The sequence below is a fragment of the Thalassophryne amazonica genome, chromosome 3 (genome assembly GCF_902500255.1).
Source record: "Thalassophryne amazonica chromosome 3, fThaAma1.1, whole genome shotgun sequence".
Taxonomy (NCBI): Eukaryota; Metazoa; Chordata; class Actinopteri; order Batrachoidiformes; family Batrachoididae; genus Thalassophryne; species Thalassophryne amazonica.
Genome location: NC_047105.1, coordinates 54,412,601 through 54,700,958, shown reverse-complemented (window position 1 = coordinate 54,700,958; position 288,358 = coordinate 54,412,601). Strand labels below are relative to the sequence as shown.

At 41.0% G+C, this 288,358-nt stretch overlaps 3 protein-coding genes across 4 annotated transcripts; all 3 read left to right on the top strand.

Annotated features, from left to right (window-relative positions):
• The first annotated feature begins 58,403 nt into the window (after positions 1 to 58,403).
• sema3fa (sema domain, immunoglobulin domain (Ig), short basic domain, secreted, (semaphorin) 3Fa) lies at positions 58,404 to 223,146 on the top strand. Its single transcript, XM_034166334.1, is given in 19 exon segments — positions 58,404 to 58,737; positions 60,589 to 60,742; positions 177,117 to 177,277; positions 177,361 to 177,423; positions 181,898 to 182,017; positions 187,740 to 187,829; positions 190,538 to 190,631; positions 193,492 to 193,611; positions 196,033 to 196,172; positions 199,773 to 199,890; positions 213,318 to 213,387; positions 215,301 to 215,445; positions 215,566 to 215,788; positions 217,311 to 217,399; positions 217,519 to 217,560; positions 219,231 to 219,388; positions 219,525 to 219,592; positions 221,645 to 221,778; positions 221,918 to 223,146. Coding segments are annotated over 18 exon segments (2,385 nt in total). The 5' UTR covers positions 58,404 to 58,737; positions 60,589 to 60,630; the 3' UTR covers positions 222,356 to 223,146.
• A 21,572-nt stretch (positions 223,147 to 244,718) lies between these two features.
• Positions 244,719 to 252,381, top strand: gnat1 (guanine nucleotide binding protein (G protein), alpha transducing activity polypeptide 1). 2 transcript variants are annotated; one of them, XM_034166333.1, is made up of 9 exons: positions 244,719 to 244,923; positions 247,732 to 247,774; positions 247,860 to 248,001; positions 248,084 to 248,241; positions 248,346 to 248,474; positions 250,999 to 251,128; positions 251,252 to 251,405; positions 251,480 to 251,690; positions 251,796 to 252,381. In XM_034166333.1, exons 1-8 carry the CDS (start codon positions 244,818 to 244,820, stop codon positions 251,668 to 251,670), a joined length of 1,053 nt encoding a protein of 350 aa, XP_034022224.1. In that variant the 5' UTR covers positions 244,719 to 244,817; the 3' UTR covers positions 251,671 to 251,690; positions 251,796 to 252,381. The 2 variants fall into 2 exon arrangements, with proteins under 2 accessions (XP_034022224.1, XP_034022223.1); XM_034166332.1 differs by having other exon boundaries at positions 251,480 to 251,697; positions 251,797 to 252,381.
• Positions 252,382 to 268,942: 16,561 nt separating this feature from the next.
• Positions 268,943 to 272,142, top strand: LOC117507762 (natterin-4-like). Its single transcript, XM_034167571.1, has 3 exons — positions 268,943 to 269,038; positions 269,864 to 269,999; positions 271,742 to 272,142. Exons 2-3 carry the CDS (start codon positions 269,864 to 269,866, stop codon positions 272,140 to 272,142), a joined length of 537 nt encoding a protein of 178 aa, XP_034023462.1. The 5' UTR covers positions 268,943 to 269,038.
• The last annotated feature ends 16,216 nt before the right edge of the window (positions 272,143 to 288,358 follow it).

Sequence of the window (288,358 nt, the reverse complement as noted above, 5' to 3'; positions counted from 1 at the left end):
TGGGAGTTAGTATTTCACAATTTCTTCTCATCCACTGATGAAGATGTTATTAGCTACATTGTTACGTCTGCCAAGGATGGAATAAAATCATCAGCGTTTATTTGTCTGTCTGTCCGTCTGTCTGTCTTTTAGCAGGATTACATCAAAACTACTCCACAGATTCTCACCAAAATTGCACCACAGATACCAGATATTAGGCCATGGAAGCACCCATGAAATTTTGGAGGTGACCTGGATCCGGATTCTGGATCAAGTTTCACTTTATACAGGCTTTGAAGGATTATGTCAAAACTACTTCATGGATTCTCACCAAATTTGCACCACGGATACATATTAGGGCATGGAAGACTCCATGAAATTTTCGAGGTGATCTGGATCCGAATCCAGATTCCGGCTCAAGATTTCATGTTGTGTGGGCCGCCAGAAGAGGAGGTACTGCTGGCCCACCACCAGAGGGCGCCCTGCCTGAAGTGCGCTGCCGCCTACAGGAACAGCCGAGGTAACAGCTGTCACTCATCAACTATGACAGCTGTCACCGATCATCTGCATCTCACCCGGGATAAAAGCAGGATGACACCTCCACCACATCGCCGAGATATCGACTTCTGTGAGAGGTAACTTTCTCTGCCAGCATTCAGTGATTTCAAGAGCTATTGTGTTGCAGCTGTCAACCAGAGGACCGGCGTGGGTCCCGTCAGATAAGTGGTTAAACAGACGCTGCACGAGTGTGTGTTAAAGGTGGAGGTGGAATTCCCACCATTATTGTTACGGGGTGTACACACACCCACACTTGACTGTCTTTGTTCTCCGCCAGCAGTACCAGATCCGACACGCTGAGAAGGTGGCCACCTGGGGACTTCGGGACTTGGTGGCTCCAGTATCCTTCGTGTTCGGTGGCGGTGGAAATCGTGTGGTTCCGGTTCATCTCCAGACGTGCATCTCCTATCGTCGAGCCTGCCCACACGACACCTTCATTAATTGACTTGTATTTATTCTGTAATCTGCTGTGTGTGGTTGTGACATTCACAACAGTAAAGTGTTCAAATTTAACTCCCTCTATTGTCCGTTCATTTACGCCCCCTGTTGTGGGTCCGTGTCACTACACTTTCCCAACATTTCACTTTATACAGGCTTTGAAGGATTACGTCAAAACTACTTCATGGATTCTCACCAAAATTGCACCACAGATACTAGATGCTAGGCCATGGAAGAACCATTAAATTTTGGAGGTGATCTGGATTGGAATCCAGATTCTGGATCAAGATTTCACTCTATATATAGGCTTTGAAGGATTACTCTTAGCAGGATTACGTCAAAACTACTTCAGGGATTCTCACCAAATTTTCACCACGGATACATATTAGGGCATGGAAGACTCCATTAAATTTTGGAGGTGATGCAGATCCGAATCCAGATTCTGAATCAAGATTTCACTTTGTATAGGCTTTGAAGGATTACGTCAAAATTACTTCATGGATTCTCACCAAAATTGCACCACAGATACTAGATACTAGGCCATGGAAGAACCCATTAAATTTTGGAGGTGATCTGGATCGGAATCCAGATTCTGGATCAAGATTTCACTTTATATAGGCTTTGAAGGATTACTCTTAGCGGGATTACGTCAAAACTACTTCAGGGATTCTTACCAAATTTTCACCACAGATACATATTAGGGCATGGAAGACTCCATTAAATTTTGGAGGTGATCCAGATCTGAATCCAGATTCTGGATCAAGATTTCACTTTGTATAGGCTTTGAAGGATTACGTCAAAATTACTTCATGGATTCTCACCAAAATTGCACCACAGATACTAGATACTAGGCCATGGAAGAACCCATTAAATTTTGGAGGTGATCTGGATCGGAATCCAGATTCTGGATCAAGATTTCACTTTATATAGGCTTTGAAGGATTACTCTTAGCGGGATTACGTCAAAACTACTTCAGGGATTCTTACCACATTTTCACCACGGATACATATTAGGGCATGGAAGACTCCATTAAATTTTGGAGGTGATCCAGATCCGAATCCAGATTCTGGATCAAGATTTCACTTTGTATAGGCTTTGAAGGATTACGTCAAAATTACTTCATGGATTCTCGCCAAAATTGCACCACAGATACTAGATACTAGGCCATGGAAGAACCCATTAAATTTTGGAGGTGATTTGGATCAAGGACTGGCAGATGTCAGAAATCTCTGTTTGCTCTTGTTTTGTGTTGTGATTGCTTTCAAGGTGTTGTTATTCATTAAGTTAGCAGTATTTTGGCCGAAGGAGGAGTCACACACAGTTTCTGCAGCACAGTGATTAAAAAGGTCAAATTGGTCCTCTCTGCAGACACGCTTTCTCCACACACTACTAATGCCCACACGTCTGTGCCATGCTGCTGCAGACTCTCTGCAAGAGGCATCTCAGGCTGTGCTGTACAGTTTACGTCGCTATGGCAACAGGATTTCACTGGGACCCTACAATAGTTGCAGGAGGAAGGACTGACTGAACATGCATGTACAGCAGAGTTGTCACAGGTGGGCACACATGGGCTCCGACGCTCTGACACGCGGAGCTTTCTGCTGCATTCATGCAGGGAGGATGTGGAAGAAAATCAGGCTGAAAGCATGACGCGTCAGCAGCTCTCTCTCCACGGTGGGCTGTCAGACATGAACGAGGTCTCCTTCCATTACCTCTTGCTTGTATGTCGCGCTGCAGGTGAGTGTCAGGCTCTGTCTGCTGAAGCTTCATTAATATTAAAAAACTGAACCCAGCAGTAGGAGGTGAGCACAGCTGTGCCTGAGTAAGGCAGAGAGCTCTTCCAGCTGTGCAAAATGGAAAGTGAAAGTGCAGGAACTTAACTCCATGAGGCTCCCACTATCACATAAAATTCCCACGCATGCATTTTATCTGCAGCTTCATAATAAAGGAATTCAATTGGTGATGTTTTGCTGTGGATATACAAAAAGTGTCTGCACTCCTCTCTTACCTGCTGTTTTATGTTAATGAGAAGTGACACTAAAGATGTGGCAGATTTCTTGCATCAGCCCTGCCAGTCACTTTGCATTAGAAAGGATGACAGATGATAAACGAGGAAGGCAGAAAGTGGTATCTTGCTCCACTCCACATCTCCACTGTGGGACGTCACGGCATACAGTACTGGAAGCCCCAGTGCAGCAGAAGCCCAGTTTTCAGTCTGTTAGCTTAGCTGAGCAACTCTTTGTTCCCAGAGAGATAATACGAGGTCTATTAGAAAAGTATCCGACCTTATTATTTTTTTCAAAAACCATATGGATTTGAATCACGTGTGATTACATCAGACATGCTTGAATCCTCGTGGGCATGCGAGAGTTTTTTCACGCCTGTCGGTTACGTCATTCGCCTGTGGGCAGTCTTTGAGTGAGGAGTCACCCACCCTCTCGTCGATTTTTTCATTGTTTAGGAATGGCTCAGAGACTGCTGCTTTGTTTGATAAAAAATTTTTCAAAAACTGTAAGGCACAACTGAGTGGACACCATTCGATAAATTCAGCTGGTTTTTGGTAACGGCTGATGAGAGATTTTAGTCTGGTAGTGTCGCTGTAAGGACGGCCCACGGCGCCTGACGGCGATCTGCGCTTCGAGGCGGCAGCGTCTCGCCGTTTCAAGTTGAAAACGTCCACATTTCAGGCTCTGTTGACCCAGTAAGTCGTCAGAGAACAGAGAACTTTCAGAAGAAGTCGGCATGAGGAGTTTATTCGGACATTCCATTGTTAACGGACATTTTGTAATGAAAGAACGTGCGGGCAGAGTCGCATGTCGGGCCGGACCCGACCGCGGGGGGTCGCGACAGGAAAAACACCTCCGTTGGAAACCTTAACGGGCAAGTTGGAACATGCCCAAGCTGTTAAACAATTTCTCAGTTACTCACTTGTTGAAAGCCATCAAAAGCCGCCTGAATTTTACAAATGGTTTTCAACACGGAGGTGTTTTTCCTGTCGCGGCGCACACAGATTCGCCGAGTCGTCACGGAAACGACTCGGCGAATTTGCGTGCACGTCTTTCATTAAAAAATGTCCTTAAACAGTGGAATGTCCGCATAAAGTCCTCATGCCGGCCTCTTCTGAATCTTCTCTGTTCTCTCACGACGTCCTGGCTGAATTAAGCCTTAAATTAGGATGTTTTCAGATCGAAACAGGCCGACGACGGCGCCTGGAATCGCTGCATGACGTCCTGCTCCGTGGGAAGTCCTTACACCGACAGAAACACCCCATAATCTCTCATCAGCCATTAAACTTTTCACCGAAAACCATCTTAATTTCTCGAATAGTGTCCACTCGGATATTCCTCACAGGTCCAGAAAAAATTTTGATAAAGCAACGCGCGCCGTCTCGAGCAGCGTGTGAAATAAAGGAATTCAGCCGAGAGGCGGGACCACATCTCACTCAAGGCCTGCCCACAGGGAAATGACGTCACAGACACGCGTGAAAAAACTCACGCATGCGCACGAGGGTTCAAGCATGATTGGTGTAATCGCACGTCATTCAAATCCATATAGTTAAAAAAAAAATAAAAGGGTCGGTTTATTATCTAATAGACCTCGTATATCTCAAACCTGGGTTTACTGTGTGTTGATATTTATTTGCTGTCCTCAGGTGATGTGTGGGTGTTCCCCCCGGGACTTTTCCAGTTGCTGAGGTCCTCAACACTGAGGCACCTGCTTGCTGGATCATGCCTAGAGAAGCACACCACATCATGGCCAAAATGGTGTAGATGTGTATGAATCCCTTATTTACTGTTCTTTGATAAAAATTCATTCGAAAGGTACCCAAAGATCCTCCAAAGAGACCAAGTACCAAAAGCATCTACTCCTTGCCTTAGGTTACTGGTTAGCACCCAGGTCTCATAACTATACAGTAAGATGTGAAGCACCAGGGCCCTCAAGACATGGACCTTCATTCTTCTGTAGATGTATAGCTGCTGAGATAAGTGAATTCTTCAGCAACTTTGATACTTTCACTGCATACATACTTCTCACGGCTGAGTCCAGGAAGTCCCTGAAAGCCTGGATCTTGGTCTTGATCCAGGACAGTTACAAACCCAAGCACTTATAGTCCTCACTCACCTTTTCAAGTGCTGCAATCGGGAATTCTATTGACTCCACAAAGATGGTAGCCTTGTCAGTAAACCTTTCTTCACTGGCAAAGGCACCTACATCGCTGTACTCCACAAGCCTACCTACCACCTAGTTTATGCAAGCATTGAACAGAAAAGGAGCCAGAACACATCCCTGTTGAACTCCAGGAGGAAAGAATTCATTTGGAAGTAGTTAGAGACTCTGCCTCTGCTCCATGCTGCAATAACAGTACCCATGTATGGGGTGGCTGTAAGGGCCAGCACCTTATTGGGAATCTCAGAAATTCTCAGGATGTCTCAGAGAGCAAGTGAATTAAACACTTTGCTAGAATCAATGTACTGCTGATAGTTGTACTTGTGTTCAATGAGTGCTCAAAGTGCTAGGATGTGGTTGATGGTTGATTTATTTGGCTTGAAGCCAAACTCTTCCAATCGGTGAGTGGCAAGTAACTGGGACTGGATCCTGTGAAGAATGATTTGTACAAGTGCATTTCTTGGCACAGAGACCAGTGAGTTGTTACAATTCAGGCGATCATCCTTTCTTTCCTTTCCTTCCTTCCTTCCAGTCAGTTAACTACAACACCAGGAGAACAGCATCTCCATCCACCTTGAGGAGATCAGCTACTACAGATCCGTGGGGTAATCCGCACCCTCAACTGTTCCATTCCAGATACTTAGTGGTTTGCAGCTGACTGTTGTCAACATTGAGCACCTCCATATTTTTCCATGATTTTGTTGTGGTTCAAGTCAGTCAAAAAGCCTCTGTGCCAGTGTGTAATACCATAATTCCTCTTCTGACATTGACCAAAAGCAGCAGTTTGCATGCAGCATTGCAGTATAGTGGATTTAGAAATTAAGGCAACAACCTGCAAAATGTTGGGAGCTTGAGCTCTTAATCACCCCCTCTGTGGGGAAACTGAAAAAATGTGAGCTCCACAGCAGTATTTAATGAGAAAAAGATGTAGATGTAGATAATCCAGCCGTCTATTAGTAAAAGAGAGAGGGGAAAAATTAATTGATTTAGTGTACTGTTTACTGGAAATTGGAAACCTTAAAAAAAAGAAAAAAAAAGCAACATTTATAGACTTGAAACACTGTTTCTAATCCTTCAAAATTATTTGTTTTATATACAAAAAAAAAAAAAAAAAAAATACAGTAAACCCAGTTCTGATTTAGACTAAGTAGACAGAAGCACAAAAATAGATTTGTTTTAAATGAATAGAAGTATTTAGGGACTGGCATCGACGGAAAATTGTCATGGTTTTAAACACAGGTCCTATTTACAGCAAAGGACAGTGGTGGTTGATCTTTATACAGACATGCTTTTAGGGCTCATTTTGAAGAACATTTTAACCTTCTATTTCATTGCCTCATATTTGTCACTGTCTTATTACAAGAAAAATATAGCAGAAGGGCATTCGGTCAGCGCGTAACGTCTCATACGCCCTATGGAGGAGCATACTCAGCAATCAGACATTCTGCCTTCAAACATTTTGCCTTTATGAAGTTATGTGAATACATCAATGCAGATTTACTGCAAATGGCAAGTCACAACAGTGGAAATATTTGGACAGTTTGGATTTAGTCAGCACGCGGAACATCCCACTATATATAATGGAGAACATCAACAAAAAGTATACAGCGGTTATACAGCATTTATGATGTCATAAGTAAATAATGTTATGGACATATATATAATGGTCTAGCTTCTCTCTCTCTCTCTCTCTCTCTCTCTCTCTCTCTCTCTCTCTCTCTCTCTCTCTCTCTCTCTCTCTCTCTCTAACTGCTTTCATTTAATCACAACAGTATGTCACAACTGACACACATCATGTTGTGTGTGAGTCTTCCTGAATGTGTTTTTAGTCCACTCTGTAGACAGTGTATATGTGTAAATGGACAAATAATAAAAAATAAACTTTTCCCCCACCATTTACTTGCAGAGAAATTCCAAGAAATTGTGGATGTGCCTGGACATGCCAGAACATGTCCCGTGAGGCTTCATCACGGCGCTGCTTTGCGCCATGCAGCATCGCCGCGACGCACGAAGCCTCCGCTCCTCTTTCCATGACAAAAACTCCTGTAACAGTGGAATGTGCCGTTCATTTCCAAACTGGACGCTGTGTTTTATCCAGGACGTCATCTGACTAGCACAGGAATTGTGAAAAGACGTGGACATCAGCACTTTTCGGCACATTGAGACAGACATGCGGAGGAATTCCGCGCGTCGCGGCGGTGCCGCATGGCGCAAAGCAACGCCGTGATGAAGCCTCACAGGACATGTTCTGGCATGTCCAGGCACATCCACAATTTCTTGGATAATCACTCGATGGAAACACCACCGACAGCTGTCTGAACGCCATCTCAAAGCCGTCCTGTGAGACCAAAACGGAGGTGGTTTTGTCTCGCTCCAGTAGCGAATCCATTGTGACGCACGAAGCCTCTGCTCAGCTTTCCATGACAAAATCTCTTGTTAAAAGTGAAATCTGCTGGAAAATGGTTGATATCCAGCTCTTGTGATAACCAGAGAAATGGCACACGATGGTCACGGATCCAGACAGCCATCCGTTTAGAAATGAAATGGTCGTTTCAGCCTGTCGATGGCGGCTTCGGCGCACCCCACAGCCGCTGGAGGCCGTCCTTAAAGCGACAGTAACAATCCTTATTCTCTACCAAGCCCGTAACATTTTCACCAAAAGCCAGATTAATTTTTCTAATGGTTTCCAGCTGCCAGTCTCTAACAGTTTCTGAAAAAATTCTGATGGAAAAAAAGCCCAAATCATTCCGCCATTTCCTGACAATGAATATCCGACAAGGGGGCTGGACCGCTCCTCACTGAAAGCCTGCTCACAGGCGAATGATGCAACCGACAGGCGTGGAAAAACTCATGCATGTGCACGAGGGCTCAAGCTTGTCTGACGCAATCACACGTGATTCAAATCCATATGGTTTTTGAAAAAAATAATAAGGTCGGATACTTTTCTAATAGACCTCGTATACAGTGAGGCAAATAAGTATTTGACCCACTGTCAATTTTGCAAGTTTTCCCACCTAAAAAGAATGGAGAGGTCTGTAATTTTTTATCGTAGGTACTTCAACTGTAAGAGGCAGAATCTAAAAATAAAAAAAATCCAAAAATCACACTGTATGATTTTTAGATAATTAATTTGCATTTTATTGCATGAAATAAATATTTGATACAACAGAAAAACAGACGTTAAAATTTGGTACAGAAACCACACACTCATCTTAAGGGTTGCGGGTGGGGGGGTGGAGCCTATCCCAGCAGTCACAGAGCGGGAGGCAGGGTACACCCTCGACAGGACACCAGTCTATCGCAGAACCACATACAGACAAACACATTCACACCCGCGCACACACCTACGGACAATTTAAAGTTTCCAATCCACCTAACCTGAGTGTTGTTGGATGTGGGAGGAAGCCAGAGCATCTGGAGAGAACTCACACAAACACTGGGAGAACACACAAACTGCACACAGAAAGGCCACAGGTGGGAATTGAACCCAAGACCTTCTCACTGTGAGGCAACAGTGCTAACCACTAATCCACTGTGCTGCCCACTACAGAAACCTTTGTTTGCAATTACAGAGGTCAGACATTTCCTGTAGTTCTTGACCAAGTTTTCACACACTGCAGCAGAGATTTTGGTCCACTCCTCCATACAGATCTTCTCCAGATCTTTCAGGTTTTGAGTTTCAGATTTTCTATTAGGTTCAGGTTCTGGAGACTGGCCAGGCCACTCCAGAACCTTGAAATGCTTCTTATGGAGCCACTCCTTAGTTGCCCTGGCTGTATGTTTTGGGTCTTTGTCATGTTGGAAGACCCAGTCACAACCCATCTTCAATGCTCTTACTGAAGGAAGGAGGTTGTTTGCCAAAATCTTGTGATGCATGACCCCATCCATCCTCCCTTTAATACGGTGCAGTCGTCAAATCAAAATCAAATCAACTTTATTTATATAGTGCCAAATCACAACAAACAGTTGCCCCAAGGGGACAGGATTATCGTCCTGTCCCTTTGCAGAAAAGCACCCCCAAAAATGATGTTTCCACCCCCATGCTTCATGGTTGGGACGGTGTTCTTGGGGTTGTTCTCATCCTCTAAACACAGCGAGTGGAGTTGATAGCAAAAATCTTCATTTTGGTTTCATCTGACCACATGGCTTTCCCATGTCTCCTCTGGATCATCCAGATGGTCACTAGTGAAGTTCAAACAGGCCTGGAGGAGAACTCTTGACTGGAGTAACTACGTATGGAAAATGAATGAATGCAATGACTCATGAAGTCCCTGTCTGAGAAAAGTGTCCAATCGTTCACTGAAGTCATATCTTCGTATGCCCTGCGCATCCCTTCCTCCACCACACTAAACTATCTAACTATCCTAGGCCCCCGGTGGCAGCCACCCAGGCTGCCAATTAATCCATCCTCACCTCTCAAAAGTAATCACCTAAGTAATAATCTGGCTCATCCAGATGAAACATTGGCATCCTCTAGGTCTTTTCAAGCCACTGTGGTGTTCAACACTCAGACACCTGCATGCTGGGTCACGGCCAGAGAAACACACCACATGTCCAAAATGTTGTGGCTGATATTCCCTCACAATCCAAGTCATACTTTTTGTCTGAGCGCCCAAAAGTAACTGCTCATTTGACACAAAGTTATTCTAGCAACAACCAAGGGCAGTCTGAAGAGACCGAATACCAAAGACATGACATTTAGTGGTCGCGTTAGGTCAATGGTTGGAGTCCAAGTCTCACCAACAGGTGCAGTAAGAAAATATAGCAAATCTTTGTAATCCTGGTCTTAATCTTGATCCAGGACTGTCACAAACTCAGACACTAAATAATACTTTATGTGTATTATATTAACTTATATATTAAATAATACTTTGCTGTACTGTTTGCCTGCCAATGTCAGGAAAGCTACTACATTGGAATCTTTTAATGTTGACCGTAGAACATATTTATTGTCTGTTGCTTGCAATTACTTTGTGATTTTACCTCATTTCATTTTATTTTTGCTCTATAGCTTGTCTTTTATGACATGTTTGTATTTTTGTAAATTAGTATTATAATTATTATGTAGGGGTTGTGGCCAAGTGGTTAATGCACTTGGTTTCAGTGCAGAAGGTTCCCGGTTTGAATCCCACCCCTACCACATTTCTCCATGTAATGTGGAGTTGCGTCAGGAAGGGCATCCAGTGTAAAATTTGTGCAATGCTGATCCACCTTGGATTTGCTGAGGCGACCCTGAATACAAAAGGGAGCAGCCGAAGGGACTTACTTTTCATATTATAATTATTATGGTGTTTATTAACAGTTAGGAATAAAATGATCTACTTTTTGTCTCAACTCTGTGATGATCTTCCATCAAACATCTGGTGCAATAGTTTTTGTGTGTGTGTGTGTGTGTGTGTGTGTGTGTGTGTGTGTGTGTGTGTGTGTGTGTGTGTGTGTGTGTGTGTGTGTGTGTGTGTGTGTGTGTGTGTGTGTGTGTGTGTGTGTGTGTGTGTGTGTGTGTGTGTGTGTGCAGCCTCTCACTCCACAGTTATCTTCCACAGCTGACTGGTGATCTAATCTAGAATATCCAGACATACTCTGATCTATCATGTGGGAAGGTGCCCACCGCAGTATTGACTTAATGCATATTCTTATACTGAATGTAGTGTGAACTTGACTCATCCTCCTTTCCTCTTGCAGCCTACATTATAACATTTACTGGCATTCAAACTAATGTCCATTTCTTGACACATGAAGGGTTTCCACTCTCAGTAGTAATTCTGACATGTTAGTCCAAAGAGGTTGATATAAAACTGGAGTTATATGTGGAGTATTTTCTGACTGTTGTCAGGATCGGGTTGGTAAATTTATAGAGATTACTGATGCATTTTATCAGCACTTCATTAGCGGGTTCTGCAGCACCCCAGGCGTCTCAGCTCCTGATGTCTTTCATTTGAATGTAATCCACATTAGACCAGCTCACTAAATGTCATGTTTTACATACATTAACATGTTTTACTCATTATAAATGAAAATCCAAAGTAAAACAACAGAGCGTAAATGCCATTTAACATTTCCCATACATATCACTTTACATAACATTGGTTAGACAAGTACGTACTGAAGAGGTCAGGGGTCATGTCAGAATCCAATGACCCAGGTTCCGGCTGTCTCTGCGGGGACGTCCCAGTGTGGCACTCTGGGGTGGCTCATGTTGCAACAACATCCAAATGTCATAATTTTTCAGGAAAGGGAGTCTAACATGAATCCTGAGCTCCTATGACCCCCCCCCCCCACTCCCACCCCTCCCGTGACAGACACTTCAAGGCTTTTATTTCCCCCAGTGACCTGTTAATGCATGCCAACACATTCTCAGTTTGCTTAAAGATGATTCTGTGTCAAAACACATCTGCTGATTCTCAATAGAAAACAATACAGCATTGGCAAATTCCCATTTAATTCTGATGCTCATAAATCCATCGACACCTCCTGAGAGAAGTTGCTGGGCCTCACAACGGCCGAGATTACCTTTGGCCTTTATCGCTCTGCATGCATGAAGAGTGACACTCTGCATGCTGGGCAGACTCCAGCGTGGATTAAATGTGGGATATTCATATATCTGCAGGCCTGCCAAAAACTCAAACGTTGATGAGGTATATTAAACATAAACGCGTTTCCTTGCAGCCCCCTGCTCTGCTTTCTAAGTAGCCTGAATTATTTCCATCTTAAGTATTTCTTAATTTTATCAGCTCCAGATTTAGATCTTATTCAAAGAGACATTGGATTACGTCAACCAGAGTGTCAGAGATTGTTGGGAATCCTGACTGAGGCTAGCACAGCCTTGACTAGCGTGCTTGTCGAAGCAAGCTGTCCGTTCATCCTGTCCTGGGCATCGTGCCACAGGTCTATTGCTGGAGACATGAACTCTTGGGAATGTTGGGATAAACAGTAGGTCGCTGTATGTTGGTGGCTCATATTCGTTTTCTATAAAATAACAGCAGGGTTTGTTTGTTGGTTTATTAGCAGACAAACAATATTGACAAGACTTTTTTAAAAAGTGTGGTTAAAGGTTTGGTTAGTCTGTTAAGTTGGTTCGTGATGTAGCCATAAAATTTAAAATATGCAGTTTTAAAATGATAAGACAGGATGTTTTACTAATTAATATGTTTTTTCAAAAGGTTGTGAAAATGTTGGGCATTGACTTGTGTAGTTCTAGACTAGATAAAAGAGCAAAGTCAGGAAACCAGTTAAAAAACAAACAAACAAACAAATAAAATGCAACAATTGCCTCCCAGGACATTATATTTAGGAGCAAATCTGAATGAATGAATGAATGAAAACTATTTATTTCAAACATTTGATACAACAACAATTACAAGATAGATCAGTAAAGACAACAACAAAAAAGTTCCTACTGTGTACCCAACATGTCCGAAAAGGGGTAGGGTGAAGCATCAGCTTATTTATCCCTACCCCTTCTTCCCCACAACCAGTAATACCCTTTGCCACATATACACATAGATTCCTACACACCTAAACCGATATCAATATATATATATATATATATATATATATATATATATATATATATATATAATATATATATATATATATATATATCCATCAACATACATACACATATATATACATATATACACACATATACACACACATATACATATATATACATACACATATACATATATACACACATATATACACAAACATAAATATACACCTACACATACCTACTTACATACAAAATACTATATATTTACAAGCCGAAGCAAAAAACAAAAACACCCTAACCCTCATTACCCTTCCTTCTCCCTATACCTATTTCTATCTAAAGAAAGACTAAAGATAACTTAATAGCATTTTGAGATGTGGCATTTTAATAATAAATGGATACAAAATATTGTCAAAATTTTTTTGTTTTAACCTGTGGTTAGGAAGATCTGAGTCCAAATTAGGGTTGCAAAAAACAAAACAACGGCATGAAACCAAAAAAAACAAAAACCAAAAAAAAACAAAAACTACAGTGTTTTCTACGTACAGAATCACAGGTTGTGCATCACAAAAAATAAGTAAATAAACCAAATAAAAAAATACACATACAGGATTAACTGTGGATTATATTGTCATTCAGATGTTGAGTGTTAATGTGAATATGCAAACATGTAAATGTGGAAACACGCACAATGTTCAATACATCCTAGAAACTAGATCCTCAACAAAATTTCAGGACGAAATCTGAAGTGAACATATTGTGACTTAAAGCACACTGAGGATTTGAAACTGAGATTCATACTGTACTGTACAGGTGAAAAATATATAAGAAAAATATATCAAATTTCTCATCTATAAAGTGAACAGGTCTGGAAAATGTACCAAAATAGTTAAAAAGAAAATGGTTTTTAAAAAATTTTTGGGAGTTTGAAACCTGTTTAACTTTACACTGCAAAAAAGAATGGTCCAGAATGATCCAGTGAGTTACCTTGCACTTTATAACTTATGTTGTAAATCTACGTGTTTATCTCACAAGTGTGGGAACAATAGAACGTGAGCTTGGCCGGAGTATATGTTCAGCGGCGGCGGTGTTGCATTCGCTCTACCGTACTGTTGTGACGAAAACAGAGTTGAGCCAAAAGCAAAGCTCTCGATCTACTGGTCCATCTTCATTCCTGCTCTCACCTGTGGTCTTGAGAGTTGGGTCATGACTGAAGGAACTAGATCATGGATACAAACGGCCAAAATGAGTGGGTGGCTGGTGTCTCCCTTAGAGATAAGGTGAGGAGCTCGGAGTAGAGCCGCTGCTCCTTCGCATTGAAAGCAGTCAGGTGAGGTGATTTGGGCATCTGGTATGGATGCCCTCGGGGCGCCTCCCTAGGGAGGAGGCATGTCCAGCTGGGAGGAGATTATATCTTCACAATGGCCTGGAACACCTCGGTATCCCCCCGTCAGAGGTGGTTAATGTGGCCTGGGAAAAGGAACTTTGGGGTCCGCTACTGTTGCCTCCATAACTCAATCCCAGAGAAGCAGTTACAGATGTATGTAATACTATCAAATGTGTTACATTAGCCAAAACCATTTTCCAACACATACAAATGGATAGGTGAAATGAAATATAAACATTTTGCCCAACCTTTCCTGAGTCCCATTAAATTCACTTCATTCTGGTCCGTTGGGGAGGTGATGGTCTAGTGGTTAAGCATTGGACTTGAGACCAGAGGAGGCCCAAGTGAGCGCCTTGCATGGCAGCACCCTGACATCAGTGTGTGAGTGTGTTTGTGTGAATGGGAGGCATAATTATAAAGTGGTTTGAGTGTTTGATGCAGATGGAAAAGTGCTATATAAATGCAGTCCATTTACCATTTACGCTATTAAAATCCACTTGATGATATTTGTACTCTCTATGTGCCAGATAATGAATCACAGCCCATAACAAGACACAGCATGGTACATATTTGTGGACTTTTGTCAAGCAGAAAGTGTGATTTGTTGAACATTTAATAATAATAATACTATGAGGTCTGTTAGAAAAGTATCCGACCTTTTTATTTTTTTCAAAAACCTGATGGATATGAATCACGTGTGCTTGCATGAGCCAACCTTGAACCTTCGTGCGCATGCGTGAGTTTTTTCACGCCTGTCGATTGCGTCATTTGCTTGTAAGCAGCCTTTGTGTGAGAATGGGTGGAGTCTCTCATCATTTTTTTCTTTGCAAGGAAAATGGCGGAACAACTGGAGCACCGCAACTGCATCAAATTTTGCCAGAAACTGGGCGACAGCCAGGTGGAAACCATTCGGATTATTCAGAGGGCGTTCGGTGACGATCCTCTGGGCATCACACAGATTAAGGAGCGGTACAACCGGGTTAAAGACGTCCGCACAACGGTGGAGAGCGAGCCACACTCCGGGCGGCCATCAACATGCTGAAATGAGCAGATCATTTCCAAAGTGAACGCTGTGGTGATGTGGGACCGTCGTGTGACTATCTGAGAAATTGTGGAAGAGGTGGACATCAGCACTTTTTCGGCACATTCCACTGTGACAGAAGATTTGGCCTGAAAAGAGTTGCAGCAAAATTCATCGGCACAAAGCTGATGACGGAGCAAAAGTGCCACTGTGCTGAATTCTCACAGGACATGCTGGACTCCGAAAAATGATGCCCACCTCTTCCACCATTTGGAAGATTCAGACGGCTTTCGGTGGCTTTTCAGTCATGTGACTATCCGAGAAATTGTGGAAGAGGTGAGCATGTCACAACATGTCCTGTGAGGCTTCAACACGGTGGCGCTTTTGCTCTGTCATCAACTTCGTGCCGAAGCCATCGGCATGAATTTCGCTGCAACTCTTTTCAGGCCAAATCTTCTGTCATAGTGGAATGTGCTGAAAAAGTGCTGATGTCCACCTCTTCCGCAATTTCTCGGATAGTCACACGACGGTCCCACATCACCACAGACTTTGGAAATGATCTGGTCATTTCAGCATGTTGATGCCGCCCGGAGCGCGGTGCACTCTCCACCGTTGTGCGGCCGTCTTTAAACCGGTTGTACCGCTCCTTAATCTGTGTGATGCCCAGAGGATCGTCACCAAAAGCCGTCTGAATAATCCGAATGGTTTCCACCTGGCTGTCGCCCAGTTTCTGGCAAAATTTGATGCAGTCGCGCTGCTCCAGTTGTTCCGCCATTTCACTGCAAAGAAAAAACGATGAGAGACTCCACCCATCCTCACACAAAGGCTGCTTACAAGCAAATGATGCAACCGACAGGCATGAAGGCAAGGTTTGCTCATGCAAGCACACGTGATTCAAATCCATCAGGTTTTTGAAAAAAATAAAAAGGTCCGATACTTTTCTAACAGACCTCGTAAAACATAAAAAATTATTCTTATTATTCTTCTTACTATTGTTATTATCATTATATTTATTATTATTTCTATCTGGCATCAAACTACAATTTCCTGGTTAGTGCATTCAAATGCTACATGAAAGAACCAACAAATAAGTTTCACATTCAGCTGCAATATTGTCGAGAAGTTCAACACAGAAGAAAATGAGGAGCCAAAATGAATTCAGTAAAAATTAATACACAGGAAAGTTAGGCGAAAGCATTTTTAAGCTTCACTCAGTTTTTTTCTTCCCTCTCTGTTTTGAAAATGCCACCAATACCTTATTTTTTTCCTTTCTACAAAAAATGATTTTCATTCACCTGTTCCATTTTGGTGTTGAGTTATTCTATTTTATTATTATAATTGTATCATTAATTATTAATTTATTATATATATATATATATATATATATATATATATATATATATATATATATATATATATATATATATATATATATATATATATATATATATATATAAACATTTTATTATTTATTATATTGTTATAACTTACAGAAATATCAAATGTGTCAACATCCTGTATGCACAGGATCATTCTCTGTCATTCATAAATTATAATCAGGCTTAGACGTAATGATACTTGACTCTCTGCGAGGTCTTTAGATTGTATACCAGGTTATTAAATGTCAGTTTTGCAGTCAACCCAACAACCTCAGACACGGGGGGAAAAGAAAGTGATACCACCTGCCTTTTGACACAGCAGGTGTCAAAAGGTGTTTTTCTTCCTTCAGGTGGGTGTGCTCACGTGTTTCTGTGATTGGCACGCCCGAGGTGAGAGTTCCGAGGCGGCTGTGGGCCACACCGGACTCACTTGGTATGCTGTGGGCTCTCTGGGGGTTTCAGTCTCTGCTAATCTCGTTGGTAGATGACTGACGTCTCGTTGTCCATCAAAGTGTGACCTGGGGCATACTTTTAATGAGATCCATTCCACATGACAGGCGCCACCTCTCCCTGTGCTGCCTGTCTGATCGCCCTCTCTGTTCTAATCACGCTGCTGACTACATACATGTGCTGTGTCTGTGTGTCTGAGCACACACGCGTGCATGGAAGGCAGAATCATCCTTGCTTACGCTCTGAAACACAGAAACGGAGGGATGATAAGACCACCAGCAAGAACTGAATGAATATGTCAAACTCAAGAGCATCCTGTCAGCTGTGTGTGACAAGCAGCAGTTTGCACGGCAGAAAAGCTCATACAGTGTTCACACATGAATAGTTACAGTTGAGTGCAGAAGTGTGCGTCCTCTTACTCTGAAATGAGAAAAAAGTAAATCAAAGACACTTTTCATCATCATAGTTTATGTCCTTTCAGCCTGCATAAATGCAACAAAAATGGACAGAGTACCGTATTTTCCACATATATGTCGCACCTATCAAAAAAACCTCTCTTGAACAGGAAAAAAAACAAAACACAAAAGTATTTAAGTCACGCCAGGTTCTAAGCTGCACTTTTTTCTTGTTTGCATCAAGTTCTTATTTGCCTCACTGTATGTATAAGCAAGTTTGAACCTGGCCTGTGATCATGACTTTTGCTTCCCCCCCCTGCACAATCAAGTCATGTGTTCTTGGCTGTGGTGTACTGTTTTCTGTAAATGTGATGAAATCCATGTTAAAAAAAGAAGAAGAAGAAAGGAATTCAAGTGGATCCAAAAGAGTTACTTGGTTGGTCTCAAAAGCAGGAAAGTGTTTAAAGTGCTGCAAAAGACTCCTGAGTACCTCAAGAGGTGCCTGTGCTATAAAAAAGGTTTGAAAAAAAAACCCATCCTTAATATATGGATGAGAGGGCATTTATTCAATAACAGAATCTGTCAACTTCATTCAGAGGCCATGTGTTAATATGGAATTCATATGTGCATCATCAGCCAAAAAAAAAAAAACAAAAACAAAAGGAGCCTCTATAAGCCTTGGCTGAACTCACTGCTTTATATCAGAAACACATCTAGGGGAGTGGTTGTGCAACTTCTGTCACACATCCTTAAAAAGATCAAGTAATTCTCAGTGACTGGAAACTTCACGTATCGATATAAGCTGACAGCGGAGAAACACATGGCATGTAGGATTCTGGGTCCGCCAGCATTTCCCAGTATCTTCAGCATTATATTATTGCACAACTTTGGAAGCTGGTTTCCGTGTGGTACGAGGCAGTGAAATAACTCTGAAGGAAGTTCTGTCCCTCAAATGACAAATGCACACACACTCACTGCACAAGCACAAAGATTTTGTTTCAGTTCACGTCATTAGAATGAACTGCTGTAAAACTTTACTGTCCCATGGAAGGACTTCTCACTGCGTGGACGATGAGGTTAGCTTACTTTGGCCAACGGCTGCTGGTGCAGCGGCTTCTGCTGACGGCTGGCTTCTTACTGCAGATGTGAATTTTGCTGGCAGCTGTCTGGTGCTAGACGCTGTGAATAGCAGGCTTGACTGTAAAACCGTCAACTTGTGGTATTGTATAACGGCTGAGTGGATCCTTGTCATTTGATTAGTGCTTTATATGTCACATGACATGGATTAATTCATCCCATTTGTGTTGCACTGAATTTAGAGTGCAAATTTTGTTCCATACATTTGGTACCATTGCATTCTGCACACACACACACACACACACACACACACACACACACACACACACACACACACACACACACACACACACACACACACACACATGCGCACAAGTGCTCATGCACGCGCGCCCACATGTGCTTGTGCACATACATGCATGTGCGCCCCCACACGTGCGCATACACACAACGCACGCATGCACACACAGAACAAATCCACTGTGCTGTCTGGAGGCTGTTAGCAGGAAGAAAGAATGAAAAGCTGGACTAATTTTTTAATTTTATTTATTTATTTTTTTGCTGCACTGAAGATGTACACAGTCTTTTTTGGTCGTACAGGCAGCACAAGTGTGCGCGTGCGCATGGGGGACAATGACAGAATGATTTGATTGAACTAACTGACGCTGCTAATTCTTGTAACACACACACACACACACACACTCACAATCCACTCCGCTGTAAGCTGTCTGGATGCATGAAGAGCTGTTCAGATGAAAAGCTGACGTGATTTTTGACTGGACTGAGGAATTACACAAAGTCTTTTTTTTTTTCTCTTTTTTTTTTATGGAAGTCTGAAGTCAGTGCACAGCATCACTGGACTACACGTTACAAATTGGACTTTAGCAGCAGTGGAACACCAAAATGTAAGTCCCTTTTCTGTTGTTTATAAATTAATAAATATCAAATGACAAGGATCTATTTTAGCCATTATATAAAACAAATAATGAATGTTTTTGCATTCTTTCAATGGAACGAATATTTAATTCAGTGAAAGCTGGAACATACCATTCAACGAGGTGAAGCTTTCACCTCATGAAATATTTGTACCAATGAACTCATAAACATTCATTATTTGTATAATATCAGTGAGGATGCTGATATATTTTTAAACCCTTCAATGAAGAAAATGAGGAAAATGGGGATAAGGTTGAGATTTGACACTAAGTCACTTTTAGAGTCAGTTGACTATTTAAATCAGTTTTACATTCAGTTAGCTACATTAGCTAGTTTCTGATTCAAGTCTTATATTCAGATAGGTTATAATTCATTTCATGTTCATATGTATTTTTTAAATTTAGATTCAGCTGGCTTTCAGTTAGCTTATATACCACAGACTGCATATACAGTAGTGTTCAGAATAATAGTAGTGCTGTGTGACTAAAAAGATTAATCCAGGTTTTGAGTATATTTCTTATTGTTGCATGGGAAACAAGGTACCAGTAGATTCAGTAGATTCTCACAAATCCAACAAGACCAAGCATTCATGATATGCACACTCTTAAGGTCAAGAGTGTGCATACTGTGTGCATTTTTACTAATAGCCCAGTTAAGAAACTAGGCTATTAGTAAAAAAAAGTAGAAAAGGGGGTGTTCACAATAATAGTAGCATCTGCTGTTGACGCTACAAACTCAAAACTATGATGTTCAAACTGCTTTTTTAGCAATCCTGTGAATCACTAAACTAGTATTTAAGAGTGATTCTTTAACTACGGGCACTATTTGCCTTGTAAATGTAATTTCCACCACACCATTGCCTTACAATATAAAGCGCCTTGGGGCAACTGTTTGTTGTGATTTAGCGCTATATACATGTGCTCTGATGTCACTGTTTATCTCCATAGAAACTACCCAAACAATCTTTCATACAAACTGTTTAAAGGGACATTACAGTGTTGTGGTGGAAATTACGGCAATAGTGTGGGACAACTACATTTTGTTTAAAAAAAATCACAACAGTTGTATGACATTGAATACCCCAATTATGTTTTGATTATTTTACTGATATTTTATTCAGAGATATTTTAAAACATTAGAAAAACGTTTCTTTACCATTCATTTTTATCATTGAAGATCAAAAGTGTGGGTGTGGAACAAGCACAAAACGGCAATATTTGCATATAATGATGCTGAAAAAAGGTGAAAAAGTCATCATAGACTACTAGAATAAATTTCTTAACACACTTTCATTGTAAAGATAACTATAAAAGTGTGAAATTTCCCCTTTTTTCTGTTTTTCATACAATATGATCAAAGGACATAATAAGTGCCCATAGTCTAAGAATCACCCTTAAATCAAATCAAATCAATTTTATTTATATAGCACCAAATCACAACAACAGTTGCCCCAAGGCGCTTTATATTGCAAGACAAAAGCCATACAATAATTGCAGAAAAACCCCAACGGTCAAAACGACCCCCTATGAGCAAGCACTTGGCGACAGTGTGAAGGAAAAACTCCCTTTTAACAGGAAGAAACCTCCAGCAGAACCAGGCTCAGGGACAGTTTAGTTGTATAACCACAGTTTTTCATGATTTCTTCACATCTGCGAGGCATTCATTTTATTGGTTTGGAACCAAGATTTTGCCCGTTTATGAGTGTGCTTGGAGTCATTGTCTTGTTGAAACACCCATTTCAAGGGCATGTCCTCTTCAGCATAAGGCAACATGACCTCTTCAAGTATTTTGACATATCCAAACTGATTCATGCTTCCTGGTATGCGATATATAGGCCCAGCACCATAGTAGGCGAAACATGCCCATATTGTGATGCTTGCACCACCATGCTTCACTGTCTTCACTGTGAACTGTGGCTTGAATTCAGAGTTTGGGGGTCGTCTCACAAACTGTCTGCGGCCCTTGGACCCAAAAAGAACAATTTTATTCTCATCAGTCCACAAAATATTCCCCCTTTTCTCTTTAGGCCAGTTGATGTGTTCTTTGGCAAATTGTAACCTCTTCTGCACATGTCTTTTATTTAACAGAGGGACTTTGCGGGGGATTCTTGCAAATAAATTAGCTTCACACAGGCGTCTTCTAACTGTCACAGCACTTACAGGTAACTCCAGACTGTCTTTGATCATCGTGGGTGAGCCTTTGCCATTCTGGTTATTCCTCTATCCATTTTGATGGTTGTTTTCCATTTTCTTCCATGCGTCTCTGTTTTTTTTTTTGTTTTTTTTTGTCCATTTTAAAGCATTGGAGATCATTGTAGATGAACAGCCTATAATTTTTTGCACCTGCGTATAGGTTTTCCCCCCTCCAATCAACTTTTTAATCAAACTACACTATTCTTCTGAACAATGTCTTGAACGTCCCATTTTCCTCAGGCTTTCAAAGAGAAAAGCATGTTCAACAGGTGCTGGCTTCATCCGTACATAGGGGACACCTGATTCACACCTGTTTGTTCCACAAAATTGACGAACTCACTGACTGAATGCCACACTACTATTATTGTGAACACCCCCTTTTCTACTTTTTTTTACTAATAGCCCAGTTTCATAGCCATAAGAGTGTGCATATCATGAATGCTTGGTCTTGTTGGATTTGTGAGAATCTACTGAATCTACTGGTACCTTGTTTCCCATGTAACAATAAGAAATATACTCAAAACCTGGATTAATCTTTTTAGTCACATAGCACTACTATTATTCTGAACACTACTGTATACAGTCAATTTCAATTTCTTTTCATTTATATAGTGTCAAATCACAACAGAGTTGCCTCAAGGTGCTTCACACAAGTAAGGTTTAACCTTACCAACCCCCAGAGTAACAGTGGTAAGGAAAAACTCCCTCTGAGGAAGAAACCTCAAGCAGACCAGACTCAAAGGGGTGACCCTCTGCTTGGGCCATGCTACAAACATAAACTACAGAACGATTCACAAAACAAATATACAGGAAATGTTGGTGCACAAGACAGGAGGGTCTCCAGCACAAATGCCACATCCATCTCTGCTGCACCTTAAACAGAGAGAAAAAAACAGAATCAGGCATCAGAAAGACAACAAATACTGTATAATTTGCCAGCATTAAGCAACAAGAAAACAGAAGAAATACTACGGTGATCGCCGGCCACTAGCCCTAAGCTTCACTAAAAGACCCAGAATTTCGGTAAAGATGAGGCCGCGGCAAGCTCCGTTTCCTAATAAAATGAATTAAAAGAGTAAAAAGCAATCAGCATTATGGTCTGTTTTAGGTTTGCTTGCCACTTATCTTAGCTGTGTCCCACTTCAGGAACTGCACCCTTCTAAGGCTGTGTCCTACAAAGATCTGACCATCAGAGATAGTGGATAGCAAACCAACATTCTGAAATGAGACGGTCTAGCGCAGAGAGCGATTGAGTCATTAAAGTTGTTCCCTGTAAACTTTGACACCTGCATGTGACAAGCTAGCCTAGTAGGCGAACCCCGTAGTTTAGTATTCATTTTTCAGTACTTATTTATACATTACTAATAAACATTACTTATTTACAGTTGTACATATCGATCCTGAAAGTGTGTAAGAGCTATTATCTGTGGGGGGAAGAAGAGACTGTGCAATGACTCACTGGATTGTTTGGGCTGCTACTCCCGTTGTATCCTTCATTTTCAGGGGAAAGAAAGCTGCATACACCAGCTGTATTCCAAGGAAATTTCAAAATTGAACAGCCTTTCGTGCCACTTATGACATATGCAACTAATGTAGCCATTGTGTTAACTTTAGTTTCAGGTAGCTTTGTGTTCAGTTTTCACAATCAATTTGCTTTTCACTGAACTTAGCTTTCCTCTGCTAACTTGCTAGGTAGCTTCTCAGTTAGCTTTATATTTTGACATCTTTAGATCCAGTTACTGCAGCTTATAATTTTTTTTTTCGTGTTCACTTTGCTTTATATTTAATTTCTTTTCTTTCTTTATCCAGGAGCTTCAAAATTTCTAAATATCTCTCGAGGTGCGCAGTTTCATCAGGGATCCACAAGGGACAATTTCATGTTTGTTAGCTTTTTTTGGGAATCCATACTGTGATCTCTTGGTCCCAAGCATCTTATCTTTTCCAGATGAGTTGCTGCCTGATGGAGTAACACAAAAACTACATGTATGAACCACTTTTTTTCTTTTCAGGCTAGTAAATTTGGATGAATCATTAAAAAAAAAAACAGGCACCTTGCTCTCATTTTTACCGGAAATTGTCACACACCAATTTTTGTGCCAAAAATCATGATGCATTGTAGGAAAATTACTGTACATTTATGGAAATGCAAAGACACTGGATTGTCATTTATCACTATGTTCTTCCATGCATAATAAAAAAGGAAATTTAATTTCCCCTACAAGACCCCAAGTGCAAATTAAATAATAAAATAAATCATAGTCTAAATTAGCAATCTAAAATAGTAATTTCAAAAATGCAATAGTTAAATTAAAGAGGACGTCAAATCTGAGATGTACATATCCAAAAAAAAAAAAAAAAAAAAAAATGCAAGAATGTCAGTATCGTATCAGTAAAATGTGACCAAAGAGCATTAGTAAAAATATGTGTCGCATTTAAAATGCAAACAGTGGGTTAAATTGAAGTTACTGGAGGAGGGCAGATGTGCTGGAAGTTTAGGAGGTTGACTGCTGTTGGAAAAAAAAAACTGTTCAAAACTGTTCTTCCGGGGGCCAGAGCAGGCGACATTGAAGGAAATTTGAAACTGCTGGCTAACGCTAAGCGTAAATTTGGTAAGATTGTAATTCACGTCGGCAGTAATGACACCCGGTTACGCCAATCGGAGATCGCTAAAATTAATATTGAATCGGTGTGTAACTTTGCAAAAACAATGTCGAACTCTGTAGTTTTCTCTGGGCCCCTCCCCAATCGGACCGGGAGTGACATGTTTAGCCGCATGTTCTCCTTGAATTGCTGGCTGTCTGGGTGGTGTCCAAAAAATTAGGTGGGCTTCATAGATAATTGGCAAAGCTTCTGGGGAAAACCTGGTCTTGTTAGGTGAGACGGCATCCATCCCACTTTGGATGGAGCAGCTGTCATTTCTAGAAATCTGGCCAATTTTCTTAAATCCTCCAAACCGTGACTATCCAGGGTTGGGACCAGGAAGCAGAGTTGTAGTCTTACACACCTCTCTGCAGCTTCTCTCCCCCTGCCATCCCCTCATTACCCCATCCCCGTAGAGACGGTGCCTGCTCCCAGACCACCAATAACCAGCAAAAATCTATTTAAGCATAAAAATTCAAAAAGAAAAAATAATATAGCACCTTCAACTGCACCACAGACTAAAACAGTTAAATGTGGTCTATTAAACATTAGATCTCTCTCTTCTAAGTCCCTGTTAGTAAATGATATAATAATGGATCAACATATTGATTTATTCTGCCTTACAGAAACCTGGTTACAGCAGGATGAATATGTTAGTTTAAATGAGTCAACACCCCCGAGTCACACTAACTGCAAGAATGCTCGTAGCACGGGCCGAGGCGGAGGATTAGCAGCAATCTTCCACTCCAGCTTATTAATTAATCAAAAACCCAGACAGAGCTTTAATTCATTTGAAAGCTTGTCTCTTAGTCTTGTCCATCCAAATTGGAAGTCCCAAAAACCAGTTTTATTTGCTGTTATCTGTCCTCCTCCTGGTCGTTACTGTGAGTTTCTCTGTGAATTTTCGGACCTTTTGTTTGACTTAGTGCTTAGCTCAGATAAGATAATTATAGTGGGCGATTTTAACATCCACACAGATGCTGAGAATGACAGCCTCAACACTGCATTTAATCTATTGTTAGACTCGATTGGCTTTGCTCAAAATGTAAATGAGTCCACCCACCACTTTAATCATACCTTAGATCTTGTTCTGACTTATGGTATGGAAATTGAAGACTTAACAGTACTCCCTGAAAACCCCCTTCTGTCTGATCATTTCTTAATAACATTTACATTTACTCTGATGGACTACCCAGTAGTGGGGAATAAGTTTCATTACAGTAGAAGTCTTTCAGAAAGCGCTGTAACTAGGTTTAAGGATATGATTCCTTCTTTATGTTCTCCAATGCCATATACCAATACAGTGCAGAGTAGCTACCTAAACTCTGTAAGTGAAATAGAGTATCTCGTCAATAGTTTTATATCCTCATTGAGGACAACTTTGGATGCTGTAGCTCCTCTGAAAAAGAGAGCTTTAAATCAGAAGTGCCTGACTCCGTGGTATAACTCACAAACTCGCAGCTTAAAGCAGATAACCTGTAAGTTGGAGAGGAAATGGCGTCTCACTAATTTAGAAGATCTTCACTTAGCCTGGAAAAAGAGTCTGTTGCTCTATAAAAAAGCCCTCCGTAAAGCTAGGACATCTTACTACTCATCACTAATTGAAGAAAATAAGAACAACCCCAGGTTTCTTTTCAGCACTGTAGCCAGGCTGACAAAGAGTCAGAGCTCTATTGAGCCGAGTATTCCTTTAACTTTAACTAGTAATGACTTCATGACTTTCTTTGCTAATAAAATTGTAACTATTAGAGGAAAAATTACTCATAACCATCCAAAAGACATATCGTTCTCTTTGGCTGCTTTCAGTGATGCCGGTATTTGGTTAGACTCTTTCTCTCCGATTGTTCTGTCTGAGTTATTTTCATTAGTTACTTCCTCCAAACCATCAACATGTCTATTAGACCCCATTACAGAGATTAGAGCATGCCATAGGTATTAAAGGCACTGCGCTGCGGTTTTTTGAATCATATTTATCTAATAGATTACAATTTGTTAATGTAAATGGGGAATCTTCTTCACAGACTAAGGTTAATTATGGAGTTCCACAAGGTTCTGTGCTAGGACCAATTTTATTCACTTTATACATGCTTCCCTTAGGCAGTATTATTAGACAGCATTGATTAAATTTTCATTGTTACGCAGATGATACTCAGCTTTATCTATCCATGAAGCCAGAGGACACACACCAATTAGCTAAACTGCAGGATTGTCTTACAGACATAAAGACATGGATGACCTGTAATTTCTTGCTTTTAAACTCAGATAAAACTGAAGTTATTGTACTTGGCCCCACAAATCTTAGAAACATGGTGTCTAACCAGATCCTTACTCTGGATGGCATTACCCTGACCTCTAGTAATACTGTGAGAAATCTTGGAGTCATTTTGATCAGGATATGTCATTCAATGCGCATATTAAACAAATATGTAGGACTGCTTTTTTGCATTTGCGCAATATCTCTAAAATTAGAAAGGTCTTGTCTCAGAGTGATGCTGAAAAACTAATTCATGCGTTTATTTCCTCTAGGCTGGACTATTGTAATTCATTATTATCAGGTTGTCCTAACAGTTCCCTGAAAAACCTTCAGTTAATTCAAAATGCTGCAGCTAGAGTGCTAACAGGGACTAGAAGGAGAGAGCATATCTCACCCATATTGGCCTCTCTTCATTGGCTTCCTGTTAATTCTAGAATAGAATTTAAAATTCTTCTTCTTACTTATAAGGTTTTGAATAATCAGGTCCCATCTTATCTTAGGGACCTCATAGTACCTTATCACCCAAATAGAGCGCTTCGCTCTCAGACTGCAGGCTTACTTGTAGTTCCTAGGGTTTGTAAGAGTAGAATGGGAGGCAGAGCCTTCAGCTTTCAGGCTCCTCTCCTCTGGAACCAGCTCCCAATTCCGATCAGGGAGACAGACGCCCTCTCTACTTTTAAGATTAGGCTTAAAACTTTCCTTTTTGCTAAAGCTTATAGTTAGGGCTGGATCAGGTGACCCTGAACCATCCCTTAGTTATGCTGCTATAGACTTAGACAGCTGGGGGGTTCCCATGATGCACTGAGTGTTTCTTTCTCTTTTTGCTGTGTATGTACCACTCTGCATTTAATCATTAGTGATTGATCTCTGCTCCCCTCCACAGCATGTCTTTTTCCTGGTTCTCTCCCTCAGCCCCAACCAGTCCCAGCAGAAGACTGCCCCTCCCTGAGTCTGGTTCTGCTGGAGGTTTCTTCCTGTTAAAAGGGAGATTTTCCTTCCCACTGTAGCCAAGTGCTTGCTCACAGGGGGTCGTTTTGACAGTTGGGGTTTTTCTGTAATTATTGTATGGCTTTGCCTTGCAATATGAAGCACCTTGGGGCAACTGTTTGTTGTGATTTGGCGCTATATAAATAAAATTGATTTGATTTGACATGCTCCTGTATCGTTATCTTGATTGCACTGGGGGAAAACCGGCTGTGGGAAGAATGAGTGGGCTCCCTGATGATGTTGGACGCTCTGCGTGCACAGCGTTGGTGATAGATCTCTGGCAGGAATGGAAGTGAATCAGCTGTTCTCACAATCCTGTTCAGTTTTCATTCAAATGCAGTGCTGTTGTACCAAGAGGTGCTGCAGTAGGTTATTTGAGTTTCAGTGGTTGCTCTGCAGAAGATGTTTAGGGCTGAAGGGGAGTCATTCCTCTCAGCTTGCAGAGGGTGTGGGGTCACTGTTGAACCCGCTCTATTACCGCAGCAGTGTTGGTGCTTGGGGGCCAAGTTGTCAGTCAGCAGGACTCCTAGAAACTTTGTGCTCTCAACCCTACCACTAGAGAACAATTGATGGTTGTTAGCTTTTCTAAAATCAACAATCTCTCTGGTTTTCTTAATGCCGAAAACAAGATGTGTGCTTTGCACATCTGCTAACTGTTCCACTTCTCTTCTGTAAGCACCATCTTCCTCATTGCTACTGTGGCCCACCATTGTGGTGTAGTCGTCTACAAATTTTATTGTGTAGCTGTTGTCAAACCTGACAGAGCAGCCATGCTTTAGGAGAGTGAATGACAAAGGACTCAGTACACAGCCCTGAGGTGAGTCTGTGTTCACTATAGCAGGTGTTGACATGTTACTGCCAACACTGTTTGCCTTCTCTGTGTCAGAAAATCCAAAAACCAGTTAAAGATGCCAGTATCCACATTCAGCATCTCAAGCTTCTCCACCAGTTACTGCAGTATGACGATCTTGAATGCACAGCTGAAATCAATGAATGATTTGATAATAAAAATAAAACATTTTTTATGAAGCACTAAGGAAAAAAAAATCAACAAAGTGCTGAACAAACTCCAGAACAACATTTAAAAAGATCCCCATATCACAGAGTAAAAGCAATCAAAACCATCAAAATAATTAAAAGAAGCTAAAACTCATCAAACTAAAGGTAGACAATAGAAAATAAATATGTTTTAAGACTAGACTTAAGAGAGTTCATGGAAGATGCCATTCGAATCCCAACAGGCAGGCTATTCGACAAGACAGGTACACGGTAGGATAAGGCTCTAACCTACCTTTTTAACCCTTGGGATGCAGAGCAAGTCCACATTCAGTGACCGCAGGGTACGTGGAGGCACATAAGGCTTAACACATTCAGTAAAATAGCTGGTACATGTCCACTTAGAGCCTTATGGGGCAGCAAGAAAACCTTGAAATCTGCAGCTTTCACTTAAACACCTCTCACATACAGCAGGCATGTGTGTTGCATAATCTTGGCAACCACTGGCATGCTGTGCTCACCGCACACTTGCCTGCACTCACCGCCAGTACCGGCGACTGTCGGCGTGTATGGCGTCATGTGTGTGGAAACTTAGTGCCGTGTAAGGGGAAAAACACGTGATGAGTGGAGTTCAATACAAGTGGTTTGGTCATGTCCAAAATACTCACCACTCCCTGGAGAGTGCCAGCATCTGTGTGGAGTTGTGTGACGTGTTTGTGAGTAGTGATGCATTTGTGGTGGATGAATGAATGAATGAATTTATTCAGCACACAGACTCAACAATAACAACTCAGAAAGAACGGGTTGGGTGGCGGGTGCTACATGGACTCCAAATGTCATGCACAGATCTTCTGTATGTGAGGGACTTTAGTTTATATTCCACCAACTTTGGATTCACTTAGTTTATATTCTGTTTCACACTCAGCTAGCTTTATATTCTGTTTACTTCAGATCCAATTGGTTTTTCATTTTTTACTTTACATTCAAATAGCTTTAGAATCTGCTAGCTGCTCATGTGGGCTTGTTCACATGTTGGCTAAGTGGGAGATCATGTCCATGCACCGTGATGTCTCTTGCTGTCAAAAGTTAAAAACTTTAAATTTTTTCCATCTACTGTTGTTTTATCTTTAACTGACAGAGAGAGATTGATTATTTAAGTGCAGCGAGTTGCCCTTTTTTAATAAAGTAAACATGAATAATTTGTATGATATTACAGAGAGTAATTAACCTCATAAAAAGTTAACTTTTTAAAGTACCATCAGCGCTTTTTCAGTACAACTCTATGCCAAATGCTAAAACTCTATTGTGCCTTCAATAAAGTAAATTATTGTCTCCACCGCAGACAACAGGAATTCTGCTATGACGACTGGTGTGATGATGGTTTTTCCAACCTCTAACATGTGAATGTAGCATTAGGTTTACTTTCTGTTAGCGTTAGATGCAGTTGACTTATATTCTGTTTGATGCTCAGTTATGCTTATATTCAGTTAATGTTTGGTTCAGTTAGCTTTTTCTTTTAACTTGTATTTTCATATCACACATACCCTATCTTTTTCTGTTTTGGTAAACATAACAAGTTTATAAGGGATTCATTTAGACAGTGGCAATTGACTTGTAATGAGCTGCATCATCAAAACTAAAACAGTGAAGGTGCTAACTGTATAATGACCTGGGCCAGGATCACCAATGACTGACCGTAGCCCTGCACCTCAGGATTGAGTGGAGGTCCTGTCCTTGTGTTGTTCTTTTGTTTCTTCTGTTTGTAATAAAACTTTTGTACAATCTGTTAAAACCTTGTAACAGTTACAATGGCCTAAGCAGTGAGTCACCCCCCTGGGTCTGGTCTGCTTGAGGTTTCTTTCTCATTAAAATTTGAGTTAAAATTTGAACCATAAGTTAAAAATGTATGCCTCTGGATGACTTAGGTGATATTGCCAGCATATCAGTATGGTGTTAAAGGAAATTATTCTTCTTCTTCTTTGTCTTTCAGCTGTTCCCGTTAGGGGTCGCCACAGCAGATCAATCATTTCCATCTCACCCTGTCCTCTGTATCTTCCTCTGTCACACCAACCACCTGCATGTCCTCTCTCAGCACATCCATGAACCTCCTCTTTGGTCTCCCTCTTCTCATCCTGCCTGGTGGCTCCATCCTCAGCATCCTTCTCCCTATATACCCTGGGTCCCTCCTCTGCACATGTCCAAACCATCTCAATCTCGCCTCTCTGACTTTGTCTCCAAACCGTCCCACCTGAGCTGTCCCTCTGATATGTTCATTCCTAATCTTGTCAGAGCGCCTCCTGTCTTTTTGTTAGTGCCACTGTCTCTAAACCATACAACATAGCTGGTCTTGCTACTGTTTTGTAAACTTTCCTCTTCACTCTTGCTGATATTCTTCGGTCACAAATCACTCCTGCCACCTTTCTCCACCCACTCCACCCTGCCTGCACTCTCTTCTTCACCTCTCTACCACACTCTCCATTACTTTGAACAGTTGACCCCAAATATTTAAACTCATCTACTTTCACCACTTCTACTCCTTGTAACTGCACTATTCCACTGGGCTCCCTCTCATTCACACACATGTACTCAGTCTTGCTTCTACTGACTTTCATTCCCCTTCTCTCCAAAGCATATCTCCACTTCTCCAGACTAGACTCAACTTGCTCTCTGCTCTCACTACAGATCACAATGTCATCTGCAAACATCATAGTCCATGGGGACTCCTGTCTGATCTCATCTGTCAACCTGTCCATCACCACTGCAAACAAGAAAGGACTCAGAGCTGATCCTTGGTGTAATCCCACCTCCACTATGAATGAGTCTGTCATTTCAACTGCGCATCTCACCGCTGTCACACTATTCTTGTACATGTCCTGCACTACCCTAACATACTTCTCCGCCACTCCAGACTTCCTCATACAATGCCACAACTCTTCTCTTGGCACCCTATCATAAGCTTTTTCTAAGTCCACAAACACACAATGTAACTCTTTCTGTCCTTCTCTGTACTTTTCCAACAGTATTCTTAGAGCAAACATTGCATCTGTAGTGCTCTTTCTCGGCATGAAACCATATTGCTGCTCACAGATCTTCACCTGTTTTCTAAGCCTAGCTTCTACTACTCTTTCCCATAACTTCATGCTGTGGCTGGTCAGCTTTATGCCTCTGTAGTTACTGCAGCTCTGCACATCACCCTTGTTCTTGAAAATAGGAACCAGCACACTTTATCTCCACTCCTCAGGCATCCTCTCACTTTCCAAGATTTTATTAAACAATCTGGTTAGAAACTCTACTGCCATCTCTCCTAGACATTTCCATGCCTCCATTGGAATGTCATCTGGACCAACTGCCTTTCCACTCTTCATCCTCTTCATAGCAGCCCTCACTTCTTCCTTGCTAATCTCTTTTACTTCCTGATTTACTCTCACCACATCGTCCAGCCTTTTCTCTCGCTCATTTTCTTTATTCATCAACTCTTCAAAATATTCCCTCCACCTTCTCAGCACACACTCCTCACTTGTCAGCACATTACCATGTGCATCTTTTACCACCCTAACCTGCTGCACATCCTTTCCAGCTCTGTCCCTTTGTCTGGCCAATCGGTACAAGTCCTTTTCTCCTTTCTTACCATCCTTGGTACCATATCTACCCATTACTTCCTCATCACTTCTGTTCCCTTCACCAACATTCCCACTGAAGTCTGCTCCTATCACCACTCTTTCATGCTTGGGCACACTCTCCACCACCTCATCTAACACACTCCAGAAATCTTCTTTCTCCTTCATCTCACAACCTTATGTGGGGCATATGCACTGATGATATTCATCATCACCCCTTCAATTTCAAACTTCACACTCATCACCCTGTCAGACCCTCGCTTAACCTCCAACACACTTTTAACATACTCTTCCTTTAAAATGACCCCAACACCATTTCTCTTCCTGTCCTCACCATGGTACAACAACTTGTACCCACCGCCGATGCTCTTGCTCTTACTTCCCTTCCACTTGGTCTCTTGCACACACAATATGTCTACCTTTCTCCTCTCCATCATATCAGCCAGCTCTCTCCCTTTACCAGTCATACTACCAACATTCAAAGTCCCCACTCTCATTTCCACCCTTCTAGTTTTCTTCTTCTCCTGCTGTTCGTGACAACGTTTTCCTCCTCTTCTTCGTCATCTTCGCCCAGCAGTAGCCCAATTTCCACCGGCACCCTGTTGGGCAATAGCACCGGTGGCGGACGTTGTTAACCCGGGCCGCGACCGATCCGGTATGGGAATTTGATTCTGAGTCTGCATAGTTGGGTTGGCTTGTTTTACGCCGGATGCCCTTCCTGACGCAACCCTCCTCATTTATCCTTGCTTGGGACCGGCACTCAGAATGTACTGGCTGCACACCCCATGTGGCTGAGTTAAAGGAAATTATTATTATTATTATTTTTTTTTTTTTTGGCCATTTCTCCTTTGTCTACAGAGGATAGAGACACTTTTCATAGAAGCAGCTGTCTTCTGTTAGCAGAGGGTAGAACTGTCCATCTGTTACAAAACTTTTAACAGGTAGGTGCTGAACTGATTTTAAATTTTAAAAATGCTTGTCGCTGTTCAGCTTTGTTTATCGGTCTAAAAGTTATCGGCCAAAAATTAATCGGAAGATAATTGGTCCGATAATGTTTTTTAAAGTTATCTAAAAAGATAATCCGATAATGAAAACATTATCTTCGATAATTATCTATCAGATTATCAGAAGTGTGCCCACCACTGGATGGCATTAACATTCTACCTCAACAAGGACAGATTTAAATCATTTTTGTCCTTTGTACAACATCTAAAAATAAGGTTCAGATTGGCAAATACCAGTGTTCTCATAGATGAACCGTGTTTTCTGCTTCTCATGGTTACCTCACTTAAGGCCCCTTCACACATAGTGCAAAGTTTGAACAACGTTTGGACAAATCCAATGAAACAATGTGAAACAATTTGAATTTGTGCACCACAAAACATTGCGCCGACGGGCAGGCGTGCATGATCCCAGGCTGAGAGCTAGTGCACGCAATGGTGCATTTTGAGCAGGAACAGTGCAAGGTGCACCACATTGTGTCACTTATGTGGAATAAATAAAAATAAAACTAAAAACAGCCGGAACCTGTGGGAGCACATCACGCTGCTTATGTGGAATAAATAAAAAAGAAAAAAAAGGCTGACTGTCCAAACGAGGTTCTGCACTTGGGGATGGTACAGTTATGACTGAAGCTACCTCTTGTTGTCCTGCTGCTGTTTGGTCTCCCCATAAATTCCCTAAGTGGTTCTGGAGCCAAATTGTGGTAGCATTTAAAAAATAATTTTAGAAAACAGAAATTGCTAAAACTGTCAAAACTCAATAAGTTATGTTTGTGGAGGATTTGACAGTGATGATGACGGATTGGTTTTCTGTCCATAATTTTGATTGCTTGATTATAAAGTGAACCAATGCGCTTTGTGGCTGAGGAAGCTGCCTGGGCCCATGCTGTCATGCAATAGGAAATTGTTGTGTGTTGGGGGGGGTTTGGCTGGACATTTTGGTGTTCTTTTCTTTTCTTTGCTCACCAGGTGGTATGCAAACTGGTTTTTTGTCTGTGGAGAAGGTGCTGGCAGAGGAGTCCTTCACCCTCATCAGTGTGATATGCAGCACCTGTGGATGATGCTCACGTGCAACCTTAAAGACTTTCAGCTGAGGCAGATAATGAGATGGCATTCTGCATTTAAGCCATGTGTGATTCGAGCAGAATTGCCGGGAACTCGACCTTGTGACGTTCGTTTGTGAGACGCTGAGGACCGCGCCTGGGTTTGACACATTGTGCCTGTGAAGGAGGACGGGTGAGGGACACATGCTGTCAGCACACATCAGAGGTGATTGATTGTCTGAATAAGTGTTAACAGTAATTTGGTATTTTGTTACGCAGTATATGTGAATATTGATGAGAATTGTGCAGCTCGCTTCTCATGGCCGTGGCGTGCGGACAGATGATCCTCCACCTGTTGTGAGAAGCTGCTCATTTACATAAAGCTTAAATTCAGACCTGAATGTGTTGCTGATAGTGTGTGTCTTTGAAGGATATTAGTTGTAGCTGTTGACTTACCTCACCTTTTCTATCCTTCGCAGAGTCGGTTTGTCGTGTCCACCTGGGGGGTGTTTGGCGGTGAACGTGAGTCCAGAAGTGCCGGGCTTTGATCCCTTTGGGCGCTGGAGAGCGTGCCGTCCTTTGCTCCGCCAGATAAACGCACTTTTTGTTTGTACACTGAGTATTGCACAAAAGGGGGAAAATAAATTGTTTTGTTTTTTCTGGAACCGCTTTCTGGTTATTTAGCGCTGGGTTCAGTCAGACGCAGGTCCGCTCCTCAACCCGCATCGGCACATAACAGGAAATATGAGAGAATATCATCCCATGCATGTACAGCAGGGCCGCCTGGTTTGGAATGAAGTGCCTGATAAGTCTAAAACAATTTATATTTCTTTGTATTGTTTCGGATATTTTCTTTATGTGTTCATCAAATTTTAGTTGCGGGTCAAGAACCAATCCTAGATATTTAATTTCATTTACTTGTTGTATTTCGCTGTTTTGGAAAACTATTTTAAAATTGTGTTCTAATTTTTGTTTTTTGATTGAACAGCACATAGACACTGTTTTAGTGAGGTTAGGGACTAATTGATTTTTGAAAAGCTACTGACTAACCTCAGCCATACATGCAGATAAAACATCTGCAGCTTGCTCTGGTGTCTTTGCGGGTGCATAAAAAACTGCATCGTCCGCGTAAAGTTGGCAGCGAACACCTGGGCAAGATAGTGGAAGGTCATTTATAAAGAGACCAAAAAGCAGTGGTCCCAGTATGGAGCCCTGAGGTATTCCCATCGAGATGTTTATCAGGAAGGATTTATCCTGGGCCACTCTCACACACTGCTCCCTATCCTGCAGGAAAGAGGTGAACCACTGCATCGCCTCAGAGGAAATGTTAAATGTGGACATTTTGGCTAAAAGGAAGCTATGATTGACTGTTTCAAATGCCTTTTTGTTCTTTGAAAGCTGCAGGAATCTGCCTCACATTAGGAAGGACATGGAAGTATTACAAAAAAAAAAAAATTAAAATCACACACCATATAAAACACTGCATTTATCAAGCGAGCAATACAAATATGATCCATCTCTTCCACTGGTGATGACCCATGGTCACAGACATACACTCATGAAATGACATGAATGAGAAGCAGTGTGCTCTGATCATGTCCACATCTATTGGTCCGGTGCATCCAGTAAACCACGCGCATGTCCTGCCGATGCGTGTCTTGTGGACAGCATGCTGCAGCACAGACACCATGTCATGTGGAACAGAGCTCTTATGGGTGACTGGATGGTCAGATGCCTGCTGTGTGCTCTGATCTGATGGTCTGTTTCAACCTCAGTGTCCACTCTGTGTGCGCACCCGCTTGCTGCCACTTGTCACCACCACGGCAAGATTTTTTTTTTCCAATTTTTGTCCACATACGTACAGCAACACACGCCTCACAGTGGACAGTCGTTAGTCCATGTCCGTCCAAACACAATAGGTGTTGTTCAGCTGGAATGTCCAGATCCACAGATTCCCACAGCTACTTCTGTCGGAAGCCTTGCCTCCTGTGAGTAGACCACACACACCCACGTGTCAGTGTGTGTGTTTGCAAAGTCATACTCGTGGGAACTTAGACAAATTTCACAGCAGTGGTTGTCTGCAGTCTGTTGTCTGTTGTCGTGGCCACACATTTTCTAAGTGCCATGTGAGTGGTGTTAGATGTTCATGCGTGTCACGTGGAATTTGTCCGGCACCTGCTGCGAGAGGGTGCAATGGGCTCGCACAGCGTACACTCTGTGTTTTAGCCACTGGTGTGCGCAAATAATTGTAGCAACAGGTGTACGAGGCGTTAGAGGCAGGTATGATACCACACATTTTGCATGAAATTCCTGCTTTGTGCACACATCAAACAAACTTCAACTTAAAAATGATACAATCACACTTATAGTGCACCATTTCTTGGTCAAAATTTAATCCAAGGAAGGTGCATTCATTGGGACTGGCAAGATTTACAATTTGTGGTTTTAAAAAAGTTAAAAGCATTTTTTTTGTAAACCTCCTGAACAAATTCACATAAGCAATTGATAATGAATTTTAGAATAGAGTTCTTTCAGCATTTCATTTTCAAAATTTGCTGCATAAACCACAAAGAGCCGCAGCTGCCATCAAAATAAATCAGCCATGATTCCAACATGAATAACTCACATCATAACCACACCGCAAACACAACTTTGGTGAAAGTGTGTAGCCGACCGGTTACTGGAGCACTGGGAAGACAGGAGACTGTGATGACATTTTTCTGGGTTTGGCTGTGGAGCCACCGTCAGTTGTGACAGCCTTCCAAAAACATTTCCACAGTTAATTAAATTGAGAACTAAGCCACAGTTTAGAATATGTGCTTGATGTGCCGTACTGTCTCCACACTACTTACTGCAGATAGCAGGATCTCTTACTGCACAATAGCTGCTGGAAATTCTGGGAGCAGATGTCTGGACAGATTTGGGCTTTTCTGCAGACCTAAAAGCTTTTCATCATTTTGGGCTTAAAAGTCACAAGGACAATGAGGCCATTGTTAAATATGTTTACCCACATTCTTCATGTTACATAGAAATGATTCCTTCTTATCAAAGTAAGACATTCTATTTGTTGCAGCTGAAACTATGTAAAGTCTGAGTCCTGAATGCTTTAATGCTGCATAAACTGTTCAGTGTGTCAGTCCTTTCAGCTCTTCTTCTGTTATACTTCTGAGCTTTTATCAAGCTGGTTTTCATTAACTTTAATTTAATGTATCAAGAATTGGACCAGAAAGGTCTGCAGAAATGATTAGCAACAAAAAACACGAAACGAAATGATTTTGTTGTTGTTGTTTTCCGGGTGGCCTCTCACTTTCATGCTCTGCCTTTCAGGAACACACAGACTGTTGTTGCACATGCACTCACACTTACAACTGTTTGGCCTCCACCGCCTCTGTGTCATTTTAAAAGTCTGCAACCACCTGTTTCACGACCTCATCAGAGCGGGTGATGACAGGAGGATGAGATGGGAGCGAGCGTGGAAGGCGCAGTGTGTGTGTGGGGCGGCTGAAGGACAAGGGACAGTCCAGTGCAGAGTTCTTTAAAAGCAGGGTAAATTAAAGACAGGTATGGTGTATGTTTAAGCCCACAAAGCTCTGAGATGGCTGCTGAGACTGAAAATAATGGATGATCACGTTGCTGACACCACAGACTTTCAGTGGGACAGTCAGCCAAGGAGGTCAGATTTTTGGCCTCGCTTACAGCTCAAACAGTGGAAAAACTACAAGGCCAATTTTAACAAACCTTGGCTGAGGGGTGAAGTATGGACCAAGGAAGAACCCATTACAGTTTGGACCATATCAAGGGCAAGATACAGGTTTCCCCCAACTCACCTCTGTCCTTAATGTGTGTCTCACTAGTAAATAAAATATCAAATTAGTTGACTATTCTAAATAAATGTAGCAGGATGAAGGTCCTGGGTCCTGATTGAAAAGACGTTCCTGCTAGCTTGGCTAACGGGGGAATTCCCCTTTGGCTGACCTGGTAGAGGGACGGTCTTTGGACCGTCCTGGCCACAGTGGTCCTTTACTCACATAAAGAAAGAATTATGAAACTATTAATGTATTGCATTTTATTTTGGTGCCATATGCCCTGAGAAATTAAGGAAACTCTCAGAAACATGAAGCTGTGAGGAATGTGGTCTTTGATGACATCATGTAGGGTAATGCCCTTCAAAGCCCTCTACTGAAATTAATGGGAAAAACTGATTTTTTTTTTTACAGTGTGAAATCAGTGTTTTTTGTGGACTTTGACAGGGAATATGTCAAAATGGTTAAAGCATGTGTTTTAGGAGCATGTAGTCACTAGTGATGTTTATTGGGTGGGTGGACAGATTTTCCAAAGATAATATTTTGAGGAGGAAAGTGGTAGTTTTTTGTTGTTGTTTGTTTTTTGAGTGCCTCTGGGGTAGACTGCAGAATTGAAGCCCAGCACAGTATGGGAATGGTCTTCAAAACATGGATCTAACCAAGCATTGATTCTGTTCTTTCCATCTATGGACACAGGTGGAGTGACTTTCAGACAGGTGGTGGTCAATGCCTGAAGTCGCATCGTGATTATGGATCAAAATGGCTTTCAGTCTGTGGTGAATGTTTCAGACACACTCTGTCTTATTTTACTTTTATCAACTTTATCAGGACTAACACAAGTTAAACAGCTGTAAGCAATGATTTATCCATTAATTTTCTTCCGCTTTATCCGTAGTCGAGTCGCGGGGGCAGCAGCTCAAGCAAAGCTGCCCAGACCTCCCGATCCACACACACCTCCCCCAGCTCCTCCGGGGGAACCCCAAGGCGTTCCCAAGCCAGCCAAGACATGTAGTCCCTCCAGCGTGTCCTGGGTCTTCCTTGGGGCCTCCTCCCAATGGGACGTGCCGGAAACACCTCTACAGCGAGGCGTCCAGGGGGCATCCGGAAAAGATGCCCAAGCCACCTCAACTGACTCCTTTCAATGATTTATAATCTGGAATAAAATTTTTGAAAGGTAGTGTTGACTGGAGTGACTTATCAGTCAATCACCATTTATTGATATAACGCTGAACAGTGGTCAGATAGTGTCCAAAGTGCTTTACAGTTAAATCAAAGAGCAAGAACTCACAAAAATAAGACAAACATACAATAGAGTTAAAAAGGCACATAAAAACAAAACATGTCACAGCACCACCAGAGATTAAAATCCACTTTAAATAAATAAGTCTTGATGTAAAAAGTGCTAGGTCAGAAATACGGAGGTAACTTGTTCGGCAGTCTGGAGCCAGCTACCGCAAAGCACAATCACCCCAGAGTTTATATTTTGACCTGGAACATCAATCAATCAATTTTTTTATATAGCGCCAAATCACAACAAACAGTTGCCCCAAGGCGCTTTATATTGTAAGGCAAGGCCATACAATAATTATGTAAAACCCCAACGGTCAAAACGACCCCCTGTGAGCAAGCACTTGGCTACAGTGGGAAGGAAAAACTCCCTTTTAACAGGAAGAAACCTCCAGCAGAACCAGGCTCAGGGAGGGGCAGTCTTCTGCTGGGACTGGTTGGGGCTGAGGGAGAGAACCAGGAAAAAGACATGCTGTGGAGGGGAGCAGAGATCGATCACTAATGATTAAATGCAGAGTGGTGCATACAGAGCAAAAAGAGAAAGAAACAGTGCATCATGGGAACCCCCCAGCAGTCTACGTCTATAGCAGCATAACTAAGGGATGGTTCAGGGTCACCTGATCCAGCACTAACTATAAGCTTTAGCAAAAAGGAAAGTTTTAAGCCTAATCTTAAAAGTAGAGAGGGTGTCTGTCTCCCTGATCTGAATTGGGAGCTGGTTCCACAGGAGAGGAGCCTGAAAGCTGAAGGCTCTGCCTCCCATTCTACTCTTACAAACCCTAGGAACTACAAGTAAGCCTGCAGTCTGAGAGCGAAGCGCTCTATTGGGGTGATATGGTACTACGAGGTCCCTAAGATAAGATGGGACCTGATTATTCAAAACCTTATAAGTAAGAAGAAGAATTTTAAATTCTATTCTAGAATTAACAGGAAGCCAATGAAGAGAGGCCAATATGGTGAGATATGCTCTCTCCTTCTAGTCCCCGTCAGTACTCTAGCTGCAGCATTTTGAATTAACTGAAGGCTTTTTAGGGAACTTTTAGGACAACCTGATAATAATGAATTACAATAGTCCAGCCTAGAGGAAATAAATGCATGAATTAGTTTTTCAGCATCACTCTGAGACAAGACCTTTCTGATTTTAGAGATATTGCATAAATGCAAAAAAGCAGTCCTACATATTTGTTTAATATGCGCTTTGAATGACATATCCTGATCAAAAATGACTCCAAGATTTCTCACAGTATTACTAGAGGTCAGGGTAATGCCATCCAGAGTAAGGATCTGGTTAGACACCATGTTTCTAAGATTTGTGGGGCCAAGTACAATAACTTCAGTTTTATCTGAGTTTAAAAGCAGGAAATTAGAGGTCATCCATGTCTTTATGTCTGTAAGACAATCCTGCAGTTTAGCTAATTGGTGTGTGTCCTCTGGCTTCATGGATAGATAAAGCTGGGTATCATCTGCGTAACAATGAAAATTTAAGCAATACCGTCTAATTTTATTTGATCAATTATTATATCATTTACCAACAGGGACTTAGAAGAGAGAGACCTAATGTTTAATAGACCACATTTAACTGTTTTAGTCTGTGGTGCAGTTGAAGGTGCTATATTATTTTTTCTTTTTGAATTTTTATGCTTAAATAGATTTTTGCTGGTTATTGGTAGTCTGGGAGCAGGCACCTTCTCTACGGGGATGGGGTAATGAGGGGATGGCAGGGGGAGAGAAGCTGCAGAGAGGTGTGTAAGACTACAACTCTGCTTCCTGGTCCCAACCCTGGATAGTCACGGTTGGAGGATTTAAGAAAATTGGCCAGATTTCTAGAAATGAGAGCTGCTCCATCCAAAGTGGGATGGATGCCGTCTCTCCTAACAAGACCAGGTTTTCCCCAGAAGCTTTGCCAATTATCTATGAAGCCCACCTCATTTTTTGGACACCACTCAGACAGCCAGCAATTCAAGGAGAACATGCAGCTAAACAGGTCACTCCCGGTCTGATTGGGGAGGGGCCCAGAGAAAACTACAGAGTCCGACATTGTTTTTGCAAAGTTACACACCGATTTAATGTTAATTTTAGTGACCTCCGATTGGCGTAACCGGGTGTCATTACTGCCGACGTGAATTACAATCTTACCAAATTTACGCTTAGCCTTAGCCAGCAGTTTCAAATTTCCTTCAATGTCGCCTGCTCTGGCCCCCGGAAGACAATTGACTATGGTTGCTGGTGTCGCTAATTTCACATTTCGCAAAACAGAGTCGCCAATAACCAGAGTTTGATCCTCGGCGGGTGTGTCGTCGAGTGGGGAAAAACGGTTAGAGATGTGAACGGGTTGGCGGTGTACACGGGGCTTCTGTTTAGGGCTACGCTTCCTCCTCACAGTCACCCAGTCAGCCCTGCTTTCCCGGCTGCTCGGGATCTGCCAGGGGGTAACTAACGGCGGCTAAGCTACCTTGGTCCGCACCGACTACAGGGGCCTGGCTAGCTGTAGAATTTTCCACGGTGCGGAGCCGAGTCTCCAATTCGCCCAGCCTGGCCTCCAAAGCAGGAGGCCGAGGAATAACTAAACATTTCACACCCAGAGCAGAAAAGTGCGGGAGAGACAGGAGAAGCCGCCATGCTAAATCGGCTAAGAGCTAGTAGCTACGCTAAGCTAGCGGATTCCTAAAAACACGCAAAGTGAATAATGTGTAAATAATTTAGAGGTGATTCAGCAGAAGGAGTGCTTTAGTTAAGGCACGTAAAGATTACACTGGGAAACAAATCGTAATCTAGATAACTAGATCAATCTAACTGCACAGATTAAACAGCTAACAGATACAGAAAAACACCGCTGTGCTCCGGAACAGGAAGTGATACAATACCGCAGTGAGAGCCAACCACCAGTAGAGGCAAACATCTGAGTAAAGCTGATCCAGATGCCCATAATGTCCTACTGTAAGTGTGGAGAGTTAAAATTTCAGACAAGTAGGAAGGTGCAAAGCCATTATGGCTTTAAAAAACAAACATTAAATTTCTTAAAAACCATTTCTAAATGAACTGGAAGCCAGTGGAGTGAGTAAAGTACAGACGAATGCTCACATCTGGAAGTGTTAGTTAAAAGATGAGTAGCAGCATTTTGCATACGTTGCAGGCGTGCAAGAGACAACTGGTTAACACCATCATAAAGTGTATTACAGTAATCAACTCTGGAGCTGATGAAAGCATGAATGGCCGTCTTAAGATCACGGAGAAAAGCCATATTTATAATGATCATATATGAATGCGTACAGTTTACTTCAGATTTGGAATAAGATTGGCTAGAGGGGGAAAAAAGGAACGTTTACTAGGAGTATGATATTAAATCAATTACTGTACAGTAACAAATATGGCTACAGTGCAACCATCCTGCACTGTGTACACCTAATCCCATCAGATCTCCAAAGTTCATCACCGTACAGTGCATCCAGAAAGTATTCACAGCGCTTCACTTTTTCCACATTTCGTTATGCTACTGCTTTATTACATAATGAATGAAATTTATTTTTTTCCCTCAAAATTATACACACAATGCTCCATAATGACAATGTGAAAACAGTTTTTTTTTTTTTTTTTGCAAAATTTATTATAAATAAAAAAATCTAAGAAATTACATGTACGTAAGTATTCACAGCCTTTGCCATGAAGCTTAAAATTTAGCTCAGGTGCATCCTTTTTCCGCTGATCATCCAACCTGACAGAACTTGAGAGGTGCTGCAAGGAGGAATGAACAAAACTGCCCAAAGATAGGTGCATCAAGCTTGTGGCATCATATTCAACAAGACCTGAGTCTGTAATTGCTGCCAAAGGTACATCAACAAAGTATTGAGCAAAGGGTGTGAATACCATTTTTTTTTTTTTTTTTTTTTTTTTTTTTTTTAATTTTGAATAAATTGCAAAATACTTTTTTCATGTTGCCATGGGGTAAGTGAGTAGAATTTTGAGATAAAAAATGAATTTACTCCATTTTGGACTAAGGCTGTAACATAGCAAAATAAGTAATAATAATGGAATAAGTGAAGCACTGTGAATACTTTCTGGACATAGTATAACAGTTTGTAATATTCAAATAACCACCCTAGCAGTCAGAGAAAAAGAGCAGAAATACAACTTAAAGGAGACCAGTTGAGAAAAAAGCATTTTTTATTTATGACTGTCCTACAAAAATCAACATTTCTCCATCCAGTCTTTCATTAGAAAACAATTCATAAAAAAAAAGAAATAAACAGAACAAAGAAACTTTGTATTTGAAGCCTTTATTGTGATGCTGTTTAAATAATTAAAGAACTAAGGGACAGTAAACTCCCTGCATTTTCTATTATCACAGTTGAATGGAGTTGATCTGCAGGAGCTGACCACATCCTAACCCAGGGAGTCATTTCCTACCCCTGCCTCACTTATGGCCAAAGACCTGCGGCTGAATGGCGATGAAGAATGACACTGACAGGCTCTGAGGAGGGCCCCACCAACAGCACTGCATGGGAACGCTCTTACACAACCCCCCCAACCAACCACAGGTAGCACAACCAGGGCACCTTCATCCACGGTCATGCTAAATATAAATCCACTGTTATTGTTTGCAATAGATATTACTGTGCAGGGAAAAAAAACAAAAAAACAAAACTATGTAACATAATACATGCAGTGTTCTGGTGGGGTCGTGGAGGAGAGAATCCACCAGACAAGCCATGGACAGGATCAGACCCTGTGGAGCCTGTTAGAAAACAGTTCTAATTCATACCAAATCATCCCACCACAGCTGCCCTCCTCACTCCTCATCCCCAAGCAGGAAACATGCAAAACGAAAAAAAAAAAAAAAAAAAGGCAGCTGTCCCATTTTCAGCAACGCAAAGCTCCAGCTGAGTCACACTCAGCTTTTGTGACAAAGGACTTGAAAAACAAATAGCAGGAGAAAAATGACAATCAGCCAAACATAGCAAGTTGTGGGATGTGAGAGAGATGCATGAGGAAAAGAACGCCTTTATTCTTTAGTTCTACGTTGGTGAAAAGGCATGCCAACCGGGAAAAGAACACTGCAGACTATAACTTTGGACTAATTCTTTTCTGTATTTATTAGCGTTACAAAGAGGTTGTTTTTGTAACCCTTAAACTGTTCAGATCGACACCACGAGCATGATGACGGGTCAAAAAAAGAAGCATTGGTTTGGTTCTGGTTCAGTTACAAGCTAAAAGTATGTGGTTTCAGTAGAACTTCCAAACAGGACAAATATACATACGAGGGCTGTCCATAAAGTATAGGTCCTTTTTATTTTTTTCAAAAACTATATGGATTTCATTCATATGTTTTTACGTCAGTCATGCTTGAACCCTCGTGCGCATGTGTGAGTTTTTCCACGCCTGTCGGTGACGTCATTCGCCTGTGAGCACTCCTTGTGGGAGGAGTCGTCCAGCCCCTCGTCGGAATTCCTTTGTCTGAGAAGTTGCTGAGAGACTGGCGCTTTGTTTGAACAAATTTTTTTCTAAACCTGTGAGACACATCGAAGTGGACATGGTTCGAAAAATTAAGCTGGTTTTCAGTGAAAATTTTAACGGCTGATGAGAGATTTTGAGGTGACACTGTCGCTTTAAGGACTTTTCACGGTGCGAGACGTCGCTCAGCGCTCTCAGGCGCCGTCATCAGCCTGTTTCAAGCTGAAAACCTCCACATTTCAGGCTCTATTGATCCAGGACGTCGTGAGAGAACAGAGAAGTTTCAGAAGAAGTCGGTTTCAGCATTTTATCCGGATATTCCACTGTTAAAGGAGATTTTTTTAATGAAAGACGTGCGGACGGGTCCGCGCGTCGGCTCGCAGCCGCCGCGACGCTCCGCCACAGGAAAAACACCTCTGTTGAAAGCCTAAAGGACAAGTTGGAACATGTCCTGCTGTTAAACAATTTCTCATATACTCACTCCACTGAAAGCCATCAAAAGCCGCCTGGATTTTACAAATGGTTATCAACACGGAAGTGTTTTTCCTGTGCCGCCGCACCGCGTCGGCTGCGTCCCGACGCGCGGACCCGTCCGCACGTCTTTCATTAAAAAAATCTCCTTTAACAGTGGAATATCCGGATAAAATGCTGAAACCGACTTCTTCTGAAACTTCTCTGTTCTCTCACGACGTCCTGGATCAATAGAGCCTGAAATGTGGAGGTTTTCAGCTTGAACAGGCTGACGACGGCGCCTGAGAGCGCTGAGCGACGTCTCGCACTGTGGGAAGTCCTTAAAGCGACAGAATCACCTCAAAATCTCTCATCAGCCGTTAAAATTTTCACTGAAAACCAGCTTAATTTTTCGAACCATGTCCACTTCGATGTGTCTCACAGGTTTAGAAAAAATTTTGATCAAACAAAGTGCCAGTCTCTCAGCAACTTCTCAGACAAAGGAATTCCGACGAGGGGCTGGACGACTCCTCCCACAAGGAGTGCTCACAGGCGAATGACGTCACCGACAGGCATGGAAAAACTCACGCATGCGCACGAGGGTTCAAGCATGTCTGACGTAAAAACATATGAATGAAATCCATATAGTTTTTGAAAAAAATAAAAAGGACCGTTGCTTTATTGACAGACCTCCTAGTCCAAATAAATTATCCACAACTAGATGTGCACTTAGTAGAGGGCATAGCCACACCAAAGCGCAACATGCCCTTTGACTATTTTAACAAATGGAACAGTACCAATAAACATGAAGACAATAAAGGCTGTGACAGCATGACATTTGACCTCAATAACCTTGACCTTCACCCAAATTACTGACCTCTGGTTGACATTGCCAGCGCATCTCTGGAATCTACCTACACTGTAAAAAGAAGCAACTTTAAAAAAAAGCCTTACAATTGGTAAAGCCTCAAAGAATTAAGTTGTTTGAACTTAAATTTGGAAGTTCGATCTAACTTCCAAACTTAAGTTCAAACAACTTAATCCATTCAGGTTTTACCAATTGCAATCTTTTTTTTTAAAGTTGGTTCAACTATTTTCTTTTTTCAGTGTAAGTGTGTGTGCCACATTTGATCCAAATTTTGTTGAAAATTAAATTCTGTGAAAAAAAAGATTTTTTAATTTTAAGGACTGTTTCATTAAACATGATGATGAAGTTGGAACAGACATACAGGTTTAGAAATACCAGTCCCATTGTGTCAGATGTCTTGGAAAACAGGACTTTCATTAGGTTTCAAATCCAGATGCCACAAGCCCCATGACTTTTGTGCATGCAACAAACCAACAATAATGTAGCCAAATTTTGCACAAACAGTCATTTTTCATAAATGCTTTTTCAAATGTTATTCACCACAGTGAACCGAGAGCTCAGTTTATTAAAATTTATTACCACGCTGATCAACAGCCAGAGTGCCCGTCCCATTCATGCTGTGCACGTTCATACCATGAGCTCATCATCGCACAAAAAGCTGTTCAGTTCTGTGCAATACTGAACCGCTTCATCCTGGATGAACACAGCTGTTCCACCATGTTTATTCATATTGGCTCCAAACTGTTTGAGTTAAACAGTTATGACTTTAACTTTTAAGGTCACCCAAGGTCAGAGTCATGTGACCAATGGAAAGGTAATATATGATTTTATATTCCTGTTTTATATGACCATAGCTGCAGCTTTAACAAAGAGCTCTCTTCCACAGCAAAATTTTGGCTCCAGTTTGTGTCACTATTCCAAAATGAAGGAAATCTGTCACTGTTGATTAAAATTGTAGACTATTATATGACCCCTTACAAACTAGTGTAACAGACACTTGCAGAGTATTGCAGGTTATTGCAAAATACACCTGAATATGTACAAGTCCCTTTACACAAGTGTTTGTGCACATGTGCGGCATACTCCTGTGTCATTCCCACACTATTCCACAAAGCTAAAATCCATCTGTTTACATCTTAAAACTGTCTTCAGTTGACGAGTGTGACATGCTTTTCCTGAGATTTATGTTAGAGGGGAGAATCAGAAGGAGAATCATTTTGTTCTTGGTTGTCTCTCAGTCATTCCACCACGTTCGGTGAAAATCAGATCAAAACTGTTCAAGTTATTTATTTTACACCCTCACAGCCAGATGGACACACACACACAAATGGTAAATGGACTGCATTTATATAGCGCTTTTCCATCTGCATCAGACGCTCAAAGCGCTTTACAATAATGCCTCATATTCACCCTGATGTCAGGCTGCTGCCATGCAAGGCGCTCACTACACACCGGGAGCAACTAGGGGATTAAGGACCTTGCCCAAGGGCTCGTAGTGATTTTCCGGTCAGGCTGGGATTTGAACCAAGGATCCTCTGGTCTCAAGCCCAACGCTTAACCACTAGACATCACCTCCCCTAAAACTAAAATCAATACCCCCTCATCTCTACTGTTGCATGTGGGTGTAATAGGGGATATAAGAGCACATAAAACAGATAAAAGCGGGTAAAGTTTAGGGCCAGGCACAGTTTTCCTGTCTGTCTGCCATCTTTGTGACGAAGGTATGGCTCTGCCAAGTGTGGCGTTATCTTTTTCCCATTTAAATGCTAATGAGCGTGCTGCCATACTAGTCAAAGCACTGTGGAAACCGTGTGAATTTTTAATATCTTATCACACCAAAAGGTAACAGCTCTCCCGGTGAGGCGGCGGGATGAGTGCATGTTCCCTCATTAAATTCTACACAAACGACGCATCCCTCAGAGAGCGCTGAAGGCCATCGTGTGGGCACGTGCGTGCGCCACGGTGTGCTCGGCTGCATGTGCACGCGTTACTCACGTGGTCATCTGTGTCTGTGTGCATGTGCAGCGTGCACCCGTTTTTTTCATTTCATCAGTAATGAACAGCTGTTAATTGCCTCCCAGTTCATGCGGTGAAGCCAGCAGACAGAGTTTAAGGTTGTCAAAGCCTGTTAGTAATTACTTTCAACGGCCGGTGGAGTCATCGATGGCAAAAAGGTTACAAGGAAATTCACTGACTGTAATGAAACTCATAGGAGACAGTGACCTTTGCTCTCAGAAAGTCTGGATTTCTATTCCCGTGGCACCTGTTTGCATTAAAATCGCCGCTGCTACTTCATTAAACGCCATTGTGTTAGTGGCTTGTTATGGAATGGATCTGCAAAACGGAGAAAGCGATGCTATTTTAATTTAAACTAATACAACGGTGCCTTCAAGTCCTGCAGGAAATAACATCTAATCTTATAAGCTGACCGTGTGTGTGTGTGTGTGTGTGTGTGTATACATGTGTGTGTTTGCTATGCACAGCCACAGTAATTAAGCAATCAACACCAAACTTGCTATGGTGACTGGGGGCACCAAGGGGGAGGTCACTGGGGCCCTTAAGATGAAAGCATAGGTGCACGAACACACACACACACACACACACACACACACACACACACACACACACACACACACGGTCAGCCTTATATCACGACCCACTCACTGGAGCCCTTATTTTCGCAGTTCATGTGGTACTCAGGTCAGGTAGCAAGCATCACATTTTACTTACTATGTAGTAGCAGCTGGCTAGGGTGCACTTTAATTACAACCCGAACGGGCCAGTGTGTGCAATGTGCCAGTTAAAGTGCACATTTTTTCAATTAAAATGTAGCTACTGTGTACGGCATGTCAGAGCATTGCAGTGATATGACACGCTATTTTTCAATTTCAATTTATTTTCATTTATATAGCACCAAATCACAACAGAGTTGCCTCAAGGCCCTTCACACAAGTAAGATCTAACCTTACTAACCCCCAGAGCAACAGTGGTAAGGAAAAACTCCATCTGAGGAAGAAACGTCAAGCAGACCAGACTCAAAGGGGTGACCCTCTGCTTGGGCCATACTACAAACATAAATTACAAAACAATTCACAAAACGAATATACAGGAAATGCAGTTGGTGCACAGGACAGGAGGGTCTCCAGCACAAATACAACTCCCATCTCTGGATGGAGCTGCACCTTAAACAGAGAGAAAAAAAATAGAATCAAGCATCAGAAAGACAAGAAATACTGTATAATTTGTTAGCATTAAACAACAAGAAACACAGGAAATACTAAGGTGATCGCCGGCCACTAGCCCTAAGTTTCACTAAAAGACCCAGAATTTAGGTAAAGTTGAGGCCGCGGCACGCTCCGTTTCCTAATAAAATAAATTAAAAGCATAAGAAGCGTAGAACTGTACTATGTCAGTATGCTAGACACACAAAAGGGAAAATAAGTGTGTCTTAAGTCTGGACATGAAAGTCTCCACAGAATCCGACTGTTTTATTGATGCAGGGAGATCATTCCACAGAACAGGGGCACGATAAGAGAAAGCTCTGTGACCTGCAGACTTCTTATTCACCCTAGGGACACTAAGTAGTCCTGCACCCTGAGAACACAGAGCCCAGGCCGGTACTATCTATGCGATCATGTTTTTGTCATCATTCACTTGAGTCTCATGAATGTCACAAATTGCTCTATGAAAATTAATGATGACAACATACACACAGTGCAATGCAGCTTCCTACACCATAACTACAGTGACATGAATTATACAATGACATGCATAAAATTGATCTCTATTACTTGTGTGTAGAATGGGTAATTCAGCTAGTTTTTTAAATAAGCATGTTCAACTTTGTCTAATTTGCATGTTTTGCATGTCTGGGGAAAAAAAAAATGCTTCACAAATATTCCATTCCATCCCCTCCAACAGCTCACATTTGTAATGCTGGCATCTTTTCCGGAGGACAAAAGTCAGATTTCTCTGCCTCTGTGGTCTGGTGCCCTGTAATAGTCATCCATGATTTCAACATCACCTTGTGAGTTTTGCTTCTTGGAGAGCTGCAGCAGAATGAGAAAAACTGGAAGGCACCAGGGACTTTAGTGAAAGCAGCAGACGCTCCTCAAAGCCAGGAATCAATAATTGCTTTCTTTTTGTCTCACGCAATTGACAGATGGTGAGGCCACCAGAGGGCGGAAGATGGGAATAATAATGTTGATTAAAAAGAAATATAGAAAACAACATCCAGCTGTTGGCTGCGGGACAAGAGGCAGAAAGCATTACTAACGATACGGCTAATGTTGGCCGGTCTGCGCACTTTGTGAATGAAGGTTGTTTGAAATGATGATTTGTGGCGTTTGTAGAAAGAGATTCTACTGTTGACTGATTTATGTGTGCCCCAAGGGGCCATGAAAGTTTTTTTTTTTTTTTTTGAAACTCTGGATGTGTACATTCTGGTGCACGGACATGTTTCACAAACATGTTTCTTTGTGTTGAGTGAATAGAAAGATCGGCCAAAATTCAGACAGACCTAAACGTCTCGCTATCGTCTGTAATGGCTTTATGAACTCGGTGCAGAGTAATTGTTTCCAAGAGCTCTTCGCTGGTATCAAAGGAAATTCAAAACTTTTCATTTCAAATACTTTCCTCTTTGCTTCTTTCCGTAGCATATCAGACTCACTTGTCACAGCAGAATAAAGTGCTAATTGTATTTCAAACCAGCTTTCAGAGCGACAAAGTGGGTTTTTGTTCACTACTTCGTTTGAACTTTGGAACAAGAAGCAGTTTGTGTTTGTGCCGCCTGTCACCAAATGAAGTCAATACAAGTTTCACATCTCATTTAAAACTGTTAAACGATCCCTTCACGCTATAGGATTCATCGTGGAAAGCATCATTATACTGTGGATACGGAAAGTCTACAAGACGGGCTTTTACACATTTTAAAAAAACTGAACAATCTGACCTCATGTCTCCTGTGTGTCTTCAGGCAAACTGTAGCTAAAATATAATTTCTTTTTCCTTTTTTTTTTTTTTTTGAAACTGTGTAACTGGGCAGTATGGTGGCTTAGTGGTTAACACTGTTGCCTCACAGCAAAAAGGTCATGGGTTCGGTTCCCACCTGTGGCCTTTCTGTGTGGAGTTTGCATGTTCTCCCCATGTTTGCATGGGTTCCCTCCGGGTGCGCCGGCTTCCTCCCACATCCAAAGACATGCAGGTTAGGTGGATTGGAAACTTTAAATTGTCCGTAGGTGTGTGTGCAGGTGTGAATGTTTGTTTGTCTGTATGTGGCCCTGTGACAGGCTGGCGTCCTGTGCAGGGTGAACCCCGCCTGATGCCCTGTGACTGCTGAAACTGGAATAAGCGTGTACAGAAAATGGATGGATGGATGGATGGATGGATGGATGGATGGATGGATGGATGGATGGATGGATGGATGGATGGATGGATGGATGGATGGATGGATGGATGGATGGATGGATGGATGGATGGACTGTCACTGGTGATGCAACAGAGTCACAAAAGCATGCAATTCATTCAGAGCTGTCATTCGTTACTTTAACGTTTCCCATAATCCCCCTGCGCTTCCCAGAATGCCCTATGGCGTCAGCAGAGTTCCAATGTCGCAAACCGAACGGTCCCCCCTAAAAGTCCCCGCTGCCTTCACTGTGCATGCGTCATTAGCCAGATTATCACCTTGTTCTGCAACACACTGCCTCCAGTTTATCATCTATCTCAGCGGACGACATCTGAAGCTTTTGTACAAAAATCATCTCCACATAAATTCAGCATTACTTCATAATAAAAGACGGAGGAAGTGATCAGAGCGCAGCGGCTACACGAGCTGCTAGCTGATGCATTTACTGCGTGTCTGTCAGTTCAAAGTGTCACAGAGTATCACCATCGTTTCTGCTTAAAACTGACTTAGAGTGATTTAAGAGCTTTTACGTTGTCATTGTTAATAATACCATTAACCCTTTGAGGATGTGGATGGCGCCGATTCAGTGTGTTCACGGACAATTATGATGATGACACGTTCTCTCAAGTGAGAGGGTTATCTAGAGGAGGTGAAGCACCTGTAATAAACTTCTGCCACGCCCCAATGTCGTCTTGTTGTCCATACTTCACAAGGTGTGTTTACATTGTGTTCTAAACCCAGAACTCTGCTGAAAGCAACCTCTCACGTGAGTCACAGACAGCGCGAAAGTCACAACCGCGAAATGGCGAATGGGTTGCTTGGTGGCTTTCCTCACTTGTCTCTTTCTTGCACAGTCTTCACCATTTAGTGCCATACTGTTTGCATTTCATAATGATTGATGTAAATGAAGTCTCAAACTGGCTTTAAAAGTGATGATTTTGTTGTGTCATACTAAAAGGTACGATTGCAACCTATTATTATGACATTGATATTTTTATTTAATTTATATCATGTTGCAGATTTGTTTTTGATGTGAGTTTCAAAGAAATAACTTAGAAATTTTAATGTAAAGCCTAGTTTTTTTTTCATTTATTTATTTTATTGCTATAAAGAGTATTTCTACCAGCTGTTTCTGTTTTGCTCTGGCTCAGTACACCAGATCCAGAATGGATCCACATGTTGATTTGGCACAAGCTTTATGTCAGGTGCACTTCCATATACAACTCCAGATGTACATGGAGCATCGGGGTCAGGTGGTCATAAACCAGGCGTGCTAATATCTAAGGTCTGGGTCACATCGCCAAGACTTTTTACTTTCACGTTTGATGCTCTGTGTGCTTCTTACCCTGTGTGCTGCTATTCAATGCTGCTGGAACCTCAGTTTCCCTGAGGGAGTCTTTCCAAGGGATCAGTAAAGTTCTATCTAATCTAATCTAATCTAAAGACAAGACTTTGTGTCAGAGAAACAGCTAAATGACTATGGTTCAGAGATTTTCCACCGTGTTGTAGGCCGTTTTCCCCAACCCAACATTTTTCACTGGAGTTCACTTCGGAGCTGTAGTACTTGTATCGCTGGTATTTTTCCACTGATACACATCTTGGAATGATCAAAATGGCTCAAGGACCTCACCCTTTAGTGACACGGATCATGGCATCTATCTATCTATCTATCTATCTATCTATCTATCTATCTATCTATCTATCTATCTATCTATCTATCTATCTATCTATCTATCTATCTATCTATCTATCTATCTATCTATCTATCTATCTATCTATCTATCTATCTATCTATCTATCTATCTATCTCTGTTATCATCAACATATTGGTTCTTTGATGAATTTATTAAATGCAATGTACATTCTAAATAAATCACTAGGTAGTTTTCAGTTTGTGTAGGTTATGTGCTTTAACAATCACTTTCAGCTATCATTACCCTGACAAACAGACAAAACGGAAAATTAATTCTACCCGTGTAATTAAATATGAATGCTTCCTAGATTTCCTCTTTTCTGCAAATTGTAATGTCTCGCACACTGCATGAAAACTAAGCTACTGTATTCATCATTTATGGAATAATAACTGTGCACACTGGGCATCAGCTGTGTTGAGCGCTGACTTGGATAAGAAGCAAAAAAGCCTGTGTGATCAGGGAGGGATAGAGAGAGATTAAAAGATTTAAGGTTCCGTTTGCCCATGAATATCTGATGGCTATGTGAAGCAAAAGGCAGTGATCCTCTGCCAGGTCATCGAAGTGTTGGGGGAAATCTACTTTATCTGCATTTGGCCACTTGTCAACAGTTTCTTTGGGGAATGTGCATCTCCAGTTTCACTAAATGTTATGCAGCAGCTGTGAGTATCAAATAAAAATATTTGATCTCACCTTGTTGGCTTGATTTTCTTCCTTCTGCATCTTCAGTCAGCCTCAAAATTAGGCATCTGATTCATAAGTCAAAAAGCAAACTGTGTCACTGCCAATGACAACAAATACCAAACAACTGTTTGACTCAGACTGGCCTTTACCTCAGACACCAGATATAAGCAGAGATCACCACCAAGGTCCAACAGCCTCCTCAGCAGAATACATATGAAGCTGTGTGACATCACAACCTGCATTCCATCATGTCCAGAATTAATGTGACATCATGCAATGGGATAATCCAAAATTTAGAGATCCTGCCAAAGCCCAGTCAAACTCAATAGAATATCTAGAGGCATCTGTGACATCATAAGACAGGATCAGTCACAGCTCTGTGATGTCATAAGCTGAGATCATTTCTAAATTTATGATTCTTGGAAAAACACCTGCAGATGCTCGAGCTGTCTCATTGTTTATCAGAGCAGATCCCATAAAGATGTCATAAAGAGGCATCAACCTCCTTATGACATCCTTATGAATCAAATTATCTGGCTTTGTGATGTCACCAAGTTTGCATTCTTTCTAACTATACAATTCTTTAAAAATGTTCTGTCTAGCAATATTTAGGAAACATTTTAAGGCAGAAAATGTGATTCAAACTTGAATTAGTTCTTCCATCAACTAGAAACAATCTCTCCACATAAGAGAGCTTAAAATGTCATTAAATTATCCCCCATTACTTCGCGAAATATCTTATAGGCAACTAATGAAAGTGACAAATGCCAGTGTTCACACAAGCTCCTTGGCAGGTTTAATAAAAACCATCAGCCGGCAGCCACAGGATAACTAAGTTCTAAAATGGACACAGCCTCAGTTTTTGATGCAGTGACATATCGTAGGTTATGTTCCCATTACTCATTGCAGTGGCTCACATCCAAATTTTCTCCATAACCAATGCACATCAGATGATTTCTGAGAGTCCATATCTGATTGATCATATCAGATCTGGTCGACTTTCACATGTGGTACCAAATCTATCTGATATCACTGTAATGCAACATGAGGTCACATTTAGCAGTTTTTCTCTCTCTCACTTTCTCTTTTTCTCTTCAAACGTCGATCACTACATGTTCATTTACTGTCATCGCATGTTGGGGTGTTATTTCAAAAAATTTGGAAATCTATAAATATTTGCATGGAATATGGAAATATACACGGAATAAACCATAGCAGGATAAATTTTGGGTCATTTGGTTCCAAAAACCCATATGGACGGAGCCTGTGAAGATATCGGGTTCAAAAATCGCCAAACATATCGACGAAAATGTCATATCTTGAGAACCGCTGCACCTAGAGACTTGAAATTTGGCTCCAAATGTTGCTTGACCCCAATTTTATATTCAATTTCTATAGAAACAATAAGCCTATCTGGTGTTTTTTAAGAGTAATTGACAAAAAACCTAATTTCACTACATCAATTGTAACAAACAACATTTATGTAGTTTTTATTTCAGGAACATCAGTTGAGTATAATCATCACATGTAAAGAATGACATGGCCACAATGAACTAATTATAAGCAACAGAGTGGTTTTCTACGTCAACAGCACATATACAACACGCGTTACTTGAAATTTTCAAACGCTCCGTCCATATAGGTTTTTGGAACCAGATGACCCAAAATTTATCCTGCTATGGTTTATTCTGTGTATATTTCCATATTCCATGCAAACATTTATAGATTTCCAAATTTTTTGAAATAATACCCCTCCCTACCATCACAACCCAGTAAAAATAACCAACAGCGATAGGGGTCACTGACCAAATAAACAAAAATCCGCATTCCACATTGTTCTTCATAATTGTATGTCCACTCACTGGCCATTTCATATGGCACACCTCTTCAACTGTTGTTCTGCTCTAATATTCAGATGGTGGGTTTAAAATTTGGCATAAACAACAGGAAAGCATGGATTCACCCTGTCTTGTTCGAACAATTTAGGCTACTGATGGCATAATTACCATAACTGTATGATTCTATCATGTCAGTGTGGACCGACATCTCTGATTGAAGCTTTTTGAGGACCTGCCATGAAAAATTACAGGATTTACAGCAGTTCTGAAAGCAAAGGGACCCAAAACAGGTACAAGGTGTGCCTAATGAAGTGGCTGCTGCCGGAGGTGCCAGTGGTGTCAGCTTGTAAGGCTCAAGAATTGTACATTGGTGATGACAGATTTCTGTCAACCCTGGGAAGGATCAGTGGAAGAGCATAAGGAATAGATGGAGAGGAAAGAAGCACTGCATTGTGTCTCCATGTGTCCCTTGTCCTTGGCATGTGTATGGTCTGTGATGAAGCTTTGAAGACCAGAACCGGCTTGTGGGATGTAGGGCACTTTGTGAGGGTGTTGAAGAAACATTTGGGTTAGGGCTGGAACTGTGGGGTGTCCTTATTTAGGTGACTGATCTGGTATTGGTAGGGTGACTCTGGTCTTCACCTCTGAGTTGTCCTTCCAGGCCATCTGTCATTGTAAACACTGGATTACATATGGTTGCTTAGCTGCAACAGTTCTGTTACAGCATATTCTGACAGTTCTGTGTTGTTTTGCTGTATTTTGTTTGTAAAGAAAAGGCAGATGGTCACCTACTGAGTCTGATCTGCTTGAGCTTTCTTCCTATCAGCAAACATGCTGATTACAGCACTTGAGAAGAATTAGGAGTTGGAGTATTTTCAATTTATTTTCATTTATATAGCGCCAAATCACAACAGAGTTGCCTCAAGGTGCTTCACACAAGTAAGATCTAACCTACTAACCCCCAGAGCAACAGTGGTAAGGAAAAACTCCCACTGAGGAAGAAACCTCAAGCAAACCAGACTCAAAGGGGTGACCCTCTGCTTGGGCCATGCTACAGACATAAATTACAGAACAATTCACAAAATGAATATACAGGAAATGCTGTTGGAGCACAGGACAGGAGGGTCTCCAGCACAAATACTGTATGTGGGTTTGTGATTGTCCTGGGTCAAGACCAAGATCCGGGCTTTCAATGACCAAGATCTGGGATTTCAATGGCTTCTTGAACTTCACCATCAGAACTGTATCTGTAGGCAGCAAAAAGGCTGGACTTATAGAGACATTCACTCATGTCAGCAGTGAGGTTCATGTCTCTGGGTCCTCAGCCTTTAAGACAGAGATATGCCTGGGAAAAGCTTATGGAGTAATGACAGGACAGATGTGTTTGGTGATACTGATATCTTAGATTGAGAATGAAGATCAAAATATTTACGGTCTTGGTGCTTCGCATCTTACTGTATGGTTGCGAGACTTGGACACTAACCAGTGACCTAAGGTGATGACTGGATGTCTGGATGTCTTTGGTACCAGGTATCAGAGGATCCTTGGGAACAAGCTGGAATAAATTACATTGTGTCAAACAAGCAGGAGTCACATGAGGAGTATCACTTGCATCATGACGGAGCATCGACATTTTGGCCACATGGAATGTTTCTCCTGTGCATAATCCAGCATGTATGTAACAGTGTTGATGACCCCAGCAGCTGGAGAAGGTCAAGGGGATATCCATGCTTCAGTTGGCTGCGACAGACCAATAGATGTCTGGGATGTGGTGTCTGCCCCTACCAGGGTGCTTTGGGGAGCTGTGTTGAACTGAAATGAACTTTAAGTACAGTAATAATAATAATACTAATCTTACAATATCTTCTGTACAATAGTAATAATTTCATAATACCTGGACCTCAGTTCCTGTGTCTCTGTTTTGCATATTTGACAAGTCTTTGCTGAACTTTATTTGATCATTATTGTTGGTATTATGACCAAAGCAGACTGTCACCCCACTGAACCTGGACTGCTTGACGTTTCTACCTGCATTCACTAAAGGCCTAAAAGAGAGTTTTACTTTCCACTGTTCCCATTGCGATTCCTCATGGGGTGGGTAAGGTTTAAACACTGCTTGTGTGTGGGGCCTTGGGGGTGACTAATTTTCTGATTTGGTGTTGTATTCATGAATTAAATTGGGGCTTGTTGGATGAAGGGTGCTTATACAGTATAACTCTAAACCATCATGACACACTGATCAGATCTCTCCCAAAGAATAGAACAAGCTGTGAAAGCAGAAACAGTTCTTATGGTTAAAAAAAAGAACATCTGTATTCAGAACATCTGGTTGAAGTCAGTGCAAACCTGTACAGTTATAAAATGGTGAGGAATTGTTATAGTGAAAGATTGCCTCCTGCAGACAAAATAAGTCCATATCACATTATTGCAAGCTCACCTCACCCCACATCAGTTTTTTTTTGTTTTTTTTTTTGTTTTGTTTTTTTGTATTTATAGTGATTTTATTGCGAATGAACAGGAAACACGGGTTGGAAATCATAATTGATGCATTTGGGGTTTGAAATTTATTTATTTATTTGGCAGTTTAAATTTAATGCTATTCTATCCTGCTGAAGGTTTTATGTTGATTCAGAACTTCACTTTGAGATCACAGCAGGAATGTCTGAAAGTGCCAGATGTGCACATTTTGTCAAATATTCAGCTATTTAAACAACATATTTTAAAAGACACGTGGGTGTGCAGCATAAACTGGGGGACAGCTAGTGACAGACAATAACGTCCTCCTTCTGGTGTCTTCTATACTTCCATCATCTTCATCCACCTTGCATTCTTTTTTTTTTTTTTTGCGCTGTATTTTGGGGCGGGGCGCGGCGGAGGGATGCTAAGGTAGGTTCCCTCCCCCATGGGTGTGCCCACAGACCTCAGTGTGAGCCACCTGCAGAAGGCGCTTCAGACTTCAGCGCTGTTGCGCACGGCTGCACCGCGTCCAGCGCTCATCTCCAACACCAACTCTTTGTTTGTGACCCCCGTTTTTAGCGGAGAATACACAATCTGATGATGCGATTCAACGACAACTTCAAGTTTAAAGCGGGTGTTTATTTGAATCCAAGACTGATTTAGGTTTTTTTTTTTTTTTTGGATAATCCGCGGCGGATCGTGAGTGCGCAGGGAGAGGAGCTCAAAGGACCAGATTTATTTGTTTGTTTATTTTTTTAATGTTGACCGGCTTCGTTATTCTTTGGACGTAACTCGAAGGTAGGTTGGCGGTGCAACTGCTGTTTGGGTGCGTGAAAAGTGAAAGAATGATTTCAGTGGAGACAGATGTGCTCATTACAGACGGCTGCAGGGTCGCGCAGAAGGAATAATGTTCGCACAGCATGTGCAGATGTGAAGGCTAAGTACTTTTTAAAATACATATTTCTATCTTAAGTGTTAGTTTTTTTCTGAGATTTGGATTTTTTGTGTGTTGGTTTTTATTTTAATGTGCTTGTGATGCTGTAATTTGATGTCATTTCTTATATTCAATCCTCAATAATCTGCAGGTAAAATTACCGACACGTGCTTCGTGCGTTTTACGCGCGACGCAGCGCTTTATTTTGGTTTCGGGTCTGCTTCATAATTCTGGCTTCAGGGCTTCATGTGGAACTTGATCCTAGACCCTGACTGACAGTTTGACCTTAGACTCAAATCCACGTTTACAACTAGAGCAGTGCCACGCATGTTGTAATTACAACAGCGCGCAAAAGTGTCTCCAAAAGCTTTTGGTCCAGTTATTTCTGTCTGTGAGGCAAAGTTCTGTGCTGACATTTCACACAGCCTTTCCAACCTCATCCGCACAGCGATAATTTGGGATCCTTTTATGGGAATATTGTTCTCTTCAGCTCCTTTATTGGATAACACACGCGGCGATCGATGCGCTTTGGGCTTTAATCTGTGCGCCCTGCGCTCCGCGCCCCAAGATCCCGACAGGAAACATCGATCTTTGTGTTTTTTGTTTTGTTTTTTGGTTTTTTTTTTTGTTTTTTTTGCACAAACATTTAAAGGCCACGTTAATAGTGTGACCGGGTCGTCACAAAGGTGCAAGCAGCGCAGCTGTTCTGTGACACACAGAAGCAAACACTGTTGGAAGATGAGGTTTGTCAAATAAATGAATGGCACCACCTAAATTTTAAAGACAGAATTGAGAAAAATGTGCAGAATTAAACACATAAAAAGGTATAATCGGATGAAAGTTACTGAACAGCAGCAAATGCAGTGAAAGAAAAACTACAGACATAAAGTACATGGAGTCATTGGCAAATTTTGACAAATACGAGTATACTCTTAATGGTCACTTTTGCAGCCAGCTTTCTTTCCATGAGTCAGGGGATGGATACCTGAACCTGTCCAAGTCAGTGAATATGTCTTGGGCCTCAGAAATACAAACAGTATACTATTGTATGGTAATTCTGTCTGGAATAGGAAGTTGTCAAAAACTGTGGAAGAAAGCAGCTCCTGAGGGAAGCCACCAAAACACATGACAACTGGGAGGAAGCTTTCAGATTGGAAATTACTGTGCATAGTGCATCTTATGTCTGCTGCAAAAGTTACACTGCGTACAGCATTCACGGCGGAGTGTAATCCAGGAGTTTGTAACAAGAAAATAGACAAACATCTCAGCCTGAGTCTCCCATGTGTCTTCTAGGGGGAAAAACCCTTTAGCGGAGATTTAACATTTTTAACAAAATCCTTCTCTGTGGTCACTCCACCATGAAGCTGTGAAGTGGTGAGTGGACAGACAAAAGACACACTATGCCCAGTGTCTCCAATTCTTTTTCATATCTTTTCTAAAAGAAAAACTTTTATTCATTTATTTATTTATTTATTTGCTGACGTAGGGGTGGACATGTCTCCAAAAACACTCCATTTTAAAAGGTTGACATTTGAGATAATAAAATCTACCTTTTAAAAAATATCTTGTTGGACAGTTCAGCACAAAACAAAAAGAAAAGGAATCATTTGAAAAACCACTGTCTTGCTTTGTTCTTTTTTTTTAAAGCAGGTGTTTGTGGTTGCAGCTTATGAGGTTTGTCTCAGGTGTGACTTTCATCCATCTGTGTCCCTCAGCTCCTCCACTCTCCTGCTTCTCTGTCCAAAACCAGCGGGACAATGTTGTGGGACACATTTTGCTGGCTGCTGGTCCTGGTACCCTTATCATCAGCGGGCCTGCCGCCCTCCATCGAGCCCATCTCTGCTCCCCGGGTCTTCCTGTCCTTCAAAGGTAAGGTTTCTCACACTGTGGCCTTAAAATATTTGTGGGTCTAGGAGCCACTTTGCAGTTTTTTTTTACATCCTAACTGAGAATTTGTGCTTTGAGAGGTGTTTGTGATGTAAGCGATGATGAGCGGTGCTGCTGATGGTCATTTGGGGGTGGCTGGGTGCCTTTATTTGAGTGCCTGGCTGCTATTATGTGACCTTGGCTCTCCTCTGAAATCAAGTTCGATCTTGTCTTGGCCCGGCACACAGGCGGGGGCACAGATCCAGCATGTTATGAATGTTTGCCGGTGCCACATGAGACCATATGTGTGCTGAAGGGAGCCGTTAAAATAGGTCTCTGTGGTGCTTCGTCATTCCAGAACAGGCGTCGTCATCATGTCCATGTAAAGGTTTACCTGCTCGTGCCGCTCACGTAGACCTCAGTAGAAGTCTCTGCTGAGTTCATGTATCTCACTGCACAGTTGGGCTCAGTGTGGGGTGTTTGGAACTGCTATGAATGAATGGCTGAGTGCAAAATGCAGATTCCTCTGCTGATCTCAAGTGCTGTAGTTGCAGTTTGGTTTTCATTTGTTTTGTGAAAAATCCTTTTTTAACAATTACTTTGGGTTGTTAAACCATGAGTGTGAATAGAGCAGCTGCTACAGGAGCAAAAACACAATGGATGCTCATCCATTGGGGTGGATGCTGGGGCGGCACTGTGATTTAGTGGTTAGCACTACTGCTTCACAGCAAGAAGGTCATGGGATTGATTCCCGGCCTTTCTGTGTGGAGTTTGCATGTTCTCCCCGTGTCCACGTGAGTTTCCTACAGGCACTCCGGTTTCCTCCCACAATCAAAAACATGCTTATTTAGGGTCTGCTCCTTTCCCCGCCCCTGACCAAGGCAACGTCTACACATCTGGAGTTGGTCTCCGGGTGCTGGACTGTGGCTTCTCCTGCTCCTAGTGGTTGGATTGTATCTAACTGTAATTAGGATGGTTCTTCTTCTTCTTCATCAATTACTTTTTTCCCATCGCCTACATTCTTGAAGTATAAAATTTCAGAAGAAATACATCCAGCTTGGCCTTTTTACCCCAATACAGGTATATATCAATGCTTTGTCAGCGTTGGAAGTTGAGAAGTTTAAGTTAGTTATTCTGGTGATGTCAGATGTTGCGTTCAGTAACTAGTCCCTAGTTTATATAGTGACATATGCAGGAAAGGAGGTCCATGTTATCACAGAGATTTGAGGGAATTTTTATTTATTTTATTTATTTAAGCAAAACAATGTGATACTCAGCTGTTTTTTTGGGGAGGGGGGGGTTGGGTTAGTAGATAGATAAGATAGATAGATAGATAGATAGATAGATAGATAGATAGATAGATAGATAGATAGATAGATAGATAGATAGATAGATAGATGAGGAAGAGAGAGAGGAGAGAGGAGAGAGGAGAGAGAGAGAGAGAGAGAGAGAGAGAGAGGAGAGAGAGAGAGAGAGAGAGAGAGAGAGAAAGAAAAGAAAGAAAGAACCTTGATTGATCCCAGAGGAAATTCAAGGCATCAGCAGCTTACACATTAGACAAGACACACACATTGCACCAGACACACAAAAATAGGTTAAGTAATAAAAGAAAATAGACTAATCAATAAAAGCTACTAACTAAAATAAAAATAAAATTTGTGTGCAAGTACAGCATCCAGTCTCAGAGAATATGATGGAGGAGTAAATGTAGTAGTGTAGGGTTAGTTTAGGGGTAGTTTTAGTAGGGTTAGTTTTTTTGCACAGCCCTAATAATAGGATCCTTTTAAAGTGTGGAAATCTGGTTTAAATTTCAGACAGTGTTCCCACATTCTGTCCTTCATCCTCCTAACATGCTTACCTGATGGCTTTCTGTCTTCTCCCAATGAATCTCCCCCCATCGCTCTCTCTCTCTCTCTAATCGATTTGTCGAGTTGCATTTCACACCCCGCTGGTGTCGCATTTGCTCAATAGTTCATTTATTTTCCATTTCTCCTAATTGAGTTCTTTTTTTGTTTGTTTTTAATTAGTTTGGGAGGTTACGTTGTTCCACGCAGAGCAACTTCAGATAGCTGGAGACCAGAAACGCACATAAACGCTGCATTGCTTAATTGTATTGGTTTTGCTCCACCCTGCTGGGAGCAGCTCTTTCATGTGCTTTTATTAATTTTTCATTCGCCAGTGTACTTAACAACATAATTGTCTTAATCTAACATAATATTCGTCTAATGTCGCAACACCGATTTGCTCCGTTTGTAATAACTGCCACTTGATAACGTAATTCAGCTAATTTATTTTACTTTTGCTCATACAAGACCAGCTACAAGGTTGCAGCGTTAATAGTCTTTTAGTTCATTGTGCTGCTGCTTTTGCTTCTGCCTGCAGCTGAGCTTCACGTGTTTGTACATGAAGTATCACTTTTCACTGATTATTTGCTTGTCACAAAGCCGGCAGAGCAGATTGAGCTGCATTTGGCTGACATCCACTGGCTTTTCAAATCTTTTCCTCTTAAACAAAGCTGCACAGGCACAGAAATAGTGGCACAGAAAATAAATCTGTTTCTCCAAGTGTTTATCTTAAAATCCATTATTAGCCTGATTAGTTTACTCTGCCATTTATTAGTCACATTTCTTCTAATGTGACTGTTTAGACCTGATGCTTTTATAGCAAACCTTTTTAGAACAAAAAGCTAAAAATGTACATCTTAAAAGTCTGAAAAGAACATAGAATTACATCATATTAACCACCATGTGACACTGCTGAGATACATGAGTACTTTCACTGGTACTGTACCAGTCTGATATCGGTATGAAATTGGCCACAATTACTGGATCAGATGTTGAGAATTTTAAAAAAGCTAAATCTGACCCAAGTCTTCTATTGCACATGTGAGCCATGTTGTGGGCTTTGTATGCATTGGTTAGACTGGGTTGACATATTGTTATGGTGCATTTTGTGTGACATGATACAAAAACCTAGCCTAGATTTTGTGCATCTTCTTCTTTGTCTTTCGGCTGTTCCCGTTAGGGGTCGCCACAGCAGATCAATCGTTTCCATCTCACCCTGTCCTCTGTATCTTCCTCTGTCACACCAACCACCAGCATGTCCTCCATCAGCACATCCATAAACCTCGTCTTTGGCCTCCCTCTTCTCCTCCTGCCTGGTGGCTCCATCCTTAGCATCTCCCTATATACCCTGGGTCCCTCCTCTGCATATATCCAAACCAATCTCAATCTCGCCTCTCTGACTTTGTCTCCAAACCGTCCCACCTGAGCTGTCCCTCTGATATGTTCATCCCTAATCCTGTCCATTCTTGTCACGCCCAAAGAGAATCTCAACATCTTCAGCTCTGCCACCTCCAGCTCTACCTCCTGTCTTTTTGTTAGTGCCACTGTCTGTAAGCCGTACAACATAGCTGGTCTCACTACTGTCTTGTAAACTTCCCCTTCACTCTTGCAGATATTCTTTGGTCACAAATCACTCCTGCCACTTTTCTCCACCCATTCCACCCTGCCTGCACTCTCTTCTTCACCTCTCTACCACACTCTCTATTACTTTGGACAGCTGATCCCAAGTATTTAAACTCATCTACTTTCACTCCTTGTAACTGTACAATTCCACTGGGCTCCCTCTCATTCACACACATCAGTCTTGCTCCTGCTGACTTTCATTCCCCTGCTCTCCAGAGCATATCTCCACCTTTCCAGGCCAGACTCAACCTGTTCTCTACTCTCCCTGCAGATCACAATGTCATCTGCAAACATCATAGTCCAGTGGTGTCCAAAGTATTCCAGAAAGGGCTGAGAGGGTGCAGGTTTGCTTTGCAGCCACTGACTTCAGCAGGTGATTTCACTGATGAACTCATCCCATCTGCTCAAAGTGATGTTATTCAGTGATATCACCTGCTGAAGTCAGTGGCTGGAAAGAAAGTATGAACCCTCTTGGCCATTTCTGGAATACTTTGGACACCACTGTCATAGTCCATGGAGACTACTGTCTGATTTTGTGCATATTATTCCAAATGCATTTCACATTGAACATTCACAACGGCATGTCTACATTGTGGTTCAGGTGTGGATGTAACGGTTATTGATGTAATGGTAAATCATTATGAAGTATCCTACAATATCAATTACCATTTCATGTTTTAATTTACTGAACTACCACGGTGGATTATCATTGTGCAAAAAACTTTATAACATCATCCACATCTCCCAAAGCAGGCGCGCGCACACACACACACACACACACACACACACACACACACACACACACACACACACACACACACACACACACACGCGCACACACACACACACACACACACACACACACACACACACACACACACACACACACACACACACACACCTGTTCCCTTAATGTTAAAGTAGCATTTTTGATAAGGTTTTGCCTGTGTTATTATTTTAATATGATAATTATGTTGTTTAAAACTTGGTGAAATTGTTTCAGAGTGCTTTTTGAGCACATCTTCACTGTACTGCAATAATACAAATAACCTTGATAATTTTGGCCACTAAAATCAAGATGTAAAATTTTAATGTAGTTACCTCAGCAGGTTAGATTTAGAATAACAGTAATAATAAGTAAAAGACAACTTACTATTTTTATTTTAACACAGATGATCTGCTATCTCGGTGTTGGTGACATCATAATCACCTCCAAGCAAAAAAAAAAGTTTGAAATCCTCGTAAAATATATGTCTAAATTTTTGCGCACATTTTTTTCATATGGTTTACTCTGATTTTTTATTTAGAATACACTGTGGAGTAGAATATTTGTTTCCCAGTTTGAGCTGATGTTTTGCTATGTTGGCAAATTAAATTCAGACAAATGCATTTATTAACACATTTGTTATTTTCTGATTGGGAAACAGTTTTTTTTTTTCAAATTTGAATCAGTATCATCAGATACAGGAAGTTCCATTTAGTATTGGTATCATATTAGACATTTCTGTTTATTAAACTACTTTCATTGGTAATCACATTCATTAATGGTAATCACAAACTCATGCACAGAACTAAAAAAATATAGGTGTCTCCAATAAGGCAAAACTGCACATTTCAGAGTGACCTTTTACTGTGGCCAGCCTAAGGCACACCTGTGCAATAATCATGCTGTCTAATCAGCATCTTGATGTGCCACACCTGTGAGGTGGGATGGATTATCTCGTCAAGGGAGAAGTGCTCACTAACACAGATTTAGACCGATTTGTGAACAGTATTTGAGAGAAATAGGTCTTTTGTGTATATAGAAAATGTTTAAGAACTTTGAGTTCAGCTCATGAAAAATGGGAGCCAAAACAAAAGTGTTGTTTTTATATTTTTGTTCAGTGCATGGCTATTTCAAGAAACTGGTTGAAGATATGCCTGTGGTAACTATTAAACATTAATATTAAGTCATATATCAAGTTCCCTGTGCCCTGTCAACTTCTTGAGGTTTCTTACTGTAACATAAAACAAGAAAATGATAGTTCTTCTTTCCCGCCATCATAAAAGTGCTTGCTAATAGGGCGGATAAGGTTGAGACTTTGTGTTGACTTACACTGTGATTTGTATGAATAAATACATTTAATTCTTTCTGTCTGAGAGACACAAAGAATAGTCGCAGCGTCAAAAGTAGCTCAAGTTCACATTTGGGAGCAAACAAAAGCTGAGAGGAGATGAGCTGATAGATTAGTTCAGACAGAGCAGTTTACCTGTTCGACACAAGACGGATGGCGAGAGCGTAAACCAGATTGTCCCTGAGTACCCGTCTAATTATAAGACTGTCTGACTTTGTCATTTCTATGTTCTTCCCAGACCCAGCCTTGTAGCCAGGTGTTTCATCGTGCACTAAGAGGCAGAAAAAAACAAAACAAAGTTAAACACTTTCAAATGTGCCCGAGGATTAACGTAACAAGCTATTACTTGTTAATATGCTGCAACTCTCCCACAGTTTGGGGCCAGTTAACCTTGGGTGTGAGCGGCTTCTGTTTGAAGGGTCACAACCTTCGACAGCCCCGTGCACTGAAATAGCATGTGATTACAGACCTTGTTTAAAGGTAAATATGTGAGTTCTCAGCAGCAGATCAAAGCCACAGCCTTTCTCTGTGCTTTACAATGCTGACATGGGATTGACAAAAATGTCATCTTTGATTTTTTTTTTTCCTTTTTTTTGCACAGAGAGCCAGAGTGCTCAATAAACACGACACATTCAACACTGAAAAAAATAGTAGGATTTCCCAATAGTTGTGCCACTCACATGATCTGATGGGATAGGCAAATTTTATTATTATTATTATCATCATTATTCTACTTCTATGTATTTGTTGAACACTTATGTAGTCAAAATGTTAGAAAAATCATAAATGGATCACAATGATGACAAAAACAAACAAAGCTGTGAAATAGTGTAATATTATCTGTGTAAGGACAACTACTCAAAACAATCACTCTGTGTGAATAGTGGGACATACATCTGTAAACTATCACTACCATTGTGCGTTTTATGGTGAAACCACCAAACTTTGCACAGACATTGTTTGATATATGTAACAAAAACAAGCTCAGTTTTGACCATTTTTCATCAGAGTTACAATATATCAAACAAAGTGTCTGCAAAAGTTGGTGCCTTGTCCATAAAACACACAACTGATTCACATATCTGTCCTAAAGGGTTAATATACAGGTTGTGGGGAGCAACCTCAGAAGACTCAAAAACTAACAGGAAACAGGCTTCAATTTTAGATGTTGTAATGAAAGATACCTTCACTACACAGATCATTTCTCCTTCAGCTTGCAAGCCCACCACACAGCACTCTGCCTCTTCGTCAGCCTGCTCTCCAGATGGGTGGGCCGTCCCCCTCAGCGTGGATCAGTAAAGTTATGTGATTGGTTGAATGATGTTGCATTTGACCTTTATATGCGATTACCACTCACGTTGTATCTAAAATGGTATGTGTAAAAGTGAAAGTCTGTTTTGTCTGTGCAACGTGGTAAACAAAAGAACAGTATACACCATGGTGCTCCAGAGGAGATATGAAGTTATTATTATATTATTATTTTCATTATTATTACTGTAATTTCCGGACTAGAAGCCGCTACTTTTTTCACACGCTTTGAACACTTGCCTTTGAACACACACATAATTTGAAATACGTCAATTGATGCTGTCAACTGATTTCCTGAAAGCTGCGCTCCTCATGTTTTGTAAACTCACACACAGTGTAAATATAAGGTCTTACCTGTTTGTTTTAGTGAAGAAAAGTCCCTCTCCCGCACTTTGCGCCAGAGTTGCGCCATCAGATCAGTTAGCGGAGGGGAGCCTTCTCCCCCCACCCTTCCACAGCGGTTCTCTATCTTGGAGCGACAAGTCGAAAAAGTCACAGCGCGTCATTAACATCTCATTTATCACAGACTCCATCCGATCCTGGCTGCACGTGATGAAATCTCAAGAAAAAGTTAAAATTACTCAGTTCTCCGTGAGGAGCAGAGACACCGTGCGCACGCTGGATGATGTGTGCATCAATATTTACGTGTAACACTTCAGGGGAAAAAAGCATTTATGGTACATATTTAATTAAAAATTAAAAAAAATCTTTCTGTCTAACATCTTTCTGTGTAAATATCTCATGTTACAACGTGAGACCCGCGGCTTATACACAAGTGTGTCTTATTTATGTACAATTTCTTTTTTTCTTTTTAAAATTGGTGGGTGCAGCTAATATTCAGGTGCACTCTATAGTCCGGAAATTACTGTATTTTTATTATTATTGTTATTATTAATTGTATAAGGAAATATGAAGTTAGCAAAGTAGCAAATCGGCCATGAGACATACTGCCCCAACAGCCCCACTGCAGAGGCTCTTACTCAGAGGTATGTTTTTTCACGTGGCATTTTCCTTCCATCATCCTGTTTGAGGTCTTAGTTGAAGGTTAACCTACAAGCTGTGATGGACATTTCTGCGCTCTGAGATTTGTTTGTTCTGTTGGTCCTTATCATGGCTAATAACTCAGCCTGCACTAACACACTCAGTAGCCACTTTGGGAGCCTCAGCAGACAAAACTATCAGCTTACACTCTGTGTATAATAGCACTCTACCTTGTAAATCACTTTACAAAAGCAAGTAACATATACTTACCTCTTGAACCATGTGAATGAATTTTTGACACGTTGATCTAAAATGGAAATGTTGACACTTGATTGAGCTTCAGTGCATGAAAAGCTTTTATGTTGATTAATGAGCAAACACAACTCGAGATTGTAGATCCTGGACCTGTAGATCAGTTCCACACTTCTTTAGAGATTCAACCCTAAATGCAACACCTATATTTCACCCATAACGTTTCAGATAGTTCTGTGTGTTGTTAGAGAGAAATGACACTGCTATCAAAAACTGTTTCCGTGAGACAAAGGGGGCTCCTGAACTCATAACGTAGTGACTCAAAGGAGCACTGATCAAGCACAAATATGTAATGCTGCATTTACACATAACAACGACAAGTCACGAATGCCACGAAGTATACATTCTTGGCCGCTGATCACAAATGTGATGATTTGAGGCAGAGGCGTCAGGTGTCATCAGGAACTGCTGCAACCTGTTACCACGTGTTATGATTAATGGCACGTGTTGCTGGAGCATTATCAGGAACCACTATGCACAGTCAAGAATAATGTTCCGCCCTGTTGCGCGCTGTTCCACACGTAACAGTGCATTGTTACATCCTGTCACGTTGTGAATGAGGCGAATTATCTTCACACACCCACCCCCTTATTCATCCAACCATCAGCTGCTGAACAATTCAGATTGCTCCAGTTTGCTCCTCAAAATCTAGATTAATCCACAGCAGAAGAACTTTGTCACTGCATGTTTAGCTGGGCTCTGTGGAGTGGCGCAGAGAGGAGGAGGAGACGGAGAGAGCCAGATGTGTGGCTCCACTTGGCTCTCGTCACGCTCGTTTTCCCAAACATCAGGCATAGCAGCAGCCGCGGGTGGAGCACCTGCAGGAGCGCACTGATGAGCATTGGAACGAGACTTTTAGCTGACTTGGCATCTCTGTCCTCCTTCAGCATACTGCAGCAATGAGACTGAATGCGATGGAGCAGGGTTTAATTATGCGCACATCAGAGAAGAATGCTGTCACGCTTTATTAAGGATCACCACTAATCAAGACAGATCAATACACTCAGTTGTGACCTCTACTGCATGAGGCGAAATGAGGGTGGTGGAAGATTTTTTTTGACAGCCAAAAACATGCTCCACAAAAATCACGAATATCATGCACCAACACGCACTATTAAGAAACCTATTCAGATGCTTTAAATCACATTAAGAATGTCAGGAATGTGCCAAGAATGACGCAAATATGACATTCGTAATGCGTCCTGCCTATGTGTAAACGCAGCATTACAAACTGGGAGTGAGAATGTGTTGGATTTTGATGTGCCACCAATTCTGAGGACATTACAATCTGGATCAACAAAGAAAAATGTTTGCAGTTTAATTCCAGTTCATTTTGCTCCAGTAATAGTATTCCTATGGAATTTTTAAGAGTACCAACAACTTCACTGCAATATGTTCGAGTTCGAATTTGCCAACGAAACAAAGGCATTGTGTGAAAATTATGTTGATGGTGACAGGAAAGGAGGAGAAAAGTGGAACACCCTTACATATCTGACACTAATTCATGCAAATTAATTCTTTGTGACTCAATGACATTATAATATGGTTCTGTATAGACTTGACATTTGATCAGTTCTGTCCAAAATTCAACCACTTTATTTTGCACACACATGAACAGATTGACATACATGCAGGACCATGACAAATCTCTAACCCTGAGCACATCACCTCTGTGTATGGCTATAAAAATTTGTAGATAGGCTGTCTGTATGTACAACCCCAATTCCATTGAAGTTGGGACGTTGTGTAAAATGTAAATAAAAACAGAATACAATGATTTGCAAATCCTCTTCAACCTATATTCAATTGAATACACCACAAAGACAAGATATTTAATGTTCAGACTGATAAACTTTATTGTTTTTGTGCAAATATTTGCTCCTTTTGAAATGGATGCCTGCAACACATTTCAAAAAGTTGGGACAGGGCAACAAAAGACTGGGAATGTTGATGAATGCTTAAAGAACACCTAATTGGAAACAGATGAGTGTCATGATTGGGTATAAAAGGAGCATCTGCAAAAGGCTCAGCCATTCACAAGCAAAGATGGGGCGAGGATCACCACTTTGTGAACAACTGCATGAAAAAAATAGTCCAACAGTGTAAGAACAATGTTTCTCAATGTTCAATTGCAAGGAATTTAGGGATTCCATCATCTACAGTCCATAATATAATCAGAAGATTCAGAAAATCTGGAGAACTTTCTACACATAAGCGCAAGGCTGAAAACCAACATTGAATGCCCGTGACCTTTGATCCCTCAGGTGGCACTGCATTAAAAACCGACATCATTGTGTAAAGGATCTTACCGCATGGGCTCAGGAACACTTCAGAAAACCATTGTCAGTTAACACAGTTCGTCGCTACACCTACAAGTGCAAGTTAAAACTCTACCATACAAAGTGAAAGCCATACATCAACAACACCCAGAAATGCCACCGCCTTCTCTGGGTCCGAGCTCATTTGAAATGGACAGACGCAAAGTGGAAAAGGGTGCTGTGGTCTGATGAGTCCTTGTTTCAAATTGTTTGAAAAAGACCATCCAGATTGTTACCAGCGCAAAGTTCAAAAGCCAGCATCTGTGATGGTATGGGGGTGTGTTAGTGCCCATGGCATGGACAACTTACACATCTGTGATGGCACCACCAATGCTGAAAGGTACATCAAGGTTTTGGAGGACGTCCCTGCTTAATTCAGCAAGACAATGCCAAGCCACATTCTGCACGTGTTACAACAGCATGGCTTCGTAGTAAAAGAGTGCGGGTACTAGACTGGCCTGCCTGCAGTCCAGACCTGTGAAGATGTGTGGTGCATTATGAAGCACAAAATACGATAACGGAGACCCCAGACTGTTGAATAACTGAAGTCATACATCAAGCGAGAATGGGAAAGAATTCCACCTACAAATCTTCAACAGTAGTGTCCTCAGCTCCCAAACACTTATTGAGTGTTGTTAGAAAGAAAGGTGATGTAACACAGTGGTAAACATACAACTGCCAGCTTTTTTGAAACATGTTGCAGGCATCCATTTCAGAATGAGCAAATAACTGCACAAAAACAAAAAAAGTTTATCAGTTTGAACATTAAACATCTTGTCTTTGTGGTGTATTCAATTGAATATAGGTTGAAGAGGATTTGCAAATCATTCTATTCTGTTTTTAATTTACATTTTACACAACGTCCCAATTTCATTGGAATTGGGGCTGTATGATGATGGCAATTGGGGAGATGATGTTGGATGGGGGTTGTTTTAATTACTACATAGATCAGATTAGACAAAATCAGCTTGAAGAATTGGAGGTATGGGTCAGTAGGGGCAGTCTTGAAAGCATGCTAATCGGCAGCTTGATTGTGCAGTGACAGAAGCCTGAAGGGGTGCAAAGACTTGAGATACTTCATTCTGTATATTTTAAATAATGACGTTGTGTATAACTCCATAAAAACTGCTATACTGCAAATCTGGCTCTGAAAGTTAGGGTTTTGATAGATACTGGCGACGACTAGTGTGCTTCATATTTTGGGTCACGTTGGCATATTTTAACATGCACACTAATCATAACATCAAATAAAGACAGGCAGCCTGATTAACGCGCTTAAGCCTTGTTCCAAATCGCAGGGTCCTGATGGCCACTAAGGACACTGTTGCTTGTTCTACAGATTGATAACTCCTAAATTCAAACTCTTACTGTGACACTGGCATGCTACGTGCCTCAGTCTGCAGTCGTCTCAGCAATGAGTTGCTGAGAGCTTATATCACAGCTACCCTGTCTATGAGCAGACAGCACTGACCCCTGACTACCCACTATGGCTGATTTTGGCTAGAAAAGTCCAAACATTCCTGTCAAGCATGAAAAAGATTACACATCAACCACTTGCTACAAATGTCTTGGTGATAACAAAAAACAGGTTGTGTGAAAATAGGCTGCTGTATTTGTTTAATGACTGCAGAAATGGTCACTAAAGAGTTTGGCTACTGTAACTCAAAAACTGTTGGTCTCATTGACTTGCAAGTTGGACACAAGGTCAGCAATCCCAGTGAGCTGTGTTTATAGCAAGAAAGCATAAAATTAAAAATGCTGGAAGGTGCATATCATCAAACAGCTTCTATGCAGTATGTGTGGTGCTGATGTATAGTGTTGTTGCAGTGTAGTTAAACCTTCAATCTACAACCCCTGGCAAAAATTATGGAATCACCAGCCTCTGAGGATGTTCATTCAGTTGTTTAATTTTGTAGAAAAAAAGCAGATCACAGACATGACACAAAACTAAAGTCATTTCAAATGGCAACTTTCTGGCTTTAAGAAACACTATAAGAAATCAAGAAAAAAAGATTGTGGCAGTCAGTAACGGTTACTTTTTTAGACCAAGCAGAGGAAAAAAATATGGAATCACTCAATTCTGAGGAAAAAATTATGGAATCACCCTGTAAATTTTCATCCCCAAAACTAACACCTGCATCATATCAGATCTGCTCGTTAGTCTGCATCTAAAAAGGAGTGATGACACCTTGGAGAGCTGTTGCACCAAGTGGACTGACATGAATCATGGCTCCAACACAAGAGATGTCAATTGAAACAAAGGAGAGGATTATCAAACTCTTAAAAGAGAGTAAATCATCATGCAATGTTGCAAAAGATGTTGGTTATTCACAGTCAGCTGTGTCTAAACTCTGGACCAAATACAAACAACATGGGAAGGTTGTTAAAGGCAAACATATTGGTAGACCAAGGAAGACATCAAAGCGTCAAGACAGAAAACTTAAAACAATATGTCTCAAAAATCGAAAAATGCACAACAAAACAAATGAGGAACGAATGGGAGGAAACTGGAGTCAACGTCTGTGACCGAACTGTAAGAAACCGCCTAAAGGAAATGGGATTTACATACAGAAAAGCTAAACGAAAGCCATCATTAACACCTAAACAGAAAAAAAACAAGGTTACAATGGGCTAAGGAAAAGCATTCGTGGACTGTGGATGACTGGATGAAAGTCATATTCAGTGATGAATCTCGAATCTGCATTGGGCAAGGTGATGATGCTGGAACTTTTGTTTGGTGCCGTTCCAATGAGATTTATAATGATGACTGCCTGAAGAGAACATGTAAATTTCCACAGTCATTGATGATATGGGGCTGCATGTAAGGTAAAGGCACTGGGAGATGGCTGTCATTACATCATCAATAAATGCACAAGTTTACGTTGATATTTTGGACAATTGAAAGGATGTTTGGGGATGTTTCAAGATGATAATGCATCTTGCCATAGAGCAAAAACTGCAAAAACATTCCTTGTAAAAAGACACATAGGGTCAATGTCATGGCATAGGGTCAATGTCAATGAGTAGATCTGATTTGATGCAGGTGTTAGTTTGGGGGATGAAAATTTACAGGGTGATTCCATAATTTGTTCCTCAGAATTGAGTGATTCCATATTTTTTTCCTCTGCTTGGTCTAAAAAGTAACCGTTACTGACTGCCACAATCTTTTTTTCTTGATTTCTTATAGTGTTTCTTAAAGCCAGAAAGTTGTCATTTGAAATGACTTTAGTTTTGTGTCATGTCTGTGATCTGCTTTTTTTCTACAAAATTAAACAACTGAATGAACATCCTCCGAGGCCGGTGATTCCATAATTTTTGCCAGGGGTTGTATCCCTTAAAGAGTCCAGACACTGCATTAATACTTACACTCAGACATGCTCAATTCAGTTGTGTGCTAACAAGTAGCTGAAATGCCTGTTTTGATGCCTAGATATATCATTTAGTGCATGGATTTTAATACCAATTCAATACATGGATTACATGGAATACATGAATTTCAATACACAAGGTCACTGAACAGAGGTGTTTGGCAATGCCAGTATCTTTACAAAGGTCCAAGTCTGGCACTGCTTGTCTTGCTGTATGGTTGTGAGACTTGGACGATAGCCAGTGACCTAAGGCGACCACTCGATATCTTTGATACTAGGTCTCTTTGGAGGTACTGCTGAAATGATTTTGTATAAAAGGAGTAGTTACTAAAAGAGATAAAGATGAGGATTATCGCTTGTATTGTGAGGGAGCATCAGCTACAACATTTTGGCCATATGTCCTGTTTCTCTGTGCATGATAAAGCATGCAGAGATACCTGAGTGTTGAGGACCCCAGTGGCTTGAGAAGGTCAAAGGGTTTGACCTGGCTGCGGCAGATAGATGGTTATTTTAGATATGTTGGAATGGACTGGATGTCCACTGGAAAACACTGGATGTCCTTCTGGGTGGTTGCCATCCAGGACCCGAGGTGGTTCTGTGGTGTTGTGGATGTGGCAAAGCGCAGCATCAGCACATGCTCCCAGATTTGACTTAATACTCATTAATGTTCTTATATTTACCATTTGAGGTTAATGTGGGAATTATTTCTTTCATTCAACAAGATATCATTCACAGTGGTTGCACTATAGACCAAGTGTCAGGCTTTCAAAGACTTCCTTTGAGGTGATGGTCGAGTGGTTAAGGCGTTGGGCTTGAGACCAGAAGATCCTTGGTTCAAATCCCAGCCTGACTGGAAAATCACTAAGGGCCCTTGGGCAAGGTCTTTAATCCCCTATTGCTCCCGGTGTGTAGTGAGCGCCTTGTATGGCAGCACCCTCACATCCGGGTGAATGTGAGGCAATGTTGTAAAGCGATTTGAGCGTCTGATGCAGATGGAAAAGTGCTATATAAATGCAGTCCATTTACCATTTATTCATTTTCTTGGACATCATCTCTGTGTATCTTTGTGGTGTGAATGTGTCAACCTTGCAGAGAGAGACAATTATGTCAGTGGTGACAGTCATGTCTCTGGGTCCTCAGTGTCTGAGGTTGAGACATGCCTGGGAAAAGCTAAGGAGTCATGAGGTCAATGCCTAGAGGTGTTTGACCATGCCAATACCTTTTCAAGAGTAACGGCAACCCAAGTGTTGACGGTACTGAATGATTGTGACATTTGGATGCTAACTAGTGACATAAGGCAACAACTATGTCTCTTCAGCAAGTCTTTGGGTACTGATGGAATAACTTTGTGTCAGATGAACAGTTACATAGGGAGACTCAGCTGAGGAGTATTACCTGTGTAGTGAGAGACTATCAGCAACAAGATTTTGGGCTTGTGGTACTGTGAGCATGATCTGGCACATAGTGGTTAGCACTTGTTGCCTCACTCAAGAAGGTCCTGGGATCGCTCCCTGCCTGGTCCTTTCTGTTTGTAGTTTGCATGTTCTCCCCGTGTTTGCATGGGTTCCCTCCAGGTGCTCCGGCTTCTCCCACTTACAAAGACATGCAGGTTAGGTGAACTGGAAACTTTAAATTGACCATAGGTGTGCATGCAATTGTGAATGAGTTTGTCAGTCTTTATGTGTGGCCATGCGATAGACTGGTGTCATGTCCAGTTACTACAATCAAAGGTCTTGTTACCCTTGATTGTAGTAAGCAGGTATTGAAATGAATGAATGATCTAGCACAGGGGTGGACAACGAGGGCCAAGACAGTGCAGGGTTTTTTTTGCAACCAGTCATTTCAGCAGGTGGGTTTTTTGAGATGATAACATGAACACCTGATCATCAATGAAATCACCTGCTGGGAGACCTGATCATTAATGAAATCACCTGCTGAGGTGATTGGTAGAAAGGAAAACCTGCAGTATTTTGGCCCTTCATGGCACATGATTGCCCGCCCCTGATCTAGCATATAGGAGTGTTGAGGACCCCAGGTAATGGAGAAGGTCAAAAGCACAGCTCTATTTCACCTGGCTGTGGCAGTTAGATGGCTAATTTTGAGAGGTGTTGATGGACCATTGTCTACCTAGGGAACACATGGTCACTCCCAAGTAGTCACGTATTGATACATGTGGTCAAGCGTCCCTTTGTGACAAGTTGTGTAGCCCTTTCATGTCACTATGAGACAAGATGGGCAACCCTAACCATAACCCAGACATAGATAAATCTTTCTTGGTGATGCAGCAGTTTATCAGAGAAAGACTGCACTTCTGGATGTTACCTTACCCAACTCATTACATACACTAAGGGATTATGACCAAATGTCATTATGTGAGGAGTTGAGAGTGAGAATGTATAGGCCTGGGTGGTTGCCATCCTAGACCCTGATGGTTCCGTGGTGTGGTAGATGCAGCAACAAGTGACATTGACACAAGCTCCTAGATTTGACCAGGACCTTGGGTAAGTTGGTGAGAATATGGCGCTCATCCACATGCGTATATTTTTGGGTTTGATTCATAACGAGGACATTAATCGTAGGCTTTGAACACTTTTTTTGAAATCAGTTCCTTCCCCGTTTGGTACAGTTATCAGATTTGTACATATATGAACTTTTAGGATTTCATGCACACTTTCATAAATTATGCTCCTGGTTGGCAACAGTCAGCGAGCTGATACTCCCTTGTTTCTCTAGTATCTCCATTCAAGGACATCGGGGCTCTGAAAAATTCTCCAACACAGCAATGTGTGCTGGCTGCGCCACGCAAGCCTGAAGCAATTATTACAATACTTTGTTGCGTCCTCTCCAGAGATGCTTCTGCAGGGGGACGTGAGGGATGGTGATGCATCCCAGCAACCTCTGCTCTGCGGGACGCGTGCTGTCAAACTCTGATTATTCAGGAGAGAAAAACAGAAGGCGACAGCTCCAGTGCTAAATATAGTGTCCTTCCTGTCTGCTCCTTACTCCTCCTCTCCTTTTACTCTACACTCAAGCCCTCTGTATTTGCTTGTTGATAAGAGGATTGCAGCATGGAGAGCACCCATTGTCCCACCTACAGCAGGGCCGAGGTGGACCTCTGAAATAGCCAGACTTTCCTTGCGATGGAGAGCTAAGGGTGCAGTGGTGAGGTACGCTGGAGGTACACTGGAGGTGTGGGTGGACATGTGCATCTGAGGGAACAGAGGTGTTACATGCCGGCTCTGTAAATGTGATAAGTTGGAGGTCAGACATTTCAGAAAATTATGCATCTCCATTGTGTTTTCAGCCTTTTTAACTGAATACATCACTCGTTCCCCGCCTCCTGATGATCAATCAATCAATCAATCAACTTTTTTCTTGTATAGCGCCAAATCACAACAAACAGTTGCCCCAAGGCGCTCCACATTGCAAGGCAAGGCCATACAATAATTATGAAACACAGTCTACGTCTAAAGCAACATAACCAAGGGATGGTCCAGGGTCACCCGATCCAGCCCTAACTATAAGCCTTAGCGAAAAGGAAAGTTTTAAGCCTAATCTTAAAAGTAGAGAGGGTATCTGTCTCCCTGATCTGAATTGGGAGCTGGTTCCACAGGAGAGGAGCCTGAAAGCTGAAGGCTCTGCCTCCCATTCTACTCTTACAAACCCTAGGAACTACAAGTAAGCCCGCAGTCTGAGAGCGAAGCGCTCTAATGGGGTAATATGGTACTACGAGGTCCCTAAGATAAGATGGGACCTGATTATTCAAAACCTTATAAGTAAGAAGAAGAATTTTAAATTCTATTCTAGCATTAACAGGAAGCCAATGAAGGGAGGCCAACACGGGTGAGATATGCTCTCTCCTGCTAGTCCCTGTCAGTACTCTAGCTGCAGCATTCTGAACCAACTGAAGGCTTTTTAGGGAACTTTTAGGACAACCTGATAATAATGAATTACAATAGTCCAGCCTAGAGGAAATAAATGCATGAATTAGTTTTTCAGCATCACTCTGAGACAAGACCTTTCTGATTTTAGAGATATTGCGTAAATGCAAAAAGGCAGTCCTACATATTTGTTTAATATGCGCTTTGAATGACATATCCTGATCAAAAATAACTCCAAGATTTCTCACAGTATTACTAGAGATCAGGGAAATGCCATCCAGAGTAACGATCTGGTTAGACACCATGCTTCTAAGATTTGTGGGGCCAAGTACAATAACTTCAGTTTTATCTGAGTTTAAAAGCAGGAAATTAGAGGTCATCCATGTCTTTATGTCTGTAAGACAATCCTGCAGTTTAGCTAATTGGTGCGTATCCTCTGGCTTCATGGATAGATAAAGCTGGGTATCATCTGCGTAACAATGAAAATTTAAGCAATACCGTCTAATAATACTGCCCAAGGGAAGCATGTATAAAGTGAATAAAATTGGTCCTAGCACAGAACCTTGTGGAACTCCATAATTAACTTTAGTCTGTGAAGAAGATTCCCCATTTACATGAACAAACTGTAATCTATTAGACAAATATGATTCAAACCACCGCAGCGCAATGCCTTTAATACCTATGACATGCTCTAATCTCTGTAATAAAATTTTATGGTCAACAGTATCAAAAGCAGCACTGAGGTCCAACAGAACAAGCACAGAGATAAGTCCACTGTCCGAAGCCATAAGAAGATCATTTGTAACCTTCACTAATGCTGTTTCTGTACTATGATGAATTCTAAAACCTGACTGAAACTCTTCAAATATACCATTCCTCTGCAGGTGATCAGTTAGCTGTTTTACAACTACCCTCTCAAGAATCTTTGAGAGAAAAGGAAGGTTGGAGATTGGCCTATAATTAGCTAAGATAGCTGGGTCAAGTGATGGCTTTTTAAGTAATGGTTTAATTACTGCCACCTTAAAGGCCTGTGGTACATAACCAACTAACAAAGATAGATTGATCATATTTAAGATTGAAGCATTAAATAATGGTAGGACTTCCTTGAGCAGCCTGGCAGGAATGGGGTCTAATAAGCATGTTGATGGTTTGGATGAAGTAACTAATGAAAATAACTGATGATGTCAGAGATAAATACAGATCATTGCTGTCAGAGGAAGATGTGAGACTAACAACAGTTTTCTTCTTAGGTGCTGCCATTTAGAATGCTTCCCAAGGTACTTATTCATGTTGGAATTTTTACCTGTGGGATAAAATCGTACAACATCCAAATTAAAATGTAACCACTCACCTGTTGATTACTTGTCTAGCTAATCATATTTCTAGTCTCACAGAGAAACATTCAATTTGTCTTATTCATTAAGCTTATGTTTGTCAGTAGAAGACTTTATGGTTTCACCTGGAGACCAAGGACAACCCCTTTTGCATCTGCATAACTGAACCAAACCAACCCTTTTAGGTTCCCAGGACAAGTGGTTCCCAGCCTTTATCCCACCTACAGCCACCTTGATACTTGTATGAATTTGATCCTCACACTGCTGCACAATTTGTTGTGCCAATGTGACCCTCTTTGTCCCGTTGGACGCCGAGCTTCATCTGGTTTGATGCCACGTTATGTAAAATAATCTTAATCAGAACTTGGCTGATGAATGCATTCTCTCATCACTCCCAGAATCACAGAGAAATTATCTTCAGCTACAGCTGTGGTGGAGAATGCATTTGGAATCATGTCAAAGGCAATTATTTATAATATTTACTGTATATTGTAATGGATTGGTAAGACAGTTGCATTTTCATTCCTTCATATGAGTTAGATAATGTATCTGTAAAATTATGTTTATCATAGATGTAACATCTCGTTCAGCTGCACTGCGCTGCACTGCAGCAATGAGACGCATTGACTCTCAGTGACACACAGTGTTTTTGAATAGGTTACACAAAGTTCATGTCTAGTTCACAAAATTAATGCATGCCACAAGTTTGGAACATTTTAAAATTTTCTTTGCGCACTTGCACACAACCGCGCACAGCTCACGCACAGTTTACAACGAGTTTACTGACTGGCAGGGCAGACTGCGTGCCAGTGCAGGAATCAAATTCGTACAAGTGTCAAGGCACCTTAAGAAAGACTGAGCCCCCCCCCCCCCCCCCCCCACACACACACACACACTCCCCAAAATAGAAATAAAATTATACATTCCTTTGTCGAGATAAAAAAGACATGATAGGATCACCCTTATTTCTATTTGGTTCCATAGAAAATTATCTTTTTTATTAAGTATGTTATTATAACTTTATTTAATAGGTAAACTTTTAATTTTGATAAACCCAGAGCAGACAAAACCTTGAGCACCCTCTGTAATCTGGCAGCCAAAATGGCCACCAGGTTCTCTCTGTCTTCAAAAAACAAACAAATGTATCATACCAACAATAACAGAACATGATATCACACTAACATCATAACATCATGGATGCTAAGTGGATCAGAATGACTCACTGTTAGCTTTGATTCATTTGGTGCTTAATAATTGTCTAACTTTTTTGATGTATTAAAATAATAATACAATAACATGCTTTTGGAGGGCGGTATGCATTTTCAGAGGCCCGATGTTCACGCCCAGTCATCCAAAATGACAGATATTCGCCTGAGTTAGAGGAAGGCGAATATCTGTCATTGCGGGCGATGGCATGGACGGAGGGACTCAGAAAATGCATACCGCACGACAACAGCATGTTATTTGCACTATTATCACTTACTGAGATATACAACACGTAACGCGTATATAAAAAGCTGTCTCACTTTAACTTTTGTCGTGTCAGCTGGCGTGCGCTGCTCTCCAAATTCGGCAGTGTGTCCTCATCAAGCTGGCTGCTATGGCTGCTGTTCATTGTCGTACTATCCATGATAAAATCATCTGGAATATCCATATTGGGACCAAAAGACACTTCTCGCCTTTTTATCTTTTCCTCTGCGGACACTGCCCCCCCGCGGACAGTTCTTGGGCTGCGTGCATGCTGTGACGCCATTTGTTTACGCACAGCAGGCAGGTATAGCCAGGTACCGTTGATGGAAATCTATGCTACCGGCCTAGCAACGCCTCGGTAAAGTGATAATAATGCTTCATGCCTCACCTCATGTAGCTCTAAACTGTATTAAATTTCACTCTTAGTAAAAAGGCAGCAGAGCTCCTGTGCACTGGCTGTGATGGAGAGTGCTGAACCCAACCTTGGAGGAGTCCACTTTGAAAATCAAGTGGAAAGTTGTGTCTCTGTAAAAGATACAACACACACGGCACTTTAGATATCCTTTAGTATTTTGGGATGATCACAACTGGGATTTGGTATTATGCAAATAGAAAAATTACTTGACACTACACAGCGGACGAACTGAATCAAGCATGCTAGTTGCCATAGTAACAACATGGTGGGAAACAGGGCACATGTAGAACAGGGTGTTCATGTCATCCATGCTGTACTTCCTGCATGGTTTGCTGTTCACATGTGACAATCAGGGTTAAAGTCTCCTTTTCCCACCTCGTTGCCTCACTTTATTTTGCGATTGTGTACAATGTTCCTGATGTACGAAGCCATTCCTACTGTCACGACTTTGTATATGCGTGGTGCACTCACAAAATGTGTCACATTTGACTCAAATTGGTTAAACCTTTAACATTTCTTTCTATCCAGGGTCTGACTAAGTTGGATTTGACATCAGTCTGAACTTGGACATCTCATTTCTCTGGACTTCTGAGACTCAGTTTAACATGTTTCAATTTCTGTAGTCCAAACTGGGCTAATCAATCAATTCAATCAATCAATTTTTTTTATATAGCGCCAAATCACAACAAACAGTTGCCCCAAGGCGCTTTATATTGTAAGGCAAGGCCATACAATAATTATGTAAAACCCCAACGGTCAAAACGACCCCCTGTGAGCAAGCACTTAGCTACAGTGGGAAGGAAAAACTCCCTTTTAACAGGAAGAAACCTCCAGCAGAACCAGGCTCAGGGAGGGGCAGTCTTCTGCTGGGACTGGTTGGGGCTGAGGGAGAGAACCAGGAAAAAGACATGCTGTGGAGGGGAGCAGAGATCGATCACTAATGATTAAATGCAGAGTGGTGCATACAGAGCAAAAAGAGAAAGAAACAGTGCATCATGGGAACCCCCCAGCAGTCTACGTCTATAGCAGCATAACTAAGGGATGGTTCAGGGTCACCTGATCCAGCCCTAACTATAAGCTTTAGCAAAAAGGAAAGTTTTTAAGCCTAATCTTAAAAGTAGAGAGGGTGTCTGTCTCCCTGATCTGAATTGGGAGCTGGTTCCACAGGAGAGGAGCCTGAAAGCTGAAGGCTCTGCCTCCCATTCTACTCTTACAAACCCTAGGAACTACAAGTAAGCCTGCAGTCTGAGAGCGAAGCGCTCTATTGGGGTGATATGGTACTACGAGGTCCCTAAGATAAGATGGGACCTGATTATTCAAAACCTTATAAGTAAGAAGAAGAATTTTAAATTCTATTCTAGAATTAACAGGAAGCCAATGAAGAGAGGCCAATATGGGTGAGATATGCTCTCTCCTTCTAGTCCCCGTCAGTACTCTAGCTGCAGCATTTTGAATTAACTGAAGGCTTTTTAGGGAACTTTTAGGACAACCTGATAATAATGAATTACAATAGTCCAGCCTAGAGGAAATAAATGCATGAATTAGTTTTTCAGCATCACTCTGAGACAAGACCTTTCTGATTTTAGAGATATTGCGTAAATGCAAAAAAGCAGTCCTACATATTTGTTTAATATGCGCTTTGAATGACATATCCTGATCAAAAATGACTCCAAGATTTCTCACAGTATTACTAGAGGTCAGGGTAATGCCATCCACAGTAAGGATCTGGTTAGACACCATGTTCTAAGATTTGTGGGGCCAAGTACAACAACTTCAGTTTTATCTGAGTTTAAAAGCAGGAAATTAGAGGTCATCCATGTCTTTATGTCTGTAAGACAATCCTGCAGTTTAGCTAATTGATGTGTGTCTCTGGCTTCATGGATAGATAAAGCTGGGTATCATCTGCGTAAACAATGAAATTTAAGCAATACCGTCTAATAATACTGCCTAAGGGAAGCATGTATAAGTGAATAAAATTGGTCCTAGCACAGAACCTTGAGGAACTCCATAATTAACTTTAGTCTGTGAAGAAGATTCCCCATTTACATGAACAAATTGTAATCTATTAGACAAATATGATTCAAACCACCGCAGCGCAGTGCCTTTAATACCTATGCATTGCTCTAATCTCTGTATAAAATTTTATGGTCAACAGTATCAAAAGCAGCACTGAGGTCTAACAGAACAAGCACAGAGATGAGTCCACTGTCCGAGGCCATAAGAAGATCATTTGTAACCTTCACTAATGCTGTTTCTGTACTATGATGAATTCTAAAACCTGACTGAAACTCTTCAAATAGACCATTCCTCTGCAGATGATCAGTTAGCTGTTTTACAACTACCCTTTCAAGAATTTTTGAGAGAAAAGGAAGGTTGGAGATTGGCCTATAATTAGCTAAGATAGCTGGGTCAAGTGATGGCTTTTAAGTAATGGTTTAATTACTGCCACCTTAAAAGCCTGTGGTACATAGCCAACTAACAAAGATAGATTGATCATATTTAAGATCGAAGCATTAAATAATGGTAGGGCTTCCTTGAGCAGCCTGGTAGGAATGGGGTCTAATAAACATGTTGATGGTTTGGATGAAGTAACTAATGAAAATAACTCAGACAGAACATCGGAGAGAAAGAGTCTAACCAAATACCGGCATCACTGAAAGCAGCCAAAGATAACGATACGTCTTTGGGATGGTTATGAGTAATTTTTCTCTAATAGTTAAAATTTTGTTAGCAAAGAAAGTCATGAAGTCATTACTAGTTAAAGTTAATGGAATACTCAGCTCAATAGAGCTCTGACTCTTTGTCAGCCTGGCTACAGTGCTGAAAAGAAACCTGGGGTTGTTCTTATTTTCTTCAATTAGTGATGAGTAGAAAGATGTCCTAGCTTACGGAGGGCTTTTTTATAGAGCAACAGACTCTTTTTCCAGGCTAAGTGAAGATCTTCTAAATTAGTAGACGCCATTTCCTCTCCAACTTACGGGTTATCTGCTTTAAGCTACGAGTTTGTGAGTTATACCACGGAGTCAGGCACTTCTGATTTAAAGCTCTCTTTTTCAGAGGAGCTACAGCATCCAAAGTTGTCTTCAATGAGGATGTAAAACTATTGACGAGATACTCTATCTCACTTACAGAGTTTAGGTAGCTACTCTGCACTGTGTTGGTATATGGCATTAGAGAACATAAAGAAGGAATCATATCCTTAAACCTAGTTACAGCGCTTTCTGAAAGACTTCTAGTGTAATGAAACTTATTCCCCACTGCTGGGTAGTCCATCAGAGTAAATGTAAATGTTATTAAGAAATGATCAGACAGAAGGGAGTTTTCAGGGAATACTGTTAAGTCTTCTATTTCCATACCATAAGTCAGAACAAGATCTAAGATATGATTAAAGTGGTGGGTGGACTCATTTACTTTTTGAGCAAGCCAATAGAGTCCTAATAATAGATTAAATGCAGTGTTGAGGCTGTCATTCTCAGCATCTGTGTGGATGTTAAATCGCCCACTATAATTATCTTATCTGAGCTAAGCACTAAGTCAGACAAAAGGTCTGAAAATTCACAGAGAAACTCACAGTAACGACCAGGTGGACGATAGATAATAACAAATAAAACTGGTTTTGGGACTTCCAATTTGGATGCACAAGACTAAGAGTCAAGCTTCAAATGAATTAAAGCTCTGTCTGGGTTTTTGATTAATTAATAAGCTGGAATGGAAGATTGCTGCTAATCCTCCGCCCCGGCCCATGCTACGAGCATTCTGACAGTTAGTGTGACTCGGGGGTGTTGACTCATTTAAACTAACATAATTCATCCTGCTGTAACCAGGTTTCTGTAAGGCAGAATAAATCAATATGTTGATCAATTATTATATCATTTACCAACAGGGACTTAGAAGAGAGAGACCTAATGTTTAATAGACCACATTTACTGTTTAGTCTGTGGTGCAGTTGAAGGTGCTATATTATTTTTCTTTTTGAATTTTATGCTTAAATAGATTTTTGCTGGTTATTGGTAGTCTGGGAGCAGGCACCGTCTCTACGGGGATGGGGTAATGAGGGGATGGCAGGGGGAGAGAAGCTGCAGAGAGGTGTGTAAGACTACAACTCTGCTTCCTGGTCCAACCCTGGATAGTCACGGTTTGGAGGATTTAAGAAAATTGGCCAGATTTTCTAGAAATGAGAGCTGCTCCATCCAAAGTGGGATGGATGCCGTCTCTCCTAACAAGACAGGTTTTCCCCAGAAGCTTTGCCAATATCTATGAAGCCCACCTCATTTTTTGGACACCACTCAGACAGCCAGCATTCAAGGAGAACATGCGGCTAAACATGTCACTCCCGGTCTGATTGGGGAGGGGCCCAGAGAAAACTACAGAGTCCGACATTGTTTTTGCAAAAGTTACACACCGATTTAATGTTAATTTTAGTGACCTCCGATTGGGTAACCGGGTGTCATTACTGCCGACGTGAATTACATCTTACCAAATTTACGCTTAGCCTTAGCCAGCAGTTTCAAATTTCCTTCATGTCGCCTGCTCTGGCCCCCGGAAGACAATTGACTATGGTTGCTGGTGTCGCTAACTTCACATTTCGCAAAACAGAGTCGCCAATAACCAGAGTTGATCCTCAGCGGGTGTGTCGCCGAGTGGGGAAAAACGGTTAGAGATGTGAACGGGTTGGCGGTGTACACGGGGCTTCTGTTTAGGGCTACGCTTCCTCCTCACAGTCACCCAGTCAGCCTGCTTTCCCGGCTGCTCGGGATCTGCCAGGGGGTAACTAACGGCGGCTAAGCTACCTTGGTCCGCACCGACTACAGGGGCCTGGCTAGCTGTAGAATTTTCCACGGTGCGGAGCCGAGTCTCCAATTCGCCCAGCCTGGCCTCCAAAGCTACGAATAAGCTACACTTATTACAAGTACCGTTACTGCTAAAGGAGGCCGAGGAATAACTAAACATTTCACACCCAGAGCAGAAAAGTGCGGGAGAGACAGGAGAAGCCGCCATGCTAAATCGGCTAAGAGCTAGTAGCTCGCTAAGCTAGCGGATTCCTAAAAACACGCAAAGTGATAATGTGTAAATAATTTAGAGGTGATTCAGCAGAAGGAGTGCTTTAGTTAAGGCACGTAAAGATTACACTGGGAAACAAATCGTAATCTAGATAACTAGATCAATCTAACTGCGCAGATTAAACAGCTAACAGATACAGAAAAACACCGCTGTGCTCCGGAACAGGAAGTGATACAATACCGCAGTGAGAGCCAACCACCAGTAGAGGCAACAATGGTAATTGACTGAACAAAACTCAACTGCAGGTTAACATATACATTCAAAGAGGGATATGGGGTCATCATCACAAGAAGTCTGTCACTGCCAGTAGGACCTACAAGGTAACAGAGAGGGGAAAAAAGATTCAGACAAACTGGATGATTAGCAGATAAGTTATATGTCCGTGAGACATGCATGGAGTTACTAATAATAGCAACCATCATTTCTGTTTACACAAACTGAATAAGTCTCTTTCTTGACCCCGCTCTCTAGACTTCTAAAGTTTCCTCAATGGTCCTGAAGCATCTTCACAAGACTATCAATCTCTCTTGGTCATTGCTGCCTAGAACCAACAAGAAACCAACATGCATTTAAGGTATTCATATGTCCTCACCAAACAAATCTCTGTGGAAAGCCCAACGACAGCCCAAGCATTATTGGCGCCAAATCAAAAGAACCAATGATAATTCAATCCAACCTACAATGCATTCAACCCCAACAGCATGACTCCACAAAGACAGCAAATAGGACACAGTAATCAGGAAATAATTGAATTTGTAGCAAGGTGAAATCCGATTGAATATGTTCCTACGAGCTTGGCTTTGGCTGAACTGGGAGAGCCCTGGCCTCGTGCCCGAAGCATCTGGTGTTTAAATCCCACTGGAAGCAACATAGATATGTCACTTCATTGCAGAATTAATCAACACTATAATCTTGATAGCTAATCCCAAAGAATTCACTTGAATTGAATTGAAATTTAGAAGTTTTCATTGCATTTACAGTGTCGTTGTGTCCGAGGTTTTAAACATGATACCCAAATCCCCGTTCTGACTTTCACAGAATATTACAGTCTATAACTGTGACAAACTGGTGTGTGAAGATGTTTACCTTGTAAATGTGATCTAGCATGTGGTTTGAGGACATAGGCCAACAACCGGGACCATGTGACATGTACAAAAACAGTAAGTGTCACATTACAGGTGTAGTAATACCTTTAGCATTGCTTTGGTGCTTCTGGAAAAAATTTCAACATATGTCAAAGTTCACGATGGGGGTAAAAAAAAATTATTTCAAACATCTTGAAAATCCAGCTGTGCTTAAACAAGATCATGGACACATGCTCGGATCCCCTTCTGGACCCTCTTAGGGTTCCAAGGTGTAGATGAGTTTCCATGCTTTGTACTGCTTGCTGTTGTACTGTGCGACCATGTCACATAAATAGCGCTTTCAGTTTTTGCCTTTTTAAGTGGGCACCACTCACCAGCAGGAGAAAAACAGCCCGCACTGTGATGAATGTGTGTGTGTGTGTGCACTTACTAATTTTTGTGTGTTTGTCCCCGTGGCAGCCAGTATGTTAGATTGAAATGTGGTAGACAGGATAAAATAGGTGTAAGCTGTGTGGTACGTCACACCGAAGCCTTGATTCCAGCTGATGAAGCTGATCGGTGTGAGTGAAGCCTGTGTTTTGGGCGGAGCTGCTAAGCTTTTTTTTTTAACACATTTCCTGCTTCTTGCAGTGTGATTTTAATTATTAGATGAGTATTGTAATGCAGGGTTGTGATCAAACCCTGCCATCGGCAGGAAGAACATTGGGGAGGTAAAAGGAACGGCTGTTGCAGTAGAGACAGAGAGAGTGAGATGATAATGGCTTTTATCAGGTGGGTTTTCTTAAGATTCAAGTGACAGAGAGGAAGGGGAGGGAGACTTTTTAATATTCATGTGCGGCACACGTGCTTCTGTCGGTGGTGTTTGTGTTTGAGCGCACATACTTGCAGAGCTTCTATAAAGAGATATGACACTGCTTTAATTCGGTTGCCATAGCAGCGTCTACCTGTCACTCCTTACCAACCAAAATGGGTTCAAATGTTTTTCTCCACAGTGGAGAGGTGGAATGTAATCATGTAACTGTGCTTATTTCCCCTGATGGCTGCTGTCGTGTGAGTTCATGAAGGAAAGCAACTCAACACTAAACCTCAACAATGTAGTATGAAAGTTTAAAAAAAAAATGTTGGCTGTTTAGAAAGCGAGAAAATGAAGGATGGACTTTTCTGAAAACGGCCTCCACCCGAGTGGCCGTGCGTTCCAGATGTGGCCGAGGTGTGGGAGCGCTCGGGGGTTAGCGGCCTGGACTGAAATTAAGGAGACACGGGTCAAGGGCACCTCTGCACTTGTTTACTCAGACAGATATCATTCATTTATCATTGTCTGTCAGTGCTGAGATCTTGTTACCTTTGACCTCCTTCATATGGTGGCCATTTTGCACATTTTAGGTGGTAAAAACCCTGGAATGCACAGAGTCAAAAGAAGCTGTGTAGACCAAAGAAAAACAAAGGTACTTTCTAATCTCTTTCATCTCATTTTTTGTTCTAATGTTCGTGTGGCTCCAGTTTGTCGGAGCCATGTGCCTTTGCACAGACACCCCAACTCTAAACGTTCTGCAAATACGGCAGACCGTCTGGTTGAAGAGTGAATTATGAGATCTAAAAAAACAGTCTAATATGTTCCACTTCCTGGAGGGAAATTACCCAGACAATAAGAAAAGATGAAATTTTGTGCAGGCAAAAGTGGAAATACTTGTGAGACAGGCCAAAGAAAAGTTGGAAAGAGAACATAATTCAACAGATGGGAATATGTGTCTTGCCAACTTCATGTGGACATCATTGCTGTGCACCAAACGAGTCCACCTGCAGACATTAAAATCCAATATAAGCACAAATAGGAGCTGAGAGTATATTTTGGCATTTAGAAACAGGCTCAGTGGATTGCATTGCTGTATCCACCACCTTACCGCACCACCCTGAGTTCTGACTGGGAAGCAGTTCATCAGTAATTCCTGACAGTGGCCAGTGTTACCTGTGTGTCAGCTTGGCCTCGTCCAATCACTCTACTCTAACTGTCCAAATCAAGCTTAGGAAAACTGAGCTGACACTCCCTCATGAAGCAAATCGTACCCGTAGTAGTTCCAGCGCTACCCATGGATTCCTGACTTCCTGACCTAACACCAAAGCCATCCAGTCATCATCTGGAGTCACTGGTTACAGTGAGCTAAAACAGGTGTTCCAAAATTTTCTGCATTTGCCACTGACATCATCTAGCATCGTATTCCACAGAGCCTGTATCAATCATTCCTAGTTATTTTACGTTCAATCCGGCCAGCGGGAGAAGGCACTACGGCCTTGGAAACTGATCCATGAGCAGTCCATGAGGATCACATCTCTGGAAAAGAATTTCTACAATCTTGAGATTCATTTACTGACAGATGAGGGTGTCCATGTGTCTGTTTATAAATACGTATGTCCTTGGTTCTGTGCAAATTAATTGGTATGCTATCAGCACAGTTTGGCCACAATCAAATCAGCATAACACACTGCTACTCTGAATAATGGTCTGAAACTAGTTTGAATATTAATTACAACATGTAAGTATAATTAAAGGCATGGCTCAGCACTCTACTGAGTACCCCCCTTGTTTGACTCTGCCAGCTGCAACATATTCTCATGATGCATTTCATATGAAAAGTAAAGCACAATATTTTGTACATATTAATATGCATTTTACAAACATGTATTTGTGTTTTGGTTAAGGTTAGGGTTAGAATAACCATAATATTAAGTATAAGATGAAAATCTGTCATCTTTATTTTTGGTGATATAATCACATTATTTTTCCACTAGAGCATGGAAGGCTCCACTGATCCGGATCCAGATCCCCTCCAAAATTCAGTGGAGTCTTCCATGCCCTAATATCTACCGGTGGTGCAAATTTGGTGAGAATCTGTGAAGTAGTTTTGATGTAATCCTGCTAACAGTAATCCTTCAAAGCCTATATAAAGTGAAACTTGATCCAGAATCCGGATCCGGATCTGGATCACCTCCAAAATTTAATGGATTCTTCCTTGGTCGAAAATTTTGTCTAAATCTGTGCAGTAGTTTTGACATAATCTTGCTATAAGCAGGACAGACAGACAAATAAATAAATAAACACTGGTGATTTTATTACATCCTTGGCTGACGTGAAAAAAGCAGTTTGCTAATGTGGATGAAATTGTATTTAGCGATGGGGTTTGAATCATGGAAGAGTTGAGCAGATTTGACCACCAAAATTTTCCTTTTGTTTCTTTTCTCAATGACTTTTAACATTGCGCGATAACGTGTTTCTTTAGAATTCTTTCCCTATGACATCACAAATATCCGATATGGCTAAAAGTCAAAGTTATCACTGTAGGGATCTGTTCTAGTTCATACTATAATGACAGTTCAAGCTGTAACATTTTCCAGACGTCACTATCAGATTTAAAATATGACAAACATGAAAATAATTTATTGCTTTGTCCCCATCTGAAGAAGTCAGACAGGGAGGAGATTTGGAGGCTTTGAGACCTTGTTCGGGGAAAGACAACAGGACAACAGCTGGACCGTCCTGTCATTAAAAACAGGTGTGTGTGCAGAGTGACGCAGTAGCAGAGCAGACAGGTGAACGTATTGTTGGTGGCTAAGTGGACTCCCTGCAGCCACGTCACTGGTTTATCTGAGTCTTGAATGAACGAGGTTCCTCTCTGTGGACAGATGTCTCTTTTAGATATTAGCTTAGAAGACAAGCAGACACTGTGAGACAGATTAGAAGTGAAAGATGAAAAGGTGAGGACTGCCAGGAAGATATGGGAGAGTGGGGGAATATGTTACAGGAGCAATACAGCAGACTAGCGGGGCTGAGGGAGTGATAATGAACGACAGGGCACCAGAGTGTCAGGTTTGCTATCTCAGCCAGAGAAGAGAAGGATGGAGGGGATTGGAGACACGGGAGTGTGCTGCAGAAAGATGGGACAAATGGTCTTTGTGCCATTATCTGCCTATGAGTGTTGGATGAGAAGAATCAGTTGGAGCACCTCTGCAGTTTTTCTCTTTATAGTAAAGCAAATAACTGTAACAATCACGCATTTCTGAAAACAAGCACCAAATTCGGCGCACATACTCCTTAGACATTACTCTTTTGCAAAAAAACGATTGGCCACTTGAATTTTCAATAGGCAGCCAGGTAAAGGTCAATTGAAGAATTACACAGGGGTCAAATTTGGATGCTCCAATCATATTGAAAACTACACCACATTATTTGTCTGATCACAAAGATTCCAAAAAGGTATAGTTTGGACAATTGGTGACTGAATGTTTGGGAGTTATGGGGTAAAAAACAACAAGAATGGTGACAAAGGTTAATTTCATTTTGTGCAAGGGTCAAAGATAAAGTTGCTCTAATTTTGGTAAAAAGTGATGCAAATTATTGGTTGAGTTAATAGGGTTTTAAAAAGAAATTGTTTTTGTCATGTCCATGTGTCATGTTTAGTTGTCACATTAAGAGGTAATGTGTGTTAATGTCATAGAAGCCAATGGATGTTGACCTTGTTTGACCTTTTATGAATCCTATTAGCTCAACCAATAATTTACACCACTTTTTACCAAAATTGGAGCAACTTTAACTTTTGACCCCTGTACAAATTGAAACTGACCTTTGTCGCCATGCTTGTTGTTTTTACCTGATAACTCCAGAACATTCAGTCACAGACAGTCCAAACTATACCTTTTTGGAATCTTTATGATCAACAAATAATGTAGTGTAGTTTTCAATATGATTGGAGCATCTGTTAGTATTGACCGCTGTGTAATTCTTCAACTGACCCCTGTCTGCCTATTGAAAATTCAAGTACCCAATCGGTTTTATCCAAAGTGTGATGTTTAAGGAGTATTTGTTCTGAATTTGGTGCTTGTTTCACCATTTAACAAATTCCTCTGTAAATATTCTGTTATCCCCATTAGAGCGCTTCGCTCTCAGACTGCGGGCTTACTTGTAGTTCCTAGGGTTTGTAAGAGTAGAATGGGAGGCAGAGCCTTCAGCTTTCAGGCTCCTCTCCTGTGGAACCACCTCCCAATTCAGATCAGGGAGACAGATACCCTCTCTACTTTTAAGATTAGGCTTAAAACTTTCCTTTTCGCTAAGGCTTATAGTTAGAGCTGGATCGGGTGACCCTGGACCATCCCTTGGTTATGTTGCTTTAGACGTAGACTGTGTTTCATAATTATTGTATGGCCTTGCCTTGCAATGTGGAGCGCCTTGGGGCAACTGTTTGTTGTGATTTGGCGCTATACAAGAAAAAAGTTGATTGATTGATTGATCTGCTGCACTATTATTTTTCTCCTCAAGCTGTATAATGATAATGCAAAATGCAAAACATGCACTGTGCACAATTTCTCCAATCACAGCCACAGAAGCCTATAAGTTCTTCTGGGTGTCTTGGTGGCTTTACTCACTCTTCTTCTTCTTGTACAGTCACTCAGTTTTTGAGAACTGTCGACTCCACACAGATTTACAATGATGATGATTGATGTAAATTAGGTCCAAGACATATTCGGTGACTTGGAGATGTTCATGTATCCATCCCCTGACGTGTCTGAAGAAAACTGGCAATAAAACTGATAATTTACAGGTATTATACCAAAGGGGCCCATTACTTATGCAACCCATCATCTTGGCATTCATATTTTTAATTCATTTATATTAAATTGCAGAGATTTGCTTTGAGTTTGAGTTTAAGGAAGATGATGTTAGTTTTTTTAATACTAAAAAGCTTGATTTACTTTTTGTATTTGAAACGGTATAAACAAATTAAAATGCATGAAATACCAAGGGGCCAAATACTTTTGGAAGCCACTGTAAGATAAGAATGTAAGAATATAAGATGATTGTTTTGCACAGGATGAATGACTGTTGAGGTAGTTTTTAAAGCAGAGCAGCAGCAGCAGTGAGTGATTACATATATTGCACATTGTACCATATATGCATGAGTGGGGTTGTTGCATGTGAGAGTTCAGGGTGGTGATGGCTCTTGGAAAGAAATCCTCTTAATGCTGTGCACGTCTTTGAATGCCAAAGGGAAATTTACCAGTGGCAGGGTATTGAAGTAAAATATGCTGTGCTCTCCTTGTTTCCTAACAAATAGTACTATGTATGTCATGGGCTTTGTCTTCTCCCTCACTTCCTGTTTTATTTTGACGTCATCTTCCGTCGTCTCTTTTCATTTGCTTCACTTCTTTTTAGAGTAAACCTGTTTTATTGGAGTAATTGTGCTGCTAGTGTATTTAAATTCATTTGTTCTGCTTTGCTTTAACAAATTTCCAGCCAATTCTGAACACGCAGTTAGAACAACTAGATCTCACAAATGTTTCATTTTAAAAGACCTGCACTCCTGCAGCACTGTGGATTTACAAGAAAACCAAATGTCTAATTGTATGTGACAGGAAGCCTTGTGGATTTAAAATATTGGGGGGGGACACAACAAACCTTCAAAAATTCAACAAGTGTATTTTGTCAGATAATGATAACATTCGATATTTCAGATGTGTGAAACACTATAGTGACTGAAATGCTAATCAGAAACAATCAAATGTGTTTTTCATCAAAAAGACTAAAATGCCTCCACTGAAACAAGACTAAAATACATTGAGTTCTCTTTTGAGTAAAACTAGACTAAAATGAATAGACGTTTAATTGAATAAACATGGGGGCAGCATGGTGGCTTAGTGGTTAGCACTGTTGCCTCACAGCGAGAAGGTCGTGGGTTCAATTCCCGTGGCCTTTCTATGTGGAGTTTGCATGTTCTTCCCGTGTTTGTGTGGGTTTCCTCCGGGTGCTCCGGTTTCCTCCCACATCCAAAGACATGTGGGTTAGGTGGATTGTAATCTTTAAAAAAATTGTCCATAGGTGTGTGTGTGTCTGTGTTTGTTTGTCTATTTGTGGCCCTGCGACAGACTGGCATCCTGTCCTGGGTGTACCCCGCCTCACGCTCTATGACTGCTGGGATAGGCTCCAGCCCCCCGCGACCCTTAATTGGACTAAGCGGTAGAAGATGAATGAATGAATAAATGAATAAACATGACTAAATATAACTAAAACTAAAAAGAATATTTGATAAAAGATTAAAAATAAATTAAAACACAGGCGACAAAATTAGCAGTACATCAGTGTCATTGCAGTGTACCTTTTATAAATGTTTGTCTTCGACATCATCTTACTAGAGCATTCCCTGGAGGTTAGCATGACTTCATATGGATGGATGACACTCTGTAGCGGCTCAATAAAAGCAGACCAATAATGAAAGGTTGGCTGATAATGTCATCATTTGCACACTACTTAAACATGCTTTGGGCAGGTATGCTGACCAAGTGGTTAAGTGCGCTTGCTTTCCAATGTAGAAGGTTTATGGCTCAAGGCCACCGTTGCCCAATCCACATGCAGATAGACCTTGGATCTGCTGTGGCCACCCAGAGTGAAACAAGGGAGAAGCTGAAGGGACTTACCTTTTCTTTGGTATGCTCTAGAATACAGTATTTTTTTAATACTGTAGTATCGATGCACTGATCTTGTGACTGCACCCTCCACGTCTTCCGGCTCGTACATGTCAACCCCTTGGAGGGTCCACTTGTATAACCAACTGATAAAATCCATAAAATCAACACAAAATCCTTAAAACCTCCAAATCGCACCAAAATCAGTTTTATTACAGTACACACAACCGCATAGCCGTATCACATAACTGGGGTTTTGTCCATATATTAATAACTAACACCAGGGATCTCCATGGGCTCTTTTACGGTGGAAGTCCTCCACAGTTAAATCCTCTTGCTCCACAGTAAAATTGCTTGCTGTCAATAAAATCAATGTCTACAAGTACATTGGAGGTATTTTGTAAAAACTCAATATATTTCCCGTGAATATAGTGTCACACAGCTGTTCTATTTTTACAGAAACAATAACTCACAGAGTAACATATCACTGCTCCTAACAATTTTTGTCCTTACCATGTGAGACTGCTCTGCCCTATGATTGGATATTGGAAAACCATGTGATGGTGAACCAGTTCCGATTGGATGCTCACATTGCACACGTCATCACACAGCTTCTACAAGGAGTACAAAGATGGTGGACGGCTGGCCGAAAGTCAGTGAAGTTGAGAAAAACAACAGTAAAAAAATAAATTTACAACAGAAAACCCTGAATATCCATAAGACTTTATTTGTACATCTGTATGACTCTGAAACTCAGAAAAAATCCGTATAATTTACGGACAATCTGTATAGGTTGACATGTATGCCAGCTGCTTGACGGAACCAAAGTTTGATTAATTTGTTTCAGTAAAACATTCTGTGTTGCTAGTTAGCTAGCCAACGTCTCTGTAAGATATTGTGTAAGTCACTTCAGTGGAATTATCTGGTTACAAAACAGGGTTTCATATTTAAAAGTGTTTCTTTCTCAGTTTTACAAAATAGAAGATTAAAAAAAAAAATTATAAAGAGATTTATACAGAACTACACCTGTCAGTGAGTGTATTCCGCCATCTTGGATTATTTTTTCGAGCAACCAAATAAAGTGTCGTCATCGTCACGCCGCCTTCACTCGGACGGGCAGTTGCTGTGTGACATTGCTCAGCGTGGTTTGAATGTACATCTGTAGTGTAAGTGATAATAATGATAACATGATTACTTGGCAAGCCGTGGGCTGCTAACTATAGATGGAGGCCCAACAGATGGAGAACCACCCTCCAAAATTATGCTGTCATATAAATACTAACAAGTATTTTGTTCAGGAACAATAATTTTAAGATGGAACCCAAAACTGGTCACGTTAAAATACTGATGCTGCTTGCAACAAATTAACTGGCGGGGAGGCGGGAACCTGGTTTGAGGCTCCAATGAGTGTTTGTATTTGCTGAGTGCTGGTGCAATTGGGCAAAGCTTGCTGGGAAACCTTTTTCTTTTTTGTCATACCCAAATGGAGGCTGACTACTTTGTGATGTGCGCAGAACACATAACAACAACTTAATGAAAATGTTCAGGTGTGGGAGACTCAGACTGCGGATTATCGGGATTCTGTATGAATTGGATCATCACCAAGCAACTGTCTGTGTGATTATGGGAGCGATGAGGGCTGCGGCTGAGCCTGACCATGATCCTGTGGGAGGTTGCTGTAGTGGTGTCTGCGTATTGGATTAAAAAAGCCAGAACATTCCTCCTCCAGTCTCTGTCAGAGCTGTATTTCAGCTACAACTCTCTCCTGCAGCCACACGCTCTCAAGTCTGTCTGTGCATAATTGGTGAAAACCGAGCTCCGGTCAGATGCTAACATCATTACAAAGCCCGGCTTCACCGTTTGAGATGTAAACGCTTGGTAAATAGCCAAAGCCTCCTGTGTCAGATTGATCTCAGTTCAATCAGATTTGTATTTCCCGTGTTCCATTAGCTGCTGTGGCTTTAGGCGGGTCAGACCTCTGAGATCATCCCTGTGTGGGCGAGAACCCTCTGAACCCATCTAGATTTGGAAGAGCAACAACATACAGGAGCAGCTTGAAGGAGGAAGGGCAGAATGCGGTGAAAAGTGAGGTTTCCAGGCCGTGTTTTCTGGCTTCACGCACTGATGGGCTTGCTGCTCTGCTGATAATGTGCTGATTGTGGCGGGGAGGAGATGGCCTCTCTTGCCTGAGCATTGTAACCGTTACATTGACGTGATGCCAAAATGTTCTCGCTGCCTGCCTCGTTCACTCCCCTTCGCCTCTGAGCTTTGTTAGCGGGCCCTGTTCTCAGGAAAGCTCTCTAGGTGTCTCTAATGGCTTGCTGGCAGCGTTTCCTATGTTATCTGTGCCATGTGTGTGCGTGACTGCATACATATGTATGAATGAGAAATGGGACTGAGGGCCTCCAATGTTGTTATTGTTGTTGTTGGTGTTGACGCCTCACTCATCGCTGTGAATGGACTGCTTGGCCTCAATAGAAGAGGGCGTTTGTGTAGGCCGGGTCCATCATTCATTTACTTCATTCATGTCCCTGGGGGAGCGGAGGGGGAGTGGCCAAACAAACACTGGCACACATTAATTCTCCAACAATCTCTGTCTGATACCTCTGTGCCTCTCGTTGGTCACATCGCTCACTTTTCTTCTTCTTGGCGCACTTGGGTTTTGGCTATGATCTGAAGCGTTCATGTTATGCAAGATTTAATGTCAGATGTGTTGACGCACTCCTCTGTCTGGACTTTGTGCATCACCATACTGCAATGATGGAAGACTACATGCGGCCCTCAGGAGCCTGATTGGAAGCGGTGCATCCCGGCTTAACGGATCAAGTTTAACAACAGTCCACAGGCTTAACAACTCTTTGTTCAAATATATTCACATAGAGAATGCGTGAGAGCCCACTGGCCTGTGGTTTTTGATGGGGCGAGTGTCACTGTCTTACAGCACTAGTACACAGCATAAAATTTACCTTTTCACTCCTGTGGCAAGATTACACTGTACTGTCAATCCTCCCTGCATAATTAATTTGTCACGAGTCTTTGTTGTGCATTTTAAGCAAATTGGATTTGAAATCTGCTCTGCCTATTAAAGTTAATCCTTTTGCACATGTCAGAATAATTTTCTTTACCAAGGAGATCTGATTGTTGAAGGATATCTAAAAAAAAAGACACAACTTTCAGAAATATTTGAAGCAGGCATACTTTAGGTTAAGGAAGAGTTCATTAGATGGTGAGGTAGGAATCCAAGATCATTTTATAATTAAGATTTCTTAGTCACTTTTGTTGAAATACCTACAAATCTGCACTTCAGCTGGTTTGAAGGTATCATATAATAGGACTAGAGAACTTAAACAGGTTGTTTCTCAAGCTGTGTTCACGTTATCACATAGTACGTCCTTTCAGCTTCTTCCTTGTTTCACTCAAGGTCACCAGCAGACCCAAGGTGGATCTGCATGTTGACTTGGCACAGGTTTTATGCCAGATGCCCTTCCTGACGTAAGTCCACATTACATGTAGAATGGGCAGGAGGTTCCTTGAACTGGGAATCTTCCACACTGGAAACAAGTGCACTGAACTGTTTGGCCACCATCCCTGCCCCATCAAAGAAAAACATACAACCCAGAAAAAAGTTGGGAGATAGTATTAAACAATTGAAGGAGCCTAAGGGAATTTCAGTACAGTAAATAAAGGACAAGGTTGCAAGCCTAAGCTGAACACCCTTGATCTCCACCACCTCAGGCGACACTGTATCAAGAACCGTCATTCATCAATAGCTGATATAAACACATGAGCAACAAAATGCTTTGGAAAACCTTTGTCAAGCACTACAATGCATAGTTACATTTACAAAGGACATTGAAACTCTATTGTGCCAAAAAGATGCCTTATGTTAACCTTGTCCAGAGGTGGCAGCGATGTTTCTGGACTCTGAGACATCTGGGTTGCACTATCACAACATGTACTGTGCTCAGCTGACTCATTGTTCCATACCCCCCACCCCAGATGGAAATACGGAGGAATGCAGCAATCTGTCCATTTTAGCTTGTTTTTTTTTTTTTGCTGAAAAGTTAACTCCGCGGATTTTCGAGCCAGCCATCGGCCATCTTTGTACTCCTCATAGAAGCTGTGTGATGATGTGTGTAATGTGAGTGTCCAATCGGAATTGGTTCACCATCACACGGTTTTCCAAAATCCAATTGTAGGGTTAGATTTACCTCACGTGAAAAGCCAAAGATCGTTTTCAGGAATGATATGTTACTAGTTGGCCCGTTTGAATAGCCCCCTGGGTGCTCCAATGAGTACATACTATTAGTACATACTCAGTGCGCCCTGCGCCATTACGCACAGCGATCAGTGAAAGCAGGAGCACACGGAGAGCCTCTGATGACAATCTCACGTGCTCAAACAAAGAGTGTGTAACTATCAGGATTGCTCCACTAGTTTGCATGTGAATGTTACTGGATAACTCTGTTGCTTTCTCTGCGTAAAGCACTGTTTACCATATCAATGGACAACAAAACACATAGACCATTTTGTATATATTGTTCAAAATGTACATTTGTGTTTATTGTTTGAACCTTTTTGTTGTACAGCCTTTCACACAAGACCTCAAATTACCTTTATAAAGTGTCAAAACAGTTGTTTATTATAGTTTGCTGTGTGTTTTGAATAAAGGTGTGTGGAAAATTATTTTTGGCTTTTTTTCCTTGCCTATTTTTGATTGTAAACCTTTATTACACTTATAAAACACAACAAAACATATATATTCTGAAAGCACAGGTTGTCCTGAAAAAAACAGACATAAAACTTGATTGTGGGATGCAGGGAGAGCTGTTAACAGCAATAATAAAACATTTATGCCAGACGAGTGAACTGTCCAAAAAATGCCTTCGGACCCCAGAGGGTTAAAGGACTGAAATTTGAGTTACATTATCATTGTTATATTTCCACTTTTAAACAAATGAATGCATGATGATCAAAATTCTTGATCCGCCATGTCTTGGCACTCCCAATTCAGTTAGCATGAATTACTTACCCTGAGGATGATTACAACCAGACTCTTGATAATGCTGCAGAAAAAAATATAGCAAGCAGCAAACACAGTCCGCCCTGTGAATGAGGAGAGAAGAAAACACTTCTGATGAATGAAAAACCGGATAAAGATGATAAAGGGAGAGCATGGGCCACTCATGAATGTGGGAAAGTCTGGTGTGGATCAGTTTGGCTTATCAGCAGAAAGTGCTGGATGGCTCAGCCCTGATTTATGAGAAGGTATGACAGCAGAAGATAAGAGTTTTCAGCCTCCATGTGTCCTCCTATGAAGGGATGGAGGAACTGTAACCAACAGCTCTCGCTGTCACTCATGCTGCTGTCCTCTCGGCTGATAAGACTTCCTCTTTTATTTATATCCAGCCAATCTTTCCTTATCAAACTTGTCTGAACGTCTCCAGTCCGAGTGTTAAAGTACAGATCTGTTGGGTTAAATGCATGTGGATTTGAATTCCGGTTATTCTGCTGTTTATTGTCATTTCATAGTTTACTGTTGGAAAGGCCGGTTTACGGTGACTTTTTTTTTGTGTATTAAAGCTCACCGAGCAGAACTGCCAACAAAAACATGCCAGACTATTTTATGATCCTCTGTTGGGATTTGGATGCATGGAGTTTTGTTCCACTTGGTGCATGTAATTGATAAAGCCTGTAATCTGAACAAGAAGTGATCTTGGTTGCCAATTTCATGCCTGGTGTGCAGTAACTGCTGCGTAGTAAAGTTTATGTTAGCCAGAGGCCATGTTGTGGGTTGCATTTTGCGGAGCATTTTTTGTCATCTGAATTTACGAATTTCTTACAGTCACAGAGGAGGTCAGGTTTTTAACAAAGTCTGTTGGTTGGTTTGTTGATCCGCAGGTTTACTCCAAATGATTTAGCCAATCGCCCCAAAAGCTTGAGTGATTAACTGTGTCAAGCACCAGAATACGTTCAAATTTGTGCTGGTCTGGATTCAGATGTGGATTAATTTTTTAAACATAGTAATGTGGATCATTTTTTCAGCTATCCATTAATTTTCTGAGAAATGAATCCATTAATCAAGGATTTCTAAACATTTACAAACAAAATCTCTGCACCGTACCTGACTTATCATACCTGGTATACAAATAATGAATGTTTATGAGTGTTATGGTAAGAATAGTTCATGTTCCATCTTTCACTGAATGAAATATTCTTTCCATAGCATTAATGAAAAAACATTCATTATTTGTTTTACGAGGTCTATTCGAAAAGTATCCGACCTTATTATTTTTTTCAAAAACCATATGGATTTGAATCACATGATTACATCAGACATGCTTGAACCCTCGTGCACATGCGTGAGTTTTTTCACGCCTGTCGGTTACGTCATTCGCCTGTGGGCAGTCTTTGAGTGAGGAGTGGCCCACCCTCTCGTCGATTTTTTTCATTGTTTAGGAATGGCTCAGAGACTGCTGCTTTGTTTGATCAAAATTTTTTCAAAAACTGTAAGGCACAACTGAGTGGACACCATTCGATAAATTCAGCTGGTTTTCGGTAAAAATTTTAACGGCTGATGAGAGATTTCGGTGTGTAAGTGTCGCTTTAAGGACAGCCCACGGCGCCTGACGGCGATCTGCGCTCTGAGGCGGCGTCGTCTCGCTGTTTCAAACTGAAAACTTCCACATTTCAGGCTCTGTTCACCCAGGTCGTCGTCAGAGAACAGAGAAGTTTCAGAAGAGGTCGGCATGAGGAGTTTATGCGGACATTCCACTGTTAAAGGAGATTTTGTAATGAAAGAACGTGCGGGCAGATTCGCATGTCGGGCCGGACCTGACCGCGGGGGGTCGCGACAGGAAAAACACCTCCATTGGAAACCTTAACGGACAAGTTGGAACATGCCCAGCTGTTAAACAATTTCTCAGATACTCACTTGTTGAAAGCCATCAAAAGCCGCCTGAATTTTACAAATGGTTTTCAACACAGAGGTGTTTTTCCTGTCGCGGCGCAGACGGATTTGCATCGTCGTCACGGAACCGACTCGGCGAATCTGCCCGCACGTTCTTTCATTACAAAATCTCCTTTAACAGTGGAATGTCCGCATAAACTCCTCATGCCGACTTCTTCTGAAACTTCTCTGTTCTGTGACGACGGCCTGGGTGAACAGAGCCTTAAATTAGGATGTTTTCAGCTCGAAACAGCCAGACGGACGCCACCTCCGACCGTGCCGCGCCGATCCACTTTGTGAGCTGTCCTTAAAGCGAAAGAAACTCCACAACCTCTCATCAGCCGTTAAACTTTTCACAGAGAACCAGCTGAATTTCTCGAATAGTGTCCACTCGGATATCCCTCACGGGTCCTGAAAAAATTTTGATAAAGCAACGCGCGCCGTCTCCAGCAGCGTCTCAGACAAAGGATTTCAGCCGAGAGGGCTGGACCAGTGCTCACTCAAAGCCTGCCCACAGGCGGATGACGTCACCGACGCATGAAAAAACTCACGCATGCGCACGAGGGTTCAAGCATGTCTGGTGTAATCGCACGTGATTCAAATCCATATAGTTTTTTTTTAAATAAAACTGCCGGTTAGTTTTCTAATAAACCTCGTATATGACACCTGACAATCCTGACATTGTAGCATGTACAGTACCTGATGCCGTGTATTGACTTCTTTGTGTGCAGGCTGCTGTCTGCTTTCCTCAGTCCAGTGGAAAATTGCGACAGAAATTTGCAGAGCTCTTAATCCGACATGTACATCAGGTAGAGACGTCCCAGCGAATACTGCAAATGCCTCCAGACTAGGGCTGAAACGATTCATCGAGTAATTCGAATAATTCGATTACAAAAAATGTTCGAGGCAAATTCTTTGCTTCGAGGCTTCGTTTAAAGCTGTGGTATATATGCCTAGCCTGTATGTGGCGCTGTAACGCTCCCAAAAAAACACAGAAGAAGACCATAGCGCTGATCAATGTAGCAGGTGATGCTACAAGTTTGCAAAGCCACATGCTGAGTAAAATAAAGCCTTTTAAGAGAAAGGGTCCACGCGGATCATCTGAAATGGACTTATTGCGCATTTAAAGTGAGCAGTGTGTTTATATATATATTTTTTTAAAAAGACGTTTTGCTCTACTGGCTGCTCTCCACCTCCGCAGATGAAGCGAAAGGATGCACACTTTAAATGAGTCATGTTTAATGATTAAAATAAAGCTTTAATTCAGATTTGGTAAGAGTTTTTATCAACAGGCAGCTTTTGTGGAAACTCTGCAATCCACAGCTGTTTTTCAAAGGCTGTGTTATTCGCCAAGTATCCACGGAAAACAAAGAATTTGACTTTGGTTTGAGCTACACTCTGTACGGCATGTATAAATATACACTAAACACTGAATAAATCACAGTAATAAAAAGTGCAAATGAAATATGCAATAAGAAGGAAAAAAGAATGCACACTGAAGATTTCACAGAGCGCCTGTGCTTATGGTTTGGCAAAGCTTTAAAACTCTTAATATGAAAAAATTATTAACCCAGCAAAACAGAGAGAGGGAACACCTTAAACTTAAAAATCTGCATGATGGCACAGAAACATTGTGCCACTGCTTAGGGAGAGCCCTGCCACTTCTGATATTGTTTAAAAACTCAAAGGTACTTTTTATCCAATTACTCGATTAATCGATAAAATAATTGATAGAATATTCGATTCCAAAAATATTCGATAGCTGCAGCCCTACTCCACATGACTTATGGTGTACTCAATTTTTGTGTGTGTGTGTTACAAGCATGAGTACCATTAATAAAACAAACCCCTCCATGTTTATTTTTAAGCTAAGTGCCATCACCACTAGTGTGAGCACGCGGTGGTGGCACCAGGCAATGGTACAAGACATATGGAACCAAAATTGCATGGTAAATGGAACCAAATTTGCACAATGGAACACAAAGGTAATGGGACGAATGATCTATATCACATGACATACAAACTACCAATCAAATGACAAGGATCTATTCAGGTGTTATATAATGAGAAATAACAACAGGAGGAAGGGTGTCATTTCACTGCCATGGCTGGTTTTCTGTTTGTTTGGATTTATTATTTAATTTTATTCCATATTAATTCTGTACATTTATTTCAAGCTGTGATCAGTATTGTTAGATGTAAGTCTCATGCAGTGGTAAAAAAAAAAAAAGTTGCAATATTTATTTATTTCTTCAATTTCTTTACTTAGATGTAGGGATGTCCATCTCTCCAATATAAGACAATCCAGTATTCTTCCAGGAAGAATGTTCTGGGATTGCTTCCCGGCTGGTCTTTTCTGTGTGGAGTTTGGATGTTCTCCCTGTGTTTGTGTGGGTTCCCTCCTCGTGCTCTGGTTTCCTTCCACCCCCAAAGACAGGCAGGTTAGGTGAATTGATAACTTTAAATTGGCCATAGGAGTGAATGCGTTTGTCTGTCTACATGTGGCCCTACGATCGACTGGCATCCTGTCCAGGGTGAACCCCTTAACACTCACAACAGCCCCGTTTACATATTCCTGTCTATGTTACATTACTGCCTGCTATAAATTGCACATTTACTTTGTAAATCACCAGCAAAACTGTTTCCACTCCAACACGCAAATTTTGGCTTGCCCTTGTTATCTGAGACCTTAGTAAGCTCGGAAATAAGATCAATCCAGAGGTCTGTGTATCAATGTAGTTGTATGTTTTACTGTAAAAATGATGCCCAGTTTGTTTAATCCCCAACTTCAAAGGGGTTTTCCCAATTTTTTTGCATTTGGTACAGTTCAGGTTTAAAGACTGAGGGCTTTAATTGAGGACTTTCTACATTCTGCACGTCAGAAAATTTGACCTACACAAGATGCTCATGAAATTGCAATGTTTGAAATGATTTTTATTTAAATAATCATTCTGACATAAAAGAAATGAGGAACCAAATAATGATGTTCTACAGTAAATTTAATATATTTCAATATTCTGTCTGTCTGTATAAATAAATCTTAAACCTAGAATTGAAACGATTCCATTTGCAGAAACCTTTCTTAATATGACATTCAAGCAAACCATTCAAAATGTTCTCACTGACTCCAAACAGCCATCCTCTGCACATTGACCTTTACGGTCACGGGTGAGAAAAAGGTCACAGGGTCATGGGGTAGGATGTCCCATCTGTCCATCAAACATGAAAGCCCCCAAATCAACAGGCCCTGGTGTTTTAAATGGGAGGGGCAAATATGTCAGTGCTGAAGGAGAGTAAAAAGGCAGTGGATTACAGAGACAGACAGTAATCTATAGGTCTGTCAGCCCGTCACTCAGCCTGACCTTGGGTAGCTTTACTTTAATTGCAGGAAGGAATGAGGGAGAGGGGCCTGCCTTTAGCAGACAATTCACATTATCCAGTAAAGATGTAATGGCTGCCAGCGTGTTTCATCTTGAATGACATTTTTTTTCTTTCAGAGCACATATTTAAACTATTGGAATGTAAATGGAAGTCAGCCTGTAATTATTTTCTGTGAAACTTTAGAGTCACGCAGGCCTCTGGTCATTTACTGACGTTGGCGCTTCCATTTTGGAGCCAATGTGAATGAACACAATTCCAAAGCTTTGACGCGCACACTGAGGCATGAGCGTGGGGTCAGATTACGAGGGCTGTCCATAAAGTATAGGTCCTTTTTATTTTTTTCAAAAACTATATGGATTTCATTTTTACGTCAGACATGCTTGAACCCTCGTGCGCATGCGTGAGTTTTTCCACGCCTGTCGGTGACGTCATTCACCTGTGAGCACTCCTTGTGGGAGGAGTCGTCCAGCCCCTCGTCGGAATTCCATTGTCTGAAAAGTTGCTGAGAGACTGGCGCTTTGTTTGATCAAAATTTTTTCTAAACCTGTGATGCACATCGAAGTGGACACGGTTCGAAAAATTAAGCTGGTTTTCGGTGAAAATTTTAACGGCTGATGAGAGATTTTGAGGTGATACTGTCGCTTTAAGGACTTCCCACGGTGCGAGACGTCGCGCAGCGCTCCCAGGCACCGTCATCAGCCTGTTTCAAGCTGAAAACCTCCACATTTCAGGCTCTATTGATCCAGGACGTCATGAGAGAACAGAGAAGTTTCAGAAGAAGTTGGTTTCAACATTTTATCCGGATATTCCACTGTTAAAGGAGATTTTTTTAATGAAAGACGTGCGGACGGATCCGTGCGTCGGGACGCAGCTGGCGCGGTCGCCGGGAAAAACACCTCCGTGTTGATAACCATTTGTAAAATCCAGGCGGCTTTTGATGGCTTTCAGTGGAGTGAGTATATGAGAAATTGTTTAACAGCTGGACATGTTCCAACTTGTCCTTAAGGCTTCCAACGGAGGTGTCTTTCCTGTGGCGGAGCGTCACAGCGGCTGCAAGCCGACGCTGCAATCCATCCGCACGTCTTTCATTAAAAAAAATCTCCTTTAACAGTGGAATATCTGGAAAAAATGCTGAAACCGACTTCTGAAACTTCTCTATTCTCTCACGACGTCCTGGATCAATAGAGCCTGAAATGTGGAGGTTTTCAGCTTGAAACAGGCTGACGACGGCGGCTGGGAGCGCTGCGCGATGTCTCGCACCGTGGAAAGTCCTTAAAGCGACAGTATCACCTCAAAATCTCTCATCAGCCGTTAAAATTTTCACTGAAAACCAGCTTAATTTTTTGAACCGTGTCCACTTCGATGTGTCTCACAGGTTTAGAAAAAATTTTGATCAAACAAAGCGCCAGTCTCTCAGCAACTTCTCAGACAAAGGAATTCCGACGAGGGGCTGGACGACTCCTCCCACAAGGAGTGCTCACAGGCGAATGACGTCACCGACAGGCGTGGAAAAACTCACGCATGCGCACGAGGGTTCAAGCATGTCTGACGTAAAAACATATGAATGAAATCCATATAGTTTTTGAAAAAAATAAAAAGGACCTATACTTTATTGACAGACCTTGTATACTACAAGGCAGCAGCTCAACTGTCTGACCTCCATCAAATTCACCGTGTCAAATTATCATCTGTGCACACATCGTCTGAGGGTGAAAGCTTCAGCATATTTTGACATACCAAAAAGATCTTTTTCCTAAAATATTTTTGGTACTTGGTATGAAGTATCTCCATGACCACCTCCATGAACAGTGTTCCCACCGTCTTCTATTCCATCACCTCCTGCACTGCTGCAACTGCTTCTCACTGCATCACCTCCACCATGCCTGATCCACGAAGCTCTGAAGCACCCCACACCTCATTGTCTGTGGCTTCGTTTGGCCTCCTTCGCTGCTCCCACATGTGTCAGACAAAGAAACGACAAATGGATCATTTGAGTGACAGGCACTCAGAGCAGCTCATAGAAATTCTCACCAGCTGGTCTGTGGACATTCTTTCTTCAAAACTCTCACTAAAATGTTTATACCATGTTACATTTAGTGCACGTGTCTCTATAGTTATATTTTTGACAAAGAAAATGAGGCAGACAGCGAGGCAAAAGGATGCAGATATTCATGGAACAACACCGTTGCCACGCAGGCTTTAACAGGTAATACACTCAAAATAATGTAAATGGTGTAAAGCTTAAATTGAAGAGCATTTTCAGCATAAAAAAAAGAGTTGATAACATGCATTATAAAATGTGCCCATGTAAAATCCTGCATATTTCAATAAGTTAATAACTTATTACAAGATGTTGGTACAAAGGTTAGACATAAATTGATAATGGCTGTAAAATGACCGGTTTGATCATAAAATTAATTGCTATGTGTAATTTATTCTGACCTAAGTCACTTAAGTTGTTAATCTTCAAAAATTTAAGGTAACAATTTTCAAGAACATTTCTGAGTTGTATGGAAGCAAAATAAACATGGTAGATTAAATAACAGAACTTACTTTGGATCAACTTTTAAAAAAATTATGTAATTTGTTACAGCTATTTTTTTTTTTTTAGTTTTTCACAATGTATATTTATGATTGGATAAAGTGATTCCAGCAGATTTAAACTGGAAACCACAATTTTCCAATAGACCAATGTAAATAAGTACTTTGAATGAAGTGCACTGATATTTCACTTTTTTGAGTGTACTCCAAAATTAAATAATTTGATAATGTAAACGTTTTAACTGGTTTGTTAAACTTCATTACACTTGCAGAGGACAAAGCAAACTTAATGTTCTAAACCACTTAACTAAATGCATTACTATACTTTAGTTAGTATTACTACAAATGTATCATTGCATTTACTCATCAACAACTGAGCTGAAATGACTGAAAAGGATCCATGGAAATTACTTTTTTTAAGGTTGAACCAGTGTGTTCTTTTATTGGAATGTAGTCATAAATAACACCAGGGGTGGTGGTCTTGCGATTAATGCACTTGTTCCCACTGCAGAAAGTTCCCAGTTCAAGGCCACCCCTGCCCTTTCTTCATATGAAGAGTTGTGTCAGGAAGAGCATCCAGCATAAAAGTTGTGCCAAATCAACATGCAGATCCACCTCAGAACTGCTGTGGTGACCCTGTGTGAAACAAGGGATAAGCCGAAGGGACTTACTTGTTGTAGTTGGCGGGGGGGTCTAAGGAACTGTTAACTGACTAAGATGATCCTGATCCATTTCCACTTTGCAAGTCCATGAACTTTACCATTTAATTGTTACAAAACAGTTAATGTGATCTTTGGACTATATAAGTATTTGGTTGCTTTATTACATCATCTCTGTCTTTGCATGTTTGGCAGTTCTGTGTTGTGCTTTGTTTTAAATGTTATTTTGTTATTGGTAGCATGGCCAAAGCAGATGGTCACCTCTCTGAGTCTGGTCTGCTTGAGGTTTCTTGCTATAATAATAAAAAAATGCCTGTGGGAGTTTGTCCTTACCACCAGTGCCAATGTTCTTGCTCAGGGGATTGGTAAGGTTAGACCATACTCTTGTGAAGCACCTTTGCATGATCTATGTTGTGACTTGCTGATACATACAGTAGTTAAATTAAACTGAGTTGATAGCTCACTTAGGTTCTGAGCATTACTGTTAGCAGTGCTAGCTATTAGTGTTAGCTTTTGCTCTACGTCCACAGTTCATAGAAACAGTTCGCTTCCAGTGGTTCCAAGTTAACTTCTGCTCAAACACCAGCTCCAGCTGAACAAGGTCTACATATGTGGTTCATTGACCTTCAGTGCTGTGTGGTGCATGGAAAGGCCTCTTTCTCTTCCATTATTGTTAGCAGTCTGCTGGGCAGTGGGACAGTGTAGCATCTGCTGGTGGGCTGTGGCTCAGACAGCGCCAGTTAGGGCTCACATGCTTGTGCAGGGGCGTTACCACAGCGTTGAATAGTGCTTCCTCTGTAAGCTGCAATGGGCTGAAGAAGGCTACAGAGGCTTTTATCTCCTTGGTGATATCACAGCTGAGTCCAGGGGTTTCTGCTGTCTCAGCCAATCAGGACATGAGGTTAGGCTTGAAGCCAGATGTCACACGGTGGTGGTGGAGGTGGTGGTAAGGCGCACTTTTATGGACCCCATCGTAAAACATCTAGTCAAGCCCAGAATTTTATATGTAGGCCTTGCAGTGCTCTAAACCACATGGCCTGAGATCCCAACATGACTGAGCGTTAGACAGCACTGAACAAGATGATGCAAGAAATTAAAAAGTGAACATGTTTTGACTGGAGGTCTCCTCACGCTGTGGCAAATGGAATCTGCTGCCAGGGTGTTTTATTATTGCCTGTAAAAACATATCAGTTTCTATTGTAATTAAAGTTTACCCTCAGGATAGGCAGAGCACCAGAGGACTGACTCACAGACCGACAGGCGAAGCTGTCATGGAAGCAACTGAAGCAATGCCAATGTTAGGTCCAACCCCAAAATAATGAATCTTTAGCAAATAACATCTCATATTTCTAAGACTCAAGCCTCTTAACTAAGACTGTGAGAATGAAAACATAATGATGTATCTTGACTGTTCCCACCAGAGTTACCTGTAATAACTTGCGAGGGATTGTCTGTGTGTTTAGTCTGAGACGATGCTAAACTTTCTGCAGGTTAATTTGTTAGTTAATATCTTCTCTCTGAGATGGCTGTAGAGTCTGAGGCTGAAAAAGTCAATGTGTGCTGTGAGTGTAATTAGCCTCAGAATGACCAGCAGAGGTCAATGCCTTATTGATCTGTTGGTCCATTGGTGCACCGTTTGCCAGTAATGGAATGAATTACTGGAGGAATGTTTGATCTGTTTGCAAAGAACTCCTCCTGAGGGAGTTTGCTGAAAAATCTTCACCTGGAACATTCAGTCGGCCATGACGTGTTATGACAGATACTTTACCAAGTAATCCATGCTGGATGGGCTAAAATTACTGGCATAACTTCAAGAAAACAAGGTTAAAGACATAATTTTGCAGAGTTTTTCTCCAGTGAGCACAATACCTATCAGATGAAAGACCAGACCCACTCGCCCCACACCATACTGTTTAACAACCAGCAGCCTGATTGTTGAGCATTATGTGCTTGTCCTCTGCTTGTCATACAGCATTAGTGCAGCAGGATCTGTTCCTTGATCTCAGCTGACATGTACCTGGTTGGGGGAGACACTGCTTTTGTGTGGTTGAGACATGGGGTCAAGTGGGCGTGTGCTGCATTGGGGTATGTGATGTTATGGTGACCCTGCAGAGGCAGATGGGCTTCTGGCACTGGTCCATTAGCAGTTTGTATTATGATAACATCACAGAAGCTGGTGACCCTGTAGCTGGACTATCTGCTCTAAATGGTCTTTTGAGACCAGGGACATGTTTATATTCACATCACAAATCTCTAATTACCCACCTCGTTTCATGCCCAGCACAAAGCATTGCAAAGAGTAAATTCATAAATAAAGTAAATAAATCAATGTATTCAGCTGTGAAGCCTAGGTAGAGATAAAGATCTATGAACTGAAAGGTCCATCACTAAAAGTCCTCTGGACCGAAACCTCTTTTTATGCCATTAGTATGTACAGTATGTTGTCTTGTGGAGCTTTGCAACACATCTGGGTTTCTAGGTGTGTTGGGTAAATATGCAGCAGACATGTTATCAAATTAAATTGTTGCATATGATGCAGGTTACAGTGCATCTGAAAAGTATTGACATCACTTCACTTTTTCTACATTTTGTTATGTTACAGCCTTATTCCAAAATAGATGAAATTCATTTTCTTCATTGTCCTACTGAAAGATGAGCCGTCATCCCCGCCTGAGGTCAAGAGCGCTCTGGAGCAGGTTTTCATCCAGGATGTCTCTGTACATTGCTGCATTCATCTTTCCCTCAATCCTGACTAGTCTCCCAGTTCCTGCATCTGAAAAACATCCACACAGCATGATGCTGCCACCACCATGCTTCATTGTAGGGATGGTGCCTGGTTTCCTCCAAACATGACACCTGACATTCACACCAAAGAGTTCAATCTTTGTCTCATCAGACCAGAGAATTTTGTTTCTCCTGGTCTGAGAGTCCTTCAGGTGCCTTATGGCAAACTCCAGATGGGCTGCTACGTATGTGTCTTTTACTAAGGAATGGCTTCAGTCTGGCCACTCAACCATACAAACCTGATTGGTGGATTACTGCAGAGGTGGTTGTCCTTTTGGAAGGTTCTCTTCTCTCCACAGAGGAATGCTGTAGCTCTGACAGAGTGACCATTGGGTTCTTGGTCACCTCCCTGACTAAGGTCCTTCCCCCTTGATCGCTTAGTTTAGACAGGTGGGCAGCTGTAGCAAGGGTCCTGGTGGATCCAAAAATCTAAAAAACAACAAAAACCCACACTTTTTTGACAGTCATTATGGGGTATTGTGTGTAGAATTTTGAGGAAAAAAATGAACTTCATTAATTTTGAAATAAGGCTGTAAGATAACAAAATGTGGATCAATCAATCAATCAATCAATCAATTTTTTTTTATATAGCGCCAAATCACAACAAACAGTTGCCCCAAGGCGCTTTATATTGTAAGGCAAGGCCATACAATAATTATGTAAAACCCCAACGGTCAAAACGACCCCCTGTGAGCAAGCACTTGGCTACAGTGGGAAGGAAAAACTCCCTTTTAACAGGAAGAAACCTCCAGCAGAACCAGGCTCAGGGAGGGGCAGTCTTCTGCTGGGACTGGTTGGGGCTGAGGGAGAGAACCAGGAAAAAGACATGCTGTGGAGGGGAGCAGAGATCGATCACTAATGATTAAATGCAGAGTGGTGCATACAGAGCAAAAAGATAACGATACGTCTTTGGGATGGTTATGAGTAATTTTTTTTTTTCTAATAGTTAAAATTTTGTTAGCAAAGAAAGTCATGAAGTCATTACTAGTTAAAGTTAATGGAATACTCAGCTCAATAGAGCTCTGACTCTTTGTCAGCCTGGCTACAGTGCTGAAAAGAAACCTGGGGTTGTTCTTATTTTCTTCAATTAGTGATGAGTAGAAAGATGTCCTAGCTTTACGGAGGGCTTTTTTATAGAGCAACAGACTCTTTTTCCAGGCTAAGTGAAGATCTTCTAAATTAGTGAGACGCCATTTCCTTTCCAACTTACGGGTTATCTGCTTTAAGCTACGAGTTTGTGAGTTATACCACGGAGTCAGGCACTTCTGATTTAAAGCTCTCTTTTTCAGAGGAGCTACAGCATCCAAAGTTGTCTTCAATGAGGATGTAAAACTATTGACGAGATACTCTATCTCACTTACAGAGTTTAGGTAGCTACTCTGCACTGTGTTGGTATATGGCATTAGAGAACATAAAGAAGGAATCATATCCTTAAACCTAGTTACAGCGCTTTCTGAAAGACTTCTAGTGTAATGAAACTTATTCCCCACTGCTGGGTAGTCCATCAGAGTAAATGTAAATGTTATTAAGAAATGATCAGACAGCAGGGAGTTTTCAGGGAATACTGTTAAGTCTTCTATTTCCATACCATAAGTCAGAACAAGATCTAAGATATGATTAAACTGGTGGGTGGACTCATTTACTTTTTGAGCAAAGCCAATAGAGTCTAATAATAGATTAAATGCAGTGTTGAGGCTGTCATTCTCAGCATCTGTGTGGATGTTAAAATCGCCCACTATAATTATCTTATCTGAGCTAAGCACTAAGTCAGACAAAAGGTCTGAAAATTCACAGAGAAACTCACAGTAACGACCAGGTGGACGATAGATAATAACAAATAAAACTGGTTTTTGGGACTTCCAATTTGGATGGACAAGACTAAGAGTCAAGCTTTCAAATGAATTAAAGCTCTGTCTGGGTTTTTGATTAATTAATAAGCTGGAATGGAAGATTGCTGCTAATCCTCCGCCCCGGCCCGTGCTACGAGCATTCTGACAGTTAGTGTGACTCGGGGGTGTTGACTCATTTAAACTAACATATTCATCCTGCTGTAACCAGGTTTCTGTAAGGCAGAATAAATCAATATGTTGATCAATTATTATATCATTTACCAACAGGGACTTAGAAGAGAGAGACCTAATGTTTAATAGACCACATTTAACTGTTTTAGTCTGTGGTGCAGTTGAAGGTGCTATATTATGTTTTCTTTTTGAATTTTTATGCTTAAATAGATTTTTGCTGGTTATTGGTAGTCTGGGAGCAGGCACCGTCTCTACGGGGATGGGGTAATGAGGGGATGGCAGGGGGAGAGAAGCTGCAGAGAGGTGTGTAAGACTACAACTCTGCTTCCTGGTCCCAACCCTGGATAGTCACGGTTTGGAGGATTTAAGAAAATTGGCCAGATTTCTAGAAATGACAGCTGCTCCATCCAAAGTGGGATGGGTGCCGTCTCTCCTAACAAGACCAGGTTTTCCCCAGAAGCTTTCCAATTATCTATGAAGCCCACCTCATTTTTTGGACACCACTCAGACAGCCAGCAATTCAGGGAGAACATGCAGCTAAACATGTCACTCCCGGTCTGATTGGGGAGGGGCCCAGAGAAAACTACAGAGTCCGACATTGTTTTTGCAAAGTTACACACCGATTTAATGTTAATTTTAGTGACCTCCGATTGGCGTAACCGGGTGTCATTACTGCCGACGTGAATTACAATCTTACCAAATTTACGCTTAGCCTTAGCCAGCAGTTTCAAATTTCCTTCAATGTCGCCTGCTCTGGCCCCCGGAAGACAATTGACTATGGTTGCTGGTGTCGCTAACTTCACATTTCTCAAAACAGAGTCGCCAATAACCACAGTTTGATCCTCGGCGGGTGTGTCGCCGAGTGGGGAAAAACGGTTAGAAATGTGAACGGGTTGGCGGTGTACACGGGGCTTCTGTTTAGAACTACGCTTCCTCCTCACAGTCACCCAGTCGGCCTGCTTTCCCGGCTGCGCGGGATCTGCCAGGGGGTAACTAACGGCGGCTAAGCTACCTTGGTCCGCACCGACTACAGGGGGCCTGGCTAGCTGTAGAATTTTCCACGGTGCGGAGCCGAGTCTCCAATTCGCCCAGCCTGGCCTCCAAAGCTACGAATAAGCTACACTTATTACAAGTACCATTACTGCTAAAGGAGGCCGAGGAATAACTAAACATTTCACACCCAGAGCAGAAAAGTGCGGGAGAGACAGGAGAAGCCGCCATGCTAAATCGGCTAAGAGCTAGTAGCTGCGCTAAGCTAGCAGATTCCTAAAAACACGCAAAGTGAATAATGTGTAAATAATTTAGAGGTGATTCAGCAGAAGGAGTGCTTTAGTTAAGGCACGTAAAGATTACACTGGGAAACAAATCGTAATCTAGATAACTAGATCAATCTAACTGCGCAGGTTAAACAGCTAACAGATACAGAAAACACCGCTGTGCTCCGGAACAGGAAGTGATACAATACCGCAGTGAGAGCCAACCACCAGTAGAGGCCAGTCAACATCTAAACAGAAAAAGTATAGATAAAGTGAAGCGCCGTGAATACTTTCTTGATGCCACCATATAATCCCGAAAAAATAGACTCAGCATACACCAGTTAGAAATTTGATCAATGAATCAATGTTATATTATGAAATATAAAAGTTCTGAAAATGTGTTAATATAAGAGAAAAATAATAAATAAGAGAATATAAGAGAAAAAGGTGAAGTCGGTTGCAAAGAAGACATCGCCTAAGCAGTCACATATCAAAATCACAATGGACTTCGATCACTGAAATACTTCTTAAATGATTTTTAGGGTGGCATTATTTGTCAAAATTTAAAGGAAATTAGTAATCATATGTCCTGAAAATTCACAGTGTCTGATAAGGACACACCTTTTGAGGATTTTTTTGAGTAATCCTGCTAACAAACCAACCAACCAACAAACAAATGGACGCGACCGAAAACATAACCTCCTTGGCGGAGGTAACTAGAACATAACAGCTAATCAAATTAGCAACGACAGCAACAGCTTTCCAACGTGACACACAGAGTAAAATAAAGCCTTTTAAGAGAAAGTGGGTCCACGCTGATCATCTGAAATAGACTGACTGTGCATTTAAAGCAAAGCAGTGTGCTTGTCTCTTTTTAACAAAAGCACGGCCCGCTCGACGTGGGTAGTGATTATCGACCTGGCGGCCAGCTGCTGTCTCTCTCTGCTCGGTGCGAGTCACAATTCCGTCCCCTGCTACACTGACAAACAGCAGAAGTCCAGTCCAGTTTCGCTTTTTAATTTTTGCTTTTTTAGGGCAGCAAACAACACTTCACAAACACGGTAATCATAATAATAATTAAAAAAAAAAGTGACTGTGAGGCTTGTGTGTTCAACCTCCAGCTGAAATGCATCTGCTGAATCGCAGAGAAAGAGGAATTAAAAAAATCATGCAGGGACCCAGTTCACTAACCTTTAAAAAAATAATAAATACTTAAAAATGGTTAAATTTTACAAGTTGGAGAAAACAAAACAGAAAGCCACATCCTATCGCCATTTCAGCAAAATGTCAACACTTTGGCGCAGCGATATTAGCCCTGGACTATTGATGTTGTTTAAAAACGCAAAAGTACTTTTTATCCAATTACTCGATTAATCACCAGAATAATGGATAGACTACTAAAAGCCGCAGCCCTACACTTTACACATTAATGCCTCACATTCACCCCGATGTGTGGCTGCTGCCGTACAAGCGCCCACTACACACCGGGAGCAACTAGCGGATTAAGGACCTTGCCCAAGGGCCCTTAGTGATTTTCCGGTCAGGCTGGGATTTGAACCGAGGATCCTCTGGTCTCAAGCCCAACGCTTAACCACTAGACCATCACCTCCCCTTCACACCACATTGTACTTTATTGCTGTTTACATCCACATGGAAGCTGCCACATTCTCAACGATGGAAACGACAAGTTCATTCATTACAGTAACATAAATGCTGCAAAACACCAATGAAACGATTGTCTCAGAGTTACTGGTGCTCATTTAATTAGATTATATGAGTGATGACAGTCCTCTTTCTTCAAGCTGGAGTTAAATGCAGTTCATGGCTGAAGAGCAATCCTGACATTATTAGCAATATACATCATCACCGTGCACATCCTGCACGAAGCAGCCCTTCTTCAGTCTGCTTCTGCCACCTGTGGCATGCTGGGTGCTAAAGAAAAGAACATCAAGAAATAGAGGCATGTGTTATCTCAGTGTGTTGGTATGCAGACAGAAGATAGTGAACGCTGGCAGGATCAAACATGTCAAAGGAAAGGGAAGGTGTCAGAGGCTGCCAGACGACAAATCAAAGGAGCATTAAGGCATAAACAGGGAGATTTTTGATGCAGATAGAAATAAAGTTGGTATAATGTTTTTGCAGAGCTGTCATGACAACAACTTCAAAGGTTCTTCCACACAGTGTTCTGGGTGGTGTGCAGTGGTGATGGAAACGTTAAAACAATCCAGGGAGGTTTGTGGATTTAGAATTTTGTGCATTGCATTTCACGCCGAGTGATAAGAAACTTTGGTTTTATTCTCTGCTGGCTGAAAGTCTAAAATCATCCAAATGTTGAACAGTTGACTGAACTTACTAAAAAAGGAAAAAAAATGATTTGGCATATTTCTTCTGTCAGATATTGTTCATCAATAAGTGGTGTCATTGTGCAAAAACATTGTTACTTTGTACTTACAGTTTCATATGATTTGGATTTATGACCTGCGGGAGGGCAGCATGGTGGATTAGTGGTTAGCACTGTTGCATCACAGCATGAATGTCCTGTGTTTGAATCTGACCTTGTCATTTCTGAGTGGAGATTGCATGTTCTTCACATGTTTGACTCTTATTAACTTCATCAGTAAAAATGGCCAATATAGGACTGATCATAGTTATTTTAACACCATTTGAATACACTGGTTCTGTGGTACAGGAGTTGAAGACGTAAGTCCTACATAGAAACTGAGGCCACATAAACTTATCTGTGGATTCCATAGTGTGAAGTGGATGAGAGTCTGACTTCCCCTGGACGCAAGCCCGGCGCCAGAAAAAAAATATTAAGGGGGCGATGAGTTTATCACAGGGGGCAGGGTCCCCCCCCCCCCAAAAAAAGTGCGTAATGAATTGGGTGCGCTCCTGGAAAGCTCATGTATTTAGACTACAACGTTGTAAGAGACTAAGAGTAAAGAGTGATGACAGTATTTTTTTAATTATTATTTGAACATATAAACCCTCGGTCAAGTGATCTCCTGCATACCACAAAACCAAACCAACAACTGATCTGAGAAATGACACGAGATAGTAGATTAACCCCACATACAGCCCTCTATCACAAGCGGAAACACAGCACAATTGGGCATGTGCGCATGTGTGGACTTGACGAATCCCAGGAACTCCAGCTCTGACACTGCTTGAATAAATTAAGCATGCTTTAGTTCGTCCACCTTGCCACAATCGCTGGACTCAGGATCCTTGCCCTCTGCCACACTGACAAGCACAACCCTCAAGTAGTTTCTTTGGTCTGTGTGCCCTCCTTTGGCTGAGTTTGTAGAAGAGAACCACTTGTCCTTTCTACTTCTCTTTAGTTCTTTTTTGTCCTCTTGTCTCCTGTCTCTTGTGCAGTCTTGTGTCTTGTTGCTGTAGTAGTCAGTGACCCCTATGTACTGTAGTTTGTTGTTGTAAGTTTCTGTGACATCTGTGTGCTTTTATTGTTAATTGTTTGTTCATTTTTACATCAGCCTGTCAGGGACTACAGATTGATATTAGCCTATGGCTAAAATCTGACATATTTACACTCTGCATTTGTTCATTAATATGTACTGTCCCTTTTAAATGAATAAATAAGAAATAAGAATTGTGTTGTAATCAACCAAGTCCTAGAATTTTAAAATATGTAAACAGACAAATAATGGGTTTGTTGGTTCACGGTAGGGTTTGTTACTGATAATTCTTATGGCTTTCTTTTGTATTAAAATGTTGGTTTTGTATTAGTTTTGTATGTGTTTCCCCAAACCTCAATGCAATAGGTCATATATGGAAGAAGTAATAAATGACATAAAATAGTTCACGAATATTATGAGAGGAAGTCTTGTGCTTTATACAGAATTGCAATGGTTTTAGACATTTTAGATTTAACATAATGTGTTTTCCACCTTAATTTGTCATCAATTAAAAACCCCATGAAATTTTGTTCCAGTTGCAAGTTCAATTTCAGTATCATGTAATCCTAAATTTTTGCTTAAATTCCTGGTCTTATTTCCAAATATAATACACTGAGTTTTACCAAAATGGAGCGATAATTTGTTTGAATCAAACCATTGTTTATATTTCTTTAATTCCTTCTCCATCATGTCCAAAAACTGTCCTAAATGATCCCCACTACAAAACACAGTTGTGTCATTAGCAAACAAAATACAAGTCAGGGACTTAGAACCTAAACATATATCATTAATATATAAAAGAAACAACAATGGACCAAGGACTGAACCCTGGGGCACCCCACATGTGATCTTCAAAATTTCCGAATTTATCCCACATAAATGAACATACTGATACCTATTGAATAAATAACTTGCAATCCACTCATATGTCAATCTCCTGATACCATACTTTTGCAATTTGTCCAGTAATAAGGCATGATCTATGGTGTCAAAGGTTTTCTGTAAATAAATTTTAAAAAATGCTCACTAAGTGTATGATGTTTCGCTATGAAATCATTCAACCTCCTTGCAAATACCTTTAACAAATTTTGAAAATTGTGGTATCAGCAAGATTGACCTAAAGTTCGAAAAGACATGTTTATCACCAGATTTGAACAACGGTATCACTTTAGCTATTTTCATTTTAGAAGGAAATTTCCCCGTCATTAATAACAAATTATAAATATAGGTTAAAGGTTTAACAATACAATCAATGATTTTGTTCCCCCTTTTAATTTATGAACAATGCCAATTATTTCAGTTTCCTCTGTTTCTTTAATAAACATTGACTCCAGAATTGTATTGGTTGTTTTGTTGTTATCCAAGGAACACATTTTTGGAAATACAATTGAATTTTCTCAATTTTTACCCATATTGGCAATCGGTTTATCTGTGTAAAATGCAGTGTTGGGAATAATGTGTTACACATAATGTATTACTTTCTGCGGTAAAGTAAGGCATAACTAACCAGAGCAAACTGAGATTTCTGGCATCCGCCAATTCAGATCCGGATCACTTACAAAATTCAGTTGAGTCTTCCAGTGTCCTAATATCTAGCTATCTGTGGTGCAATTTTGGTGAGAATCTGTGAAATAGTTTTGATGTAATACTGCTAACAGAAAGACGGGCAAATAAATGCCAATGATTTATTACATCCTTGATGGACGTAATAATTTTTCAGTAATATTATACTTGTTATATATGCAGTAGCATGCATGACACCACACTTTTAACTGAAATTTAGTGGTTTTCTATTTTATTAAAAAAAAATCACAGACTCTGTCAGACTTTTTGCAGAAGAGAAAAATTCCATGAGTTAAAGAGATTTATTTATTTAATGTTGCTGGAATTTGATGATTGAAGATGGCAGAGGATAGTGCATTTGTAAGATGGACACACTCATATTATTTTCAGTTTGTCAGCGAAAAGGACAAGAACATAATAGTAAAAAGCAATCTAGGGGTGTAACAGATCGCAGCTGATCCATGATCCATACTGACCGCCCCTCACAGATCGGCACACATGTGAACCATGGATTAATTACAAAACTGACATAAGTGTGTGTGTGTGGTTTTTTTTTTTTGTTGTGTTTTTTGTTTTGTTTTTTTGTCATTGTGATTTGTTTTTACAGTGATAACTGCTTTTATTTCAATGCACTTGCGTTCAAATCAAACCGAGGTGAGGGGGTGTAGTGCACGTCAGCTATCCATGCATCGTGCTCTGTTTCAGTGATGTTGGTTTGCAGAGTGCGATGTTTCCTCTAAAGCTGCATTGATATATTCAATGTGCACCCTGTTCATGGACAGATCAAAGCTCTGATTGAAATCAATAACAATCAGGCTGATAAAGGCATTTTTTTTTTTGATTAGTCAGTGAAACTTGATTCAGTAAAAAAACTGCATGCATCCTCTCCCTTCATCTGCGAGGTGGAGCGAGCAGCAGTATTCACTGAAAATTAAATTGAATAATGGGCAGCACAGTATCTTAGTGGTTACCTCACAGCAAGAAGGCCCTGATATTACTTCCTGTCTGGTCCTTTCTGTGTGGAGTGTTGATGTTGTCCCTGTGTTTGCGTGGGTTCCCTGTGCCTAACTCCCCTTCCACAGACATGCAGGTGAGGTGAATTTTTAAATTAGAAATTGACTAAATGTAGCCCTGCAATAGACTGGTGAGCCATCCAGGGTGTACCCCCCTCTTGCCTATGGTTGCTGGGATAGGCTCCAGCTCCCCTGCGAGCCTGAACTAGAATAAGTGGGTATTGAAAATGAATGAATGTTGAAAAATTTGTATGTTGTTCTACTGAAAATACTGACAGTATGTGTTTTTCATTAACTGTAGTGGGTGATCAAGCTGCAGGAGGAAATCTGTTTATTTCCTGTGGAGTGGTGCTAAAGCCTTGTGTTTCAGCAGATTGGTCTCGAATATGTTGTGAGAAGTGTTACATGTTGCACCTTTCATGCATGTGCTTTGTGTGAATGGTGCTATAAATACACTGAAAAATGTTTCGACTAAGGTGCAGTCTGCAGGCTGCATAGTTAATCTGTTCCGTCCAAAAGAAAAGTTGTATGCAGCAGGGATTTTATGATTTGCAGAATGCCATGTCTGAGCAGTAGATTGTGCTTTAGTCTCATTTCTGCTGTTCTTGCATTTGGCTCAAACATGAGATTTAAGCACCCCTCTCAGCCCACTCCTGTTCTCTACCTAAGCTGGCAGCTCAGCTCTCAATCAGTATTTTTGTTATTTGGGCACAAAAAGGGGTGTTTTTTGTCCTCGGTTCAACTTGTGATTAGAATAGGCATTGGAGAGCCTCCTTGTGCTTTTGTGCACTGTGGTTTTTGCCCCTCCAGCAGAAGAGGGGACCTCGGGCATATAGAGGAGCTCTCTGTGGAGGCTCAGGGTTTGACTCAGAGTTCCATGGCTCTGTCTTGCCTGCTTTGACAATGGAAGTTCTTAGGCTCGCTGTCAGACTCCTTGCCTCGCGGGACTCCTCCCTCCATTCTCACTCCTCTACTACACCATTTGCTGTTGTGGGTGAAAAATGATTTGAAAGAACACGGTCGATATTCAGTGCCGGGCGAACGAGTGGAACACCCGGAGAGGGCGGAGGTGGCCATTGTCCCCAGTGGACCCTGAGTAAACACTTGCCGCTAATGGTCTCTCTAAATTTACCTCCTAATTACCCCCCTCCTCTTGCCCCCAGCTACCTCCACACTGGCCATGACCTTAATACAGGAAGAAATGCAGGGGGCATACTTAACATGAAGCATTATTCACTTCTGGTTAAAATCAGCGACCGGCTCCACTGACGACCCTAGTCGGTGCAGATCGATGCAGATTTGAGCGAAGTCAGCCGAGGAGTGGATTAGGAGGAATCAGGAAGAAGAGCCTCCACTGAGTGACCATTGTGTCTGCGAGCACGTGGTGCAGCTGAGAGCGAGAGAATATTTGTCTAAGCAGGGCTAGGTCAGAGGTCATCCCAGTGAGAGGAGGATTTTTTCACCCATTCACACCAGCTCCGTCTCATTATTCAGCTTTTGCTTAATCTTTAAAACCGCTGACCGCTGCCGTCAGCCCTCGACAAACCGCTGCGAGCAACAGCACAGCTACAACAACAAACACAGCTTCATCATCATTACAGCGGTTTGCAGCATCTGCGCCGGCCCAATCCCACACGCAAACACGTGCATGAAACCGCCAGCCGCGGGCCCACAGAGAGCTTTGGGACAGAGAATTTTGTAAACAAAGCAAGCGACCAAGCAGCATTTTTCATGTTCTCCAAAACTCCAGAGATTAGCGATGTAGGAGGAAAAGAGCAACACAGACCGGCGCACTAATGCAGTAAAAGGTGGGGCTGTGCGGGCTGACAGATTTGCCTGTATGTGGAGGGAATTTCTGGGGGTGACGAATATATTCTCTGCTTCTACTGCTGTGCAGCAGAGCAGGAAACAACATTAAGAAGACTAGATGAGAAGGTTTTGTCTTTTAAAAATAGAAGCAGCCATGAAACTTTGCCTCGATGTGCTGCCCCCCCCACCCACCCCACCCACCCCCACCCCCAAATATCATCCTAATCCTGATTATGTCGACGTGCGAGGAGCCAGGATAAGCTTTCACCTCAAACCCTTTGTGACCTGTGACCTTTCACTTGCAGGCCTACAGGGCGCTGAGGGCAGCTGTCCACGGCTCTGTGTGTTGACAAAATACCAAAGTTGCATTCGTAGTATTTGCTCGTAACAGCAACACAAAGCTACTTTGGGCATGCTGAATTTTTGATAATCACATTTCTATACATCCCATGGGACGGTATTGGAACACTAAGGCAAATCATTGGTTTTTTGCGACACCCTGAAGAAATTGGGTTTGAGAATTTAAAAATGAATATGAGAAGAGTGTATTTTTCTGGCATTTCCATCTTGATGGGTTAAACACTGTAGAACTTTGCACTTTTTCTATCAGATCACTGAAATTTCTGTGCAAGCAAAATATTGTGACAGATAAGACAGATAAGTACATATTATGACACCTAATATTTAGTGCCATATCTCAGAATCCTGCAACTCATGGAATTGGCAAGTCATTGGTTTCTTCTTTCATTCTGCTTTTACAGCAGCCTCTTTCAGTTCCAGTTCCAGACACATTATGGATTATCGCTGAACTGTTTGGGTTCCTCATTCTTACTTGTTGATGAGTTTTTTGGATCTGTGGTACAGCCTGTATTGTGTCAGAGAGGAGGATGCTGAGGAAACTGCTCAGCATCCTAGACAACGCCTCCCACCCCCCTGTCTGCCACACTGATGCCCTGTCAGAGCACTTTCAGCCATAGACTGAGACCGCCGAGGTGCACCACAGAATGCCCCAGGAGGTCTTTCCTGTGGCATTCAAACAGTATAATTCCTCCCCCTTGTGCAGGATGAATACATAATGAACAGTTATTCAGAGTTATTCGGTTACTCCAAGTTATGTGCAGTATTATCAGACATCAGACAGAGGCAGAATATATAAGACTTGTTCTTACAAACTGCTCCTTTTCGTTCAATGGTTGTAATGTTTAGTTAATTCTGCTTTTCTGTTTTCTGTTTTTCTTTTAAATGAATTAAATAAATCCTCAATAAATAAATAAATAAATAAAACATTGTGTGCAAATGTCTTTTCATATAAATTTGTTGTACTTATTGTAAAAATAAATAAAAAAATAACTGAAAAAAATAAATATGCAAAGCTCAGATCAGTGCATGCAACATACAACCTGTAGCATGGCTGTGGTTAACTTTAGTATAACCATGGCATTTCTGGAAAACAATGTTACAAATACCGTGAAAATCATGTGCTGACCAAAATGCTGCCAACATTTGCAGAGGAAAATTAAAGTTTTGAACACCTTGAAAATAAACCACAGTTAAAACAAAACCACAGCACAATGACAGAATATCCTGGTTCACCTTCCCAGACCCTCTAACAGTTTCTAAATTATGGGCAAGCTTTCAACCCATTGTCACATCTGGTATGAGCCTTAAATGCTATCATCTAATGTTAAAACAAAGTGTCTTCTGTGAAAACAGAAGATACTATAGTGTGACCAAGACAGAAATGTGGGATTGAGATAGTTTGGACATGTGCAGAGGAGGGACCCAGGGTTTATCAGGAGGAAGGATGCTGAGGATGGAGCCACCAAGCAGGAGGAGAAGAGAAAGGCCAAAGAGGAGGTTTATGGATGAGCTGAGGGAGGACATGCAGGTGGTTGGTGTGACAGAGGAAGATACAGTGGACAGGGTGAGATGGAAACAGGTGATCTGCTGTGGTGACCCCTAACAGGAACAGCCGAAAGTTAAAGAACATAGTGTAGTGCTGTAAAAATTCGTACTAGTTTGCAGACCAGAGACAACAGAGCACATAAACTAAGCAACTTTTGCTGACAGCTGAGCCAGAAATCCTCCTTTTCTCCCTCGTGCTTCAATTAACCTTTCCCTGTCATGTCAAACATCAGAAATAGATTTGCTATAATCTCCTGCATCCACTCAGGAAATGAACTCACAACTTAAATCAATCTGTCTCTGCTGTTGGTTTGTTCACTGGGAGACAGGTGTCCCTGATTTGACATGAGGATCAGAGAGCTCAATTTCTATTTCCACACAAACACTTGCACACAGTGTATCAGTTGCAGACGAGCGCGAAGAGCATCTGAGCGACAGCATCCAGAAGCTCAGAGATAAGACGTAATCTGGTGTCAATTATTTCTCCTTGACAGGCGCAGGTAAGCAGCAATCAGCTGCACTAAAATGTGTTCTGAGTCAATAGTCATGCTCCCAGTGGGCGACGATAGGCTGATTATGAGGTGCTGCTACACAATGCTGCAACAGTTCACACTGATAAGGCTTGACACTGCGTCTTAGCCGCTCCGGTATCCGCAATGACCTTTCTGTCAAAGACACACGGGCCTCAGACATCTAATATGCACTCGGGATTTGCAGTGAGCAGCACAAACACTTTGAGTCTTTGATACTATTTATTTACAGTACACTTTGATACTGCGTAAATGCAGCGTGTGCAAATCCACACATTCATTTGCCGCGTGCACGGCTGCAGCAGGGCGGGGTCACACCCATACTTGACAAGAATGTGTAAAAAATGTTTGAATTTAATCAACATTCCAAGAAAGCTTGGGCAGGTATGTGGCATTCTCTGCTAGCATTCCAAACCTCTCACCCCCATCCACCCACACCCCGCCCCTCTGCAGGGCTGGCAGGTAGTTATGGAAAAGGAGAAGAAAGATTGCACAGATTTTCTAGACTGATAATGAGGAGCCAGCGGCTGCATCTTATGTCATCTCCTTCCGATGCAAAATAAGGGTATGTGTCCATTTGGGGTGACCCAGAGAAAAAGCACACCGCGATGCACGCCAAGCCAGCGGGTTACTTAACTTTGGCTGCAGATCACACGAGAGAGTGACTGCAGTGCCGAAGGATCGCATCAACAGGTGGACAGACGGCAGGCTCAGTTTACCAGCAGATGTCATTCACGTTGTGGTAGATAACTCAAGACAGACTGGACCCCCCCACCCCCCGCAATTAAAAAAAAACCTGTCACCAAAGTTACCCAAGTGAAGCCAAGTATATGACAAGTAAAGATACAAAGTGTCAGATCACATCATTGTTGGATTTGATTGCAAATGCACCATTTAACATGATGCCCAAGTTATATATAGCAGCACTTTCTTAGTGTGGACTATTAACGCTGCCAACATAGATAGAATACAGCGCTCGTGTTTTGGATCCTGTGCGTGTTGTGTCCTTATCGCACCACGTCACAGGCAGTATGGCAAGAAAATGTCTTTTTAACATGTCTCGTCTTGCACATGTGGAGTGTAAAGATTCTGCCTGACTGCAAGATATTTGCAGCTCATTTTCTCAGAGTGGCAGGAAGCTCATTAGTTTACTTGTACCTCTAATATAAACTACTGTACATGTTGTGATTCTCTTAGCATTAGAATGAGCTGCAGAAGCTCGTTAGAAAATCATGCTTTGCATGGCAGCACCCTGACAACGGTGTGTGTGTGTGTGTGTGTGTGTGTGTGTGTGTGTGTGTGTGTGTGTGTGTGTGTGTGTGTGTGTGTGTGTGTGTGTGTGTGATGGGTGAATGTAAGGCATTATTGTAAAGCGCTTTGAGCTTCTGATATAGATGGAAAATTGCTATGTAAATTCAGTCCAAAAATGCAGCTCATGCTGCTTTATGTGTGTTGTATCCAATAACACGTTTCAGTCATTACACTGAAAAAAACAAAACAAAATAAAAACAAAGAAAAAACTTGTTTTAACAGTTAAAAAAATGAGTAGCTGTGATTGCCAGAATGTTTGTAAAAATACAGTAAAAATATGTAAATAACTTTGCAGAACAAGCCAATACTCGGCTGAGTTCCCCCACCTACAGTAGTGTTCAGAATAATACAGTAGTAGTGCTATGTGACTAAAAACATTAATCCAGGTTTTGAGTATATTTCTTATTGTTACATGGGAAACAAGGTACCAGTAGATTCAGTAGATTCTCACAAATCCAAGAAGACCAAGCATTCATGATATGCACACTCTTAAGGCTATGAAATTGGGCTATTAGTAAAAAAAAAAGTAGAAAAGGGGGTGTTCACAATAATAGTAACATCTGCTGTTGACGCTACAAACTCAAAACTATTATGTTCAAACTGCTTTTTTAGCAATCCTGTGAATCATTAAACTAGTATTTAGTTGTATAACCACAGTTTTTCATGATTTCTTCACATCTGCGAGGCATTAATTTTGTTGGTTTGGAACCAAGATTTTGCTGGTTTACTAGTGTGCTTGGGGTCATTGTCTTGTTGAAACACCCATTTCAAGGGCATGTCCTCTTCAGCATAAGGCAACATGACCTCTTCAAGTATTTTGACATATCCAAACTGATCCATGATACCTGGTATGCGATATATAGGCCCAACACCATAGTAGGAGAAACATGCCCATATCATGATGCTTGCACCACCATGCTTCACTGTCTTCACTGTGAACTGTGGCTTGAATTCAGAGTTTGGGGGTCGTCTCACAAACTGTCTGCAGCCCTAGGACCCAAAAAGAACAATTTTTACTCTCATCAGTCCACAAAATATTCCTCCATTTCTCTTTAGGCCAGTTGATGTGTTCTTTGGCAAATTGTAACCTCTTCTGCACATGTCTTTTATTTAACAGAGGGACTTTGTGGGGGATTCTTGCAAATAAATTAGCTTCACACAGGTGTCTTCTAACTGTCACAGCACTTACAGGTAACTCCAGACTATCTTTGATCATCCTGGAGCTGATCAGTGGATGAGCCTTTGCCATTCTGGTTATTCTTCTATCCATTTTGATGGTTGTTTTCCATTTTCTTCCACACGTCTCTGTTTTTTTTTTGTTTTTTTTTTTGTCCATTTTAAAGCATTGGAGATCATTGGAGATGAACAGCCTATAATTTTTTGCACCTGCGTATAGGTTTTCCCCTCTCCAATCAACTTTTAATCAAACTACGCTGTTCTTCTGAACAATGTCTTGAACGTCCCATTTTCCTCAGGCTTTCAAAGAGAAAAGCATGTTCAACAGGTGCTGGCTTCATCCTTACATAGGGGACACTTGATTCACACCTGTTTGTTCCACAAAATTGACGAACTCACTGAATGAATGCCACACTACTATTATTGTGAACACCTCCCTTTTCTATTTTTTTACTAATAGCCCAATTTCATACCCTTAAGAGTGTGCATATCATGAATGCTTGGTCTTGTGAGAATCTACTGAATCTACTGGTACCTTGTTTCCCATGTAACAAAAGAAATATACTCAAAACCTGGATTAATCTTTTTAGTCACATAGCACTACTATTATTCTGAACACTACTGTATGCTGATACGGGGGCAGGAAAAAATCAGTGGAAAAAGGCAAAATAATATAGGAAAGAGTAGTTCTCCATTCATTTTTATGTGCGACCTTGACACTAAGGCCCAAGGTCAAATGCATTTGGGTCAAGGGAGCTGGGATGAATGATTTACTATTGTCATTCAATGCAAATTTAGGCTTTAGAAAAGAAATTTGGTGCTGAGAAGTCAAAATATACTCAAAAAGTTCTGTTTTTATCCATTTGCATGTTTGGCCTTGACCCAGAGGTTCATGGCCAAATGTAGTGTGCTAAAGGGAGTCAAGTGCATGATTTGTTATAGGTGTCCCAGTACAAATGCAAGCTGTAGGATTAATATTTGACAGAAAAACTGGTATTTTGGGGTGAGACGGTGGGTGTCTTTGTCAGCCATTATCTCAGCTGGCCTTGGAAATCTGGGTAAAGGTCACATGGTCACAATGTCACACGTGTCCATTTACAACATGATACTGGTAAGTAATGTAATGTCTCAGAAAGGGGTAACAGAGAAATCTATGGTTCTCAAAATGTGACACGCATGGATGGACATTTCAGTGGTTCCCCTTATTTCATGGCGGGGGACAACAAGCTGTAAATTTTACAGTATATGACGTTGCAATTTACAAAAATCTGCATTTTAAAATAAACCATTATATCCAACAACATTTTTCTGCTAAAATAACATTACCATGCTGTTTTTTTTAGCTAATTATTTCTGTAGAATATACAGCAGGTATTACTTATTGCACCTTACATCCTATTTTCTTGAGACCATGATAGGAGGTTTGGCATGGGATCCACACTGATCTGGTTTTTCTAACATTTTAATGAAAAAAATCTGAAGGACCTAAATGACATGGTGAGATGGTGAGGGGCTTCCCTCATTATTGTCGTGACATAAACATATTATTTACTGTTGTTGTAAATTACATTGATCATTCAATAAATCTCAATCACAAGAATACAGACGTTTCTGTTCTTGATATTCTACTTAGCAATGATTTTTATGAATACCTTTAATAAACCCACATGTATGTGCCATTAAAGCCTACCTTAGTTTATCATCTCAAGACCTTTATACATTCAAGCAATTTTGAACAATGGTATATCACATACAATCAACGCGATATATCAACCTGCTTCGATGTTTGGTGCATATTATGTTATAATGAGGAGTTCTGAAAAAAATCATGTGTGTTTAGAAGTGAGTAGGCTGTATATCACAGAGATAAAACAAGACAAACCAAGTGACAGAATTGTGTTGCAAGCAGCTCGTGTCCTTACTTTCCATACAGAATATCCCTTTTTCAAGGTGCCTTTACCCCAGTTTCTTTTTATATATTTTTTTTGGAAATTACTATACTTTTACACCATTAAATTTAAAATATTTTCTGTGGAGATATTTACATATTTTTACTGTATTTTACTACTGAATTATTCTGGCAACCACAGCTGTCAGCTGTTTTATTTCAATTTATGTTTTTAACAGTGCAGGTTTTAGATCGTTCCTAGTATCATTCATATGATGTATGTGGGAAAGTCTGGTGTGGATCAGTTTGGCTTATCAGCAGAAAGTGCTGGATGGCTCAGCCTGATTTATGAGAAGGTATGACAGCAGAAGATAAGAGTTTTCAGCCTCCATGTGTCCTCCTATGAAGGGATGGAGGAACTGTAACCAACAGCTCTCGCTGTCACTCATGCTGCTGTCCTCTCGGCTGATAAGACTTCCTCTTTTATTTATATCCAGCCAATCTTTCCTTATCAAACTTGTCTGAACGTCTCCAGTCCGAGTGTTAAAGTACAGATCTGTTGGGTTAAATGCATGTGGATTTGAATTCCGGTTATTCTGCTGTTTATTGTCATTTCATAGTTTACTGTTGGAAAGGCCGGTTTACGGTGACTTTTTTTTTGTGTATTAAAGCTCACCGAGCAGAACTGCCAACAAAAACATGCCAGACTATTTTATGATCCTCTGTTGGGATTTGGATGCATGGAGTTTTGTTCCACTTGGTGCATGTAATTGATAAAGCCTGTAATCTGAACAAGAAGTGATCTTGGTTGCCAATTTCATGCCTGGTGTGCAGTAACTGCTGCGTAGTAAAGTTTATGTTAGCCAGAGGCCATGTTGTGGGTTGCATTTTGCGGAGCATTTTTTGTCATCTGAATTTACGAATTTCTTACAGTCACAGAGGAGGTCAGGTTTTTAACAAAGTCTGTTGGTTGGTTTGTTGATCCGCAGGTTTACTCCAAATGATTTAGCCAATCGCCCAAAAGCTTGAGTGATTAACTGTGTCAAGCACCAGAATACGTTCAAATTTGTGCTGGTCTGGATTCAGATGTGGATTAATTTTTTAAACATAGTAATGTGGATCATTTTTTCAGCTATCCATTAATTTTCTGAGAAATGAATCCATTAATCAAGGATTTCTAAACATTTACAAACAAAATCTCTGCACCGTACCTGACTTATCATACCTGGTATACAAATAATGAATGTTTATGAGTGTTATGGTAAGAATAGTTCATGTTCCATCTTTCACTGAATGAAATATTCTTTCCATAGCATTAATGAAAAAACATTCATTATTTGTTTTACGAGGTCTATTCGAAAAGTATCCGACCTTATTATTTTTTTCAAAAACCATATGGATTTGAATCACATGATTACATCAGACATGCTTGAACCCTCGTGCACATGCGTGAGTTTTTTCACGCCTGTCGGTTACGTCATTCGCCTGTGGGCAGTCTTTGAGTGAGGAGTGGCCCACCCTCTCGTCGATTTTTTTCATTGTTTAGGAATGGCTCAGAGACTGCTGCTTTGTTTGATCAAAATTTTTTCAAAAACTGTAAGGCACAACTGAGTGGACACCATTCGATAAATTCAGCTGGTTTTCGGTAAAAATTTTAACGGCTGATGAGAGATTTCGGTGTGTAAGTGTCGCTTTAAGGACAGCCCACGGCGCCTGACGGCGATCTGCGCTCTGAGGCGGCGTCGTCTCGCTGTTTCAAACTGAAAACTTCCACATTTCAGGCTCTGTTCACCCAGGTCGTCGTCAGAGAACAGAGAAGTTTCAGAAGAGGTCGGCATGAGGAGTTTATGCGGACATTCCACTGTTAAAGGAGATTTTGTAATGAAAGAACGTGCGGGCAGATTCGCATGTCGGGCCGGACCTGACCGCGGGGGGTCGCGACAGGAAAAACACCTCCATTGGAAACCTTAACGGACAAGTTGGAACATGCCCAGCTGTTAAACAATTTCTCAGTTACTCACTTGTTGAAAGCCATCAAAAGCTGCCTGAATTTTACAAATGGTTTTCAACACAGAGGTGTTTTTCCTGTCGCGGCGCAGACGGATTTGCAGCGTCGTCACAGAACTGACTCGGCGAATCTGCCCGCACGTTCTTTCATTAAAAAATGTCCTTAAACAGTGGAATGTCCGCATAAAGTCCTCATGCCGGCCTCTTCTGAAACTTCTCTGTTCTGTGACGACGGCCTGGGTGAACAGAGCCTTAAATTAGGATGTTTTCAGCTCGAAACAGCCAGACGGACGCCACCTCCGACCGTGCCGCGCCGATCCACTTTGTGAGCTGTCCTTAAAGCGAAAGAAACTCCACAACCTCTCATCAGCCGTTAAACTTTTCACAGAGAACCAGCTGAATTTCTCGAATAGTGTCCACTCGGATATCCCTCACGGGTCCTGAAAAAATTTTGATAAAGCAACGCGCGCCGTCTCCAGCAGCGTCTCAGACAAAGGATTTCAGCCGAGAGGGCTGGACCAGTGCTCACTCAAAGCCTGCCCACAGGCGGATGACGTCACCGACGCATGAAAAAACTCACGCATGCGCACGAGGGTTCAAGCATGTCTGGTGTAATCGCACGTGATTCAAATCCATATAGTTTTTTTTTAAATAAAACTGCCGGTTAGTTTTCTAATAAACCTCGTATATGACACCTGACAATCCTGACATTGTAGCATGTACAGTACCTGATGCCGTGTATTGACTTCTTTGTGTGCAGGCTGCTGTCTGCTTTCCTCAGTCCAGTGGAAAATTGCGACAGAAATTTGCAGAGCTCTTAATCCGACATGTACATCAGGTAGAGACGTCCCAGCGAATACTGCAAATGCCTCCAGACTAGGGCTGAAACGATTCATCGAGTAATTCGAATAATTCGATTACAAAAAATGTTCGAGGCAAATTCTTTGCTTCGAGGCTTCGTTTAAAGCTGTGGTATATGCCTAGCCTGTATGTGGCGCTGTAACGCTCCCAAAAAAACACAGAAGAAGACCATAGCGCTGATCAATGTAGCAGGTGATGCTACAAGTTTGCAAAGCCACATGCTGAGTAAAATAAAGCCTTTTAAGAGAAAGGGTCCACGCGGATCATCTGAAATGGACTTATTGCGCATTTAAAGTGAGCAGTGTGTTTATATATATTTTTAAAAAGACGTTTTGCTCTACTGGCTGCTCTCCACCTCCGCAGATGAAGCGAAAGGATGCACACTTTAAATGAGTCATGTTTAATGATTAAAATAAAGCTTTAATTCAGATTTGGTAAGAGTTTTTATCAACAGGCAGCTTTTGTGGAAACTCTGCAATCCACAGCTGTTTTTCAAAGGCTGTGTTATTCGCCAAGTATCCACGGAAAACAAAGAATTTGACTTTGGTTTGAGCTACACTCTGTACGGCATGTATAAATATACACTAAACACTGAATAAATCACAGTATAAAAAGTGCAAATGAAATATGCAATAAGAAGGAAAAAAGAATGCACACTGAAGATTTCACAGAGCGCCTGTGCTTATGGTTTGGCAAAGCTTTAAAACTCTTAATATGAAAAAATTATTAACCCAGCAAAACAGAGAGAGGGAACACCTTAAACTTAAAAATCTGCATGATGGCACAGAAACATTGTGCCACTGCTTAGGGAGAGCCCTGCCACTTCTGATATTGTTTAAAAACTCAAAGGTACTTTTTATCCAATTACTCGATTAATCGATAAAATAATTGATAGAATATTCGATTCCAAAAATATTCGATAGCTGCAGCCCTACTCCACATGACTTATGGTGTACTCAATTTTTGTGTGTGTGTTACAAGCATGAGTACCATTAATAAAACAAACCCCTCCATGTTTATTTTTAAGCTAAGTGCCATCACCACTAGTGTGAGCACGCGGTGGTGGCACCAGGCAATGGTACAAGACATATGGAACCAAAATTGCATGGTAAATGGAACCAAATTTGCACAATGGAACACAAAGGTAATGGGACGAATGATCTATATCACATGACATACAAACTACCAATCAAATGACAAGGATCTATTCAGGTGTTATATAATGAGAAATAACAACAGGAGGAAGGGTGTCATTTCACTGCCATGGCTGGTTTTCTGTTTGTTTGGATTTATTATTTAATTTTATTCCATATTAATTCTGTACATTTATTTCAAGCTGTGATCAGTATTGTTAGATGTAAGTCTCATGCAGTGTTAAAAAAAAAAAAGTTGCAATATTTATTTATTTCTTCAATTTCTTTACTTAGATGTAGGGATGTCCATCTCTCCAATATAAGACAATCCAGTATTCTTCCAGGAAGAATGTTCTGGGATTGCTTCCCGGCTGGTCTTTTCTGTGTGGAGTTTGGATGTTCTCCCTGTTTGTGTGGGTTCCCTCCTCGTGCTCTGGTTTCCTTCCACCCCCAAAGACAGGCAGGTTAGGTGAATTGATAACTTTAAATTGGCCATAGGAGTGAATGCGTTTGTCTTCTACATGTGGCCCTACGATCGACTGGCATCCTGTCCAGGGTGAACCCCTTAACACTCACAACAGCCCCGTTTACATATTCCTGTCTATGTTACATTACTGCCTGCTATAAATTGCACATTTACTTTGTAAATCACCAGCAAAACTGTTTCCACTCCAACACGCAAATTTTGGCTTGCCCTTGTTATCTGAGACCTTAGTAAGCTCGGAAATAAGATCAATCCAGAGGTCTGTGTATCAATGTAGTTGTATGTTTTACTGTAAAAATGATGCCCAGTTTGTTTAATCCCCAACTTCAAAGGGGTTTTCCCAATTTTTTTGCATTTGGTACAGTTCAGGTTTAAAGACTGAGGGCTTTAATTGAGGACTTTCTACATTCTGCACGTCAGAAAATTTGACCTACACAAGATGCTCATGAAATTGCAATGTTTGAAATGATTTTTATTTAAATAATCATTCTGACATAAAAGAAATGAGGAACCAAATAATGATGTTCTACAGTAAATTTAATATATTTCAATATTCTGTCTGTCTGTATAAATAAATCTTAAACCTAGAATTGAAACGATTCCATTTGCAGAAACCTTTCTTAATATGACATTCAAGCAAACCATTCAAAATGTTCTCACTGACTCCAAACAGCCATCCTCTGCACATTGACCTTTACGGTCACGGGTGAGAAAAAGGTCACAGGGTCATGGGGTAGGATGTCCCATCTGTCCATCAAACATGAAAGCCCCCAAATCAACAGGCCCTGGTGTTTTAAATGGGAGGGGCAAATATGTCAGTGCTGAAGGAGAGTAAAAAGGCAGTGGATTACAGAGACAGACAGTAATCTATAGGTCTGTCAGCCCGTCACTCAGCCTGACCTTGGGTTTACTTTAATTGCAGGAAGGAATGAGGGAGAGGGGCCTGCCTTTAGCAGACAATTCACATTATCCAGTAAAGATGTAATGGCTGCCAGCGTGTTTCATCTTGAATGACATTTTTTTTCTTTCAGAGCACATATTTAAACTATTGGAATGTAAATGGAAGTCAGCCTGTAATTATTTTCTGTGAAACTTTAGAGTCACGCAGGCCTCTGGTCATTTACTGACGTTGGCGCTTCCATTTTGGAGCCAATGTGAATGAACACAATTCCAAAGCTTTGACGCGCACACTGAGGCATGAGCGTGGGGTCAGATTACGAGGGCTGTCCATAAAGTATAGGTCCTTTTTTTTTTTCAAAAACTATATGGATTTCATTTTTACGTCAGACATGCTTGAACCCTCGTGCGCATGCGTGAGTTTTTCCACGCCTGTCGGTGACGTCATTCACCTGTGAGCACTTGTGGGAGGAGTCGTCCAGCCCCTCGTCGGAATTCCATTGTCTGAAAAGTTGCTGAGAGACTGGCGCTTTGTTTGATCAAAATTTTTTCTAAACCTGTGATGCACATCGAAGTGGACACGGTTCGAAAAATTAAGCTGGTTTTCGGTGAAAATTTTAACGGCTGATGAGAGATTTTGAGGTGATACTGTCGCTTTAAGGACTTCCCACGGTGCGAGACGTCGCGCAGCGCTCCCAGGCACCGTCATCAGCCTGTTTCAAGCTGAAAACCTCCACATTTCAGGCTCTATTGATCCAGGACGTCATGAGAGAACAGAGAAGTTTCAGAAGAAGTTGGTTTCAACATTTTATCCGGATATTCCACTGTTAAAGGAGATTTTTTTAATGAAAGACGTGCGGACGGATCCGTGCGTCGGGACGCAGCTGGCGCGGTCGCCGGGAAAAACACCTCCGTGTTGATAACCATTTGTAAAATCCAGGCGGCTTTTGATGGCTTTCAGTGGAGTGAGTATATGAGAAATTGTTTAACAGCTGGACATGTTCCAACTTGTCCTTAAGGCTTCCAACGGAGGTGTCTTTCCTGTGGCGGAGCGTCACAGCGGCTGCAAGCCGACGCTGCAATCCATCCGCACGTCTTTCATTAAAAAAAATCTCCTTTAACAGTGGAATATCTGGAAAAAATGCTGAAACCGACTTCTGAAACTTCTCTATTCTCTCACGACGTCCTGGATCAATAGAGCCTGAAATGTGGAGGTTTTCAGCTTGAAACAGGCTGACGACGGCGGCTGGGAGCGCTGCGCGATGTCTCGCACCGTGGAAAGTCCTTAAAGCGACAGTATCACCTCAAAATCTCTCATCAGCCGTTAAAATTTTCACTGAAAACCAGCTTAATTTTTTGAACCGTGTCCACTTCGATGTGTCTCACAGGTTTAGAAAAAATTTTGATCAAACAAAGCGCCAGTCTCTCAGCAACTTCTCAGACAAAGGAATTCCGACGAGGGGCTGGACGACTCCTCCCACAAGGAGTGCTCACAGGCGAATGACGTCACCGACAGGCGTGGAAAAACTCACGCATGCGCACGAGGGTTCAAGCATGTCTGACGTAAAAACATATGAATGAAATCCATATAGTTTTTGAAAAAAATAAAAAGGACCTATACTTTATTGACAGACCTTGTATACTACAAGGCAGCAGCTCAACTGTCTGACCTCCATCAAATTCACCGTGTCAAATTATCATCTGTGCACACATCGTCTGAGGGTGAAAGCTTCAGCATATTTTGACATACCAAAAAGATCTTTTTCCTAAAATATTTTTGGTACTTGGTATGAAGTATCTCCATGACCACCTCCATGAACAGTGTTCCCACCGTCTTCTATTCCATCACCTCCTGCACTGCTGCAACTGCTTCTCACTGCATCACCTCCACCATGCCTGATCCACGAAGCTCTGAAGCACCCCACACCTCATTGTCTGTGGCTTCGTTTGGCCTCCTTCGCTGCTCCCACATGTGTCAGACAAAGAAACGACAAATGGATCATTTGAGTGACAGGCACTCAGAGCAGCTCATAGAAATTCTCACCAGCTGGTCTGTGGACATTCTTTCTTCAAAACTCTCACTAAAATGTTTATACCATGTTACATTTAGTGCACGTGTCTCTATAGTTATATTTTTGACAAAGAAAATGAGGCAGACAGCGAGGCAAAAGGATGCAGATATTCATGGAACAACACCGTTGCCACGCAGGCTTTAACAGGTAATACACTCAAAATAATGTAAATGGGTAAAGCTTAAATTGAAGAGCATTTTCAGCATAAAAAAAAGAGTTGATAACATGCATTATAAAATGTGCCCATGTAAAATCCTGCATATTTCAATAAGTTAATAACTTATTACAAGATGTTGGTACAAAGGTTAGACATAAATTGATAATGGCTGTAAAATGACCGGTTTGATCATAAAATTAATTGCTATGTGTAATTTATTCTGACCTAAGTCACTTAAGTTGTTAATCTTCAAAAATTTAAGGTAACAATTTTCAAGAACATTTCTGAGTTGTATGGAAGCAAAATAAACATGGTAGATTAAATAACAGAACTTACTTTGGATCAACTTTTAAAAAAATTATGTAATTTGTTACAGCTATTTTTTTTTTTTAGTTTTTCACAATGTATATTTATGATTGGATAAAGTGATTCCAGCAGATTTAAACTGGAAACCACAATTTTCCAATAGACCAATGTAAATAAGTACTTTGAATGAAGTGCACTGATATTTCACTTTTTTGAGTGTACTCCAAAATTAAATAATTTGATAATGTAAACGTTTTAACTGGTTTGTTAAACTTCATTACACTTGCAGAGGACAAAGCAAACTTAATGTTCTAAACCACTTAACTAAATGCATTACTATACTTTAGTTAGTATTACTACAAATGTATCATTGCATTTACTCATCAACAACTGAGCTGAAATGACTGAAAAGGATCCATGGAAATTACTTTTTTTAAGGTTGAACCAGTGTGTTCTTTTATTGGAATGTAGTCATAATAACACCAGGGGTGGTGGTCTTGCGATTAATGCACTTGTTCCCACTGCAGAAAGTTCCCAGTTCAAGGCCACCCCTGCCCTTTCTTCATATGAAGAGTTGTGTCAGGAAGAGCATCCAGCATAAAAGTTGTGCCAAATCAACATGCAGATCCACCTCAGAACTGCTGTGGTGACCCTGTGTGAAACAAGGGATAAGCCGAAGGGACTTACTTGTTGTAGTTGGCGGGGGGGTCTAAGGAACTGTTAACTGACTAAGATGATCCTGATCCATTTCCACTTTGCAAGTCCATGAACTTTACCATTTAATTGTTACAAAACAGTTAATGTGATCTTTGGACTATAAGTATTTGGTTGCTTTATTACATCATCTCTGTCTTTGCATGTTTGGCAGTTCTGTGTTGTGCTTTGTTTTAAATGTTATTTTGTTATTGGTAGCATGGCCAAAGCAGATGGTCACCTCTCTGAGTCTGGTCTGCTTGAGGTTTCTTGCTATAATAATAAAAAAATGCCTGTGGGAGTTTGTCCTTACCACCAGTGCCAATGTTCTTGCTCAGGGGATTGGTAAGGTTAGACCATACTCTTGTGAAGCACCTTTGCATGATCTATGTTGTGACTTGCTGATACATACAGTAGTTAAATTAAACTGAGTTGATAGCTCACTTAGGTTCTGAGCATTACTGTTAGCAGTGCTAGCTATTAGTGTTAGCTTTTGCTCTACGTCCACAGTTCATAGAAACAGTTCGCTTCCAGTGGTTCCAAGTTAACTTCTGCTCAAACACCAGCTCCAGCTGAACAAGGTCTACATATGTGGTTCATTGACCTTCAGTGCTGTGTGGTGCATGGAAAGGCCTCTTTCTCTTCCATTATTGTTAGCAGTCTGCGGGGCAGTGGGACAGTGTAGCATCTGCTGGTGGGCTGTGGCTCAGACAGCGCCAGTTAGGGCTCACATGCTTGTGCAGGGGCGTTACCACAGCGTTGAATAGTGCTTCCTCTGTAAGCTGCAATGGGCTTGAAGAAGGCTACAGAGGCTTTTATTCTCCTTGGTGATATCACAGCTGAGTCCAGGGGTTTCTGCTGTCTCAGCCAATCAGGACATGAGGTTAGGCTTGAAGCCAGATGTCACACGGTGGTGGTGGAGGTGGTGGTAAGGCGCACTTTTATGGACCCCATCGTAAAACATCTAGTCAAGCCCAGAATTTTATCTGTAGGCCTTGCAGTGCTCTAAACCACATGGCCTGAGATCCCAACATGACCTGAGCGGTTAGACAGCACTGAACAAGATGATGCAAGAAATTAAAAAGTGAACATGTTTGACTGGAGGTCTCCTCACGCTGTGGCAAATGGAATCTGCTGCCAGGGTGTTTTATATTGCCTGTAAAAACATATCAGTTTCTATTGTAATTAAAGTTTACCCTCAGGATAGGCAGAGCACCAGAGGACTGACTCACAGACCGACAGGCGAAGCTGTCATGGAAGCAACTGAAGCAATGCCAATGTTAGGTCCAACCCCAAAATAATGAATCTTAGCAAATAACATCTCATATTCTAAGACTCAAGCCTCTTAACTAAGACTGTGAGAATGAAACATAATGATGTATCTTGACTGTTCCCACCAGAGTTACCTGTAATAACTTGCGATGGGATTGTCTGTGTGTTTAGTCTGAGACGATGCTAAACTTTCTGCAGGTTAATTTGTTAGTTAATATCTTCTCTCTGAGATGGCTGTAGAGTCTGAGGCTGAAAAAGTCAATGTGTGCTGTGAGTGTAATTAGCATCAGAATGACCAGCAGAGGTCAATGCCTTATTGATCTGTTGGTCATTGGTGCACCGTTTGCCAGTAATGGAATGAATTACTGGAGGAATGTTGATCTGTTTGCAAAGAACTCCTCCTGAGGGAGTTGCTGAAAATCTTCACCTGGAACATTCAGTCGGCCATGACGTGTTATGACAGATACTTTACCAAGTAATCCCTGCTGGCATGGGCTAAAATTACTGGCATAACTTCAAGGAAAACAAGGTTAAAGACATAATTTGCAGAGTTTTTCTCCAGTGAGCACAATACCTATCAGATGAAAGACCAGACCCACTCGCCCCACACCATACTGTTTAACAACCAGCAGCCTGATTGTTGAGCATTATGTGCTTGTCCTCTGCTGTCATACAGCATTAGTGCAGCAGGATCTGTTCCTTGATCTCAGCTGACATGTACCTTGGTTGGTGGGAGACATCGCTTTTGTGTGGTTGAGACATGGGGTCAAGTGGGCGTGTGCTGCATTGGGGTATGTGATGTTATGGTGACCCTGCAGAGGCAGATGGGCTTCTGGCACTGGTCCATTAGCAGTTTGTATTATGATAACATCACAGAAGCTGGTGACCCTGTAGCTGGACTATCTGCTCTAAATGGTCTTTTGAGACCAGGGACATGTTTATATTCACATCACAATCTCTAATACCCACCTCGTTTCATGCCCAGCCACAAGCATTGCAAAGAGTAAATTCATAAATAAAGTAAATAAATCAATGTATTCAGCTGTGAAGCCTAGGTAGAGATAAAGATCTATGAACTGAAAGGTCCATCACTAAAAGTCCTCTGGACCGAAACCTCTTTTTATGCATTAGTATGTACAGTATGTTGTCTTGTGGAGCTTTGCAACACATCTGGGTTTCTAGGTGTGTGGGTAAATATGCAGCAGACATGTTATCAAATTAAATGTTGCATATGATGCAGGTTACAGTGCATCTGAAAGTATTGACATCACTTCACTTTTTCTACATTTTTGTTATGTTACAGCCTTATTCCAAAATAGATGAAATTCATTTTCTTCCTTGTCCTACTGAAAGATGAGCCGTCATCCCCGCCTGAGGTCAAGAGCGCTCTGGAGCAGGTTTTCATCCAGGATGTCTCTGTACATTGCTGCATCTATCTTTCCCTCAATCCTGACTAGTCTCCCAGTTCCTGCATCTGAAAAAATCCACACAGCATGATGCTGCCACCACCATGCTTCATTGTAGGGATGGTGCCTGGTTTCCTCCAAACATGACACCTGACATTCACACCAAGAGTCAATCTTTGTCTCATCAGACCAGAGAATTTTGTTTCTCCTGGTCTGGAGAGTCCTCAGGGCCTTTATGGCAAACTCCAGATGGGCTGCTACGTATGTGTCTTTACTAAGGAATGGCTTCAGTCTGGCCACTCAACCATACAAACCTGATTGGTGGATTACTGCAGAGGTGGTTGTTCCTTTTGGAAGGTTCTCTTCTCTCCACAGAGGAATGCTGTAGCTCTGACAGAGTGACCATTGGGTCTTGGTCACCTCCCTGACTAAGGTCCTTCCCCCTTGATCGCTTAGTTTTAGACAGGTGGGCAGCTGTAGCAAGGGTCTGGTGGATCCAAAAATCTAAAAACAACAAAACCCCACACTTTTTTGACAGTCATTATGGGGTATTGTGTGTAGAATTTTGAGGAAAAAAATGAACTTCATTAATTTTGAAATAAGGCTGTAAGATAACAAAATGTGGATCAATCAATCAATCAATCAATCAATTTTTTTTTATATAGCGCCAAATCACAACAAACAGTTGCCCCAAGGCGCTTTTATATGTAAGGCAAGGCCATACAATAATTATGTAAAACCCCAACGGTCAAAACGACCCCCTGTGAGCAAGCACTTGGCTACAGTGGGAAGGAAAAACTCCCTTTTAACAGGAAGAAACCTCCAGCAGAACCAGGCTCAGGGAGGGGCAGTCTTCTGCTGGACTGGTGGGGCTGAGGGAGAGAACCAGGAAAAGACATGCTGTGGAGGGGAGCAGAGATCGATCACTAATGATTAAATGCAGAGTGGTTGCATACAGAGCAAAAGATAACGATACGTCTTTGGGATGGTTATGAGTAATTTTTTTTTTTCTAATAGTTAAATTTTGTTAGCAAAGAAAGTCATGAAGTCATTACTAGTTAAAGTTAATGGAATACTCAGCTCAATAGAGCTCTGACTCTTTGTCAGCCTGGCTACAGTGCTGAAAAGAAACCTGGGTTGTTCTTATTTTCTTCAATAGTGATGAGTAGAAAGATGTCCTAGCTTTACGGAGGGCTTTTTTATAGAGCAACAGACTCTTTTTTCCAGGCTAAGTGAAGATCTTCTAAATTAGTGAGACGCCATTTCCTTTCCAACTTACGGGTTATCTGCTTTAAGCTACGAGTTTGTGAGTTATACCACGGAGTCAGGCACTTCTGATTTAAAGCTCTCTTTTTCAGAGGAGCTACAGCATCCAAAGTTGTCTTCAATGAGGATGTAAAACTATTGACGAGATACTCTATCTCACTTACAGAGTTTAGGTAGCTACTCTGCACTGTGTTGGTATATGGCATTAGAGAACATAAAGAAGGAATCATATCCTTAAACCTAGTTACAGCGCTTTCTGAAAGACTTCTAGTGTAATGAAACTTATTCCCCACTGCTGGGTAGTCCATCAGAGTAAATGTAAATGTTATTAAGAAATGATCAGACAGCAGGGAGTTTTCAGGGAATACTGTTAAGTCTTCTATTTCCATACCATAAGTCAGAACAAGATCTAAGATATGATTAAACTGGTGGGTGGACTCATTTACTTTTTGAGCAAAGCCAATAGAGTCTAATAATAGATTAAATGCAGTGTTGAGGCTGTCATTCTCAGCATCTGTGTGGATGTTAAAATCGCCCACTATAATTATCTTATCTGAGCTAAGCACCTAAGTCAGACAAAAGGTCTGAAAATTCACAGAGAAACTCACAGTAACGACCAGTGTGGACGATAGATAATAACAAATAAAACTGGTTTTTGGGACTTCCAATTTGGATGGACAAGACTAAGAGTCAAGCTTTCAAATGAATTAAAGCTCTGTCTGGGTTTTTGATTAATTAATAAGCTGGAATGGAAGATTGCTGCTAATCCTCCGCCCCGGCCCGTGCTACGAGCATTCTGACAGTTAGTGTGACTCGGGGGTGTTGACTCATTTAAACTAACATATTCATCCTGCTGTAACCAGGTTTCTGTAAGGCAGAATAAATCAATATGTTGATCAATTATTATATCATTTACCAACAGGGACTTAGAAGAGAGAGACCTAATGTTTAATAGACCACATTTAACTGTTTTAGTCTGTGGTGCAGTTGAAGGTGCTATATTATGTTTTCTTTTGAATTTTTATGCTTAAATAGATTTTTGCTGGTTATTGGTAGTCTGGGAGCAGGCACCGTCTCTACGGGGATGGGGTAATGAGGGGATGGCAGGGGGGAGGAAAGCTGCAGAGAGGTGTGTAAGACTACAACTCTGCTTCCTGGTCCCAACCCTGGATAGTCACGGTTTGGAGGATTTAAGGAAAATTGGCCAGATTTCTAGAAATGACAGCTGCCTCCATCCAAAGTGGGATGGGTGCCGTCTCTCCTAACAAGACCAGGTTTTCCCCAGAAGCTTTCCAATTATCTATGAAGCCCACCTCATTTTTTGGACACCACTCAGACAGCCAGCAATTCAGGAGAACATGCAGCTAAACATGTCACTCCGGTCTGATTGGGGAGGGGCCCAGAGAAAACTACAGAGTCCGACATTGTTTTTGCAAAGTTACACACCGATTTAATGTTAATTTTAGTGACCTCCGATTGGCGTAACGGGGTGTCATTACTGCCGACGTGAATTACAATCTTACCAAATTACGCTTAGCCTTAGCCAGCAGTTTCAAATTTCCTTCAATGTCGCCTGCTCTGGCCCCCGGAAGACAATTGACTATGGTTGCTGGTGTCGCTAACTTCACATTTCTCAAAACAGAGTCGCCAATAACCACAGTTTGATCTCGGCGGGTGTGTCGCCGAGTGGGGAAAAACGGTTAGAAATGTGAACGGGTTGGCGGTGTACACGGGGCTTCTGTTTAGAACTACGCTTCCTCCTCACAGTCACCCAGTCGGCCTGCTTTCCCGGCTGCGCGGGATCTGCCAGGGGGTAACTAACGGCGGCTAAGCTACCTTGGTCCGCACCGACTACAGGGGGCCTGGCTAGCTGTAGAATTTTCCACGGTGCGGAGCCGAGTCTCCAATTCGCCCAGCCTGGCCTCCAAAGCTACGAATAAGCTACACTTATTACAAGTACCATTACTGCTAAAGGAGGCCGAGGAATAACTAAACATTTCACACCCAGAGCAGAAAAGTGCGGGAGAGACAGGAGAAGCCGCCATGCTAAATCGGCTAAGAGCTAGTAGCTGCGCTAAGCTAGCAGATTCCTAAAAACACGCAAAGTGAATAATGTGTAAATAATTTAGAGGTGATTCAGCAGAAGGAGTGCTTTAGTTAAGGCACGTAAAGATTACACTGGGAAACAAATCGTAATCTAGATAACTAGATCAATCTAACTGCGCAGGTTAAACAGCTAACAGATACAGAAAAACACCGCTGTGCTCCGGAACAGGAAGTGATACAATACCGCAGTGAGAGCCAACCACCAGTAGAGGCCAGTCAACATCTAAACAGAAAAAGTATAGATAAAGTGAAGCGCCGTGAATACTTTCTTGATGCCACCATATAATCCCGAAAAAATAGACTCAGCATACACCAGTTAGAAATTTGATCAATGAATCAATGTTATATTATGAAATATAAAAAGTTCTGAAAATGTGTTAATATAAGAGAAAAATAATAAATAAGAGAATATAAGAGAAAAAGGTGAAGTCGGTTGCAAAGAAGACATCGCCTAAGCAGTCACATATCAAAATCACAATGGACTTCGATCACTGAAATACTTCTTAAATGATTTTTAGGGTGGCATTATTGTCAAAATTTAAAGGAAATTAGTAATCATATGTCCTGAAAATTCACAGTGTCTGATAAGGACACACCTTTTGAGGATTTTTTTGAGTAATCCTGCTAACAAACCAACCAACCAACAAACAAATGGACGCGACCGAAAACATAACCTCCTTGGCGGAGGTAACTAGAACATAACAGCTAATCAAATTAGCAACGACAGCAACAGCTTTCCAACGTGACACACAGAGTAAAATAAAGCCTTTTAAGAGAAAGTGGGTCCACGCTGATCATCTGAAATAGACTGACTGTGCATTTAAAGCAAAGCAGTGTGCTTGTCTCTTTTTAACAAAAGCACGGCCCGCTCGACGTGGGTAGTGATTATCGACCTGGCGGCCAGCTGCTGTCTCTCTCTGCTCGGTGCGAGTCACAATTCCGTCCCCTGCTACACTGACAAACAGCAGAAGTCCAGTCCAGTTTCGCTTTTTAATTTTTGCTTTTTTGGGCAGCAAACAACACTTCACAAACACGGTAATCATAATAATAATTTAAAAAAAAAGTGACTGTGAGGCTTGTGTGTTCAACCTCCAGCTGAAATGCATCTGCTGAATCGCAGAGAAAGAGGAATTAAAAAATCATGCAGGGACCCAGTTCACTAACCTTTAAAAAAATAATAATACTTAAAAATGGTTAAATTTTACAAGTTGGAGAAAACAAAACAGAAAGCCACATCCTATCGCCATTTCAGCAAAATGTCAACACTTTGGCGCAGCGATATTAGCCCTGGACTATTGATGTTGTTTAAAAACGCAAAAGTACTTTTTATCCAATTACTCGATTAATCACCAGAATAATGGATAGACTACTAAAAGCCGCAGCCCTACACTTTACACATTAATGCCTCACATTCACCCCGATGTGTGGCTGCTGCCGTACAAGCGCCCACTACACACCGGGAGCAACTAGCGGATTAAGGACCTTGCCCAAGGGCCCTTAGTGATTTTCCGGTCAGGCTGGGATTTGAACCGAGGATCCTCTGGTCTCAAGCCCAACGCTTAACCACTAGACCATCACCTCCCCTTCACACCACATTGTACTTTATTGCTGTTTACATCCACATGGAAGCTGCCACATTCTCAACGATGGAAACGACAAGTTCATTCATTACAGTAACATAAATGCTGCAAAACACCAATGAAACGATTGTCTCAGAGTTACTGGTGCTCATTTAATTAGATTATATGAGTGATGACAGTCCTCTTTCTTCAAGCTGGAGTTAAATGCAGTTCATGGCTGAAGAGCAATCCTGACATTATTAGCAATATACATCATCACCGTGCACATCCTGCACGAAGCAGCCCTTCTTCAGTCTGCTTCTGCCACCTGTGGCATGCTGGGTGCTAAAGAAAAGAACATCAAGAAATAGAGGCATGTGTTATCTCAGTGTGTTGGTATGCAGACAGAAGATAGTGAACGCTGGCAGGATCAAACATGTCAAAGGAAAGGGAAGGTGTCAGAGGCTGCCAGACGACAAATCAAAGGAGCATTAAGGCATAAACAGGGAGATTTTTGATGCAGATAGAAATAAAGTTGGTATAATGTTTTTGCAGAGCTGTCATGACAACAACTTCAAAGGTTCTTCCACACAGTGTTCTGGGTGGTGTGCAGTGGTGATGGAAACGTTAAAACAATCCAGGGAGGTTTGTGGATTTAGAATTTTGTGCATTGCATTTCACGCCGAGTGATAAGAAACTTTGGTTTTATTCTCTGCTGGCTGAAAGTCTAAAATCATCCAAATGTTGAACAGTTGACTGAACTTACTAAAAAAGGAAAAAAAATGATTTGGCATATTTCTTCTGTCAGATATTGTTCATCAATAAGTGGTGTCATTGTGCAAAAACATTGTTACTTTGTACTTACAGTTTCATATGATTTGGATTTATGACCTGCGGGAGGGCAGCATGGTGGATTAGTGGTTAGCACTGTTGCATCACAGCATGAATGTCCTGTGTTTGAATCTGACCTTGTCATTTCTGAGTGGAGATTGCATGTTCTTCACATGTTTGACTCTTATTAACTTCATCAGTAAAAATGGCCAATATAGGACTGATCATAGTTATTTTAACACCATTTGAATACACTGGTTCTGTGGTACAGGAGTTGAAGACGTAAGTCCTACATAGAAACTGAGGCCACATAAACTTATCTGTGGATTCCATAGTGTGAAGTGGATGAGAGTCTGACTTCCCCTGGACGCAAGCCGGGGCCAGAAAAAAAATATTAAGGGGGCGATGAGTTTATCACAGGGGGCAGGGTCCCCCCCCCCCCAAAAAAAAGTGCGTAATGAATTGGGTGCGCTCCTGGAAAGCTCATGTATTTAGACTACAACGTTGTAAGAGACTAAGAGTAAAGAGTGATGACAGTATTTTTTTAATTATTATTTGAACATATAAACCCTCGGTCAAGTGATCTCCTGCATACCACAAAACCAAACCAACAACTGATCTGAGAAATGACACGAGATAGTAGATTAACCCCACATACAGCCCTCTATCACAAGCGGAAACACAGCACAATTGGGCATGTGCGCATGTGTGGACTTGACGAATCCCAGGAACTCCAGCTCTGACACTGCTTGAATAAATTAAGCATGCTTTAGTTCGTCCACCTTGCCACAATCGCTGGACTCAGGATCCTTGCCCTCTGCCACACTGACAAGCACAACCCTCAAGTAGTTTCTTTGGTCTGTGTGCCCTCCTTTGGCTGAGTTTGTAGAAGAGAACCACTTGTCCTTTCTACTTCTCTTTAGTTCTTTTTTGTCCTCTTGTCTCCTGTCTCTTGTGCAGTCTTGTGTCTTGTTGCTGTAGTAGTCAGTGACCCCTATGTACTGTAGTTTGTTGTTGTAAGTTTCTGTGACATCTGTGTGCTTTTATTGTTAATTGTTTGTTCATTTTTACATCAGCCTGTCAGGGACTACAGATTGATATTAGCCTATGGCTAAAATCTGACATATTTACACTCTGCATTTGTTCATTAATATGTACTGTCCCTTTTAAATGAATAAATAAGAAATAAGAATTGTGTTGTAATCAACCAAGTCCTAGAATTTTAAAATATGTAAACAGACAAATAATGGGTTTGTTGGTTCACGGTAGGGTTTGTTACTGATAATTCTTATGGCTTTCTTTTGTATTAAAATGTTGGTTTTGTATTAGTTTTGTATGTGTTTCCCCAAACCTCAATGCAATAGGTCATATATGGAAGAAGTAATAAATGACATAAAATAGTTCACGAATATTATGAGAGGAAGTCTTGTGCTTTATACAGAATTGCAATGGTTTTAGACATTTTAGATTTAACATAATGTGTTTTCCACCTTAATTTGTCATCAATTAAAAACCCCATGAAATTTTGTTCCAGTTGCAAGTTCAATTTCAGTATCATGTAATCCTAAATTTTTGCTTAAATTCCTGGGCTTATTTCCAAATATAATACACTGAGTTTTACCAAAATGGAGCGATAATTTGTTTGAATCAAACCATTGTTTATATTTCTTTAATTCCTTCTCCATCATGTCCAAAAACTGTCCTAAATGATCCCCACTACAAAACACAGTTGTGTCATTAGCAAACAAAATACAAGTCAGGGACTTAGAACCTAAACATATATCATTAATATATAAAAGAAACAACAATGGACCAAGGACTGAACCCTGGGGCACCCCACATGTGATCTTCAAAATTTCCGAATTTATCCCACATAAATGAACATACTGATACCTATTGAATAAATAACTTGCAATCCACTCATATGTCAATCTCCTGATACCATACTTTTGCAATTTGTCCAGTAATAAGGCATGATCTATGGTGTCAAAGGTTTTCTGTAAATAAATTTTAAAAAATGCTCACTAAGTGTATGATGTTTCGCTATGAAATCATTCAACCTCCTTGCAAATACCTTTAACAAAATTTTGAAAATTGTGGTATCAGCAAGATTGACCTAAAGTTCGAAAAGACATGTTTATCACCAGATTTGAACAACGGTATCACTTTAGCTATTTTCATTTTAGAAGGAAATTTCCCCGTCATTAATAACAAATTATAAATATAGGTTAAAGGTTTAACAATACAATCAATGATTTTTGTTCCCCCTTTTAATTTATGAACAATGCCAATTATTTCAGTTTCCTCTGTTTCTTTAATAAACATTGACTCCAGAATTGTATTGGTTGTTTTGTTGTTATCCAAGGAACACATTTTTGGAAATACAATTGAATTTTCTCAATTTTTACCCATATTGGCAATCGGTTTATCTGTGTAAAATGCAGTGTTGGGAATAATGTGTTACACATAATGTATTACTTTCTGCGGTAAAGTAAGGCATAACTAACCAGAGCAAACTGAGATTTCTGGCATCCGCCAATTCAGATCCGGATCACTTACAAAATTCAGTTGAGTCTTCCAGTGTCCTAATATCTAGCTATCTGTGGTGCAATTTTGGTGAGAATCTGTGAAATAGTTTTGATGTAATACTGCTAACAGAAAGACGGGCAAATAAATGCCAATGATTTTATTACATCCTTGATGGACGTAATAATTTTTCAGTAATATTATACTTGTTATATATTGCAGTAGCATGCATGACACCACACTTTTAACCTGAAATTTAGTGGTTTTCTATTTTATTAAAAAAAAATCACAGACTCTGTCAGACTTTTTGCAGAAGAGAAAAATTCCATGAGTTAAAGAGATTTATTTATTTAATGTTGCTGGAATTTGATGATTGAAGATGGCAGAGGATAGTGCATTTGTAAGATGGACACACTCATATTATTTTCAGTTTGTCAGCGAAAAGGACAAGAACATAATAGTAAAAAGCAATCTAGGGGTGTAACAGATCGCAGCTGATCCATGATCCATACTGACCGCCCCTCACAGATCGGCACACATGTGAACCATGGATTAATTACAAAACTGACATAAGTGTGTGTGTGGTTTTTTTTTTGTTGTTGTTTTTTGTTTTGTTTTTTTGTCATTGTGATTTGTTTTTACAGTGATAACTGCTTTTATTTCAATGCACTTGCGTTCAAATCAAACCGAGGTGAGGGGGTGTAGTGCACGTCAGCTATCCATGCATCGTGCTCTGTTTCAGTGATGTTGGTTTGCAGAGTGCGATGTTTCCTCTAAAGCTGCATTGATATATTCAATGTGCACCCTGTTCATGGACAGATCAAAGCTCTGATTGAAATCAATAACAATCAGGCTGATAAAGGCATTTTTTTTTTGATTAGTCAGTGAAACTTGATTCAGTAAAAAAACTGCATGCATCCTCTCCCTTCATCTGCGAGGTGGAGCGAGCAGCAGTATTCACTGAAAATTAAATTGAATAATGGGCAGCACAGTATCTTAGTGGTTACCTCACAGCAAGAAGGCCCTGATATTACTTCCTGTCTGGTCCTTTCTGTGTGGAGTGTTGATGTTGTCCCTGTGTTTGCGTGGGTTCCCTGTGCCTAACTCCCACTTCCACAGACATGCAGGTGAGGTGAATTTTTAAATTAGAAATTGACTAAATGTAGCCCTGCAATAGACTGGTGAGCCATCCAGGGTGTACCCCACCTCTTGCCCTATGGTTGCTGGGATAGGCTCCAGCTCCCCCTGCGAGCCTGAACTAGAATAAGTGGGTATTGAAAATGAATGAATGTTGAAAAATTTGTATGTTGTTCTACTGAAAATACTGACAGTATGTGTTTTTCATTAACTGTAGTGGGTGATCAAGCTGCAGGAGGAAATCTGTTTATTTCCTGTGGAGTGGTGCTAAAGCCTTGTGTTTCAGCAGATTGGTCTCGAATATGTTGTGAGAAGTGTTACATGTTGCACCTTTCATGCATGTGCTTTGTGTGAATGGTGCTATAAAATACACTGAAAAATGTTTCGACTAAGGTGCAGTCTGCAGGCTGCATAGTTAATCTGTTCCGTCCAAAAGAAAAGTTGTATGCAGCAGGGATTTTATGATTTGCAGAATGCCATGTCTGAGCAGTAGATTGTGCTTTAGTCTCATTTCTGCTGTTCTTGCATTTGGCTCAAACATGAGATTTAAGCACCCCTCTCAGCCCACTCCTGTTCTCTACCTAAGCTGGCAGCTCAGCTCTCAATCAGTATTTTTGTTATTTGGGCACAAAAAGGGGTGTTTTTTGTCCTCGGTTCAACTTGTGATTAGAATAGGCATTGGAGAGCCTCCTTGTGCTTTTGTGCACTGTGGTTTTTGCCCCTCCAGCAGAAGAGGGGACCTCGGGCATATAGAGGAGCTCTCTGTGGAGGCTCAGGGTTTGACTCAGAGTTTCCATGGCTCTGTCTTGCCTGCTTTGACAAATGGAAGTTCTTAGGCTCGCTGTCAGACTCCTTGCCTCGCGGGACTCCTCCCTCCATTCTCACTCCTCTACTACACCATTTGCTGTTGTGGGTGAAAAATGATTTGAAAGAACACGGTCGATATTCAGTGCCGGGCGAACGAGTGGAACACCCGGAGAGGGCGGAGGTGGCCATTGTCCCCAGTGGACCCTGAGTAAACACTTGCCGCTAATGGTCTCTCTAAATTTACCTCCTAATTACCCCCCTCCTCTTGCCCCCAGCTACCTCCACACTGGCCATGACCTTAATACAGGAAGAAATGCAGGGGGCATACTTAACATGAAGCATTATTCACTTCTGGTTAAAATCAGCGACCGGCTCCACTGACGACCCTAGTCGGTGCAGATCGATGCAGATTTGAGCGAAGTCAGCCGAGGAGTGGATTAGGAGGAATCAGGAAGAAGAGCCTCCACTGAGTGACCATTGTGTCTGCGAGCACGTTGGTGCAGCTGAGAGCGAGAGAATATTTGTCTAAAGCAGGGCTAGGTCAGAGGTCATCCCAGTGAGAGGAGGATTTTTCACCCATTCACACCAGCTCCGTCTCATTATTCAGCTTTTGCTTAATCTTTAAAACCGCTGACCGCTGCCGTCAGCCCTCGACAACCCGCTGCGAGCAACAGCACAGCTACAACAACAAACACAGCTTCATCATCATTACAGCGGTTTGCAGCATCTGCGCCGGCCCAATCCCACACGCAAACACGTGCATGAAACCGCCAGCCGCGGGCCCACAGAGAGCTTTGGGACAGAGAATTTTGTAAACAAAGCAAGCGACCAAGCAGCATTTTTCATGTTCTCCAAAATCCAGAGATTAGCGATGTAGGAGGAAAAGAGCAACACAGACCGGCGCACTAATGCAGTAAAAGGTGGGGCTGTGCGGGCTGACAGATTTGCATGTATGTGGAGGGAATTTCTGGGGGTGACGAATATATTCTCTGCTTCTACTGCTGTGCAGCAGAGCAGGAAACAACATTAAGAAGACTAGATGAGAAGGTTTTGTCTTTTAAAAATAGAAGCAGCCATGAAACTTTGCCTCGATGTGCTGCCCCCCCCACCCACCCCACCCACCCCACCCCCAAATATCATCCTAATCCTGATTATGTCGACGTGCGAGGAGCCAGGATAAGCTTTCACCTCAAACCCTTTGTGACCTGTGACCTTTCACTTGCAGGCCTACAGGGCCGCTGAGGGCAGCTGTCCACGGCTCTGTGTGTTGACAAAATACCAAAGTTGCATTCGTAGTATTTGCTCGTAACAGCAACACAAAGCTACTTTGGGCATGCTGAATTTTTGATAATCACATTTCTATACAATCCCATGGGACGGTATTGGAACACTAAGGCAAATCATTGGTTTTTGCGACACCCTGAAGAAATTTGGGTTTGAGAATTTAAAAATGAATATGAGAAGAGTTTTATTTTTCTGGCATTTCCATCTTGATGGGTTAAACACTGTAGAACTTTGCACTTTTTCTATCAGATCACTGAAATTTCTGTGCAAGCAAAAATATTGTGACAGATAAGACAGATAAGTACATATTATGACACCTAATATTTAGTGCCATATCTCAGAATCCTGCAACTCATGGAATTGGCAAGTCATTGGTTTCTTCTTTCATTCTGCTTTTACAGCAGCCTCTTTCAGTTCCAGTTCCAGACACATTATGGATTATCGCTGAACTGTTTGGGTTCCTCATTCTTACTTGTTGATGAGTTTTTTGGATCTTGTGGTACAGCCTGTATTGTGTCAGAGAGGAGGATGCTGAGGAAACTGCTCAGCATCCTAGACAACGCCTCCCACCCCCCTGTCTGCCACACTGATGCCCTGTCAGAGCACTTTCAGCCATAGACTGAGACCGCCGAGGTGCACCACAGAATGCCCCAGGAGGTCTTTCCTGTGGCATTCAAACAGTATAATTCCTCCCCCTTGTGCAGGATGAATACATAATGAACAGTTATTCAGAGTTATTCGGTTACTCCAAGTTATGTGCAGTATTATCAGACATCAGACAGAGGCAGAATATATAAGACTTGTTCTTACAAACTGCTCCTTTTCGTTCAATGGTTTGTAATGTTTAGTTAATTCTGCTTTTCTGTTTTCTGTTTTTCTTTTAAATGAATTAAATAAATCCTCAATAAATAAATAAATAAATAAAACATTGTGTGCAAATGTCTTTTCATATAAATTTGTTGTACTTATTGTAAAAAATAAAATAAAAAAAATAACTGAAAAAAATAAATATGCAAAGCTCAGATCAGTGCATGCAACATACAAACCTGTAGCATGGCTGTGGTTAACTTTAGTATAACCATGGCATTTCTGGAAAACAATGTTACAAATACCGTGAAAATCATGTGCTGACCAAAATGCTGCCAACATTTGCAGAGGAAAATTAAAGTTTTGAACACCTTGAAAATAAACCACAGTTAAAACAAAACCACAGCACAATGACAGAATATCCTTGTTCACCTTCCCAGACCCTCTAACAGTTTCTAAATTATGGGCAAGCTTTCAACCCATTGTCACATCTGGTATGAGCCTTAAATGCTATCATCTAATGTTAAAACAAAGTGTCTTCTGTGAAAACAGAAGATACTATAGTGTGACCAAGACAGAAATGTGGGATTGAGATAGTTTGGACATGTGCAGAGGAGGGACCCAGGGTTTATCAGGAGAAGGATGCTGAGGATGGAGCCACCAAGCAGGAGGAGAAGAGAAAGGCCAAAGAGGAGGTTTATGGATGAGCTGAGGGAGGACATGCAGGTGGTTGGTGTGACAGAGGAAGATACAGTGGACAGGGTGAGATGGAAACAGGTGATCTGCTGTGGTGACCCCTAACAGGAACAGCCGAAAGTTAAAGAACATAGTGTAGTGCTGTAAAAATTCGTACTAGTTTGCAGACCAGAGACAACAGAGCACATAAACTAAGCAACTTTTGCTGACAGCTGAGCCAGAAATCCTCCTTTTCTCCCTCGTGCTTCAATTAACCTTTCCTGTCATGTCAAACATCAGAAATAGATTTGCTATAATCTCCTGCATCCACTCAGGAAATGAACTCACAACTTAAATCAATCTGTCTCTGCTGTTGGTTTGTTCACTGGGAGACAGGTGTCCCTGATTTGACATGAGGATCAGAGAGCTCAATTTCTATTTCCACACAAACACTTGCACACAGTGTATCAGTTGCAGACGAGCGCGAAGAGCATCTGAGCGACAGCATCCAGAAGCTCAGAGATAAGACGTAATCTGGTGTCAATTATTTCTCCTTGACAGGCGCAGGTAAGCAGCAATCAGCTGCACTAAAATGTGTTCTGAGTCAATAGTCATGCTCCCAGTGGGCGACGATAGGCTGATTATGAGGTGCTGCTACACAATGCTGCAACAGTTCACACTGATAAGGCTTGACACTGCGTCTTAGCCGCTCCGGTATCCGCAATGACCTTTCTGTCAAAGACACACGGGCCTCAGACATCTAATATGCACTCGGGATTTGCAGTGAGCAGCACAAACACTTTGAGTCTTTGATACTATTTATTTACAGTACACTTTGATACTGCGTAAATGCAGCGTGTGCAAATCCACACATTCATTTGCCGCGTGCACGGCTGCAGCAGGGCGGGGTCACACCCATACTTGACAAGAATGTGTAAAAAATGTTTGAATTTAATCAACATTCCAAGAAAGCTTGGGCAGGTATGTGGCATTCTCTGCTAGCATTCCAAACCTCTCACCCCCATCCCACCCACACCCCGCCCCTCTGCAGGGCTGGCAGGTAGTTATGGAAAAGGAGAAGAAAGATTGCACAGATTTTCTAGACTGATAATGAGGAGCCAGCGGCTGCATCTTATGTCATCTCCTTCCGATGCAAAATAAGGGTATGTGTCCATTTGGGGGTGACCCAGAGAAAAAGCACACCGCGATGCACGCCAAGCCAGCGGGTTACTTAACTTTGGCTGCAGATCACACGAGAGAGTGACTGCAGTGCCGAAGGATCGCATCAACAGGTGGACAGACGGCAGGCTCAGTTTACCAGCAGATGTCATTCACGTTGTGGTAGAATACTCAAGACAGACTGGACCCCCCACCCCCCGCAATTAAAAAAAAACCTGTCACCAAATGTACCCAAGTGAAGCCAAGTATATGACAAGTAAAGATACAAAGTGTCAGATCACATCATTGTTGGATTTGATTGCAAATGCACTCATTTAACATGATGCCCAAGTTATATATAGCAGCACTTTTCTTAGTGTGGACTATTAACGCTGCAACATAGATAGAATACAGCGCTCGTGTTTTGGATCCTGTGCGTGTTGTGTCCTTATCGCACCACGTCACAGGCAGTATGGCAAAGAAAATGTCTTTTAACATGTCTCGTCTTGCACATGTGGAGTGTAAGATTCTGCCTGACTGCAAGATATTTGCAGCTCATTTTCTCAGAGTGGCAGGAAGCTCATTAGTTTACTTGTACCTCTAATATAACTACTGTACATGTTGTGATTCTCTTAGCATTAGAATGAGCTGCAGAAGCTCGTTAGAAAATCATGCTTTGCATGGCAGCACCCTGACAACGGTGTGTGTGTGTGTGTGTGTGTGTGTGTGTGTGTGTGTGTGTGTGTGTGTGTGTGTGTGTGTGTGTGTGTGTGTGTGTGTGTGTGTGATGGGTGAATGTAAGGCATTATTGTAAAGCGCTTTGAGCTTCTGATATAGATGGAAAATTGCTATGTAAATTCAGTCCAAAAATGCAGCTCATGCTGCTTTATGTGTGTTGTATCCAATAACACGTTTCAGTCATTACACTGAAAAAAACAAAACAAAATAAAAACAAAGAAAAAACTTGTTTTAACAGTTAAAAAAATGAGTAGCTGTGATTGCCAGAATGTTTGTAAAAATACAGTAAAAATATGTAAATAACTTTGCAGAACAAGCCAATACTCGGCTGAGTTCCCCCACCTACAGTAGTGTTCAGAATAATACAGTAGTAGTGCTATGTGACTAAAAACATTAATCCAGGTTTTGAGTATATTTCTTATTGTTACATGGGAAACAAGGTACCAGTAGATTCAGTAGATTCTCACAAATCCAAGAAGACCAAGCATTCATGATATGCACACTCTTAAGGCTATGAAATTGGGCTATTAGTAAAAAAAAAAAGTAGAAAAGGGGGTGTTCACAATAATAGTAACATCTGCTGTTGACGCTACAAACTCAAAACTATTATGTTCAAACTGCTTTTTTAGCAATCCTGTGAATCATTAAACTAGTATTTAGTTGTATAACCACAGTTTTTCATGATTTCTTCACATCTGCGAGGCATTAATTTTGTTGGTTTGGAACCAAGATTTTGCTGGTTTACTAGTGTGCTTGGGGTCATTGTCTTGTTGAAACACCCATTTCAAGGGCATGTCCTCTTCAGCATAAGGCAACATGACCTCTTCAAGTATTTTGACATATCCAAACTGATCCATGATACCTGGTATGCGATATATAGGCCCAACACCATAGTAGGAGAAACATGCCCATATCATGATGCTTGCACCACCATGCTTCACTGTCTTCACTGTGAACTGTGGCTTGAATTCAGAGTTTGGGGGTCGTCTCACAAACTGTCTGCAGCCCTAGGACCCAAAAAGAACAATTTTTACTCTCATCAGTCCACAAAATATTCCTCCATTTCTCTTTAGGCCAGTTGATGTGTTCTTTGGCAAATTGTAACCTCTTCTGCACATGTCTTTTATTTAACAGAGGGACTTTGTGGGGGATTCTTGCAAATAAATTAGCTTCACACAGGTGTCTTCTAACTGTCACAGCACTTACAGGTAACTCCAGACTATCTTTGATCATCCTGGAGCTGATCAGTGGATGAGCCTTTGCCATTCTGGTTATTCTTCTATCCATTTTGATGGTTGTTTTCCATTTTCTTCCACACGTCTCTGTTTTTTTTTTTGTTTTTTTTTTGTCCATTTTAAAGCATTGGAGATCATTGGAGATGAACAGCCTATAATTTTTTGCACCTGCGTATAGGTTTTCCCCTCTCCAATCAACTTTTAATCAAACTACGCTGTTCTTCTGAACAATGTCTTGAACGTCCCATTTTCCTCAGGCTTTCAAAGAGAAAAGCATGTTCAACAGGTGCTGGCTTCATCCTTACATAGGGGACACTTGATTCACACCTGTTTGTTCCACAAAATTGACGAACTCACTGAATGAATGCCACACTACTATTATTGTGAACACCTCCCTTTTCTACTTTTTTTTACTAATAGCCCAATTTCATACCCTTAAGAGTGTGCATATCATGAATGCTTGGTCTTGTGAGAATCTACTGAATCTACTGGTACCTTGTTTCCCATGTAACAATAAGAAATATACTCAAAACCTGGATTAATCTTTTTAGTCACATAGCACTACTATTATTCTGAACACTACTGTATGCTGATACGGGGGCAGGAAAAAATCAGTGGAAAAAGGCAAAATAATATAGGAAAGAGTAGTTCTCCATTCATTTTTATGTGCGACCTTGACACTAAGGCCCAAGGTCAAATGCATTTGGGTCAAGGGAGCTGGGATGAATGATTTACTATTGTCATTCAATGCAAATTTAGGCTTTAGAAAAGAAATTTGGTGCTGAGAAGTCAAAATATACTCAAAAAGTTCTGTTTTTATCCATTTGCATGTTTGGCCTTGACCCAGAGGTTCATGGCCAAATGTAGTGTGCTAAAGGGAGTCAAGTGCATGATTTGTTATAGGTGTCCCAGTACAAATGCAAGCTGTAGGATTAATATTTTGACAGAAAAACTGGTATTTTGGGGTGAGACGGTGGGTGTCTTTGTCAGCCATTATCTCAGCTGGCCTTGGAAATCTGGGTAAAGGTCACATGGTCACAATGTCACACGTGTCCATTTACAACATGATACTGGTAAGTAATGTAATGTCTCAGAAAGGGGTAACAGAGAAATCTATGGTTCTCAAAATGTGACACGCATGGATGGACATTTCAGTGGTTCCCCTTATTTCATGGCGGGGGACAACAAGCTGTAAATTTTACAGTATAATGACGTTGCAATTTACAAAAATCTGCATTTTAAAATAAACCATTATATCCAACAACATTTTTCTGCTAAAATAACATTACCATGCTGTTTTTTTTAGCTAATTATTTCTGTAGAATATACAGCAGGTATTACTTATTGCACCTTACATCCTATTTTCTTGAGACCATGATAGGAGGTTTGGCATGGGATCCACACTGATCTGGTTTTTCTAACATTTTAATGAAAAAAATCTGAAGGACCTAAATGACATGGTGAGATGGTGAGGGGCTTCCCTCATTATTGTCGTGACATAAACATATTATTTACTGTTGTTGTAAATTACATTGATCATTCAATAAATCTCAATCACAAGAATACAGACGTTTCTGTTCTTGATATTCTACTTAGCAATGATATTTTTATGAATACCTTTAATAAACCCACATGTATGTGCCATTAAAGCCTACCTTAGTTTATCATCTCAAGACCTTTATACATTCAAGCAATTTTGAACAATGGTATATCACATACAATCAACGCGATATATCAACCTGCTTCGATGTTTGGTGCATATTATGTTATAATGAGGAGTTCTGAAAAAAATCATGTGTGTTTAGAAGTGAGTAGGCTGTATATCACAGAGATAAAACAAGACAAACCAAGTGACAGAATTGTGTTGCAAGCAGCTCGTGTCCTTACTTTCCATACAGAATATCCCTTTTTCAAGGTGCCTTTACCCCAGTTTCTTTTTATATATTTTTTTTTTTTGGAAATTACTATACTTTTACACCATTAAATTTAAAATATTTTCTGTGGAGATATTTACATATTTTTACTGTATTTTACTACTGAATTATTCTGGCAACCACAGCTGTCAGCTGTTTTATTTCAATTTATGTTTTTAACAGTGCAGGTTTTATATCTAGTCTCCTAGTATCATTCATATGATGTATCATACGGATAAAGTGAGGAACCTTGGAGTAATTTTTGATCCTGCGTTGTCCTTTGATCTCCACATTAGAGACATTACAAGGACTGCCTTCTTCCATTTGCGAAATATAGCGAGGATTCGTCCTATTCTGTCTATGGCTGATGCTGAGACTTTGATTCATGCGTTTGTCTCTTCTAGATTGGACTATTGTAATGCTCTATTCTCTGGCTTACCGCAGTCCAGGATCAGGGGTCTTCAATTGGTTCAGAATGCTGCTACCAGACTTTTGACACGGAGCAGAAAGTTTGACCACATTACGCCAGTTTTGGCGTCCCTGCACTGGCTTCCTCTTTCTGCAAGATCCGATTTTAAAGTACTGATTTTAGTTTATAAAATTGTTCATGGACTTGCACCTCCCTATCTGGCTGACTTGATAAGCCCCTATGTACCAGCTCGGGCCCTGCGTTCTCAGGGTGCAGGACTTCTGTGTGTTCCCAGGGTGAATAAAAAGTCTGCCGGTCACAGAGCTTTTTCCTATCCTGCCCCAGCTCTGTGGAACGATCTGCCGGCACACATTCAGCAGTCGGACACTGTGGAGACCTTTAAATCACGTTTAAAGACTCATTTATTTTCCCTGTTTTATCATTAGTGTTATGATGTGTTTTTAATCTTGTATTCTTTTACTGCTGTCTTTCTTTTATGGTTGTTTTTATTGTGTTTTAAATTTTTAATTGTTTTTTATGTTGTGAAGCGCCTTGAGACAATTTTGTCGTGAATTGGCGCTATATAAATTAAGAAATTTGATTTGATTTTGATGCAGAATGGGATATAAAACAGGCCTGTGTGCAGCTGGATCTACATGTATTTGGACATTGACAAAGCTGTCTGACACAGATAATGACTATATGCTTATAGTGTAGACTTCAATTTGAGGGTAATCACGTTGCAGTTTCATGAACCGTGTAGGAACTACAGCACATTTTGTGCATGGTCCCACATCTTTCAACCAAATGTAAATGGTTTATTATGGTAAAATGCCACAAATAAAGACATTCTTGAAATGAAAGTATACAAATCTAGGTTTGATTTTGCCATAAGGCATACGGGAAAATCGAGGCTTGGCTTTCACACAGTACAATACACACAAATCTCTTTTCAATTACCCATCACTTGTCTTTGACAATTAATAATATTTCACTTTGAGGGAAGTAAAATAAAATTAAGAAACAGTAGCGGTTTTAAAGAAAGTGGGAAACTTTGAGAAGTGTTTATGGTCCTTGTGTCAGAGAGGAATTATCTTTAGGTCTTGGTGGCGTTGGTGTCTGTGGTGGTATGCGCTCTTCAGGTACCCTCTGCTTCTATTTTGTATTGCCACCCACATGCACAGAGGGGTAAAATTTTATCTGCATTTATCTGTGTCGAGGGGTCACTCTCTCATTCATGTGGTTTGAAATAGCCTGGTGACATTTGATAGATAAATATGAGTAATGTTTTCACAAATATACACTCAACAAAAATATAAACGCAACACTTTTGGTTTTGCTCCCATTTTGTATGAGATGAACTCAAAGATCTAAAACTTTTTCCACATACACAATATCACCATTTCCCTCAAATATTGTTCACAAACCAGTCTAAATCTGTGATAGTGAGCACTTCTCCTTTGCTGAGATAATCCATCCCACCTCACAGGTGTGCCATATCAAGATGCTGATTAGACACCATGATTAGTGCACAGGTGTGCCTTAGACTGTCCACAATAAAAGGCCACTCTGAAAGGTGCAGTTTTGTTTTATTGGGGGGGATACCAGTCAGTATCTGGTGTGACCACCATTTGCCTCATGCAGTGCAACACATCTCCTTCGCATAGAGTTGATCAGGTTGTCAATTGTGGCCTGTGGAATGTTGGTCCACTCCTCTTCAATGGCTGTGCGAAGTTGCTGGATATTGGCAGGAACTGGTACACGCTGTCATATACGCCGGTCCAGAGCATCCCAAACATGCTCAATGGGTGACATGTCCGGTGAGTATGCCGGCCATGCAAGAACTGGGACATTTTCAGCTTCCAAGAATTGTGTACAGATCCTTGCAACATGGGGCCGTGCATTATCCTGCTGCAACATGAGGTGATGTTCTTGGATGTATGGCACAACAATGGGCCTCAGGATCTCGTCACGGTATCTCTGTGCATTCAAAATGCCATCAATAAAATGCACCTGTGTTCTTCGTCCATAACAGACGCCTGCCCATACCATAACCCCACCGCCACCATGGGCCACTCGATCCACAACACTGACATCAGAAACCTCTCACCCACACGACGCCACACACTCTGTCTGCCATCTGCCCTGAACAGTGTGAACCGGGATTCATCTGTGAAGAGAACACCTGTCCAATGTGCCAAACGCCAGCGAATGTGAGCATTTACCCACTCAAGTCGGTTACGACGACGAACTGGAGTCAGGCCGAGACCCCGATGAGGACGACAAGCATGCAGATGAGCTTCCCTGAGACGGTTTCTGTCAGTTTGTGCAGAAATTCTTTGGTTATGCAAACCAATTGTTTCAGCAGCTGGTCTCAGACGATCTTGGAGGTGAACATGCTGGATGTGGAGGTCCTGGGCTGGTGTGGTTACACATGGTCTGCGGTTGTGAGGCTGGTTGGATGTACTGCCAAATTCTCTGAAACGCCTTTGCAGACGGCTTATGGTAGAGAAATGAACATTCAATACACGAGCAACAGCTCTGGTTGACATTCCTGCTGTCAGCATGCCAATTGCACGCTCCCTCAAATCTTGCGACATCTGTGGCATTGTGCTGTGTGATAAAACTGCACCTTTCAGAGTGGCCTTTTATTGTGGGCAGTCTAAGGCACACCTGTGCACTAATCATGGTGTCTAATCAGCATCTTGATATGGCACACCTGTGAGGTGGGATGGATTATCTCAGCAAAGGAGAAGTGCTCACTATCACAGATTTAGACTGGTTTGTGAACAATATTTGAGGAAAATGGTGATATTGTGTATGTGGAAAAAGTTTTAGATCTTTGAGTTCATCTCATACAAAATGGGAGCAAAACCAAAAGTGTTGCGTTTATATTTTTGTTGAGTGTATGTTGTAGGTCAGTGTTTTGTTAGCACTGCTAGTCAGCACAACATGTCTACTTACATACTGTGTATATTCGGCTTCAATTTTAGAACTTAATGGTATGTTTCATTTGAACTTGTATATTTTTTTAAATGAAGATCATTTCAGGAGTGCATTATTTGTTTTAGTTTTTATTTTCTTATACTTTAAACCATTTTTTTACATAGTTTTTGACAGCATCCAGTTGATGAAGTGTTCAGTGAAGAACCCTTTGGCAATCGTTTCCGACTTTTTCATTATCTGTGTGGCCACAGTCAGATCAATAGTCATTTTTCTCTGGATCAAATTAGGTCTGCTCCAAAAGTGATAGGTATTGATCCTGACTGGAAGAGCAGGATTGGAAGAGACGGGGAACGATGACAAACTGTCACAGAGCTGAAGCTGGCTGCCGTTGACTGTCACTGCCTTTTGATGAGTGCGTAATAGAGTGTCTGTCTCGTCTGTGTCTCTCCACTTTCGCTGAACTTTGTGGTGACCTAAATGTTGACTTGTGACAGTTACCTCCGGGAGCAGCCTCCCATTCATATCTGAGTGCAGAGGTGATAAATGTGAGACGTCAGCTGGTGAACCTCGTCACTCCGGCATCGTTGACCTCTGGTCATGTATAGCCATCTCGTTGCCTGAGTCTGGGCTCCAGGGGAGGTCTTGAAATTCTGCCTGTGGTCCAGATTGACAACACAAGCAGGGAAGGTGAGGCAAGATGCAACATGCCAGTTTAGAATGTTCTCAGCATATGTGTTGTCTCTGCACAAGTGCAGAAGATGAAGGATGGCTGTCCGGGAGAGGTGGGCGGTATGTACAGTGTGTAACATCCAACAGTATGAATTTGCTCTGTAGCATGGATTTTGATTTCATCACACTACAAAAGACTTTGTCGGGATCGTCCTGCACCAAAGAACTGACAAAATGACTAATTGGATGAACTCAATTCATTTTATATCATACATTACTTGTTCCATATATAACATATTGTTTTGAGGTTTGGGGAAATACATATAGAACTAATACTTATCCAGTGTTTCTGTTGCAAAAGAAAGCTATGAGATTTATCAGTAACAAACCATATTGTGAGCCAACACAATCATTGTTGAGCTGGATGTGAAATTTGTCTAAGTGCCCCACGACTGTGGAGTTGCCAAGTGCACATGTGACGTGCCAGAGTGTCGGCTCCCCCCACAACACGTGTGTGTGTTGCAAGCTCAATTCAGTTTTTCAATTTTCAATTTATTTTCCTTTATATAGCGCGAAATCACAACAGAATTGCCTCAAGGCGCTTCACACAGGTAAGGTCTAACCTTACCAACCCCCAAAGCAACAGTGGTAAGGAAAAACTCCCTCTGAGGAAGAAACCTCAAGCAGACCAGACTCAAATGGGTGACCCTCTGCTTGGGCCATGCTACAAACATAAATTACAGAAATAATTCACAGAACAATTCAGGGACGAACATACAAGAATTGCTGTTGGTGCAAAGGACAGGAGGATCACCAACACAAACACAACTCCCATCTCTGGATGGAGCTGCACCTTAAAAAGAGAAAAAACAGAATCAGGCATCAGAAAGACAAAAAATACTGTATAATTTGCCAGCATTAATCAACAAGAAAAACAAAAGAAATACTAAGGTGATCGCCAGCCGCTAGCCCTAAGCTTCACTAAAAGACCCAGAATTTAGGTGAAGTTGAGGCAGTGGCCCGCACCAATTACTAATAACATTGATTAAAAGAGTAAAAAGAGTAAAACAAAACTGTACCAGTATGCTAGCCATATGAAAGGGAAAATAAGTGTGTCTTAAGTCTGGACTTGAAAGTCTCCACAGAATTTGACTGTTTTATTGATGCAGGGAGACCATTCCACAGAACAGGGGCACAATAAGAGAAAGCTCTGTGACCCGCAGACGTCTTATTCACCCCAAGGGCACAAAGTAGTCCTGCACCCTGAGAACGTAAAGCCCGGGCCGGTACGTAAGGTTTAATTAGGTCAGCTAGGTAGGGAGGTGCCAGTCCATGAATAATTTTATAGGTTAGTAGCAGAACCTTAACATCTGATGTCACTGGGACAGGAAGCCAGTGAAGGGATGCCAAAATGGGTGTAATGTGGTCGAACTTTCTGCTTTGTGTCAAAAGTCTGGCTGCAGCATTTTGAACCAATTGGAGAGCCCTAATGCTAGACTGCGGTAAACCAGAAAATAGAACATTGCAGTAGTCCAATCTAGAAGAGATGAACGCATGGATCAGGGTCTCAGCATCAGCCATAGACAGGATGGGACGAATCTTCGCTATATTTCGCAGGTGAAAGAAAGCAGTTCTAGTAATATTTCTAATATGGAGGCCAAAGGACAACGAAGGATCAAAAATTACCCCAGGGTTCCTCACTTTGTCAGTGTGATGTATGACACACGAGCCTAGGCTGAGTGTTAACTGGTCAAATTGATGCTGATGTCTCACTGGACCAAGAACCATCATTTCAGTCTTATCAGAGTTTAAAAGTAGGAAGTTTCTAGACATCCAACTTCTCACTGCTGCAAGGCAATCTTCTAAGGATTTTATGTGAACGAGATTACCAGCAGTTATCGGCATGTATAACTGAGTATCATCTGCATAGCAGTAAAAGGTAATCCCAACATGCAGCAGTATGTGCCCAAGGGGTGCTATATAAAGGGAGAAAAGCAGGGGGCCTAAGACAGACCCCTGAGGATCCACAAATTTCATGTCACTGAGGCTAGAGGTAGTGTTACTGTACAAAACAGTGAGAACGACTGGTCAAGTATGACGTCAGCCATGCAAGGGCACTCCCAGTAATCCCAAAATGATTTTCCAGCCTATCAAGTAGAATATGATGATCCACTGTATCAAATGCAGCACTGAGATCTAACAGCACCAGAACCGTAGTGGTGTCTGAGTCCACTGTAAGCAGAAGATCATTCACCACTTTAGTGAGAGCCGTCTCAGTGGAATGATATTTTCTAAAAGCAGACTGCAGTGGCTCAAAGAGATTATTCTCAGTAAGATAGTCTATGAGCTGTCATGACACCACTTTTTCCAGAATTTTAGAGCAAAATGAGAGATTTGATATCGGCCGATAGTTTTTCAATACACTAGGGTCAAGATTAGGTTTCTTAAGTAATGGTTTAATCACTGCAGATTTTAAACGTTTAAGAACAGATCCAGAAGTTAAAGAAAGATTAATAATTTCCAGCACAATCGGCCCAAGAGTGGGCCACAGGTCCTTAAACAGTTTTGTTGGTAGAGGATCAAATAAACAGGTTGTGCTTTTTGTTGACGTTACGAGTTTCGTCAGCATGTCTAGAGAGATACTATCAAATTCTGTAAATCTAGGTAATACCTCAGTAGTGGCGCCCACCTCAATAGCAGGGTGTAGTGGCTGGGTTAAGGCATGCTGGGATATGTTCAACTTAATGTCATCTATTTTCTTCTCAAAGTAATCTAGGAAATCTTGTGCTGTAAAAGGAGAGCGAGCTACAGGTGGTTGTCCATGAATAAGTGTTGCCACCGTGTCGAACAAGAACTTTGAGTTCTTGCTTGTTTTGTGGAGGTCCAGCTCTCCACAATTTCACTGATACTTACTGGACCGGTAAGCATTGAAAGCCGAGATAGACATGTCCAAACTTGTCCTCTGACATGCCGAAACAGAGGTGTTCCTTTGTCTCGCTTCCAAAGCGAATCGGTCGTGACGCGCGAAGCCTCCGCGTGGCTTTCCACGACAAAATCCCTTGTTAAAAGTGAAATCTGCTGGAAAATGACTGATGTCCAGCTCTTGTGATAACCAGAGAAAGAGCACACGACGGTCTCGTATCCACAGTGCCATCCGTTTAGAAATGGTCCGGTGGCTTGTGCCGAGTCGTCGCAGCTCCGAGCGCTGCACACCGAGCATCCTTAAAGGGGTCCTTAAAGCTGTACTAACAGACCTTATTCTCTGTGAAGCCCGTAAAATTTTCACCGAAAGCCAGATAAATTTTTCGAATGGTTTCCAGGTGCCACTCTCTAACAGCTTCTGAAAAAATTCTGATGGAAAAAAAGTCCTTTTCATTCCGCCATTTCCAGACAATGAAAATCCGACGAGGGGGCGGGACCACTCCTTCCTAAGGCGTGCTCACAGGCAAATGACGTCACCGACAGGCGTGGAAAAACTCACGCATGCGCACGAGAGTTCAAGCATGTCTGACATAAAAACATATGAATGAAATCCATATAGTTTTTGAAAAAAATAAAAAGGACCGTTACTTTATGGACAGACCTCGTAAGACATCAGGCAGTCTAGCTTCTAGTTCAGTCTTAGTTGAAGAGTTGATGCATTGCTGCAGTGATAAATAAGGTTGTTGTTCTACTAAACACGGCAGCGAAACTGTAAACTTAATAAGCGAGTGATCAGAGACCACTGATGTAAGAGGCATGATGTCAATATTTGTGACAGCAATAGCACCTGCGAGAATCAGATCCAGGGTATTTCCACTAATGTGCATCGAATCCCGAATGCATTGCCGAAATCCTAATGCATCCACAATTTCCATAAATGATTTGCAGAGGAGATCAGAGGGCTTATTTATATGAACGTTAAAGTCACCAATGATCAGATTGTTATCTGCAGTAGTTGATAAGTTAGAGATGAACGCACCAAATTCATCTAAGAATTCAGAATATGGGCCAGGACGCCTATATACGAGGGTAGGCTGAAAAGTTCTAAGGCTCACTATGATACAGTTAATGCATTAACTGTATCATAGTGAGCCTTAGAACTTTTCAGCCTACCCTCGTACAGTGACAAAGTAATACGGCTGATTTTTATTTTTCTGACCTTGGCAATGCTGAGCGGAGAATCAGATGCTCAAACGAGTTATATTTGTGACCCCCAACAGCTAATAAGATAAACCTAGATTTATAAATAAGAGCAACACCCCCGCCTTGCTTCGCATCACGAGGGACGTGACTAAATGTATATGCTGGTGAGCAGGCTTCATTTAAGGGGAGGGCAGCTGTAGGTTTAAGCCAGGTTTCACATAACTCAATCATATCTAAGTGATGATCAATAATTAAATCATTAATCAACAATGATTTTGAGGACAATGATCTTATGTTAATGAGACCCAGTCTAAGGACCTCAGTGGGGTTGACAGTTGAACTGTTTGGGTTTAGGGGTGGTTCCAGAGTAGCATATATAAGATGCCTAGAAGTAGGTTTAGGTTTGAGACATTCCATGTGCGTTGTAGGTAGCAGACACAAAATCTTTGCTATTACTGGAACAACCACTGAGCCATCCTCAATTTCAACATCATCCAATATAGTAATGGGTATTAAGTTTGCAAAACATATCCCTTTATGATTTTTATGGACACGTCTACGAGAGCTGGCCACAGTCTCAACTTGTTGAATTTCTCTCCCTGGCAGATAAACTGCACTATCACCATAGTGGATTTTCTGCACTAATTTCCCCACTAAGCTAATGGATTCCACACCCACATTTGTCACAAGCCTTGCAGGGTCTCTAATCACGTGCTCCGTGGCCTGCTGTAGATTCCTAATGTTACCGTCCCTGTAGAGCTCTATCTATGTTCGCAAACGACGACGATCTCACCCGTCTGGTCACAAGGTCGAGTCTCTGGCAAATACACACTGTGTACTCCAGCCTTAAATGCAACCATGCCCCAATCCATAGAGATGCACCACAGCTGTGAGTCCTGACGAGCTGCACATGACCAGCCTCAGGTGATCAGGGTGAGGTCCTGATAACTCAGCCACACAGCCACTCAGTCCTGAACGCAAGCCACCTGGAAGGAAAAACAAAAGACAGAACAGAGGACAGAAACAAAAGGCAGCCAGGCACGCCAGCCATACAACAAATTGTCCTGATAATATTAAATTACTTGGTTCCTTAGTTGGCTTTAAAAGGCTTTACAAAAATAATATATTTACCCGTTATAGTTTGAAGAATTAGGTTACCAATTTTGTCATTGTGCTTGAGATTGTGCACTACTGCTTGTTTCGTTGTGTTTTGAAATTTTAGTGCATTGATTATATTGTTCATGCACATTTCTTTTGTATTGTTGTTGAGTATAATATATTTATATATGTATACATTATTTTTTATGGCATAAGGGCAGGGGATTTACAAGCTTTGCTTCTGCCTTCACCCTTTTGGCCACATGGGTTCATTGTATATTGTTCTTTTTATGAGTTTTATTATTGTCTTTGTTGTTGTTAATCTGTGTGCCGAATAAATAAATTCATCATGCATTCATTTATGTGCAGGATTTCTATTTAATAAATATATGTAGCCCCAACTCAAAAAAGCACATCCATGCAAGATAATTTAATTTAGTTGGGACTAGGGATGGGTATTGATGAGATTTTATTGATATCGATACCATTATCGATTGCGCTTATCGATCTGATTTCTTATCGATTTCCTTATCAATACCTCTTGTGAATTTTCTGTGTACTAAAAGTAGGCTTTACAGGTTTTCTATATCAATAACATTTTACTGAGTCTTAAAGTAAATAAATATGAAATTGGTCACTGGATCCTTAAACTATGGACATAATAAACTCTACCTGGTGGATCCTTGATGTCTGGACATTAAAAAATAAACAAAATCTGTAGTTTTTGTCAAAAGCATTCCCTTTTACATGTTATTGGCATGAATGTCACTCCATACATCTGAGCTGAGCTCTTGCAACTGGCTGTGTGCAAGTCAGGATGTAATTCATAAAGAATGCAGGACATCTCATTTGGGAGGAAAAAAAATGTTTTAGTCTATTGTAGTTTGCCTGTATTACAATGTTTGTAAGAGGTGTCATTTTATTTAAAGCGGCAATTCGCTTTGAAGTTATTAATTCCGACTGGACTCTGTCTCGGCAGAGAGCGGCGCAGCGTTTGGAGCTGTACCAACAGAATGGAGGATGATTCTCATTTCTTGACTGCAACAAGACAGGAGTCCCAGTTAGTGACTTTAATCCACACAAAAGTGACTCACGATTGACATATTTGAATGGCTTTGAGAGGGGTTAAGAAGCGGACTTGCCGCTTCTGAAGAGCAGCGAATCAAAGAACCAACTAAGCAGCACATCGAAGCACTGCTTCATTGGTTCAAGCTTCGAAGTGGAGTCGCGCTGCAGAAGCGGTTGATTACAGAGCCGCTGCAGGGTGTGTAATCAACGTAGAGAAATTATAATTTTCCCGACAAACACCCTCAAAAACAAAGGCCGCTCTGAAGGACCGATAAGGGACTCATTAAGCAAAAAGGCTATTGATATCGGTGGATCGAATCATTTCTTAACGATACCCGAAAAGAACCCTAGTTGGGACTACATATATTTATTAGATGGAAATCCAATCCATTGACTTTTTGAATGTGTCTGGAAGATGTAACAGCAGCATACGGTGCATCTAGGCTTGCCTTGGTCAGACCTCCAACATGGCAAGACAATAGCGAGGTAGAGAACAAGAATACAGCAATTCTGAGGGACAACGCGATTGGCGAAAACATCTACATTTGAAACAAACCAGTGAATAAGATAATAAAGCATTACTTTTGTATTATGAGTGTTGCATTATGGATGTTGTTTGGTAAAAACGATTATACTGGGGAAAAACATTTTTGGTTTTTCTATTTATTGTAGATGGACAAGTGGCCTCTGTGCATGCTTTGCGTGCGTGCATGTGTGTACCTTCGATCACGTAGAAACTGGGTAGAGCTGACGTTTGCCATTTGGTATGTTTATGTATTTTGGGTCAAGGATGAATGCTACCAAAAGGGAATGTTGATAGGATTAATATGTTTGGAGAAACTACAGACATTAGCTAACAACAGTGAACAATGGATGTTGATAATTACATTCTGGACTCACACACCATTCCAGCAGGGGGTGGTAAGTCATCTATATATAGGCAAAGTGGCCTTTGTGCATGTGCATGTGTGCATGCGTGTGTGTGCCTTCGAACACGGACAAACTGGGGAGAGCTGACATTTGCCATTTGGTATGCTCATGCATTTTGGGTTGAGGATGAACGCCCCCAAAATGGAACATTGATAGGACTAATATTTTTCGAGAAATTACAGATATTATGTAACAGCAGTGAACAATGGATGCTGATAATTACATTCTGGACTCCCACATCATTTCAAATCATTATAGAAACTTTGCATAATTTATTACCACCCTTAAAAACTGTCAACCACCTGTTTTATAAACACTACCCTATCTAGAGCTCGTGGATCCCCACATGCAACGCGCTAGTTTATTGTAAATTTGCACATTGACTGTACGTAAATATAGCAAATATACAGTGATGAGTAGCATTATTCTTCATGCTTCAAAGTCATGCTGTGATATAAATTTTAGATCACATCACCCAACCCTGCTGTCTCTCCGCCAGACTCGGCTTCACTTCTGCATTCTGAACCGTTTGTTCTGGAGGCTATGAAGCCTTCGCAATGATGATTTATATCAGCTACAAATATATTTGAAGGGAGGGCCCCACTGTCACTCAGATGCTGCTGTCGTAGTGTTTTAGTGAAGCAAACTAAACTTTCATTACTTCATAAAAATTCATTCTTCACTGAAGCAATTGCTTCATTTACTTTGTAGAGTGTTTCAAAAAACAAAATCAGTTTGTAAGGCAATTATTTTATCTTGAGCGTTTCAACCTTTTGAATCATTTTCTGAATCAAATGCTTTGCTAGCATTTCAAGCATTTTTTAAACTGAAATATTGTCTGAAACTGCTGTTTCACTTAGTGATTTGACCGTGAACATCTGTGAGAGTAGACATGTAGTTACAGAAAAAAGTCACTTACATGTCACAATGTAAAATTGAAATCACAGATTGTTTTCCCTCCCACAAACACAACTGTTTCACCTTCTCAAATTCTTCACTGTAATTGCACAAATCCTGTGCTACACATCGGAAATTAAGAAACTCATATGCTCACATGTTGGTTGCAATTGCTGCAATAATTATAATGCAAAGCACATTCAAACACCCATATCAAAAAATGTGCAATCCTGGACAAAATCTCTAAATCAGTATGTGAATTCATGCAATGAAAGCTGCACATATGTTGAATATGTTGTCACAAATACCTTTTCTATTTTTCTTGGATATTTTCCAAGCACATACTACGACTGCTCAAACTGAGTCTCACATACCTTTTACACTTTTTAAACACACACACACACTGTGTCTTTTGCATCAAGTGAAACTGTGCATGTGGGGAAAGGTAATTTATACCGATCACTGTTCCGAGATCAGAATCTTTTCATTTACTCACTTATTTTAAATTTGATTTTGAACTGTTTTGTGTGAGGCACCTTGAGGCATCTTTTGTTGTGATTTGGCACATTATAAATTGATTAAATTAAATTAACATCCTTTGACCAATGAATACAGCTTGTTTGGGTTCATGAATCAGATGGTAACACCTGCAACAGCCTACAGACGGCACAGCTGTGTCACATTGTACACACATGTCACACACAACAGTTGCGTGTGTGTGTATTTACTCCAGGCAGGGTTTCACCTGCATTTGTGGTGCAGTCTGTCTACATTATTTACCTTTTTAAAATGAATTGTTTTCCACATTCTCTATATCCTGTGACAGTTTTACAGGTCGCATTCAGTTTGGGCTTTCGTGTGTGCGCATGTACAAGAGTGTTTTTTTTTAATTATTATTATTATTTTTACAACCATGCATCCAACAGCCGCTGCCTGAAAGCACCTCACGTGGATCCTTTTAATATATGAACTTAAATATAATGCAATGCTAAAATACCCTCGGCCATATGAGCATTGTGTTCTTTATAATTTGCAGTTATTTAAATAGTCAGATCCTATTGTCTTACATACAATTTGTACATATTCAATAAAGCCTTTCTGTCAATCAATCAATCATAAACAATGTTTACATTTTAAGAGTGGAAGTTGTGCAAATCAAGTTATATTTGTAGATCACCCTGTGCATTTGCAGGTATTAATGAGACAAATTTAACTTCATAGGCAGTTAACTTTGAGTTAGCGGAAGTTAGCATGCATGCTAATGTCTGCAAAATGTCTTGTAAATAACTCCTGAGGTGTTATCAGGTTACAAAAACAGCATTTTCAGTTTTAGAAGTGTTTATTTCTCACTAGCGTTTACATAATATATAACAAAGAGGATATGTTTACACACAAAGGAAACAGAGTTTTGCAGCTAGCTACCAGCCTGTGACATGACCATGCTAAAGTCCATGAAATGTCTTGTAAATAATTTCAGAGGTGTTATTAGGTTCCAAAAACAACATTTCCAGTTTTAGAAGTGTTTATTTCTCACTAGCTTTTAGATAATATATGAGAAACATGTATATAAACACACAAAATGAAGTGATTTTGGAGAGAGCAGCCACTGACGTCATGGTGCAGCTCTACTCTGATTGGCTGTCAGGCTCTCCACTCAAAAACAAAACTGAACAGACTGAAACAGAATGTGACTTTTTAACCTCTTAAAATAGGTCAAGGTTAGCCATCTTTGAACTTGTCTAAGGTCTGTGTCCCAAGAATGTTCCCTGTGAATTTGAAGACTCTGGCAGTAATAGGACTGGACTTTTGCTGAGCACAGACAGACAGACGGATGGACGGGCAGACAGAGGAAAAGCCTTCGCAATACCCGATGGCCATATTTGAGGGCCTCGGGTAAAAATATAAATAGATACACACCTGTGGACTCACCATCAACTTTGTCCTTTTAATTTGTGTCATCCAGTGTTTGAGTCACAGAGCTCCATGTGGAGGTCCTGTTGAAAAGAGAAGACATTGAGTTCTCCTATCCGGACAGCGGTCATGTGACTTTTTTTTAGTCACTGCATTTTTTTAAATCTCTTTATATATTTCATGGCTGTGACTGGCTGTGAAACCTAAATGAAACTCAACACAACGCAGACGCAATGTGTGTTTCAGGCCTAACACAGCTTCAGGTACATTAGATGCCCAATTGCTGCCATTTCTATAATCACTTTGTGTGGAATATTTTATTTGGGATTTAAATCCAAACCTGCCGACCCAACACGACAGCTGTTCCTAGTGGAACAAATGGAGAACATCAGGCTGCCTCATATTCTTGCTAAAACAACATATTGTGTTTGGTGGTGGTCTGTGAAAGCTGTTGTAACTTTTTCATCAGCACTGAGTGTCAGATTTGGATGAGGAGAACCGTAGGAGGGTTTGTCTCATCCGGTTGAAGTGGAATATGAACGGATCCTCTGGACCTCTCTGTGAATAAAAGAGCACAAGTGCAAGCTCAGCTTTCTCAAGCAGCACTTTCCCTAGCAGGGAAAAGAGAGAGAGTGAGACCTCCTATCATATTCTCTAACAGCTCGGGAGGTAACACGAGGCCCTGGGAGAAAAAGCACTTTTTTTCCCCCATATAGCAGATTCTCCCCTCACGCCCCCACTGTAACTTAAACCCACTCTCACACCAATGATCTCCGTTCCTACATGATGTGTGTCATCCATTCTGGAGCCATTTTATGCCAAAATATTTGAGCAGGGAAATGGGGTCATGAATAGAGGGATTATTGTGCATCGTCTCAGTTGATATGGGAATGTAGTGCGTATCAAGGAAAAATCATTTATGTCAATGTTTTTTTTCTCTGTTGCAGTCTGAGTGAAAATGGGAATAATGGACCCTGGGGCAGAACGCCAGGTCATGAAATTCATCAGCACAGATTAAAGAACTGGCAGAAAGCAGCACAGGCCAAAATTATTAGACATTCTAATCCAATTACATTTTTCCGCAAATCTGATTGGTTAATCTTGTGAGATTTCAGACCATAAAATATCGCATAAACGGTGGCAAAATACTAAAACCGTTTCACATATAATGTATTAGTCCGCACCCTGACCGCGCAGGCTGCTACACAGATGTAAATAGTGCGCTGTCACCTGAGAGCAACAGAAACTAGTGCAGCAGGGACAATGCTGAACTGTGTGGATTTAGTGGATTAAACTGGATTGATGGATTTAACTCACTGCAGCTGATGAGATGAAGACACTGTTGCAACGGTAAGCTTTGACGAGCCAAACACACCCTTACACAACGATTCGCCGACCGAATTACTTACAGGAAAAATAAACCATGCAAATGTTGCAATTGGATTAGAATGGGAATAACCCCGCAGTGTCGCCGGCAAAACTCAATTTGCGACCGTAAAATCCACCATTAACGTACGCAAATCATCAGACGCAACAGGATTATTCCCTAATTTAAAGTTGTCTTCTCCTGCCTGGACGATCCTTCAGTGGATCCATGGGTACCACTGGAAACAGTTTTTAACAAAGAAGCGGTTAGGGAAACGTAGATGAGGACATGCGTACGTTTCACCTGCACATTTTCCATCTCTCCCTGCTCTGCCACAAGCTGATTTGGTAATTCAGGTGTCTGTTAAGAGTTGATTGGCTGTGCACCCTTAACTGATTACAGATAGTCCAGAATGCTGCTGCTCACCTTTTAACAAGGAGCAAAAAAACTTGTTCATATCACACCTATATTCTTCCATCTTTGCACTGGCTCCCTCTTAATCTTAGAATCAATTTTAAGATTTTATTATTTATTTATAAAGCCTTAAATGGACTGGCCCCACAGTACATCGTACACCTCCTCCAAATTTATTCTCGGTCGCGCGCTCTGAGGTCTGAGGGCCAGTTCCAGCTTGTGGTGCCAAACACTGGGCTTAAAACCAGAGGGGACAGAGCCTTTTCTGTGGCAGATCCCAGACTTTGGAATGCTCTGTCCCTCCACGTCCAAACTGCCCCCACAGTGGAGTGTTTTAAATCTCACCTTAAGACCCGCTTTTATTCTCTGGCTTTTAGCTCCGTGTGACTTGTATGGCCCTCTGTTGTCTTTTAGTGTTTTAACTTGTACTTCTATGATATTTTATTATGGATTTTACCTATGGTTTGATTTTGTACTTTTCTAATGATATAGTCATTTATTTATTTATACTATTTTCATGGTAGGAGCAGTGTTTTGCCCAATTTTTGTGCAGCACTTTGGTAACATTCTGTTTGTAAAATGTGCTATAGAAATAAAGTGGATTGGATTGGAATTCTCAAACCGGGGGATGAACATTGTGTTGAAGATTTTTTTAAATGTAAATATAACCATCTTCCAGAACAAATGTGGTTCAAGTCACTTTTTGGGAAGTCAAGCACAGGAGATGACTTTTGCCCGCCAAACTAACTGAAAGGTTTGGTGGGCAGAGGGGGCTGTAATATGACATATGTCAAGCAATTGTCAAAACTGACATACGTGAATAAAATGAATCAAACCAGTGCATGCTGACCCCACTCACATCTGATTTACTATCAATGTTTTCCAGGGATATTCAGCTTATGAAGAAACTCAAAGATGATGAATGCACCTCAATTGGGATTTTGGAATCATGCGTTTCATTTTTGACTGTTTTATAACTGATTTATAACGTACGTGAAAAAACATCCATCAAAATATGATGTACGTGAACAGAATTCCATCAAATTTGACATACGAGAAAGCATGCAGATGAATTTTTGTGCTGTCCTAACACAGATGTGTCTGCTAATTGAAAATGTATAATGGACATATTTAAAATATTTGTTCTACAGAAATCTTAAACAACTTACCTCTTTCCCTGTGCGAACACTCACAGTGAAAACGTCACGTATGTCACAATTTCATGTATGTCAATTTTTGGACAGAACCATATGTGTGTGTGTGTGTGTGTGTGTGTGTGTGTGTGTGTGTGTGTGTGTGTGTGTGTGTGTGTGTGTGTGTGTGTGTGTGTGTGTGTGTGTGTGTGTGTGTGTGTGTGAAGGTGACCGTTGCAGAGGTTCTTCACAAAAACCTGATGACATCATCATGTTGTGTGCACATTGAGCTCCAATCCATCCGAGTCAAAGCTTTTTGCTGCTTATGCACTTGATAATAAAGGTTGTGTTGAAACGATGTTAAATCTTGACGGAATTTGGAGGGAGTAATTTGGAGTGAGCATTAAATATTGTTCTGGCTTAGGCATATTGAGGAGAGGATTGGACTTTGCAGCTTGCTACATTTCTAAGCATTTATCACTGCAGTGTTGATAATTAGACTACTCTGATAGATCTGGGACCACTTGGATTTTGAGTTGTTGTTTTTTTTTTTTTGGACAGAAATTAAACATACGTGAACACCAAAATATAAGACCCTATAAAAAAAATAAAAAAAAGTCAATATACCATTCATTTGGAAATTCATAGATTTTTATGATCCATGTCTGTAAATAGAAACTGTATCCAGTTATCCAGACCAACAAAACTACTCAATTTTGAAACTTGAAAATTTGGTGTCCAGGTATGTCACAAAATAAACATGTTTGAACAGCCATTTTTTTTTCAAATATTTGTTAAAACTATCAATACAGTTATCACCAAGCTATAGAGACCAAGCCCATGTTTTGTACCAGGCTGCAAACATATTTATTTCTGCACAAACGTTGGGCATTTTAACATGAGCTTCTATGGGAGGCGATCATTCAAGCAACTGCACCATTTGCCATTTCTGCATTTACTTCATTTAACAGGACTGGAGGTTATGGCTTGATTTGGGGCTTGACCCCATTCTCAAAGCCAGTCTGTTCGAGGAATTGCACATTTTGGCACTTACTCAGCTTCACCTTTCAGCACAGGAAGTTGCTGCTTGTATGGTATGCCATTAGTATGCTGTCGTGTCATCATCATTAGGATAAATTACATTTGTACAGTACATGGAGTCACAAAAAAAGAAAAATGGCATGCAGTAAAAACAGGCAACTCATGGCCAAAGAACATCAACCACACTTCTCCTGTGGCTGTGCCTTTTACATTTCTCAGTATTGTTCTGCTTCGGTGCAAATCGTTTATTTTCTGCTGATTTTTCCTCTTTACAGAGTTAAAATCCACTGGCACCGCTCACCACTTCTCCTTTTTGCTGAATTCGACCGACTATCGGATCCTTCGCATGGATGAGGATCACGACCGCATGTATGTGGGCAGCAAAGATTATATCCTGTCTCTGGATCTGCACGACATCAACAAAGAGCCACTCATCGTAAGAAACACTGTGAAAAGTGAAGAGTCGTGGAGACGTTCAACAGGCATTGTACCTCTAACCTACTGTTTGCTCTGTGTCAGATCCACTGGCCTGTGGCCCCTCAGAGGAAGACTGAATGCATCCTGTCAGGGAAAGACACCAATGTAAGTGTTAAAGAACAGTGTATGAAAATGAAAGGTGTCATGCTGTTTGTTTTGTGAGCAGTTTCAACATTTAATTCATGCATGACAAGCAGTTTTCATTGCCAAGAAGCTGCTAAAAGCATAGCTGTAATCCTATGTCCTGTCGTTGTATTGCTAACCTATAACAGAAGTAAACAGTTTTCAAACTATTAGTGGCTGTAAAAGCTTTCTGTGTCACTTAATGCTAGTGTATAGAATTCCAAAAACAGGTTGATACAGTTTTCTGTTTACTTGTAAGGTGACAATCAACAGCACAAACACATTCCCTTAAAATTACGATTAAGCTAACTAGCTAGCCTTGTCTCATTAACAAACACTTCTAAAACTGAAATGTTGTTTTTGGAACCTAATAACACCTTTGAACTTATTTACAGGACATTTCATTAGCATGGTGACATCACAGGCCAGTAGCTAGCTGCAAAACTGTTTCATTTGTGTGTAAATATAACCTCTTTCTTATTTAAAAGCTAGCGAGAAACAAACACTTCTAAAACTGAAATGTTGTTTTTGGAACCTAATAACACCTTTGAACTTATTTACAGGACATTTCATTAGCATGGTGACATCACAGGCCAGTAGCTAGCTGCAAAACTGTTTCATTTGTGTGTAAATATAAGCTCTTTCTTATTTAAAAGCTAGCAAGAAATAAACACTTCTAAAACTGAAAACACTGTTTTTGTAATCTGATAACATCTCTGGAGTAATTTTTTTCAAGACATTTTGCAGACATGCTAACGTCTGCTAACTCAAAGCTAACTTCTTATGGAGTTAAATTTGTCTCATTAATACCTGCAAATGCACAGAGGGTGATCTACAAATATTCCTAGATTTGCACAACTTCCGCTCTTAAAACTTAAATATTATTTTTGATTGATTGGTTGATAGAGGGGCTTTATTGAACATGTACAAATTGTATGTAAGACAATAGGATCTTAATAATTCATTAAACAACTGCAAATTCTAAACAACACAATGCTCATACAGCCGAGGGCATTTTAGCATTGTGTTATATTTGACATTTGTGTTTGGTAATTAGCCCTGCATTCACACCACTGCAGCATTCTTGTGTGAATGGTGATATTCCTATTTAGATGTATTTATTTATTTATTTATAAGCATAATAATTATTTTAACCTTGCTTGCCAGACAAATAAAGCAGACTCAAAGCTACAGGCCTGTCTGAAGTGTTGATGTGATTCACACCTTCAAACAGATCCTCTGCCAACTCAATCCCCCACAAGGACGGGAGGGAAACTCATCATTGAAATTCATATAAAAACCAGATCCTTCTCTTTTGATTTATCCACACAGGCTGACCTCCCAAAGACACACACACACACACAGTCATTTTGGTGATGTTAGGGTGATTGCTGGGAGAAGCAGTGAGCACCAAGGGGGTGATGAGGCTCCAGCTAATAACAGTGTTCTCTCCCGCTGTTATAGAACGCAGTCTATAGACTAATGTTTATCCAACTGCAATATTCATTCATGTGTGCATGCTCACTGCCTCTAGCTACATCCTACTGGCTTCTATGTGCATGTTAATGCGCGCACTTGTGTGTCAGAGGTGAGCGTGAAATTTCATCACTAAAATAAGAAATAAAATTGGCGACTGTGCGCTCGCCCTGGACGCTCCTTTGGGTATGACAGATGAGCGCAATTCAGGAGCAATTCAGAGGGGATGTCGGTTCAGGCTGGAGGTCAAAGGCAATCATCCCCGCTGTGCTCTCTGTGGGGGAGCGCCACTGTGCGCTGAATAATACACACAGGCCCAGACCGTAAACACACACAAACATCCTCTGAAAGCTGTCAGCTGTGCATCTGTCATGTTGCTAAGATCCGCCAAAATGGCTCATCCCCTTCATCCTGCATGTCTTTTTTACGCTTGGTACATGCTTTTCTTTTACACCAGCTGTCACTGCCTGCTGACATGATGAACATCATCATCCTGTACATTTTGTGTAGTTCGTTGAATGCAATGAGATTGGCGGAAAATTGATCAGACAAAAATTAGAAAGCAGCAGATTTGAAAACCACTGGGCTGCGTTCACACCATGTCTTCAGTTTTGTATGTGTTCCTACCATTTAAATAATTGCAAATCCAAACTAGAAAAGCACTAAATGTGCATAATCACCAAAGATGATGTGCTGCACCATGCAGTGTTATTAAAAACTAGAACTGTAGCCTTGGTAGATGGAAATTGATGAAACTGGCAAACACGCTTATTTCCACTGAAATGAAAGTTCAAAACCCAGGTTATCCTCACAAAGCTGTCTTAGTAAAATGTTCAAAAAAGTAATGCTCAAAAATGCATTTACAACCCAGGAAATCATCAGCCAGGATTATGTGATCACATGACAGAAAAAGGTGGGCATTCTTATTATTATTATCATTATTATTATTATTATTTTAACTGTTATTCTAATCCTAACCCTTGTTTCTGAATGTTGAATGCAAAATGCATGTTGGATATGTGCATGGAAACTTGTAGGATTATGCAGGAGCTGCAAGCTGGCTGTGCTCAGCTCAGATGTATGGAAAGACATTCAAGCCAGTAATGTCTGAAAGGAAATGCTTTTCCCAAAAACTACAGATTTTGTTTATTTCTATTGATTTCCAGAGATCAAGGATCCACCATGTAGAGTTTATTATGTCCAGAGTTTAAGGATCCAGTGACCAGTTTCATATTTATTTACTTTAAGACTCAATAAAATGTTGTTGACATAGAAAACCTGTAAAGCCCACTTTTAGTACACAGAAAATTCACAAGAGGTATCGATAAGGGAATTGATAAGGAATCGGATCGATAAGTGGAATCTATAGTGGTATTGATGTCGATAAAATCTTATTAATACCTATCCCTATTCCTTAGTAAAGCATCTTACAGTAATTTCTTTTTTATGTCTGTGCTCTGACTACTCAGAGTATCTGGGGTTGTGATTATCCTGGATCAAGACAAAGGTCCGTGCTTTCAGTGACTTCCTAGAGTCAGCCATCACAAGAGTATATATCTGTCTACAAGTGCCGAAGTTGGAGAGAGATTGACTATCTCAGCAGTGATGATCATTTCTCTGAGTCTGCACCCTTTGAGACTGAGAGACACCTTACAGAGTTTATGGAGTCACATAGGCCATGGGCCAGCATGGTCCCACGTGCACCCCACCCCCACCCCACAACCCTATAAATTTGGTGTCATTAGAAAGTTTCCAGTGTCTAGATTACAAAAAATAACTGGCAACAGTAAAAATACTGGGCCTCACTATGACAAATGACAACATTGAATTACTTCACTGTCATTAACCACCCTATTGCAGAATACAAAACTGTCAAAGAATGTCAGTGAGTAGCAAATGAGGCCACACATGAAGTATGCCAAGAGTATGCCATTACAACCTCCGACATAGGGGTTTGTATGAAGGCATACCTTCTGATCTGTGCACATAATTCAAAATGTAGTTGTTTCTATGTAAAGCCGGCTTTCAGTTGGTGTCTTATATGTCCCATTTGCTTAAAAGATGACGATTTGGTACCTCTTTATGTTGTGTGGAAAAAAAATACGAGATGACATAATCAGACACTTTCTTTTGGCTAGGGAAGGTCAATAAAAATGCTCATATGTCATAGTGAGGCCCAGTATTTTTACTGTTACCAGTTATTTTTTGTAGTCTAGACGTCCCTAGCTTTATAATGATATCAAATTTATAGGGTTGTGGTTTGGGGGAGAGGGGGTGCATGCGGGACCACGCTGGCCCATGGCCTAATGACTTTGCTGGACAAAGGTGTTTGTTGATGCCAATACCTTTGCAGCACAACAAAAATCCAAATCTCTAGGGTCCTGTTGCCTCCTGTTTTATTGTACGACTTGGACACTAACCGGCGACCTAAGGCAGTCACTGGATGACCTTGGTACTCAGTCTGTTCGGAGGTTCCTTGGGTACAGCTGAAATATCACTGTGTCAAACAAAGGGTTACTTATTTTGGCCATGTTGCCAAATGGCTGTGGCAAATAATTGGATACTTTTGAGAGGTGGGAATGGACCAATTGTTTGCTTGGGTTGTTGGCATCAAGGATTCAAGGCAGCTCTGATGTCACATGGGTGTAGCGATGTATAGGATGCCTCCAGGCGAGTTTGCTGTCAAGTCTGTTACAAGCGGACTTCCTGTCTGCATCCTTGGACACTTTGCTCTTTATCGGCTCTTTCACTCAATTATGGTGTTTGGAAACGCTGACTGTGTGTTCTGAGCTGAAGTCAGCATCAGGTTGGTGCAACACCAGGGAACAGGGCTGCCAAATACAAATCAGCCAACATTTGAAATTACACATATGACAGAGGGGCTATTAACCATCAGCAGGGCATATTGTGCTATGTATGTTTTTTTTTTTCCCCGATTAGAATTTGGTTCACTTTGAGTGTTCTTTCCTCTGTCTTTCAGGGAGAATGCGGAAACTTCATCCGTCTGATTGAACCATGGAACCGGACCCACTTGTACGTGTGTGGAACAGGCGCGTATAACCCAATCTGCACTTACGTGGACCGGGGACGCAGGTCACAGGTAAGTGAAAACAGAACTGGACAATCAGGAAGACACTGTGACCTTTATTCTCTTCTGTAAAACTCTTATCTGTCACTCACTTTGGGGTCGGACAGTCTGACGCTGTAGTTCATGGGCTTTGGTTTTCTTCCATCATTTTCTGCTTCTTAGTTCAATTCAATTCAGTTCCGTTTATTACATTTATATAGTACCAAATGTCAAGGCACGTCACACAACTAAGGTCTAACCTTACCAACCCCTAGAGCAAGCACACAGGCGACAAGGAAAAACTCCCTCTGATGATACTGAGGTAGAAACCTCAAGCAGACCAGACTCAGAGGGGTGACCCTCTGCTTAGGCCATTCTAATGGTTACAAGGGTTTTTACAAAGTTTTACAGACCTGAAGAAACAGAAAACAGGAATTCGAAACATCTGCTGCATCAGCTTCAGGCATGGCATCTCACGGTCAGTCCAGCATCAATAGTTTTCATCAATTTTTACTGTTTCATGGTCTGAAGGTCTTGAAGAAAAAGCCCCATGTTCCTCCCTAGATCTAGACGATAAGCCTAACTGCCACCGTTTAGGGATTACTGCATCACCAACCTTCTCTGACTGCCAGGAATAGCATGGTGACAGTCAGTTCTGTCATAAATGCTTCTGTGTTAGGTCCCTTCTCCCTCACCTGCTAATATGCAACAGAGTTTGCAGCCTGTCTCTCTGTCTGGCTGAGAGCCTCTGAAAGGCCATCATTACTGATGGAGCCTGTCATCCATTATCAGACGTGTAGCTCACCCCTCCCTCAGCTCCTTCTTCCAGCACGATGGCCACACAGAGGTCCACCAGCTGCTGTCCCGGCTGGTCCACATGTACTCTCACTCTCACTGTTCAAACAGAGGCTTCAGGTTTCAGTGTCAAACTCAACCCTGTCCGTCATGCAGCTTCTCCCCTAAGGCCCAAAAGTTACACAAATTCACACCATAAAAATTAAAGGTTTTCCTCAGTATGTTTAGATGTATGAAGCATTTGTTCTGTTTTTTTTGTTTTTTTTTTACTTACTACATATTGGCCTTTACGTTACTTGTCCTCACTTATTGCAAGCATTTACAATAAATATAGTTATTCATTCTTTCATGCTGTGTTGGCATTTCATTTGCAGACATTGAGTCACAGTTTTTTTGTTTTGGTTTCTCACATTTTATTTGGGTTCGCCACGGTGCCATTCCTGATGCAGCGGAGGCCAGCAGATGTCGCTGTGCAAATGTAGTTAGTAAACCTCACTCCCAACAGCTCAAAAGGATTCTCTGGTCACAAGGCCAGAGCCCTGGGTTTTAGCCTTCTGGTTAGAGAGTCCAACTCCCATGCCGGAGCTCGTGAGTTCGCGTCCCAAGGGGAGCGAATGGGCGGAGTCATAACAACACAACGCAGAGTGCAGCCGCTACACTGACACAACTCCAGATGTACATGGAGAATGGGGGTCAGCTGGGCTTTAACTAGGAACCTTCTTGTCATGTTTTATGTTTTGTCCTATATTGTGCTGTTGGTTTTTGTTTCTGCATTATGTTGCTTTTCTGGCTGGGTGTGTCTTGCTTGGGTTTTCTGGTCTGCATTTCTCTTGTCTGCCTTTCTTTGAGCTTGGTGGGGGCGTTTCACTCTGGTTGGGTCACACCTTGTTCTGGATCTTTCTACCCTTATCACTGGGAGTATTTAAACACCACTGGTTGCACTGAGTTTTTGCCTGATCGTTGTGCCCTGTGCCAATGCTTCTAGCTCTGTTCCTTGTTCATTCTAAGTCCTGCTTCCACGTTGTGTTTTGACCACCTGCCTGTTATACTGACCACGCCATTGCCTGATGTTTTGGATTTGTTTGCTTCTCTTGGACTGCCTCTCTGTGTACCGAACTCAGATGAGCCTTTCAGTAAACACCTCCTTGAACCAGAGCTACGTTGTCGAGTCCTGCATTTGTCTCCAGCCTTCTTTGTCTGACAGTCCTGATACTTCTGTTTCGGAAGCAAGCAAGTGCACTAACCACTTGCACTGGTGTGCCAGTAGTTTTGGTAAAGGCCCGGTCCCACTGCCGTTTAGGAAGATTTGCGTATGAATTGTGCACAGAATTGGTTTATAATTGCTAAACATCCGCAATGTCCGTGAAAAATGCTTGTATGAGTCTGCTGACATCCGCACACGTCCGCAATTATCCGCAGAGGCACATTTTTCTGTTGCCAGGATTTTTGAGCTGCACAAAATGTTGGTTGCGGATGACATCCGCCTTACATACTCAATACATACTCAATCTATGCGCTGTATATCCACCGTTATCCGCTGATATCCACAACTGATGGGGTTTTGCAGCTTGGCAGCGGACTGGGACAGTGTGTAAAATGGATATATAGTGTGCCTATCACCTCCACATCATGAACTAAAATAAGTTGTAGCGACTGCATACAGATTGGCCACGAATAAAGCGTTTGTATTACATCTGCTTTGCATCTGATTTGCGGACAATTTGCGAATGCATAACAAACACTTCACGTAAACTCAAAGCACGATATAAATGTGACAGAAATCGACATACCTGCCAGTCATTGCCAGTCCAGCTGGTGAGACGTACAGATGTAGTTATGGATCTCCAAAGACGTAGTGTGAAAGTTGCTGCCATCCAACAACATTGTCCAAGTCCAGCAATTGCTCCAGAGGCTGTGGTGTTGCTGTGAATAGTGATGCCGAAAGGCCCGCGTGCGCTTCTTTTATGACCTCAATGCAGATGCCGCGCATGCGCAATACAACCGCTGTTTCCGCAACACGTGCACAATACACTCTCAATACATCCGTAATACTTCCATGATAATCGCAATGCGTCCGATCCGTTTCCTCAATACATGCGTCATACATCCGTTATTGTTCATCATATATTCACTATGCATTATTAATATATCTGTAATTCATACTGAGGAATTTGTCATTTTTGGCCAATTTTGTTGCAGATGACAACGAACGACCAAAATTTGTATACTCAATTCATGTGCAATTAATGCTCTCCCTAGTGGGACCAGGCCTTAATTAAAATGGCACTCATTAAAGTTTTTGCTGTATTTTTGCCAAAGTCCTAGCTTACAGGTCCTTTGTTACACTACTGTTTTGTTGATCTCCCTAAAGTTTATTGGTTTCTGCTCCACATCAGAGCAAATCTTTTCAGGTTTTGTAAAAAAATCAGTTGATCTGAAAAATGTCCCACCACATCATGTTAAAATTTTATTTATATATCACTTGGGTTGGCTCTTTCTTGCATCTCTGCCCCATAAAACACACCCAACACTTACAGCAACTTTGACCCCCCCCCCACCAGAAGAAAAGTGATTTATTAGTATAACAACCTATGTTAAAGGGCACAATGGGGCAGCAGTAGTGCTCTTGCATCCCATAAAGAAGGTCAAAGTTCAAAGCTATCCACACACCAATCTACATGCACATCTGGAGTTGCATCAGGAAGGGTAGCGGCATAAAACCTGTGCCAAAATCAACATGCAGATCAGTGAAAGACGGACTGTGGTGAGCCCAAGCCAAAACGGGAGCAGCTGAAGAATGATGATGATGATGATGATGATGATGATGATGCCTATTTGCCAAATAATGCCTTGGTGTTGCGCTTTATGTCAGATCCACCTCACGACGGCTAAGACCAAGCTTTACTAAATTATAAATAACTTTTGAATGATATGAGATAGAAGCTTCCTTTTGTTTTGTTTTTGCTGAAAAGTTAACGCCGCGGACTTTCGAGCCAGCCATCGGCCATCTTTGTACTCCTCATAGAAGCTGTGTGATGACGTGCGCAATGTGAGTGTCCAGTTGGAATTGGTTCACTGTCACATGGTTTTCCAAAATCCAATCATAGGGCAGATTTACCTCACGTCAAAAACCAAAGATCGTTTTCAGGAGTGATGTGTTACTAGTTGGCCCGTTTGAGTAGCCCCCTGGGTGCGTCAATGAGTACATACTATTAGTACATACTCAGTGCAAACTGCGCCATTACGCACAGCGATCAGTGAAAGCAGGAGCACACGGAGAGCCTCTGATGACAATCTCACGTGCTCAAACAAAGAGTGTGTAACTATCAGGATTGCTCCACTGGTTTGCATGTGAATGTTACTGGATAACTCTGTTGCTTTCTCTACGTAAAGCACTGTTTACCATATCAATGGACAACAAAACGCATAGACCATTTTGTATATATTGTTCAAAATGTGCATTTGTGTTTATTGTTTGAACCTTTATGTTGTACAGTCTTTCACACAAGACCTCAAATTACCTTTATAAAGTGTCAAAACAGTTGTTTATTACAGTTTGCTGTGTGTTTTGAATAAATGTGTGTGGAAAATTATTTTTCGCTTTATTTGTCCTTGCCTATTTTTGATTGTAAACCTTTATTACACTTATAAAACACAACAAAAACATATATATTCTGAAAGTGCAGGTTGTCCTGAAAAAAAAAATAGACATAAAACTTGATTGTGGGATGCAGGGAGAGCTGTTAACAGCAATAATAAAACATTTATGCCAGGCGAGTGAACTGTCCAAAAAATGCCCTCGGACCCCAGAGGGTTAATGGATTCTGTTCTAGAATAGAGCTGATGTCTACATTGGGTTTCATGAAAATAATATTATTAGAGCTTTGTTGGATTTTTTTTTTTCAATTCATGCCAAAATATGGAAGTTTGTATTTCAAGTCAGACTCAACCTCCTTGCCATGGGTCAGGTCAGGTTGTGGAATGTATACAGAAGCAGTGTTAACCACTCAGGCAGAGTACCGCTCCATTCCTGTCTCCCAAAATTAGCCATGTATCATCAGCAAAGGGTTATGTGGCCTTGTCCAGCTGCTGAGGTCCTCAGCATTGAGCCACTCATTTGACACAGCAACTGACCAGTGTGACAGTACGATGCGCCACCTATCAGTTAGCAACGATGAGCCAAAATATGCAGAACATCACGTCGCTATCTGAACCCAGACGTGGATGATCCATCAAATATCTATGTGCTTACTCCGTACAGAAAAATTTAATGATTCACAGCTGCAAATCCAGCAAATTAGTTGAACAATTTTCTTACATTTTTGATCAATGCTGTGATGGTTTTCATTTGTGAATTACTTCAAAGTTATTCCCTTTCATCAATTTCACAAGTCTCTCTCATGAACGACTGCCAGCACTGCACTGAATTCCGGCGCTACCTTTCGCCTGATCCCAGTCTCCACCACATTTTGTGAAGATTTGTTTAGAAGTAATGGTGCTAAAAACATACTCTGCTCTACAGTGGTAAAACATATGAATATATTTTAAAAACGTTCTGATATTACTTTTCACTATGTCCATACTCCATTTTTTTTTTTTTTTCATTATTTAGTTTGTGTTCTGGGCACAACTGCCTTCATGATGTATTTATTTTAAAAGGTGGTTTTGGCATTTTGATAACCATGTGTCTGTTTTTTTCATGCATGGAGTTTTGTTGCTGTGTTTGCATGACACCACTAATCTCTTTCATGGTTACACAGTGAACTCTCTTCTGTACTTTCACTTCCACTTTGGCCAACTTCTTTCCTTTCAGATTTTTCAACTTTGTTTTTTTGGCTACTTTTACTTTTTTCCCCATCATTTTACGCTTCACTTTTTCTTTTTTTTTTTACCCTTTTGATTTAGTGATTTTTGGATTATCAGTAATGATATGGCCCAATGTGCCATGTTTGTGTTTTAGGGTTCCCAATTCCTCCAGGCATCCCAAGCTGGAGGCAGAACGAGTCGGGCGGCAGACTACAGCACCACATCAGAGCCTTTGGAGGCAAAGGTGGGCCTTAGGGTGTTCATCAAGGCTCTTCATTTTGGTGCCCACCTGGAAAATTTTTCAAATCACATTGGACTGAGCAAAACACAGCACAATCATCGTTTTTTTTACAAGTTGTAACAATAAAATACTGGGACAAATTGCTGAATATTCAAACACCTGAATGTAGCTATTTATACACTGAATAAAAATATAATTATGCAACACTTTTGTTTTTGCTCCCATTTTTCATGAGCTGAACTCAAACATCTAAAACATTTTCTATATAGATATAAGACCTATTTCTCCCAAATATTGTTCACAAATCTGTCTAAATCTGAGTTAGTGAGCACTTCTCCTTTTCTGAGATAATCCATCCCACCTCACAGGTGTGGCAGATCAAGATGCTGATTAGACAGCATGATTATTGCACAGGTGTGCCTTAGGCTGGCCACAATAAAAGGCCACTCTGAAATGTTGTGTTTTATCACACAGCACAATGCCACAGATGTTGATAGTTTTGAGGGGCCATGAAATTGGCATGCTGACTGCAAGAATGTCCACCAGAGCTGTTGCCCGTGAATTGAATGTTCATTTCTCTACCATAAGCCGTCTCCAAAGGCATGTCAGAGAATTTGGACATCCAACCGGCCTCTGAAACACAGACCATGTGTAACCACACCTGCACATGACCTCCACACCCAGCATGTTCACCTCCAAGACTGTCTGAGACCAGCCACTCGGACAGCTGCTGCAACAATCGGTTTGCAAAACCAAAGAAATTCTGCACAAACTGTCAGAAACCATCTCAGGGAAGCTCAACTGTATACTCGTCATCCTCATCAGGGTCTTTACCTGACTTCAGTTTGTCATCATGGCCAACTTCAGTGGGCAAATGCTCACATTCGATGGTGTCTGGCTGCTGATCAACTCTATGCGAAGGAGATGTGTTGCACTGCGTGAAGCAAATGGTGGTCACACCAGATATTGACTGGTTTTCTGATCCTCCCCAAGACTCTCCCCCCAATAAAGCAAAACTGCAGATTTTGGAGTGGCCTTTTATTGCGGCCAGCCTAAGGCACACCTGTGCAATAATCATGCTGTCTAATCAGCATCTTGATATGCCACACCTGTGAGGTGGGATGGATTATTGCAGCAAAGGAAAAGTGCTCACTAACACAGATTTAGACAGATTTGTGAACAATATTTCAGAGAAATATGTCATTTGTGTATATACAAAATGTTTTAGATCTTTGAGTTCAGCTCATGAAAAATGATAGCAAACACACACACACTACATATATATATATATATATATATATATATTCTTCACACACGGTTGTTCACTGGTGTAGTATATGGAAAAACCAAATACTTATGTCTGAAACTTTGTCAGTATTCTGCTTTTCTGACTTGTTTTGTCAATGCCAGACATCATGTCAGTTTTTAAGTCCTCGACAAATCTTCAGGCACAGGCTCAGTGCTGACAGATCTTTTCAAGATGTCCTCTTGCACTGTGGGATAATGAGCTCTCTTAAGAATACTAACATCAGAAGCATGGTGGATGAGTTTTGGATATCTCCCAGCATTTTCCTCCAGCTTTCCAACAAAGTAATAACTGGCTTTGTGTGTATTTTGTTCCCCTCAGCAGGTCCAGCAGAAATGTGAAAAAGTCAGTTATGTCCTCATGGCTCCAACACACTATTGTAACTTTAAAGTGGTCATTGCGCAAAATGTTTCTGTCAATCTTTTATGGTAAAATGTGGTTTGGAATTTCATCTTAACCGGCTCTCATTTTATGCCCTATGCATGCAAAACTCTCTCCTGCAAGAAAAATGTATTCACGTAACAGTTTGTCTTACGCTTGCTTGACATACATCCAGAGATATTCATACAGTCCCCTCTGAAAGTATAACAAGGTCAGTTCATCTGTTTTTACTGCACAATGAAGACATTTGGGCTTGAACTCAAAAGATGAAGACAGATTAGATGGGCAGCTTTTATTTCCTGGGATAAATATCAAGAACAGGACACATCTGGGCCACAAAAAAACACCTGTTAGTCACAAGAGACACTATTTTTCATGACTCTCACATTTATGTGTCGGAAAATAAACACAGAGATTCTGAACTGATTTTTCAATCTCAGACCCAAATATCTTCACTCTCAGCAGTATATAGCAAATGTATAGCAAAAAGTATTCACTGGTTGTGAAATATTGCAGTGCAATTGACTGCTCTTACCAAATATAGTACTTAATGAAGTGCACTTATTTAGATAAAATGTGTCAAAAATGGAAGATGTGCATTATTTTAGTGGCTGGTTGTCTATTCAGAAACTGATGAATTGGTTTTGCTGCATTATTATTTTTGTGAGGATAGGGTCTGGACTCATGTCTGATCTGTTTACTTCGCCCACACAGCCTGTGCAGCTCCTTTCCATTTAAAGCAACAAGCACAAATGAGACCTGGCATTTTATTTTATTTCATTTTTTTGGTAGTGTTGGATATAAACTTCAGTATCTGTTTTTAGACATCTTGATATGCATTAGCTTACTAAAAAGGTGTATCATGGGACTTCAGTAAAAGCGCCTTGCACAGTCTGCATTTTGAGAATAAGACACCACCACAAAACACACAAAAATATTTCAATCACAGTAAATCTGTCGCTCAGTGAAAAGGTAAAGTTACACAGTGATTGATGGCATTCTTCTTCATTCTCTTCTGTTTTAGGAATACATTTTCCGTCTTGATCCTGGCAAAGTGGATTCTGGGAAAGGCAAATGTCCTTATGACCCCAAATTGAACAGCGTCTCTGCTTTGATCAGTAAGTGCCTGCTCTTTTTTTTTCCTCCCGTTTGCCTTCAGCAAACATGTTTGGGCAGCTTTAAATGATGAACTAAGATAACACAGAAGAACTGCAGTATGTCTCTGGTTTCCAGTCAGCTTCTGCCAGAAAGGATGATTTATTTCCACGTAAACTCTGCTAGACTGCAAATCATTGAATTATATTATTTCCTACTAGAACATAGCAGTAACTGTAGGTCCTCAGTGTAATAAATTCCTCTCTGCATCTGATGATGGAATGCGCCGGCTCTTATCGTGCACTGTACATTTTCGCTGTGCTCTTAGTCAGTGGGTGGTCTGTTGCTGTCAGCAGCTTACAGGTGGTCACACTTGGCTATTGGTCACTGACCTCCTGACCTGTGCATGTGTGCGTAGCAGAGTCAGAGGCATGCCACAGCAACACAACACAGGCAGCTGGAGTTCCTGTTTTCGGGATTAGGAGTTTATTCCACCTCTCACTTATCTCCTCATCAGTTTACAATACAGCCGATGCAGGCACTCAGTTTCCTGCAGAACAGTCCAAATCTGTTTATTTTTGCATGTCAAATTTTGACCGCATTCATATGTGTTTTTATAACTGATACATGGCTGGTAACATGATCAGATGTTGTGGCTTGTTTTTTTCCCCCCCATTTCACATATTTTAGTACATTTAACTGCTTTCATTATTCAGTGTAACCAACTCAGTTGCAGTAAATATGGAGGCCAGTGGCCATGGTCATGTCTATAAGCAGGGGTGCACATAACTGGTACTCATCATGCTCGTGTGTGCTAAAAATCATTGATGCACAGCAGACAGCACACAGAGAGAAACACTTTTCCGACAATCTGTCATTGCTTTCCTCCTATGAAGTGTTTCCCTTGTGTTCTGCAGTCACCCGACACCCACCCTACGTGCACGCGTGTGCTGGGCTGGATGCACGAGCTGCATGAACCAGCTTCATTGTGTTTATTTATTTATATGTTGATTTTTCTGAGGACAGAAGTAGAAATTAAGTTTAATGCTGCTGGCTGGCGGCGACCCGCTGTGCACATGTGCACGGTGTGCACAGCATCTTGCCCGGCCACAGAGGAGCGCACAAGCCGGATTTTCTCCTTTTATTTATTTATTTATTTTACCGAGGACCGCAGTCTAATGCTGCCGGCCGGCGGCAGGGACAGCGGGCTACACCTCTGTGGACAATGTGGACGAGGCGATCCAGATTTATTGTTTTTCTTTCCATTGTCTCTGAGGATGTCAATGGAACTTGAGAGACGTAGTTCAGTGGACATCATTCTGTAAGTCCGTGAGGGGCTGTTCACGCTTTTCTTCTTTTTATTTATTTGTTATTATTTTCAGTGCTTTTTCTGCCTAAAGTTGGTGGAATTTTCACAACCTCTGTCACATAATAACAGTGTGATAGTCCAGCCATCCTGAGCACTGTGTGCACAAACGTGCAGCCATTTCAGCCACTCAATATCTGTGAGAGTGCTGCGTGGTATTCATGTGCAAATCGTTGTGCCTGCAAAGACTGCGCCAGTGCTGCTTGACTTTCGTGTGTGTGCTGCGCAACATGTCGGTGGCTCTCGCATAGTATGTTTTGTGGCCGTTTTGTTTTGTATGATTTTGTGTGAATTTGTTTTGTACGATTTTTGGCTATAATTTTCGCCTCCACTCCGGACTGCATTCAGCAGACAGTCAATCCTCATGCTTGCACGTGTCAGGAGGACCAACTCAGTGAGAGTCCACATGAGATAGTTATCACCTTTTTGCCTGTTTTTGTGCGATTGCGTGTCTCTGCCTCCTCTCCACCAGTCACGCGTCAGTGAAAAACTAGCCTAACCACTGAGGGTAAAGAACAGATTTTTGGCTTATTAAACATTTTTCCTGAAAGTGACCAAAAATACCGTCTGATCTTTGACTCTCTGTTGAGGTATTACCGTAATGACTGTGGACAGAGAGCAGATTTTAAAATGATATTTTCCAGCGACTACAAATTTCTTTTTTGTCCAAATGAACTTTTTTCAAAGATTTACTTGACATAGCAGTTAAAATTGTTTAAAAAACAAACAAACTTTGTTTCTTTTTGTAACAAAGCTCAAGGAAACATCATAAATATGTATATGAGGATGTTGGTGCCTAGGTTGCTTGTGCACTTGCTTCCAAAACAGAAGATTCTTGGTGCAAGGCCACCCCTGTTGTTCTCCATGTAAAGTAGAGTAGTGTGCAGATTTGTAGAAAGTAACATACATTGTTTTGGCTTCACTTGAATTAATTTACTTAACAATAAATGTGTCAAAAGTCTTTGGTGGTTGTCAAAAATCTTCTGAGGTGCTTATTGCATAAAGTTCTATGTTTTGCTACATTAAAAATGGATGACATGTTTTTATTCTGACATGAAAAGTGATCTTTGTTTTGCAGCCGCTGGTGACCACTAGTCTAAACTATCCCTTTGACATTATTAATCAAGAACATGTGAAATTTACAGGAAAAATTTGACATTTTTAAGGTGTCTTTTCAAGTTGCCCTACTGATGGTGACATAATTCAAACAACGTAATTATAGGTCAGATGTCTTTAACCCTGGTGTGACCTTCCACACACCACTGGCATGATTTACCTGTGGTATGTTATGACACTCTTCTGTTAGTATTCGCGGAAATTACAAAGTAATTATAATCACAAGAGAGACTTCGAATGTCCAACTCTGATCAGCCACAGCTGCTGGATGTGCCACCAGGGTGATTTTAAGGAACCTTGGCCTGATGATGCAATGATGTATCAGTTGCAGTAAATGTTCTCTAGCTGAATTCATGATTTTACCTCTGTAAAAACCTTCCTTCCCTGTGTGTGACTGACAGATGGAGAGTTGTATGCAGGGGTCTACATAGACTTCATGGGAACAGACTGTGCTATCTTCCGTACGCTCGGGAAGCAGACAGCCATGAGGACCGATCAGTACAACTCTAGATGGTTAAATGGTAATGTCTCAACTCACTGGGCTGTTCTGCTGTCTGAATTATTCTCTTTTTAAAAACCTGTTTCAAATTATTCCTGAGCTCACAAAGGTGATAGGTCATGCATTATCAGATGAAGATGTGCACACATCAACCCATTTCTATCGTTAAGACTCAGGAGACCAGAAATGGTTAAAGAAGGTAGTGGAGGAGGAAGCATTTCTGGCTGGCAACTGCAAACACCAGAAAGATCAGTTAGAACTGTCATTTATAAATAACATGTACATTTCCTATTGCTTGTGAGCTGATGACTAAAATGAGGGCCTGGTGTTTCCTATTAAAGGTGCAGTTGTTACTGATTAGTCAAATCCAAAGGAAAGCTTTGAAAACTGACTATTCCTGATAGACCTTGTGCTAAGCTACATTTTTAGGTTTATTACACTCTTGATTTTTCCAAGACGCTCTACATAGCTGGTAATTGGACTCAAAAAATAAAATGCAGTGTGGCCTTTTTTGTCTACATACCTGCAAAGCTTGGGTCAGTAGCAGAGGGAAATCACTACTATGTTGATTCAGCGTAGCCTGTAATGAAACTCAGTAATGAACCTGAACAGTGCTATAAATGCTGGTTTGGTGCTTTTTGGAGGATGTAGCCAAATCAATCACAGCCTCCCCAAGTGTCTCCTGGATTTCTCTTGTAACCCTGTTGCCCTGACAACCGTCCCATGGTAGTGGAAGGCTGAGTTGGGACACCTGAGTCCAGCTAATCAGCCATGTGGAATCCCTCATATAGACCCCTTCCCCCATTAAGCTGGCATTAGTTTTCCTCCTCTGCTCCTGGTTTTGGTTTGTCCCCATTTGGGATGTGGTCTGACACAGCAGGGAGAGGAACCCAGTGCTTAGTGACCCAGTAAATCAGCCAGTGAGATGTCATATCGAACACTGTCACTGGGAAGAAAAAATGAGGTGGATTTAGTTTGAGCACAGTGCTCTTATCCCTCTTTGTTTGTGTGTCATTAAGACCGTGTTAATTATTTGGGCCTGACGTATTTCAAAATTCTAATTTAGTATTTCCACTATTTTGGTCAGTTTAGCAGGAAATACAGACATGAAGTATAAAATATGTGTGATTAATGAACAGATTCCTCCTTGAGGTTTGCATTAGTCTTAATTTGAATAACTTTATTGTGAACCAGGTCTGGTCTGTGTGTCACTATGTGCAGTATCTAAGTGGACCCAAGAATCTGATCTCATTTCTAAATGAGAGCATTCAAAATAACTGCTTTATCTCAGGGCATGGGACCACTTTGGTAAAATCTGGCTCATTTAATGCAGGCCAAATCACAACAACATCAGGCCAAAGGATCCTTCCCAGACTTTGACCAAATCACACTCAACACTCTCTGAGCAGCAGACTAAAGATGTTGGAAACACCGAGGTCTAGTACTAAAGGGAAGGGAGTAATAGAATACTCAAGAAAGCTACAACTCAATACCTGTCGTTGAACTTATAATTCTGTAATGCAGAAAGGAAGTGAGTTTGTAGTTTGGGAATAAATTGACACCAGTTCAAAAACCAGATTGGTCCAGCAAAAGATGAACCAGAAATTGCACTGTTTAAAAAAAAACCATGGCCTGGTTTAGTAATAGTAATATTACTATTATTATGGGAAGTGTTGGATTAGCATGACAATTTGGGTCATTTTGCATTGTTTTCTGGTCTGTCCTAGATTCGGGTCTATCAATCCACTTTTCCATCATGTATGAACATCTGGTTTCAATAATCAAGTATGTTTTGTTTGGCGTCCAAGCTTTATCACCTGTAAAGACTACAGTGTATTGGAATTAGTATCATCTAGTGGTGAGGTTGCACATTGCATTATGTCATCACCTGTCATGATTTTGTTTCCCTTCATATTTTTGCTTTCTTGGTGACCAGGATTATCCTTCCTTGGTTTCTTTTATGATAAGCAATAGGTATGATGCTCCATTTCACAAAAATTTGGGTTTTCGAACTTGTTAGCCTGCACAAGCAACAAGTAGACAGTGTATAGTGGAGCACCAGTGATTTTTCTTATTTTTTGTTCAGCCACATTGCAAAATCCAAAAGGTGGAGTAGGTATGTCAGTTTTGAGCTACTGTATCAAGAAGGTGGTGCAACATGGTGGGCTAATGAGAAGGCCCACTCCTATTTACATATGAAAGGATCATTCCAGTCTTAGAAAAAAACATTAATTCATCATTGCAGGTAATTAATTATACAATAATGACATAATGGTTAGGAATACTATAAGTTACTTTGTGCTAATAAACACCCTTAAATCCTACTAGCTTAGGATTTAGCTTTCATTCCTCCTACATAAGTCTGAGTTCAAACAGTGTCTCTAAGTAAAGAGATGTGCTATAAAACTGGTTAATTACGCTCATTCTTATTTCTTTTTAACAGATCCAACATTCATCCATGCACACCTCATCCCAGACAGTGCTGAGAAGAATGATGACAAACTCTACTTCTTCTTCCGGGAGAAAGCCTCTGAGATGGGCCAGAGTCCCTTGACCCAGTCCAGGATTGGGCGGATCTGCCTGGTGAGTTATCACACCAGTCAGCAAACCTCACGTTGGTCACCACAAGTGAAAGGTTTATGTATCCCCATGATGCTTAGTTACAGGCTGAAGTCTGTTTCGTAGCCTCTTTGTGGGCCTGAGAGGAAGTTCCCTGTGATGATCAGTAATTACCGCTCTGTAACACAAACCAGCGACCAGGCTTAAAACAAAAACTCTGCTGTTTGCCTCAGCAGACAAGTTAGGAAAACATTCTGTCATTTTTATTCCTCTCCAAGACGTGTTTGAGCTATAGTTTATTTTCGTCCCAATCTATGCTTGCATACGCATCCATACATAGCCGGAGTTGTTTACTCAGTGATGTCGTGGTGCGTCCTTGACCATTGTTTTTCAGTGAATAAAACACAATGTGTAATTATAGCACGGGTGTATTGAGAACAGTTCTGTGTGTGCGCCTGCGTGTATGTTTGTGTGCTCATGTAACACAAAAGGCGGTATCTTCCACCAGCACAGCGCAGGACAAGTGTCATTGTTTGTTTTCAACTGACACAGTTGTCATTTTCACATCCAGCGCTTATTTTTCTTGAAATAGCAAGTTTGCTTGCACTCATCAGCTTGTTGGTCTTAAAATGGGGTGTGGTAATGTGTAATGCCGGTGCATTGCTACCACGAGGAAGTAGAAAGTGACTGCACAATAGACTATCAAAATTTGGCTCAAAAGTGGAGTACAGAGTTTTTTGTACTATTTATACAGATATGCCTGATATAGGCAGGCTCATGATGCACGTACACTCTGCACGTACACACAGGAGATAAGCATTGGAGCATCAAACTACCACAAAACTTGGGGAGCGTGGGGTTGCGTCTGTCTGTGCTTGATGGGATGTGTAGGAGAACTGGTAGTCAGAGCAGGATGAAGGAGGTGCTCAAATACTTCACCTCAGGGAGCTGTGGTAGATGACTGCCTGCTTCTCCTGCTCTCTAGCTTTGAAGCCTTGCATGCAAAAACAGTTCTCTCACCATAAAACCTCTTACCTCTTGGATCACAATCTAAAGAGCAATGCACCAGCTGCTGACGCACCTGTCTCTTAAAGGCAATGACAGGTGACCATGTGACTACATAAGTAACTAAATACAACCCCTTTGAACCGTATTTTACATTCAAATTACGCAGTATATAAATACCAAAATGGAGTTGGACATGCCCCAAATTTTTCAAATTTTTTCAATTTATTTTCATTTATATTGCACCAATCACAACAAAGTTGCCCTCAAGGTGCTTCACACAAGTAAGATCTAACCTTACCAACCCCCAGAGCAAGCACACGGGTGACAGTGTTAAGGAAAAACTCCCTCTGATGATTTGAGAAAGAAACCTCAAGAAGACAAGACTCAAAGGGGTGACCATCTGCTTGGGCTGTGCTATCGACACAATAAACAATACAGGAAATTATACAGGAAATTTTGCTCCAAATGGGCTTACATTATATGTTATAGACCAGGGGTGCCCAAGTTTGGTCCTCGAGATCTACCTTCCTGACACTCTTAGTTGTCTCCCTGTTCCAACACACCTGAATCAAATGAAATATGTGATAGCAGGCTTTTAATGAGCCTTTCATTGGATTCAGGTGTGTTGGAACAGGGAGACAACTAAGAGTGTCAGGAAGGTAGATCTCGAGGACTGAACTTAAGCACCCCTGTTGTAGACCATACAACAGGGGTGCCTTATAGATTATCAAGATTGGGCTCCAAATTGCTGTTCCATTTGAAAATTCTACAAATCAGAATTCATCACTGCTCCAAGACCAGTTGGATGTCATTTCATTTATTTACAAGAACATTAATCACATTTATATAAATGTACCAGTGCTACAAATTAGGAAACACCCCAACTCATACAAGTGGGCTGAAGTTCTGTGTTTTTACATCTGCTTGTTTCTTGCAGACCAGTCCAAAAGGTATAGAAGAGTTTAGCTGCTGTCACACAGAAGGTGTGTGTGTGTGTGTGTGTGTGTGTGTGTGTGTGTGTGTGTGTTGTGTGTGTGTGTGTGTGTGGTGTGTGTGTGTGTGGGTGTGTGTGTGGTGTGTGTGTGTGTGTGTGTGTGTGTGTGTGTGTGTGTGTGTGTGTGTGTGTGACATGTTGGTAGCAACCATTGGTGTGTTATACTCACAAGCACATGTCGGCACTCACTACTGCTACTGGCAATTGCCGGCATGTGTCTGCACTCTGTGACAGCTGTGTGTGCGTGCCAATCAGTGACATTTAAAGTAGTGCATCATCTGCTGCTTCCTGGTCGGTATTTTATCAATTTTATCTCCATTTGGAGTTTCTGAACAACCTGGTGCTTTCCAGCTTGTCACACAGACGACATGTGCGTGCAGAGTTACTGGCATATAAGGGGAAACCGTGTGACGAGTGAACTTGAGTGCTGAGTGACAGCAACCGTGTGACATCATGACACGTTTGTGGCGGTTAGTAGCGAGTTGGGTGGCGATTGCTACATGCACCTCTAAACGTCATGCGCACGTCTTGTGCGTGAGACGAGCTTTTGTCAAATTATGACAGTTGAGCAAATCTGCTCCTCAGTATTTAATTATTACTAGTGTCTTCAATTTCTTTAACATCGAGAAACTGGTGTCTTTTGGTCTCATTGTTATTGAGTTTGTCATTCTTGTTTTACAAAGATCTTATGGGATAAATGTCAGAATTCTGCCTGCCTGTAGTCCTTTGACAAAATGCTGCTGAATGACAAATAAATGGGCAAACTAAAAAGAGAACAATCACCCAGTCTCACCGTAGAGGTGAATGCCAAAATGTTAATGTCAGTAAAGGGCTGTAAAACAAACAAACAAACAAAAAAGCAATATAAAGCAAAAGAAAACTGAACGTATGCCAGTAATGCTGCAGTAACAATACCACACAGATTTAAAAAAAAAAAAATGTAAACAGAGTTAATTGTTCCCATAAATGTTATACTAAACAGTCTAGTGAGGTATTTCAAATAATGATGGTCTGACTGAAACAGAAACTAACTTTATTCAAATATTAGGGCCACTGGCCAAGTGGTTAGTGCACTTGGTTTCAGTGCAGAAGGTTCCTGGTTCAAACCCCACCCCTGCCACATTTCTCCATGTAATGTGGAGTTCCATCAGGAAGGACATCCGGCACAGAACTAGTGCCAATTCAACATGCAGATCCACCCTGGATTTGCTGTGGCAACCCCGAGAGCAAAAAAAGGACCAGCCGAATTACAGGACTTACTTTAAAATACACAATACTACAAATATAAGTCTGAAGGATGTTAAAATATGTTACCCTTTTAACAAAGTCCACGAGAAGCTGTAAAAATTCCCCACATGGTGTTAATTAGACAGTTAGGTTTCTATCTTTGGATTGTGTAAATGTGTTGCGTTGCAGCACATGAATCACGGTGAGACTTGATTCTTTCCCTCAGCAGCAGTAGATGTTAGCTGACCTCGCCAACAGATGAGCCAAGCCGAGACGCAGAGCTGATCTTTATTCATACAGACCCAAAAACAACAGATCCGGGGCAGTTATTTTGTCTCAGTTTGTCAGGTTTTGTCGGAGTGTGTTGAGGCCTCCTGTGTTTCTCGGTCTTGCAGAACGATGACGGCGGACACTGCTGTCTGGTCAACAAATGGAGCACGTTTCTAAAGGCTCGTCTGATCTGCTCCGTGCCTGGAGCCGACGGCATCGAGACACACTTTGATGACTGAGTGAGTTTGAATTATTGTTTGTCTCCTAAAGATTCTCTCCTCCGTCTGTAGTGCTCCCTTTCATCTCCAGATCCCATCTCCATGCGTGTCGTGTGTGGAGGACATTTTTCAGCGTGTCTTCCACCACCTGTTGTTCATTTGCACTCTGAGATCTAAACACTGTCACAACTTCAACTTTAGAAAACTTCTTTTTTTTCCCTTCCAAGGACAGTAAACTGCCATAAAATGCTTAGCAGGGTGTTTATACAGATTGTTTCCTGCCACTCTGAGAGCACATTATGCATCTGCTTGGAGTTAGTGTGAGATATCTAGTGAATACATCCATGACCTGACAGAAAAACCTGACAGATGGAGACTGAAAATTCTTCTGTGACTGAGTAACCACGATAATGTAAAACAAGGTCTACAGTTGCACTTCTTGTTGACAGATTCAGTATTAAACCATTTTTCTCTGTTGTAACCTTCCCATCCATTTTGTACTGCTTTGCATACTTTTGCCATGATGTTGTAGTTGTTCGGTGCACAGGATTAACCCACATCCTCACAGATTCTTGCAGAGATGGACGGTAACATTATCTTATGAACTACATGGACACAAAACCAGCATTCAGGAGTTTTCTTTTGCAGGGAGACTGCGCATGAGTGTACAGGCAACAGTTTTGATTATTTTCCAATGATCTTCAACGTGACTCTTGTATTACCCATCTTTTAATCACAACTGATCAGTGCAGTATTGTTTCTTTCATGCAAAAAGACAGAGTAGTGTACGTGCAAACGGGATAATCCAGCAGTGAACGTCCATCAGTCATATGATTCGTACATAGATCGTTCATCACTGACAAGACTCACGAGATTACAGAGAGATTTGCAGCATTGTTAAAAATTATGACAACTGGTTGATTCAGCAATAAGACTCTTACAGTATCTCTGTGTGTTCGCCCCCGTTTGTTTGTTTATTTGTCTGTTTTTCTCTCTGTTTGTGAACAGCCTGGAGCCCACAATCTTTCATATATCTTTGTGAAAGTTTTACTGAAGATTCATATCCTGATAGGCAACAACTGATTCACTTTCAAGGTCAAAGGTCAGAGTCAGAAAAATCTTGGAAAATTGGAAAAATCCCTATCTTAAACATTGAAAAATGTTCATAAATTCCTAACTCTGTCAAAAAAGATCAAATCTCTTTCATATTTGAGAGTGTTATGTAGGATGTTTTCCTTTATCGACTGGCAAAGTTTGATCCAGATCTGATCCAGATCAAACTTGCAGATTTTGTGGCCGTTGAAATTTAATGGATTTGTGTGGACATTTGAATTTGATATTGAAAAGCCCATTTGATGGACATTTTGCATTATATCTCCAACAAAAGTGCCTCAATCACTCTCGTAAATTGGATGGAGGTTCCAATTTTATGCCTGTTTGTCTTCCAGTTATCAGTCAGAAACCAAGTGCCAAAAAGCAATGACAAATTGTGCATATAGAGATAACCAATGTTCTGTGAAAATGATCTGAAAAATTCAGAAACTGAAAAAGTTGGAAAAAAAAACCTGACACCACCACAAAAAAAACTTTGATTCAAGTACATGAACTAAATACAAACTCCTGACATTTGATCACATTGAATTTAGCTTATGAAAAGCAACTTCTAACAGCAGTTTGACCTTGAAAAAAATTTCCTAGGTAAAATTTTGTGGAATTGGAAACTAGTGTTGGTGGAGGTTTGCATTCTACGCTCTAGTTTTTTAGTTGAAGACAAAAAAAAAAAAAAAAAAGCTTGGTAACATTTTCCACACAGAAATTTTTGTAAATTAAACTGGTATACTCTCTTGGTTTTGCCAGTGTTACTTAACATTCATTAGTAAATTATACTTCAGCATATGCCAATTCTAACAAGAACTCTGGACCAGTTGCTCCTGCTGAATTGGTTCTGTAGAATAGAAGCACAGGTTTTGGGCTCTTGCTGACATTGGTGTCCTCCCTGATTTGACCCAGAAAAAGTAGGTCCAGGTCAGTGCCCTCTGAACTCATGCCAGTGGGTTGTAAAATGAACTTATATACCAAATATCTTGGGTCTTTGATGATTTGGTGGTGAGTAATGGCATAGTGAAAGCCTATATTTTTGCCTCTTGAACTCTAGCTGTATCAACTGAGCCTCAACCAACCAAAGTCAAGCAGGCGTCAAAGGCAACAAGAGGAAATCTCTTTTGGCAAAACTGGAATAACTGCACAGTGTGTTACTGCAACGCAAAACCAGGCGCCCATTAAATGAAGGGTTTGTGGTTTGATTCCTGTTGGGGTGTCCAAATGTCCTTCAAAAATTCCTGATGTGAGGCATCACTGTAAAGTGCTTTGAAAATCTATTTCACTAATAATTTCTCCAGAGCTTCAAGGTCTTTATATCAAGGGCTTTGCATCTGATTCTGGTTGTTTCACTTTGTTCCCTAGGAAGACAGACCATGTTGTTTTTCTAAGTCACAGTAAATCAGAATCAGAAAAGTTTTATTGCCAATGAGTGAACAAGTTCACAACATTAGGAAATTGCTGCGGTACTTGGTGCTAACATAAAAAAATGTACAATATGAAATTTATTCTTATTTTTGTATACCATGATTTAATACTAAGGCATACTTTAGTATTTTAGTGGAGTAGGAAACTAAAGATAGAGGAGAAAACACTTAAAGACATAAAACAATTCTAAAGTGAAAAAATCAGAACTCATATGTTGGTAATAATAATGTTGCCTTTACTGAAGGAAAAAACACTTTTCTTTTGTGTTATCAGCCAGAATGTACGTATTCTTTATTCAGTCTTATTTTGTAATTTTTATAGCCTCGAGTTTCCTTATTTAACACTCTTTGTAGATACCTACAGCAGTCTCAGTGCACACCTCAAACACTTTGACACATCAGAAACAGAAGTTAGAATGATTCACCGTGTTCCAGCTCTCTGCTGATTTATTCCTCCTTTGTCCTTCTGCAGCCAAGAGTTCTGTCAAAGTGGCGTCAGATGGTTTATGGATTTCTACGTTGTCTTCCAAAAGTCTTTTCTTCTGTAGTGTGCAGACATTAAAGTCATTTTTATAGTTTGGGATTTAAGAAGATTTTTTTTAATATATCAAATATTATGATTTTACAGGTTTATGCAACTTTTCACATTAACATTGCCACATTGTGAGACATAAATGTGTTTATTGTTTTTGTGGTGTGTCAGATTATTCTGTGACTTTAGAACAGCACTTGGAGAGTGTATTCTTCACTTGAAGTGTTCTAACAGGTACCCATCTCTTGCCCATTATTCTTATAAATTGAAAAAATCCTGGATCCACCTTTCTATGTGGCTCCACTTCAAAATAGATCTTTGTATATCATAGTATATACAGTATTAGTGAGAAATGAAAACTCTTTACACCCTGTCGCAGTGTTTCCTACGAAACCCAGGAGAGGTCATTTAAAGTGATATTTTTTTCTGGCCATGGTAATTCGTGCGCACGTTTTCCTTTAATTGAGCCCACAAATTCATAAAACATGCTCTCAAATTAATAAAACGTGCACACATTTTCTTGGCCATGATAATTTGTGCGCACGTTTTAATGGCCGTGATAATTCATGTGCACATTTTCCTTTAATTGAGCCCTCGAACTAATAAAACGTGCGCACGTTTTCCTTTAATCGAACCCTCGAATTAATAAAATGTGTGCACGTTTTCTTTTAATCGAGCCCTCGAATTAATAAAACCTGCTCACATTTTCCTTTAATTGAGCACTCAAATTAATAAAATGTGCGCACTTTTACTTTTAATTGAGCCCTCAATAGTATGACCTAAACTGTCATCCTCACGACAGGGAGATGCTTTGCCCTCAGCATCCTTTTTAATGTGCTTAAACTCCAGATGATACCATGCTGGGTAGCAGTGGTGTAGTCTACATTTTTGAAGTGGGTAGACTGTTTTTTGCCCGTCATCAACCCCGTGCGTATGCGCCCCCGGTTATTAACATTTTTAACACCATAACAACAAATAGATCTATACTTTCCATCTGATCATTTATATTCTATATTTGCCACTATAAATGTGAGAAATGTGTCAGAATGTAAGTAAGTAAATTGCACCAATTGCAAAATACAGTATACAACAGTAAATCTAAAAGAGTGATTAAAAATACAAAGATCAAATACATTTATTTTTTGGCATCTGAAAACCTAATTTAACAAGAAATTTAATCAGGTCATAAACCAGGAATAAACTATGTTTAAATCCAGCCAAAAGTATCATATGCAAGCTACTGCAATTTCATTGTATCACTTGTACAATGACAATAAAGCCTATTCTATTCTATTCTACTGTGTATTGTTTAACAGTAAATAAGACAACTTTAAGTCACAGTCACTCAAAAACAAAACAAAAAAAAAGTGACTGTGGCTCCTTGTTATTAAGAAAGAAAAGTTCTCTTAACAATAATAAGGAGCAGATTATTGCCTCCCAACTAAGTATATTGCAAGAGTTCACTTTTCCTCCCTCTATTTAGTACCGGATATGAGCCTGTACTGCCAAATTCAGCAGCTGCAAGATTCACCCTTCATATAATCCGCATGGTCCCACGTTGTTTGTGTACAGTTTAGACGCATAAACAAAAACAAAACAGAACACACTGGTCTACATGAGCATGCACTGGCTGCAGAGCCTCACGCCTCCTACCACAATCTCTGTTAAAGTTGACAGTCCATCATCAGGTCCAGACGGGGGACTGGAACCTGTAGGCTTTGTGGTCCATAAGGAAACCTACCCAGGATAACAAGCTAGTATTAGTATACGTTAAGTTCCATTAAAACAGCAGCTGGGCTGAAGGACAGAAGCTAGCTCCCAGAAAATTCACATACAACAATGAAAATATGGTAGATGCTTTACTTTGCAGAAACCTTTGCAACCCATGACAAAAACATTGTAGGCCAAGTCAGTGGCACAAAAGTATAGTATGAAGACAACCATGCAACTAATACTGGAGAGTATGTCACTTACCAATTCCAGTCATTTTAAAACTGCACTATCCAACAGCCAACGGACTCAAGCTCAAGAGACATCTGTAGATTACTGGCAAAACTCTATTTTTTTTAAAAAGCTGTTTCATTTTATATTTTAACAACAAATGAACGGATCATTAAAAATGTCCACGAATTAAAGTCAAAAGACATTTGCACAAGTAGAAGCTCTCCAATTATTGTGCTCAAATTCATATTTTAGAAATGATAACTCTGTCCTGATAACAACATTAAGGCATTCCATATTGTGGCGAAATTACAAGTTGAAATGACCATTAAAAAAATTCATCATGAGGTTTATGTCACAGAATCCTACTTTACAATCACTGCAGTCATTGTTAAATTATTTCCTGTTGCATTTACAATAACCATTTGTATTTATTTACAGTGTCTGTTTTTCTGGTTGAAATGAGATATAAATAATCTACCAGACTTAAAGAATTTACAAATTTCCATGTTATTTTGTCTAAAAATAAATGTCCAAGGTTCCTTATGTTAAACAAGAAATTATCTAATCTGAAATAACAGGTGGTTTAATTTACAGATGAAAGGTTTCTAAAGAACCATTTATTGATTTATTTAGCTATTTTAATTACAAGTGTTCTAAAATTTTAACAGTAATCAGAATTCTGAGGTAACAAACAACAGAAAACATTTCCAAGGATTTTTCTTCAGAAAACTGCTCAATAAATGAGCAGTCCTGTGACACGTTTGTTTTGTACAGATCAGTGGTTTCTGTACCAATCCATTTTGTTGAGATCAGTGGTTTCTGCCATGGAAATATAGACTGGAATGGACGTGCGCACCTCAATCTATTAGCGTCGCTCAGGACAGGAAGGCGTCATCACTAAGGGTGGAGATGTGCCGATCATCAATAATAAACTGACAGCTTTTTTTGCACTAGCGTCCTTATTTCTTAATGGATTTTAATAAATGTAGGCTTGTTTTAAAGCTATTTGAAAGCTCTTTCTAATGAACCTATGCATGTGTGGGTGAAAAAAAAAAACTTTTATGTAAAATGCAGAAATTTGGGAAAATTATGACAAACTGTGCTGCTTTTCTTCTCTCTATTGTCGTTATTTGTAAACAGATTTTAATAAAAGTAGGCTTGTTTTAAAGCCCTTTAATTGCTCTTTCTAATGAACCCATACATGTCTGGGTAGAAAAAAAATGTTTTATGTAAAGTGTGGAAATTGGTGAAAATATGCCATTCTGTTCATTTACTGTGATGTTTTTTTCCTGTCCATCATAATTCTCGATGGATTTTTATAAATGAAGCCTTGTAGTTGTATTCAAGCTGATAAAAGCTCTAATGAACCCATACATGCCTGGATAAAAAATCCTTATGTATTAAAATATAAATCTGAATTATGCCTTGCCATTGTGCTCATTTACTTTGCTGCTTTTTCCACTGTAATATTATTGCTAGTCTTTTAATGACAACAACATATCTATGATTTTTACTAACATTTTATTACAAGTAGATATAAAGCCATTCAGAATTTATGACTTTTGACCCTCAGTCAGGGTAAAAAGTACCTCCTCCACCCCCTCCAACCACACTGTTAAAATTTAAATGCCGTCTGTGACCACCATGTACATTCATATAAAAAACAACTGCAAGTATATATAGACATAAATATATCTAAACATTTTTGTTTCCGTATTTGTATGCATGTGAACGCAGCTTAATGAAAGAACTTATGGCGTTGAGTTATAGTCTCAGTATATTGATATTAAATTGCGACATACCGACTTTAAAATAGACATTTGTTTTACATAATTACATTAAGGCTATTGTACAGTTCATTTTAGTATTGGAGAATTTGTTTTTGTAGTTGGTGCAGTTGATGGTGAAGCACTGGCTGCCTTTTTTCCGTCATTTCGCTTCTGTTTAACTGGCTCAAGGTGCTCTCTCCACCCTTAGTAATGACCGTCGTGCAGCACGCCGCTAGTCACGTGACGTCCATTCCAGTCTCTATTTCCATGCTTTCTGACACCAGTCTTCCGTGTTTTGGCCCGACGCGTCGTTCCTATTGGACAAAGCAAAGGTACATCACAGCTCAGAGAATCGAAAGTTGGTTTGGATTGAACTTTGATGCTTCTGCCTGCCGACAAGCGGCAATGCGCGCTCCCGTCAGAAGCGTTGGTTTAGCTCAGCTTTTGACACGATGCTTCTGACGCATCTAAAAAGCAACGTGTCTCATTGAAAATAATGCTTTTTAGACCGTTTTAAGGCCCATTAGCTTAGTGAACAAATAAAAAACTAGCTGTCGTAGGCAAGCCCACTTACCAGCAATGCAGACAGCGCCAGGTTTATCTCCTCCACTCAGGGTGCAAACTTCATCAATCGGCCCTAAAGCAGCAGGTGGACGTTTTCGAAAAAAAAATCTAAAACCAAGGCCTGTTTTCTTTTCATTTTTTTCGGGTAATAATCACCTTCGATACTTTCTCTAGCATTCTTCTTGTTTGTGTTCGGCTTTCGCGCTGATTAGCTGGTAGCACAGCCCCCATCTATCTATGAGCCAATTAAAACTGTTATCTAGCGGGGGGGGATGGGACACATACAGTGCACTCTCCAGTGATGGACGCCTGATGGCTGTCTTTTAAAGGGAGAAAATAAAATTACAGTCAATAAGCTCTCATTTTATTTACGCCGTCACGTTCCCCGGGGCAATTTGAAGTGGGTAGACGGAAATTCCAGATCTTTTTAGGTGAGTAGACGGTGTTTACTTGCATTCCACGTAGACTACACCACTGCTGGGTAGCTGGAGTTCTCCATATGTCCTTGTGTGCCCAAACCATGATGACATACCCTGACCACATCCATTTCTAATGGGGAAATGTATTACACTGTCTGCTGGTTGTTGACTAATAGCCAACATTTATGTGTCACGACAATATTGAGTGCACGTTTTACAAATTGTGGCCACGTTTAAGTAGATCGTGCCTTTGTTTTACTCAAACGATGCTTAAAACGCACACAATATAATAAAATGTGCGCACAATATAACAAAACGTGCACACAATATAACAAATGTGCGCACAATATAACAAAATGTGCGCACAATATAACAAAATGAGCGCACAATATAAAAAAACGTGCGCACAATATAATAAAACATGCACACATTCTCTCCACATGCAAAACATTTGCGATGACACTTCCAGGGCTCCGTAGTTTCACTGTTTGAAAAGTTACTTTCTTAGTTACTTTTTTAGTTACATTATACAGTTACTTCATTAGCAGCTGCTGACAATTTGTAACTAATAAGTAATGTAACTAATAAGGTAACTAGTAATCTAACGCGGTTAGTCTTAAGATTGAGTAATCAGCAAAGTAACTAACAGTTTTACTGTGAGTCACCCTGAGTTGTGCATATTTGCACTATGTGTGAAGGGGCCCTAATGAAGGAACTGTATAAAGTACTGTATTTTATTTTTATTTTTTTTATTTTGCCTTTATTTAACCAGGTTAGTCAAGATCTCTTTTGCAAGAGAGACCTGGACAATTTTAAAGTTTCCAATTCCCCTAACCTGCATGTCTTTAACTGCAAAATGTAACTGTAAAACTTAACTAATAAAGTAACATTTCTAAGTAACTATGGCAACACTGTCCTGCTGAATCCTAAAGATAACCACTATAAATACATGTTTTGATCTGCATAATCTGCATTGTTATTCAGATCTGCACCAAATCGTACCTGTTCTTAGATATTAGCACTCTACAAACTAAGCCCTTTCCCCCAGAAAGATCTGTGTATTATGTCTTGAGAATTTCACAAAAATGTTGAAAAATGCCCTATGTTGCAATGTTTAAAAAATAAAATTCCTGGCTCTACTTTCCTGATGGGAGCCACTCCAAAAGTAAATACATTCCTTTGGCCCATAACCCAAACCCACTCTTTCCATTAAGTTTCAAGAAAATCAGTTTAGTAGTTTTTGGGTAATCCTGCTAATAGGCAACCAGCACTGAAAACATAACCTCACTGATAAAAAACAATATCAGGTATAAAGCAGAGGATAGGATGTGAACTGTCTGTGTTCTTTGTGAGCATGTTTTTCTGCAGATGGAGGACTTACTGTCCCATATCTGATCTGTTTAAAAGAAGGAATCTGAGCTCTTTTCACGACCTTGACAGAAACTGTAGGAACACTTTGATACTAATCAGTCTGTCTTTTGTTGTAATTTATGTCAGTTTTCTTACTTATTGTTTTTCCTTGCACTTTTCTGTTATTAAGGCCATCAAAGAATATGCAGGATCTGATTTTCTTTCTTTCTTCTTCTCAGCCTCAAAGTCACTGGGTGCATATGGCTCCTATTAAACCTTGCTGTTGCACAGATAACGTTTACTCATATTCCCTGCTGACTCCCCAGAAACTGTTTGGAATCAGGATCTCATAGATATTCTCGTATACGCCTTCTTTTCAGTTTAATAGTGAAGCATATCAAAATGCCAAAACGAAAAACCTTGCAATGTTTAAAATGGTCATTTATATTTTTCTCATTCCACTGTTTTGTTTTTTTGTTCAAATCTAACCCAAAATATAAAGCTTTTTATTCATGATTAGAATGAACAGTTCCACAAAGTGTCATGAATTAAACATCCCACCATACAATGCCAAAAATGCTTTCTTTTTAAAATTTTCTGACCCCATCTCTTTGTCAGGATCCACCCAGTCAGCACATTCTCATTACACAATGTCCACATTTTTTTTATTTCATATGTGAACAAAGTAAGTCCAGTGTCTGAGTTTGAGGTATTTTTCTTTTACTACCATTATGATTCTGGATAGTTTTAGTGATTTTTCATTACACTTTCAGATACATTTCTACCAGTCTAGATAATGCAAAGTCCCAAATGCTGACAAGCCCCTAATGGCATCAAAGTGACAAAATGTGTGTTAGTATGCATATGCCTTGGAACAAAACCAAGCTGTTATTCCAGTTTACACTCAAAAACTTCAACCAAGTAAAGCAGAATTCATGTTATTTTTAAAATGTTCTGCCTCTGCCTTTTTATCTGTATCAACACCAAAAGCTATTCTAGGATAAGTCCTGCGTGCTGATGGGGATGACACTTACAGTAATCACCACACTACTCTGCATCCTCATATGGCGTATAACTCACGTCAAAATTTACACACTGACTGGAGTGCCATTCTGTCACCAATCCCTGTTGAAAAACTGAATATTATGTGCCTGTTTTGATGGTGGGCAGAAACCCATGTGGTGTTGCAACAGCTACTAGTAATAACGGTCACTGTCGTAATAATTATTACCATAGTGGTACCTTTCCTGTTTAATTTCACCCACTGTAATAACTATTACATATTGGTTGGATTATCTGTACATTCACAGGTGCTATTGTGTTACTGTAATTATTACAATGGTGACAGTTATACAGTAGTGGCTAAAAACCATGCAGACACAAGATACGTCAGTGCAAACTCCACATAGAAAGGAGCTGGGTTTTGGTAGAACCAAACCTTAAAATCTCTTAGTTTGAGCCAATAGTGCAGCCACTGTGGTCCTATGTCTTCCAGGAAAAAAAAAAAATCACAAAACTAGAAATATGCGGTCAAGCTCACAAAGTGATACCCCCGCTCTGAAATACTAGTAACTTGTATGTATTATATATTGATGTTCATTCATTCATTATTAAGATAGAGAACCACACCCTACTTTTTCTGGGCCAGGCTCAAAACTTCTCAATCACTCCTTGTAGCTCACAGACCAGAAAGTTAACACATATTTCCTGCCTCCATTTACTTTTTGCTGAGCTTCCCTTACATATTACATTTTCTAGTTCTACCACACTCAACCTTGTTGAGATTTTATGGACAGCTCTGGTTACTGTTGAATAGTCCTGATAACTTTTGTTTTAAAGCTGCAGACTGAAACTACACTGTAAACCTGAACAAGTTAGCAGAACTCAAAAATATTGAGGCAATCAATTGCCACAAAAATTTTGAGTTCAAAAATTAAAAGTCAATTGTTATGCTACATGTACTTCACAATTACAATTAAATTAAAGTGTTCCTTAAGTACAGTAAGCCCTTTGGCTGTTCCCTTGGTTTTCATTCACGGTCTCCACAACAGAACCGAGGTGGATCTGCATGTTGAATTGAGTTTTACACCGGATGCCCTTTCTGATGCAACTCCACATTACATGGAGAATTGTAGCAGCAGTGGGGTTTGAAATGGGAACCTTCTGCACCGATACCAAGTGCACTAACCACTTGGCCAGTACCCTTGCTAAAGGCCTCATTAAGTCAACTCAAATATTTTCACATATATTACTTAATTCTTTTAAGTTATGCTTTGAAGTTTTGCTTAATTAATATACAGTTAGTTTGCTAATCAAACATTCTGAGTTTAATTTACTCAAAATAAGACCATGTTACATAAACTTGAAATATTTAAGTAAGTAGAACGTTTTCTTAAAAGGATGAGTTTACTGTACTTAATGTTTTAATTAAGATGAACATTTGGGTTTACAGTATTCACTTTAGTAATTGGGCAGTGCAGGCGCGTTTGAGGGCGGGCGCTAAAGGGGTAAAATATGGCGCATATGATGTAATTTCTCTACTTCTGGGGACAGAAACACGGCACTTTCTCTGTGTTTTAGGGCAAATTACATGCAAACAAAGTGAAAATGCAAAGAAAACGTGACTACGTTTACATGCCGTTAATATCCGGGTTAAGGTCAATATTCCGGTTTCTGAATCATTAGGAATAACCCGTTTACATGCTTAAGCAGACAGAGTTACTCCTGTATACATGGTCATTGGTATCATTTGGAATATCCCCATCTAAAACAGCGACGCACATCTTCCACCGGTGCTTGATTTGGTCTGGCGTTCGGGCAAATCCTGCTTCGTGTAAAACCCCTCACTACACAATTTTCTCAAACAGGCATTAACATTTCTCACTTTTCTCTCCTGTGTAAACACTCTCTTTTTCCTCTGGGTGAGAAGATTATAAACAGACACACGCAGAACACAATGCACGTGCTCTCCCTTTGCTCACTGCCTCCGGGGGTATGGATGCAGGACCCGCAAAGAATCCAAGTCATGGCCACAGAGCTCTGCGGCTGCAGTTACTGAGACCCTGGGGCACTGTGGATTTTTTCTGCAAGAAATCTATCCTTGCGGGCTGCCTCCGCATCAAAACAGCGAGCGTAGTCTCTGGACCTGTTGCCAGATTTGGCGCATCTCCACACAGCAGAGAGGGGGGTGGTGTGAGTAGCCCGCTGCGGCGATTACCGAGCCCGCAGACTCAGTAAGCGCATCAGAGGCAGAGCAGTCGCGGTGATGCCGACCGGTACTGCACCAGCCCGCCTTATAATGACGCAGAACACAATGCGCTGTTTACATCTGCTTCTGTGGTGTCCGGTGGGTTGCGCGCGCCACATACAAGTAGTTGCCGTACTGAAAAGACCAAGATTCCTTGCGGATAGGACATGCGCAGAACACAAAATAATGTTCCTTTCTATGGGGATATCCTGATGCGCGTTTACATGACCTGATATTCGGGTTAGAAAAGGAGTAACCCAGGGGTCTTATTCGAGTTTTTAAAAAACGGAATATGAGCATATTCGGATTTTTGCGGATGTTTACATGGCCATGCGCAACCGGGTTATTGCTAATATTCTGGTTATGAAAGGGTTATGAAAGGGTTATTGGCTGCATGTAAACGTAGTCAGTGACAGTGCGGTGGAAAGTGGACAAGTGTTGGGGTTTGTTTATGACCCGGAGCTCAAATGTGTTGAGGTGGTTTTGCAGGCGCGAGAACACAGCTCCTCTCATTAGTTGTGTAGGCTAACACTTACCAACGCAACTTCTCCAATTTGCCTCGTCTTCCCTTCTCCACTGGGACCGAAAAAAACGTCACTTTCGCGACTGCTTTGGTGATTGCAGCCGAAAACAAAACAGTACACCATTTTGCCGTTAGAATTGATGCTGTTTGTGGGAGGAGACTAATCTCTGGGCAGAGTGTGGGCGTGTCAGCACAAACCATTTGGAGGATGGGGGTTTCAGTGCAAACCATTTCAAACCGGCATGTATTAAACCAGCAGGTTTACAGGGTGACAGCGAGTATGCTTTTAAGCTTACCGAGCCAGCCTGAATGGTTTGTGCTGAAACTCCCACACTCTGCCCGGGGATTCTCTGCCCTGTGCGTGCCGGCTGTCCCCAAATGTGGTCAAATCCTGCGATATCATGTAGGGGTTCAAATGATACTGCGCTGCCCTATTAACTTGGAACAGATAGAAAGAGAAACAAACGGCTCATTTGTAATGCTTTGTTCTTGCACAATTTGTCATGTACAGTAACATAATACATAGTTCCATGGGATTATTTGTGATTAATTGCTGTAAATTATGTCTTCATCTATTAGGGGATGTCTATATCCAGCCCACACAAGACACCAAAAATCCCATCATCTATGGAGTATTCTCAGTTTCAGGGTAAGTGGACTTAATTTTTGGTGTATTTTGAGGTCCTACTGCAGTTTTCGCTTTTATTTTCTCAGCCACAAAGACTAAACTGGGAAGTGGATCTGGATCCCAGAGGAAGCTGTGCTCCTCGTTGTGACTGAGCCTATAGTTCCTCATACTCTAGGTCACATTTGATAACAACCTGTCATTCAACACACCGCATTCAAATTCAGGAGAAGCAGTAACCAGAGACCAAACCTGTAAATTGAGATCCAACAAGTCATAATAAACATGTCTAGATTAATGTATTTGAGAAACAAAAACCGTTATTCTTTCCATCCTTGCCTTAAGCAACAGGCATGTTTAAACACAGGCCGTGGTAATGATAGAGACCCGTGACAGGAGATACAAACACAGTACAGCCACCGCACAGCAGCCAGAGCCAGGGCTCCGTCCGCTCTCTGCAGCACGTGGGTGTTTGTATGTCAGACAGCTTGACTCTAGCTGAGTGTATTTGTGTGTCATTGTATGTAAGAGGCCGTTTGAGTGTGTGGGAAGAAAGTCGATTCTGCACCGACAGTAATTAACTCAAAAAACGAGATAATCCGAATCGTGTGGTCGCTGGTGCTGAGTGCAAAACCGTTCAGGCATTTGTTAGAGTGACAGAATTCACGTTACAGTCAACTGGTCACTGAAGATATCTGTAATTACATTTTGATTGAAAAGAATTATTCATTGGTGTACATGTAGACTCTAATGATTTATCTGCTGTTCAGTTTTGATTATCCAAAATCCAAATTGTTGAATTCTATCATTAAATACTTGCCTGGCCAAAAATACCCCATGCACACTGAGGAGGGGACATTTTTCAGGAACAGAAATGACTTTTTTTCTGTGCCTGTTTTAAATGAAAAGGAGCTGCTGCTAACCACACCCCTTGTCCCCTCTGTTTGTGAGGGCATGTTGTGCAGTGTGCAGTCTGGCTCAGAAGGCGTGTCACACAAATCTAGCTTTAATACACCCATGAATTCCATGATGTTCCTCACAGAAGTCTAAAACAAGCCACATCTCACCTAAATTTTGCAAAAAGCAGTGATGTTAACAACAACCCCAAACATTTCTAACCATTAAGCAGCAATTTTTCACAATATGACACCCTTACAAATAGATTATTCTTCACTGTTTAAGACAATGGTTCCCAAACGTTTCTGCAGGAGGCCCCTTTTAAGGATAAGAATATTGTCAAGTGACATGCATCATGTATCTTAATTTTTATTTACTGATTTATTTCTCAAAAACTTGTCCTTGTTCTGCTTGAAGTGCTCATGCAAGATCATCAGCAGTGTTGCCAGATACAATTGATTGTTTCCAGCAAAAAAGCTCTTCAGACTTCACCAAAACACACACATATAAGTATTACTTAAAGTAATAGCTTATCTAAATATAAATTGATGTTTTAACCGTCCTGATTGCTAAGTGTATCGTAAAAAGCAGTGCAGCTGAAGCATACATAAAAATCCGACAGCAACAAACTGTTTTCAACAAACCAAATGTATTTGTGCTGCCACGCCCCCTGCCATACCTCCACACAGCGACCCTCACTTTGCGAACCACTGGTTTATGATATCTTGAAGCTATTTTTGAATGTCAGTTGAAGTTCATTTTTACTTGTAGGCTTTTAATTACTGAGACATAAGTAATCATTCAGGATATGTGACGAGTCAAATAACCAATATCTGTGGCATTCTTGTAGGTATTGGGGAAAAATGATGACTACTCAGCGCTTGCTTAGATATTATTAGTTATTTGGACTAGTCAGAGTTTAATGCCTTTTTAGATATTCAGTGAATCACCAAGCTGTAGCTTCATGATATGGTTCACATTAAATGTATGAAAACCAAAAGCAGGATTTGCCGGTACTCACTGATTTTGCCCTCGAACAGATCTGTGTTTAAAGGTTCAGCAGTATGCGTCTACTCCATGGCCGACATCCGTATGGTCTTCAACGGGCCTTTCGCTCACAAAGAAGGTCCCAACTACCAGTGGGTGGCATACACTGGGAAGATCCCCTACCCCCGACCTGGAACTGTGAGTTATCTTTAAAACTACTCATGTGCACGCCCATTGCATTTGTTAAGCCCCTTGATATTAAAGTTTTTATTGTTAAATTGCACCGTTGACACTCAGACGCTCTGTTATCGTTCACAGTGTCCTGGAGGCACTTTCACCCCCAACATGAAATCCACAAAGGATTACCCAGATGAGGTTATAAACTTCATGAGAAACCACCCCACCATGCACAATGCTGTATACCCAGTGCACAAGCGCCCCCTAGTGGTCAGAACCAATGTGGACTATGAGTTCACCACAATTGCCGTGGACCAGGTGACCGCTGCTGACGGGAGCTACGAGGTGCTCTTCCTGGGCACAGGTCAGAAAGACTAACTGTTAGCAAGTGAGAATTAAACATTGCACTTATTTTGGAGATTCATACCACAGTGCTGTTTGAAGGACGATGCCAAAAAGCGATACATACTCAGTTTGATGGTCTAATTCAGACAAATTTAAAAGAAGATGAAGAAATACAGCTATAGCAAGATGTTCAACAGTTAGATTTCACTCACCAGAATTCACACTGTAAATGCCCACTGCTGAAAAAGCTAGTTTAAAATTATATTATATATTTGACTGCATTACTGTGCAAATGTTTCACACACATTTACTTTGCCCAGAACCATTAAGCTAAATGTCACATTTTTATAATTAAATGTAAGTAAAATGCATCACCTTTAAAACCACACAGGTGATTTATGACATAAAGTTCACAATACATTATAAGTGACTGTTTTTGACAGTTGTTGGGTTTTGATGAACATTTTATTATTCAGCGCTGTCTATTTGCTCTCACGTACTAGGCAGCGCACATACAAGGAAATCAAGTTTTTATTTTTTTTATTTTTAAACACGAGGTTCATAACTTGATAATGGATTAGTTTCTTTAATGTGAAAAAAACCATCAGATTTGAACTTTCTTTGTTTGAAATAAGTTTGCCCAATTAAATTACATTCTGTTGACTAACCAATGAAGAAAAAAGAGAAATTTCAAATGTTTTTACTCATGTTTGAAAGTAACCAGAAATGTTTACAGATCACAATAGATGGGATTTAGAGTTAATTACATTCTGGTAGACACTATCATAATAAATATTTAAAATCTAATATTTTTAAAGCACTCACTACTGTTTGATCTTCATTGTCTCAAAAGGTAATTCCAGATATCTGAAATTAAATAATGACGATGAATTTCTAGCTGGATTTTATATATCTATATAAAGAGTTTTGTCATACAGTTCATGTAGCATACTTTCAAATCAAATGTACAAATAATTCAATTAAAAGAAAATAAAACACCAACCATATAAAATACAGCTATTATAACTATAACAAAAGAAAAAAAATTAAAATGACATATATTACAGTTAAAATCTTAAGATTTGTTTAAAAAACATACCTCTAATTTGTCAGTCAGAATCTGAACTGATGTGACAAAATAGAAAGAATCTGTAATAAAGTCTGCTAATTCACTGATTAGTATTCATTTCAATGTCGTTTCTGGGTTAGTTTCTTAGTAACGTTCAGTGCTGGTGCTAATCGAAACTGATCGGAATACTTTGCAACCACTGCAGCAGTTGGCTCATAACGAAAATGCTTACTAATCAGAATTCTAATCTAGATATATGAAATGTTTCTTTTAGCTAATCAGAAATAAACTGTATGTATCTCTAATGATAATTCCATGACGTGTCATTAAAAATATCTGCGATGGAGTTCTCACTGGTCACATTGTCACAATAGGTCAGAATGCATGTATAGATATCCTAACTAATATCCTAACAAAAACAAGTATTTTCTGTGTTAAACCTCCTTTCTGTCTGTCACCATGGGTCTCTTAGAGCGAGGGACTGTGCAAAAAGTGATTGTCCTGCCTCGGGATGACCTGCAGACTGAGGAGCTGGTCTTAGAAGAAGTGGAAGTTTTTAAAGTCAGTCTTTACTCTTACTCTTCATGTTCTCTTCTATGTTTCATCGCTGACCAAAAACACCATTTTCACTGTTGACATTCTACTTGCGTACTTAAAGATGCTTAACTGTATTACTGCAGGTTCCTACCCCGATAACCACCATGAAGATTTCATCAAAACGAGTAAGTTACTTTGAATTGGTTTTGTTTAATCAGTGCATATAAATCTTACTAGTTGGAAAACATTTGTTAATCACAGCAAAGCAGTCAGACCTGAACAGAAAAATTCATCCTGTAAAGCCATTAATCCAAATAATGAAATTACACATATTCAGAACAAATTGTTACCTCCGCCAAGGAGGTTATGTTTTTGGTCGAGTTTATTTGTCTGTCTGTTTGTCAGCAGGATAACTCAAAAAGGTTTGAACGGATTTTAATGAAATTTTGTGGAGTGGTTGGAAATGACAAGAGGAACAAGTGATTAAATTTTAGTGGTGATCTGGATCACGATCCGGATCCAGGAATTTTTTAAAGGATTCTTCACCATTGCGGGATAGGGGGAATTTTGACATTCTAGTTTCTAACTCCACAAAAACAAGAAAGAAAGGATTGAAAAAAATTAGGGTGTAACATAGTCAAATGTTCTATCAAACAACAAGGTTTGGTGTTGATCGGATCCGGATTCCGGATCTGGTGATCCAGAATATGCAAAAATATAGGGAAAATAGAAAATGGGTCAGTGTGAGGTGACAAATGAAGCTAGAGCTGCACAACTAACACCAAATTGTAGCTGAATCTGTACTGATTCAGTAAGGTGTCATCAGATTTGATGTAGGTTCAAATGTTATGGAGCTAGATCCAGAAGAAAACTGCCATTACCGAAAAATCGTTTTTATACAATACCTTTTGAACTAATAAGGACATAAAAGTGATTCCAAGTTCTAGTGCTATGTTTTCATGGTCAAGGATGTCAAATATAAAGGAAAGAAAAGTGTATGTATCATAGTATTGGTTGTAACACTGAATTGTTGAATAGATCACTGTGCCAAGGAGGGAATCTCTTTAGGGTCAGTGACCCTATGGCCTTGTTTAGAGAAGTGTTTCATAAATGTTAAAAAAATTCATATATTTGCAGTTTAGTTGAATAATAAATTGAATTTTGTCTCTTATTTGTTTTTGTCTATAAGCACACGCAATATCAATATCAGCGCTCAGATGACAGTAGCTTCTGGGAAAGGTGCAAGTTGCAATAAACTGTGATGCCAAGCGTTAAGGATACATGCTATCCAGTCACAGCAGATGAAACTTTTTTTACTACTGAGCAAACATTGTTAGCCTTTTTTAGGTTCAATGATTCCATGGCGTGTAGATGTTGTGGCGTCAGTGACCCCATGGCCTTGGCGGAGGTTTGCACTCTCTGAGTGCTTCTAGTTTGTCATTGTCATAGCTTTATCAACATTTTAGTGAACAGTTTTTAAGAAAGCTGTATCAAAGTATTATTTGCTGAAGATTAATTTTATATGACCAGAGAGTAGATATTTAGGGGGTTAGTAGCAGAAATTAAATATCGCATTCATAACCATCTGTTCATTAGGGTGTAATTACCTGCAACAATGAATCTATGTGTTTTTTCAAAGTTCAGATTGGGCCCTGCATATTGAGCCCTGCAAAGCTTAGATTGGGCCCACTCACATGTACTACTACATGTGAGTGCTTCCCCCACCCCCCATGGAGGGTGCCTTGGTAGACCACCACAATGCTTTTGCAAGTAGCAGTATGACCAAAAACTGAAGAAAAACAAAGAAGAATCAGGAATAACACAATCCATCTTCTCACTTTGTTACTTTAAACAGCAACAGCTGTATGTGGGTTCAGTGCTGGGCGTGACCCACCTGGCTCTTCATCGCTGCGATGTGTATGGAGAAGCCTGTGCTGACTGCTGCCTGGCCAGAGACCCGTACTGCGCATGGGACGGCAAATCCTGCTCCAGATACTCAGCCTCACAGAAGAGGTGAGTACAGACAGAGAGGGGACAGACAGACTTGTATGTAGTGCATTATGGGTATCAGCATAAACGTCCATGCAGGGTTTTTAGAACATGTTGACATTAAGCTCTTTATTTACATCTGATGATCTGATCCCTCCAGACGCAGTCGTCGACAGGATGTAAAATATGGCAACCCAATCCGCCAGTGCAGAGGTTATAACTCTAATGGTGAGCGCAAACATATACAGAAATTTATACACACACACGTATATATATATATATATATATATATATATATATATATATATTGTATTTTTTATGAGCAGATAAATCATGTCTTGGTAAATAAGTGATTAAATTTTGGAGGTGACCTGGAATTTATTCTGGAACTGAGCTCCTGGAAACTGTTTGGTACACAGCAACATTAACTCAAGATATTTTGAGAACATTTTGATGAAATGTAGTGAGCAGATGGATACTGACCTCAAAGTAGACGGATTTTATTTTGAATTTTATCTGGAATGTATTTTCCAGAACATATGTGGGCTTGGTGGAGGTGTGTGCTCTCTGAGTGTTTTGTAGTTAAAATGGTGACAGTATGGGTTCAGATTAATAAGGATTTTAATTTGATCTAGGGCAAGGGCCTCTATAGGACTTACATCTTGTAACTGTAGCCTAGCGCTACCCAATTTGGTCCCCACGGGCCACATTTGGCCTGCAATTCCTTTGTTGTAGACAACCTTCTATGTAAAATCAAGAAATTAGTCTTACCCAGATTAAGACGTAGTGTTTTTATTATTACCAAGGATGTAATAAAATCATTGGCATTTATTTATTTGTCTGTCTGTCTGTCTTTTAGCAGGATTATGTCAAAACTACTGCACGGATTTTGATGAAATTTTCACCACAGATAGATATTAGGCCATGGAAGACTCCATTAAATATCGGTGGTGATCTGGATCTGTATTCTGGATCATGTTTCACTTTGTATAGGCTTTGAAGGATTACGTCAAAACTACTTCACAGATTCTCACCAAATTTGTACCAAAGATAGATATTAGGGCATGGAAGACTCCACTGCATTTTGGAGGTGATCTGGATCCGGATTGGCGAACATCAGAAATCTCGGCTTGCTCTTGTTTTTGAAATGTTATTTTAGATTCAGAATGTTCATTGCCTATAAAATCTAGTAAGTTAATTGTAGTGCAGTTGGTCATATGTAATTCACATAATATCAACATTTACTTTTGGTCTGTGGCCCTCCAGCCAGAATAATTTATGGCTCTTCAGGCAGTGTTGCCAAATTGCCGAGTTTCTCGCTAAATCTGGTGACTTTCCAAACCCTCTTGATAACTTATTTTCTCAGAAGTGACCAGCGACAAACCTAGCAACTTTTCTGATGTTTGGCGACTCAGATCTAGTCTCTGTTCTCACCAAGCGGCAGCGGGTCTCCCCATCTCCACTGCTGCTGCAAAGCCACAGAGCCCTATTACAAATCACCGAGCGGAGGGATATCTACAATCCTCCGCGTTCAAACACGCACGTGCAATGCCTCCACGGCTGTTCCTGCATTGAATGTCAAACCTGACTCGGACTCATTCAGCCTACTCACCTTGTTTGCTGCGCTGTGACAAATTAGTCTCCAGACTTTGAGGATCTCTGGCCTTGAGAAGTTATGTTATTTTGAGAAGTGATAGCCAATTTTAATGGAAAAATAAACAAACAAACCAACAATCCAGTTTATTTCTAGTTCTAAATATTATGAACATTTTTGGGGGGTTTTTCAACGAATGCATTAACAGTAAAAGGAACAGCAAACGAACAAAGGATGAGGCCACAAAGAGAAAAAAATTGTACAATAACAAAAGTAAAGGCATTCTTTAACATTAATTCTCTTTAAAAAAATTCCTTATAAAGCATGACAGTTGTAGGTCATTTGGAAAAGTCTATAAGCTTAATACTGCTTATATATTGTCAAATTCAGCCAGAAGTCTGTGTAAATTCCTTTTCAATACTCTACATTTATGAATATGGAATTTACCAAACAATATTATTTAGCATCTGTGATGATGTCATTTAGCGACTTTTAGGACAGCCAATAGCTACTTTTCTTACTGAGGAGTTGCCTTCAGGAGAAAGAATTTTGACACCTCTGATCAAAATCATATCAGAATTTTCATACGGCCCTGGCCACCTTAAAGTCTGTGTGAATTTTAACTGAACTAGGATATTTGCTGTGAGCAGCAATGTGTGAAACATATTTTCCATGTAACTTTCTAGCCAATAAGAATACTCTGGAGACGGTTCAGTATGGGGTGGAGGGGAGCACGACCTTCTTGGAGTGCCAGGCCCGGTCTCCTCACGTGTCTCTTAAGTGGCACCTGCAGAAAGAAAACAGCGACAGAAGGAAAGAGGTGAGCAAAGCTCTCAGTGAAAACCAGCAGTTTATGATTCCAGTAGGAAAGATGGTCTTCTGAAACACTGAAAATCAGATGGAAAAAAAGATGAATGAATGAAAGCCAAGCTCAGTTTCCTCTTCCCTGTCCTTTCCAGATTCGCTCGGAAGGTCGCATGCTGAAGACAGAACAAGGTCTTCTGATCCGCTCGCTTCAATCCTCAGACAGCGGCATCTACCAGTGCACGTCCACAGAGAAGAACTTCAAGCACACACTCGTCAAACTGCAGCTTGTGGTGCTTTCCAGCCGCACGGTCAACAACGTGTTGGTGGAGACAGGCAGCCCGGCCTTCCCTCCGCCTCAGTCCAGCGCCTGGACTCCGAGTGCCGGCCAGTATAAAGATCTGCTGGCCATCCTGAGCCAACCAGAAATGGGCTTGATCAACCAGTACTGCCAGGACTACTGGCAGCTCGGAGATGGCGGCCTCAGAGACACGATGCCCAGCAAAGCCAAAAGCTTAAAGGAGCTGAAGGAACAGAAGAAGCCCCGCAACCGTCGGCATCACGATGATCAGACGACTCCCGCCGAGACATGAGGAGCGGCACGGACGGACACGGCCCTATCCCACACATCCAACCACCTCCTAAACACTGCAACTTGCCAGTTAGGGAAGAGACCAGACACTAAAAACGATAGAAAATGTAATTATCAGAATGGATGAGAGAGATGCTGAAACCAAAACAGCACAAGAATCAAACTGTTTCTATGTAACTGTCGGAAAAAATACACAATATTTATTGTAGGTTGTAAAAAATAATTCTTTGTACCTACGTAGAAAACTTTTTTTGTGAATAGGTAAATGTGTAAATATGGTTATATTATTGTTAGTGTTATTGTTTATTACAATGTGTTATTATGTTGAAAATATCTTTACGTATGGTGTTTTTAAGAAACAGCAACACAGACGGGACATTTCAAGCATCCACACAAGAACAAGGACTGATGACCAAGTTATTGGCTTCCATGTTGGATCACTTGACTGCTGGCAGTATTTAGTCTCTAAACTGGAAGTCCAGTCACCAGTTCAGTGACGTCCTCGAACTTCCCCAGATTTTACAAGAACTGTCTTTATTGTATATCAGACAGGTTTTTTCTGATTTTCAGTTTGTTTGTTTTATTCAAGATGCAACAAATTGACGGAAAGATGATGAAAATGGCTTTTCACGATAGGTGCAAGTGCCCGTAGACTGCAAAGGTGAATGCATGTTGTGGTCACACAGTCACATGTGACTGACAGTCTTTCGAAAGATGTCATCACGATGCCATCCGGACAAATCCCAGTTCAAGACTTCACAAGTCGCATCCCCTGAACGAATTCTTCCAAAATCAGGTGCTGCCAAGTTTTTGTTTGTGTATGTGAATTTCACTTCTCAATGTTGTTCTCTTACCAAATGCGATCTTTGTGATAAGCTGTATTTTTTTTTGTTGTTGTTGTTGTTCTTTTGTTTGTTTGTTGTAGGGAGGGTGTTCTTTTAATCACACAAAAGCTGAAAATAACATGGCCTTCACTTCCTAATTTAGAGATCAGAAATTCCAGCAGGCAGCTAGGTGTGAGTTTGTAACAGTTTGGGAAAATAATATTACTGACAAAGTCCCTACTCTTACCAAATTAGTGATCAATTATCAGTAACTAACCGGAATCACATATATCTGGTATGTGCATTATACTAGGTTAGCTTTTATTTAGCCAGCGGATGCTCCTATTATTATCGTTATTATTTGTGATTGTTCCGGCTCAAAACAAAGACCCAGTCTTTCCGTGACTTCTGGGACTCAGCCATCAGTACGGTGTCTGTTGATGATCAATCAATCAATCAACTTTTTTCTTGTATAGCGCCAAATCACAACAAACAGTTGCCCCAAGGCGCTCCACATTGCAAGGCAAGGCCATACAATAATTATGAAACACAGTCTACGTCTAAAGCAACATAACCAAGGGATGGTCCAGGGTCACCCGATCCAGCCCTAACTATAAGCCTTAGCGAAAAGGAAAGTTTTAAGCCTAATCTTAAAAGTAGAGAGGGTATCTGTCTCCCTGATCTGAATTGGGAGCTGGTTCCACAGGAGAGGAGCCTGAAAGCTGAAGGCTCTGCCTCCCATTCTACTCTTACAAACCCTAGGAACTACAAGTAAGCCCGCAGTCTGAGAGCGAAGTGCTCTAATAGGGTAATATGGTACTATGAGGTCCCTAAGATAAGATGGGACCTGATTATTCAAAACCTTATAAGTAAGAAGAAGAATTTTAAATTCTATTCTAGCATTAACAGGAAGCCAATGAAGGGAGGCCAACACGGGTGAGATATGCTCTCTCCTGCTAGTCCCCGTCAGTACTCTAGCTGCAGCATTCTGAACCAACTGAAGGCTTTTTAGGGAACTTTTAGGACAACCTGATAATAATGAATTACAATAGTCCAGCCTAGAGGAAACAATTGCATGAATTAGTTTTTCAGCATCACTCTGAGACAAGACCTTTCTGATTTTAGAGATATTGCGTAAATGCAAAAAGGCAGTCCTACATATTTGTTTAATATGCGCTTTGAATGACATATCCTGATCAAAAATAACTCCAAGATTTCTCACAGTATTACTAGAGATCAGGGAAATGCCATCCAGAGTAACGATCTGGTTAGACACCATGCTTCTAAGATTTGTGGGGCCAAGTACAATAACTTCAGTTTTATCTGAGTTTAAAAGCAGGAAATTAGAGGTCATCCATGTCTTTATGTCTGTAAGACAATCCTGCAGTTTAGCTAATTGGTGCGTATCCTCTGGCTTCATGGATAGATAAAGCTGGGTATCATCTGCGTAACAATGAAAATTTAAGCAATACCGTCTAATAATACTGCCCAAGGGAAGCATGTATAAAGTGAATAAAATTGGTCCTAGCACAGAACCTTGTGGAACTCCATAATTAACTTTAGTCTGTGAAGAAGATTCCCCATTTACATGAACAAACTGTAATCTATTAGACAAATATGATTCAAACCACCGCAGCGCAATGCCTTTAATACCTATGACATGCTCTAATCTCTGTAATAAAATTTTATGGTCAACAGTATCAAAAGCAGCACTGAGGTCCAACAGAACAAGCACAGAGATAAGTCCACTGTCCGAAGCCATAAGAAGATCATTTGTAACCTTCACTAATGCTGTTTCTGTACTATGATGAATTCTAAAACCTGACTGAAACTCTTCAAATAGACCATTCCTCTGCAGGTGATCAGTTAGCTGTTTTACAACTACCCTCTCAAGAATCTTTGAGAGAAAAGGAAGGTTGGAGATTGGCCTATAATTAGCTAAGATAGCTGGGTCAAGTGATGGCTTTTTAAGTAATGGTTTAATTACTGCCACCTTAAAGGCCTGTGGTACATAACCAACTAACAAAGATAGATTGATCATATTTAAGATTGAAGCATTAAATAATGGTAGGACTTCCTTGAGCAGCCTGGCAGGAATGGGGTCTAATAAGCATGTTGATGGTTTGGATGAAGTAACTAATGAAAATAACTCAGACAGAACAATCGGAGAGAAAGAGTCTAACCAAATACCGGCATCACTGAAAGCAGCCAAAGATAACGATACATCTTTGGGATGGTTATGAGTAATGATGAAAGTATTGAACTTGCTGAGTGGCATTCATGACTTTTAGAGCTCAGCCTGTGAGACATTTCAGAAACGCTTATGGAGTCATGAGGTTGATGCCCACAAGTTTGGCGTTGCTGATACAGGAGATTGAAGGTCCAAGTCTTCCAGGGTCCTGGTGCTTCCTGTCTGACTTGTATGGTTGTGAGACTTGAACCTAAAGTGGCCTAAAGTGACAACTGGGATGTGTAAGCTGGTAATCTTTGGCTACTACTGTAATTTTATTTTATTTTATTTATTTATTTTTGTTAAATGAGCTGGGAAGACTCAGATAAAGCGCACTACTTGTACTGTGAGGGAACATCAGCAGCAACACTATGGCGTGCTTTCCTCTGCCTAATTGCATGCAGGTCTCTTGATTCTGAAGACCAAAGCAACTGGAGCAGACCAAAGGGAATGTCCATGTATCTTCTGGCTGCAGCAGGATCCAGGTGATAGTGTTAGTAGGTGCTAATGGAGTGGTGGTCTGCTTGGGTGGTTGTGGATTAGGACTCATGGCAGTTCTGTAAGGTAGTGTGTGTGGCTTGATGCACCAGTGCATATGCCTATGACCTTGCCTGTCACGCTTATCAATAATCTTTTTAATAATCTGATCAATAATCTTTCGAGCTGCGTGGTAGCATCATAGTACCATGACTGTCACACAACTGACACTCATTTTGTAGAGCTGCATCCAAGAGTCTTTGATTCCTCCCCTTTTCATTAGGCTCTGTTATTGGTCATTGTGCCATACAACCTTCATTCCACCCAGTCGGTCATTGCTTTGCATCAGATATGCAGAAAAAGCTTGCTGATTGCTGTTCTAACAGCATGAAAAGCAACTGTGCTTGAAAGTTGTCATTGCAACTTCATGTCTCACACCGCAGGAAAACTCTTGAAGTAAGTCCTATATAGGACTAGAGGCCTATTTGTGTTGGTGTTTCTAAATGTCATGAAGACCAGTGCCCATGTACCACTGGATAAACTGAGACAGTGTTCATTAAGAATCTGGTCCAAGGACACAAGTTGCGTGACTGAGCATGAACTAAGGTCTACATATTTGTATCCCACTGAGTCTGCAGTTGAAGTAAAGAAAGAAAAATGTCAGATATTCAGCAAACATACAGACAGGTAACAAGTTAAAAATGCGACCAGAGTAAATTAAGGCACAAACGCAGATGTTTCCTCACAGCTGTGTAGTATGGTACAGCTAAAGACACACTGAAGCTAAAAGGAGTAAAAAGTCACAAAATGTCCATGTTGAGAAAATCAAATCGGAAAATATCAGAGTCATAAAAGCAGACATTTATTGGTGTTGTATATCACAAGTAATCCTTGATGTCTAAAGAGTTTGTACACAGGTTTTTAGTATTTTGCAACCTTGTCAATTGTAAGATGGCACCAATTTTGGTGTTGGACATAGGTAATTTTTGCATCTGGGTAGGACTTATATCATCGTGGCATGAAAATTAGGAAAGGTTATCACTTTAGACAAAAAAAAAAAACTGCTTATACAAAACATTTGAACTGAGTAAACGTAATCCACCTCACTGCAATCAGTTTCTTAAAAGTAGTAAAACCTCACAATATATCACTGAATATATTCAAAAGAATGGTCATTTATCACGCCAGTAGAATTTCATACACTGATAGAAAAAGTGATCACGGAGCATTGATGCTGTTCTGATGGCATGTGGAATCCTAACACCTTTCTAAAAGACATGTTATATTGTTTTTTCCTTTAATTTTTCACCTCTCTGAATGCATAGACTGCCAAAGTTACCAAAGTCAAGATAAAAAAGGTTGCCACCATGACACTGGTAGGGAGTGAGGAAGGTGTCAAAGTGTGGCTTGGGCTTGTACCAACTAATAGGAGCATCCTTTGTCTATCTAACGTTACTGAACAGGTTAAATGAACACAGTTTTTTTATATATATATTAAAGGAGAGCATGTACTTTGTGTATGTTAGGGTTTTTAAGTTTTACATGCTAACTCATACTGGAGTACAGAGTTTCCATTCCTGTCCATTTCTTTCTTCGTTCTACCAAATGAACATTGTACTGGGCCAGTGTTTGAGGGTACACTACTTTTTTTTTTTGCCGGTGTCGCCGACCGAACGGTCCCCCCTAAGAATCGATCCGCCCTGCCTTCACTGCTTCATGGCTACACGAGCTACTAGCTCATGTGTTCATTGCGTGTCAGTAATTTCAAAGCATCATCAGGTTTCGCCTCGTTTCTGCTTAAAACTGACTTTAGAATGATTTAAGATGTTTTACTTTGTTATCTGATGGTTAATAATCTCATTAATCCATTTGATTGCTTTGGGTAAAGAGAGTCAGACTTAGACATGCTGCTGTGATCCCAAATGACGCACGCGCAGTGAAGACAGGTGGACCAATTTCTGGGGGGTGTTCGGTCTGTGACGCTGATACTCCATTTTGTTGTACTAGTAAAGTACACACAATTTTCTGAGCAGCTTATTTGAACAGTCCAGCGCAGAGAAATCTGTTATCATATGTGCCACAGGCGTGATATGAAATGTAAATTGAAGCTTTGGTTTGGTTGTACTCAGCAACTTTGGTACAGTGAAAATGTCACAAGTACAGTCATGAGTAAGCTCTTCACCACCAAAGCTGAAGAGGAACCTGAATGTTCAGGAGGTTTCTTTTCATTGTGCATGGCTTGTACAGTGTGTGTGTATGTGTTATTTGTCCAAAATGCTACTTTGCTGTGAATGTTTTGTCAGTGAATGTTTATCTCTTTGTGGGAATGTGGAAAGACGTGTTTTCTCACACACGCACACGCTGATGTTTGGAAATACATGACAGTACAGACAGCTTCTGTGCAGTTTGTGTGAAATTCTCTCACTTTTTCCTTCTTTTTCTCTTTTTGCTGTCAAAAAACATGCAAATAAGATTTTTAACACTTGCGTCAATTTTATTTTCTGTGTGTGAGAGGCTTTACTCTGGGTCACTGAGGTAAAGTCATGTATGATATAATGCACAGTTGATGTTATTGTAATGACTTGTAAAATTACTATCTTTACTTTCTCATCAATGTTGCTGACTAATAAATTAAAGCTCTATATTTTATAATAACAAGATGCTCTATATTGTTTGGTGGTAAAACATTCTGCAAGTTTTTTGTGGACTGTTTGTTGTGTGTTGGGGGGTGTGGATGGATATTTTGCTGTTCTTTTCTTTTCTTTGCTCTCCAGGTGGCATGAGAACTGATTTGTCTGTGGAGAAGGTGCTGGCTGAAGAATCCTTCACCCTCATCAACATCATGTGTAGCACCTGTTAATGGTGCTCACATGCAACCTTAAAGACTTTCAGCTGAAGCAGATAATTGGATGGCGTTCTGCATTTAAGTCATGTGTGATTCAAGCAGAACTGCTGGGAACTCGACCTTGTGATGTTCGTTTGTGAGACGCTGAGGACCGCGCCTGGGTTTGACACATCGAGCCCGTGAAGCAAGGAAGGGTGAGGACACATGCTGTCAGCACACATCAAAGGTGATTAAGTGTTTGACTAATTGTTGATAGTAACTTGGTATTTTGTTACGCAGTAAACTTGAATTGTGATGAGAATTGTGCAGCTCGCTTCTCACTGCCATGGCATGCGGACAAGTGATCCTCCACCTGTTGTGAGAAGCTGCTTATTTGCATAAAGCTTAAAATACAGACCTGTATGTGTTGCTGATAGTGTGTGTCTTTTGAAGGATATTAGTTGTAACTGCTAACTTACCTCACCTCTTCTATGCTTCGCAGAGAGTCGGTTTGTCGTGTCCACCTGCGGGGTGTTTGGCGGTGGTAGTGGGTCCAGGAGCGCCGGGCTTCGATCCTTTTGGGCGCTGGAGAGCGTGCCAGCCTTCACTCCACCAGAAGGATGCTATTTCTGTTTTTTACACTTTTTATGCACTAGTGGGTGAATTAAATATATTGTTTTTGGAACCGCTCTTCTGGTTATTTGTAGCGCTGGGTTCCGTCTGACGCAGGTCCGCTCCTCAACCCGCGTCGACACATAACACTGTGGGTTTTTTGTTTTTTTCCTTTTACAGCATTGACCCACAATCCTAATCACTGCTGAAAACACAAAAATGTGCCACAAAGTGGAACTGTACAATAGTTTATGGTCTCACAGACACTAAACAGCACTGATGCTGTGTCCTCAGTAAACCACAGCCTTCACACAAAAATGCATGATGACCTTCCCAGAGTGGTAGCTGGAGCCAGATGGGAGTGAACTCAAGGGCTCAAGGGGTCAAAATTTAAATATGCTCCAAATGTGTTGAATTGTGTACGGCATAACATGTCTGATCATAAGGGTTTCAAAAAGGTTTAGTTTATACTATCTACAACTGAACATTATAGAGTTATTAGTACAAACAGCAAAAATGGTGATGGCCAGTTTCAGTTTGTACATTCATTCAATCATTTTTTTGCCGCTTATCCCGGTGTGGGTCACTGTGGCAGCAGACTAAGCAGGTCATCCTATACTTTTGGGAGAATCCCAAAACTTTCTCAAACCACCTGGGAGGTTTAATCCCTCCAGGATGTCCCCAGGATCTTCCCCAGGGGGTCCTCCCAGTTGAATGTACATGGAAGACCTTCCTAGGGAAATAACCAGAGGACATCCTCACCAGATAACACCTCAGCTGTCTCCTTTTGATGCAAAGGAACAGCAGCTCAACTTGTTTGAGTGGAAGGCCAGATACTCTACAGCGGATCTTCTTCCTGCCACAACTGAATTTAGCCCAGGTGGACTCCAATTAATCTGCAGAAACATCTCAAGGATGAAACAGGAGGCACCTGAGCTCAATTTTGAGCTTCATGGCAAAGGCTGTGAATACTTATGTACACATGGTTTCTTAGTTTTGTATTTGTAATACATTTGCAAAAATCTCAAAAAAAAAAAAAAATTCCATCTGCATCATCAAGCTCAAAACTGAGCTCAGGTGCATCCTGTTTCCACTGATCATCCTTAGTGTTTCTACAGTTTAATTGGAGTTCACCTGGGGTAAATTCAGTTGATTGGACATGATTTGTAAAGACACACACCTGTCTACATATAAGGTCCCACAGTTGACAGTGCATGTCAGAGCATGGAGCCTGAAGTCAAAGGAAATGTCTGTAGACCTCTGAGACACGATTGTCTCGAGGTGCAAATCTGAGGAAGGATACAGAAACATTTCTGCTGTTCTCAAAGTTCCAATGAGCACAGTGGCCTCCATCATCTGTAAATGGAAGAAGTTTGGATCCACCAGAACTCTCCCTAGAGCTGACCACCTGTCTAAACTGAGTGATCAGGGGAGAAGGGCCTTAGTCAGGGAGGTGACCAAGAACCCAATGGACACTCTGTTTAAAGCTCCAGCATTCCTCTGTGGAGAGAGGAGAACCTTCCAGAATTACAACCATCTCCACCAATCAGGCCTGTATGGTAGAGTGGCCAGACGGAAGCCACTCCTTAGTAAAAGGCACATGACAGCCCACCTGGAGTTTGCAAAAAGGCACCTGAAGGACTCTCAGACCATGAAAAACAAAATTCTCTGGTCTAATGAGACAAAGATTGAACTCTTTTAAATGCCCTAACCTATTTATACCGTGTGAATATTAAAACTAAAACATTTCTGTCAAACTACGAACAGTAATATGAAAATAATCACCAGTACTGGTACACGTCAGTTTCTTTTATCATTTTGAATACTTTAACACTGTAAGCACTTAAGATAGAGTTTTTGTACATTCTTTTAAAATGATTTATATTGGTGCTCTGTTTGAGCTCCAGCTCTAAACTGTTGCACAAATCCACCCCGCAGATTGATATGCAGATCCTTCTCTTACAAGTTCGACTTCTATTATTTTTCAAGTTCAATTCTCCTCTCAAATTATAGCCACTTTCTCTTTCCATAAATAGATTTTGTATTTTTTTGGTAGTAAATTGTTTCTGGCTTTGTACATGATTTGTGGTGCTTTAAATTTGACCAAATCCATAAACTTCAAGACTTTTTTTTTGTTGTTTTTTTGTTGTTTTGTTTTTTTAATAACTAGTGGGTTGGTATGTTCTCTGTATCCAACTTTATTATCCTTATTGCTCTTTTCTGTAGTATGCATAGTGGCTGCAGGGTGCTTTTGTCGTTGTTTCCCCACACTTCCACACAGTAAGACAGATTGGTAATAAAAATAATGAACAGTAGAGTATGCGTAAGGCTTTATAGTCCAGTATGTATTTTGTCCTCCCCAGAATTGCAGTGCATTTTGCCAGTTTTGATCTGATGTGGCTTACATGAGGTTTCCAGCTGATTTTACTGTCTATGATCACTCCAAGAAATTTATTTTGGTATACTCTGTCTATGTGTGTATTGTTTATAATCAGGTCTACTTGAACATTAATGTATTTTCTTCAAAACAACATCATCTTTGTTTTATCTAAATTCAGTGATAATTTGTTTTTGTCAAACCATAATTTTAGTTTATTCATTTCTATCGTGATCAGCTCCAAAATCTGCTGCAAGCTCTCTCACCAGTACAAAAAAATATTTGTATCATCTGCAAACAATACAAATCTCAATAACTTTGAAACATTACATATATCATTGATGTATAAAATAAACAGCTTAGGTCCTAATATTGACCCTTGTGGTACCCCACAAGTGATATCCATGTAGTGTGATTTGTGCTCACCTATTTGTACATACTGTTTCCTGTTTCTTAGATAGCTCCTCAGCCAGCTCAACCCAATCCCTCTAATACCATACCTTTCCATTTTTTCTAATAATATTTTATGATCAATAGTGTCAAAAGCTTTGCTTAAATCAAGGAATACACCAAGAGCAAGTTTTCTGTTGTCAACATTATTTGTGATTTCCTCTATTAGTTGTTATGACTGCCAATGCTGTTGATCTGCCTGCTCGGAATCCATATTGATTCTCAGTCAGCAAAGATGTTTTTCAATAAATATATCCAGTCTGTTATTTAAAAGTTTGAGTATCTTGGAGAATTGGGAGAGCAAAGAAACAGGCCTATAGTTCATGAAATGGTGTCTATTTCCAGATTTAAACAATGGTATTACTTTTGCTACTTTCATTTTGTTGTGGAATTTACCAGATTGAAAAGACAGGTTGCAAATATGGGTTAGTGGCTTTGCAATTCCTTCAATAATTGTTTTTACTGTATTCATGTCTATGCCATTCCAATCAGTGGATGTTTTGTCTTTAAAATTTCTTACTATGTATATGATTTCTTTTTCATCAGCAGCTTTTAGGAAGATTGTCCTTGGATTTCTATTCCCCATACTACTATTAGCCCCACCCTCTGCTATTTCTGGCTCCTTTGATTTTAGCCACCAATTCTGGACCTACATTTACAAAGATTTTTTTCAAACCATCAGCCACATTCTCCGTGTTGTCTATGGTCTTGTGAAGTATTCCGGGTCATTTGCATTTTTATGTCAATTTTTCATGATACGATTTAATAAACCCCATATACCTTTCATATTATTATTATTTTTATTTTTCTCCAGTATTTTATTACAATATTCCTTTTTTCATATCCTCATAATATTAGTTTAATTTTTATAGTTTTTATACTTTACTTCGACTTCTGCCATTTGGAGCTTTATGAAGTTCCTATATAACATATTTTTCTTTTTGCAGGCCTTTTGTAACCCTTTAGTGACCCACGGACTGTTCTTGTATTTATGGTCATTACTGTATTGTTTTACAGGGTAGTTTTTATCATATAAAAGACTAAATACATTGAGAAATTCATCATAAGCTATATTGATATCTTTTGCCTCATGTACTGTCTTCCAGTTCTGTGCAATTGAATCTTTGTTTAGAGATTGCATCGCGTCCTCCATTTTCACTCTTCTGTATTTATAATTTCTCACATCTTTCCTCTGCCGTTACCAGAAGCCCACACTTTGTTTTCCATAATGTTTGTGAATATATTGTCAATTAGGGTGGCACAATGTGAAGTACTATATATATATATATATATATATATATATATATATATTTATATATATATATATATATATATTTTTTTTTTTTTTTTTTTTTTTTTGCTGTAGCTGAACCGCAGAAACTTCCTCTGCCAGAAAGTCAAGGGAATTTTTTCACATTAATGGAAACACCCTGAATTTGGTTGTCATGTGGGGCATCACCATCTCAAATATTGACATGTCTCTTGCATCAATGGTACCAGATCACTCACTTATTAAGTTCACAGTATCTTTGCCTTGTCCACTAGGAGGAGACACTTATCTATCATCATGGCAACACATCAACTCTCAACTACAACTGAATTTGGAGCCAGACTGCTAGATATCTTAGTGTCACTTTTGTAACACGATCATTCAGTAGATACTCTTGTGGTGTTAATAAATTACTTAGAAATACATATGTCATATAATATTATTTATTTCAGACTCTCTAAAACCCATATTAATACATTGTTGCATTTCTGCTGGGGTTATGTGAGGTTAAGAGCAATGACTGTCAGCAAGTTTGCACTGGGTCAATATGTTCTTCATATCTGCACAGAAAGTTTCTGTACTTTTATCTGCACCAAAAGTATATCCTGTAAAAGCTAAAAGCCTTTCATTATCTTATGTGAAAAGACGTAAACAGCAGGCAGCGGTTCCACTAACACAAGGCCCTGCTTTTCACGTCTCTAAAGTTTGACCTAGTTAGCCACATATGGCATTTTTTGATCACGTAAGCACACACGTGGGAGGATTACTTTTTTTATTAGTGATGTTAACTGAAGTATCATTTCAAGTTGACCTGAATTGGAAACCATGCCAAGGAGGCCCAAGGCAAGCTGATAAGGATGTGAAGGAGATTTTGCCTTTCAAAGGAGAAAAAAGGAGATGAAGACAGCGCAGTGGGTGGACCATGGAGGAAGACCACTGCTGGACCTTGAAGATGGATGGGACTCTGACAATCAACAGAAAGCAGATTCTGATTATAAAAATGTAGTGTAGACAAAGTTTTCAGTCTTTTCTGCTCTCTCTCCCCTGCTGGTGATTTACTAAGAATTACATTAGGAGGAGCCAGCCGAACGGATCCACAGAATTCTGTGTCTGGAAAACTTATCTTTACTCACTCTGTTTATTTAAATAATAATTTGTTAATAAATTCCCGCATAAGAGGTCTGTCTTCCGGGACAATGTACATTATAAATTGAGATTGACGTCCTTATTTTGCATCAACGGACACGCGAGGTGTGTGACCTAAGGTAAATAGTTTTGCTGTCCACATGTTGATGTTTGGGTTCACAGGTATTTAACAGAAATAAATAATTCCACTCCAACCAGGAGGTTGATGTCTTGGGTTTTCATTTAAATACCGTGGTACAAGGTCTGCTCCAACATATGAAAAAGTAAAAACTCCACAAGGTATTAGGTTTCACACTCCAACAGTGGACAGCTTAAATTCAGCACTTATGAGCACACTGGACATGATTTCTCCACCTACATTAAAACCACGCCCCCAAAACACACTCGCCATGCTTCAATGATCACTTACGTGGCCTCAAACAAGTCTACAGTTCTAAAGGGAAGAATGTCATAGTTCACAATTAGTATTGCACCTCCCACACAATACTGATAAAAAATGTTTTACAATGTAACTGTAAAACACATATCATGTGGGATTTACTCAGTTAATTTACTTTATTTCAGACCTGGTGTCTGAAATAAAGTATCTTATCTTAATAGAATCTGTTAAAACTGTTAAAATCAAGTAAATTTTACTAAGCAAACCTGAGAACTAGATATTATGAATTATATTTACTTGAAAAAACATAGGAGAGTTTTTCACTCAGAAATTCCAATTAAATTTTACGAGGGGAATTATTAAGTAAAATTTATTTGCATATATTGGTTTTTCTAAAAGATCCCACTTGGATCTGCTGTGGCGACAAGGTAACAGTCAAAGGGATTTACTTTTTTACTAATAAAGAGAGTAATAAATAAAGAGAGAGTAAAATTCAATGAAAATATTGAATTGAGGATTGCTAGTAAATGTTACATGAGGTTTTCCTTACCACTGTCACATGTGTGCTTGCTCTAGGGGTTGGTAAGGTTAGACACCTTGTGTGAAGTGCCTCGAGGCAGCTTTGTTGTGATTTGGCGCTATATAAATGAAATAAGTTGAAAATTATTCTTTTAGAAAAACTAATATATGCAAGTAGCATTTACTTAAGAATTCCCGGTGTAAAACTTACTTTTGTATTTTTTTGGCAGTAAATTGTGTGGTGATCAATAATGGAGGTCAGAAAAAACTCTTAGGTTTGAAGCAAATATCACTCCAAATGTTTTTTTCAGTATGTGAATGCCTGTCTGTCTATATTTGGCCCTGTGACAGACTGCCATCCTCTCCAGGGTGTATCCTGCTTTATGACAGCTGGGATAGGCTCCACCCCACTTTGACCCGTAATTAGAGTAAGCAGGTATAGATCATGGATGGAATTGAAATTGAATTATGTAATCAATGGGATTTTTTTTTAAAGAATAGTTGTGGCTGTTTTAACGGCTTCATCTCCAAAATAATGGGCAAATAAGGTCAATGTCCATTTATTTCTATGGCATATAACATATAAAGCCAAATAACATAACTAAATACAACAGATGATATCAACAATTCTTTTTTTATTTTATTTTTGGATTGTACATGCTCTTAGTCACCTTAGGAGGTACCAAAACTGTGTTTCACCCATTGACGAATTTTGCCATGCTCTTGCACACCTATATGCCTAATAGAAACTGAAGAGATTAAACTCTTTAACCAGCTTCAGATTGAGGTCAATGAGATCTGTCAGTTGAAACTGCAAAGCTCATTAAGCACTTCAGATCTCACCATTCGAACTGAAGCAGCTTATAAATGTCATTTCAATGTGTAACATGCAGGGAGACTGTTGTGTCTGATGGAAAATCCACACAATGAACAGCACCCTGTAACCCAGATCACCCAGCACATGGCATTCAAAGACAAGGGTCTTTTAGTCCTGGTTGAAAAGATTGTTATTATTATTATTATTAATTATTATTAATAATAATTAATAATAATAATAATGGTATTATTATTATTAATAATAATAATAATACCATTATTATTAATAATAATAATAATGGTATTATTATTATTAATAATAATAATATGTCGCAGACATGAAAGAGCAAAGCTCGTCAGCATCTCACCATGTCATTTAGGTTCTTCAGACTTTTTTGAGCAAATGTTTCAGGGGAGCATTAGCATGGCTAAAGCCTTTCAGCCCAGACCCCCTCCCCCCGCCTTTTTAAGCATTTTTCTTTTTTTGCCTTTCAGCTTCTGTGTGGGCTCCAGACCCCCCCTAATTACAGCCTTCTTAACCCCCTGCCATTTTAAGCAGGGGGGTTTTAATGTAGATGTAATGTTGGGGAAGTGTAATGACACAGACCCACAACAGGGGACGCAAATGAACGGTCAATAGATAGTCCAATAAATACAATTTATTGTGGCAAATGTGCACAACAGGTCGAATACTGCTTTTAGACAGTCAATTACAAAATACAACAGGTGACGTGTGGGCAGGCCCGAGGGTAGGAGACGCCCTCTGTAATCAATGCATGGACGGAGTCCGCCGTCTTTCTTGCCCACAAAAAAGAAACCTGCACCCATCGGGGAGGTGGAGTTCCAGATCAACCCGAGTCCCGGATGTAGGTCTCCATTGATTCTCGCTCGGGGCGTGAGAGGTTGTACAGTTTACTGGACGGATACTCAGCACCCGGGATTAAATCAATGGCACAATCGTACGGTCGATGCGGGGGTAGAGTGAGTGCCAGATCTTTGCTGAAAACGTCAGCAAGATCATGGTACTCAACAGGCACCGTTGTGAGATTGGGGGGCCTTGAACCTCCTCTTTAGCAGTCACACCGGGTGGAACCGAGGATCGTAAACACTCCCGGTGGCAGGTTTCGCTCCATTGAGCCACAACCCCAGACGGCCAATCAATCCGGGGATTGTGTTTACTAATCCATGGATAGCCCAAAATTACTCTGGAGGTAGAAGGTGTCACAAAAAACACAATCTCCTCCCTGTGATTCCCAGACACAATCAGTGTTAAGGGCTGTGTCTGGTGTGTGATTAATGGAAGAAGGGTGCCATCTAGTGCCCGTACCCTCACTGGTGAAGGAAGAGCCACTAGAGGGAGCCCTACTTCTGTAGCCCATCTGCTATCAAGCAGATTCCCTTCCGACCCCGTGTCAATGAGTGCTGGGGCTTGAAGGGTTAAATCCCCACAGAGGATCACAACTGGGATTCGTGCGGATTTTCGTGCAGTACCCGCGTGTGTGTTATGGCCCACCCTTAGCCCAGTTTCTAAGGGTGAGCGTTGATGTTTGACCGCTTGGGGCATTGTTTCTGCAGATGCTTGTTAGAGCCACAGAAAAAGCACTCTCCGCGGGCCAGCCTCCTCTGTCTGTTTTCTAATTTTATTTTGGCCCTGCTCGTGTCCATAGCTTCGTCAGCCGGGGGAGCTGTTGTCACACGGAGCACTCAGGCTCTGGAGCATGGGGAAGGCGGGGCTGCGCGTGCCTGGCCACGTCCTTCGTCTCGCTCCCGTCGGCATTCTTCCAATCGCTTGTCTAACTGTATAACCAGATCTATAAGCCCATCTAAATCCCGCGGCTCATCCTTTGCCACCAGATGCTCCTTCAGGACTGATGACAGTCCGTTTACGAAGACGGCGCGGAGTGCAGCGGTATTCCAGCCGGACCTCGCAGCCGCTATGCGGAAGTCTACCGCATACTCAGCTGCACTCCGACGCGCCTGTCTCATTGACAGCAGCGTCGTAGAAGCAGTCTCGCCTCTGTTTGGGTGATCAAAGACTGTTCTGAACTCCCTCACAAACCCAGTATAAGAGGTAAGGAGCCGTGAATTCTGCTCCCAGAGCGCCGTAGCCCAGGCGCGTGCCTCGCCTCGAAGCAAATTAATTACATAAGCCACCCTGCTCTAGTCCGACTTGTACAGCACGGGACGCTGTGAAAAGACAAGTGAACACTGCATTAAAAAGTCCACGCACATCTCCACACAACCCCCGTACGGCTCTGGGGGACTTATGTATGCTTCAGGGGAAGGTGGGTGGGGTCGTTGAATGACCAGTGGAATGTCTATATTCGACACCGGGTCAGCAGGAGGAGGAGCTGCAGCAGCGCCCTGAGTGCGCGCTTCCACCTGCGCGGTGAGAGCCTCCATTCTACGATTGAGGATGACGTTCTGCTCGGTCATTAGATCCAACCAAGCAGTAAAGGCGGTGAGGATTTGCTACAACTCACCAATCACGCCTCCTGCAGATGCCTGTGCACCCTGCTCTTCCATTGGCTGTTCAACTGGTGGTTGACGCCCCTCGGGATCCATGACGTTGGCCGAGATATCCTGTTGGGGAAGTGTAATGACACGGACCCACAGCAGGGGGCACAAATGAACGGTCAATAGATAGTCCAATAAATACAATTTATTGTGGCAAATGTGCACAACAGGTCGAATACTGCTTTTAGACAGTCAATTACAAAATACAACAGGTGACGTGTGGGCAGGCCCGAGGGTAGGAGACGCCTATCCAGAGAAGAGCCGGGGCCCACAAGGTTCCGCCGCCAACAAAGACCTGCAGTACACCGAAGCCACCAAGTCCCGAGTCCCCAGGTGGCCTCTACTTCAGCTGTCAGATCCGGTACTGCTAGCAGGAACAAAAACAGGTTAATGGTGGGTGTGTGGACACCCAGTAAGCAGTCAGCAACTCACAATGTTTATCCACTTGGAGGGAACACCTCCACCTCCAACTCTGGAACCAGTTAACGGCAGAGCCTGAACTACTACTTAACGTAAGTGGAATGAGGAGTGAAGATCGTCACTCCCCCACCGTCCACAAACCCAGCTCCAGCTGTAAGTAGAGTTCCAGGTACTCCTGCAAAAAGTTCAGAACAAACAAGGTATGTGCGTTCGGCACAGAAACAACGGCTGAGAGAATTACCTGAGTGGTAAACTGATATCTCGGCAGAGATGTGGTGTCTCCTCCAGGCTTTTATGATGGAGTGATGATGATTACTGACAGCTGGTAGTCCTGGCTCCTGGGTGGTGACTGCGCCCTCTGGTGCCTGAAACCCGACTACAGGCAGGGCGCCCTCTTGCGTTGGCCAGCAGTACCTCCTCTTCGGGCAGCCCACATAACATGTAAATTAATATTCAAAGTTTTCAGCTAATTGACAGTAGGGCTGTACAATATGGCCAAATGATCATATCTCAATATTGTCATATCAATATGATATATGACTATGATATGACACAAAGTGCAGCAACAGTGAAAATTAAACATTCTTAAACAAAACAGTAATAATACCACACTCATTTTGCACTCATGAGGTTAGGATAATGTGCCCTCCAAAAGTTTTGGAACACTTGGAATTTCACACATTTAATTTGTTTATGCCATTTTAAATACAAGAAATACAAAAAAATAAAGAATAAAAATTTCTAAAATTATCTTCCTCAAACTCAAACTGAAAGCAAATCTCTAAAACTTGATAAAACCTGTAAATAATGATCACTTTTATTGCCAGTTTTCTTCAGGCAAGTCAGGGGATGGAAACATGAACATTTCCAAGTCACTGAATATGTCTTAGACTTTATTTACATCAATTATAAAGAAATACAAAAGTTTATTTCACCAAAATATCAAATCTAGTCTTTCATCTCAAATGTACTTTCTGTCAAATTGTAGCTGAACATTCAGGTCTTCTTTTTAAGAAAATATTCCTCTACACCACTTCATCAAGAAGCTGGATTTTAAATTTTTAATTAATATATATCAAATTGTAGAGATTTGCTTTCAGTTTGAGTTTAAGGAATTTAACTTTAGATTTACGAGGTCTGTTAGAAAAGTATCTGACCTTTTTATTTTTTCAAAAACCTGATGGATTTGAATCACGTGTGCTTGCATGAGCAAACCTTGAACCTTCATGCGCATGCGTGAGTTTTTTCACGCCTGTCGATTGCGTCATTTGCTTGTAAGCAGCCTTTGTGTGAGGATGGGTGGAGTCTCTCGTTGTTTTTCTTTGCAAGGAAATGGCAGAACGACTGGAGCAGCGCGACTGCATCAAATTTTGCCAGAAACTGGGCGACAGCCAGGTGGAAACCATTCAGATTATTCAGACGGCTTTCAGTGACAATCCTATGGGCATCACACAGATTAAGGAGCGGTACAACCGGTTTAAAGACGGCCGCACAACGGTGGAGAGCGCACCACGCTCCTGTCGGCCATCAACATGCTGAAATGAGCAGATCATTTCCAATGTGAACGCTGTGGTGATGTGGGACCGTCACGTGCCTATCCGAGAAACTGCGGAAGAGGTGGACATCAGCACTTTTTCAGCACATTCCACTGTGGCAGAAGATTTGGCCATGAAAAGCGCGAAATTCATGCAGATGGCTTCGGCACGAAGCTGATGGCGGAGCACAAGCGCCACCGTGTTGAAGCCTCACAGGACATGCTGTGACATGCCCTGCTCTTCCACCATTCGGAAGATTCAGATGGCTTTCGGTGGCTTTTCAGTCGTGTGACTATCCGAGAAATTGTGGTGATTCAAATCCATCAGGTTTTTGAAAAAAATAAAAAGGTCGGATACTTTTCTAGCAGACCTCGTACTTATCTAAAGTTGTGTAACTGGTGTGTCACTCAGACAGCAAAATTAAGAGATTATTTAATCAACAGCTGACTGCTCATTTAAAAATCACTGGAAAAACGCAAATTAAAGGAGAAATGCCACTTTTAACAACCTGGACCTCATTTCTGGTATAAAATACAGCCGTTTACTGACCAATATAACTTTGGTGCCATTATTAGTCCATAGTTCAAATGATATGTTTGAACTATGGACTATGGAAGAGTGAGGCAAACATTTTTCTTCTTCTACTAAGGCGGATTAGAACTTTTCTATGGTACACAGCACCAACTACTGGATAGGAGGAACCTGGCAGTCAATGTGACTCACTGATTTCAAAATGCAGGTCTTTTCAACCAGATGCGCGGTGCCGTGACATGTCAATCATCTGTGTCCAATCAGATTTCAGGGAAGTCCAGTGCAACCCTGGCCTCCACTCTAGCTCCACCCATGCCAGGAAGTGTTCAACATTTGATATTTCCTGTTTCACTGTGGACTCAAAATTTAGCACTTCCTGTTTCAGTGTGAACTTGCCACTGAGTTCCAGCAAGATTCCATGAGATCTCATTTGTCAATCCAGGAAGTGTCGATCCAACAAGTGTTGGACATTTTGTGTTTCACTGTGGACTCAAAATTTGGCACTTCCTGTTTGGGACTCCCTGTACCATGAGCGAGCATGGCGCCGCTGCATGGCGCTTTGCTCGTATTATTATTATTATTATTATATGTCACAGACATGACGAGCGAAGCTCTTCAGCATCTCACCATGTCATTTAGGTCCTTCAGACATTTTTTGAATAAATGCTTTGGTGGAGCATGAGCATGACTAAATCCTTTCAGCTTCTGGGGGGTGCAACAGTGAAAATTTAACATTCTTAATGCCATCCAAAAGTATTGGAACACTTGGTATTTCACACATATTATTTTAGAAAGATTAAAAAAGAAAATAAGATTATAAAATCAAACCTTCACTGTGCCTCATGATAGAATCACTACAATGACCAGTCCAAGATGGTGGCTGCATTTCTTGCGCCTCAGCAACTAGTGTGGCGTCTACTCCTCTTTATAATGTCTATGTTCGTCTACTGTCGGTTTGTGGCTTTTTACGACAACAGTTTGTGGCTTTTTCCCCAATGGGGAGATTTTGTGTGCCATTTCTGGTTTGTGCCTTCCTCTACCATAGAGCGAGCTTCGCGCTGTTGCGCTGCACTCTGCTCATATTATTATTATTTGGGGTCTTTTCCCCTTTGTGGCTTGGACCCCTATTGTTATTGTAAGGATTTTTCTTTAGTGTTTTTCTTTTTCTCCAATAAAAGCATCTGGAGGTCAGAAACCACAAAGGTTACAAAACCAAACACAAATAGGTCAGTACCGCTACTCAGATAAAAAAAAAAACTACCATCAATGTCCCCATGGTGGCATTATAACAATCACTTTTACATTAAGAATAGAAGTGAGGGAAGATACTAGGACCCATGACAATTCTGATAGGGTTTTAGGCTTCTGTGATTGTGATTGGAGAAGCTGGGGATAGTAACTTTTGTCTGTTGCAACACCAGTTTTATAGGTTCATGGGGAAGTGGAAGAGACAAGGCAAACAAAGAAAACACGTGGTAAATGGACTGCATTTATATAGCGCTTTCCCATCTGTATCAGGGAGAAGCTCTCCCGGAGGTGGGAGTTGAAGACCTCCCTGACAGAGGGTTTCGCCAATTGTTCCCAGCAGACCCTCACGATACGTTTGGGCCTGCCAGGTCTGACCGGCTTCCTCCCCTCCCAGCGGATCCATCTCACCACCAGGTGGTGATCGGTCGACAGGTCTGCTCCTCTCTTTACTCGAGTGTCCGAGACACGTGGCCGAAGGTCAGATGATACGACTAAAAGTCGATCATCGACCTCCGGCTCATGGTGTCCTGGTGCCACGTGCACTTATGGACACCCTTGTGCTCGAACATGGTGTTTGTGATGGACAAACTGTGACTAGCACAGAAGTCCAACAACTGAACACCACTCAGGTTCAGATCAGGGAGGCCGTGCTTCCCGATCAACCCCCTCCAGGTCTCACTGTCGCCGCCCACGTGGGCATTGAAATCCCCCAGGAGAACAATGGAGTACCCAGTCGGAGCGCTATCTAGTACCCCTCCCAGGGACTCCAGGAAGGTCGGGTACTCTGCACTGCTGCTCGGCCCGTAGGCCGAGACAACGGTGAGAGACCTGTCCACGACCCGAAGGCGTAGGGGCGCGACCCTCTCGTTCACCGAAGTGAACTCCAACACATGGCGACTGAGCTGGGGAGCAATAAGCAATGCAATCCCAGCTCTCTGCCTCTCCCCGTGGGCAACACCAGAAAAATAAAGCGTCCAGCCTCTGTCCAGGAGTTGGGTACCAGAGCCCATGCTGTGCGTGGAGGTGAGCCCGACTAACTCTAGTCGGTATCTCTCAACCTCCCGCACAAGCTCAGGCTCCTTGCTCCCCAGTGAGGTGACATTCCACATCCCAACAGCCAGGGGCTGTGAGCATGGACCGGGCCGCCGGGCCACCCGCCCTCGACCGCCACCCAATCCTCTCTGCACCCGGCCCCCATGGCCCCCTCTGCAGGTGGTGAACCCACAGGAGGGCAGGCCCACGTTGCTCCTTCGGGCTATGGGCTAAGGTCTGACCACCAGGGGCTAGAGCGCGGGCCCCAACCCCAGGCCTGGCTCCAGGGTGGGACCCTGGCTCCACTATACCGGGCGACGTCTCGGTCCTTGATCTTTCACTGGTCATGGAGGTTCTGAGCTGCACTTAGTCTGACCCATCACCTAGGACCTGTTTGCCTTGGGAGACCCTACAGGGAGCACAAAGCCCCCGACAACATAGCTCCTAGGATCATCCGGGTACTCAAACTCCCCCACCACGATAAGGTGGCAGCTAGAGGGGGAGCTAAATCGTGCTACTGTCCAAACACTTATAGACCTGATTATAAATGAAGTCTAAGACGTATTTGGTGACTTGAAAATGTTTGTAAGTCTGTCCCATTACTTTTCTAAAGAAAGCTGGCTGTAACAGTGATGATTTAGTTGTTTTATACTGATGGAGGTAAATCATTATGGACACCATTATTTTGATCATTTTAATTATCTCATGTTGTAGAGATATTTTTTACTATGTCTTAAAAGGGCACAGTTTTAAGAATTTTAACAGAGGGAAGCCTCAGTGTTCATTTTAAACAAGTGTAAAGAAGACCAAGGGGGTAAACACATTTTTCTCAGAACTGTCCGAACACCAAGCTGTTTAGTCTAACATGGGTCTCTTTTAAAGGCACTGAGAACAGCAAGAGATAAGCACTTGAGCCGATGTTCATCTTCCGCTGAGCACAGCAAAGTCCCCTTAAAGGTTTGACCGCTCCTACACTGATGAGAATCTTCTTGTACTCTGACGTTTCTGTTCTGCCCCAGTAGATTCTTGTCCTTGTACTCCATTGGTCATTCCTGATCAGGTGGGCAGGGGATGCCCAAAATCCTTCTCTAAGTCTTGGAAAATACTCATTCACCCTTCAGTGTTTGCAGCAGGCAGTTGACGCATCAAGTGCGTAGTAGACAGCACTAGTCAGGTCGTCGGCCAGGGACCTACTTCCATTTTTTTTCCTGCAACTTGGCTTTTGAGTAGAAGGGCCAAAGCAGTGGAAAAGTAGGATGGGGGCTGGAGCGAGCGCCGAGGAGAAACGCTCCAGAGAGCTGGAAAAGAAGCTGAAGGAAGATGCTGACAAGGATGCAAGAACAGTCAAGCTGCTGCTGCTAGGTAAAGTCAGACTACAGGGATGAAGAAGCAGGATTTAAGAGTGCTGTAAGAAATAGTTTACCCAACAATCAGTGTGCATAACTGTGCACAGAGCATTGTGTCATCCGTTAGACAAAGTTTGTACAGATGAAAAGACATGCAATGTTCTGCTCAAGTGTATGAGAGCATCCTCTAGACCTCTACACAAACAAATCTTTTAGACTGACAAACGCTAATTATCCAATAATAATATGAATCAACAAAAAAAAAAAATTCTATGTCATAATATCCAGTTATATTCATACGAACTTCATGAAAATATGCCTCAGACAAACAAAAGCTTAATCATCTCTGTGGTTTAATTGCTAAGACACTTAAACCAATCCATGATTAATCCTGAAACAATAAGTGGGCCAACACACAGGGTTTAGCTACCAAGGACAAGGAATCTGACATTCAAACACTTATAAATTATTTTGAACTTCGGTTATAATTTTGGATGTTGATTTTAAAAGTATTCCCCTGGTATACCCTTATCTGTCAAGTTCTTACAGGTTATTGGACAACTACATCATTTTATATACGAGCAAAACTCTAAGAATGCACATGTACCTCAGCCAAGGCTGAAGAATATCACTATGATAAGAGTATTCACTTGTTACTTATTTCATTGAAATTTTGCTAAACTACCCCGTTTTAGACTGTTTAAAAAAGGAAAAAAGTAGGAAAAAAAGAATCCCCATTCAGATGCTGATCATAGTCATAATGTTTTGTTGTTGAACACATTATTTTCTAGTTTCCAAAGATTCTATTGTTATTTGATAATGTGGTATTGGTAAAAATACCGAAAAATCTGCAGTATCCAAACTTTTGACTGGTATAGTTCTAGTTTAAATTCCAGTGTAACAACTCTTGTCAAGAAATATATATATATATATATATATATATATACACACACACACATATATATATATATATATATATACACACACACATATATATATATATACACACACATATATATACACTCAACAAAAATATAAACGCAACACTTTTGGTTTTGCTCCCATTTTGTATGAGATGAACTCAAAGATCTAAAACTTTTTCCACATACACAATATCACCATTTCCCTCAAATATTGTTCACAAACCAGTCTAAATCTGTGATAGTGAGCACTTCTCCTTTGCTGAGATAATCCATCCCACCTCACAGGTGTGCCATACCAAGATGCTGATTAGACACCATGATTAGTGCACAGGTGTGCCTTAGACTGTCCACAATAAAAGGCCACTCTGAAAGGTGCAGTTTTATCACACAGCACAATGCCACAGATGTCGCAAGATTTGAGGGAGCGTGCAATTGGCATGCTGACAGCAGGAATGTCAACCAGAGCTGCTACTCATGTATTGAAAGTTTACCATAAGCCATCTCCAAAGGCGTTTCAGAGAATTTAGCAGTACATCCAACCAGCCTCACAACCGCAGACCACGTGTAACCACACCAGCCCAGGACCTCCACATCCAGCATGTTCACCTCCAAGATCGTCTGAGACCAGCCACTCGGACAGCTGCTGGAACAATCGGTTTGCATAACCAAAGAATTTCTGCACAAACTGTCAGAAACCATCTCAGGGAAGCTCATCTGCATGCTCGTCGTCCTCATCGGGGTCTCGACCTGACTCCAGTTCGTCGTCGTAACCGATTTGAGTGGGCAAATGCTCACATTCGCTGGCGTTTGGCACGTTGGAGAGGTGTTCTCTTCACGGATGATGCGAAGGAGATGTGTTGCACTGCATGAGGCAAATGGTGGTCACACCAGATACTGACTGGTATCCCCCCCCAATAAAACAAAACTGCACCTTTCAGAGTGGCCTTTTATTGTGGGCAGTCTAAGGCACACCTGTGCACTAATCATGGTGTCTAATCAGCATCTTGGTATGGCACACCTGTGAGGTGGGATGGATTATCTCAGCGAAGGAGAAGTGCTCACTATCACAGATTTCGACTGGTTTGTGAACAATATTTGAGGGAAATGGTGATATTGTGTATGTGGAAAAAGTTTTAGATCTTTGAGTTCATCTCATACAAAATGGGAGCAAACCAAAAGTGTTGCGTTTATATTTTTGTTGAGTATATATACACACACACACATATATATATATACACACACACACATATATATATATATATACACACACACACATACACTTATTTCTATTAACACAATTTTGATAATAAAAATCATAAGGCAATAAAGTTTGTCCCTTCGGCTGCTCCATCGTTTGCACTCGGCGTCACCACAGCAAATCAGAGGTGGATCTGCATGTTGAATTGGTACAAGTTTTACACCGGATGCCCTTCCTGACACAACTCCACATTATATACAGAAATGTGGCAAGGGTCGGATTTGAACCTTCCACACTGAAACCAAGCGCACTAAGCTATTGGCCACCACCCCTAAATAATACCATACTGACCTGAATATAAGATGATTTTTTTCTGAAAAAAGACATCTGAAAATATGGGGATGTCAATATGGAAATAAAAAAAGATCCTGTGAAGAATAAAAACTCAGTTCCTCTTCTATAGCAAACATGTCATTCAATCACTCTTTTTCCATAACTAATTAATGCTTTGCCTTAAACATATTATGCATTAAATTCTTCCCACAAATCAATTTAATACTTCTACTTTTCATTGTAATACTGGCAACTAATTTTTTCAATTAGAATTTCCTCACTATTTATAACAATTTGTGACACTTTAAGGAAACAAATTGTTCATGGGTTTATACGTATGTGTTCAATGCATTGTTCTTCTATCATACAGGTGCTGGAGAATCAGGCAAAAGCACGATCGTCAAACAAATGAAGTAAGAACATCTGCTCTTCCTTCTGACCCATTTTCCTTCTCTTTCAGATTGAAAATCACATTGTGATGTGTTTTTCCCCCTACAGAATTATCCACAAAGATGGTTACTCACTTGAAGAATGCTTAGAGTTCATTGTCATTATCTACAGCAACACCCTGCAGTCCATCATGGCTATCGTGAAGGCGATGAGCACACTGAACATTAACTACGGACATGCTGATCAGGAGGTATTCCAGCAGCGGCTGACACGTTTCCAACGTGATCATCTCAGACTAACAGTCTTACACTACGTTACCTGTCTCCCTATAGGACGATGCCAGGAAACTCATGCACCTTGCAGACACCATTGAAGAAGGCACAATGCCTAAAGAATTGTCAGACATCATTTTGCGTCTGTGGAAAGACACTGGCATTCAGGCGTGCTTTGACAGGGCCTCTGAGTACCAACTCAATGACTCAGCTGGATAGTGAGGAACCCAACTCTGAAACCTAAAACTCTCCCTGCAACAAGCAGAAAAGCTATATTGTAAATAAGTACAACTATTCATTCATTCATTTTGTTCTCTCTCAGCTACCTGAATGATCTGGAGCGATTGATCCAGCCTGGCTATGTACCCACTGAGCAGGATGTGCTGCGATCAAGAGTGAAGACCACTGGTATCATCGAGACCCAGTTTTCCTTCAAAGATCTCAACTTCAGGTGACAAAAAGAACATTCATTCCTTCATTCATTTTGCCTATCCCAGCAGTCATAGAGTGAGATGCAGGATACACCCTGGACAGGATGCTAGTCTATCAGCAGGGACACACAAAGACAAACTCATTGACACTGGCACGCACAAATTTCCAATTCACTGAACCTGCATGTCTTTGGAAGTGGGAGGAAGTTGGAGCACCCACAGGGAACCCATGTGATTATGTGGGGAACACGCAAAAAGGGCCAGGCAGGAAACAATTCCAGGACCTTCAGGCTGTGAGGCAACAGTGGTAACCACTAATCCAGCTTGCCACCCAGCAAAATGAACCTGACTTCTCAAATTACATTTTGCAGAAAAATATAGGTGGAAATTCATTTGAAACATCCTTAATGCCTCATATTCTGTGTGTGTGCAAGTAAAAACTACACAGTTCTAACATTATTAAATGACTCGTTTTAGACTTGCAGGATTTATGTCACAGAAGTCCATATCAGGTCTTGTCCTCCAACCATGACTGCAGATAGTGATCACAGGGTCTGTCGGAGAGAGATAGGACAGCCTGTCTAAAAGATGAGTGAGCGTGGCCACTAGCAGCTCCTTTTCATTTAAAGCAACAATCACAGAAAGAAAATCTGAAACTAGAACATCGAAAAATAGAGCTTTTTCAATTTCATTTCCAACTTCAATTGATTTATACAGCACCAAATCACAAGTTATCACAAAGTGCGATACACTTTGTAAGGGTTCACTAAGTAAGTGCACTACACACTAAATATACAGCATACACCATTCCACTAAGTAAGCTATACACTAGTAAGTTCTCAGCCTTAACCACCTCATGAGGAAGCACACAAGCAAAAGTGATAATTAAAAACTGCTTTATCATTTTTTTTAGCTGCAGACGCTAATGCTTGTTTTTAAGCCACCTGGTGACCTTTATTAGCTTGCTGACAAAGTGTACACTACGACCCCTTTAAAGGAACACATTTCTAATTGCTCAAGTGGGTAGTAGACAAACTAGGAGTAGACAATATGGGAATAGTGGTCAAAATGAGTGTAGACAAAATGGGAGTAGACCAAACGTGAATTTTGCCTAGGATGAAATAGGAATTTCAGTGTAGATGAAATGGATGTAGACCAAACAGAAATTTTGCCTAGGACGAAATGGGAATTTCAGTATAAATAAATGAAATGGGAGTAGACCAAATGTGAATTTTGCCTAGGACAAAATAGGAATTCAGTGTAGATGAAATGGATGTAGACCAAACGGAAATTTTGCCTAGGACGAAATGTGAATTTCAGTGTAGACAAAATGGGAGTAGACCAAACAGGAATTTTGCCTAGGACAAAATACGAATTTCAGTGTAGATGAATTGGGTGTAGGCCAGACGGGAATTTTGCCTAGGACGAAATAGGAATTTCAGTGTAGATGAAATGGGTATAGACCAGACGGGAATTCTGCCTAGGTCAAAATACGAATTTCGGTGTAGATGAAATGGGTGTAGACCAGATGGGAATTTTGCCTAGGACGAATTGGGAATTTCAGTGTAGATGAAATGGGTGTAGACCAAATGGGAATTTTGCCTAGGATGAAATGGGAATTTCAGTGTAGTTGAAATGGGAGTAGACCAAATGAGAATAAACCTAGGAAACAGCTCCCCACCCATGTTCACAATTTCAAAAGCGGCGGGTAATCAGAGAGTGCATACCTCCTCCAAAGTCCAACAGTCTTTTGTGTAAGTTTGTAAGTCTCTCCGGCTTTTCCCTTTTATCACTTGGGGTCGCCACAACAGATGGATGTTGATTTGGTACAAGTTTTACACTGGATGCCCTTCCTGATGCAACTCCACAATACATGGATAAATGGGCAGGGGTGGTCTTGAACAGGCAACCTTCCACTCTGGCACTTAACTGATCAGAAGTGCAGGAGGGACACAGTCTCACCAACTACCACAGAACCACAAATAGGAGACCATATCCTACCTCCCTGCCAAAGCATATTCCTCTGTTTTTGAGACAGAAATACCTGGGAAATCAGTGGAAGATGTTGTGCAACATTATACCCTCACTATTAGGGAGTTATTCCTGCCTTTAATAAAAAATAAAAATAAAAAAAAAACAGGAAGTTTGTTTCACCACATTCACATGAGTCTGTGTGTTCCTTCCTTATACCAACATACTGATGTCAGAGTGAAACTTTATGATACAGTATTAACAGTCCAAATCAAAATAAACACAATGAATAGGCAGTTTAAAAAAATATGAGTCTGCATGAGCATCACAATACTATCTTCTATACTATAAGTCTTCTTCCAAGGTTAAAGCCAACCAAATGTTATTAAAATTTATTCACTGTGTTTTCAAAGTATTAGAGATAAAAATAAAAATAAATAAATAAGTAGATTATTGGAAGAAGCTCCAGGTGTTTTATTGAAAAATTATCACTGATATTCTGTATTTAAAAAAACCCACTTTAGTCTTTGACAGTGTTATCTTTAAACTCCTGCCACATCTGTCTTTGAGCAGAATGTTTGATGTGGGTGGCCAGAGGTCTGAGAGGAAGAAGTGGATTCATTGTTTCGAAGGTGTCACCTGTATTATCTTCATTGCTGCTTTGAGCGCCTATGACATGGTGCTGGTGGAGGACGACGAAGTGGTACGATTGCAAATCAACATCATGATAACATTCTTGTCTGTTTTCTCGTGTCGCCTATTTATCGTTCACAGTCACGGATGAGTAGCTTCACGGGGACTTGATATGTCAATAATTCTATTTCAGAACCGAATGCACGAGAGTCTGCACTTGTTCAACAGCATCTGCAACCACCGTTACTTTGCCACCACCTCCATCGTACTCTTCCTCAACAAGAAAGACGTGTTCCTGGAGAAGATCAAGAAAGCTCACCTCAGCATGTGCTTCCCAGAATACGACGGTGAGACATCAGCAAATACGGCAGATTATTACTCTGACAAACATACCCAACTTTTTTCTTGATATCTTACAAAGGCCCCAATACTTATGAGGATGCCGGCAACTATATCAAAGTGCAGTTCTTGGACCTCAACTTGCGTCGAGATATCAAAGAAATCTACTCTCACATGACCTGTGCCACAGACACAGAGAACGTCAAGTTTGTGTTTGACGCCGTAACCGACATTATCATCAAAGAAAACCTCAAAGACTGTGGCCTCTTCTAAGAGCCACGATATGAAACCCAGTAAGAATGAGTAGAACTTATCAGAATCCCTGTTGCTGCACATCTTAGCTCAGCGGTAAGGATCACGTTTTGACTGGCTAACCGCTGTCACTTTCTCCATTACAGGATGCTGCTGCTGTAGCCTGATTATCCAGGACCAAAGATGTGGACCCTCAAACTGCTCTCCTCAGTTATATGCCATGCAAAAGTTTGGAAACTCTTGGGGTTTTGCATGTTTTAATTTCTTATTCAGTTGAGATTTTACGTATTTCTCATCCTGAGGTGTCTAAATGGTACCCGTACATATGTATTCCATTATTTTGACTTTGACATTTTTATTTCATTTATATCATGTTGAAGAATGCGTTTTACTTTTTGAGTGCAAGGGCATAATTTTAGAAATTTAATATAGAGAAGTTTACTTCACTTTAAAAAAAAAAAAATGGTGTCATAAGAAATTAAATCTATAAAATCTCAAGTGTTCTCAGACTTCTGCATACCAACACGCAAGTCATCAGTGTGCTGTATTTCCAACTACAACGTAGCTTTGACGAAAGATTTTTTTTGTCAAGTGAGGTAAATCATGTACAGATTTCAAGTTGAGTCCAATTGTAGTTTTTTAATTTTCTTTTAACTTACAAGGGCTATGCAATTTGTTTTTAAGATGTCAGTGCTGTCAGCAAAAGTGATTTTGTCTCATCATCACTGCGGAAAATAGACGTCAACCTCATGCATCACCATCATCAAAAAGCCAAAAAAGCAGAGAAATCCTCACTACCTGCATACGCACTTCAGCCTGTGTTCAAGATTGAAACAAGAACATCAGTCGAAAATGCTTTTTATGTACAGGAACAATACACACAGCAAAACAGTTTGGGACCAATCAAAATCTTAAAACAATATTGTTAGATAAAAATATGTAATTAAATAAACAGAATTCAACTGGATCATTTATCAATGTGGTAATAACATGTTGATCAGTAACACTAGTGTGTAGCAGATAAAAGTTTTGCAGCCTTGTTCATTTATCAACTGAATATCTGTCTTTCAGCAGGGTATCCTGTACAAACAAAACCAAAAATTCCAAATATAAATTATTAAAGCTTCTATAGAAGATTTGAGTCCTTTTATTTTATTATTATTATTATTTTCACATATTTCGTGATCATTTTTATATTCTTTGAAGTCTGTGGAGAGCAGGTAGCTGTGTGGATTACGAATAGAATCAGGATCAGAATCAAATTTATTGACAAGTAAGTTCTCACATACAAGGAAAATGATCTGGTATCATTGATGAATAAACAAGAATAATGAGAAAAAAAGGAGGAAAAAATACTTCTGTAAGAAGTTAAAGAGTCAAATAGTCAAATCGGCAAGAGTGTTCACTGTTAAATAAATATAACGTAATGGGATGGGACTGTGCAAAAACATATGATTACAGGTGTACAGTACCATTCAGTACAGGGAAGACCAATCTGTACTTTGTGGAAGTGGGGGGTGGGGGGCAGGGTAAATGGGGGTCTCTGGCATTATTTGTAAGTCTAGCTGTGGATGGAAAGAAGCTGTTTTTATGGCTCGAGGTTTTAGTCCTGATAGACCTCAGCCATCTGCCAGAGGGGAGGGTGTCAAAAAGTTTGTGTCCTGGGTGGGAGGAATCGGTCACAATCTTCCTTACTCACCTCAGGGACCTGGAAGGGTACAGGTCCTGTAGGGATAGCAGACTGGAGATGATCACCTTCTCTACTGCATGGATGATACGCTACAGTCTGCAGTCCTAAGCAGTGGCAGCAGTCCTAAGCAGTGGCAGCAGCATACCAGAGGGTGATAGAAAAGGAGTTGATAGAGTCAGTGATGACAGTGTAGAAGTTCACCATCATTGTTTTTGCCAGGTTGAACTTCCTCAGCTGCTGCAGAAAGTACATCTGTTGTGCTTACCAATATGTAACTCTGGGTTCAAATTCCACTCATGCTATCTGTCTGTGTCCTTGGACAATACAATCTTTATTGTCTCCACCCACCCCCTCGGTTGGGGAAGTAACCTGCTTTACACTGGCAATCCGTCCAGGGGAAGTGACCGGCTGTCATCTGCTTGATGATACAGAATCTGCATATAAGCACTTGAACCAAAACCCTTCAGGAGCTGACTTAAAGGAAGTATTCATTTTTGCACAATAATTGGTTCTGATGACTAGGTACTCTATGACAATGTGTGAGCTCCCCAAGAAGTTGTGCTACAGCTGGACTACATTCATATAATGCTTGCCCATCTAAATCAGATGCTCAAGACCTTTACAATGATGCTACACTTTTACCCATTCACTCTCACACACCGATGGCAACATGCTGCCATGCAAGGCACTCATCTGCAAACCAGGAACAACTTGGGGATTAAAGACTTTGCCCAAGGACCCTCAGTGATTTTCCAGGCTGATGGAGATTTGAACTGAGGATCCTCGGGTCTCAAGTGCTCTGCTTTAATATGTGGATCAACACCTCTCCTTATATACCATCCTGCAAATGTTCAGGATGTCTCAGAGCGTAGCTGGATCAACTGAGTTAAAGGCTTTGTGGAAATCGATCTTGAGCAATTTGCACGGGATGCTTGTGAGTCACACTGGCATATGGCTGCTCAGTAGGGACTTGTCTACTTTCTCATGTAGTGATCATAAATTACCATTGGCCCAATCTGTGGGGATTTGACCTGAATCTAGCAATTGCTGAAAAAGATGGACAAGAACACCATCTACCTTGTGTGCCAATTCCTTGAGTATCTGCAGGCATATCTCATATAGCACTGCTGCTTTTCCTGGGTAAGTTTGTTGTCCCTAATTTAGTAATGTGTATGTCATCAAGAGTAGGTTTGGTGAGGATGCAACTACATGTGCGGCTCCATGACAGATCCATTCACTCATTCTTCTGTAATATTTAATGACTGCTTATTAAATGACCCATCAGAGATCTGCCGTGATTTCAATACACGCTTTGTTGTCACTAGAAATCAGATTGATGCAGTTTACTCAGGATACTATTTTAATAATAACCTTCTGCATCATGTGCCCTCCTCATATCACTCCTCTCAGTCCACCTTTCAGACTTTCACTTCCTCCATTGTTAAGAAAGTGCTGGTAATATGATGCCAGGAAAGCTACTGGGGAAGATATCTTGGCCCCTATTCTTAAAGCTCTCTATGGTAATTAATATTAATCAATCCATCCATCCATCCATCCATTTCTTCCGCTTTATCCGGAGTCGGGTCGCGGGGGCAGTAGCTCAAGCAAAGCCGCCCAGACCTGGGAATACCTTTCATTGCTATGCTGATGATACTCAGTTATACATGATGACAACTGCTGGTTATCTCATACACATAAAATCCTTAGAAAATTGCCTTGCAACAGTGGAAAGCTGGATTTCTGCTCCTACTTTTGAACTCTGACAAGACTAAAATGATGGTTCTTGGTCCAGCGAAATATCAGCATCAATTTGACCAGCTAATGCTTAGTCTAGGCTCGTGTGTCATACATCAATTTATATTACAAGGACTGCTTTCTTCCACCTGCAAAACATAGTGAAGATTCATCCCATCCTGTCTATGGCTGATGCAGAGACCCTGCTCCATGCATTTGTTTCTTCTAGATTGGACTATTGGAATGCTTTATTTTATGGTTTACCACGGTCCAGCATCAGGGGCCTCCAATCGGTTCAAAATGCTGCTGCCGCTCTTAACAGGAAGCAAAAAATTTGACCATATTACACTCATTTTGGCATCTCTTCACTGGCTACTAGGCATGTTAATCTCATCACTGACAACAATTTGATACACAAAAATCAATGCAAGCAGGCAGCTAGCGATGCAACACAATTCAACCCGTCAAATGAATTGATGCACACTGAATGAATCGATGCACTCGCATCACACACAGTTATATGTAGATACCAATTCATATCAATTAATCTCTAGATCAGTGGTGTCCAAAGTGTTCCAGAAAGGGCCAAGAGGGTGCAGGTTTTCTTTGCACCCACTGACTCCAGCAGGTGATTTTACTGATGAACTCATCCCACCTGCTCAAAGTGATGTTAATCAGTGAAATCACCTGCTGAAGTCAGTGGCTGCAAGGAAAACCTGCACCCTCTCGGCCCTTTCTGGAATACTTTGGACACCACTGCTCTAGATGCCTACTGGCTACCTGTCTCTATGAGATCAGATTTTAAGGTTCTGCTGTTAACCTATAAAATTATTCATGGACTAGCACCTCCCTACTTGGCTAACCTAGTCAAGCCCTACATACCAGCCCGGGATCTGCGTTCTCATGATGCAGGGCTACTTTGGGTCCCTAGAGTGAATAAAAAGTCTGAGGGTCACAGAGCTTTCTCTTATCGTGCCCCGTTCTGTGGAATGATATCCCTGTGTCAATAAAACAGCCAGATTTAATTGAATATAGGTTGAAGAGGATTTGCAAATCATTGTATTCTGTTTTTATTTACATTTTACACGACATCCCAACTTCATTGGAACTGGGGTTGTACTAAACTAAAATTACACATCTGTTTAATCTTTCAGTTTTTTATGGGATTTTCCCATTTTTCAAACATGGAAATCCACACACATAGACACAGGGTGGTCATAAAAAATTATCTCAACAGTTATTGGCCAATTGCCACACTGTCCTATCTTGCCAAAATTCTGGTGTCATTAGTAATAATCAGCTCAAATCATTCATCTGAAGTAATTCTGTGTTAAGAATTCAATTCAGTTTATCTATATAGCACCAAATCACAACAGATGTCGCCCCAAGGCACTTCACATGCGTAAGGTCTAACTTACCAACCCCCCTGAACAAGCACATCGGTGACAGTGGTAAGGGCCCCTTCACACATAGTACGAATAAGTACAAATCAGGGCGAATCATGGCAGAACAGCTCGTATGAGCGAACCACAAAAACACTGAGCCAATGAGCAGGCATAACAATCCCGCTGCGGAAACACAGTGCAAGCAGCTAGGACATGTTTCACCACATTGTGCCGCTGATGTGGAGAAAAATAAAATAAAAACCAGCTGTATAATTTGTGAATATCACTGGGTTGATATAAATAATAAATAAAAGGGGACGCAATACAGAATCCCACAGTTAAATAAAAATAAATGCCACTCACGGGATTCGAACCTGCAATTTGCAAAAGCTCTGATTACCAGACGGAAACTTTACCACTGCACTACACTCACTGTCTTATAAGAGGAGCGTAAAATGGCTAAAATCAACAAGGAGATAAACCATCCATCCATCCATCCATTTTCTTCCGCTTTATTTTAAAAAGAGAAAAAAAGTGCCATGATAACTGACCAAACAGCGTGTTTCTGCTGAAAGTGGCGTATTTGTCGCACTGTTGGCTTGTGATATAGCCCTGGGGTGCGCCACTCACAGGACACGTGTGTCGGGCCTGACGTGCGCGGGCCCGCCCTGACACACGTGTCCTGTCAGACAGACGTGACATTCAGATCGCTTGTTGCGTGTCCACATGAACTGATGGTCCATTTTAGCTGGGACAGCTTGTCAATGTGTGAGCTGTGAATGCTCTCCAGCCCGTTGCAAAAGTGATATATGTTTTTATGTATTTCCACGTGAGGACAGCAAGCACACACATGCGCATCACGGTGGACAGTGTTATGCAGCTGTGATGTCCAGGACCAGAGATGGCAGTCAGCCACGCCTCCTGTCCGTTCAGCACACAGACCAAAGTATCACTCTGATCAGATGAGAGGTGCCTCACCTGCTGGGTGGCGCGTGAACCACACGCACACCATTTGTTGGGGTGGAGCACGCGAGACACATGCACACATGTTGTGGAGCGAGCCGCCACTCTGGCATGCCACATGTGTACTTGACAACTCACAGTAGTGGGACACTTAGACAAACTTCACCGACAACTCGAAAGTGATCGTCTGCTGCCTGTTTTTATGCTAATAGGGCAAATGGCCACACATTTTCTAAGTGCCAAGTGAGCGGTGTTAGATGTTCGTGTGTGTCACCTGGAATTTGGCCGACACCTGCCGTGCGAGGGATCGAATGGGCTCTCACAGGGCACACTCTGTCTTTCAGCTGCTGGTGTGGGCAAATATTTGTAGCAACAGGTGTACGCAGTGTTATAGGCAGCTACAATTTTACACATACTGCATACGATACCTGCTTCATGCGCAATTTGGCCACATTCGTACCATGTGTGAAGGGGCCCTAAGAAAAAACTCCCTCTGTTTTTTTTGTTTTTTTTTTTGAGGAAGAAACTTCAAGACTCGGAGGGGTGACTCACTGCTTAGACCATTCTATCAGAAAAAGAGATGAGAAAAACACAAAACAAGCAAAGAGTTACCAAGTATGAAAATAGAGTCAACTTCAAAATCATGTTTGACAATCCAATCTCTGTTGTCTGTCTCTCTTGGTGGTGGGCAGGGCACACTGTTTGGCCACACCCTTATTCTGGTGCTTTCCACACACCTGTTACTAATCTGTAGCTCATCACCAGGGTGTATATAAGCTTCACGGGTTGCACTGTTTATTCGCCAGATCATTGTGCTTTATGCCATTGCTTCATAGCCTTGTTTTGTAAGTTTTCTCAACCTGTTTTCTAGCTGTATTTTTGGACTGCCTGCCTGTTTATAGGACCATGCCCTAGTGTAATGTTTCTGACACTAATGCTGATTTTGGGCTGCCTTTCTGTGTACCAGACCCCACTTTGTGTACCAATAAAACCTTTTTGCCAAATCCCATCTGAGTCTGAGCTCTGCACTTGTGTCCAGCCATTCTATAACCACTGGTTGTCAGCTTCAACCAAGTTATGTGTAAAGGGACCCTTAGACACACCTGTGCAATAATCATGCTGTCTAATCAGCATCTTGATATGCCACACCTGTGAGGTTGGATGTATCATCTCTACAAAGGAGAAGTGGTCACTAACACAGATTTAGACAGATTTGTGAAAAATATTTGAGATAAATAGGTCTTTTGTGTATATAGAAAATGTTTTAGATCTTTGAGTTCAGCTCATGAAAAATGGGAGCAAAAACAAAAGTGTTGCATTTACATTTTTGTTCAGTGTAGTTACCTGGTAGGGACTTGTCTACTTTCTTGTGTAGTGACTAGTGACCATCAATTACCATTGGCCCAGTGTGTGGGAATTTGACCTGAATCTAGCAATTGTTGAAAAAGATGGACAAGGACACCATCCACCTTGTGTGCCAATTCTTTGAGTTTCTGCAGGCATATCTCATATAGCACTGCTGCTTTTCCTGGGTTGAGACCTTTAAGTAATTTTGTTGTCCCTAATTTAGTAACATGTATGTCATCAAGAGTAGGTTTGGTGAGGCTGCAACTACATGTGCGGCTCCGTGACAGATCCAGTCACTCATTCTTGTGTAACATTTAATGACTGCTTAATAAATAACCCATCAGAGATCTGGCGTGTTTTCAATACACGATTTGTTGCTGCTAGAAATCATTTTCATGCCGTTTACTCAGAATACTATTTTAATAATAATCTTCTGCATCATGTGCCCTCCTTGTGTCATTTTTCAGTTCACCTTTCAGACTTTCACTTCCTTCATTGTTAAGAAAGTGCTGCAAATGTGATGTCAGGAAATCTACTGGGGAACATAATCTTGGCCCCGAGTTATTAAACCTCTCTATGGCAATTATTATTAATGAAATTACACATCTGTCTAATCTTTCCATTTTATGGCATTTTCCCTCAAATCTGGAAATCTGCGCACGTAGACCCACTCTTTAAGGGCGGTAACAAAAATTATCTCAACAGTTATCAGCCAATTTCCAAAATGTCCTGTCTTGTGAAAATTCTGGAATCATTAGTTAATAATCAGCTCATTCATTCATCTAAAGTAATTCTGTTAAACAATTCAATTCAATTTATTTATATAGCGCCAAAGAGGATCCCTGGGTACTGCCAGAATAACTGTGTGTCAAATAAGCAGTTACTTAGGGTGATGAAGATGAGGCGCATCGCTTGCATTGTGAGGAAGCGCCAGCTTCAGCATTTTCGCTAAGTTGTCCATTTCTCTATGCATGATCCAGGACATAGGTGCCTGAGTTTTGAGGATGGCCAATGGGACGCCAACGCCAATGGGACGCCAACGCTTCACCTGGCTGTGACAGACAGATAGTTATTTTACTTGCACCAAAAAAAGTGCGCACCGGAGGAGACGTGCACTCCTGGAAAGCTTGTGTATTTACGCTGCACCGTTGTAAGAGACTGACTAAGAGTGAAGAGTGATGACAGTATTTTTTTTAAATGATTATTTGAACGTATAGACGCTCGGTCAAGTGATCTCCTACATACCACACAGAGCCAGTGTTCTGTTGAGATGAGGTGCGCCAGCTTTCGACACTGAGCTGTGACGTACCTTTGCATTGTCCAATAGGAACAACGCGTCGGGCCAAAACACGGAAGACTCGTGGCAGAAACCACTGATTTCTACAAAATGGATTGGACCAATCCGATTCATGCAGAAACCACTGATCTGTACAAAACATTAACGTGTGACAGGACTGCTCATTTATAGAGCAGTTTTCTGAAGAAAAATCATTGGAAATGTTTATTTGTTGTTGTTACCTCAAAATTTAGAACACTTGTAATTAAAACAGGTAAATAAATCAATAAATGGTTCTTTAGAAACCTTTCATCTGTATTAAAACCACCTGTTATTTCAGATTAGATCATTTCTTGTTTAACATAAGGAACCTCAGACATTTATTTTTAGACAAATAAAATAACATGGAAACGTGTATATTTTTTGAAGTCTGGTAGATTATTTATATCTTATTTCAACCAGAAAAACAAACACTAAATAAATACAAATGTTTATTATAAATGCAAAAGGAATTAATTTAACAATGACTGCAGTGTGATTGTAAAGTAGGATTTTTGTGACATAAACCTCATGATATATATAGATATAGATATCTATAGATATCTATATCTATCTAGATATATATATATACGAGGGCTGTCCGTAAAGTATAGGTCCTTTTTATTTTTTTCAAAAACTATATGGATTTCATTCATATGTTTTTACGTCAGACATGCTTGAACCCTTGTGCGCATGCGTGAGTTTTTCCACGCCTGTCGGTGACGTCATTCGCCTGTGAGCACTCCTTGTGGGAGGAGTCGTCCAGCCCCTCGTCGGAATTCCTTTGTCTGAGAAGTTGCTGAGAGACTGGCGCTTTGTTTGATCAAAATGTTTTCTAAACCTGTGAGACACATCGAAGTGGACATGGTTCGAAAAATTAAGCTGGTTTTCAGTGAAAATTTTAACAGCTGGTGAGAGATTTTGAGGTGATTCTGTCGCTTTAAGGACGTTTCACGGTGCGAGACGTCGCGCAGCGCTCTCAGGCAGCGTCATCAGCCTGTTTCAAGCTTAAAACCTCCACATTTCAGGCTCTGTTGATCCAGGACGTCGTGAGAGAACAGAGAAGTTTCAGAAGAAGTCGGTTTCAGCATTTTATCCGGATATTCCACTGTTAAAGGAGATTTTTTTAATGAAAGACGTACGGGCGGATTGCAGCGTCGGCTCGCAGCCGCCGCAACGCTCCGTCACAGGAAAAACACCTCTGCTGGAAGCCTTGAGGACAAGTTGGAACATCTCCAGCTGATAAACAATTTCTCATATACTCACTCCACTGAAAGCCATCAAAAGCCAACTGGATTTTAACAAATGGTTATCAACACGGAGGTGTTTTTCCTGTGCCGCCGCGCCGCGCCGGCTGCGTCCCGACGCGCGGACCCGTCCGCACGTCTTTCATTAAAAAAATCTCCTTTAACAGTGGAATATCCGGATAAAATGCTGAAACCGACTTCTTCTGAAACGTCTCTGTTCTCTCACGACGTCCTGGATCAATAGAGCCTGAAATGTGGAGGTTTTAAGCTTGAAACAGGCTGATGACGCTGCCTGAGAGCGCTGCACGACGTCTCGCACTGTGAAAAGTCCTTAAAGCGACAGAATCACCTCAAAATCTCTCACCAGCTGTTAAAATTTTCACTGAAAACCAGCTTAATTTTTCGAACCATGTCCACTTCGATGTGTCTCACAGGTTTAGAAAAAATTTTGATCAAACAAAGCGCCAGTCTCTCAGCAACTTCTCAGACAAAGGAATTCCGACGAGGGGCTGGACGACTCCTCCCACAAGGAGTGCTCACAGGCGAATGACGTCACCGACAGGCGTGGAAAAACTCACGCATGTGCACGAGGGTTCAAGCATGTCTGACGTAAAAACATATGAATGAAATCCATATAGTTTTTGAAAAAAATAAAAAAGGACCTATACTTTACGGACAGCCCTCGTATATCTATCTAGATATATATAGTCATTTAAACTTGTAATTTCGTCAAAATATGTAATTGCCTTTAATGTTATCAGGACGCCCCCTCGTGGCACCGGGTCCGCGTTTTGTACTATGATCAAGGTGAAATGACAGTGAAAGTGTGTGTTTAGGTGTGTGTTCATGGTGTTTAGGTGTATAGTATTTGTTCATTGGGGGTTCGGTATGGACGGGTGGGTGTGCGTGTTTGGGGGTGGATTCGTCGGGCCAATAGTGGGCTGGTCCAGAGGAAAAATGCCAGGGCCGAAATTTGTTCCCAGTCCGACCCTGCCTCCTTGTCTATGATTTGTAACCTGCTCATCTATAAATCACTTTGAATTAAAACCGAATATGAATTGTTGTATGGCAACATACATGGCAGTTACTGTGAACATTGTGAAATAGTTAATTGACTTGCATTTGTAACAAAATGCCCCTGGGCAACCCACAATGATTTCTGAAGAAGACTGATTTGTTTGACCTTTCCCTTTATTTCACAGCCCTATTCCACAGAGCGCCTTTCCTTCCTGTTTTATCTCGAAAAGCAAATCGGGGTGCGTTTTGAAGCATTACAGTAACTTCTTGATCCATCTTGCTCCAAACTTTGTATACGCTGTAACACCCTGCTCAGCGTGCCGCTCTCGGAGCGACGTGATATGTTATGTGTTATATGTGATGTGATATGATATGTTCACCAACATATTGGTGTGTGCTGTTTATACTGCACCTGAAGGAAACGCTACCAGAGCAGCAAATCAAATTGCTGACTGTGTTCACCACCACCTGCAGAACAAACCTGAGGCTCCTATATTAGTTTTAGGGGACTTGAACCACTGCAACCTGAATAAGACTCTGCCTGGATTCTATCAATACGTGAAGTGCAACACTAGGAAAGCTAACATCCTGGATAAGTGTTATGGAAACATTAAAGGAGGCTTATACTGCTAAAGTTAAACCTCCTATTAGCAACTCTGCATTAGGAGGAAGAAGAATGCTTTTAAATCTGGTGACACCGGTGGTGTCAAAGCAGCCAAAAAGGAATTGAACTATCAGGTGAGATTAGCCAGGCAGGTGGAAGAAGACCTCTCTAGGTCCAACTCCAGGAAATTGTGGGACTCTATCAAAGCTATGACCAACATGGAGGCAAAGAGGAAGCCTCTGTTTGTCATTGATGAGATTAAGAGGGCAAATGAGTTGAACAACTTTTATTTACGATTTGAAACTGATAGCACTAAGGACTGCTGTGCTGTCCTGAAGGATGTGACATGTGACTAGGACAGGATTCGGCTAGACGCCGATGCTGTGGCAAAAACTTTCAAGTCCATGTGCGGGAAAAAAGCTACAGGGCCAGATAAAATGTTCACTTTTCTCCTGAAAACATTTGCAGATGAGCTATCGCCTGCTTGGCACTAGCTGTTTCAGCTCTCCATCAATACACAGACGGTACCAGAAATCTGGAAAAAAAAAACATAATTCCAGTTCCAAAAAAGTCATGAGGAGGACAATGATTATAGACCAGTTGCACTCACCTCAAATGTTTTTAAAGTTTTGGAACGGCTTATGACAGATGTACTTCGAACGGATGTGGAGCCATTTTTAGACAGTTACCAGTTTGCTTATAAAAGGAAACTCAGCACAAGTGATGCTATAACAACTCTGATGCACCTCACATTACAGCACCTTGATAAGCCTGGGACACATGCTAGAATGCTGTTTATTGATTTTAGTTCTGCGTTTAACTCTATTCAGCCACACATTCTTCTTAGGAAGTTGGTACAAATGAAAGTTAACACCTTTTTAATTAAGTGGTATCATTCATTTTTGACAGACTGACCACAGCAAGTAAAAATAAATGGAACCCTTTCACATACAGTGGTGAGCTGTACGGGAGCTCCGCAGGGGTGCGTCAGTTCACCATTCCTGTTTATTGTGCACACTAACGACTGTATGTGGTGAAGTTTTCTGATGATAGTCAGTTTGAGTCTACTTTCCAGGTCACTTGATGTTTCTTCCCACATGGCCGCTGTGAATGATTTTGTGGCTTGGTGTGACAACCATAAACTTCAGATTAACAAGAACAAGACGGTGGAGATGATGCTGGATCCCAGATCAACCGGTGACCATAGGCCTGTTGTCATAAACAACCTCACAATTAAACAGGTGACCTCTTATAAATATCTTGGTGTTTACATTGACAGTAACCTGGCAGACACAGGTTACCTCTGTCAGTGCCAGAATTCATCAACGTCTGCACTTTCTGCGCAGACTCCGTTTATTCAGGGTCTGCGAGAATATTATGTTAATCTTTTACAGAGCTACGATTGAGTTCATTTTTCGCTGTGGTATCACCGGCTGGTCTGGGAATCTTCCAGTTAAGTTGAAAGCACAGATCCATTCCCTCATAAAAACAGCAGTTAAGATCATGGGCCACACTCCTCCCAGTTTTCAAGAACTCTCTGATCGAGCAACCATTACACAAGCAAAAAACATCTTAATGATAGCTCACATGTTCTGCATTCAGAGTATATTTTGTTAAACTCGGGGATGAGATATCGTGTTCCTTTGTGCAAATGTAACCGGTACAAATGTAGCGGCTGCACTCTGTGTTGTGCTGTTATGACTCCGCCCATTCATTCCCCTCGGGACGCGAACTCACGATCTCCGGCATGGGAGTCAGACTCTCTAACAGTAACCAGAAGGCTAAAACCCAAGGCTCTGGCCTTGTGACTAGAGAATCCTTTTGAGTTGTTGGAAGTGACGTTTACTAACTACATCTGCACAGCGACACCTGCTGGTCTCCGTTACACAAACATTCATTTGTTCCGTTGTCCATTAAGCTTATTAATGAACAAGCTTAAATTGCACTTTGTCATAGGATAGATCTTGCACATTTTCCAGTGGAATGGCGAGTTGTTAATGGCTGTGTGGTTTTAGTAGTTGATAGTGGGTTGGTTACAGTGATTTTATTTCTTTTTCACTGGTTTTAAGGTTTCTTATGGTTATTTATGCTATTTTATTGTTGGTTGTATTTATTCTGTGGGTATCACTGTTGTAATGTTGGTACTGTTTATTGTTTGTGCAGTTGAGCCCCCTCATGCACCAAGCTAAATTTATCCAAAAGGAGACAATTAATAAAGAACTTTGAACTTTGGACATCTCTGCTATTTTGGAATTGTGGGATAGCTTGAGCTCGCCGGACCACTTTTGCCTGATCCAGTTTCTGGTTGTTGCTGGATGAGTGTGAATACTGACTTACGATCATTTAGGTGTAAAACACACAAGATACACACGTTCTTGTGCCAAATATACAACCCCTGGCAAAAATTATGGAATCACCGGCCTCGGAGGATGTTCATTCAGTTGTTTAATTTTGTAGAAAAAAAGCAGATCACAGACATGACACAAAACTAAAGTCATTTCAAATGGCAACTTTCTGGCTTTAAGAAACACTAAGAAATCAAGAAAAAATAATTGTGGCAGTCAGTAACGGTTACGTTTTTAGACCAAGCAGAGGAAAAAAATATGGACTCACTCAATTCTGAGGAATAAATTATGGAATCACCCTGTAAATTTTCATCTCCAAAACTAACACCTGCATCATATCAGATCTGCTCATTAGTCTGCATCTAAAAAGGAGTGATCACACCTTGGAGAGCTGTTGCACCAAGTGGACTGACATGAATCATGGCTCCAACATGAGAGATGTCAATTAAAACAAAGGAGAGGATTATCAAACTCTTAAAAGAGGGTAAATCATCACGCAATGTTGCCAAAGATGTTGGTTGTTCACAGTCAGCTGTGTCTAAACTCTGGACCAAATACAAACAACATGGGAAGGTTGTTAAAGGCAAACATACTGGTAGACCAAGGAAGACATCAAAGCTTCAAGACAGAAAACTTAAAGAAATATGTCTCAAAAATCGAAAAATGCACAACAAAACAAATGAGGAACGAATGGGAGGAAACTGGAGTCAACGTCTGTAAGAAACTGCCTAAAGGAAATGGGATTTACATACAGAAAAGCTAAACGAAAGCCATCATTAACACCTAAACAGAAAAAAACAAGGTTACACTGGGCTAAAGAAAAGCAATCATGGACTGTGGATGACTGGATGAAAGTCATATTCAGTGATGAATCTCGAATCTGCATTGGGCAAGGTGATGATGCTGGAACTTTTTTTTGGTGCCGTTCCAGTGAGATTTATAAAGATGACTGCCTGAAGAGAACATGTAAATTTCCACAGTCATTGATGATATGGGGCTGCATGTCAGGTAAAGGCACTGGGGAGATGGCTGTCATTACATCATCAATAAATGCACAAGTTTACGTTGATATTTTGGACAATTGAAAGGATGTTTGGGGATGATGGAATCATTTTTCAAGATGATAATGCATCTTGCCATAGAGCAAAAACTGTGAAAACATTCCTTGCAAAAAGACACGTAGGGTCAATGTCAACGAGCAGATCTGATTTGATGCAGGTGTTAGTTTTGGGGATGAAAATTTACAGGGTGATTCCATAATTTATTCCTCAGAATTGAGTGATTCCATATTTTTTTCCTCTGCTTTATCTAAAAAAGTAACCGTTACTGACTGCCACAATCTTTTTTTCTTGATTTCTTATAGTGTTTCTTAAAGCCAGAAAGTTGCCATTTGAAATGACTTTAGTTTTGTGTCATGTCTGTGATCTGCTTTTCTTCTACAAAATTAAACAACTGAATGAACATCCTCCGAGGCCGGTGATTCCATAATTTTTGCCAGGGGTTGTACTCCTGATGTTTTTGTTGCCCATAAAAATGCACTGTCATCACAGGTCTGGGAACTACTTGGGCAGGAATTCATCAAGCACATCGACTGCAGGCACGTACTAACACAGAATACCCAGAAACTGGCTAGTAGTTCGGCCAAAACGAGAGCATCCACTTTTAGCTTGCCATAAGCAGTCCTAGTGACTACAGCTTGATACTTGTTTGACTGGGCTCTATCGGGGAAAAATTTTTAAGCAAAAGTAGTTTGTTGCGGTTCTGGCTGAGAACGCAGCCAGTATTAAGTAGAGGTGGGCGGATCGATCCTAATATTGATAATATCGATACCAACGTTGGTATTGATATTGAATGATCCTCGTGTAAAAAGATCGATACTCAAGCTTATTTTCTCTCCAGCACGCACTGACTGCTGCGCATAGGGTTGCCAACCGTCCCTTGAAAAACGGAATCGTCCCTTATTTGGAAATAAAAGTGTGCGTTCCGTATTGACCTGAAACGGGACGCAGTTTGTCCCGTATTTCTAGTTTGTTCCGTATTTCTGTGAGAATCAAAAAGTCTGTAAAATGTCAATGGAATTGACTGGCGCTTTATATGGAAACTTACGGTAAATTTGATCCCAGCCTCTCTCCTGCTTTTCACCAATGAGCTGACAGACACGAGTTGACGATACAGAATCACTCTTATCTCATTGGTCGAGGGACATCTGCTCGCAAGAAGATACCGACGTCATGAGCCGACGACGATCGCTGGACAACAATAACAAATCAGCATGGCTGATATCGAATCGATACAGACACCGACACTGGCACTACAGATATGCCTACGGACAGCAATGTCTGTAACGTCGTTACTACTACTCCTAAAAAAACAAACAAAAAGAATGCAAAAATACAGGGGAGAATGAGAAAAGGAAAATGGCTGGGTGGAAAAGGTGCGCGACAACAGTATTGTTTACTTTTCAGACTTTATTCTTTGCACTTTTATTAGACTAAATGTGTAAATGTGCACTGTTACATTGTTTTGGATGATGCAAATTTTCAATTGTTTTTTTGTTAATTTATACAATTTTAAGTTAAGCAATAGCACTACAGAGAGATTTATTTTTAAATATTTTTTTTTATTTTATGCTTTGAAGCAGGACAGAATGCTCATATTGAAATTGTGAGTGAAAATTTATTTTGCACTAAAAATAAATTGCTAAATAATAATTTGTTTTCCACGTGTTCATATCAGAACAAATGCATGTGTGCATCTACCTAAATTCAGGGTCAAGTCAACAGTCAAATGGTTAAAAATCATTTCACACAGACGCTGGGAAGGGTGAAGGCAATGGTCGGTCGGCCCTGGCGGTGAGGTGTCCCTTATTTATTTTTTAGAGAGTTGGCAACCCTAGCTGCGCACGCAAATTCATCAAAGTCTACTTTCTGTCTGTAAGAGCAGCGCTGCGCTGTGTCACACAACACGGAGCAGCGCACCCTTATATTGTGGTTTGTCAGCCCTCTACCTCAGGAGATTTTGTTTTAAGTTGTGTTGAGTGATTTTTTTTTAACAAAAATGTTGATTGTGATAATAAAGTATTTTGTTGTCACGTACAATGTTTGGCAAAATTCTATCCTAGGTCTTTTGGATCCTTTGGGATCTATGAAGCTTAAATATGAAAAAGTATCAGTAATCGATATCGGCGATACTGGGCCTGTATTTACTTGGTATCAGATCAATACCAAAAATCCCGGTATCGCCCACTTCTAGTGTTGAGCAAGTTGCCAGGAATGCCCTTTATAAGCCAGTCAGTTGCCAGGTCTGCACTTTATAAACCAGCATGCCATATTAAGCCGTTTCATTCCCTTTTTTGTGGATGGTGGGGGATCGTAATAGGACAGTGTCCTGTGGAATACAGGTGTTAGAAGTCTGTCATCAGTGTCTCTTCACAGACCCAGTCCAAGTTAAGACGGGTACTGAGGTGGACCGTGACTGTTATGTTAGGCTGCTGAGAATTTCAAAATTCCTGAATGGACGTAATAATTTGGTGGCCATTCAAATTACCGGGGTGGGCTGTGCCACCAAAGGCCACAATCTAGACCCACCCACAATGCAAGTCAACAGAAGTTGTGCAATAATTTGTTGCTCAATTCTTATTCGAAACCTGCTGTATTAAAGGGAACTCATTCACGATATATGTCAGATGTTAACTTTCATTTCTGAGAAAGACTTCACATTTCTCTCTGCCTGACCTGATAAGGTAAGATCTTGTTTTTGTTTGACTTTATGGTGAAGTTATCACACTCTTGAGTGGAAAAGAGAATTTTACATAAATTTACTTAGATTTCATGTTCTTTAACAAATCTTCAAAAATTTGGGTGATCCTGTTTCTGTTCAATAGACACTGGAGTGCGATGGCAAAGGCAGAAAAGTGCAATAAAAGCAGTCTATGAGTCAAATAATGATCTGAACAGCCGGCGTATATAGCAATATGGGAAAAGTCTGCAAAATTAAAATCTGTTCATTTACAACCAAAAATCAGAAAAAGTTGGGATGGTATGGGAAACACAGTGATTCTTACATTTACTTTGACCTCAACTTCATTGAAGCCTGTATGACTCCAACTTATTTCCTGTTTTGTGTGGTTAAGATGATTTAATTTGTGAATACACATATATATGTATATAAACATATATACATATAGAATAGTAATCGTATGCCTCACACATTATCAGTTCCTCTCACCAATGCCACCATGTAGTCTGGTGTTGCAAAAACTCATGTGTCATGACATCAGATGTGGTGTCATAATGCCAAACTCTGTATGTAACAAGGAAAATAGTTGCATTAAAGTAAAAAAAAAAAGAAAGAAAGAAAAATCTGTAGATCTACATTTTTCCACATAGAAAATTGGTCAGTAATTGATTAGGGACTCCATCTGTAACCAGACAGATAATCAAAATCGATAATGAGCTGTAAAAGTCACCTATCATTTAATGTCAAGTACACATTGAAATGATAAGATTTTTGAATGAATGTATTGTGATTGCTTCAACATTTTATAAGTATTGTGTCTGTTTCTCAGATGAGGTTCTACCTGTCTGTTGTTTTCACCATTCTGGTCATGGCTGCGGACCACACCCGTGATTGTGAACCACTTACCGAAACAGTGAGACTACCCTCAGTCAAGGTTTCCAAGGAAATCAAAGAAACTCAGATCTGTAAAGATTATTTTCTTCCCCATTCTATGACTGTCCTTCCCTCTCTGTGGTCAGTCTTTAATGTTTGTCTCACACAGTCTTCTTTTACTCAGATCCCCGATTTTCATTATAGTTTCAGATCTTTCGCTTGTTGTTGTTGATGATGATGATGATAATTACCAGGCCAAAACTAAACCAAGCTCAAACCCCAAAAGCTCAGCACCTCTGTGCAAGGACAGTAGTGCACCTTTGCACATTATAAGGATCCAGTCAGATCCATAAGTCTGCATAGTGACCATTTTTGTTATTTTGCCTCTGTGACCAAAGGTCATGACAAGATGCCTTTGGTACTATGTAGCAAGAAGGCTATTAGAGAAGTGGGACTGGTCCAGTTGACTGCATGGGTAGCTAATATCCCTTCTCTGTTATATAGTTACCATGCAAGTACCATCCTCTGATGGTACTGTAAACTTTGATCAGGGTCATTTGGGTAGTTTCTGTTCAGTTGCTGTTAAACACAGTTTGACAATAAATGGCTTCACACAACCACTAACTATGAGTAAACAAAAAAGTTTGTGTTTTATCATTTGGATTCTCTGAAAAATAGCCCAAAAAATCTACTATTCTGCCAGGGTATGTAAACTTTTGAGCATAACTGTATAACCCAAGATGTTGGGTTCATACTGGTTATAATAAAAAAGAAGTTAAATGAAATGGAATTTTCCATATCCCTCTAACATTTTCTCATCTGGGGTCCTAGGTCATAACTGCTTCTTCTTCCTCCTCTTACGGCCACTCCCGCTAGGTGCCACCACAGCAGATCAGTCGTTTCCATTTCACCCTGTCCTCTGTATATTCCTCTGTCATGCTAACCACCTAACTCATAACTGCCAAATGGGTTTTTTTGAACCCCTAAAATTAAAGTTGATTGTCTACATTTCAAGAACATCTTGATCACTGAGTGTTTCTTTCTCTTTTGCTCTGTATGCACCGCTCTGCATTTAATCATAGTGATTGATCTCTGCTCCCCTCCACAGCATGTCTTTTTCCTGGTTCTCTCCCTCAGACCCCAACCAGTCCCAGCAGAAGACTGCCCCTCCCTGAGCCTGGTTCTGCTGGAGGTTTCTTCCTGTTAAAAGGGAGTTTTTCCTTCCCACTGTCGCCAAGTGCTTGCTCACAGGGGTCGTTTTGACCTTTGGGGGTTTTTACGTATTATGGTATGGCCTTGCCTTACAATATAAAGCGCCTTGGGGCAACTGTTTGTTGTGATTTGGCGCTATATAAATAAAATTGAATTGAATTGTTTCATGTCAACTTCACTGGTGCACAGAGGCCAAATTACAGAAATTGTGCCGTTGTCCAAATTCATTGTCCAATTGACTGTAGTAATTGGACCTAGTACATTTTCAATTCAATTCAAATTATTTCATTGATATATATAGCGCCAAATCACAATAAAGCTGCCTCAAGGCACTTCACACACGTAAAGTCTAACCTTACCAATAGGTGACAGTGGTAAGGAAAAACTCCCTCTGATGATTTGAGGAAGAAACCTCAAGCAGACCAGACTCAAAGGGTGACCATCTGCTTGGCCATGCTACAGACACACTTGAAATACAATAAGAGAATTTTGTCCTGCTGAAGAGTAGATTTCAATCTGAGACATTGCTAATTGTATTTTTCCTGGATCCTGAAGCATCACTCCAAGTGTGACAATGCACAGAGCAGATAGCTGATCTCAGGTTTTTGTGCTCTCCTTCTAGCGACCGTTGCTGAAGAGCCTGCTCCATCAGCTCAGATTGCATTTCACAAGGCATTGATTGATGGCAGCACCTCGAGAAGTGATTCTCACGTCCCTCCATACACCTTTGATGACAACCCCAACCTTGAGTGGCAGTTGTTTAATGGGTCTCTTCCCAACGGAGCAGTGGGCATCTGGAACAGTTACACAAATCGCTATGACTATGTGTGCAGAGCATATGATGGTTGTGAGAGCGGATTCTACAGCAGTGACTTTGGTAAATGCTTGTTCCCAAGTTACCCTTTGTTGTTGATTACTCAGAGTTTTTACATCCTCGTAAACAAAGACGACTTTGTATTTCTGGAGTGGAAATGGGGATCAGGTGGGTCTGTTCCCCAAAACTCAATCAGGACATGTTTTTAAGCCACAGTTTTATGTTGGAAAAAATAAGTATGGTTTAGGGTTGCTTTCCTCTGGAGATTCATTCTATTTGCCATGGGTTGAAGAATATTCCAATGGTACAATCTATGGGTATAGTACATGGTATAGAAGCTCTTACCAGGCTTTGACAGTAATACAGACAAATATAAGCAGGAAATCAAAGATGTAAAGTATTTCACGGATCAAGCTAAGATCATAGGCACTCCCCCATTCGGTATTGTCAAAAACACTTTAAGCAACAGAGAATGCCATCCTGTAACTTTGACGACCACATTGTCTACATCTCAAACAAAAACAAGCAATTGGCAATTCTCTTACTCCATGACCCTTTCCATCAGCACCACTGTATCTGCTAGCATCCCTGACATCGTTGACTTTAGTGTCACCATTGGTGTAGAGCAGACTTTACAGTAACAAAGGAAATATCCCTGTCTCAAACTCAAACTACTAGCCTTGTGGTTGAAGTCACTGTGCCCCCAAACATGAGGTGCACTATTGAGATGGAAGGCAAGAAATTCACATCAATATACCTTTTCAGGCTCGCCTTGGCCGTACCTACAGCATGGTGACACAAAGTGGACCACCATAACCGGCATATATGATGGGCTTCAGGTGTCTGATTTTCAGGCTACTGCAAAGACTTGTGAACCTGTGGATGAACTTGTGTCATGTGGGAATGATATCTATGTTTCTGATCTATCCTCCTTACATCAACAATCCCCTGTTTAGTCAACGCTCTGCCATCATACAGCAAAATGAAGCACGGTGCCTTGAGACTGATCTCAAAGTCAAGTTTGTTTGTTGGGATGGTGACTATTTCACGATTACACACAGGAGTTGCTTGCTTGCTTTGCTGTTGTATCTGAAGGAATATCAGTCACCATAATCATATTCACTTCATTAAACATTCATTAATTATTCTTGTAGTAATTGTTATTATCCCCGTGACCAGATGCCGGATAAGTGGCTGAAGATGTATGTATGTATGTAACTGTTATTAGTCACTGACTTATTAAGGCTGGCATGGTGGCACAGGCGGTTAGCAGGCTTGTCTTCTAAACAGATGGTCATTGGTTCAAGGACATCTGACATCTCAGAGAGTTTTACTCATGATGATCCTCAATGTCTGCATCATGGCTACTAGACGTAGGGGGGGGGAGAGACCTCGTATTTGCAGACTATTTATCTGAATCTAATACTGCAGTCATGACAAGATAAATTGGAAAACCCAGTTGGAAAATCAAAAAAAAAAAAAAAACTAGGGTTTCCCTTGATGAACTTGTAAAACAATATGGATGCCCACAGTGACATATTCATGTTTTGTTGTCTCAACAACATAAAGTTATTACAGCTACTTGCTATGCATGAGATAGATGGAAACATGATTGTATTTCTATTTGTAGTCTTGACTCAGTGACCGTATCAGTTATTGCAGACGAATTTCAAAAACTATAACATTGGCAACTTCACAAATATGTAAAGAATGCAAACAGATACAACAGTTGGCTGAAAGGTTCTACCTCCAACATGATTATTTCAGTGACACGCAAGATATTGAATTGAAACTGGTGTGAGAGTAATCCTTGACTTCCTGACGATTGCTGCACCAAATGGTTTTGCCTGGAATTTCAGATGTGTAGAATTGCCTTCAACTCAACACATGCCCACAGTTATCGGTTAAAAAAGGTCATCTTCACATCAGTCTTACTCACTGACGTGGAGATGACGTGTTGTGAGAGACCATGGCTATAAATTCCTGAATGGTTAATGTGATATTATTGCTTTAAAAGTCTTGAATTAAAGGTGAAAGTTGAAAATATAAGTGTGTCTTGATTGTTTCATTTCAAATCCACTGTGATGGTTTACAGATGCTAAAATTAAATTGTCCTTATATTTATGGGCCTGACTGTAACTGAGAAACAGATTACACAGCCTCTTGCAAAACATGGCTTTGATTTTATGGACACAGAATAAGGAAGTACTCAATTACAACTAATTTAGAGTGTAAAGAGAAATCAGAGGCAACCACAAATAAAACATTAAAAAGCTTTATCAGCACTATGACATTCTCTTTTCTGTTTCTCGATAGAAAATAATCACGGTTCAACTGTGTTTAATTTGTTATTTTTATTATTGGATGAACAAGTTTTAGTGTCTGCAACATAAATAGCTCAGGCTAAGCAACAATCATCACTTTAGTTAAAGCCGGAGTTTTCTGCACAAGTGCTGTGATGTGCAATTTTCCAAGATGGAAGACATGGATGGTCCAACTGCACTTATTCAGAATTAGTAATATGCAATACAGATTATTTTGATCATGTTATTTTCATCTCAAACATAAATACAAACAAGGAAAGCTTTGCAGCATAAAAAGAAACCTCATGGCTTTTGTCATCATAATAAACGGAGTAAAACTGTGCACAGTCAGTGAATGACACCTGCATGCTGAATCAGCACTGACCTCAATAAAATACTTGGCAATAATAGTCACACTTTGCAGGGCCAATAATAGTTATATAGCTTCATAGTGGAGTAGAGGAGAAAAGGATTTTCTTTCACCAAAATGGATCAAATCTAGCCTTGCATCTCAGATGTACCTTCTGGCAATTTGTAGCTGAACTTTCAGGTCTTTTTAAGAAAATCTCTTCTATACCACTTCATCATGAAGCTGTATAACTGGGGATACAAAATGCAAAGCTTGCACTGTGCATAATTTCTCCAATCACAGCCACAAAGCCTAGCACTTCTTCTGGTGTCTTGGTGGCTTTCCTCACTATTCTCTTGCAGCCAGTTTGCGAGAACTTCTACTACATGCAGATTTACATAGAGTGCCATCCTGTTTGTATTTTTTCCTAATTGATGTAAATAAAGTCCAAGACATCTTCATCATTAGAGAGCCTCATCCACAATTACCACAAAAGACTCCAAGCTGTCCTTGATGTTAAAGTGGGCAACACAGTATTAAGAACAGGGGTATGTAAACTTTGATCAGATCAATTTGGGTAGTTTCTGTTTCATTATGATTTAAAAAGAGTAAACACAGTTGTTTGACATAAATGGCTTCACCCAACCACTAACCATGAGTGAAAAAAGTTTGTGTTATCACTTATTCTCTGAAAAAAACTAATATTCTGCCAGGGTATGTGAACTTTTGAGAACTACACTTCTCTGCTACTCCAGACTTCCTCATACAATACCAGAATGCTTCTCTCGGTACCCCGTCATAGGATTTCTCTAAATCCACAAATACAGAATGTAACTCCTTCTGGCCTTCTCTATGCCTCTCCATCAGTACACAAAGCAAACATTGTATCTGTAGTGCTCTTTCTCAGCATGAACCACATATTACTGCTCACAGATCTTCGGCTGTTTTCTAAGCCTACCCTCTACTACTCCTTTCCATAACTTCATGCTGTGGCTGATCAGCTTAATGCCTCTGTAGTTACTGCATCTCTGCACATCACCCTTGTTCTTAAAGTAGGAACCTGCATACTTCATCTTTACTCCTCGGGCATCATCTCACTTTCCAAGATTTTATAAAACAATTTGCTTAGAAACTTCACTGTGATCTCTATTAAACATTGCCATGCCTCCACTGGAATGTCGTCTGAACCAACTGCCTTTCGACTCCTCATAGCTGCTGCCGCAAATGCCTTGTACAGCTGTTGCCACAACCATTCGTGCACACAAGCCACCGAAAGACAGGGAATGCCCTGCACGTGCCCATTCAACCCCTCTCTCGGCAAGTGTCCGCCAAATTCCATGTGCCACACAAGAACATCTAACACCGCTCGCTGGGCACTTGGAAAAGGCGTGGCTATTCCTGCACCTGGTATGATAGTAGACAGCAGGTGATCACATTTGAGTTGTTTGTGAAAAGTGTCTAAGTGCAACACAAATGTGGCGTAACCTAGCAACACACATGGGTGTGACTGTGCCGACCCCCGCCCCCCCCAACACACATGGCTTGACAACACACACACCATGAATCCAACATTGTCAGCTGTGGCTGGGGGTCCCGGAGTCTGGTTGCTGTCCAGCGCAGTGCGCTGCAGGAACAGCAGACCACTGTGTACTGCAGCTCAAATGGTGAACACACAGTGCACATGTGTGCAGGCACTTATGCCCTCATGAGGACTGGCCACCGTCTGAGCGTGCGGCATGGTGTGAAGCCAGCTGAGCAGGCTGATTTCACTTCCGCCACGTAAATTGTAGTTTACATGACAGATAGAAAGAGTGGAAATGAAATAAAACACACAAGGGTAAAGGCATGAACTTGTGGCAAAGCGGACAATTTACTCCTCAATTGTCAAGGCAATTAGAAATCATGAATGAACATGGTATGTCGGACTTCTGACACCACCCTGGGAATTTCACCCAGGGAATTCGACAATTGAATAACTTCAACCTAAGACACACAGGTTCGTTGTAATTGAGACAGACGTGGTTCCCAAATACAAACATAATTTATTAACAACTGAAGTTCTAGTTAAAAAGACAATTTTGTAAAAAACTCATTTAAAACACCAATTATGACCACATGAGGGCGCCCTTGCATCACACAGCCCACGCAGCTGGCAGAGTTTTCCAAATGTCCAAACTGAGCATAAAGCCGCCGCAGCAAACAGGGGACATCCACTGGTCCCACGGGACGAAATCTTTCAGCAGAGGACCAGAGCAAAGCAGCAGGGCCTCCTTCCACAGCTTGGTCCAAAATCCTACATTTTAAACAAATATCTGAAAGAGGAGCTTACTTTGTGCTGTACATACCAAACCATCTGTCACAGCAATCAGCTGTAACTCAACACCACCCCAGAGCGTCAAGAGCACCACACACTCAGCAGCGCACCACCAACGACAGCCCACACAGAGGTCTCTGTACAACAAAACCACCTCCTTAAACACTCACCACTACACCTCAACAAGCCTGCAGCTGTGGCCGGCGCCTACCTGTCTTCACGGGAACATGGAAGTGAACACGTCCAAACACCTGCAGTCAGTCTCCAGAAAGAGAAAGAAGAGCACACACACTCCCTCTTATGCAACACTTACGGTTTGTGTGGACATACAGCTTCTGTCAGCTGACAGCTGACTGACCATGCATGCAAGGTGTTACATTACAACACAGACATCAGACAGATGCAGGACAAACACATAATAATACATACATAAAATAAAAATAACAGTATAAAGGAATAGAGAGTGAGCTTTTTTTTCTGTGAGCTGCCAGGGTCCGTTGACAGAGGTGGGAGTGTCCCACTGTGACATGCAGCTGTTCAGATATCTGTGCTTGCAACTCACAGCTGGGGAACACCTGTAGTGGCTTGTAGGATATGATGTTTGCATAACTACAGCGTAAAGGGCGGACGTTGGCATGCTGACCTCGCATGGGAATAAATTAAACACATAACTGTTTCAGCTGACCGCCGCGTCAGTGCACCACAAGGCTGGTGAATATTGTGCCATGCAGGAAACCACCCCACGGGACGCCACCGCGAGGCATGTGTCACTGTGGGATTTCCCTACATTGTAATAATTAAAGCACAGATCACATTTGCAGCGGATCACTGCGCAATGGACCACGTCATGCTGGCTGATGTGTTCACCAAGCAAGAGCCTGGCTTTCATGACATGGGTGCCGGCCAGCTATTTATGAGGCGAGCACATCAGGAATTCATGTAAAGCATAAAAGGGAGAACAGTAATCCACATCATTCATTACTTCCTGGTGTACGTCTAGGCAGAGGGTAGATCCGCTCTTTAAAACAGGAATTAAGTATTATAAATTGTTGGTGTTTTATGAATTTTTGCTCGCTGCTGTGTGCTTGACTTTCCACATGCTCGCACTGTGTTCGTGTGCACAAACACAAGCATGCACAAAACTGTTGCCGTGGTATTGTGCATGCCTGTCCAACCATGCGTCCCTCCCGACAGCAGGTGGAATGTTTCCGTGGTTCCACCTTTCGTTTTTGTTCCTGATTTTCTTCCTGGTTCTTCTTCTGTTTTTTCTAATTGCTTGCGTGCCTAATTTACTCTTTCCACATTATCCAGCCTTTTCTCTGTGTCATTTTCTTCATTCATCAGCTCTTCAAACATTCCCTCCCACCTTCTCACACACTCTCCGCACTTATCAGTGCTTTGTCAACTATATCCTTTAGTACCTTGGCCTGCTGTGCATCCTTCCAACTCTGTCCCTTTGTCTGGCCAATCAGTACAAGTCTTTTCTACACTTCTTACTGTTCAGTTTCTTATACAGCTCACTATATACCTTTTCCTTAGCTTTTGCCACTTCTCTTTTCACGTTAAGCCACATCTCCTTGTTCCACTGTCTACTTCATCTCTCCAACTATTCCATTTCTTTTTCTCCAACTTCTTTCTCCTTATTTTTTCCTGAACACCTTCGTTCCAACACCAAGTGTCCTTGTTTCCTTCCACTGTCCAGATGTCACATGTAGGCAGTGGTGGGCATAGATCAGATAATCCGATGACAGATAATTATCGAAGCTAATGTTTTTGCTAGCGGATTAGCTTTTCAGATAAGTTTTAAAACTTTCATTGGACCAATTATAAATCCGATAAATTAGTTCCAATAACTTTCAGTCCAATAACATTTTTTTTGCTGGTAAAGTGAGCAAAGTTTAATGGTTTAATAGATTATGGTTTAATAATTTAGTAAAGATATCAAAACTGACTGTAGTTTCTGTGCAAACTTTCCTGAAACGGTTGTTCATTTGTTTTGGCTGTGTCCCCTTGTGAAGGCATTTTTGTCAGAGACTATTTCTTCAGATGAATCCCACTGAAACTGACATGTTCTTCTACATGTTGTTGATGTATGGCTTGCATGGTAGAGTTTTAACTTGCACTTGCAGATGTAGCGACGAACTGTGTTAACTGACAATGGTTTGCTGAAGTGTTCCTGAGCCATGCGGTAAGATCCTTTACACAATGATGTTGATTTTGAATGCATTGCCGTCTGAGGGATCGAAGGTCACAAGCACTCAGTGTTGGTTTTTTGGCCTTGCCACTACATGTAGAAGTTCTCCAGATTCTCTGAATCTTCTGATTATATTATGGACTGTAGATGATGGAATCCCTAAATTCCTTGCAATTGAACATTGACAAATATTGTTCTTAAACTGTTGGACTATTTTTTCATGCAGTTGTTCACAAAGTGGTGATCCTCACCCCATCTTTGCTTGTGAATGGTTGAGCCTTTGAGGATGCTCCTTTTATACCAATCATGACATTCACCTGTTTTCCAAACAGGGTGTTCTTTAGCATTCATCAACTTTCCCAGTCTTTTGTTGCCCCATCCCAACTTTTTTGAAATGTGTTGCAGGCACCCCTTTTAAAATGAGCAAATATTTGCACAAAAACCAGCAAAGTCTATCAGTTTGAACATTAAATATCTTGTCTTTGTAGTGTATTTAATTGAATATAGGTTGAAGAGGATTTGCAAATCGTATCTGTTTTTATTGACATTTTACACAACGCCCCAACTTCACTGGAATTGGTTATGTAGAGGCCAGCTTGTTGAAAAAGTCTTTCTTTTTATCTTTCCTGCCCTGTTGTCCCTAAAATTAAAGAAACCCACTTTAAGATTGCCTCTACAGTTTACCTGTTAATCATTGTTTTCGAGGTTTAACTTTGACGTGGAACTCTGTTCATTCTGTTCTTTAGACAGAGACAGAGAGAGTGCCGGATGTGCCACTGAGTCAACAGACTGAAAACACATCTTGGATTTCAAAGTAAGTAGTGTAGTGCCCCAACAATTTAAATTTAAGCAAAAACAAAAATAATTCAGCTGGCTGTTAATGCCTCATGGTGCTGTGACATGTTTTGTTTTTATGTGCTGTTTTAACTTTATTGTATGTGTGTTTTATTTTTGTGAATCTTTGATTTTACATTAACTAGTAATGACTTCATGACTTTCTTTGCTAACAAAATTTTAACTATTAGAGAAAAAATTACTCATAACCATCCCAAAGACGTATCGTTATCTTTGGCTGCTTTCAGTGATGCTGGTATTTGGTTAGACTCTTTCTCTCCGATTGTTCTGTCTGAGTTATTTTCATTAGTTACTTCATCCAAACCATCAACGTGTTTATTAGACCCCATTCCTACCAGGCTGCTCAAGGAAGCCCTACCATTATTTAATGCTTCGATCTTAAATATGATCAATCTATCTTTGTTAGTTGGCTATGTACCACAGGCTTTTAAGGTGGCAGTAATTAAACCATTACTTAAAAAGCCATCACTTGACCCAGCTATCTTAGCTAATTATAGGCCAATCTCCAACCTTCCTTTTCTCTCAAAAATTCTTGAAAGGGTAGTTGTAAAACAGCTAACTGATCATCTGCAGAGGAATGGTCTATTTGAAGAGTTTCAGTCAGGTTTTAGAATTCATCATAGTACAGAAACAGCATTAGTGAAGGTTACAAATGATCTTCTTATGGCCTCGGACAGTGGAGTCATCTCTGTGCTGTTCTGTTAGACCTCAGTGCTGCTTTTGATACTGTTGACCATAAAATTTTATTACAGAGATTAGAGCATGCCATAGGTATTAAAGGCACTGCACTGCGGTGGTTTGAATCATATTTGTCTAATAGATTACAATTTGTTCATGTAAATGGGGAATCTTCTTCACAGACTAAAGTTAATTATGGAGTTCCACAAGGTTCTGTGCTAGGACCAATTTTATTCACTTTATACATGCTTCCCTTAGGCAGTATTATTAGACGGTATTGCTTAAATTTTCATTGTTACGCAGATGATACCCAGCTTTATCTATCCATGAAGCCAGAGGACACACACCAATTAGCTAAACTGCAGGATTGTCTTACAGACATAAAGACATGGATGACCTCTAATTTCCTGCTTTTAAACTCAGATAAAACTGAAGTTATTGTACTTGGCCCCACAAATCTTAGAAACATGGTGTCTAACCAGATCCTTACTCTGGATGGCATTACCCTGACCTCTAGTAATACTGTGAGAAATCTTGGAGTCATTTTTGATCAGGATATGTCATTCAAAGCGCATATTAAACAAATATGTAGGACTGCTTTTTTGCATTTACGCAATATCTCTAAAAAAAATTAGAAAGGTCTTGTCTCAGAGTGATGCTGAAAAACTAATTCATGCATTTATTTCCTCTAGGCTGGACTATTGTAATTCATTATTATCAGGTTGTCCTAAAAGTTCCCTAAAAAGCCTTCAGTTAATTCAAAATGCTGCAGCTAGAGTGCTGACGGGGACTAGAAGGAGAGAGCATATCTCACCCATATTGGCCTCTCTTCATTGGCTTCCTGTTAATTCTAGAATAGAATTTAAAATTCTTCTTCTTACTTATAAGGTTTTGAATAATCAGGTCCCATCTTATCTTAGGGACCTCGTAGTACCATATCACCCCAATAGAGCGCTTCGCTCTCAGACTGCAGGCTTACTTGTAGTTCCTAGGGTTTGTAAGAGTAGAATGGGAGGCAGAGCCTTCAGCTTTCAGGCTCCTCTCCTGTGGAACCAGCTCCCTATTCAGATCAGGGAGACAGACACCTCTCTACTTTTAAGATTAGGCTTAAAACTTTCCTTTTTGCTAAAGCTTATAGTTAGGCTGGATCAGGTGACCCTGAACCATCCCTTAGTTATGCTGCTATAGACGTAGACTGCTGGGGGGTTCCCATGATGCACTGTTTCTTTCTCTTTTTGCTCTGTATGCACCACTCTGCATTTAATCATTAGTGATCGATCTCTGCTCCCCTCCACAGGTCTTTTTCCTGGTTCTCTCCCTCAGCCCCAACCAGTCCCAGCAGAAGACTGCCCCTCCCTGAGCCTGGTTCTGCTGGAGGTTTCTTCCTGTTAAAAGGGAGTTTTTCCTTCCCACTGTAGCCAAGTGCTTGCTCACAGGGGGTCGTTTTGACCGTTGGGGTTTTACATAATTATTGTATGGCCTTGCCTTATAATATAAAGCGCCTTGGGGCAACTGTTTGTTGTGATTTGGCGCTATAAAAAAAATTGATTGATTGATTGATTGATACTGTAAAGCACTTTGAACACTCTCTGGCTGCCAATAATATGGCTGCAGCTATTGAATATTTTTGAAATTGAATATTCTAGCAATTATTTAATTGATAATTGGATAATTGGATAGAAGTACTTTTGTGTTTTTAAACAACTTCTGTTTTTTCTGGGAATGGTACAGGGTCACATACCGGCGTGGCAAATGTACTACAACGTTAATCAGCTTCAAACATTTTTGTAATCGAATTATTTCAGTTATTTGACTAATCGTTTCAGTCCTAAAATAAATGTTGATCGATTGATTGATTGAAATTGGCCACTTAGTGTGCCACTCAGATTTCTGTCATCTGCAACATCAAAACTGATCAAGAGTTAGCAATATTCTTTAAATCAGAGGCAGAATATTTGCATAAGTGTCACAATAACATTCAGAATTTAGAATTTTTATATATACCATGTTTCCTGCCAATTTACTTCTCTGAATCAAATTTATTTGACTTATTTTGCAATCAAGTTACGATCGCTGGAGTCCCCGCCAATTCCAATACAGAAGCTGAAGGGTTTTAGCCACTCATAGTCCCTAGAACCATTTGATGAAAAAAATCTGAAGGACTAAAATGACATGGTAAGGCGCGTCTAGGCATGTGAGAGGCAAATAAAGAAAAACGGTTGAAAAGGCGGGGGGTCTTGGGGGGGGGGGGGTAGAGAGGTTCCGAAACGCTAAAGGGTTTTAGCCATGTTCATGCTTCCCAGAACCATTTTCCTGAAAAAAAGGCGACAGGACCTAAATGACATGGTCATTAATTTCAGCGACATGAAACATTATTTTCATGAATACCTTTAACAAACCCATACGTATGTATCAACCCATATGTATGTATCATTGAAGCCTACAATAGTTTATCACTAACAAATTGTGTCAGTTTATTTAAAAGACCTTCACCTCGAGACTTTCATACAACCAAGCAATTTTGAACTATGTGTATCACATACAATCGACATGATATATTTACATCATCCTACATGGATGTTTTTGGTCCAAGGCTTTGCCTTAGTTATGTTATTCTTTAACAAGTCTTCAACTGTTTGGGTGATCCTGTTTCTGTCCAATAGGCACTGTAATGTGATGGACAAGGCAGCACAGTGCAATAAAACTCATCAAATCATGATCTGAACAGCCTGTATGTATGCTAATATGGGAAAAGCAAAAACGCAGTGATTCTTACATTTACTTTGACTTCAACTTCATTGCAGCCCATATGACTCCAACATATTTCCCGTTTTGTGTGGTTAACCTGATTTCATTTGTGAATACATATATACATGTATATTGTTAATATACATATGAATGAATGAATGAATTTTATTTGGCACACACACAGATCCTGAACAAAAAAACATACCAAGAAAGAGAAAACAACCCAACAATACGCATGTGTGCCCGAAAGGGTGTAGGCAGAAGCAAAAGCTTGTAAACGCCTACCCCTTTAACCAAAAATTAAAATTATACAAATGTATATAAACTATACATATACCTCATACAAATATAAAATGATCCTTGAACTAACATTTCAAGGATACAAACATGCAAGCATCAGTGCACCATAAACAAGACAAAATCAATAAATCTAATTTAACATATATATAGCAAGCAATCAGATTGCTATAGTTGTTGTGTGGGCCGCCGGAAGAGGAGGTACTGCTAGCCAACGCCAGAGGGCGCCCTGCCTGTTGTCGGGTTTCAGGCACCAGAGGGCGCAGTCACCACCCAGGAGCCAGGACTAACAGCTGTCAGAAATCATCTCATCATCCCATCCCATAAAAGACTGAAGGAGACACACATCTCTGCCGAGATATCAGTTTACCACTCAGGTAAACTCTCAGCCGTGTCTGTGCTCAACGCACTTCTCATTGTCTTTCTTTGAAACTTTTGCAGACGGACCTGTTATCTTCAAATCAGCTGGAGCTGGGTTTTGGATGTTTCCAAAACCAGAGAAGTAACAGTCGGTCTCTACACGTTTCTGTGTTTTTGTGTCGGAGGTGGAGATTCTCTCACAAACGGAATTGAACTGAGTTGCTGATTGTGCTGGGTGTGCACACACCCACCATTAACCTGTCTTCTGTTCCTGCCAGCAGTACCGGATCTGACAGCTGAAGTAGAGGCCACCTGGGGATTCGGGACTTGGCGGCTTCAGTATACTGCAGGTCTTCGTTGGCGGCGGAACCTTGTGGGCCCCGGCTCTTCTCTGGATAGGCGTCTCCTACCCTCGGACCTGCCCACACGTCACCTGTTGAATTTTGTAATTGACTGTCTAAAAGCAGTATTCGACCTTGTGCACATTTGCCACAATAAATTGCATTTATTTGACTATCTATTGACCGTTCATTTGCGCCCCCTGTTGTGGGACCGTGTCATTACACTTTCCCAACAGGATATCTCGGCCAACGTCATGGATCCCGAGGGGCGTCAACCATCTGTTGAACAGCCAATGGAAGAGCAGGGTGCACAGGCGTCTTCAGGAGGCATGATTGGTGAGTTGCAGCAAATCCTCACTGCCTTTACTGCTCGGTTGGATCTAATGACCGAGCAGAACGTCATCCTCAATCGTAGGATGGAGGGTCTCACCGCACAGGTGGAAGCGCGTGCTCAGGGCGCTGCTGCAGCTCCTCCTCCTGCTGACCCGGTGCCGAATATAGACATTCCATGGTCATTCAACGACCCCCCCCCCCACCATCCCCTGAAGCATACATAAGCCCCCAGAGCCGTACGGGGGTTGTGGAGACATGCGCAGACTTTTTAATGCAGTGTTCGCTCGTCTTTCACAGCGTCCTGTGATGTATGAGTCGGACGCCAGCAGGGTGGCTTTGTAATTAATTTGCTTCGAGGCGAGGCAGGCACGCGCTGGGCTACAGCGCTCTGGGAGCAGAATTCACGGCTCCTTACCTCTTATACTGGGTTTTGGAGGGAGTGGTACAAATGAAAGTTAACACCTTTTTAATTAAGTGGTATCATTCATTTTTGACAGACTGACCACAGCAAGTAAAAATAAATGGAACCCTTTCACATACAGTGGTGAGCTGTACGGGAGCTCCGCAGGGGTGCGTCAGTTCACCATTCCTGTTTATTGTGCACACTAACGACTGTATGTGGTGAAGTTTTCTGATGATAGTCAGTTTGAGTCTACTTTCCAGGTCACTTGATGTTTCTTCCCACATGGCCGCTGTGAATGATTTTGGCTTGGTGTGACAACCATAAACTTCAGATTAACAAGAACAAGACGGTGGAGATGATGCTGGATCCCAGATCAACCGGTGACCATAGGCCTGTTGTCATAAACAACCTCACAATTAAACAGGTGACCTCTTATAAATATCTTGGTGTTTACATTGACAGTAACCTGGCAGACACAGGTTACCTCTGTCAGTGCCAGAATTCATCAACGTCTGCACTTTCTGCGCAGACTCCGTTTATTCAGGGTCTGCGAGAATATTATGTTAATCTTTTACAGAGCTACGATTGAGTTCATTTTTCGCTGTGGTATCACCGGCTGGTCTGGGAATCTTCCAGTTAAGTTGAAAGCACAGATCCATTCCCTCATAAAAACAGCAGTTAAGATCATGGGCCACACTCCTCCCAGTTTTCAAGAACTCTCTGATCGAGCAACCATTACACAAGCAAAAAACATCTTAATGATAGCTCACATGTTCTGCATTCAGAGTATATTTTGTTAAACTCGGGGATGAGATATCGTGTTCCTTTGTGCAAATGTAACCGGTACAAATGTAGCGGCTGCACTCTGTGTTGTGCTGTTATGACTCCGCCCATTCATTCCCCTCGGGACGCGAACTCACGATCTCCGGCATGGGAGTCAGACTCTCTAACAGTAACCAGAAGGCTAAAACCCAAGGCTCTGGCCTTGTGACTAGAGAATCCTTTTGAGTTGTTGGAAGTGACGTTTACTAACTACATCTGCACAGCGACACCTGCTGGTCTCCGTTACACAAACATTCATTTGTTCCGTTGTCCATTAAGCTTATTAATGAACAAGCTTAAATTGCACTTTGTCATAGGATAGATCTTGCACATTTTCCAGTGGAATGGCGAGTTGTTAATGGCTGTGTGGTTTTAGTAGTTGATAGTGGGTTGGTTACAGTGATTTTATTTCTTTTTCACTGGTTTTAAGGTTTCTTATGGTTATTTATGCTATTTTATTGTTGGTTGTATTTATTCTGTGGGTATCACTGTTGTAATGTTGGTACTGTTTATTGTTTGTGCAGTTGAGCCCCCTCATGCACCAAGCTAAATTTATCCAAAAGGAGACAATTAATAAAGAACTTTGAACTTTGGACATCTCTGCTATTTTGGAATTGTGGGATAGCTTGAGCTCGCCGGACCACTTTTGCCTGATCCAGTTTCTGGTTGTTGCTGGATGAGTGTGAATACTGACTTACGATCATTTAGGTGTAAAAACACACAAGATACACACGTTCTTGTGCCAAATATACAACCCCTGGCAAAAATTATGGAATCACCGGCCTCGGAGGATGTTCATTCAGTTGTTTAATTTTGTAGAAAAAAAGCAGATCACAGACATGACACAAAACTAAAGTCATTTCAAATGGCAACTTTCTGGCTTTAAGAAACACTAAGAAATCAAGAAAAAATAATTGTGGCAGTCAGTAACGGTTACGTTTTTAGACCAAGCAGAGGAAAAAATATGGACTCACTCAATTCTGAGGAATAAATTATGGAATCACCCTGTAAATTTTCATCTCCAAAACTAACACCTGCATCATATCAGATCTGCTTAGTCTGCATCTAAAAAGGAGTGATCACACCTTGGAGAGCTGTTGCACCAAGTGGACTGACATGAATCATGGCTCCAACATGAGAGATGTCAATTAAAACAAAGGAGAGGATTATCAAACTCTTAAAAGAGGGTAAATCATCACGCAATGTTGCCAAAGATGTTGGTTGTTCACAGTCAGCTGTGTCTAAACTCTGGACCAAATACAAACAACATGGGAAGGTTGTTAAAGGCAAACATACTGGTAGACCAAGGAAGACATCAAAGCTTCAAGACAGAAAACTTAAAGAAATATGTCTCAAAAATCGAAAAATGCACAACAAAACAAATGAGGAACGAATGGGAGGAAACTGGAGTCAACGTCTGTAAGAAACTGCCTAAAGGAAATGGGATTTACATACAGAAAAGCTAAACGAAAGCCATCATTAACACCTAAACAGAAAAAACAAGGTTACACTGGGCTAAAGAAAAGCAATCATGGACTGTGGATGACTGGAAGAAAGTCATATTCAGTGATGAATCTCGAATCTGCATTGGGCAAGGTGATGATGCTGGAACTTTTTTTGGTGCCGTTCCAGTGAGATTTATAAAGATGACTGCCTGAAGAGAACATGTAAATTTCCACAGTCATTGATGATATGGGGCTGCATGTCAGGTAAAGGCACTGGGGAGATGGCTGTCATTACATCATCAATAAATGCACAAGTTTACGTTGATATTTTGGACAATTGAAAGGATGTTTGGGGATGGGAATCATTTTTCAAGATGATAATGCATCTTGCCATAGAGCAAAAACTGTGAAAACATTCCTTGCAAAAAGACACGTAGGGTCAATGTCAACGAGCAGATCTGATTTGATGCAGGTGTTAGTTTTGGGGATGAAAATTTACAGGGTGATTCCATAATTTATTCCTCAGAATTGAGTGATTCCATATTTTTTCCTCTGCTTGATCTAAAAAAGTAACCGTTACTGACTGCCACAATCTTTTTTCTTGATTTCTTATAGTGTTTCTTAAAGCCAGAAAGTTGCCATTTGAAATGACTTTAGTTTTGTGTCATGTCTGTGATCTGCTTTTCTTCTACAAAATTAAACAACTGAATGAACATCCTCCGAGGCCGGTGATTCCATAATTTTTGCCAGGGGTTGTACTCCTGATGTTTTTGTTGCCCATAAAAATGCACTGTCATCACAGGTCTGGGAAACTTGGGCAGGAATTCATCAAGCACATCGACTGCAGGCACGTACTAACACAGAATACCCAGAAACTGGCTAGTAGTTCGGCCAAAACGAGAGCATCCACTTTTAGCTTGCCATAAGCAGTCCTAGTGACTACAGCTTGATACTTGTTTGACTGGGCTCTATCGGGGAAAAAT

Excerpts from the sequence above, each read along its gene's own strand:
- gnat1 (XM_034166333.1), top strand. The coding sequence starts at position 244,818 with ATGGGGGCTGGAGCGAGCGCCGAGGAGAAACGCTCCAGAGAGCTGGAA. Across the intron at positions 247,775-247,859 it reads ACGATCGTCAAACAAATGAA|AATTATCCACAAAGATGGTT; the intron begins GTAAGAACATCT and ends TTCCCCCTACAG. Across the intron at positions 251,129-251,251 it reads TGGTGGAGGACGACGAAGTG|AACCGAATGCACGAGAGTCT; the intron begins GTACGATTGCAA and ends ATTCTATTTCAG.
- LOC117507762 (XM_034167571.1), top strand. The coding sequence starts at position 269,864 with ATGAGGTTCTACCTGTCTGTTGTTTTCACCATTCTGGTCATGGCTGCG. Across the intron at positions 270,000-271,741 it reads AATCAAAGAAACTCAGATCT|CGACCGTTGCTGAAGAGCCT; the intron begins GTAAAGATTATT and ends CTCTCCTTCTAG.